Source organism: Dama dama, chromosome 11, assembly GCF_033118175.1.
Source record: "Dama dama isolate Ldn47 chromosome 11, ASM3311817v1, whole genome shotgun sequence".
Classification (NCBI taxonomy): Eukaryota; Metazoa; Chordata; class Mammalia; order Artiodactyla; family Cervidae; genus Dama; species Dama dama.
The window spans coordinates 78,242,937-78,457,061 of NC_083691.1; the positions used below are offsets into that span (position 1 = coordinate 78,242,937).

Here is a 214,125-nt window from a genome sequence, read left to right on the forward strand (position 1 = left end):
TCCAAAGGACTTTCTGCAGCCTTGACTCTAGGGCTGAAGGAGAGGTTTCTCCTGCAAAATTTCCTCTTGGACCCCAGCCTCTTTCTGTTAGACTTCAGGCCTGCCTCGTCCTTTCAGTGGGCATTACTAGGTGGCCGTGTGCAGAGGAAGAGATCCTGGCCTGGCAGTATACACATTCCCCTCTCTCCAGGACAAGTCGGCTTCCCCTCCAAAGTCCAGGAGCCCAAGCTGGCTCCACCCTACTCCTTCCTCCCCCACTTGAGCCCTCTTGCAGAGGCGGATCCCTGACTCTCCTTGTTACAGCTGCCTGTTCAGTGGTAAAGAATTCACCTGCAAGGCAGGAGACACAGGAGACTCAGGTTCGGTCCCTGGGTCAGGAAGATCCCCTGGAGGAGGGCATGGCACCCCCTCTAGTACTTTTGCCTGGAGAATCCCATGGACAGAAGAGTCTGGTGGGCTACAGAGCATAGGGTCACAAAGAGTCAGACATCACGGAAGCAACTGAGCATGCACGCACTTTCAAACCTCTACTTCCTGTATCTCCTCAGAGGAATCACCCTCCTGCTGTCATCACCTTTCTCTTTCCATTTTCTCCTGGGGGGAGGGGGAGGAGATGAAGAAGATTTGGGCTTTGGAATGAGATGGACGAAGCTGAATGCAGATTTCATCTCAAACGTGGGATTCACTCACCAGTGAATGGGCCTCCTGGGCAGCTAACCTAATTGCCCTCAGCCTGGGTTTCACCAGGTAGAATGCAGATCACGTTACTTACACAGCGGGACGAGAGCATTCTCAGTGCCAACACCAGAGCTGGTGTAAGGGGCAAGCCAGTCAGGCAGCTGTGCTTGGGTGCCATCTACAAGGTGCTCAGGCATCACTGGAAATATAAGGAGATGAAGAAAATCATGTCTGGAACACTTTTATGAGTCAGTTGGATGTTCTACTTTAATAAGCTACTAGCAGTGGGGTTGTTGTTTAGTCGCTCAGTCTGTTCGACTCTTTGCGACCCCATAGACGGCAGCACTCCAGGTTTCCCTGTCCCTCACTATCTCCTGGAGCTTGCTCAAACTCAGGGCCATTGAGTCGACGATGCCATCCAACCATCTCATCCTCTGTCGCCCCTTCTCCTCCTGCACTCCGTCTTTCCCAGCATCAGCAATGGGGTGGGGGAACCCAAAAGAACAGGCCAGAATAATAGTTGATTTCTAAGCTGTTTCATAAGGAGCATGGGGCAAGGTCTCAGGTTTTTGTGTGTCTAATTGCAGCAGGTGAGTTCACAGTCAGAGCTGAACTGCTCAGAGGAGATGGAGTGTTGCAGCACGGATCCTCTCCTCAGCCTGCTCTCTCCTTTCTCCAAGCAGAGATTAGTTCCACTACAGTAAAGCTGAACTCATAGTAAAGGAATGCCAGTTTGATGGGGCATAGAATGATTAGGCTGTGTTGGGAATCCACATGCTTCCCCACTGGGCCCTTCCTGACACATGGATGGTGCTTAATAGATGTTAGTTGGGTCTGCCTCTCCAGTACGTGGCCCTAACACTTCTCCCCAGACCCCTCCACTCAGCCCAGCCCTTCCTGCATCCTCTCTGCCCGGTCCTTGGGTCTACAGCCTCACTTGGTTCTTCACCATACTGTCTCCTCCACCAGCCTTAGCCCACTGGCCCAGCCCATCCTGCAAGCCCCAAGAGTTCTAGCAGATTTATTTTCTTGGGAAATCAGATAGTTCTTGTACATTATCCTTTTTGAAACAACAAAAGGCCTTCACCATCTTGCCCTGGAAATTATCTCTTTATCTTAAATGTCTAGTCAGGTAGTCAGTCCCTGCTTACCAGTGAGCAATATTTCAAAACTTGGATTCTGGGAAGTGGGTCAGGGTTCCAGACAATGAGCCAAGAGGAAAAAATCTAGGACTCAGCGTTATGAATGGGGCTCAGTTTTCCAGGTTGCCATAAATGCTCATTTAACGCATCTCAAAGCTGAGTGCCACACACCCACACGGGGGAAAAAAGAGAAACCCTGCTGTTGCAAGACCTGTAGGTAGAAATGGAAAATAACAATGTGCATCTAGAGAAGTCTGTTTACTTTTTTCTTGAAAGCTGGTGCTTGAGGGAAAGGAGGTTTCTTAATAGAAGTATGAGGTGATGGGTGGGGTGCTCTGAAGGGAACTTCCAGGTGCATTTCAAGGGCTCTGAAGGCTGAAAGCTTTTGTTCTTCATCATTCTGATGGATCTTTCCGGAATTCAGTCTGCCTTTCTTTTGATGCAGGAGAAGTCCTGGCTCTATCCTGACAAGCAGTCAGCCAGCATTGTTTGAGCTGAAAGAATAAACTAGAGAAAGGAGCTCCTGAGGTAACTGTGGTTGGGTTGTTAGAAAGGAGATGAAGGAAGGGGGTTCAGGGTGTGAAATCTGGGTTTTAAAGATGCCCTGAGGAGAATTCCCTGGCAGTCTAGTGGTTAGGATTCCATACTGTCATTGCTGAGGGCCCAGGTTCAATCCCTGGTTGGGGAACTAAGATCCTGCAAGCTGTGTGGTGTGTCAAAAAAAAAAAAAAAAAACATCCTGAGGAAGAATGACCTGAACTGAACTGGTTGTGGAAGAAGAAACAAAGAACAAAAACAGAGTGAAGAGACTTCCCTAGTGGTCCAGTGGCTAAGACTCGGCACGCACAATGAAGGGGGGCCTGGGTTTGATCCTTGGTCAAAGAACTAGATCCCACATGCTGAAACTAAGAGTTCATATGCATAAACAACTAAGAGTTTGCATGCTGCACCTAAGACCTGATGCAGCCTAATAAAGTAATGAATATTGAAGGAAAAAAAAAAAGAGAAAAAAGGCAGATTATGGTACATATGTGACCCTCCCTTCAACTGCAAAAGAAGCAAAAGGAGGTGGGAACCGGACAGTTCCATAGCTGGCCATCAGGTGACACCACAGGCCCAGGACAGCTTGGTTGCAGTCCAGGGAACTCCGGAGGCCCCAGGGGACTAGGGGAGTCACGGGTTTGGAAGCACAGGGCGTTCTCAGATTCTGTCTTGTTCTGACTGAGTTGGAGAGAGATAGGCATGCACATTGCCTTCCTTCTCCAACCCCCACCCCATCTCCTCTGAGGGCTTTATGCTGATACAGGAGGCCTGGGTACTAGGTAAAGTGGTGATGGATGGTGCCCAGAGGGAGGGGGCCAGGGACTGCGGGTGAGTAGAGAGAAGAGGAAGAGGGGCTCAGGAATGCCTTGGCCAGAATCCTGATAGCAGGAGGGGACTGAAAACAACGAACCTTTGTTAAAAGTCCGCCCCCACTCACAGGTCCTGACACAGGCAAGCCCAGAGGGGAATCAGGCCGCCCCACCTATGGGGCTGCCCACAGATGCAGGTGATTCAGAGCTTAGGTTTGGCTGATAACAGCCCTGGATGAGCTGAAAATGCACCCTTTGTGAGGGTGGCCCTTCCTCAGGCCCCCTTCTCACTGCTGGGCTGGCTACACCAGGAGAGCTGCCTTGCAGGAAACAGAACTGACTGGAAAAAATGCAAAGAAATGGAATATTTCTCTGCAGTGAGATGCCGAGTGACAACTTCACGTGGCCTCAGACCAAACATGCAGGAGACTCGGTTCTCGGCCTTTTGGCTAAGAGCAAGTGAAATGTGCAGGAGGAAGCTGCCCCTTGTCTGGAGCCCACATTCTTTTCCTCCAGGTCTGCAGTCTCAGCGGGGTCCCCACCCTGTCACCCCCACACAAACCCCCCCGAGCTCCCCCAGGAGAAAGCAGCACTTTAAGTACTAAGTCAGGACTCTGGGCTCCAAATGGCCAAAACTTAGCTTGAATCAGCTTGGTGAAAAGGGACCGCTGACTTAACTGGTTCAATGAGGGCAAGGGTGGAGCTCACCCTGGTGGGACTCCCTTCTCCCTGCGTCTCTCAGAGACTGGTGGCACCTTGTCTTCTGCAGGCAGGCTTTGCCCCACTTTGGCAGGGAAAATGACCATGGTCAGTTCAGGGTTACCATTTCACAGTTTTATGACCAGAGAGGAAATTGTACCATCCACTACTTGGTTAGGGAAAGGTCCTGAGGAAGTATTCTCTTTGGCTCACCTTGAGTCATGCACTCAGTTCTGGACCAACTGCCGTGGGCAGAGGGGTGCATTACTGTGGTTTTCCTGGACTGAGTCACTTGCCCAACCCTGTGGGAATGAGGTACAGGACAGACACATACAATACGAGAACCTCCTTGCTGTGCGCTTGGGGTCTCATGATGCAGAGCTGCTAGCTGCTCCCCAAGAACAATTTCCCCTTTCCTTTAACAGAACAAAAGGTGCTTACTGGATGCATGGCTGCCGACAATAAAAACTGCACTTCCCCGTTTCCCTTGCTCACATCAATGGGATGAACTTCTAAGTGGGGAGCAGCCCCTCTGGACCCTCTTTCTCCTACTCTGCAGTCTGGAAGTCTGTGTGAGGATGACCCTCTTTGGATCCTACGGATGAGGACAGGGCCTCATAGAGATGGCACGATATCCAGTCAGTTAGAAAAGTCTGAGTCCCTGTAGTCATTTTGGCCCCAGTTTAGACACCGCTCTTGTTAGTGTGTGTTGGTCGCTCAGTCATGTCTGACTCTCTGCATGCCCATGGGCTGTTGTCTCTGTCCGTGGAATTCTCCAGGCAAGAATCCTGGAGTGGGTTGCCATTCCCTTCTCCAGGGGATCTTCCTGACCCAAGGATCGAACTCGGGTCTCCCGCATTGCATGCAGGTTCTTTACCATCTGAGCCACCAGTCTTATTTGGGGCTTCTGCTGATGGCACTAGTGGTAAAGAATCCCGCTGACAAGGCAGAAGATACAGCAGGTACGGGTTCAGTCCCTGGGTCAGGAAGATCCCCTGGAGAAGGAAATGGCAACCCACTCCAGTATTCTTGCCTGGAAAATCTCATGGACAGAGGAGCCTGGCGGGCTACAGTCCAGAGGTCACATAGAGCTGGCCACGACTGAGCAACTGAGCACAATATTACATCTTAAGTAATACATCTTGGGGCCTTCTATTGGTTCTCACTGCTGTGAGCTGAAAATGCCATCTCTTGTATCCAAGGCCAAATTTGTTCTCTGACCATGTATACTTCCATCCAAATCCAGAAAAGTCCTCCCTATAACCAACCCTTCATTTGCTGAGAATATGACTGGACATATCACAGAGACCTAAGAGATTAGGTCTCCCTAACCCAAGAGATTATGCCAAAGCCTTTGGCTGTGTGGATCACAATAAACTGGGGAAAATTCTGAAAGAGATGGGCATAGCAGACCACCTGACCTGCCTCTTGAGAAACCTGTATGCAGGTCAGGAAGCAACAGTTAGAGCTGGACATGGAACAACAGACTGATTCCAAATAGGAAAAGGAGTATGTCGAGGCTGTATATTGTCACCCCGCTTATTTAACTTATATGCAGAGTACATCATGAGAAACGCTGGGCTGGATGAAACAGAAGCTGGAATCAAGATTGCTGGGAGAAATATCAATAACTTCAGATATGCACATGACACCACCCTTATGGCAGAAAGTGGAGAGGAACTAAAAAGCCTCTTGATGAAAGTGAAAGAGGAGAGTGAAAAAGTTGGTTTAAAGCTCAGCATTCAGAAAACTAAGATCATGGCATCTGGTCCCATCACTTCATGGGAAATAGATGGGGAAACAGTGGAAACAGTGTCAGACTTTATTTTGGGGGGCTCCAAAATCACTGCAGATGGTGACAGCAGCCATGAAATTAAAGACACTTAGTCCTTAGAAGGAAAGTTATGACCAACCTAGATAGCATATTAAAAAGCAGAGACATTACTTTGCCAACAAAGGTCCATCTAATCAAGGCTATGGTTTTTCCAGTGGTCATATATGGATGTGAGAGTTGGACTGTGAAGAAAGCTGAGTGCCGAAAAATTGATACTTTTGAACTGTGGTGTTGAAGAAGACTCTTGAGAGTCCCTTGGACAGCAAGGAGATCCAACCAGTCCATCCTAAAGGAAATCAGTCCTGAATATTCATTGGAAGGACTGATGCTAAAGCTGAAACTCCAATACTTTGGCCACCTCATGTGAAGAGTTGACTCATTGGAAGAGACCCTGATGCTGGGAGGGATTGGGGGCAGGAGGAGAAGGGGACAACAGAGGATGAGATGGCTGGGTGGCATCACTGACTTGATGGACATGAGTTTGAGTAGACTCCGGGAGTTGATGATAGACAGGGAGGCCTGGTGTGCTGCAATTCATGTAGTCGCAAAGAGTCGGACACAAGTGAGTGACTGAACTGAACTGAACTGAACCTAAGAGAAGGAAATGGCAATCCACTCCAGTATTCTTGCCTGGAAAACCCCATGGATGGAGGAGCCTGGTAGGCTACAGTCCATAGGATTGCAAAGAGTTGGACACGACTGAGAGACTTCACTTGACCTAAGAGATTATTTTCATGTCTCCCCTGCACCCTGACTCCATCTCACTGGGCATGTTCCAAAGTGTTTCATCATGTGGGTTAGACCAGATTCTGCCCAGGGCTCCTACAGAGTAGAGACCCTGCTTCCTTATCAGACTAGGATTCCTGAATGCTGGAGCGGTGGAGAAGTATAAAGCCCAGGCCCCTTCCCGCCCCACCCCGGGGTACTAGCTAAGCCCCTCTTTTTAGGGTAAGGGCAGCACACAGATGGCCCATCTGCCCCTGAGGCAGGGCCTGGGGGCACCGAGTTACTAAGCCGAGCAATGGAGGACTCAGAAGAAATCACCAGTTCCTGCCTCTTCTGCTGCCACCTGGGGGTGTTTAAACCCCAGGCTCCTACTCAGATCCTCGTGGCCCATGGTCCTGAGGGAGGGAAGAGAAAGCACCAGCAGGGTAGGGCCTGGGTTTCCGGGAGAGGCTATGGCTGGGTCATGTGTGAGGTCAGTGTAGGAGAGGAGGCACAAAAAATAATCCAGGGACTTTGTGTCTAATAATCCCAGACTCTTGCTCCAAGCATTCATAGTTGAAGAGGAATAACTGAGTTAATCCCAGGTGAGAAATTCAGAAGGAAACCTTGCCTAAGACCATAGAAACACAGTCTGGGCTGGGCTGGACTCTTCCTTTCTGTACTGGGGTTGTTGAAAAACAATGGCTGGCAGGCTGCATCTTTTTTAGCACCATCCTTGGCTCCCAAGCAGCTGGCTTCACCTCATCTGCTTTCCCTCCAAACTCCTCCCTTAGAGGGGCCTCCCTAAGAGCCAAGATGTTGTCTCTAATCTCAGACTGGAGTCAGAAGACTTCTCATAGAGGAAGTTGGATGAGCCCAGGGCCCTGGGAGCTGGTAGGCCCCACCTGAACTGACAGGGAGTTGACAGTGGGGGTCCAGTATCCCTGGATCTCCTCTAACCAAGGCAGTTATCTGCACTGGCTTCCCCTGACTCTCTGGCTCCCCTTCACATGAGGTACACCAGCTCCAAGGGACACGCAGGGCTGGTGTCCCAGCGGCATGAGAGCAAGATGCTGAGCGATGACCCTTGCACACATTTGCCATGGCCAGGAGCAGGCAGCTCTCCTAGCTGGTGAGAGACAGCCAAGGCTGGCCATCCATCCATGAGGTCCAGGGCCACCTCCCCTCCCACCCCCGTGTGGCTTCCTCACGAGCCTCGCTAAGCCCTGAGACGCAGGCCCACTTCCCCATCATCATCCCCTGCTCTCACGATACACCACAGGCAGCGCTCTCTGCTACACCTTCAGCCTCCTCTCAGAATGTGTCCTCCTCCTGGGCCTGAGCTACCACCTCCCTACAACCCTGGGGAGTGGAGGCTGTTGAGGCTCACATTCTCTGCACCGCAGGGCTAAAACATGGAGCTTGTCCTTATTATTCCTCGGGGTCATTTCCAGCCGTTCCTCCCAGCCTCCTATAAAGCCCTGAACTCAGACACTGCTGCTTCTGGCTCTGCCATCCTCCTCCCTCGTTCCGCTCACCTCCCAGCCTTCCAGGCCTGCTCCCTCCCCTGCTGAAGACCCCCATTTGAACCTCCTCATCTTCTCCTCTGTGCCCCTCCTGCCACCATCCTAGACAAATAGAATGGCCTGTATCCACACTCTGACCTCTTGCTTCTGCCACCTATATCTCCAATTATCCCCACCTTAGCTATCTTTGCCACATTTGTCCCTGAAGATCTTATGGCCACCCAAAGCCTGATCACTTCTGAAGTCAGAAATTCTCATCCCCTCACTCTCCATCCATCCATCACCTCCACGGCTTCCTGCTCCCCAATCCAGGTGCCACTGCCACAGCTCTCGGGCCTCACAGAACACTCCGGGCCACTGATTCTTTCACTTTCTCTCTGTCCATCAGCCCCCTCCTGCCTTCACTTCTTTCCATTCTCAGCTTAGAGTCCATGGTCTGTGGATGAATAAACTGTGAGATATTCACATAATGGACTATCATTAGTTGTTTTTGTTGTTCAGTCACTGCCACGTCTGACTCTTTGCGACCCCATGGACTGCAGCATGCCAGGCTCCCCTGCCTTCCACTATCTCTGGGAATTTGCTTAAATTCATGTCCATTGAATCAGTGGTACTATGGACTATTACAGAGCAGGTTAAATAAATGAGCCACAGCCAAGTAAAATAACACAAATGAATCTTAGCAATATACAATTAGGCAAAAAATGTGCATCCTCGAAGACTGTGGGGGAAAATGGTATTCTTTTAATGAGATTAAAAACAATTAATATAAAATACATAAATTTTGGAAATATGCACAGATAGAATAAAACTGCACTAAAAGGATACGAAGGGCATGTGGTACACAGACTTGAAGATCATAGTTACTGTGGATGGGGGAGGCAAGGGATGCATGGGGGAGGGGGAATCATAGGGAAAGATGTGGGTCATTGTCAAGGCTCCAGTTTGGCGGGTGGTTTTGCAGGTGCTTATTACATCACTACAAACAACTAATTAAATAAAAATAAAGGATTCATCGATCAATGATGAGTGCATTGGGGAACAAATGAAATGTGGAGGAGTACGACCAATACAAGATTTCATGGGTTATAACAGCATCACTCTCTTGCAATTATCTTGAGTCTCCCTCATCTTCCCACCACTAAATTCACAAATATTCCTGTGTTTGCTTTATCACAATGGAAGACACATCCAAGTTTCTTCAGTGAAAGGAAGATTCTATCTCTTGTTTCCTGAATCCCATTCCTTCTCATCTTCTCAAGGACCTGTTCCTTCGGTTATCTGCCCACTCTTTCCTCATCAATCCCTCCCTCTTTAATAGGTTATTTTCATGAGCACACAACATGCTCTAGTCTCTCCCGACTTAAAAACAGATAAACTGGGGATTCCCTGGCGGTCCAGTGGTCAGGATCTGTTCTTTCACTGTTGTGGCCCGGGTTCAATCTCTGGTCAGGGAACTGGGATCCTGCAAGTCATGAGGCACAGCTGGGGGGGGGGGAAAGGAAAAACAGATAAACTCTTTATATTAGTCAGGATAACGCTAGGCTGTTGTAACATAGAAATCCCCAAGAGTAGAAATCAAAAGTAGAAGCTTGACTCTTGCATGAAAAGCCTGGGAAGGCAATATTGGAGTGATATGGTAGCTTCTTCTATCTGCTGCTTTGCCATCCTTCACTTGCAGCTTCTCTCTGAGATTTATGGCCCAGCCCTTGCCAGCACTTCATTCTCCCAGCCAGAAGAAAAGGGGAAAAGAGGAAGAAGGTATGCCTACTTCCTTTGAAGGCCAAGGCCTGCCAGCTGCATACATTGTATCTACTCATATGATATTGCTCTCAGGCTTGGTCAAAACATGCACCTAGTTGCAAAGGAACTTAGGAAATACATTCTTTCCTTGGGCAGCAAAGTGTCAGATTCCATCCCTATTGAAGAAGAGGAGAATGGCTGTCCAGGGAAAGCTAGAGATCTCTGCCATAGTCTGCACCTCTGACCACCTAAATAAATGCACATTCTTCTCATACTTGCAACATGCGCATCCCCTTCTCAAGCCCAAACACACAAGGTTTTATCCGACAGTGCAAGCAGCTCCAAGCCCAGGTCTTCCTGACAATTGTCAGACCTGTACATGAAGTTCACATGTAGGTCTGGGGACATAAACTGAAAAATAAGTAATTTACCCCCTAATCTTTACCAACCAGCAACACATACACATATACAATAGGAATGGGATGCGCTGTGCTGTACTTAGTCGCTCAGTCGCCTCAGACTCTTTGCGACCCCATGGACTGTAGCCCACCAGGTTCCTCTGTCCAGGGGGATTCTCCAGGCAACAATACTGGCTTGGGTTGCTGTGCCCTCCTCCAGGGAATCTTCTCCACCCAGGGACTGAACCCAGGTCTCCCGCATGGCAGGCAGATTCTTTATTGTCTGAGCCATCAGGGAAGCCCATGAATACTGGAGTGGGTAGCCTATTCCTTCCCCAGGGAATCTTCCCAACCCAGGAATCGAACTGGGTCTCCAGCATTGCAGGCAGACTCTTTACCAGCTGAGCTGCTAAGGCAGCCCAGGAATGGGATATCCACAGTTCGTTTTGCCATTTGGATGAGAGAAAAACAGAAAACACATAACAGGAGTATAGCAATTAGCAGATGCAGATCTAACTGAGCAAGAATTCCAGAGGTTCCCTAGCTCAGAGAGGAGAATATTCTAAAAACATTCTTTCAGACTCTTGGCTCCGCCCTCTGGGCCATCCTTCTTTGTCTACAAGGCCCCTCCTGGGCCATATCTGAAAAGAGCATTGGAGGATATAACCTTTTGGGTTGGTGAGGGTGCAGTGTTCAGAGCCTGTTTCCTACTGCTGCAGGTTTGGGAACTCACCGCTTGCTTTAGAAGTTGAGCCATCCTAGAGTTTGTACTGGCCAGCCCTGTAGACTTCTGTGAATTAATTTACCTCAGAAACTTAGCATAATGTACAAAAATTAAATATAAAAAATAATCCAATTGCAATCATATTGAAAAGGATTAAATAGGAACAAATCCAACAACAGAAGTTCCAGGCTTGTACATTGAAAACTATAAAACATCATTAAAAAAAATTAGAGAATAACTAAATTAATGGAAGTCACCCCATGTCTGTGGATTGGAACACTTAATGTTGTTCAGATGGTAATACTCTCCCAAATGGCCAACAGATCAGATTCAATGAAATCCCTATTAAAATTCCAACTGCTTTTCTTTTTTCTTGCAGAAATGGAAAATGTATCTTAAGATTCATACCAAAAAAAAAAAAAAAGATTCATACAAAGTTGCAAGGGACCCAGAGTAGCCAAGACAGTCTTGAAAAAGAAGAACAAAGTTGGAAGACTCATACCACCTTACTTCAAAACTTACTGCAAAACTATAGTAATTAACACAGTGTAGTACTGGCATAGGGACTGACATAAACCACTGGAACAGAATTGAGACTCTGGACTCGGAGACTTTTACAGATGGTAAAAAATGAGGTTCTTTTGGAGGTAATGAAAGTGTTCTAGGATGAGATAGTGGTGACAGTGACACAGCTCTGAATACACTAAAAACCACAGAATTGTACAATTTTAAAGGGTGAACTTTCTCATATATGAAGTATACCTCAATAAAACTATTTTTTAAAAAACCAATATAATTACAGTCTGTTTATTTCTAATCTGTCTCATAAGGAAGTAGCCCAGTGAAAAAAGCTGGTGTAACCATAATTTTTAAGCCAGAAGACACATTTGTGCACATTTATTTCCCAGCCTCTATAATCTGTCCATCTCACTCTCTCTTATTTATTTATTTATTTGGCACTTTGTTGCCCATGGGCTTTCTCTGCTTGTGGCGTGTGGGCTTCTCATTGCAGTGACTTCTCTTGTTACGGGGCACAGGCTCTAGGGTGAACGGGTTTCGATAGTTGTGGTACAACGGCTCAGTTTTCCCACAGTATGTGGGACCTCCTGGACCAGGGATTGAACCCATCTCCTCTATATTGGTGGGCAGCCTTCCAACCACTGGACCAGCAGGGAAGTCCTTCCTACCTACTCTTAACTTAACAATATTTCATGCGGTTACTTAACCTGGCAGGCCTGGGTGGAAAGACAACACCCTTAATTTACTCTGGGCTGTTGAACTGACTCCCACTGTCTGGCAGGCTGTTCTTAACGGGAACTGACTGGAAATGGCTTGAGCCACAGTCTTATCTCCTGGGAAAGCCCGCCTCTTCAGGGTCCCTTCACGTCACTTCCTCAGTTTGGGGTACAGAAGCAGTTGACTTTCTCAGCATGTGGAGGTTCCAAATACTAGATTATTCCTAGTCAACTTACATTACTGGCCCCAGACAGGAAGAATCTCCATAGACAGGCCTGTTTATTTTCATCTTTGCTTGCAAACTGCTGTTTCTATGCTGTTTTTCTCTCTTCCAGGACCTTGCTAAATGTGGGGAGAAGACTATACCCACCAACATTTGCACCTTTTCTAACCACTTCCTCCAGAACCAGAGGCTCAGTAGGTATGTGAACTGTCTTCCAAGATATCAGATGAGATACTGTTACCAACTGTTTTGCATAGCACGGGTCACCAGCCTCCCAACCTGAAATACCTGCTCACTGTCTGACAACAGCACAAGGCCTCATATTTACAATTTTGCCACATCTAACATTCTACTTCTGGATATCAAATTCTATGTTAATCAGAATATGGTTTAGACTGCTATAACAAAGACCTCAAACTACATTGGCTTAAACAAAATAGAAGGTTGGTTTTTCTTTCCTTCTTTTTTTTGCTTGTTTTTCTATCATATACCTTGATGGTTCAGGGCTGATACTGGGGCTTAGTGGTTTTAGAGAACTCAAGTTTCTTGTACCTTTTTTCTTCACTATTTTCAGCATACTGCTTCCAGAACACAGTCTAAGACAGCTTCTGTCAGGGGTTGGATTACTCAGGAAACGAACTCTGAGATAGATGTGCAGCCAGACATCCTACTGGGGAGTGAACTCTCATTGTGGGTGGCGGGGGCTGGTGATGGAGGTAAAACAGGGCAAAGTGCAGAGCTGAGCCATGATGCAGTCATAACAGAGGACTCAGCCAGTTCCGGAGGAGCTCAGGAGCTGGGATGGCCTTCAAAGTTATCTCAATTAAGGCGAGGAGCTGGGCTGGCTCCTCCACTAGTTATTGGATACAGGCCCCCTTTAACACCCCCCAGGAAGGAAACATAAAAAGCAGTTTCTGGGGGCAGATTCAGTTGAACTGTGAGTGAACAATACTCTTGGCAGACGGTGGAAGGGGGGCTTCAGTTTTCCACGGGGCATCAGGCAGGGTCTACTGGAGTCCAAGGCTACCAAGTCCATGAGAGCTACTCCTGCAGTTCTCACCATCCAGTGGGAAATGGAAAGCCCCCACGGGACTTTCACCCGTATCCTTTTAATCTGATTTAGTCCCGCAGTCGCACCTACCTGGAGGGTAGAGACTTGAGAAAGAAAGCAAAGGTGAATGTTGGAGTCCCATGTCCTTTGATTCCATCATGTCCATCTCCGGCCATGGTTTCATGTGTCTATCTCTCCTCAGAACCTGACTTCCTCCACTCCTGCATCTGTCTTTGTTCCAGAAGGCCCACCTGACACGTCCAGGATATGGTGTTAGTCTTATTGGATTGTCTCTTTCAGTCACATGGAGAAGTATTCAAACTAGCTCCTAGAGGGAAAAAAGATTTTATGAGGTCAGGTATTGGATCAAAGAGAGGATCTAGCTTCAGGTAAGGATGTACCCAGAGGTTCAAATGGTGTCGCCAGAGCTTAGTCTCTCTCCATCTCCTGATCAGAGTTTCTCCCATGTGGGTTTTATTCTCTGGCTGAACAAAGCCACTGGCAGCGCTAGCTGTACCTTTCCTTGTAGCTAGCAAACTCAGAGAAGAGTGCAGTCCTCTCTTCCTCAGAGGCCCCCACGTGTGCTTGTCCCAAGAACCATCTCTGTGTCCAGGGGTCAGTGCTCTGATTGGGCAGCCTGAATCACACCTTTTTGTGTTTCTGTGTGCTTGTAGAAGTGAGGCTGTGAATGTGACAACTCAACCAGAAACGCTTGCTGGGGCAGGGGGATAGGCAGTAGTCTTCTACTGCAGCAAAGGAAGGTAGGAATGCTAATGCTGTCATCTCCTGGGCATCTCAAACTTAACATGTCTACAGCTGAACTCTTGGTTTCCCTCCCAGCCCCAAATATGTGCTGTCCCACTTTTCCCATATTGTAAATGGCATCTCTGTCTACCTAGCAAGAGAACTGGGAACCATATTTGTGCCTCCTTCCCATGTCACCCTGCATCCGAGCTCCCCATGTACCATTTCTACCAGCCTGATGCTCTTGAATTGGTCTTTCCCTCCGTGTTTTCCATCGCCAGCATGATGCTGGGCCTTCATCACCTCTTCCTGTGTTATTCTGATGGGCTCCCCCATCTCTGTGAGCTCATTTTCTCTTATTGTTGGTTGTTAATGGCAACCAGAGGCATCCTCTTGAAACCTGCAAAGGAAACTGAATACAACTTGGTGACAAGGGGTCTACTAGAAACAAACGGTTCCAGTGCAAAGAAACCAATTCTAATTTTCCACTGGGGAAGTCCCAGATTAGACCTCACTGTCACTCATCACAGCATTTGCCACCTGAAGACTTTTTCAGTACCCATTTTTCTCTCCCAAACAGGAAGTTTTGGGAGGGCCAGGGTCTTTTCAGCCCCATAGTGCACTGCGTCCCAGGCACTGTCCAGAGCACATAGCCCAGCAGGGAGGGGGTGCCTGGTGAGCCAGGATGGTGTTCTTGGGGTGAATGGGAGGGGTCTTTGGAGTTAACTGCTTCCCCCACCACATCTTAGAGCTTTTGGACAGAGTTGCCCTCCAAGCTCCTTCTGTGGGAGAAGACCCAGAGAAGAGGAGGAAAATGGAAAGAGAGGCTGGTCCTATGGAGGGGGAGAGGCCAAGAAAGAAGGCAGGACAAAGCTGAAGATAAGATGGGCAAGCAGAATGAGAGAGGTGGAGGAGTCCAGAGAAAGGGAGACTAAGAACAGCATAAAGTAGGCTGGGGGTGAGGGGATGCGCAAAAAAGAGAAACCATTTTGTGTCTGGACTGGAGTAGGGGGGTCCCCCAACACACTGATTCTGAGGTGTGGGAAGCTGAGACGGCCTGCCCTGTGCTGTGGGTTTCCTAGTCAGTCCAAGACCCCTGGGAGAAGAGTGGAGGACCCCCAGCCAGAGGCTCCCCAGACAGGAGTGCCCACAGGATATGGTGACAGTCCCCAGCACTCTCACTGGGGTGCAATGTACAGCGGTGGCCCAAGCCCAGCAATGCTCTATCGGGACATGCAATTACAGGGCTTGGGTTACACCCCCAACGCTGGCAAGCGCTCGGTGGCAGGAGATAAGAAGGTGGCACCCGGAAGGGCTGTGTGTGTGCTGAATTGCAGGCTCGCAGCACACCCCCAAGGCCGGCTCACAAGGCCTCCATTGTTGGGGGCTGGCTCCCAGCCCATCGCCGGCCAGATAGGAGCTGCTGTTCTGACAAGGCAAGAAAAGCACACCCCAAGTTTGTCCAGATGCCGTTACCCCATCCTTATCAGGTGGAGGGAAGGGAGTTAGCAAAGCTAATGTTGATTCAGAGAGACAAAGGAAAGGCCGTATTAACAATCATGGCACATGTGAGTTCCGGCAGCAGGGGTGAGGATCATGGGTGCTAGTCTGGGGGGTTTTATAATGAGCAGCCGGAGGCAGGGGTGGGACAGTCAGGAGTGTCCAGTGGGCAGGGGAGGAAGTCCCACAGTGTGCCCAGCCCTGTGCTGGGGACAGAAGCTAGGCAGGTGTGTTCTGTTGCTTAGGATGTGATGTCTAGTTAGGAAAACAGGGTTCATTTCTTCACCTAAAGTAATCAAGGGCTCGCCATGTGCAGGTTCTGTTTGTAGGTGCTGTGGGTTCCCGGACTGGTGTTCTAGAGGAGTGTACCTGAAAATAAAGAGTCCTGAAGAAGACTCGCACTTAGGGGAGCATGTGAGCGGGTCAGACAGAGGGAAAGGGGCTCTGAGACGGCAGCTCGGGAAAGGCATCAAGGGCTGGGCCTGGGCTGGGGGCTGAGGGAGCAGAGGAGATTGTTACCAGGGGGCCCGGTGTGAACCCCAGTTCCTTCCTCTGCGGCCTGATTCTAGGCAGGGAAACTTGTCTCAATGAATCAGTTTCTTCTTCTGTAAAATGGGGACAAGAGAAACTACCCAAGGGAATTAACACTGAGATTGGAAAGAGAACACAGGTAAGCACAGCGGTAAATCACGGCAAGCTCTTGGTCATTCAGATTCACAAAGGTGAGAGAGACACAGCCACCCCTGCAGGGGGCTGACCGTCTAAAAGGGAAGTAAGACAGGAGGAAGAAAGGGTGGACCCAAGCCAGCGTGGTGGGCTAGAACTGGGTGAGCTGGTGAGGAGTGGGGAAGGGAGGCTGAGGACAGGAAGAGCAGGAGCGAAGAAATGATAGCCCAAGGGAGCCCAGCCCTTTGGGGGTGGAGGGGGCATTCACATACCATCTTCCCCTCTGTTTCCCGACCCCTCAAGAACACAGAGTGAGCACTCCAAAGACGGCCACTCAATGGCGTCACCATTTAAAAACTGCTGTGCCCTTTGGATATGCTTTACCATACAGATTTGGGGGGCAGGAAAAGCACTTCAAAGATGAAAAGTGCCTAGAAAATGCCAGTTTCTAGACTCTGCTGCCTTCAGCACAGTGAGTAAAGAAGTCCATTCAATGCTTCAGAGGCCAAACTCTGGTCTTGGTTGCGTGAGGGACTTTGGGTAATTTATTTAATCTCTCTATGCTTTTGGTTCCTCGTCAGTAAAATGAGTATCATTATAATAATCCATCCTTCATACTTCTATTGTGAAAATTAGAAGCATAAATAAAAACAAAGCTCGAAAAAAAAAAAAAAGCCCGTTCGATGAAGACTGAACCTGATTAAGAGGAAAGGGAATGGGCTGCGTGGAAAGTTGGTTTCTGGGGAAACCCGCTGATTAGAAGTGGAGAGGGGCACTGGTGTCATGTGCTGGCAGGAGTTTGAGACAAAGCCGTCGTGGGTAGATCAGGCATGGGAGGAACAGAGAGGCTTATTTGTCCACTCCGGCTGCCGTAGCAAAGCACTGGAGGCTGGGTGGTTTCAACAACAGACATTCATTTCTCATAGTTTTGGAGGCTGAAAGTTCAAGGTTAAGGTGGCAGCTGATCTGCTGCCTAGGGAGGGCTCTCCTCACGGCTGTAGACGGCTGCCTTCTTCCTGCGTCCTCTCATGGTCTTTCCCCTGTGCAGGTGCAGAGCAAGAGAAATCTCTCATGTCTCTTCCTCTTCTTGTAAGGACATCAGTCCTACTGGATTCAGGCTCTCATGCTCTTATTTAACGCTAATTACTTCCCATTTCCAAATACAGCCACACCAGGTGGCAAGGGCTTCAATATATGAATGCGGGGATGGTGGTAATACAAACATTCAATCCACAATAGAGATCTTCTTCAGTGTTCAAAGCAGAGGCAAGAGAAAGTGAATGTGAGTCAGTCTCTCAGCCGTGTCTGACTCTTTGCGACCCCATGGACTGCAGCCTGCCAGGCTCTTCAGCCCATGGAATTTCCCAGGCAAGAATACTGGAGTGGGATGCCATTCCCTTCTCCAAGGAGAAGGTTCTATCCTGACCCAAGGATCAAACCTGGGTCTCCTGCATGGCAGTCTGATTCTTTGCCATCTGAGCCACCAGGGAAGCCCAGAAAACACGGTTTTCCCTGAGATTAGCAGAACAGATCACAGATTTAGGCCTCCTCTTGGGGCGATCAGTGCTGACAGCACCAGAAGAGCTACAAATGACCCATTACTCCCTTGGAGTCCTGAGAACACATCCCAGAGAAATTCCTAAATTGGAATAAGGAAAACAGTTTCTGCTGGTCATTTGTGACCAGCAGAAACTTAATGATGGAAATACCTGACTGTCCCCAGATATGGGTCTGTCTTTAAATCTTAACCACTGGTGAATAACAAGTCCTGCTGATTCTCAGTTTATGAAAGTTTGTAAACACAGGAAATCTCACTGGGATATTCAAAGAGTGTGATGTTCCATCTCTTAATTATGAATACCTTAGAAAATCTTAAGAGGTTGATTCACATTAGATAAATGCCTCTGCTCTTATTATTCATGTGTGAATAGCAGGTGTGGTGCTTGGAGGAAAAGAAAATAAACCTCTACAGAGTCAATTATGTGCCTGCTCTTTTGCTTGCATCATCTCATTTAATCCTCCTAATGATTCTGCAAGTTTAGCATTATCCCCATTAATTTGTTGGCTTGCTTGTTTTAAGGTAAAATTGGGTGGCGTTTTCCCCATTTTGCAAAGAGGGAAAGTTAGGCTCAGAGAGATTAAGTAACTCAGTGGAGATTAACCAGTGAGTAAGTGACAGAGTGGGCTTCCCAGATGGCTTCGTATTAAGGAATCTATCCGCCATGCAGGAGATGCGGTTTCGATATCTGGGTTAAGAAGATGCCCTGAGGAAGGAAATGGCAACCCACTCCAGTATTCTTGCCTGAGAAACCCCTTGGACAGAGGAACCTGGTAGGCAAGAGTCCATGGGGTCGCAAAAGAGTCAGATACGCTTTAGTGACTAAACAGCTACAAAGTGACAGAAATCCGAACTTAAGTGTTTCTGAAACTCAGGCTTGTGTTTTTCACATTCTTTGCTGCTCTAGTCTTGCAAACTGAAACAAATGAAACAATAACAGATGTCATGCGCTCAGGCATCCAGCCACTTCACCCAGTCCTACGTGTTCACATGCATGTACATTCAGGTCTGTGTCTGGTCATAAACCCCTCCCTCAGGTCCAACCATGGGTCGGCTACCAAGTCAACTGGGGAGTTGTACGGTGGAAGGGAGGGTGTTGTGGTGGTTCCTGACAAAAGGTCAGTGTGACACCTGCCATTTCCTCTTCTGAGTGCCAAGTACTCAAGCTGCTTTTATAGAAAGCAGAGGCAATGCACACAGTTTGAGTTTCCTTTGTCTCTATCTGCCCAGTCTGGTATGCTAGCCTTGACTAGTGCTTCTCCAGATGCCTGCAGTCCTGTCCCAGTTGATTCCATCCAGGAGAGGGGGCCTCCAACTCTGGGGCCTCCTGTACCAATGCTCAGAATTGCACCCCGTCTTTCCTGTCCCCGTGCTCACTGGAGCTTCCTCATCCTTGAGTTTTTAAGACTCACTGTGGACTCAATATCTGTGTGCCACCAAAGTTCATATGTCAAAATCCTAACCACAACATGATGGTATTAGGAGGTGAGGCCTTTGGAGGTGATTAAGCCATAAGGGTAGAACCCTGGCGAATGAGATTAGTGCCCTTATAAAAGAGACCCCAGGGAGCTCCCTCATCCTTCCCATCATGTAAGCACACAGCAGAAAGATGGCCATCTGAAGCAGGTGGAAACAGGCTCTCACTGGGCATCAAACCTGCTGGTGCATTGATCTTGGACTTCCCACCTCCAGAACTGTGAGAAATGAATTTCTGCTGCTTATAAGTCACCCAGTCTGTGGTGTACTGTTATGGCAGCCTGAACAGACTAAGCAAGTCTTAAGTGAAGTGCCCTTCCTCCCAGAAGCCTTCCCTGCCCTCCCAAGACCACCAGTGTTGCTGCAAACAGGATGTAGAAGAGAATTAATTGCATAGCAATGAATGCTATAATTAAAATAGTTGCAATATAACTGCAATATATAACTAATATGTTGCTGCTGCTGCTGCTGCTAAGTCGCTTCAGTCGTGTCTGACTCTGTGCGACCCCATAGACGGCAGCCCACCAGGCTCCCCCATCCCTGGGAGTCTCCAGGCGAGAACATATATAACTAATGCAGGCAGATTCTTTACCAACTGAGCGATGAAGGAAACCGAATATATATAAAATATAACTAATATAACTAGGGCTTCCCTGGTGGCTCAGATGGTAAGGAATCCACCTGCAATGCGGGAGACCTGAGTTCGATCTCTGGGTTAGGAAGATTCCCTGGAGGAAGGCATGGTAACCCACTCCAGTATTCTTGCCTGGAGAATCTGCAAGGACAGAGGATCCTGGTGGGCTACAGTCCGTGAGGCCACAAAGAGTCTGACACAACTGAGCGACTAAGCACAGCACAGTAATGTAACTAACATAGTAATATAGATTTTTTTTTTTTCTGTTAGTATGGACTTTCTTTCCTGGGGCACTCATGGCACCCTGAAATTCCCCTATAGAGCCCCAGTCCTCTTTGTGGTAGGGCTGTATATACTTGTCAATCTCCCCCGCTACATTGGATCTCCCCCGCTACACGAAATCTTTCTTCACTGTATCTCCCAAACACAGCTCTTGGTAGGTGCTCAGTTAGGTCCTCACTAACTTGCTAATTTTATTGAGCAAATAAAAATTCAGAATGCCCAGTTAGATTTAAATAAATGATGAATAACAATAATAATGAATAAAAATACCGCATGATTGTGTCTGGTAAGCCTGCGCTCAATAAGTGCTTATTGCATTCCTCACTGTGTGAATGAGCAAAAAAGCACAGAGAAAGAAAAAGGCATTGTATTCGGAAGAAAGCAAGAACCTTCAGTTTTGGGACTTCCCTGGTAGTTCAATGGCTGGGACTCTGAGCTCCCAATGCAGGGGGCCCGGGTTCAATCCCTGGCCAGGGGGCTAGATCCTGCATGCCACAATTAAAGATCCCACATGAAGCAACTAAAATCTGCTGCAGCCACATAAATAAATATTTTTTTAAAAATAAAATACTACCAAACAATAAGCTTCAGTGTGCCTGGAACCTAGCACTGGTGCAGATCTGTCACAGAGTGAAATGAGAGGCGCCCAGCACAGTCGTGCTTAGAGGTACACCTGTACCATCACCAGTGACAGAGGGACAGGCTGAAGGTACACATGGGGGTGGGGTGGGGTTGGGGTTAAATGTTGGAAAAAGTAGATGTCAGATCAGAAATGGAGAGCGTGATGATGACAGTGGCTATGGTCATGGAGGCATGTGAAGGAGTGAAGCGACCAGCAGGCTGTAGCCCCCACACCCTCACAATTCAGAGTCACAGAGCGACCGTGTCCTAATTTGATGAAGAATCAAAACTCTCCTCCCAGACATTGTAGGGGATCTGTGCCCACCTTGAGCAGGACAAGAGCAAAGCCCAATTCTCTTCTCCCTGCCCAAAGAGTAGAAGAGGTCCCCAGTTCCCCTGAGGTTCCTGAGGCAGGAGTTACATCTCCCCTGCTTAGCCTGGGGTTCCCCACGAGCTCCTCATGGAGAACCTGGTCTCTTGGGGAGTCTCCCTAACCCTCTGCAACCGGTGGCTGGGCTCCCAGGCTCTCGGCCAATGTGGGAGGGGCTGTGGGGAGAGGGAGGAAATAGGCCCCCTTTGTCCCCCCGGGCCTGGCACACAATGGGAGCCTGTGCCATGCCAGCTGCTCTGGGCGGTCTGACTCTGGTGGACACCAGCCTTGGGGGAGCACACAGCCTGGGGGACCCCGTCTGTTTCATGTCCCTCCAAGGGGGCCCGTGGACAGGCTGCCTGTGCCTGAGGGATGACCTGTGTCTGGGGGTGCTGGCTGTCCCTAGGGGTGCACATATGTGTATTCATGCCGGAAGGTCTGATGGAGGGCAGGTAAGTGTGTGTGCTTGTGTGTCTGCCCATGGGGACACACTTGTGCCTGGGGCTGTCTGGGCGAGTCTGCAAGTACGTACACACATGGGTCTGTGACTGTGTGTTGAGGACAGACAATGCTGCTGAGCACGTGGGGGCACACTTGCCTAGGTCTTTCCCGTTGTCAAAATAGGGAGCCTTTCCCATGCACCAGGCCTAGAAGGGCAGAGCTGGCTGTGAAGCATCTTTGGGAAAGAAGTACTGAAAGACGGGAGCCAAGACTGCCCAACCGAAACTCGTGTTCTGCACACACATTCCCTGGGGCTCTAGGCTTGGCTGTCTCCTTCCCTTGGGCCCTCCCTGCCCCCAGCCTCTCCCTCCTGCTGCTTCCCTGCACCCTGGACCAACAGGGACCCTCATCTGGGATGGTGACCCTCAGCCAAGTCGCAGCTGAAAGGAAGCTCTTTGGGGTTCAGGATGTCCCTCCAAGGTCTGAGCTGCCCAGTTTGGCCTAGCGTCCCTCCCACTCCACCCCCTCACAAATCAGAAAGCCCAGCCCACCCAGCTTGACCTTCCAACCTGGCTGGAATCAGGAAATGAGATTTCAACTCCATTCAACTAAATCCAGCAAATATTTACGGAGGAACCTCTAAGCACAAGGCTCTGCAAAGCTGGGAGCAGTGTAGAGAGGCTCTTTGCCAGGGCCTGCCTCTCAAATGACTCCAGATTTAGGTCCCACCTTAAGGCTTTGCTCCCCACCAACACCCACAGCTTCAGCCTGCAGCCCAGGGGCCTGGTCCTCCCAACTGGTCACTGATGAAGGCGCTGCCTGGTGAGGGTGCACCCAGAGGCTCCCTGAGAAAATGTTCGCAGCACTGGTGGCCCCTTCCCACCTCTGGTGGGCGGTGGGGGGCTGCTTCTCCCCACCCTCCAGGATCAAAGGCAACCAGGGGAATAGGCAGGAGAGGAGAGGGGGTCCCCTGCCCCCTTTAGGAGATGGAACCAGGGACTGAGGAATATGGGAACCTGGACTTTTCTTTTGATTAGAAGGAAAAGCTATTCCTCCCTACAGAGGGGCTTCCAGCCTACAGAGTCCAACCCACAGGCAGGCCTCTCTCAGCAGACGCCCTGGAAGTCTCTCCCTGTATCTTGATGTCCAAAGTAAAATGTGCCAATATGATCCTTTGGGTGAAGCAAAAAATATTGAGTCAAGTTTTTTAAATTTAGAAACTTAAGACTTACCAAATATTTATTAAGTGGGCTGACCCCTCCCTTCCTCAGTCCCAGTTTCATATTATTCTGAGTCCTAGAACGTTCTCTGGGACTCCTGGGGGTGAGGGCTGTGTGGGGTGTTTAGGGGCACCCTCCCACTTGGGCTCCATTTGAAGCCAGTATGTGGCTTCATTCGTTCCTAAGTACCTGGCTTCATTCGTTCCTAAGTACATGGCTTCATTTGTTCCTAAGTACTCCAGCATATCACCAGTGCGGCTGCTTCTATAAAAACGAGGCCTTAAACAGAAGAATGTTTTCATACTTTGTAAAAGAGAGAGGTGTAACACAAAACTCTTTCTGAACCTACAGGTGTTCTAGGAATCAAACCAAAGCACAATTTGTGCATTTTTTTTTAACAGAAAAACAAGTATATTCTAGTCTCTGACCTTTTCTATGATGAGTGCCTATTGATAGTGTGTGACCTCAACCAATATTTCAGACAAAAATTCGTCCTTCCTGTCAACCTATAGGAAACATTTTAACAGTGAAAGAGGAACATCTTTTCAAGTATCTAAGGAGAGAACAATTTGAAAATGGTTATTTGGAAGTGTTTCCATCATAAGGTGATGTTTTTCTCGAAAACTATGTAAATATGTCAACTATTGAAAATTCTATCTACACAGTTAAAGAAATAAGCTTGGACAATTTTCCAAACAAAGAGTGTAAGAAAATTTTGAATCAGTTTGCTAAAAATGGAAAAACAAAGCTTTCCAGTTATTTTGCAAATATAATAACCAGGAAAGGTGGAAATTTACTAGCTAAATGGTGTCAAAATAAATTGCACGATGGATGGATGGGAGTGAAATACAAATGTCATGACTTAATGGGTCCAGTGAATGATACATACCTATCATTTAGTGAAGTATGTCTTACAGCTATGGCCATTATGAATACCAAGACTCAAAATGTATAAACATTCACTTAGCAAATGATTCAGCAATCCCACTTCTAGGTATTTCCTCAAGAGAAATGAAAAACATGTGCACACAAATACCAGAATGCAAATGTTTATTTGTTTTACTCACAAATTTTTTTTTATTCACAATTTATTTACAACAGTTTTATTCACAATTGCCCCAACTGGAAACAACCCAAATGTTCATCAACTGTTAAATAGATAAGCAAATTGTGGTGTGGAATACTACTGAGCAATAAAAGGAACATATTACTCATCTACACAGCATAGATGAAACTCAAAAGCAATATGCTAAGTGAAAGAAGCCAGACACAAAAGATCACATTCTCTGATTCCAATTACGCGACATTCTGGGGGAAAAGGCAAACATAGAGAGCAAGAAATCAGACCAGTGATTCCTAGGGGTTGGAAGAGGGGAGTGACTGAAAAAGTGCATAAAAGAACCTTGGGGTGATGAAAATATTACACATCTTGACTGTGATGGTAGTTAATGCCTCTATATACATGTCAAAACGCATCAAGACATACCCTTGAAAAGTGAATTTTACCGTACATAAATCATATTTTGATAAACCCAATGCTGAAAAAAGTGTTTAGCATATGTGCTCAGTCACTTCAGTCGTGTCTGACTCTTTGCTTAGCATGTAATGTTACATAAACATTGAATAAAACAAATATTTTAAAGCATAGAAGAAATCTAGAAGTATACAACTGAAGGGAATTCCCTGATTCTCCATGGTTAGGACTCAGCATTTTCACTGCTGGGGCCCAGGTTCAGTTCTTGACCAGGGAACTAAGATCCCACAAGTCATGTGGCCAAAAATAAATAAAAGATAAAATGAGGACTTTTAAAAAAAGAAGTATTACAACCAAAATATTATCAGGGATAATCTCTAAGTGGTAAATTATTGTGATTTTTACTTTTTTATTTTGTTTTCTGTTTATAAAAATAAGCGGAAGTTTGAAAAATTGACTCTAACATTCACATGGACGTGCCAGGACCTAGAATCATCCAAACAACTTTTGAAATATGAAGCTGGAAAACACTACCTGATTTCAAAATTTTTTATAAGGTTATGGACACGACTGAGCGACTGAACTGAACTGAACTACGGTAAATCAAGACAGTTTGATATTATTGACATAAAGATAGGCATCAATGGAACAGAATCAAGAGACCAGAAATAGACCTTAATACTTAAAAAAAAAAAAACCCAGCTTTATTGAGGTAAAATTGATCTATAAGTATTATCCTTTACTTATGTGGAGAAGTGATTTTCAACAAAGGGACAGAGGCAATGCAATGCAAAAACGATGGTGTTTTAAAAAAATTCTGCTGATGCCCATAAGCAAAAAAGTAACCCTCTATCTACGCTTTGCACCAGACACAAAATATAATTCAAAATGGCCATAGACTTAAATGTAAAATTTAAAACAGTAAAACATCTAGAGGAAAGCCTTTATGACCATGGAGTAGGCAAAAATTTCTTAGCTATAGCACCAAAAGCATGACCCATAGAAGAGTAAATTGATCAGTTGGACTTTATCCAAATTTATCCAAACAGACACTATTAAGAGAATGAAAAGAGGGACCTTAGGCTTGGATAAAGTATTTGCAAATCATGTATCTGATAAAAGACTTGGATCCAGAGTATATAAAGAACTCTCAGAAAGTCATAGTAAGAAAACAACCTAATCAATAACAGATAAAGCACTTGAGATACCACTAAAAACCTGTTGGAATGGCTCAAATAGATTGACCCTATCAAGTTTTGGCATGGATATGGAGGAACTGGAACTTGGCACATATCTGGTGAAAATGTAAAATGGCACAGCCACCAACCACGTTGGAAAACTTTTCGGCAGTTTCTTAAAAAGTTACACATACACTTGATCCAGCCAGTTCACTCCTAGATTTACCCAGAGAAATGAGAGCATATTTTTCTGCAAACACTCATTCATGAATGCACATAGTAGCTTTATTTGTAATAACCAAATACTGGAAACAACCAAGGTCCATCTTCAGGTGATTGGATACACAAACTGTGGTATATCTGTATAATGGAATATTACTCAGTATTAAAAAAAAATTGACTATTTATATGTTATGTAACATAGATGTGTCTCAAAAATAATTACTATGCTGAGAGAAAGAAGTCAGACTAAAAAGAGTTCCCATGGACTTTCCAGGTGGTCCAGTGGTTAAAAATCCACCCGCCAATGCAGGGGACACAGGTTCAATCCCTGTTCTGTGAAGATTTCACACGCCAAGGGGCAACTCACTCCATGAGCCACAACTGCTGAGCCTGTGCGCTGGAGCCCGTGCCCTGGAACAAGAGAAGCCACTGCAATAGGAAGCCTGAACACCGCAGCTAGAGAGTAGCCCTTGCTCGCCACAACTAGAGAAAGCCTGCACAACAACAAAGACTCAATACAGACAAAAATAAATAAAATTGTTAAAAAAAAAAAAAAAGTACATCTGGCATGATACCATTTATATAAAATTCTAGACATTAAAAAAAAAAGCAAGTTGGTGATTGCCTGGGAACAGGTAGATGAGGGAGGGGTAGAAGAATTACATGGGAGGAAACATTTAGGGTGATGGAAATGTTATGTCTAAATATGTCAAAACTTATATCACATTGTACACTTGAAGTATGTGTGCTTCACTATAGGTTAATTATATTTCAACAAAGCTATTAAAAATAAACAGATTACTTTTGTAACACAATACATTTCTTGAAGGACAGAAATAAGAGACTCAAGTCATTGTATTACATTATACACATCTTTTTGTGGTTAGTTACTGTGTGGCCCCACTTAATTATTCATATACTGTTTAGAAACTTCGTAATGTAGAGATTATGGGTATACCATTATGACTCCTGTGGTTTGGTTTTGTGGTCAGTTCTATAAAAATCTGTATATCAGGCCCATGGCCAGGAGAGTAATCCTCTTTTATAACATTGTTTCTGTGGGAAAAATTGAAATTGACTTGCACTACATTTTCATAGTTCCTTCCCTTTGCCCCCAGGCTCTCTCTTCTCAAATCCACCTTACACACAGTTGCCAGACTTACTTTTTAAAAAAATTATATCATTTCCCTGTTAAACCCCTCAGTTTAGTTCAGTTGTTCAGTTGTGTCCGACTCTTTGCAACCCCATGGACTGCAGCATGCCAGGCTTCCCTGTCCATCACCAACTCCCAGACTTGCTCAAACTCATGTCCATCAGGTCAGTGATACCATCCAACCACCTCATCCTCTATCATCCCCTTCTCCTCCTCCCTTCAATCTTTACCAGTATCAGGGTCATTTCCAATGAGTCAGTTCTTTGCATCACGTGGCGAAAGTATTGGAGCTTCAGCTTCAGCATGAGTCCTTCCAATGAATATTCAGGACTGATTTCCTTTAGGATTGACTGGTTTGATCTCGTTGAAGTCTAAGGGACCCTCAAGAGTCTTTGCTAACATCACAGTTCAAAGGCATCAATTCTTTGGCGCTCAACTTTCTTTATGGTCCAACTCTCACATCCATACATGACAACTGGAAAAACCATAACTTTGACTAGATGGACCTTTGTTGGCAAAGTAACATCTCTGCTTTTTAATATGCTGTCTAGGTTTGTCATAGTTTAAACCCCTCAGTGGATCCAAATGATAAACTCTCAGCTCTATAGCATGTTGTTCAAGATCCTTCCTAACTGGCTCCATCTATGTCACCAGTCCCATCTCTCAGAACTGCCTGTGTTTATGCATCTGGACCAGGTGCTTTCACCACTTTGAGCCTTGCTTCATGCTGTCCATCTGTCAGTATGTGCTTCCCTTTCACTTCACTTGTGCATCTAGAAAGTTCTCTCATCATTTAAGATGCATTTCAAATATCACCCCTTTCTGAGAGCCTTCCCAGATTTTCCCAGAATAGAATTCATCTTTCATTTCACTCTCCTTAGCACCTTACACATTCATCTGCTAGAACATCTATTTTATTGTATTGCAGTAATTTAGGTGCATCTGTATTACTTAGGTTAGCAGCTAAGATGGTATAACAAAAACAAAACCCCCAAATACCAGTGATTTGAGCAAGTTCATTTCTGTCTCACTTATAAGTCCCACCAGCATGCTGGCTCAGCTCCACAACGTTGAGAACCCTGGCTCCTTCTATCTTGTTGCTCCACCATCCTTAGGGTTTTGAATTCATATGCATAGACCAACATACATGACACTCCAATACATCTACCTTCTGGCCATCAGGACAGAGAAAGGGGATGGAGAGGGTGTCTCCTGCCTTTCTTGGATATGATCCACAACTTGTACCATCCCTGTATTCACATCCCTCTGGCCACATAAGGCTGCAGAGGGATCAGGGAAATGCAATTTTATCCTGGGTGGCCACTTGCTTCACTATACATCAGGTGTTATATTATTAGACAGACAAGGGCAAAATGGATCTTGGGGCAAACTGGCACTCTGCCACAGTCCATACCTTTAGCCGTCTTACTATCTGTGATCACCCTTTACACATGTAACATTGTCTTCCAAGACAAGTAACTTCAAACACCAGGCCATCTTGCACCCAACACCTCCGTCAGATCTGGAGATGGTTACCTGTGGTCTGGAGACCAACACAGTTAAAAGACACATCTGCCCCCCCACCCTCCTCCAACAGACAATGATGGAACAAGAACCACACACCACATTTTTAAAACAATTCTTAGGCGGAAAATAAAACAATGGGAACTACACAGATGGCCCCAGTCCACAGCAATTACCAACTCATGCTAGTCAGATGTTATAAAGACTCCTTGTCCTTCTGTTTTCTAGAAGTAACTCTTTTGTCCACTGTCCTCCTTGGCTCCCGGCTTTGCCCTCTGGGAGACTCTGGTCACCACCCTCCACAACCACATCTGAAGTGGGCATCGAAGAATATGCCTCTTTCAGGCTCCTGGACTTATTTACTTCCAGTCAGTTCCATGGGCAGGTAACTCAGCCAAAGGTCTTGTCCTGACAGAGTTTGTCAGGCTGAAAACTGGTTGTATTTTTTTTTACTGGCTTCCGTGCTCTGCCCAGACCCCTCTCTCAGCTTCATGGCTGCTATCTTCAGGCCATCTGAGACAATAGACCAGGGCGGAAAGGGAACACCCTTAATCTGATCTTGGCTGCTCAGCTGGCTCCCGCAGTCTGGCAGAGACTTCTCACCTGGGAAAACTTGAGAAAGGCTCAGGGCTGTAGTCTTAACTCCTACCAAGGCTGTGCAGAGCCAACTTTGGTCACACCTTCTATCTGGGGTACAGAAGCAGTTAGTGTTGACAACTCTTCGACATTCCAAGTTTCCAGACTCTCAGTCAATTTAGATGCAGGCAGCAGGCACGGTGCCCCCTTAGCAGAACTGCATTCCCTTCTGTCTCTGCTTGCAAACTGGCTGGGTCTAATCTGAGCTCACCTCTCCTTTCTAGGAATCTGCTGAATGCAGCAAGAAGCAGTCAGGACCCCCCAGTTCTCAAGTTCTCCTAGCGTTGCAGGCTCAGAGAGCATGGGATCTTCCTGTCAAGGCATTGACCGCAGATGACAGTTTACTAAATCTTCTGCCAGAGCCTAACAAGGGTCACCAACTTCCCAGTCTGCATATGTGTCCATCCCACCTGACTGTGAAGCCAGTGCCACATCTGTGAGGAATTTTTATGACAGTCCTCTACTGCCAAGTAGTCTTAAATCACATAAGGGAAAGATTTTGGCGACTATAACCGAGAGACCAAATATAATAACAGCTTCAACAAGATGGAAGTTGCTTTCTCTCTCGTGAGAGAATCCAAGCTGGTCTGATGGTTCTGCTCTGTGACATCATGAGGACTCTGGATTTCTTTTGCCTTGCTGCTTCTCTGTCCCAGGAGGATGTTGCCATCCCTGTGGTCCCACATAGTTCACTCCCAATTTTCCACTCCACGGAACAGGAAAAGGGAAACAGGCTGGGGAGTGTGCATTTCAGAATTTGTACACACCACTCTTGTTCACTTCCCTTTGGTCATATGGCTATACTCAGTTGCAAGGAAGACCATGAAAGGCACTCTTTACTCTGGATGGCCATGTATCCAGATGAAAACTCGGGTGTTCTATCACAAACAGAGAGAAAGGGAGGGAGTGATGTAGTTCAGGGGTCCCCAACTTCTGGGATCTAATGCCTGATGATCTGAAGTGAAGAGCTGATGTAATAATAATAGAAATAAAGTACACAATAATGCAATACGCTTGAATCACCCTAAACCATCGTCTCACTCCTGGTCCATGGAAAAATTTTCTTCCACGAAACTAGCCCTGGTGCCAAAAAGCTTGGGAACCACTGATGTAGGGGACAATTAGTCATGTCCATCACAGCCTGTCTCCTCTCGAGATAACTCTTTTTTTACCCCCAATTATTTTTATTAGTTGGAGGCTAATTACTTTACAAGATTGTAGTGGTTTTTGCCGTACATTGACATGAATCAGCCATGGATTTACATGTGTTCCCCATCCCGAACCCTCCTCCCACCTCCCTCCCCATTGGAAGGGGAGGGACCTGTCTCACCATCATCATCCTAGGCACAGCCAAGGGCCCAGCACAGGGTCAGTGACTACACGTATTCAACATCAAATTCCCAACATCATAACCCGATCCCATGATGGCAGACCTCTGGGACATGATCATGATTAAAAGGCATCTTTGCTGTTGTGTATACAGTCTTGAATTAGGATTCAGAATAAATATTTTGCCCTCTACCAAAGAAGAGACATCTTCACTAGTGTAACCTTGGTGCCCCTAAGCTGCGTGTCTTCGAGTTCTCCGGCCCTGCGGAGTCACCTCCCATGCTCAGAGGCCTTCCTGAGGTGGGTGGTTTGTTTCTCCCACTGCAGCGTGCCCCTCCAAGGGCATTGCTCCTCATCGAGGTCCTTAGCCCTGTGCTGGGAGTCCCCATTCAGAACCGCTTCTTTATAAGCTGGTGCCAGCCTCCTCCCTCCTCCCTCCCAACCTACCAGGAACCCAAGGCTCAACGGTGTAGCAGATATTTAAACATATTTAGGAATAATGGACAGTGATTTTAGCATCATGTGGGAAGCACTTCAAATTCAAGGTCACACACTGCTTTTTCAAGACGTGTCGATCTTTCCCTGCCCCAGGGAACTTCCCCTTGGCAGAATTCCTCTGTTGGTCCCCACTCGGCCCCACAACGTATTTTTCAAGCCTTCTCTCAACATCCAACATCTCTCTGTTCTCACTTGTTTCTGGGTCCTTTGAGCGCTCCCAGGAACTGCCCTCACAGTTTGTCAAAATTTCCCCCCTTGCTTCAGCTCAGCCACACCCCCTCCACACTGTGTTCACTGGTCCTCTGCGTTCTAAATAAAGGTCCATCACTGTTTCTCCAAGTAAAAGGGCCATCAACCCAGAGGTCAATCATGGCCTTCTCTAGCAGAAGGCAGAGGAGGCCACAATCCATCGGAACTTCAGTCATTTTATTTCCTCCACGCTCTATGTACAAGATCTCATTCAACCCTCGAAATCCCTCTGTGAGGAGAGGTGAGACACTCGAGGTCCAGAGGTGTTAAGCCACGGCCCAAGGCCACACAGAGGTGAGAGGCAGGGCTGGCCCACATGGTGGGCTCCAACGCCCCAGCCGGGGAAGCAGCCGGCATCACCGTCTCGGGTCACCTAGTGTGCTGTGAGACGTCAGGAACATCTCCGCCGTGTACGGCTCCCAGGGGACAGTGCTCGCTCTTTCGCCCAGATGCCTAGCCAGGCTGGGGCCCCGGCAGCCTCGTTCAGGCCCGCCTGTCCTGCCAACAGAACGGGATGGTTGTTGTGAGGAAAACCACTGTGCGGAGGGCAGACTGCCTAAAGGATGCTCTCTTAGGATGCACCCCACTCAATAGTCCCCCCAAACACACCCCTTCAGACTCCAGGCTCAGGCTCCCTAATGCCCTGTCCCCACCCACTGGCAGGGCCAGGTCAGTCCCCACTGGGTGGGGGAGGTGGGGGCAACAGGTGCGGGGAGGAGGGCAGGGGAGGGGCTGGGGGTGGGGGCCGAATTGAATAGCTGCTTTCTTCTCAGAGGCTCCCACCACCCCCAGTGGTCACTGATTAACCCTCCAGACCAGATAACCCCTGTATAGGAGGGAAAAAAAATGTGTGTTTATCTTGGGTCGTAAAACATCAATATTGACTCTCACAGGTGAAGCCAAAGGGGGAGAGGAGGTGGGGTTGAGTAGGGGGTGAGATGTCACCCGCCCCTCTCGAGGCCTGAGACACACTTGCCTGACACCCAGGGGCCAGCCCACCTGGTCTCCTTCCCTAAGGAGAATATTGGGTGTCAAGGCCGCAGCAGCTAAAGAAGCTGGATCCTTCCACCTCAGAGTCATCCCTGCCTTTGCACCCCACCCCCCAATTACTCTCCACTCTGCTGCTCAGGAGGCCTGTGCCCCTGCCTGCCCCCCTCCCCCCGATCCTGACCCCAGCAGATAAGACAGCGATCCAGGTCGTGGGTTGGAGTCAGCTCTGCTCTGCTGTTTCCCAACTCTGCGACGTGGACAGGGGATCGCCTTGAGGCCCAGTTTCCTCAGCTGTCACATGGGGGTAGTCACAGCACCCCGCTCACAGGGTTCCTTAGGAGGACTGACCGAGGTCACTTATAAGAAGCACTTGGAGCTGGTGCTGCTGTAAACAGCATCATTTCCCCACCTTGCTCCCTCTTTCCTCTCCTCTCCCCTCCCTCCTGTAGCTTGAAGTAACCATCACCACGGACCTTCCTCTCGGCTGAGGCCTCCCTGACGTGGCTTTGGGGTGGACAGTGCCGGACTCACTCAGGACCAGAGACCACAGGTGGTCTGACCAGGGCTGTGGGTCTGTAACCCTCTTCCCTCTGGCCCAGGAGTCAACGCAAACATTCTCTCTGGCTGGCATTTTTCATCAGAGGGCCTGAGGAAGGGGCCTATGGCCACACGATGTTTGGGAGAGGGCTGCCGGCTCTAAGAGTGTGGCTCTGTCCTCCTCAGGGAACCTCACACCTGCATCCCGGGGTCTTCTCTCCAGCCTCCATCCCCTTTCAGAAAGGTGCTCCTCCTGCCTCTCTCGGTCCTTCCAGCCTGGGCTGGGCCCTTTCTGCCCCTCACTTCATTCTGGGCTCCGGAAGCAGTGCGGGAGGCATCGGGCTTCTTTGATCCTCACCCAAGGCCAGGATTCTCTCCTCCCCAGCCCCAGGTGGGTCTCACCTGATGCTGTGGGAGGCCAAGGCCCCAGCCCCGAGTGCCCTTCATCCAGGTGGCCGGAGGGGCCCTGTCCCTGGGCACCTGGTCAATCATTAACACTGAGCAAACTCAGCCCGGTGGGCCCCTCGCAGGGTCAGGACCAGACAAAGGCCCTGCTGTCTCCCTGAGCTGCCATCTTGGTGGGGGGTTGCTGGCCGGCCAGTCACCCCACAGTGGCAACACCCCTGCCTCCAGCAGGCGCTGAAGTGGCTGCCGCTCTGCAAGGAATTGGGTGGAGATGGGCCCTGGAAGAAGAGGACGAGGGGGTGGGGTTTGGCCACAAGCCTGTTTTTAAGCCTCAGCTTCATATTTGTGAGCAAGCCTAGGATGGGGGCTGGGGAAGCAAGGGCCTGCCTCCGGGCTCCCAGCTAGGCTGCTACTGTAGCGTGTGCCGCGGGGCTGACGGAGGGGTGGTGGCCTGCCTCTGAGGGCAGCTCCCTGCCGCCTCCTCTCCCCCTTCATCCCCCCATCTTCCTTCATTTGGAAATGTGCCGAGTGTCTTCTGTGTGGCAGAAGGGTCCCCCATCTCTCCCCATCCCCCAAACTTCTGCTCCTTCCCAATGCCTTTGCTTGCACTCTTCCATAATCTGGGAAACCCTTTTTCTTTTTCCCTCTGAATCTCTTCCTCGCCCAAGAAGTCCTGCTTGCTCAACCTAATCCCTGGTTCCCTCACACTGAGGCTGTCATCTCATTGGGCCTGGGGCCCCTCCCCAGCTGCACCGTAAGGTCTTTAGTGACCAGGAGCCGAGACTCCGCTTTCCCCCACCACAGGCAACGAGCGTATTAGCAGATTTATCAGCAATGTCACCCTCAGCCACAAATCAAGCAATAAGTTACTCTCTTGCAGAACAGCAACTTGGGAGACAACTTTTACATTAGTCAGAAGATTCCAGATGCACAGCAGGGCCCACAGTCAGCCTTGCCAGCCCAGATCCCCTCCAGCTGACTCCCTTTGGTCTTTCTGACACAGGCATCCTTGCTGACATAGGCACCCTCCGGGTGCCACCCCCACCCCGCCCCCAACTCCATGCATCTCCAGCACCAGTTGATATCCACTCTGCCACAAATGAGCTGCCCCACCCCAGGGAAGGAAGAAGTGGGGAGAGAAGGAGGGGTTCTTCAGGTTTCCCTTCTTGGCTAAAGACCTCGAGAGTAGGAGGTACAGGACTGGTTATCAGCGGGAGGTTCACCATACTGAAAACTGACGTAATGTATTTTGTCCTTCATTCATTCAGAGCAAATGCTCTCTCTACCCTGCCTCTCCTGCCACTACTGAATGTTCCTGGTAGCCTCCTGGTAACCCCCTCCCTGAGTTAGGGGCGCTGAGCCCCTCCTGAGGACATAAGATGTGACCAGCCCTAGGGGGAGCCACTCAGGGAAGACCCCATGGTGACCTTCCCATTGGCAAATGTCTCTCCCCTGGCTGGGCCTAGAGTTCCCGTATCTTGTGATGATACCTCCAAGTGAACCAGCTCACAGACAGTGACCCTAGTTGAAGGCAGAAATGGAGGGGAGAGGGACAGAGGGGACGGGCAGGAAGAGCCTGGGAATGAAACCCAGACAGTGCGGAGGAGTGAAAGGAGCAGGCCCTCTGGGAGGGAGACGGGACTGGGGGCCCCCAAAGAGAGTGACTCCTCGCCCCTCCCACTCTCAAGCAGAGATTGCTGGCCCCACCTTAGGCCCCTCAGTCACCAATTCCAGCACGATGGCGCCATCTGCTGTGAGAAGTGAGCCGCACAGCTTACTCCATTAAGGGGTTTGAGAATTCGGGGTGAGGGTAACTCCTGTCTTGGGCTTCCCAGGTGGCTCAGTGGTAAGGAAGCCATCTGCCAGTGCAGAAGCCGCAGGAGATGCAAGTTCGATCCCTGGGTGGGGAAGATTTCCTGGAGGAAGAAATGGCAACCCACTCCAGGGTTCTTGCCCGGAGAATTCCATGGACAAAGGAGCCTGGCAGGCTACAGTCCATAGGGTCGCAAAGAGTCAGACACGACTAGGCGACTAAGCATGCAACTCCCATCTCATGAATCTCAGGGATCACAGCTTCTGTTCTGGGCTCTGGGAAATAGCCTTCAGTGTGGGGTCATCTCCCATGACCCCCAGACACTTCTCAGGTGGCCAGATTCTCTCTCCTCACTTTCCGGGTCCCCACAGATAGGGCTGGAACCCTGCCACACCTCTCCCCTTTGGTTGGACCTCTCCTGACTCTCTGACCCCAGGACAGCATCTCCTTTCCTCTGGCTGTCCTATGGTTACAGTTCCCGAGGGGCCTCCCCACCCCAACTTTTCCCATCTCACAGTTCCTCACCACCTTTCAGCTAAAGTCTGGGTTGGATCAAACTGAGCATGCCCTCCCACACACCCCGGGAAGAGGGCAGCAGGCTGGGGGAGGGGGTTGGCTGGGTCACTGCTGGGGCTGGGCCCAACACTGGAAATCTTCGCTGGGCTTAGCGCACGACTTCTCTGAGATGAGCTGAGACAGCTCGGTCTATGGTCCTGGCTGTCGCTCAATCTATAGGCAGGGTTGGGGGCTCTTCAGCCTTCTAAAGGCCTCTTGGGTTCCTTCTCTCCTTCCCTCCCTCTGCTGCTTCTCCCGCACCCACAGCCTGGGTTAGTGCCCTATCCTCCTGGACTCTCTCTCTCCAGATCCTCATCCTTACTGCCAGGACAATCTTTCCAAACTTCCAAGTGATCCCTTCCTGATGTTGTTCAGTCGCTCAGTCGTGTCCTACTCTCTGCGACTCCATGGACTGCAGCACGCCAGGATCCCTTCATGCCTCTGCTTAAATTCCTTCATAATCTCCCTGTTGTCTTCTGGAAGAAATCCAAACCGCCCCATCAGGCAGGCAGGGCCACACGCCCTCTGGCCCCTCCAGCTTCATCTCTCAACACCCTTCCATTCGTCCTGCTACGGCCATGCCAGGGGTGCCTTGTGGTCTGCCACATCTGGGCCTGTGGACACTTCCCTTGCCTAGAACACCTTCCCTTTGCTTGGCTTACTCCTCCCCTTCATGAAGCAGCTCAGACCTCACCTCCTATGAGAAGCCTTTCCTGACAATTCCCCAACCCTCCCTAAGAAGGTGAGCTCCTCATATATTATACAAACAACCCTCAACCTCACCAAGGACGGGGACCTGGTCTTTGTAGCAAGTAGATATGCAGGGATGAATGGATGGCTGAACAAATGAATGCATCTATGGCCAGAGGTGACCACCAGAAAAATGGCATGCTGATCACCAGAGGACCGTGTGACCCTCTGGGTTTTCTGCCCTCCCCTACCCACTGAGCCCTGTCCCTCACTTGACAATCCGCTTCCTTGTGTCACGTCTAAGCCCTTCAGGGTCCCTACCCTACCTCACCCCCAGAAACCCCCTGGCAGCCTCTCTCTAGTCTCAGAGTGCCCTCCTCCACACACCCTTGGTTGTCCGGTAAGCAAGAATCAGCCCCCTCACTCAGCCAGGCCTCTGCAGTTTTCTCCTTCTGACCAGTCCACAGGTACAAGGCCTCCTTCCACAAGGAATAATTACTGGGATCAGGGCAAGGAAGCAGGGTTTTTCTGCCCGTTCCCAGGAAGCCTCCTGCTGCCTGATCGCGCAGTTCACTTGGTCCTCAGAAAGCTCATATCACTTCACTTGGAACTCAGACATCATGTTTTGTAATAGGGAAATTTCATCTATTCTGCAATGCCATACCATTTTTGAGAGCAAGGACCACATGGGAAAGTGAGACTTCTAAGGCAAGGCTGTCCTAAAAAGACATTGTTCTTTCAGATGACTTACTCTGGATGAAACCACCATCATGTCATGAGGATATCCAAGCAGCCCTAGAAAGGGATCCATGAGGTGAAGAACTGAGAACCTCTGCCCACAGTCAGCACCAGCTTGTCAGGTGGATCTTAGAATCACGTCCTCCAGCCCCAGTCAAGCCTTCAGATGACCACAGTCTAGGCCAGCATCCTGACTGTAACTTAGTGAGAGATCCTGAGCCAGAAACCCCCTGCTAAATTGCTTCCAAGTTTCTAATCCCCAGGAAGCATGAATTTCAGCTAAATTTTGGACTAATTTATTATAGAGCAATAGATAATTAATACAGATTTGACAATTTTATGAGTCTCAACTCCTGGCCACAAGAAAGCTCACAGTGAGAGTCAAGGAAAGGGCTGATGACTAGAATTGAAAGTACACAGGTGCCCCAGCAAACGTGTACAGACATGATTATTGCAAAGCTGAGTCACATGTACCTACCCAGATGGGTCAAACCAGATTCATTCTTCATTTTTCTCGTACTCTTTTCATCTTGATCTGATCATTCCTACTATTGACATGAAGGGGAAAAAAGAAAAGAGGAAGCAAAAAAAAAAAAAACCCTTTAAATTGCTCCTTAGACATATCTCCATTTCCAAACATTTAGCTCGGTCTCTTTTGTATAAAATTGGTGAGTTTTCCAAGATTTTCTCATCCCTTCCCCTTCTCCTAGCCAACATAATTTCCTGGTGCAGGGAGATGTTTATGGACCTCATGGTGGTGGGAAGAGGGAGTTGAAGTTCTGAGTGGAGTCCCCTGCATGTTTATACATACACACAGGTGGGACAGGACTAGAGCCTCCTGGTCCCTGGGGCTCGCTGGTAGGGGTGAGGCTGGAGAGGAGTGATGCTGAAGCATGTGGTGCCTGCTCAGGGCTGGTGGTACAGATTTGCCCTCTGTGGTCCCCGGGACTTGGGACCACCTGGCCGCATTCTTCCCAACCACTCCAGAACAAGCAGTGTGCCATGAAGCTGTCTCCCAGACGACTTTCCCCAGCCATTTCAAACCACCTCCCGGGTGGCATAATATTGCTTTGGCAGCATCTAGAATCACTGCTTTGCACGGAGGGATGTCACTAAAGTTTCCTCCCCTGCTGCAGTCGAGTCAAGCCCTACCCACCCCTCGCAGCAGGATTTTCCCTCACACCTAACTGGGGTTTCTCCCACACAAGCCTCTGAGGTTGAAGGATGGTGCTACCTTCTTTGGATTCCCCTTTCCTGGTCCCATTGCCATTAGTAGCAGCTTCTCTGCAGCCTGTCTGCCTCAACCTTGCTTGAAGCCCCCTCTACTTCATGGGGCATAAGCTTCACCTCTAGCTGGTAGATTTCCATGGCTTAAATGCCTCCTGCCCCTCGAGGCTTCTGGACGCAGTCCCCTCCGCTGGGCTCCAGACCCCTCCGTCAGCTGCTCCGAGACTCCACTCTCTGATCTCCCAGCGGCTCTTCCAACTCAGCCTATCCCAAACTGACTCGTCCTGTTCCTTAAACTACCTGCTTCTCTTTCCCCAAACCCACACGCATTTGGTCCTCTCTGCCCCCTAAACAGCTCTCCTCTCTCCCTCCCTCTCCCACTGCACTGAGTCAGCCCTCAAGTTCTGCTTCCCATCTGGGTCTCCGCTCTCCACCACCCTCCCAGCCCTTCATGGTGACTGCAGGACTATTCTTAGGGCAAGTTTGGTCTTTAGTCCTTCCCGAACTTCCCAGTGCTCACAGGACAACACCCTTGGCAGAGAGGCACGCTGTGCCCTGATGCAGCCTACCCTTACCCTTCTGCTCTGATGTTTATGAGCTGCTTCACGGGTCCAAGACAGGCCTGGCTCTCTCTCGACTTCCCTGTCACACGTGTTGCTGGAATGCTCACTCCCTTGAGTGCCTGCTGAACTGCTCATTTTTCAAGATCCTGCTTGAGTCACATCCCCTGGGAAGGCATCCTGAGTCAGAGTTAATCACGCCCTTCTCCTGTTACCATGGAACCTTATTCAGGTTTCCCCTTGGGTGCCTCTCCCATCCTCCACCCTGCAGCCTGGCCACAGCACCACCACCTCCCACCTGGACTGTTGCAAGTATCTCCCGACCCAGCCCCCTGCCCTTGCCCTCGCCTCTTCCAGGCTACTGTGGACACAGCAGTCCAAGTGGCCCTCTGGAAAAACTAGTCAATAAACATCTCCCAGCTCAAAACTCTCCAGCGCCTCCCATCTCACTCACCATAAAAGCTAAAACCCTACAGTGGCCTCTGAGATCTCCTGGCCTGGTCCTCCTTACCTTTGGACCTCCATCCCTGCTCCCCTTTCCCTCTCCGCCCCAGACACACTGGCTTTCTTGCTACTCCTGAACACTCGAGGCCCTCTCCTGCCCCTGGGCCTTTGCATATCCCCCAGAAACCCACTCTCATCTCCCCTATCAGCTTCAAGTCTTTGTTCCAGTCTCACCTTCTCAGGGAAGCCCACCCTCCCAGGCTTGTGAACACTGCGACCAGCCTCTGGCTCCTAATCCCCCTTACCTGCTCCATCTTCCTTTCTTACAGCACATCAAAGAACTGATGCTTTCAAACTATGGTGCTGGAGAAGACTCTTGAGGGTCCCTTGGACTGCAAGGAGATCAAACCAGTCAATCCTAAGGGAAATTAACCCTGAATAATCATTGGAAGGACTGATGCTGAAGCTGAAGCTTCAATACTTTGGCCACCTGATGCAAACAGCCAACCCATTGGAAAAGACCCTGAGGCTGGGAAAGATTGAAGGCAGGGGGAGAAGGGGACAACAGAGGACAGGATGGTTGAATGGCATCATCGGCTCAATGGATATGAGTTTGAGCAAATTCTGGGAGATAGTGAAGGGCAGGGAAGCCTGGAGTGCTGCGGTCCGTGGGGTCGCAAAGAGTCAGACATGACTTAGCGAATGAACAACAATGATAGCCCTTTTCACCTTCTAAACATACTAATTAACTTATTTTTAAAAAATTTTTATAGCCTGTCTCCCCTTCCAAAACTATCTGGTTTGTTTACTCATAGATTCAATGAGCCTAAAATATTGCTGACACATGGTATACACTCAATAATGAATGCATGAATCAATTAATCAAAGCTATTTATTGGTGGGCTTCCTCAGTAGTCACTGAGGCCCTAGAAATGGAATCCATGCCCAATCACCTCTGGACCCTCAGGGCTTAGCCCACTGCCCTGGCCACAGTGGCTGTACAAGAACCATTTATTGAATGAATGGATAGCTGTAGGGAGGGATGAATAAAACTAGGCCCTGCCCTTTTGGCTGAGGGAGAAAAGCAGGGACCTGAGCCCTCCACACAAACGTCCAGTTTTTTCCTGGGTTCCTCCTGTGCCCTGATCTCCCGCATCGTCCCAGAGGGTCCTGCCTCAGCCCTTTCCCCTCAGGCCCAGGCCTCACCGGCTGTTTGTTTAGAAGGAGTTGATAAGTTTACCTCCACCCAGGTAAGGCTGTCCGAATACTGTCTAAGACCGGATGCTTTCCTAGAAAGGTGATACATTGCAACCAGAGACAATCCCTTAAGCCAGAGGATTGGAGCAAAGCGGTCAAACACCAGGTGTTTCAGGCTGTAAAAGGCTTCCGGGGCCTGGGCCATAGCTCAAACTGGGGCAGCGGTGTGGAGGCCGCTGTGGCCTCTGTACGGGGTGCCTTGACCTTCCCGGGTGTCCTCCTGAGGTCCGGGACTTGGTGCAGGGCTCAGCCCTGAGCTGAGAAGCAGACACTGCACACCCCACACAGAGTGAGGGCGAGAAGGCCCAGCAGCCAAGGCCCCCCTCCCCACCTCTCGCCCCTCCAGTCTCATGCTCCTGCTACTATCTCAGGGGTACCAAGGAGGTAAGGGGTGGGGGTAAGACTTGGCGCCCCACCCCCCAGGCCTGGGATGGACCCCCGACGACGTGGGCCTTGGGGGTTTCCGGGTGTTTTTGTAGCCACAATCACGTGTTCCTTCGTGTAACCTGAGCCTCCAACACAGCATGAGCCTGCACCCCAGCTCCTGAAACACATCTGCTTCTCATTTCCGCCCCAGGAAAATGGCCCAATTTCCATGAGTCGCTGGACCAAGCCCAGGCTGGAGCCTCTCCTCGGCCAGCCCCACCCAGCTGGGTTCCATTACTGGGGAGGGGGGCAGAGGCTGAGGGAACGTTAGCGGTAGTGGGTGTATCATGGAGCTGGTGGGTTTGGGGGGGCGGGCAGGAGGCCAGAGCGCTTGGCGTGGCTCTGTCAAGACCTTGCAGTGTGTCCTTGGGGAGTCCCCAACCTCTCTGAGCCTCGGTTTTCTCACCTTTCTCATGAATAACACATGTGTTACTCTACTGATGGACATCTTATGAGGACTTGGGGACCAGGATGATTCTTTAGGATGAAAACAATGGAATTTTCCCCCAAACCAAACTGAAGATAGAATGGCCTGGAAACAGAACCAGTGGAGCTGGCGCATGTCAGGAAGCTGCTGAGGACCCAGAGCCACTTCCCCTGATTGGGCCCTCCCCTGGGCAGTTTCATGGAGTTTGGGCCTAAGTCCTCATCTGGCAGGCTAATCCCAGCTCTCAGTTCTTGGTCTACCAGCATTTGTTAAGCACCTAGGATGTGTCAGGCCCTGGGAGGGCAGGGGTCAAGAGACCAAAGCGATGGATACAACTTAAGCTTCTTGTCAGGGAACTTCGAAGTAAATAAATACAGTCCAACGCAGCAGAGTGCAGAGGATATGAATGGAATGAGGCCAGAGGCTAGAAGTAACACATTCTATTTCTAGTCGTGCAGTGGAGATCCTTGACTTTTAAGATGTTCTTGATTTTTTTTTTCTAATAAAACCTACAGCAAACTCCATCCTCCTTCCAACAAAGACCAGGACCTTAGAAAGCGCCCCCCAGACACCTCCCACCCTTCACATTCTGAATCCCAAATGGGCTCTCTCCATGGGAGCTTGTCAGGGGCTCCACAAAGCAAGGTCTCACCTCCCACACCACCTCCCCTCCAGGCCTCCGGTGTCATCCTGCTACCCTCATCCCCACGGGCCATGGGGGGGGCCTCACCCCCACCATACCCCGTGCTTCCTGGTCAGGAGGCAGAGCCTGAGCTGGAAGCCACAGAGGGCTGGTGGAAGCAGAGAAGGGCGATGGCACAAGACCCTTGGCTTTGCCCCCATGCCCAGTCACGAGCGGCAGGACAAGAGCACCTCATGCACCTTCGGGGGACACTGTGTGGTCCTCACCGACCCCCCATGGGCTTCCCTGGCAGCTCAGACAATAAAGAATCTGCCTGCAATGAAAAAGACCCGGGTTCAATCCCTGGGTTGGGAAGATCCCCTGGAGAAGGGAATGGCTACCCACTCCAGTGTTTTTGCCTGGAGAATTCCATGGACAGAGGAGCCTGGTGGGCTACAGTCCATGGGGTCCCAAACAGTTAGACACGACTGAGCGACTTTCATCTCACCCACAGACCCCTGAACTAAACCAACACCTTGGAGGCCATTTTGTAGATGAGGACCCCGAGGAACGGAGAGGATCAGTAACTTGCTCAAGAACAAACTGGTTGGTCTAGAACCTCATCTCTCTGACCCCAGGGTCTGTGATCTTTGCACCAGCTTGTCACTACTCTTGAGCACTTAGGTTAAAAAACCTAGTTCTGACACTCACCAGGAATGTGACCTCGGGCAAGTCTTCAAAGTCTCAATTTTCAAAATATGTTTTTTAATAAATCGGCTTTATTGAGAGATAATTTACACACAAAAAACACAGATTAAGTGCGTTTGACTCCCCTGAGCTTGATGACTCTTGACAAACGTATACATGCATGTCACAATCAAGATACAGAACATTTCTCTCCCTGCAGGAAGGCCCTCCTTCTGCAAAAGGGTCAAATAAGAGTACCTGTCTCCTGGCATGTCAGGAAGGTCAAATGAGGTAATACTGACAAGAGACTTAGCAAGGCTCCAGGTAAGTACTCCGTAAACATGCATTGCTTTTATGACTGCATCTTGCCTCCCTGACTCCCCCTTGAGGCTGGGGCAGGGATGGGGCAGGTGCGGCCATGGTGTCTCTGAAGCCTTCTCCTCCCCAGTGTGAAGGTATCAGCCCATCTAAGAGAAGACTTGGGATAGACTCAAAATCTCTGTCTTCCTCCAGGAACCCCAAGGGGCTGAGTGCAGAGAAATGGGCTGGCTTCTGCCCTCAGGCTGGCCCAGAACATAGGTCCTCTGTTCTTCTGAGACCGTCCCACGTCTGTCTCCAGCATTGGAGGCAGGGCCAGCTTCATGAGTTGGCAAGCTGTCAGTCACTCAGGACTCCATGCTCAGAAAGCCCTGTACTTGGTTTAATGTTCTGATGTCACCTTCTTGCAATCTTCAATCATTTTTGAACAAGGGACCTTGCATTTTTATTTTATACTGGGCCCTGCAAATTATGTAGCAGGGGATGTGGTGGTGAAGGTAGGGTGAGCTGGCTGGTTTCCTCACTAGAGAAACTGGCGCCATCACTCTATGCATGTGCACACACACACACGCACACACACGCACGCACACACACGCACGCACAGTCATCACATGCAGTCACATATACTCATTCAGCACTTTCTCCATCCCTTCTCTGTCACTCCCCACAGAGGGGCAACAGGAAGGCCTGGGTCACACTGAGCCCTCAGCCACCAGGAGGCACCCACGGAATCTGGCAGCCTGCTCGTCCTGGAAACCCCCCTGGGGACAGCTCCTGCTCATAGGCCCTGCTGGCCAGGCCATCCGAATTCCCATCCTCTGACGGTCCTCTCCAGCCGCCTCCTCCCAACTCCGCAGCTCAAGTGTGAAACCACAGCTGGGCGCCTGCCAAGGGGGCTTGGGTTTCATCACACTCAACTTCCCACACCTCGGCCTGAGGCCAAGGTCTGATGGGGCTGCTGGCCTGAGGCCTGGCCTTGAAGGCAGAGTAGGGGTAGAGGATGGCTCCCAGTCCCCCTGGCTTCCTGTGTATCCTAGAGGACCCTCTCTCTCAGGCCACAGTTTCCCCTCCATGCAGTGGAACGGGATTCGGAAGGAATGGAGCACTTGCCAAGGGTGAGGGGAAGGCAGAAATTAGAGACGAAGGCATTGAGGGAGATTCTAGAATGTCACTGTCCAGTACAGTAGCCACCACGAGCTGCATGTGGCTATTTGAATTTAAATTAATTTATGTGAAAGTCAAATTAAATTTCATTTCCTCAGCCACCCTAGCCACATTTCAAGCACTCAACAGCGATGTATGGCTTGCGGCTGCCATTTTGGACAGCTCAGACCCAGGACATTTTAATCAAGACAGTGAGACACATCTGCCAGCTGGGGAAAATCAAGGTGCAGGGGATGCTGGGAGCTTTACTGACCCTGGGGGTGGGTGGGCAAAGGGCCGTGAGTGGGACACATTTGAGAAATGCTCTCAGTCACCTCTAGACCTCAAGAGTGAGGAGATGGACACACCATAGAGGGGAGTCAGGAATCAACCTCCAAGGGGCACAGAAACTCTCGGAAGGCAGCTTCAGCTCCTCACCCTGACTGAGTGACCAGAGGCCCCAGAGAAGAAGGTGGCAGCCAGAACAGGTGTCCTTCCTAGCAAAGGGCTCCTGGAGCCATCTCCAGGTGAGAAATGTCATCGCTCCCTCCTGCCTCACCTCTAGGCTCAAGGTGCACCTTTGCACTCTCTAGAATAATGTTCTCAAACTTCAGCCCTGCCTCGGAATCACCTGGAAGCTTGCTAAAGCACAGCTAACTAAGTGAAAACTCGAAACACTTATACTTTTACTTCGTTTAGGAGTCAACGTTGAAATACAGATATTTGGGTTGTGTTCACCTGAGGGTTCACTCGCGTTTTGCTGTCTGGGTAAATCATTGAAAGGTATTGAACTGGTTTAATCTGGGCACATTTTATAACTATAAATAGATCAGCAGAGGGTGATGTGGCGATCTCAGAAGAGACTGGAGGGGGCAGGAAAGAAAGGGAAGGGAAAGGGAGGAAGGAGGGAGCGGGGGTGGGGGGGAGTACTCTTTGTGTTCCCCTGCTGAAGTCGCTACCTCATCTCCTCCTCACAATGCCCTAAGAAGTTGGCTCTGAGAGGTTACACAAGCCCCGGCACTCCCACCCCCAGCAGACACAAGGTCACTCAGGAATCAAGCTGTACTTCGCTTCTTACTCCCCTCTCTCCAGCTCTGACTATTTTCAAATGAAATAAGCCTGGGAAGCAGGGAAGGCTCAGGGCTGTGAATACATTTTTTTGTTTTCTGGGCTTAGTTGACTTTGACAGGAAGCTTGGCTGAGTGCAAGCGTCTGAGCCCTTGCTCTCAATGGTGCTTTTAAGGCATGTCTTACCCAGAATGTAAAGAGTCACCATCAAAAATACCAGCAGGCCTTGATGGCCCATTCAGTCCCTGAGACCCAAGTCCACCTGCCCTCCTCCACCGCCCACCCCTAGCCCACACCTGCCTCCACACGTCTAGGGAGGGTAGAGAGCAGCAGATCCTGGGTTGGGAAACCAAGGCTGAGGGACCCAGCCCAAAAGTTGGCCTCTCATTTCAGGAGGACTGTTTTCAGCATTGGGGAAACTACACTCGCAGAACCAGCTTTGAAGATTCTAGAATGACCCTCATTCACGGGTGAGGGCATAGAGGCCCCTCTGGGAAACTTTTGAACATTTTCTTCCCTGGACCCTTCCCTCTCCACGTGGGAGAGTCTCACCTCGTCCTTCACGACCACCCATTCCACCCACAGTATGTCCCCACGGCATAACCACCCTATGGATGGCTGCTCTTATATTTGGGTAAAACCTCAGACTGTCTCCTCCACTCTCTCCACAACTGCCCAGTGAGGAAGGCAGGGTCCCATTTTACAGATGGCCAAAGGGGTGAAGCAACCACATGGCTGATCGCCCGGAGGACCGCCTGTACCTCCTCCTGATCACAGGGGCAGGCTTTGGCAGCCCGCCACCTCCACTCCCTTCCAAACACACCTCCTGTCTCCTCACCAAGGCCCAGAAGCACCGTTGATTTAGAATTTCCTGCCCTTCTGACAATCAGTGTGCACAAAACAGGCTTTATTTAAACCACTTTTGGAGGGCATCTCTTCTACCCCTTCCTCTGGTTTCAATAAGCCGCTAATCTGAAGCAGGATAAATCATTGGCATTTAACAACCTGATTACAAACATGTTCCTGGTTCCTGTCCCTGCCCTGATGGGAAGCTCATTTCTCAAAGGGTTAATTAACAGCCTTCACACAGGCCGCATTTAGCAACGAGTACAAAGCCGCACACATAAATAACGTCTCGAGCGGAAGACAAGGGTGCAGATGGTTTGTGACTTTGCCGTCCAGAGGTTTTAAACCGGTGTGAACCATGTCCTGTCGGGACCCGGGGCCGTGAGTCAGGGTCAGGCTTCGAGGTGGGCCAGGCCAGAGACACTGGTGGCCAACTCTGTGCTCTGTTGAAAGTCTTAAAGCAAAACAGAGCACTGAGCCAAGATGTGGGGGAGAGAGAGGGCGGGCCTGGAGTGGGGAATGGGCCTGCTGACTGACCCGGATGGACAGCAGCCAGGGAGGAACCAAACCAGAGACCCAGAGTCCTTCACAGGGTGCTGGGTTTACCATGGGGGCCTCCACCCAGAGAGTTATACCCTGGGGCACAGAGCCCCTTGCAGACCCTGTGGCCGGGGATGCCAAGAGTGCCCAGGCTAGGTAAGAGGAACTGTATGGGGCTGGGAAGAAGGCAGAGAAAAGGACAGCCCCAAGGAAGCTGGGAAAGTTCTGGAAGTGGTACAAAGGCATCGGCAGTTTTCTGCCTCCTTCATGGGTAAGCTCTGTTCCTCTGCAAAGCCTTCAACTCCCAAGAGGAGGTACGCAGGACTCACCCGCCCACCACGACGGGGACATATCTCAGATTTTATCAGGGGCAACTTTACAGAAACACTGTTGCAAGCAACCTGAAGCCAAAAAAGGACACAAAAGCCAAGAAACAGAAGGGACAATGTAAATATACTCTGGACATCAATGGAAGTGAGAAACAGGAAAAGGCAGAGAAAAGAAGAGATCAAAATGCAAGCCTTCCACATTCTGTCCCTTCCCATTTTCTTTGTTTCTCTGGTTCCTTATGTTCATCTTCTCAGCCTTTAAATAGATCCCATCCCTCAGCTTTCAGAGTCCCCCCACCATCCTCACCAAACCCTCTCCTCGTGGGAGCAGGAGGTGCCATCTGGGGAGGCGGACAGGGAGCCCCCAAACGCCGTCGACCCTGGAGGTGAGGGTGCCTCCTGAGTGGCAGAGAAGAGCCCCATCTCAGTGGCAGCCTGGCTGCCAGCCCTGACCCAGGGCTGAACCTGCCAGGCTCAGGCCAGGGGCTGCCTCCCCGGGCCAGGCTCAGCGCCCTGGGGGTGAGGGAGCAGAGAAAGAGATGGGGGCCAGGTCACACTGGCTGAACAGAGGGGCTCTGTGTCCAGGAGTGGCTGCTTCTCCCTGAGTAATTTTCCAGGGTTTGCCCTTCCCTCACAGAGCTCATATGGGGGCCGCCATCCTCCAGAGGGTTATCCTAGGCCAGTCACCTGTTCGATGACCCTACCTGCTTTGATTTCTAATCCCTGTCACTCATCCGGCTTTGCTTCTCAAAGTCCCCACACCCATCTCCAGGATATGATACCCCTGGACCCCAAGACACCCAACCCACCCGCTCCAGGCCCAGCTCTCAGGTCGTTCTGGGAAGTCCCAAAGGCGCCATTGTTGCTGGGCTGAGGCCAACATTTCTGTTTTCTCAGAAGGATCAAAGCCGCGTCCCAACCCTGCCAGGAGGAAGCAGTTGTGACTCGTGCAAATATCTGCAGTCCATTTGGGATTTTACTTTGGTGAGAAATAAATACACAGCCATCTGCAGATGATGGAAATATGACTTAAGTAACTTTTTGGTCGAGGTTATTGGGCCAGAGCCCAGATGGAAATAAGACCTTGTATCTTAGTCTCCCCTGCACACTTTTGGAAAAAAAAAAAAAAAGAAAAGCAGAGGGGAAGGAAAAAAAAAAGTTGATGAAAACTGAAGCTCAAAATGGAGTGTGCTCTATTACTTGGCCTGAGAAGGGAAAAATAAACACCAAACAGCTACTCCATTCAAGGGTGTGTTATCTGGCTCATCCTCGCTGAGAATTCCCTCTCCTCCCTGCTCTGCCCAGGAATTACCGCGCCTACAAACAGCCCCCACGCCCACCCCTAACCCGGGGCAGGCAGACAATGGGCCAGAAAACCATGCTGGACCAAGGCCTCTCCCTGCAGCCCCCAGAGGCCATAAGATTGAGAAACACAAGGCTATTTTTAAAGGCCTATTTGTCTACCCACTCCGGCTCTGCAAGCCTGAGAAATGGTATCATTTGTGGGAGGTGGCATTGATTTCTTTTTTAACTTGCTCAAAGCCACATTTTCGCAAGTTTGAGAAAAGCCAAAAAGGCAACAGTTTCCAAGGGTGACCCCTCCCCTGGCCTGCCCTCCTGCCCTGCAGGAAGGACTCAGGTGTATGTGGGAGCGCAGCCCCCTGCGGCTGTGCCCTCGTCTGCGGCGGGCACAGGCCCCCAGACCCAGGCCCAAGGAAGTGGAGTGAAAGGTCTGGACATACAGGAGAGCCAGTGAAAGAGGAAGGAGCAAGGGAGCAAGACAGAGGTAGGATCCGAGAGTGGTGGGGCACTCCATCTGTGGCACAGCTCCGCCCTGGGAGGCCCCTTTGGATGGAGGGGATAAACAACCACCAGCCCTGGAGATAGAAAAGGGTGACAGGTCACACACAGAGGAAATGGCTTCTCAACACCATCCAGCCCCCCAAGTCTACGGGCAGATGCTTCAAGCAGCTGGTGAGTCCGGGGGCCAAGAAGGTGCTTCCAGGTGGGTCTCCAAAGCTGAGGCAGGCCTTGGACTCTGGGCTGCAAAGATCCAATGGCAATAAGAGGAGCCTCTCTGTTCTTGAGATCTCTAAAGGTTTTTTCCTGTGAGGACACAACCCCACCAAGGCTTCAGAGGCCTCCCCACTACCCACTGCCAGGACCAAGAGATGGAGAAAGATGGAGGGGTGGCGAGAAAGAAAGAGATTCCAGTGAGACAGAGAAATAGAGGAAGCAGAAGCATAAAGATGCAGAGAGATGGAAAGATATAAATTGAAGAAGAGTGAGGAAATTCTTCTGTGGATCCGCAACCCCAGCTCCTATCTCTGATGCTGGATGGAAGGGGGACCGTTCACGAGGACCACAATAGAGGGACATGCTCTGTGGACCATTTCCTTTCTCCAGCGGGTCCATGGCCCACAGCCTCGCGGTATGGTGAGCACGAAGTCTCCAGCCGCTGCCTGAACACCACGAGAAGCTGTGTCCCCGCTCCTTCCCCACACCGGGGACACAGCTCAGCCCACACTCACTCAGATTCCTCCTATGTGCACTGGCTGCACAACCTTGAACGGGTCTCTGGTTCCCTTTATTTCTCAGTCCTCTCATACGCAAAAAGGAGATAGTACCTTCCTCCCTGGGGCGCACCGCATGTACGTGCTGTGTGTAAATGCTTCACACAGACTTGGCACACAGTGAGGGCTTGATACATGGCAGCCTTAATGCACGTGGCCTGTGGAGCATAAGTGGTGGTTATTGTTGCTGGTGTTCCCAGGAGACGGGCGGGGCTGGGAGAGTGCTGGAGGGAGAGGGGAGGGTGGGCAGGATGGGGAGGCAGAGGAGTCTGGGGAGAGGGGGCCAGAGGAAGGTGATGCACAGTGCAGGGAACCATATGTTCCAAAGCTGGATGTACGCTGAGACCACCCTGACCCATCTGTGGCACCCCTCGTGCTGACCCTAATGTGGACCCCATGCAGGGTCCGAGACTAGGAGAGCCGGGCTCCCCTGATACATGTCCCTGGTTCCATGCTGCCCAGGCTGGGACCACAGGTCAGCCTCCCATCAAACCCTAAGCCCCCCCCACCCCCACCGTGGGGATGTCTTCCCTTTGGTGATCTGGAACAGTGAGCGCCAAGAGGAGCAAAGCAGCAGCCAGATGGGCCAGCAGGCGACTCAAGGCCTGCCCCGGCCCCCAGGGCATCAGAGAAGAGCAAGAATCCAAGCAGAGTTGGTCATCCTGGCTGAACCATTTCATGTGAAAAGGCTCCCAGCAGCCCCCAGCGTCACTGTAGGGAGTCTGATCCTTCTGTCCCAGGAAGGGACAGAGTCTGATCCTTCAGGAAGCCCAGTTCTGGGGAGGGGACAAACCTTCATCCCTCATCACAGCCTTCAAGAAGCACCCCACCTCCACCTAAGCTGACCCAGAGCCTGCTCTGCCTCCCCAGCTGCCATGTGGGGACATAGGCACAGTCGCCACCTCCCTCCCAGAGAGGCACTCCAGCAGAATCACTTTCCCCATCTCAGAAGGGAAGTAGAGGAAGGGGAATCAGACTGTGCAGGCTGCCGGGAGGAAGTCCTGAGACCTGAGTTGTCATCCTGGCTCGATCCCTTTGCAAAAGTTGCTCATCCTCTCAGAGCTTCATGATCCTCCTCCAGAAAATGGAAATAATAATCTTTGCATGTTGGGGAGACAATAGCACATATCTAAGCACTTACATAACACTCTGACCCGTTCCTTTCGTGGGTGGGGAATTAGAGCAACTGGGTGTGTGTTTGTTGGCAACCTAAAGACTATGGCTTTCAGCAGGGCTGGATGTTTGCATTCAAACCACTCACTGGGAGGCAGATAAAATCAAGAGGCTGGTCCTCCAGAACCTGGAGGGTGCGTGGTGGATGAAAGCACTATTTCTGGAATAAGATGGCATGTCCCCTGACGAGGTTAACTCTCTACACCTCAATTTGCTCATTTGTAAACGGGGATGATAAGAGCTCCCCAGGCATTTGGTTAGAGGTGATGATTTAATAAAGCAGTCCACCTGGAAAAATCCTTCAGCACAGCACCTGTTGGCAGCAAATATTCAGGGCAGGTGGTCAGTTATGGTAAAGGTACAGAAAAGAGACACCTTCTAGGAACAGAATGGGGAGAGACCGCCAAGATGCATGCTGAGTGGAAAGCATGGCGTGTAGGATGCTACCATCTGGGCAGGGAGTGAGGAAATCAGACCATGTGCCCGATTTGCTTGCATTTACAGAAGGGGATCCTAGAAGGATCTTCCCTAGTGGCCTAGACTATAAAGAATCCGCCTGTAATGCAGGAGACCTAAGTTCGATCCCTGGGTCAGGAAGATCCCCTGGATAAGGAAATGGTGACCACCCCACCCCCCGCCCCGCCCAGTATCCTTGCCTGGAGAATCCCATGGACAGAGGAGCCTGGCAGGCTACAGTCCACAGGGTTGCAAGGGTCGAACATGACTTGGCGAATAAACCACCACCACCATCTTGGAAGAATACCTAAGAAACTAGTAAACGGGGTTACCTTGTGTTGGGAGAATGAAAGGGGATGGAGTGGGGCAGCAGGCCTTTTGACTGTACACATCTTCATGCGATTCTGATCCATCACCCATGTGAGTGAATTACCTATTGCAAAATATTTTCAGTTAACATAAAAGCGTGAGCTACTGATACTATTATTCTGTCTGAGCTTCAGTTTCTTCCCTTAATGAGGAAGGTGCTCTAGGCCTCAACTGCCTGACTAGGGTTTCGTAGGGATTCAAAGAGAAAGTGAATACACAAGTGCCCTGAGGAAGACTGGGATGATGAGGAGGAAGGGGCGGAGGTGGAAGAAGTGGGTAGCGATGGGAGGCACCCAGTGGGAGAATCACTGAACCGTTGTCCCAGGAGCTGAGCCATGCCAGCTGGACACATTTTGCTCTGGCCTCAGCCTTTGGCCTCGTTCCTCAAACACCCAGGGTTCAAATGGGGCCCCTCGTCCTGCCAAACACTTCAGGGGAGGTGGATGCAGGTGAGTGGGGGCCAAGGGTAGGGCTCATGGACACCTGCATATGACCCTTGACCACACTGGCCAGAGTGTTGGGAGCAGGAAGGGGCCCTGGGAGTGGAGTTGTGAGATGGATGAGACATTGCAAGGGGAAAGGCAAGATTCTGCCCAGCAATGGCTCAGAGAGACTGGACCTTGCCAAGGGTGTGGCTGGTGTGAAAGGAGATGGAGAGAGTCATCTCATTTATCATCACCCCCAACAATTCTGTCATGGATTCGATTACCATCCAGATGAGGAAACTGAGGCTTAGAATTTCGGGTGTGTCTATAGTCACAACCACTAAGTAACTCAGATCCAGATTCAGGCAGCGTCTCTCCATTTCAGTACCGCTCCACCCTAGCCCGTAACCCAGACAAGCTGGCCACTTTCTAGGTGACCCCATTATAGCAACAGAACAAAAATCACTAGAGCTTAGCTCAGAACTGGCAGCAGAAGCATCGTCGGTGGCTGAAGTGTCCCCACTCCAGGAGGTCTCCACATTCATTAGATACCCAGAGCCTGCAGGTAGAGCCTGGGAGGGAGCAGACTTGGGAATCCCTCAGGACCCCATGCCCCTGAAAATTCAGGGGCACGGGGCTGGAAGAATGAAAGTGCTTTTCATGGAATCCCAACAGGAAACCCACGAGAACATTCCTGCCCTGAGGATTCCAACAGGAAAACCACGAGAACATTCCTGCTCGTGGGATTCCAGCAGGAAAACCAAAAGAACATTTCTCCTTGTGGGGTTCCAGTTGGGAGTCAGAGTCCATGTTCCCTGCTACACAGGCTGGCCAGTGGGTGGAGGGGTGGAGGAGAAGACTTGCCCGCCCTCACCAGAGGTCCCCAGCCCCGCAGACACACTCAAAGATTCCTCTGGCCTCTCTGGGATGGGGTGGGCCATTTGAGAACTGGCCTGCCTGGCTCCCAGCCCTCCTGTCTTTGCTCCAAGCGGCCGTCCTATTACCCAGGTTCCATGCAGAACATATGACCCCCTGTTCCTCCAAGGGTCTTTGTAATTAGGGCAAGAGCTTGTGAGCATATAAAAAAATTATCTTAAATTTAACTGCCTCTTGAGGTGCCTCAGTCAACAGCAGGGTGCACTTGGAGAAATCTGGGACACAGCTGATTCTGCCCACCCTCCTGCAAATAGCTATTGTGTCCCGCCATCAGGACCCACCTGAAGCTACATGCTGAGAGGGGTCCTGAGGACAGGTTCTTGGCCCCAAGAAACTCCCACTCTAGTGGAAAAGCTGGGAGGCAATCCAACAGGAAGTGCTTCTAGAGTGCTGAAAGAGAAATGACCGTTAACCCCAGGCATCATCTAAGCAAACCCTGTTCATGGAGTACCTATCATGTGTCAGGCACTGTCTTAGGCTTCAAGGCAGAGTGATAAATCTCCTCCTCCCAAAAAACCATGGCCTGAAAAAAAAAAAAAAACCATGGCCTGATGGGAGAGATCAACAAATAAATGACTACCTCACAGTGGGAGGAGAGTTAAAATCAAGGTTTGCTCAGGATGCAGAGAAGAAGGGAAGGCTTCCTGGAGGAAAGGATATTGAGCACGCTGAGGAGTTCAGCTGAAAGTGCAGTGGGACTTCAGGGGTGGGGCTGGGAGGTGGTGGGGTTTGACATAAACCTCAGTAACCATGGTCAGGATTTGGGTTATGGAACAGTGATAAGACCTTAATAAAGGCAGGGACGGGTCACAGAAGAGTAGGTTTTGGACACAGGACAGCAGATGCAGACACCAGTGGGGTGGATCTGAAAGGGAGAGCTGGGAAGGACAGAGGTCCCAGATAGCTGGGAGGGCTGTGGGTCAAGATGCGACACGTTCCTTCACTCAGGGAAGGAGAGAGTCAGTGAATGCGGGCAGAGGAGAGGGTTGCCCTCAGGAAGATGGGAGGGAATCCAGACTTTGAGGGGGTTGCAGAGCACCGGGAGGGAAGAGTGTGACATTTGGAAAATGAAAGAAATTCTGAGTGAGATCCCAGGGCCTTTTCACCTGCAACCATCCAGACACCCCAGCCCCATGTCAAGGAATGGAACTTTATGTTCCATATGAGGCCTCAGGGCTGATCCAAGCAGGCTGGCAGTGACACGGAGCAGCTGAGGCCAAGGCAGGAGGGAATGGGTCCCTCAAGCCATCCATCCAGCCGCCAGAAGAGGCCAGGAGCAGGAATCAGGGGTCAGGACTCGGGGCCGGGGGGGGGGCGGCGGGCGGGGGGTGGATCATGGACACACACGGCAGCATCAAATTGTGGGCCAGGAGCTGAAACCCACAACCAGGGTCAGGGCGGCAGAGGGCCAGATCTGCCTCCAGAAGGAAGGAGGAGCCTGTGGGCCTGGACTAAGTGGATGAGGCACGGGGGTCAGGAGGAAGGGGCCATGGTGGACAACGTCTAAAGCAGTGGTGTGCCAGGGCACACTGTTAAATGTCAGTAAACTTGCAAGAAAGTTGTTTCAATGTTGGCGAAATCAGCCACAAGGCATTTATACCATGGAAATCGGAAAATGCTATTACCAATCCGGGCAAATTTTTTTCCTTTCTCAGAGAGATGGCTGAGACCTGGGCCCACGAGACCAGGGGTCTGGCCTTTCTCCACCATGTAGTTTTGTGCTGCTGTGGCCTCACTTGCAAATGACAGTTCTCAGCCCTGCCATCTATGAAGCACTGCTGGGGTGGGGGGTGGGGGTGGGCATCTCCAGGCTTTTCCCTCCCATAGCTGGATGATGCTCTTTAGGCCAAAGCATTACAGAGAGAGAGAATTGCAAGCGGCTTTCCTAGCCTCTCCCTGGATGTCTGATCTAAATTTAGGTCCTTTGAGTCTATGCTGAATCCCAGCCACTGCCTTTCCTTCCTTCCTGCAGGCTCTTTGGAGGCGGCCATAAGGAAGGCCCTGCTGGAAGGCAGCTGACCTTTGTTGTTTCACCTGCAAGTTTGTGTGTGGCTTTCAGGCCAAAGTCCCCCCAGACCTCCCCTGTGCCTCCTCCAACTACCCCTTCCCTCATACTCAGAAACTTACAGTGGCTCCCTAATCCTCTCCTGATGTTCCAGATGCCCCACCCCTGCCTAAGGCCATCCCCTGTTGTATCCACAATGATGACACCACGCTTTGCTCGGCCACTCACTCCCTGATAGAGCATGTCCTTCCACATCAGGACACCTCAGGCATGTCCCTACCCTTTCCAAGTCTTGTCTGTGCTCTAAGGATGATGTCTATAATAGACTCTGTGTGATTTTTCTATAGGTAATAGAAACTGACCAACAGGGACTTCAACCATAAGACCAAGAAGTCTAGAGGTGGGCAGTTATCTAGCTGGCTTGGAAACTTCAAGATGCCAGTGCTTTGGATCAGGGTCCAAATGGTCTCCCTCATGGTTGCAAAATGGCTGCCATACCTCCATATATCACATCTTCAGACTTCCTCCAATGTCTGGATATTGGGTGATAGTAAAAGTGAAAAGAGCTCTCTTTGTGTGCTTTCCCTATTTGATCATGGATGAAAAATCTTTCTCAGAAGCTTTTCTATCACGATTCCCCACAACTCCCAGCAATTTTTTCCTAGATCTTGTTAGCCAGAACTGAGAATGGCCTTTAGATGGCCAACTAGCATAGTGTTTAGTGGGTATCTGAAGATCAGACACAATGGCCATGAATGTACTCCCTGTTGTTAGGAGAGCTCACCACCTGCCAGACTCCTGCTCCGTCCCCTGACTGGTCACCCTGAGGCTGTAGGAACATCCTCTTCCCTAGGGGTTACTCTTCACCCTGAAACAACAGTGCGTGAATAGGCTCGAGTCCAATTAAGTGCAATTGCATTGATGATTCCAAGAGCAGGAAGAAGGTCTGAGACTTGCCACAGACAATCTGCAGATCTGTATTGGCCTCCCTGTATGCCCAGGCCAGGGGAGGCCAGAACCTGTCCCTTGTGTGCTAATCATCTGGGTAATCTTGCCTGCAAGTGACAGTTACCTGGAAAAACTTTTTAAAGTCCCCTTGCTCAAAAAAAACTCAAAATCCCAGTCTAATCATGAGAGAAGCTAACAGACAAGTTTGATATCCCTGACCAGTTTTCCTGTCAAGGTTCTCAGAAGCAAGGACAGGCAGATAAAATGCCATGTCCCTGAGTGGCCATGATGACGCAATGTAATATGGTATCCTGGATGGGCTCCTGGGATGGAAAAAGAACATTAGATTAACGTAAGGGGGCCTTGAATATAGCATGGACTTCAGTTAGTAATAATCTTAATCTAGCAACACTTGTTCATTAATTTTAACAATGTACCACACTAATGAATGATGCTAGTACTAGAAAAACTGTGCGGGGATATATAGGAACTCTTTTTACCATATGTTCAATTTTTATATAAATCTAAGACTGCTCTAAAAAATAAAGTGCTATATACATATATATCTCCAGGCCTGCACTGCAGACCAATGACATTAAACCACTGATAGGGGAGCTTCAGGGCTGCCCCATTCAGGTTTCAGCTCCCTCATTTTCTTAGCATCTCAGGGATTCTTGGATTCCCTGTCACTCCAGTGACTGTCTTCCCTTCCACTCCTTCCCAGCAAATGGCACAGCAACAACCTGATCTCCAGGCTTTTCCCTCCCTGGCGCAACACCGGGAATAACCCTGGGCTCCTACCTGGATCTTCCCCCAGGGAGTCTCCAGCAGGAATCAAGTTCCCAGATAGGAATCACAGTGAGGGGCAGAGACCCATGTTAGGCATGCTGGCTGCTCCTGGAGGCAGGTCGCCTGTTTTTGCCCAAACTCCATTCAATGAGAATGACGAGGAATATGGTTACACAGGAGGTTTATGAATGCTGAGGGAGAAAGCTGCATCTCTTGGAGGTCAAAATTCAGAGTTTACACAGAATAGAGTTAGGAGAACTGCAAATTTTGCATAAGATTCCTCCCAAAGAATGTTGATAATTTAGAGGAATAAGCTATGAACACAGGTTTTGGGGCCAGACACATTTCAAATTCAAGTTCTGCTGCTTATTAGCTGAGTGACATCTACATCAATCAGGATAGGCTAAGTTAGGCTACAAGAACAAATAACCCCCAAATGGCAGTGGCTTAAAACAACAAAGGTCTGCTCATGGACACAAAGCCTTGCTGCATGTCTGGGTGGCTCTGCACAGCTGCTTTCCATATGAAGACCCTGTGGTGTGCCTCCAGACTGACACAGCCTTTCCCGATCACTACAGAGGGGGCAGAATACTGGGGGTCAAGCACCAGTGATTCAGTGTTGCCACTGGGAAGGGACCCAGGTGGCAATATCAGCTCTATTCATATGAAAGTCACATGACCTCATCTAACTTCAAGAGGACCGGGAAGCACCATCCTCCCATGTTCCGGGAAGGAGAGGGGAACTCAGGGCTGGTGAGTAATAATGTTTTCCACAACTTCATGCTAGTGGTAAAGAACCCTCCGGCCAATGCAGGAGGCATAAGAGATGCAGCTCTGATCCCTTGGTCCAGAAGATCCCCTGGAGGAGGGCAAGGCAACCGACTCCAGTATTCTTGCCTGGAGAATCCCATGGACTGAGGAGCCTGGCAGGCTATAGTCCATAGGGTCACAAAGAGCCAGACACGACTGAAACAACTTAGCAGGCAGGCAGGACACAATTTCAAGTCCTTTAACCTGTTTCCACATCAATCTGCTCATCTGTAAAATGGAGATAATGATATTTTCCATAGAAGGTTGTTGTGGGGATTGAATAAGATCTTCAGGCTAGCCGTTCCAAGTGCGCAGTGCTCATGACAAACTGGCTCACCATCAGTGATGGACACACCTCAGTGATGCCAATCAGAAGTTTCTTTTTTAATTAAAAATTTTTTATATTACTTTGAATTTATTTATTTAAATATTTGTTTTTTGTTGCACTGTGCAGTATGTGGGATCTTAGTTCCCTGACCAGGGATTGAACCCATGCTCCTTGCAGTAGAAGTGTGGAGTCTTAACCACTGGACCACCAAGGAAGTCCCCAGAGTTTTGCTTAAGATTTCTTTATGGAAGCTGGAGAGACTTGATCTTCCTCTGAGATACTGAGTGATGAGATGAAGAGAGTTTGTAGCTCTTGTATATAACGAGCAATTGTTTTTGTCTTGATAGAAAATAAATTCCAGAAACTATGCGAGTCCCTGAACTCCATTTAACCTAAGACTAAGTAGCACCTAAAGAGGTTTCCTAGATCAACTCCCACATTGACTAAAAAATTCCATTTATTCCCACAGAATTGATGAGATTCAGTTCAATGGATTCATGGAACCCAGTGATTTCCCTGCATAATTTGTAACAATTTGTAATTTAATGCATGGAGAGACATTTAGGGTAAAAGAAACATTGCTTTTTTAATTTCCCTAAATAAATTACATCTAGCTACAATCTGCATTTGTCATGATGATAGGCAGTGGATAAAGAAAGTTTTATTGAATAGAAGGACCCCAGGCTAAGCCTGGCCCATGAAAATGGATGGCAGAGGCTTAATCATCAATTCATGGTTGTCCCTACTGTCACCGACACGGTCCATGCAGAAGGGGTACCTTGACTCTGAGGAAGACCTGGCCTGGGGACCTTTCTCAAGGTTCTGAGCCTCAGCGCCTGGGGTCCAGTTTCCCAAGGCACAGAACAGCCCCTCCTCCGCCCAGGGCCATACCTCAGCAACTCTTGGGGGGCTGATCTCTGGGGTTCATGCCCCATAGAACCCCCAGCACTTCTCTGCGGTCCAAGAAGGCCCACACTTCCTACAGGCCATGCCCCTCTGGGCCCTCTGGACATCCACCCCGTTTAACCACCTGATGGGCACAGGCCCTCCAAATCACAGGGCAGCCCACCCCAGCCTGACAACTTCTCCATTTGGCCGGAAACTCAGACCAAAGACTGTTATTTCCCTCCTGCTGATAAGGAAAGCTCAAACCTCAAGAACTCAAAGGCTGGGCTTTCCAGAAGGGTAAAGGAAAGGCACACAACTCCTTCTTTTATCCTGATAAGCCAGCAATCTGAAAAGTAGAAAAATTAGACCCCATTTCTTGACAGTTTGTTCTGTTGCTTTATATTGGCATCAGGCCCACCTGCCAAATGTATTCATATTATGTTGGTACAAAAGTAACTGCAGGTTTTGCATTGTTGAAATTTGCCATTTGGTGTTAGAACACGTTCTTAAATAAATGTGGTTATGCTATACAGCTTTTTAATGTGCACTTCTGGCTTTATGTATTTTTGTTAATGACTTATTAGTGCTGTTTATATTTTAGACTATGGAAATGATGTTAGACAAAAAGAAAATTCAAGTGATTTTCTTATTTGAGTTCAAAATGGATCGTAAAGCAGCAGAGACAACTCATAACATCAACAAAGCATTTGGCCCAGGAACTGCTAACGAACATACAGTACGGTGGTGGTTAAAGAAGTTTTGCAAAGGAGATGAGAGCTTTGAAGAAGAGGAGTGTAGTGGCTGGCCATGGGAAGTTGACTACAACCAATTGAGGGCAATTATCGAATCTGACCCTCTTACTGGAGAAGTTGCCAAAGAACTCAGTGTTGACCATTCTACAGTCTTTCAGCATTTGAAGCAAACTGGAAAGGTGAAAAATCTTGATAAGTGGGAGCTTCATGAGCTAACCAAAAAAAAAAAAAAAAAAATTCGTCATTTTGAAGTATTGTCTTCTCTTATTTTTTGAAACAACAATGAACCATTTCAGGATCGGAGTGTGACATGTAAAGAAAAGTGGATTGTATATAACAACCAGTGATGACCAACTCAATGGTTAGACCAAGAAGAAGCTTCAAAGCACCTCTCAAAGCCAAACTTGCATCAAAAAAAGATCATAGTCACTGTTTGGTGGTCTGCTGCCCGTCTGATCCACTAGAGCTTTCTGAATCCTGGTGAAACCATTACATCTGAGAAGTGTGCTCAGCAAGTCAATGAGATGCACTGAAAACTGCAGCACCTGCAGCTGGCATTGGTCAACAGAAAGGGACCGATTCTTCTTTCTCCACGACAAGCCCGACAGCACATCCCACAACCAACGCTTCAAATGTCGAACAAATTTGGCTATAAAGCTTTGCCTCATCTGCTATATTCACCTGAACACTCACCAACTATCACTCACTTCTTCAAGCATCTCGACAACTTTTTCGCAGGGCAAACGCTTCCACAACCAGCAGGAGGCAGAAATTGCTTTCCAAGAATTCACTGAATCCCGAAGCACAGGTTGTTATGCTACAGCAATAAGCAAACTTACTTCTCGTTGGCAAAAATGTGTTGATTGTAATGATTCCTATTTTGATTAATAAAGATGTGGTTGAGCCTAGTTATAATGACTTAAAATTCATGGTCCAACACCATAATTATGTTTGCACCTACCTAATAATATATGGGGACAGGAGGTCCTAACAGCTCATATCTAATCTGCTCACAATTTATCCCAGTCTCTGGCTCACAACATAAGCTGTAGGTCTCAATACATATTGGCTCAATAATTACTTATTAATCACAACTCTTTGAGTGCTAAGGAATAGAAATTCAAACTAAGTCAACTTAAAAAAAAAAGTCATTGGCTCTTGTAACTAGGAAAACTGAAGGCAGGCCTGGCTTCTGGGAAGATTGGAAGGATGTAGAACTGGATCTTCTCTCTGGCCCCCTGGCCTCCTTTCCTCAATGTGTTGGTTTCATTTTGCCAACAGCTTCTTTCTTGTGTCCTTGGGCAACGGCTCCAGTAGCTTCAGGCTCGCATCATTCAGTATCTCTTCATAACAGGATCTCAGTGGAGGAGAGACTCTTTTTCCAGCATCCAAAGCCCAAATCTTAAGTGAGACTCTGATTGCACTATATATGTACCCCTGAACCAATCACGTGGCCAAGAGGATGGTATACACCAATGGCCACTTGGGTCATACACCCCACTCTGGATGGTGGTGAAGAGGCTCCATAAGAAAAGCTTCACCAAGAAGCGGAGTAGCTCCTCTAATGAAAATGGGAGCTATGACCTCGAAAAGAGAGAAGAAACAGCAGGCATCCCCTACGCATAAGGCTGGGAACTAAAGCAGGTTGGACCTGTATTCAGTTAGGTTCAGTCATGACAAGTGTTATCAGTTAGGGTGAGTTAGCTGCTGTAACAAACAAACTCCAAATCTCAACGGCTTAACATACCAGACTCACTCACCTCAGAGTCCAAAGCCGGGTGTTGGGGTGCCCCTCATGCGGTCATCCGAGGACCCTTGTTTTGGTTCCTGCCTTACTCTCCAGGGCTCTGGAGTCCTGCGCTCCCAATTGCACTGATGGGAAAAAGAGGAGTGCACAGCAGGTCCTACAGGGAGTTTTCAGGGATTATGGCCAGAATTGGTGCATATCACTCTGGTCCAGTTTCCATTGGCCAGAACTTGGTAACTGCGTATAGTAATGGCAAGGTTGGCTGGAGAATGTTCTCAGGAAAAAAAGGTACACAGCACTTGAAGAGTTTATAGTCTCTGCCACATTGAGAGAGGGCCCCTCACAGGACCAAGTTGGGGGTTGGGAAGAGGTAGGGGCAGCAAGGAAGGTGGGGTAGGCTTGGAACTGAAGGCTGCCAGCCTCTGCCCTCCAGATTTTTTTAAACTTGGGCAGGTCACTCTCCCTCTCTGAGTCTCAGTCTCCCCACCCCAGCCCCCACTACCTGCCAAGTATAGCCCCCTTTATAACACTTCCCATGCAAATATTCTTCTGCTTCTATTATTCACACCCTACCTAAAGCCTCCATACCATTTCCAGGCTCCAAGTTTCTATGGTCTTATAACTTCTGATCTCCCCTTCATAAGACCCCCCTATCCGAGCTCTTCTTTGCCCCTTTTTTGATTTATTGTCCATACCACCTATTGTCACTTGATATATTCACTTGATATATTCACTTGATATTGTCACTTGATATACTTGATATTGTCACTTGATATATATATGTTTTGCTCATTCATTCATCCTCTCCTGCACAAGAATATAAGCTCCAAGAGGGCACAGCTTTTGTATTCAGTTCATTGCTGTACCCCAGGTATCCAGAAAGTGCTTGGCATACCATAAGAACTCAGTAAATATGTGTTGAATGAATGAATGAATGAAACGTAAAACCTTTCTCAGAAGAGAAACTGTCTAAAATTCCTAGCAGAGTAACACTGCCATCTGGTGCCAGACATTTGAATTGCAGGCACAAGGTCAGATGGGTGAGGGGTGGGGTGGACAGAACCCAGAGACAATCCTTGTTAAATCAACCCTACTTCGTTGCTTTGAACATTATGGTCTGACTTTGGTGTTCGGATGACTCAATGGACCTGTTGGGTCTGATTTTCTGTCCTGTGTGTGCTTCCCTGCTGATCACTGCATGTGACCTCACTAACCTTTCATAAGGTGTTCAGATGTACCAGGCACTCAACGCTTGCTCCGACACTGCTAAAATCTGTAAACCTACGCGCAATGCTAACTCTTCAGAAGATGAAATATCAGAAAAAGACCCCAGGATGAGAGAGGATGAGAGAATATACATGGCGAGACGAGTAGGAAGGACCAAAGCAAGAAGGAAAACCCATTGGGAAGAGCCAGAACACTGCTGCTGCTGCTGCTAAGTCGCTTCAGTTGTGTCCGACTCTGTGCGACCCCATAGACGGAAGCCCACCAGGCTCCCCCGTCCCTACTGGACCCTACCAAAAACCTGGCCTTGAATTCACTTTGGTTTCTCATTTGTGAGGTGATGGTGAGGGACTAATGGGCTCTAGCCCATACCTGAGCCCAGCCCTAAAGTCCTTGAGAAGGAACACAGGGTCATGGGTGCCTCCAATTTCTGGAGTTACCATCTAGAAAGAGCGCTTAGTGGTTTATCCACTGGTCAGAAACTAGTGTCCTCAGCTGGGGGTCTCCTCATTACTAGGCTCTTGTCCCAGCAAACCTTAGCACCTAGAATCAGGGGAGGGACATGGATTGGTGAGAACCCTCCCCCCATCCCTCCCCCATAGAGTGTCATTGAGATGTAAGCCTGGCCACCTCATGACACTGAAGCATCTAGATGCTCAGGACAATTCAAGGACCCCCAAGAGACCCTTTCTTCTCCTCCCTCCATCCTCCTCCTCCTCGGCTTCACCTACCATCACCAAAGACTCTTCCTCTCTTCGCTGATCCAGGGTCCCTGCTCTACTTACTGCTTTCTCTCTCTGTCTGTGCTCTGCCTCTGCTGCTCCTTCCACCTGGAAACTCCTCCTACCCTAGGAGCTCCCAGCTAATGGAATGATGGACAGATCATTTGTCCTCAGCTCAGCATCACCACCATCCCACCTTATGGCCCGGAGAGGCTAAGAACTACAATTCCCAGAATTCCCTTGATTGTACGGTTCCATCTTGGAAATGCTAAGGTGTCACTCTGATCAAATATTTGTCATATTTGTAAGAACATCGGAGGCCATGATTAAATCTACATACAGATCAAGAGTTTTCTATGAAAATTTAGCAGCCAAAGTGACATCCTATAAATGTAAAATACACGCTAGATTTTGAAGACTTTGTACCCTTAAAATGTAAAATATCCCATTAGTAATGTTTATATTGTTTCTATGTATTTTTGATATATTGAGTTAAATAAAACACTAATTTTGCCTGTTTCTTTGTACTTCGTTAATGTCATTACCAAAAAATTTTAAATTACATATATAGTTCATAGTATACTCCTATTGGGAAGAGCTAGTTTAAAGTGTTTGGGAAATGGATGGAAAACAAACACACAAAACACTTCATAGATGTGTGAGACAATGAACAGTGTCACAGTGTTGAATGTGGATTAATGCCACACGAGAGATGCAGATGTCAAGAGTAAAGAACTCAGAGAAGAAGAAGAGGTCCCTGGGGGCTCCACGATAGGGAAGGGAGGTGCTGAAGGCAGGACTGAACCACAGCCTGGAGTGTAGGAAGGAGACCATTCCAGGCAGTGGATTCAGTGTGCTCAGGGAGGAATAATTCAGGCGAGGCAAAAATGCAAAGGTCCTGGGGGTCTCAAGCAAATGTTAAGGGTCATTGTTTCCACCTGTTTTCAGTCACCCCTCCATTCATTCCATCCTGTAGCTAGAGAGTTGGGGAGGAAGAAAGGCATGCAGGAAGGTCCTAAGTAGGCACAAGGGTGCCATTGCCTAGGCACCTGAAGGGCTTTTGAACACCAGGTCACAGTGCAAACTCAAACCCAGATCCAAACACCTCCTCTGGCTTTGTCTAGAGTGGGCTCCCCAAGGGACCATGTTTTCCAGGGGTGCCGGGGTCAGAGGTGGGGTGCTCTACCCTGGCTCCAACCGCAGAGGCTCTGCCGCTCTTCTCCAGCCCCATCCCAAGCAGGCTCCTGGGCTGGGTCAGAGGGGAAACATGCTCCAGTCTGAGATGAACGCACTCCATCTAGGCAGCAGGGAGTCTGGTAGAATGAGACCGTGGGGACAGGAAACACGAAGCCCACGGTGTAAAAATGCTTGCGCTTGCATTTTGTAGAATTTCTGGCACAGCTGTCTCTGGTCAGCAGTAGGATCTTTCTCAGAAAAGCTGGGACCTCTGTGGTCCAGGCCTGGTCCTGTGGGACTGGCTGCCTAGAGCTGGGGGCGGGCCTGGAACTGAGTCCAAGTTGGATGTTGAGTCATTTCAGAAAGGGCCGGCTGTCATGTCCAGCCCAGGCCAGAAGACAGGCCCAGACACTGGAACCAGATGAGCATCAAGGCCAGCCAGACCAGAGGGGGCTTCAGAGCACCCATTGCCGGACAATCAAGAGCAGGTAGCACAGGGGCCTCAAAAAAGCGCTGATCCCCAAACCAGAAAGTGCACTGCCTTGGAGAGGCCTCCTGGTCAGGAGATCTTTGAAAATAGCAGAACTTTCCCACCACTGCTTCAAGGGACATTCATGCTTGATTCCTGAAAGAGGAAATCCTAGTAGCTTGATAAATCCTTCCTATGCACCTACTACCCAACAGTGAATCACGCCCCATGGGGGAAACAAGAGGAAAAGTAGAGAAACTTTAAATTTCAGGGCAGAAAGAGCCTTAAGAGGTCACTTTAAAATGACTTTATGGGGATTTCCCTGGTGGTCCAGTATGTAAGACTCTATGCTCCCAATGCAGGGTACCTGGGTCTGATCCCTGGTCTAAGAACTAGATCCTGCATGTCCCAACAAAGATCGAAGATCCAGACTGCCTCAAATAAAACCTGGCATAGTCAAATAAATAAAATTTTTTGTAATGACTTCCCAAAGTAGAAATTCCTGCAACAGTATCCAGGGCAGTTCCATGTGGCTTTGGTGCTCTGAGAGCAAACCGTTTAACAAAATTCAAGCAGAAGTTCTCCAACCTCAAAATCTCTGTTGCCTAAAATCTCACTATGAAATTATCATTTAGGATTGGGGGGGGGCGTTGAGGGACTAAGTTTTTCATTCTTAATTTTCTTCCTTCAAGATGAACATTTCCTTGCTGAGATAACATGTGAGGTTCCTAACAGGACATAAGATGGTGACAATCAAGTAATAGGCAGATAAGAAGGGGATAAAGACAAACTCTACTATTGTCTTGCCATCAATTAGCCAGTTCTTCTGGTGACTAGTCATGTCCACAAAAATGCTATGGCTCTTTGTGTTTGTGGCTCAACAAATGCTAAGGATCCAGGCCGCCCTCAGTATTCGGCTCTACCCCATTATCCAATGTGTCATTCAAGCTCCAGCCGGCTCTTCCCCTTCTTCATCCTCGTTATCATCTTCCTCACCACACTTTCAGAATACACACTGTGTGCCAGAAACCACCCTAATCACTCTTCAAATATCAATTCATGGAATCCTCACAATAACCCCATTACAGCAATATTATGTTTATTCCTGTTTTGAAAAGTGAAAGTCGCTCAGTCATGTCCAACTCTTTGCAACCCCATAGGTATAACCCATGGAATTCTCCAGGCCAGAATACTGGAGTGGGTAGCCTTTCCCTTCTCCAGGGGATCTTTCCAACCCAGGGATCAAACCTAGGTCTCCCACATTGCAGGTGGCTTCTTTACCACTGCAACATAAACTGTGGCATGAAAAGGTTTAAATAACTTGCCCAAGGTCACATGGGTTGAGGTGGCAGGGCTAGGGTTTGGTTTGGTTCTAGAGTCCAGCTACTAGGAAGGAGTTAAGAAGGGCATTTCCTGCCCTTCAATGATATTTGGGCCAGATCTTAGTCACAAGGCTCTATTCAACTGTAAGAGAGGCTGGGAAATGTAGTCTTTATTCAGAACAGCAAAAACAGGGAGTTCTTTTACTAAGAAGGCTTCCCTGGTGGCTCAGATGGTAAAGAATCTGCCTGGAATGTGGGAAACCGGGGTTCGCTCCCTGGGTCAGGAAGATGCCCGGGAGAAGGGAATGACTACCCACTCTAGTAATCTTGCCTGGAGAACTCCATGGACAGAGGAGGTCTCAAAGAGCCAGACGAGACTAGCACTTCCACTTTCTTTTGACTAAGAAAGACAGGGGAACGTATATCGGGGACCAATTTGCCATTGGTGGTATGGATCCCCATAAATTCATCCCCTCTCCCATAGTGGAGCAGCCCCACAATAATCCTGTATAACATGACATCTCCCCCTGCCCTTCTCCAAGAGAGGCTGGTTGATCTCCTGAATGGAGACTAAGAGAGACTCCATCTTTCCATATTGGACAGCGGCATTTGCCTTCCAGGGTGGTAGGCAGCAGATTTCAGCAAGGTTTTCAAGGCTACAGTCTACAAAGAAAATGCTTAAGCGAATGTTTTCACAAAGCATGTTGCCCAAACTATATTCTGGCTGCCAATGCCAGGGCCCAAGGTGCCGCAGCATTCCTGCTCTTGGGTGCTATAAGAGCAACCATATGCCTGTGGTGAAAATCCCTTTCTTTGCGCCAGTGGATTTCTGACAATTGCCATCAAAGAATTCTCACTCCTCAGGCAGGCAAGTGTGGTGAGTGCCAACAACAGTGTCAACACAAATGCTATGCTATGAAGATTTGGCCCTGCAGGGTCAGAGGAGGCTTCATAATCTAGGTTATTATTGCTGACACATAGAGTGCTGACCACGTGGCACACACTCTTCCATGTTACACTTAGTCTCACTTAATCTTCAAATACCCAACGAGGCAGGTATTACTATTACTACTCTCATTTTACAGATGAGTAACCAAGGCACAGAGGGTTAAGTAACCAAGAGGACAAACAATAGAAGTAGTAGAACTGGGTTTTGCACCTGGTCAGTCTGACTCTACCTTCTTTGTTCTACCATTTAAGTTTGGGTGCTTGATGACTAGGTTAGGTTTTTGCTTTTTTTTTTTTTTTTAATATTTATTTATTTGGCTGCACCAGGTCTTAGTTGTGGCATGGGGGATCTATTTCCCTAACCAAGGATTGAACCCAAGCCCCCTGCACTGGGAGCATGGAGTCATTGCCACTGGACCACCAGGGAAGTCCTCTAGGCTGGGTCTTAAACAAAGGGTAGGATTGTGATGGGCAGAGGCAGGCCTGTTGGTGGCAAGCAGAGGCACCTAGAGCCACATCATGGAGTCAGCAAGAGTAATCTGATTTGGGGAGCCTGGAGCAGTTGGGACACACGGGTTCTACCAAGCAAGAGTGAGGATCCAGGCTAGGAAGCAGGGTTGGGAGGCCATTCAAGATGGGGGGATTGTGAATCTACGCTAATGATTTTTGAGGGTGTTCTGGAAGTACTAGGGAGCCATCTAGAGTGTTGATGGTGGAAGTAGGACACTCCAGACCCGGCTTGGGGATGACTGCTCAGGAGGTCTGTGACTGGAAGTGGGGAAGACATTCAGGAGGTTCTCGCAAAAAAAGATTCAGTTCATGAGATTTCAAGAAGGATGAAGAAGGGAAGATGGAGATATGACCTCTAGGGTCTAGAAACAGGACTTGTAGCCGCCTGGGAGACGAGGAAGATGGTAGTGCCAAAGGCAGTTCCAGAGAGATTCTGGGCCTGTTGGTGGGCTGGGCTTCGATGGGGACAAGGGGAGGATGAATTCAGGTTTCATGGATTCAAATGCATGAATTTGAGGTGCCTATGGCAGCAGTCCCCAACCTTTTTGACACCAGGGTATTGTTTTATAGAAGACAATTTTTCAAGATGATTCAAGCTCATTACATTTATTGTGCACTTTATTTCTATTATTATTATTACATCAGCTCCATGTTAGATCATCAGGCATTAAATCCCGGAGGTTGGGGACTCCTGGCCTGAGGGCCACTCTCATGGATAATCTTACAGGCAGACCAGGAGAGAAGTTAGGAATGGGGACACAGCTTTGAAGTCATACATGGAGCGTGATTCCCTAAGCTGTGGGCACCCGCAGGAGGGAGACCCTTGACTAGGACCTGGAAGGAGGCAATTGAATGAGGAGTCAGAAGGAGCTGGAAGCAGCAGGTCGATGGTCTGAGGACAGGCTTTGAACAGGCTCTCCAGGAGGAAGGCAGGACCCTCAGTGCCCAGTACGGTGGGGAAGGAGGGCGGGAGGTGGCCCAGGGCCAAGGCCTCCGCTGGGGGCCCGGCTCCAGCTCCCTGCAGGCCCGGCCCTGTCAGAGCTCCTGCCAGCCTTCCTATTGCCCTGGAAATGGCTCCAGCACTGGGGCTCTACTGAGTCCAATCATTCAGATTTATGATGGAAAATGGCCCCGGGGACTGGGGCAATTTACTGTTCACAAACGAATTCCAACTTGTCCATGAAAGTGCCTCATTCCGGTCCCAGCACCCAGGCATGTTCACACCTCTGGTGAGGAGGCCGGCCTGCCCGGCTGGTTAGCATGCAGGCTGGGCTCTGGGCAGAGCAGCACTGCCTCTAAAGGAGGCCAGGACAGCCTTCACGGCCCGGCCTCTTCCCCCAAAGCATGATGAGGGCAGGGGGTCGAGGAGGGCAGGGTTGGAGGGCAGGAACCACTGAGCCACCTCCCCTCTTCTTACACCCGTATCCTTCCCGGAGGAAGAGTGCGCAGTCTGTTGCTCCTCCTCGCCCCAGCCTCCCTTCTCATTTGTAACGCCTCCAGGAAATGGGGGAACGAAGCAAGGGCCCAGCTCCAGAGGCAAGCACCTGCTTACAGTCGAGCCTCTAAACTGCCCAGGCGGAGGTGGAGGCCGGGCCAACAGGCTCTGGAGGGTCCGAGGCAGGAGGGCAGGGTGCCCTCATCTCCTTGAGCCTCTGGCCTTGCGGGCAAATGGGCAGCCCAGGGTCTCCTCCCCAGCTTTACATTGTGTTTCGCTATCTCTTCTCCCTTCTGTCATTATAATCCCATTTCCCCAGCCATGTCATCTTTACCAATCTATATGAATATGGAAGCAATTGACCAATTTTGAAACAAAGTAGAATTTTTCACGCTCTTGCCTGATTTTCACCTCTCCAGAAATGCTGACTTCCTCTACCCTTTGCTCAGTCTCAGGCAGGTTTATTTTCTCTGTTGTGCTCTTTTTCTTTTTTTATTTTGGAAAATTGGGATTGGCGCCAGGAAGAAGAAATAGACTAGGGATTTAACTGTTTCCATCGAAATGCCGGCCTTCAACCCCTTCGCTGGAATCCACCCTGGGCGAGAAGGCACTTATCAAAGGGAAACATCACCCTCCTGCCTGCCAGCCCTCCGCCTTTGTACCCATCCCCAAGGTGTGTGTGTGTGGTTGGGGGGGTGCTGTGACAGGGAGCTGCGGGAGGCGGCTTCATCCCAAGGTAGTTGCCAAGTCAGATAAAAGAAGGATCAGATGTGTTTCTCTTGTCCCCGCACCCCCTCACACCCTGGAACTAAGGTCCTTCACCCCTCGGGTGAATGCTAAAATCCCTCATCAGTCCCAACCTGGACCCCAGGTGGGTCCCAGGAACAGAGGGGTTGGTGGCAGGGGCTTATAATGGGCAGGAGCTGGGTCTCCAAGAAGATTTTTCAACATGCAGCTAGAGAGATGAGATTGAAAAATGTGAACCATTTAGAAACAGAATAAGATGTAGGATTTTAAAAGCTGAGGTTCTAGGGACAAGTCCTACCATTGTTTACAAGGACATGGTGGGCTCCAGGTAGGGCCCCAGAGAGTTTGAGAATGGGGCAGGCCTACACTGCTGCCGTAGAGAGGAGTGGATGAGCAAGGGCATCTTGAGGAGGAAGGCAATCAGGCATGGCCACCCCCACAGAGCCCCCAAGCACCCAGTCATGAGACCGTGTCTTGAAACAGTGGCCAACCGTGACCTGCTGTGGCTGAGGTGGGCCAGCGCCTTTCAGAGCCACTGGGGGAGGCTGAGGTTTGGGTTTTGTTTGGGGAGAAGCTTAAACTTCAATGTTTCTAACCAGACACTTTGAGTTACCTACCCATGAGCCCCTTATTGTGGTAGAGGCCCAGGAATGCCCAGGGGGTGATACCAGCACCAAGGGCCCCTTGGTGTGCTGGAGTGGGGACAGGGGACATGAGCTTTCTTGGCTGAAGGAGGGCAAGGAGTTAAGTGGAGCCAGTGATCTCTGGGGAAAGGAAGACAGCCCAGCAAATCCTGAGTCTCATGGACAATTGCAGGAAAAATCCCAACCTCACTTCAAGGGATCTCAGAGGCCCTAGCAACCCTGATTAAAGAACTTGAGTCTTCTTCTAACACCCCCATTGCCATCCCCTCAGCAGCACAAAGGGTGACCAAGAAGGCTTGCTCCTGATACTCTGATCTCTCCTGAGCTGAGGCCAGAGCCCCTAGAATCACTTTCAGTTGCACCCCGTCCAATGCAGCCCCACTCCACAAGCCTGCAAGGGTAGGGGAGGAAACCAAGAGCGTGCCACCCAAGATAAAGCTTTCTGTCCAATTTTGTGGTTCAGCCGAAGTCGTGTTCTTAATTGTCCAAATAAAGTTTTCAGCCTGGAGGCCAGAACACGACAAAACATGCCACTTCCATTTCTAGCACCAACTGGGTGCTACGGGCACAAGCCTATTTTCTAAGTTACAGCCAGCACTACACAGTGCCCAGTGGGCCGTGGTCGCCAGCAGGGAGGGCTGGTTACCAGCTGTGTGACCCTGGGCTTAAGGACTGATGCAAGGCAGCGCTGGGCAGGAGAAGGGCTGCTAACAGGGAGGTTAGAATCCTGCCATCCCAGCTGCACCATCACTTCCCGCTGACCTGGCTCAAGATGTTTCGTCCCTAACATTTGTAAAACGGGAGAGGAGGGCTGGTATCACGGTTCTCAGAGTGTGTCCCCTTTAGCACCATCATCCCTTGAGAACTTGTTAGCAATACAAATCCTCAAAACTGCCCCCTACCGAATCAGAATCTCTCTGCAGGACCCAGAAATCTGTTTTAACAAGCCTTGCAGGTGATTTTGATGCCAGCTAAAGTCGTTGTTGTTTGGTTGCTAAGTTGTGTCCGACTCTTTGAGATCCCATGAACTGTCAAGCTCCTCTGTCAATGCGATTTCCCAGGCAAGAATGTTGGAATGAGTTGCCTTTCCTTCCCCAGGGGATCTTCCTGACCCAGGGATCAAACCCACGTTTCCTGCATTGGCAGGTGGATTTTTTTTACCACTGAGTCACCAGGGAAGCCCAGCTAAAGTCAGGAGAGGTTTCTGTATTTCTGTCCAGCTCTAGTATCTAATGAGATGTGTTTCTTTTACCCAAAAGACCTACTTACTTCCCAGGTTATGTTATACCCTTGAAAGAAGGACCAGCTCTTCCCTTGAGAGAGACTGAGTGCTCAGTCTTGTCCCCATTTCCAGCCCAGTATGAAGTTGGCCTCACCAGAGCTCTGAGCTCTGCCTAAACTCAGATCTTATTCCTACTGTGCTCTGGGATCTGACCTGGGCTCAGGACTCTGGATTCTGGATGTGGCCTGAGATATAATAGGCCAGAAGAGCCAAGTTCAGGCAACCCCAGTGGCTGTCACAAAATCTCATTTCCAAACAGACTTCCAGGTCAGCTCTACCAGAAGATTTGGAGAAGGCAAAGAGCTAAATGGAAGACTATGCTAGCTCTAGGGATCACAGGCATTATAATGAGAAACAAATTTTATTTCATTGCCCCCAGCCTTTACTCAGAACTCCAAGGAAAGTCTCCCAACCCCTCTGCAAGGGATTTCTAAATGCAAACGAGACCTCTAGGTCATGCAGGGTATGAAGAGGTACCCTTTCTGGCTTAGATCCAAGCCCTAGATCTGTCCACAGGGACACCATCAGATGTTTGACTGTCCCAGCAGGGTGGCCTCAGCTGAGTGGTCTTTAGGAGCTGGTTTCCTGGGAAACACCAGCTCTGGAATTGGCATTGGCCAGCTCCCCACCTTACTGAAACTGCAGGGCAGGCCCAAGTCCAGGAGGGCCAGGGGCCCAGCCTAGCCTAGAATGTAGGGGGATCCTGGAAGCTGGACCCAGAAACAAGGGTGCAGTGAGTGGGGACAGGAATCCGAGACAGGCGCTGGACAGACTACAGACTATCAAGGCCTGGTAGGCCCCCTCGATCCCTCTAGTCCAGGGGATTTCTGGAGGAGGGGCTGCTCTCTGGTGAAGATGGGGAGAGGTTGGCAAAGCCAGACGCTTGGTCTAATCGGTAATACCTTCCTCCTTAGGCCCTGGGCACTGAACCATAGGGCCCATTTTCACAGAAATAAACACAATGAGTTCTAGCACTCAGGGAAGAGGCAAAGCTGAGAGGGAGGAGGTGGGCCCGACTGACACATCTGTCACTAATCACAGGGAAAGGCTCAGACCAAAACTCATTTTGGACCCAGAGCCTCTGGGCCTGTTTTGGGAAAGTTGACTAATCCCATAATCCTGCCCATCAGGCAATTTTTCTGCCTGGCTTCCAAGTGGGAGTGGGAGAGAACCCTGGGGGCAACTGGCCCTCTGAGGAGTGTATTCTCTTAAAGGGGAAAACCTCCTGAGTTAGGTTTCGTTTGCTCCACTGGGGTCTCTAGTTCAGGCGTGTCTGTAGTTGGGCCTGATGGCAGTGCCAGTCCCCGGTGGAGGTCAGCCCTTGATGCAAGGGACAAGGAAAGGGTACGGGGGCCCTGCAGGACCACGGCTGCTTCTCTGGGTCAGCTACTCAGATGTGGGCCGGGACGAGCAGCTCAGCCCGGCCAGGAAACTGTTACAAAGGCTGATTCTCAGCCCCTCCGAACCTGCAGCCCAGGTCCTGGAGTGGACACCATCCTCCCTGGGCCAGGCCACGTGGGGGGTGGAAATGGCCCAGCCTCTCCAAGAACTGCTGTCTCCTCAGCCCTGACAACTCAGCTTGTATACATCCCCAGTGCTGGGGAGACCATGTTCAGGACAGAGACACTCAAAAGGCAGCGATCGGGCACCAATGCAGGCTCTGAAGACTTGTGTGTACACACACGCACACACACTACTCCACCCCACAGCGACTCCAGCGCACCAACCCAGCAGTACACAAACGATACTATTCTAGACCAGAGCCTCCTCGAGTCACAAAAGAGTGAAGCTACAGGTTGTGTGCAAACTAGATTTGTCCTTTTTAATTGTATTTTCTCTTCATCTGATGTGATCACTTTAGAGATATATTCACTTGGTGGTGATAGGGGTGGTGGAGGTGGGGGAGGGGGGGCGCGGCTTGCAGAGATGCAAATATATATATAAAATCACACTTGAAAGGGAAGGAACCCTTTTCAGATCATACACACAAAAGAAAATAGTAGTCTCACAGTCAAACCTCACAAGTACCATTCAGGGCTACCTCTGCTACAGCAAAACCCCAAACTATTTTCTACCTGATTTGTGTCCTCCAGAAAGATGTGGGAAAAGAGAGGCCTCTCCTAGGATACTTTTCGGTAAACTGCTCACACTCCAGTGTTCTTGCCTGGAGAATCCCATGAACAGAGGAACCTGATGGGCTATATATAGTCCATGGGGTCGCAGAGTCAGACATGACTGAGCACCTAAGCACAGCACATCTTTGCTCAAAGGCAACTTCTTCCGGTGAGTGTCCCAGAGTGACCCTGCAACACCCCCGGCCCATCACATGTGGGTCTCTCACAGAGTGAGCAGGAATGAGCGCCCAGCTGGCAATAAGCATGCACTGTCTCTTTAAGAGCACGGCCTCAGAGTTTATTTACCAGGAGGTTTGTTTGGGACTCAGTGGGAGGAAAGGAAAAAGATAAAAGTGGGTTGGGATACTAGAAAGACAAAAGACAGAAAGAAAAAAAAAAAGCCAGAATGCAGAGAGAGCAAGATTATAAAAACTAGGTCTAGAACGAAAATTTATTTTTGCAACAAAGATTCCAGTCCCCCAGGGACTGTTTCCACTGAACAACTTAATCACCAAATGTGTTGGCTGATCAAAGAAAATCCATTGAGTGAGTCCGACCTGGCCACTTAGGTCCACCTCCCCAACTCAGGCTGTAGGCCCAGGCCCTGGCACTGCGGCTTCCTAGGACGGGTTTGACCGGGGTTGGTAGGAGGGCAGGGTAGGGTAGTCTGGTGACAAACCCAGCAGATGGGCCTGTGGGAAAGAGGAGCTCTCAAGCTGGGCTCTGGGTATGGGTTCTGGGGCACCCAGGGCTCTGTAACTGTTCCCATCTTTGTGTGCTGGACATGTGCACTCTTGGGAACCCACAACTTTCACAGCATCTCACGGGCTCCCGTGATGTTTGGGAGCAGCAGGAAGAGATCATTTGGGGTCAGGGCTGAATCAAGTCCCCTGTGATGTGAGGTAGGCCACTGGGAGCCCCTGCTTCAAGTTGTGCCAGTGAATCTGTTTCCCTAGGAGCTGCAGAGCCGCTGAGGGTGATCAGGTAGAAAAGTGGTAAAATGAGACCTGTTGATCCAGGTGAAAAAGAGGGTAACCTTGAGTCAACTAAAGGCTTCCCTGGTGGCTCAGGTGGTAAAGAATTCACCTGCAATGCAGGAGACTCAGGTTCGATCTCTGGGTCAGGAAGATCCCCTGGAGAAGGGCATGGCAACCCACTCCAGTACTCTTGCTTGGAGAATTCCACGGACAGAGGAGCTTGGTGGGCTATAGTCCATGGGGTCGAAAAGAGTCGGACACAACTGAGTGACTAGCACTTTGCCAGAGTCCAGAGTCCAACGACAGCTGACACCAAATGAACTTGTGGGACAGGAAGCACCCTGTAGGCTTGGACCCAGTCTTTGATGAGACGTTCTGGGTATGAAGTGAGACTATCCACAAACAGGCTGGACACACAGCACATGGAGTACTCTTCCTCGCCCAGCCCTCCTGGACAGCAGGCTCCCTGCAAAAACAGATCTGCCCAGGCTGGCTCTTTGAGGCCATGCCTCTGCAGAGAAGGCAGATGAGAGCTGCCAGTCATGCTGAGGACACTGTCTAGCCCCGCTTGGACAGGCAGAGGCCACCAGGTCCTTCTCAGGGGACAGCTGGGGCCGGATGTTCCTGGAGCAGGTTCCCAGGATTTTTCTACATGTCATGTTCCATGAACTGGGGAACAGCCTCTAAATGGGATTATCCCATCAAGGCTGCTTTAAACTCTGGCTGTGCCAGCTCCAGAGCACACCCTGTCTCCTGGCAGTGGGGATAAGAAGGGGGCAGTATGGGGTAGAGACCGTGTCACCCCTAGGTCATGGGACTGGGCAGTCAACACCTCTGCCCCTTCACACCTTTCACACCCCCCAAAGACCGTGCATCCCTTGAGTCCTGGCCCTGGAATGTCAGAGTACCTCTCTCTCCATTGCCACGTGTCCCAGGAAAAACTCCCTAGTTAGGGAAAAGTTTGCAATTCCCATTCACCAAGAGACTAGGTGATATTCTTGCCTCAAAAACTCAAAGTGTTCAATTTCTCCTGGGGAAACCAAGGGGAGTTTGCTTAAAAGGTTATTAGACTGTGCTTCTTGGGAAAAGGGGCTGTCCTACCTCTCCCCCTCCACCACAGCACCCCTTCACCGTTGATGTGAAGTACACAGGCAACTTACTACATGTATGTTGGTTAAAAGGATGAGAAGATGGACAGATGGACAAGCTATATCCAGCCTTGCATTTTGAGCTCCCCATGCTAGCAAGTTCAGAGCAAAGAGGCCAAAAGGAAGTGGAGCTGTCAGAGGGAGGCAGGGGGCCCTCAGGTGGGTGCCCCAGTGGAGAGAAGGAACAACAGTAAAGCATTAGTTGGTCAGATCGAAAAAGCCCTGCAGGGCCTGGGAGGGACTGGGCTGAAGTGTCCACTTGCTCGGAACCTGCCACAGGCTCCCATTCTCCGGCCCAGCTTTCACGGTGCCACTGTCAAGCTACCTCTTGTTAAATAAACCTGCCTTTGTATGTGTGTGTCCTGGAGGAGAGGGAAGTGACTGGGGGAGGGGAGGAGGTTCTGTCTGTGAAAATAGACCTGAATGCTTTTAAGGGCCCACAGTTTGGATGAGTAAATATTTTCCCTTTCAGATGAAAGGTGCAATCATCGCCGTTTTTTAATTACTTTAATTAGAAAAGATTGCCTTAATCTTTTACTTATCTGTACTATTGTGGGAACTGCCAGAAAATGAAGTGCAGGGAAAACAGGTGGAGTCTGACCTTTGCTCTGAGCATCTTGAATTTCTTCTAGGCTGGTAATTAAGAAGAATCAGGGGAAGTTCCTTGCAGAATCTAGGAAACGCAAACACACACACAAGGATAGAGGGGAATGTTGGCTCGCTCACTCACACACACACACACACACACAGGCACACTCTCACACACGTGTGTGTACACGAGTGGAAGGGAAAATGAACCCCAACGGGGCAGACCAGAAAGTTCCGACTTTGAAAGCAGCGTTCCTGCTCCAAGCCCTGAGAGGTGGCTTAATGAGTTTCCCAGGGTGGCCTAACATGATTAATTAAGCAGACAGCTTCTCGCCCCTTCCCCAGACAACGGAAACCCAGTAACGGTCTGTTTTGGGAGGGAACAGCAGGGGCCCCCTGACTCCAGGGGTGGCTGGGGACGTGGTGTAAGAGCCAGGAGCCTCAGATAAGGGACGATAGCAACGTCCTGTAACTGCCACCAAGGCTCCCCCTGCCCAAGCCCTGGTTCAGGGGCTTCCCTCTGCTCCTGGGCCCTGGCCCCCTTCTCTGTGCCCAGGCACAGCCCAGGCCCAAGGGGACCCTTGGCAAGATGGCAGTTTGGAAAGAGTTGTCTCTGGCCTCCCTCCCTCCCTCTGCCCATTTCTATCATGCAGTATTACTGGACTCCTAGCTGAACACTGAGGAGGGATTCTGGAGTCTACCTGGGTGTCCAGACCCACAGGCGTGGAGCATGAGGGGAACGGAAAGAGGAGAAGAGGGTGACAGGGCTCCACGGGGGCTTCCCTCTCAGATCATCCATGGGGGGAGAGCCTACTCTGTCCTTCAGAGTTGTCAGGGGCCCCCCGAACTCAGAATGAGCCATTCACTGACTCAGCGAACACACACTGAGCACTCCCAGGGGGAAGCAGTGGTATGAAATGCAGACTCCCAGGCCCCAGCCACTGGGGTCCAGATTTCATTGCCAAAGGGAGTCCTGGGATGCAGGTGATGCTTGTCCATAAGCAGAGCTCAGCACTCAGGTGGCCAGCAGCACCTCCGTCCTCTGAACCTGTAACCTGGACGGGCTGCCTCCAGAACACTATGGATATTTCTCTTGGAAGGCGCCCCGAGGATTCAGCTGTGGAGCTGTCCTCTTTCCACAGACAAGGGCATGGCCTTCCTCCCCAGATAGTCACATCCCCCGGAGACTGGGACAAGACCAGGACAAAGGCTTCGCTGGCATAAGGAACACCCAGCTGGGGCTCTGCAGTCTGCCCTTGTAAACAGACCATGAGAGGGGGACAGGGGCTCGAAGCAGGCCCGGACCCGGCCAGCCTGCAGGGTGGGAGGAGACGGAGGTGGAGGTGTGCCTCATGAGGAGCCAGGAACAATGTTTTCCTTTTGAAAATGCTCCGGGTGCTTGGGTTGGATTTCCAGCCTTGTGTTTACAGCATCTGCGGCCGCGTCCAGGACCGCGTCTGTCTGTACCTGTGTCTTACTCTCCAGGTGTATGCGTCTGCACCTCTGCGTGTTCTATCTGAGTGTCTAATCACACCTGTGGGCGTCGGTCCTTCTGTGTCTGGAGGAGGCTTTCTGAGAACAAATGGCTCTGGTTTCCACTTGTGTGAGCTCTTCCACCTCAAGACAGGGCAAAAATAAACCTCGCTGAAAAAGCTTTAACAACATTTTTTTTTTTTCCTTGTCCCTGGCACGGGCAATAGCACCAGCGGGTCTCCACGGTCAATTTAGGAAGCTTGGGAAAACACTGCTTGTAATTAAAAGTCTAAAAGGGCCTCAATTAGGGCAGTGTTTGCCCTGCCAGACCCGCTCCCAAACCCCACTCAGCAGCATTCCTCTCCTGGCTGGAAAAAGCCTTTGATTCGCACCAAATGTTCAGTGGCCACACGGGACCGGGCCTTGGCACTGCCTCCCCTTCCAGCTGCTTAGGGCGCAGGCAGGCCTCCACCCCAAGGCTGCGAACTGAGACCCTGGCTCTTCCCACCCCCTGACTTTCCAGCCCCTCCATCATCCTGAGCTCCTGAGTTCTGGAGGTGCAGACCTCCTGGAGATGGGGGAACCCAGGCCACACCAGCACCCACTCCCCATATGGGGAGTCAGTGTTTGCTTGAAGAATTCAAAGCCGACAGTCAGGGCTATCTGAGGAGGAGGCAGCTGTGGTCAGCGTGGAGAGAGGTGGTGTTGGGGTCCAAGGAACACCCCAGTGCCTCTTCTTACTTGGCAGAGACCCTCTGCATCTGAGCAGAAGGCAGCCTTGAGCCACAGTCACCTCAGAAAATGCAGCCAGAGGGCCCCAGAAGATTCTTTCAGAACCAGAGAACACAGGGCCCGGCTGGGAGGGTCAGGAAATAGCACAAGACCCTGACCTCTAGAGTCCCTACGAATTAAAGATAAGGACCTAATGGGACGGGGCCCAGGGTGCCATGGTCGCCCCCTCCTTTTGGGGGTGGGGCAGCCAAAGGCAAAAACTTGGTGTAGCCTCCGCCCTGGGGAAAGGGTCAGTCGCTCAGTTGGGTGGGTGGGAAACAGAAGCGCTGAGTCAGCTCAGGAGCAAGCCTCTTTTCCCTCCAAGGACACACACACACACACACACACACACTCAGGCCACAAGTGGGCCCTCAGTGTCCCAGATCACAGACACCTACACATACTCACATTCCTGCACAGGCTCCTACTGACACCCACTCAGAGTCACAGACAGGGCAAAAGTCGGACACACAGACCCTGGAAAAAAGGCCAGCAGGCCCCAGACAAAACCAAACTGGCTCCCGAGGTCCCCAAGTCCTTGACAGCCCCCTAGGCAGCTCTTGCAAGAGCAGAGAGGAATCACTATGTAGCAGACGGTCTGTGATGCAATGCCATGCCCTTTGGGGTCGGGTAGGAGCATTTAGGGTAACCTTGAAGAGGGCAGCCTGGGCATCCACCTCAGCTCTGCTCATGCCCCAAAGGGCGGGCCTGGACCGAGAGACAGGGTATGGCAGGGGAAGGGTTACAGGCTAACCAGAAAAAACAATTACTAACAGGAAAGGCAGCACATTCCAGCCCTGCTTAGCCAGCCGCCAGGGCCGTGGGTGGTTCTTGGATTATGCATTTCCTTGAAAACAAAAAGGAAAGTTCAGGGCAGTTCAGCTGTGCCCTGAATCTCACTCTGGGGCCTTTGTCTCCAGTCCCCACATAGCCTGCGTGCCCGCACACACGCACACCATCCCAGCAGCCCAGCCAAATGTCCACTGGGAAAGTGGGAACATTAATACCACTGAAAGCTTGCAAGAAAAGTAGGGAAAGACTGGAACTGAACCAAGAAAGGGGGAAAGGGTAGGGAGTGGGAGCCTTAGAGAATTCTTGTCACCCAGAAGTCTCCATTCTGTGGGTCTGAGGTCGTGGGGAACGTTTGCTGATTCACTCAGCAAACCTATCTGGAGCCCCTGCCTTGCTCCAAACACGATGCCAGGCACTGGGTTCATTCTTGAGGGTTCTTGGTCTTCTATTTTCCCCACAGTGGTCTCTTGCCCCTATTTCTATGTCAGGTCCCAGCACTCTCATCTATGAAATCTGGTCTCCTGATAGCTTCTGATGGTGGAATTCAGGCTGAGAAGTGGGCAGCTGAGAAGGCTGAGAGGAGACCCTCCAAGGGTGGTTTACCCTTAAAGGAGGATAAAGGCAGTGGTGCCTCCCTGAGGAAGAACAGAAGGGGCGGCCATCTTGCCACAAACATCGGAACAGATTCAAATGGCTGCTGAGTCTGACTGGACATGTCCTTCTTCCCATCCCTCACCAAGCCCCATGAGGAGGCAGCTTCCCCACCACAAAAGGGGAAACTGAGGTGTGAAGAGGGATGGAGGCCCTCACTCAAGCCACTGCACAGGCTGCCTCCCCTGGGGTCTTTCTTTCCTTGGCTCTCTGAGTGGCATCTTTGAGGTCTCAGCTTAAAAGCTGTCCCTTGGAGAGGGCCTGTCTGAGCACTTGTCTGAAGAGGTCTGCTCTGTATTGCCTCTCCGTTCCCTTCCCTCCGTGCACATGATTTCGTGTGTGTTTATCTGAGGTCTGTCTTTCTGCCCAGACTCTGACCTCCTAGAGGGAAGGGCTTGAGACTGTTTCATTCACCATGTATACCCCAGCTCCTGGGATAGTGCTAAGCACACCGTAGGTGCTCGATAAATGTTTGTGGAATGAATAAAGAAATGAGCAGCTACATAGCTTGGGTAGATGGAACCAGGTCAACTTCCCAGCCTCCTGTCAGATTTGTCTTGCTCTCCTCCATGAAGACTCAAGAGAAGACTCTTGAGAGTTCCTTGGACTGCAAGATCAAACCAGTCAGTCCTAAAGAAAATCAACCCTGAATATTCATTGGAAGGACTGAGGCTGAAGCTGAAGCTCTAATACTTTGGCCACCTGATGCGAACAGCTGACTCACTGAAAAAGACTCTGATGCTGGGTAAGATTGGGAGCAGGAGGAGAAGGGGACAACAGAGGATGAGATGGTTGGATGCCATCACTGACTCAATGGACATGAGTTTGAGCAAGCTCCAGGAGATGGTGAAGGACAAGGAGGCCTGGTGTGCTGCAGTCCATGAGGTCACAAAGAGTCTGACTTAACTGAGTGACTGAACAATGACCTTCATGGAACTCCCTCCAGAATGACATGGTGAGTAGGAAGCCAGGAGCCTCTCCATTCCAGCCCTGGGCTAGATGTAAAACAACCCAAACTTAAAAAAATAAAATCATACTCCATAGCTGGGATGTTTATTACTTCTGCAAGGCCCAGATGCCTTGTATACAGGGTGTCTTGGGGGCCTGTACAGTTGGGACCTGGCCTAGAAAGAGGGCAGGGGGCACTGGCCTATGGGTTTCACCCAGACATACTCATTCACTCCTCTGCTCCTTGGGCACTGACCAGGCGCTGAGCTGGGGGTCTCACATGGTGCCTGCCCTCACGCTACACCCAGGCTTTCCAGAAAGATGATCAAAGAAAAAATTTGGTGAATCAAGCTCAGACCTTATGGACAGAGATGCTGAGAGTGGCCACAGCTCTACTGGGGATATCAGGAACGACATTTCAAGGTGGTCAGGCATGGGCTGAGAGACGGGCTGACCAGCATGGATGTGCCAGAGATGGGGAACAGCACATGCCAAGTTACAGAGGCAAAGGAGCACCTACGCGGGCCTGGGTCAGGCCAGGAGTTTACTGGGCCTGGATCAGAAAGTTCAGGGAGGAGAGATGCTGGAGGAAGGATGGGCTGGGTCACTGGGGGCAAGGTCCGCTGACCAGAGGAGCCAGCACTTTTTAAAAGGGAAAAGACACGGCAGCTTTGCATTTTAGAAAACTCACGCTACCAGAAATTTGCAAAAGCCTTGATGGGACATAAGAGTGGACATTTGGGAGTCTGTGCCTGCACCCCAGTAAGCACTGATGGCTGGGACCTGGGGCTGTGGGGTTAGAGGTGAGAGGACAGGTGTGAGAGAGCCATGTGATGAACAGACATGAGGGGGCGAGGGCAGGGTGCTATCAAGGGTGACCCCAGGGTTCTGGTCTGCTCAGCTGAATGGAGGGGGCAGGCAGGAAACCAGGGGGAGAGGATGCTGGGTCAGCCTTGGCCATGTCTCTGGGGGCTGTTAGGGATGTGAGTCTGGAGGGGAAGGAAGGTGCTGGCCTGGAGCTCTGGAGTTGTCCGAACCCAGCCAGACAGGGGTGTTGCCTGGGCAGAGGACAAAGCAGTAAGGTTGAGCTTGAATGAGAGAAGAGGGCTAAAGGCAGAGCTGCCCCTGCCTCTTAGCCAAACCAAATCCTCACATCTCTGATATCCACTTCCTATTTGCCCACACCATCCTATGTGTGAGAGAGCATGCGGCGAAGATGGGAGGGAGGAAGAGAGCTTGCACGGAGCCTGAGGGGTGCAGGGCCTGGGATTGGGGAGAAAAGGTGCAGAGGTAGAAGGGACCACGTCCCAGAACTGTTGGGGTCCCCCTAGACCAAGGCCAAGACTGAGTGGCCCACTATGGGTCCTGGGAGCCAGATGCTTAGATTGACCTCCCTTTATTGGGGGTTGGGGGTAGGGAACAGACCCCAGCCCACTCAGATGCAGTTGCCAGATGCTATGGGGGCAGCCCTTTTTCAGGGGCCTGTTAGCCCAGGGACTGCTTGGTCCAACCCGGGGAGCTGGATCTGGGTCTCTTGTTTCTCTCCACATCGATTTTCCAGAGGCCAGGCACAGAGGGACAGGGAGACGTACACGTCCAGAAACAAGAACCTTGAGCTGGGAAGCATTTTCCACTCCCTTTCCTTTCGTGGTATCAAAGAGAAGATTTTACCTCTTTGCATTTAATAGGCTGTAGGCTGGTTTGTCGCAGAAGGCAATGGCAACCCACTCCAGTACTCTTGCCTGGAAAATCCCATGGACGGAGGAGCCCGGTAGGCTGCAGTCCATGGGGTCGCTAAGAGTCGGACTCGACTGAATGATTTCACTTCCGCTTTTCACTTTCATGCATTGGAGGAGGAAATGGCACCCCACTCCAGTGCTCGCCTGGAGAATCCCGGGGACAGGGGAGCCTGGTGGGCTGCCATCTATGGGGCCGCACAGAGTCGGACACAGCTGAAGCGATTTAGCAGCAGCAGCAGCCGCAGGCTGGTTTGTCCCAAGCAAGGAGGCCAAGGTCCTCAGGGTCCCACCATCAGCCCTCAGATTCCTCCCTGCGTCATTGCACAGGTGTCAGGCGAAGCCCACCACCCCAACTTGCCTCCTACTCCCCCTCTCCTCCCAGATGCCAATGCAACCCCACCCTTAACATGGTCTCCCCTGTTTGGCCAGGCACTGCTGGAAGAAGGTCCTGAGGACAGGGCTATAAGGAATCTGCATGGTAGCTGAATGGCCAGCTGACTGCTCTTGGCTCTCCTAATGATGGTGATGTGGCTAGCTGCTAGGGGTCCACCCTGTCCCACAAGTCTGTGCCCAGCCAGCCTCAGATGCCAGTGGATGGCCATCCTCTTTGGTACCCTTGACCAATCCCATCCATCTCTCTCTCATTTCCATTCCTGATATTCTACCCCGCTCCCCACTCCTCAGCTTGTGTATGTGTGTGTGTGTGTATGGGGTGCGGGGAGTGCCCCAAGCCTCTACTCTGGCCAATGAGATCTGCCCATCGAGGTGGAAATCATTGCAACAATTAACAAGCCTCCTTGGTGGCGCTGGTGGGGGTGGAGAGGCAAGGAAACAACCAGAGCCTGCCTAATGTGCCCACAAGCCCCCACCCCAACCCCGACAAAGGCCAGTGCTCCCTAAGCCACTCTTGGGGCCAGGACAGAGAACTAGCCCCTGTCCTGTGGAGATGTCACAGGCCTGGGAGGTGGCACATTCCTTGGGGCAAGAGAAATGGAGGTGTAAGGGACCCAGTGCGGAGGGCCAACTCCCAGCCCAGAAATGAGTCTAGCTAGGGAGGTGGGTGCCCCACAAATGCCCCCAGGGCCTCCGGAGTCACTTCCATCCCTACCAAAGTACTGGTCTCTCACCCAAGACTCTCCCCTGGACAACTGGGTGGGGGGACCTTGAAGGGAGGAGCTGGAGATGGGAAACCAGCTGGCCCCCATCCTGTTTCCTCTGGAGCCACTCTGTCCTCATCTCAGGGCTCCAGGTGTGGCCTGTCTCCTCCTTTTTAAGGCTCCAGCAGCAGACTTCAAAAGCAGGAGCTCCCCACTCCCACCCCAACTGCCTCCTCCCAGAGGTGGAATTAAGCACAGGAGAGTCATCTTCAAAACCTCATCGTCACCACAAGACTGGCACCAAGGTGTGGGCTCTGCCACCTACCCCCCGAAGCAGGGCTTTGTGCTGCATCAGAAGAAAGGGGAGGGGCAGTAATATTTAATGCTTTGGACTGAGGTAAGCTAAAGTGAGGACTTTCCCAGTGGCTCGGTGGTAAAGAATCCACCTGCAATGCAGGAGCCACAAGAGATGTGGGCTCAATCCCTGAGTCAAGAAGATCCCCTGGAGCAGGGCATGGCAACCTATTCCAGTGTTCTTACCAGGAGAATCCCATGGACAGAGGAGCCTGGCGGGCTACAGTCCATGGGGTCTCAAAGACTTGGACATGACTGAAGCGACTTAGCACACACGCACACACACAAGCTAAAGCGATGTGTGCAACCGTGTTCCTCTGGCTCTGTAGGTGTGCTGCGGGTCTTCCTGCCTCGGGCCTTAGTTTCATTGTCTGCAAAACAAGGATTGAGGATGAGGTTTGTGGGTTTCAAACTCTGCTCTCAGAGCTCAAGCATTCTACAGGAAAGAATCAGGGCCTTAGTAACTCCTGTTTTATCAGTTACACAACTGGGCTTTATCCCTAAGATTTCTTTTGCAGAACTAGCTCACAGCTGAGAAATGTTCGATCACTTCTGGGCCAAGTGATGCTTGTGTCGATCCCAGCTTGAAGCTTCCAGGGACAGGCAGCACCTCATCCACTGCAGGAGGATGCCTGGAGAGAGAGGATGGACCCCAGAAGGATGAACCAAAGGGATTTACTCCTCAAACCTTAGGTTGGGAACAACACTGGACACACAAATACATATATACGGCCAAGACGCAGAGGGATGGGATTGGCCATGGGAAGTAGGCTCAGGAGAGTCTGGGCAGACCCAGAGGAGAATATGTACCCAGGCTTACTCATATATGCTTATGTGTACACACACACACCACACACACACACACACACACACACACACACACACACAGTTGACATTTGCAGCCCCGCCTCCATGGCCAGGCGCCACCTGCAGGAATATCCTTCTGTCTCCCTCTGAACCCCACCCCACTCCCACTTACCTCCTTTTGGACTCTGAGCTGACCTCGCTGAGCTATGTCTAGAGAAGAGGAAAATGTCTCTATCTGTTTTTCAAATATTTGGGGCTTGCTAAAGACCAACACATTTTTTTTTTAAAGTCTGTATAATTTGAGGGCAATTTGATCCATATGTTTCTGATTCCTTTGCACTTAAATCATCAAAATATTGATTTTTAAGAGCCATTTGATGTCTAAGGAACCTTTTTAATGAGCTTTTAAAGCTCTTTAAACCCAGAGACTGGAGCCGGTGCCAGGGCCCAGGCTGGCTGCTGGATGACCAAGGCCCCTCCCAGGGGTCAGGATCACTTGGAGCTGAGACTCACTCCCCCACTGCAGGCCTCACCTCTGCCTGGCCTCACTGCCTCCCCCAGAACTGGCCAGGGGTCCCAACCCCAGCTTCTTGCTATTCCTGACAGGGGGCCCCTTGTCACAGATCACAGTCACCTTTCCTCAATGTACACTTAAGACACAAACTAAGAGGAGTGAACGGGACTTTTAATTTTTAAAGCCTGTATCATATTTTGCTGTAGAACTATGCTACAATTTATGTAACCACTCTGGAGAAGGCAATGGCACCCCACTCTAGTACTCTTGCCTGGAAAATCCCGTGGACGGAGGAGCCTGGTAGGCTGTAGTCCATCGGCTCGCTACGAGTCAGACACAACTGAGCAACTTCACTTTCACTTTTCACTTTCACACATTAGAGAAGGAAAGAACACTCCAGTGTTCTTGCCTTGAGAATCCCAGGGACAGGGGAGCCTGGTGGGCTGCCATCTATGGGGTCGCACAGGGTCGGACACGACTGCAGTGATTTAGCAGCAGCAGCAGCATGTAACCACTCCCTATTGGAGAACATGTAGGTCATTTCCGATTGTGCACCTTAGCGCACATTTCTGATTATTTCCTTTGGCTATGTTTCTAGAAATGAAAATACTGAGTCAAAGAGAGTGCACACCCTCAATGCTCTCTCCACACGTGCTGCCACGCCATTTTTCCAAAAGATGACACCAAGTTTTACACATCCACACATCTCCCCTCATGCACTCTTGAGAGGAACATTCATTTCTATTCAAACAATGCTGTCGCATTTGAGCAAAGAGAAGCTCCCTCACACAGCACAGACAGGAGGAGGCTCTAAAGCCAGAAGGCCTGCTGGAATTCCACTTCTGCTATTTACTAATTGGAAGAGTGACTTACTCTGTCTGTGCCTGTTTTCCCATCTATAATTTGGGGATAATAATGGCACCACCACATGTCTATCATGGGGACTAAATGACATCACGTACATACACATAAATGACTTAGTGGCTGATGCACAGTTGGTGGTCAAGTAATGATGACTAATATTTTTACTATCCTTTAGCTAGTCCTTCAACCCAGAATGCCCTCCTCTTTCTCACCTTTTTGATGCCCTTTTCCGCCCCCCACTCACCTTTTTGATGCACCCACTATCCAGGGCCTTACTTATCTCTACACTTAGCTAAGTTCCATTTCATTTCAAATCAATTCAATTCCATCCCCCAAATAGTGGCATTTGTGTAAGCCAGTGTCCAGGAAGTTGGGCAGAAACATAAAATAGATCATCTCTAAGGTCCAGGCCAAGATGTGCTCTTTGAAAACCAGAGTGGCACCCACCCCAGCACATGCTACATACCTTTGTGTCCATAAGGTTATTATGGAACAAACTATGTAGGGGTCTCCATCACAAATTACTTATGTGTGCATGGGCATATGCATGCATGTTCTTATGCATACATGTGTTTTTATGTGTGTGTTTCTGTGGGCATGTTTAAGTTTAAGTTCCTGAGGTGCAAAGATAATAGAGTGAGCTTCCTCTGACTCTTCCACAGATCTTATACAAAGCAAGGTACAAAGCTTGGACAATTATAGCTTATACAATTCAAGGAACACACGAATGAATGAATGAACAAAGGAATGAACAAAAAACCCTAAACTTCCACTTAGGCTGAGGACCTGGGAAGAGGGTTTGACTAGGAGTCAGAAGTTCTGCACTTGAAATGCAATAGGTCCTATGTGACACTGCAGGCCTTGCCCCTCCTGTTCCTCACTGTTCATCCCCCAGAGTGAAGGGATTGGATTAGATGACCTCTGAGGTTCTTCCCAGCTCCAAGGACACGCTAAAGCCCCTCTTCCCCAACAGGGCCCTGTTCCCAATAGCCCACCTGCCTCAGTCCCTCCAGACACAGACCTCATCAGACCCATGAAGGCCCCAGTCCCATTTGGGGTGGGCCTCACTTGGGGAGGGCCTTTTGCTCCCCTGCCTCATGGGGCTCAAGGCTATTTTGTCTAAATTCTCCAGGAACAGAAGAAAAGCACAGAGGCTTTTGCTAAAGCCCAATGGGCAGGTCTATTTGAGGACAGGGATTAAGTTTGTCTCTGTTGATCTCCCCTCCGGTGGACTCTGCTGTCTGTGAACCAGCTTCAGATTCTCTGAGGTTTATCCTCCGTCATATGGTTCCACTCCCTTCACATTACCCTGGTGGTGCCATTTTCAGCCATCCCTTCAGAGCGCTTCTGCAAAAAAGAATAGATCCCCAAAGAACAAAGCAAATTTTGGTTCAGGCTGGTTCTAAACGAAGTCCCTCTTCCTTCAACAATTGCAATTTGGAAGAGAAACGAGACCCTCCTGACTCCCCGGCCTGGGGCAACTCTGTCAGACCTCACACCAGACCTAAAAGACTATCTCCACTGGTGATGGGAGGTCAGTCTCAAGGGGCCCCCGCTTCCCTTCAGCCCAGCCCAGAACATTTCAGGCTCTGATGGAGCTGCTGGTGATGGGCTGGTGGGCTGACCCTTACTGGATTATCTGAATTTGGAAGGGTCACTCAGGGGTCAGCAAGTCTGGGAGGGCCAATCCTAACTCCACAATGAAGAGGTGGGCACAAGGGTCTCTGTCTCTGAGTGGCCCCTTCTGTCTCAGAATTGCCTGTCTACTCAGGGAAAGGGACCTGATGCCTCTTAAGGGTCTTACTCCCCGCAACTCTCAACCCTAGATATCAGTGTGGGGCTATAACGTGCTATTTCTAACACGGCGACAGGGATGTGAGCTTTATGTAAATAGTAGAGGATGTTTCTGAATAATTTATGTGATATTTTTAATTCAAGTTTTAAAAACCCGCATGTTCCCAAAACAGAGGAAACACTGATGTTGCAATATTCAAACTGAACATTTGCTTTTGCTTTTAAAGATAAAGACTTAGAGTTCTTAACCAACTGTGGGAATCTCAGAAAACTCATTTTAAAAAATGAATGAGCTGTGTGGCTTTCAGGATCTCAGTTCCCTGACCAGGGATTAAACCTGGCCCACAGGAGTGAAAACATGGAGTTCTAACCACTGGACCGCCAGGGAATTCCCAGAAAGCCTGTTTTTAATGATCTTGATTCTGACTCATTTTATTTAAAATGAATGATTTGTATGCCCCTTTTGTACATAATCACACCCACACACAGCAAACACACTTGCTCTGTGATTCTGGGACAGGTTTTGCAGTATCTCTGGGCCTCAGTTTTCTTTGGCCTCAGTTTACTAGTTTATAAAATATATACAATTTACATAATAAAAAGCTAGATAACTATGTCCCAGCTCCCTTCCAACTCTTGAATTCTATGATATTGAGAAAATTCTGAGCATATGAACTTACTGCTGCAGCTGTATAGCAAGGAGACTATTTCACCCTGGGTAATCCTCAAAGCATTCCCCTAGCCATGGGCCATGGATGGGCAGAACTGGCTGAACTAATGAAGGAGATAAAGCACTGCTCATGCTTTCAAGAAACACCTCTGTGAGCTAACCAAAGGTAACACCCCCTCTGCCTTGCTCACTGCTATGTTCCTGTCACCTAGCACAGGGTTCTGTACATGACAGTTGTCCCGAATGGTTGTTAAATAAACAAAGGAATTAATTAACTAATTCTTTAAGGCATGCATGCTGGGTCTCTTCCTGGATTTGGATAGCTCTTTTCCTCAAAAAATTCAAAACTTTTTTGTCAGAAAAACATTTAAAACATGAATTTTTTTCCAGAGGATTCTAGACCAGATATTAAATGTGTGAGATAATAAAAAAAATCCAACATAATTCCTTCTATCCCAAATATAACCAGAGATGACACGAGCAGACTGAGTCTTATTGACCCACTGCACTGAGGTAGAAGGTGTAGACAGACTCCTGAAACAATGTCTTCTTAGAAGAGAGGCCATGGTTTTCATTGTTCTAGTAGAAGGTGGGTATCAGAAGTGGAACCACTATTTGGACTGATTATTTTCTTAAGGCAAAGGTCGTCTCAAGTAAGGCAAGGTGATGAGTGAAGAACAAAGTGTTACGGAAATCCAGACAGGCCCTGGTGATAACTGCATAATTGATGGGAGAAGGGTACTGGTTCTTATCCTCCAGACCCTTCTCTTTATGGCCATTCTCTGTCCAAACCAAAAGGTCAGCCACAAAAGCAGCCTCTACATCACTGTCAGGATGCCAGGTGACGTTATCATCACAGAAATAACAGCTGGGAGTTGGATGAATCTGACCTCCCTGTTCCATTCGCCAGGTGATGAGCTGTTGAAACATATGATGTGATTTTATTTGTACACCTACAGTCAAGACTCCAGAGAGTCTGCACTTGGCAACCACCATGGACATGAAGACGAAAAGGGTGTTTAGGCTTTGTGGAATCCTACATTACTGAAACCAGGTTAAAAATCACGTCCTAGAATCCATTTGAGTTTATTAGAAACGTGGCCATCTCCTTCAGTTTCAAATAGGTTGTTATATCTAGTCAAGTAATACTTATCCAGGTGAAACACAAAATGTTGACAATGGCATTGATAACTCCCTGGCTAGCTAACAGAAAATATAAGATTATTTGTCCATTTTCATTGGGCCAAAGAATTTAAAACTCCCAGGGACAGGGGAGCCTGGTGGGCTGTCATCTATGGGGTCGCACAGAGTTGGACACTACTGAAGCGACTTAGCAGCAGCAGCAGCTGAAGAAGACTCTGAGAGTCCCTTGGACAGCAAGGAGATCAAACCATTCAGTCCTAAAGGAAACCTGGAATATTCATTGGAAGGACTGATGCTGAAGCTGAAGCTCCAATACTTTGGCCACCTGATGCAAACAGCCGACTCACTGGAAAAGACCCTGAGGCTGGGAAAGACTGAAGGCGGGAGGAGAAGGGGATGACAGAGGATGCGATGGTTGGATGGCATCACTGACTAAATAGACATGAGTTTGAGCAAACTCTGGGAGATAGTGAAGGACAGGGAAGCCTGGCGTGCTGCAGTCCATGGGGTGACAAAGAGTTTCTGTCTTCCACTGATATATCCCTCATTATAGAAATCACCATTTGGATGGTGCATGTAAAAAGTGAATCAATATTTCCTGCAGGTAATTTTCTAGAATTACCTGGTGTGTCTTACCATTTTGTAAGTTATGTGACTTCATTTTGTTAAGTTCCCTGAGGCATGCTTCAGTGAGACAAATTCCACAGAGGGTGTTGGGATCTTAAATACCTAAACATTTCTAAAAAGTTAAGGTCGGACTTCTACACACACACACACACACACACACACACAAGTCGTCCTCTAGTGGGGCACAGACTCTATTGAGGATGTAGATGCCTAATAATAAAGTTGGATAATCTCTTGATATCTCTTATGGATAGAACCAAAATAAGAATAACAGCAACAATAAATATGATGGTGACCACAGACATTTTCTCAAAAAAACTTAGGCAATGGAGAAGCAGTCATACTATCAGCAAACTGTTGCCACAAAAGAGCAAAGTAAAAAGAAATAGGCAAAAATGAAAAATTCCTCTAACACTCTTCCGAGTGTTAGACAAAGGAGAGTGTGTTCATTTGTGACTCTAGGCATCTGAGCAATATTATTCTGAAGATGTGGAAGCACGTCCCTCTCATGCTTTCATCTGCTTAATATGAAGGTCTGAGGGTAGTCTCCCCAGATTCTCAGAAATTTTTAATAGAGTCTCCTTTGGAAGATCTGCTTTGGGGGGAGTCTTAACCATCCTCACTGGGAAATTACTGTTTGAGATGGCCCTCCAGTTGCCAAGGATGATCTGTGTTTCTTTAATTGGGAAGCATCCATCCAGAAAGCAAACCCCTGGAATTCTACCACTCTTCTAGGTTGTTAGCAGTAACTGCTAACGTCTTTTTCTATCAGTGTCCAAGGGCTACATTTCTATGATGTTTCTTCCAAAAACCAAGTTTTTGTTTGTGCGGGCATGGAGTAGGAGGATGTTAATAGTAAAACTGGCCTATGATATGGAGCTCTTGCAGTATGTGGCTATCGAAGCTCCTAACAGGGTAGAGTCTAAGACTGCAGATAATAATTGGAGGTAATAGTCCTAGATACTTGGGGAGGCCTGTTACCAGCTCACCAGGAGAGAATTGACATACTCTCAAAGGAGTTGATCTTGGGATCAGTGGTTAGGACTCTGCCCAGTGGTTAGTTTTACTGGCCAGGGCTTGAGTTCGATCCCACAAGCTGTCCAGTGTGGCAAAAAAAAAAAATCCTATTTCAAAGGAGTTGAAAGGCTGAGGGCAGGATTTTGAACCAGGGAAATTCAGCTGTTTCTGAAAGCTGGGCTAAGTTTAATTTGAAAATTCCATTCATCCTTTCTACTTTGCCTGAAGTTTGGGGGTGGTATTGATGAGGAATTTGGGGTAAGCAGTAATGTCTTTTTGTAGAACTCTTTGATGATCATCTCAGGAATACAGGGTAGTGGGGAGGTCCTCATCACTACAGCAGCAGATGGGGACCCCTTTAGTAGAAAACACAAAATTGAATGGTTCATTCTGATGCTCTTCAACAAGGAAAGGTTTCAACAAATCTGAAAACAAACATGCTCCCAAAGCCAACAACAAACAAAAACAGCAGAACATATTCATATTCCATTAAAAGGGATAATTGTATTACATTCATTGGGAAGTTTTCAAATGGGCCTTGAGGTCTTGATTCCCAGGCATGCCCCACCTTTACTGTTTTGCCAAGATTATGTTGTTGGCAGCTAAGGTATGCACTAGAGCAGGGTTCAATAAACCATAGCCCACAGGCCAATTCTAGCCCATGGATTTTTTTTTTTGTAAATAAGTTTTTGCTGGAACACAATCATGCCTATTTGTTTATGTACCGTCTATCACTGCTTTTGCACCCCAACGGCAGAGCTGAAGAGTTGCCACAGACTCTGAGTCCCGCAGAGCCTGAAACATTGACTATTTGGCCCCGTACAGAAAAAGTTTATTGATTCCTGGTCTAAGGCACCATTATGATGGGCCGTTTGGGTGATATTGTAAGTTCCCCAACCTGGCCACTTTAATTCCAGACTGTTCTTGGAGAGGTTGTGCCATTTTGCAAAATATGCACAAGAACCTGGGTTACAATGAGAATCCTACAAAGAGTGGGCCTTCAGCCTGGTGGAGAAGTAGACTTGGACTGAGATGACCCCACGTAAGTTAATAACAGGTGGCCAAAAGAGTCACTTCTACACCTCCTATCTTAGGCTCCCAACCAAAGGTTAGCTATCTTTAGCAGCATTCTTCAGCAAAAGAGGTTTTGGAGATTTTGTCTCCCAAATCTACCCTCGGGGACATAAAGTCAGGATGGAGGAAAATGGAGCCTGCAGCATTTTCAGATGGACTGCCAAGCTACAGTTCATCCCCTTAAAGGTCACCAACCAAGCAAGACCTTAAACTTATTCATCCTTGGGACTAGTTTTGGCTATGGACTCATTGGTACTCGTCTGCTGACAATTCTGTGGCCATTCTCTCCCCCTTACAGACAAATAAAGTTTATGACAAAGTAGTACAAGACAAGGGTGAGACTAGAGGGCTTTCTAAATTGTTAGATGTTATCAACGGAAAACCGCTGCTCAATTAGAGAAAGTTGTTGTGATAAAGTAAAACTGACTTTCACTGATCTAGAGCAGCAAGGGAGACTACTACACTGACAGTTCTTAAATAACATTTTGTTAGGAGAAATGAATGCATTTTATTTTACTCTTCCTTGTGGGGCTCAGAAGTTCTTAAAGCAGGATATCAGACTAGGACACATGCTTAGACTGGCTAGTTTCCTAAGGCAAGGATCAGTATATAAAAAGCAAAGTTCTAATTTAAAAAAGGAAGTCTTGTACTAGTCACCAGGTTTTCTGATGTTGTTACTGCACAACTGATGGGCACTTCTGGTTCTCAGCCCTAGTCATTCTGTGGTGATGATGGCCGTCACTTATGGAACCAGACAATGTAGATGATTTATCCTTGTGTACCCTGTACCAGGGGCTTCCCTGGTGGCTCAGATAGTAAGGAATCTGCCTGCAATGCAGGAGACCTGGGTTCGATCCCTGGGTTGGGAAGATCCTCTGGAGGAGAGCATGGCAACCCACTCCAGTATTCTTGCCTGGAGAATCCCCACGGACAGAGGAGCCTGGCAGGCTATAGTTCATGGGGTCGCAAAGAGTCAGACACAACTGAGCATGCACAGATTCTAAATGCATATTATGCCTAAAACTAAGAGCTTAAAAAAGATGAAGGTGACTTCCCTGGGTTCCAGTGATTAAGACTCCAGACCTCCACTGTAGTGGGCATGGGTTTGATCCCTGATCAGGGAATTAAGATTCCATATGTCACGCAAACATGTCATGTTTGGCCAAACAAAAAACAACAAAAAAACCAAACAAACCAAAAAAATGATGAAGGCGTATAGCATCTTCTATCCCACTCCATCCATCGCCACCCAATAAAGTCCATTTTCAAGGAGAAGGAGTTATAAATCCAGAGGGCCTGTGTCTGAAATGCCATACTACTGGTCCCTAAGACAGAGGTTCCCAGGTTCTGAATATCCCACCCAGCCTTGCACACACTGCAATGCACCCTTTGGTCTTGCATCATGAAAGTAACAGACTGGAAATAAAGAGGTTTTAGAACCAGATAGATCCCAGCTCTGCTACTTACTGACTATGGGGCATTGGGCAAGTCCCTTCATCTCTCCAAGCCCCTATTCCCCTATCTTCAAACAGAAAAGTAGCACATGCTGTTTACTGTCTACCCCTAAAATCATTTCCTCCTGCCTCTTTTCTTCCCATTACCACTGAGTGACTTCCTAGCCTCTCAGGTTGCTAGATTGTATGTGGCCCTTCAAAATGGGAGGACACTTGTGTTCGTGGCTGGCGCACTGTTGCCCTGACTCTGGACAATTGGAAGGACAAAGAGGCTTTGGGTGGTCCCTCCTGAGGGGCTTGAGAGGTTCAACTCCCCCCATTAGGATTGAGAGATGAGAGAGCTTTTTCCAGGCTGCAGGGTAAGTCCCAAAGGAGGTCAGGCTTATTGGATCCAACTGCTGGTTGTTCATTAGTGCCTTCTCATATCATTTTCAATAAATATTCATTCAATGCCTAAGAATGCCAGGGACACCACTGTGTGCCGGGGACACAGTGGTAAACAAGACAGGTAGGACCCTTGCCTATTGAATGGCCACAGCAGTTCAAATGAACACAGACTTTCCAGCTTCCCAACTTTCTAAATCACTGTGAGCATAATTGTGAGCATATTTCCACCTCTGCATTTTGAAATCCATCCATAACCCAAGGACTCTCCCAGAGCCCCTGGCTTGAGGTTGCTCAAGATGAATTGTTTTGCTGGAGAGTGAAAATTTATTGAGCATCTTCCACTTGTAAGACTTGGGTCTATAAACATGAGGCCTGTTTTCACACCTCAGGGAGTTTAAATTCTGGGATGGTTGGTACAGGACAAATATTTGATCTGAGTAACACAAGTTATCATGCCTGAAGGAAACATAGGGAAGGTCCAGAGCAACTGAGTCAGTTGTGGGGATGAGGTGACCCTAAAGGTGGTAGGATTCCATTAGGCAGAAAAGGACAGGAGATGGCCCACAAGAATAACTTAAGGGGCAATGTCCAAATGGGGGGAAAGGCAAACTGAGGATGGGGATAGGAAATGAATTGGCCCAAAGACCTGGTTTGCAGCCCGATAGAAGACCTTTAATACTAAGCCAAAGAATTTGGACTGCATCCTAGGGGCAAAGGGACATTTCAGGTCAGAAAGTTAAAGTGACAGAGCTGGTGCCGTGAAAAGATTACTTTGACATCTGTGAAGGAGATGATTAAGAGGGTGGAGACCCTGGAAGCAGCAAATTGTGGCCTGAGCAGCTTTGGACCTTTCAGAGAGGGGCTCACACCCTCTGGGTTTTATTTCTGGCTCAGTTGCTCTGCTAAGATTGTGCAAATCCTGCTGTGGAAGACTACTGGTTGCCTCCCAATATCCACTTCCCTCTCTCACCTTTCTAACAAAATCTTGAGTTTGTCTGGGGCAGCAAAATTTCCTGTTAAAAATGTTCAGCTCCTCCAAATATAGCTAAAGATGTCTATACTCCTGGCCAATGAGGCATAGAAAGAATTTACAGTGAGGCTTCTGGAAAGGTTTTGTTTTCTTTATAAAAAGACATTGGTCCAGCCAGTACAAATTTTTTCTTTATCCACTTCTTTCAGCCTGGAACTCAGTTGTGATGTCTGGAAGTGGTGCAGCCATTTATGATCATGAGGATAAAAGCTCTAAATGAAGGATGGCAGAGCAGGAAGATAGCAGGAGTCTTGACTCTTAATGACCTTCTTGAATAGCTATATCACTCTGAATTGCCTATCTCCAGATTTCCTATTACATAAGAAAAATAACTGTTTAATTTGTTGAAGGTTTATTTTAAGCAGCCAAACTTATTTCCTAACTGGTATACATAGCTAACCCTGAATGTCTCACTTTCTTCTTCTTTTCAGTCTCACAGCCTGGTGCAGAAATGGATTATCCATCTGCCATGTGTTTTTCAGGAGCTGCCCACAACAACTGAAGAGGCCCTCAGTCTATGTTGCTCCCTTGGTCCCAACTCTCTCAGCCATGCAGGGCCTCCCTAGCTTGCCCAGGTCCTTCAGAGACCAGAAGGCAATGCCAGCTGGGACAACCCCAGGAGACCAGATCTCCAGCTGTGAATCCAAAGCAAGAGTCCTAGACCAGCAGTCAGAAGTCGTCGGATGCTGGACCACCTCTGCTACTAGTCAGGACATGACCATGACCCCGTCACTGCCAATTCCCTTGGGCCTCAGTCACTTTGTCTTTGGAATGTGGGGACTGAGCTAGGTCAAAGTTTTCAAAGTACACATCAGTTAATTTGCATTTAACTGTAAATAATAGAGAATTTCCCAGGCAGTGCTAGTGGTAAAGAACCTGCCTGCTAATGCAAGAGACAGGTTTCCATCTCTGGGTCAGGAAGATCCCCTGGTGGAGGTCATGGCAACCCACTCTAGTATTCTTGCCAGGAGAATCCCATGGACAGAGGAGCCTGATGAGCTACAGTCCATAGGGTCACAATGAGTCAGACACAACAGAAGCAACTTAGCACACACACACAAAAATGATAAAAGCAAGCAAACAACAAAAATCAAAAACCAAAAGGTAGTGCATTCCATAAGGCTTAAACAATAAAGTTATCATCTGCTAAAGTCCAAAGACAGGACCACTTAGGTTTGGTATGGTCAGCTGCCCACCAATGTCATCAGGCCCTCTGCAGTTCTCTGTGGATTAGCTCTGTCCTTGAACTGGCTTCCTTCAGGGGCACAGGATGGCTACCGCAGTACCAGACACAATGACCAGGCACTCCCCTAGCCAAGAATGAAGGGGAATGTATTTCTTGTGTTTGATTTTTAGGAGCAAGAAGCTTTTCCCACAGGGTCCTATCAGACCTCATTGGTCAAAAGTGCCTCTTTCCAACCAATCACCGAAAAGGAAAGGGGGATGGCCATCTGATCTGACTGTATTCTGGAGAGCCAACCATGACCAGGACAGAAAAGAAATCCCTCTTCTCTAAAAAAAAAAAAAAAAAAGACATGACCCCGTGACACAGAGCAGATAAAAGCTGAGTCCTTTGGACTGAAGTTAGTGATGGGGAGAAGGCTGGCTCCGCCTGTTACTGTCCTCAGACTCCCAGTCCCAAAGCTGGAGCTCCTAACACTAGTTTGAAAACCACTGGGCTTGATCGCTAAGGCAGCTTTCCATTCTAACACCCTATGCAACTTTGCTTCTAAACTTAATGGCTCTGGCAGAATGAGGTCAATATGAGAGGGAAAACTACCCATATCCCCTGAGGTCACCCTGAGGATGGAGACAGTCAAAGAGACTGGGGGCTTCTAGCCTGGTTACAGCTAGGAACACTGTGCATTGTTCTGTACATTCACCATAGCACCCCACGTTCATACAATCTGTTCCTCTTCGCGGGCATACACAGTCTCACCCAGTCTGAGAAGCTGCCCGGTAAGTAGTGTAAGGCCCAGATGGCTCCACACAAGAGTCACAGGTGGGGAAACTGAGGCACCAGACAAGGAGGCCTTGGCTCCCAAAGCCAGGGTCTGGAAGAGCCTAGCTGGAACCATACACTGCTAGTTCGGCCTAAGGATGAGTGACACTCCTGGGAAACTGGGAATACAAGAAAAAGACAGGTCTGATTGCTCCTGATCACAGGCTTGCTGGCAGGGTGCCTTAGGTCCCTCAACCTCTCTGAGCCCCACTCCCCTCATCTATAGAGTGTACCACTTCAGGGTCACTGGGAGGACTTGGGGGAGCCCCGTGAAGGGTTGTTTAAAAGAGCTGTGGGGTCTTCCAGCCTGAGACTGCAGACAGCCTGGGGAGGACCCACTCTCTTTCCCTCCTCCAGACTGGAGGAAGACTGGTCCCGAACCACAGACTGCTGCCCGGTGCGCCTGGCCACCGCCTCCTCCCGGGCGGCCCGGCAGAGTCTCTGGTCCAGCCCCTCCCCCACTCCCTAGGGGCAGGCGGCTGCTAATGGCCCTCCCCACAAGCTGCTTCATTAAGGATTTGTTCTGTGAGCTGCAATCAAAATAAACAGACCAGCCTGAAAGCCAGGGAACTAAAAACCAATTAAGAGGGAATGGAGATGGAAGGAGGGGGGGTGGTGGGCAGGAGGGGAAAAGAGGCCGGGGCTTTCCAAAGACTCAGTTCCCATGGCAGCCAGCTTCCAAAATAGTCTGGGAATGAAAAATAATGAAAACCACAGTGGAGAGAAAAGCGATCCTGGCAGGAGAGTCCCGACCTCGGGATTGGCTAAATCCCCTTTCTCCTGGCTCCCAGAGGGCGGCTCCGTGGGTCAGAGCACCGGTGACCCTTCCCTCCCCCACCCACCCGGTCCTCTCTCCCTCTCAAGGTCGTGAGTGGTGCAAATCCTCTGCGGGGCCTGCCGCCAAGGCCCCAGCATGAAGCAGCCACATTCCCTGCTTTCTCCATGGGGAAACCATGATGGAGAAATGGGGCAGGGTAGGAACAAGGCTGAAAAGGGAAGTTCGGGGCACCATGAGGTCCGCCAGCCTGGTTTCAGAGGGCTTCCTGGAGGAAGTGACATTCAGACTGAGATCTGAAGTAAGAGCTGGCCATGAAATGAAGAGCCGGAAGAGCACCTCAGGAAGAGAGAAGGGGAATCCCAAAGGCCTGAGTGGAGGAGCGGGAGAGAGAAAGACCAGAAGTCTGGTAGGGCTGACAGATATTGAGTGCTCCGTGCCAAGCTGAGTGCTGTTTTATGCCCTGAATCCTGTGAGGCAAGAACCCTGGCAGGCTAGGACTCCCAGGTTTTATGGAAAGGCAGTACCGCCAGGACCCCGCCCACACCTGTGGATGTTACACATACCTGCTTGCCCCTCTGTCTGGAGCCGGGCCTCCCTGCGAGCCCCCCCAGCCCCCGCCCATGACCTGCCCCTTCCCCCACCCACCCGGGGACAGGGGAGCCCAGCCTGGCGTTTCTAGCATCATCTCCTAATGATATCTCCTAGGAGGCCCCACAGCCCACCAGGACGCATCACCGGAGGCATCACCGTTTAACCATCTCCAGACCCCCTTGTGGTCTGGTTTCTGTTTCACTGGTGAGGCAACAGGAAAGCTGAGATCCTATTAAGCTAACTTGCAGATGCCAAAAAGGAATAACGGCCAAAATTAAATTAACCCTTTCACTCTCCCTCATCCGCTCTCGCTTCCTGAGCCCCAGAAATAAGAGCCCTGAACCGTATTACCATCAAGGGATTGCAACACCTCGGCCCCAGGGGACGGGTTCCCAGATCCAGAGGGGACACCTGGCCTCCCCAGCAGGTCTGGCGGGCCGGGAGCCTGTTCTGCAGGGGCCTAAGCAGCATGGTGATGACTGGCAGTGCCCTGCCCGCCAGCACTTACTCACTGGAAGGCCTCCTAGTCGGGAAGCAGGACAGGAAGAGGTGAGGTGAAGGCTGTGGGGTCCAGTGGCAGCTCGTAGGCACTGACTTCTCAGTCTTTCTCCAAGAAACCAAGCCAGCGCCAAGTGGGAGCCCACTGGAAACGGGATGCATCTGAGAAGGCGAAGCGTAGCCACCCGCTCCCAACTCAGAGCCCTCTGAAGTCTCTAAGCAGAACAAGGGGAACATAGGCCAAGGAACTGAGTGTCCGGAAAGTTAGCCTTGAGCAGGGTCCCTGTCCTGTCCTCATGATAAATGAAGCAGAGATTTTGTCATCAGAGACCCCCCCGCCAGGTATCAACCCTAGTTCCATCGTCTGGTAGTTGTGCGATCACAGGGAAATTACTCCTCTCTGAGCCTCAGTCTCCTCAACAGTAAATGGATACAATAACACTGACCCCATAGGGAGGGCCTCTAGAAGGGCGACAAAGGTGCCAGGAAGCTGGGCATGGAGCAAGAATTCACTAGTATTCTTTCCCCCCTCCCAGGCTTCAACAGCATCAATTGTATTAATAAAATGGGGTACCAGCTCTCCCAGGTGAAGTGTGCAAAGCACTTGGAAAACTGCAAGGGCCTGTGGATTCGTGCAAAGGACCTCTGTTTGAAGAACATGCTGAGTTACTCCCTTTCCAGCCTCCACTACCCTCAGCATTTCTCTCACCTGATTTCCCTACCCTGCACCGACTCTCCCTGGGCGGGCTTGAGGAGTCTCTGTTAAATGAACAGAGTTAGATGAACACTTACGGAGCAAATCTGAGAAACTCACAGCAAGTATAAAAAACTGGAATTATGATGCACCCCCACTCCCTGGGTCCCCCACTTACTGTTCTTTTTAAATTGGGCTATAGTTGCTTTACAATGTTGTGTTAGTTGCTGCGGTACAACAAAGTGATTCAGTTATACGTATACACACTCCCCCTCCCTCTGGGGCCTCCCTCCCACCCCCCCTTGCTATCCATCTAGGTCACCACAGAGCACCGAGCTGACCTCCCTGCGCTATACAGTAGGTTCACACCAGCTATCTATTTTATAGTTGAAGGAAATGAGGCCCAGGCACAGAAGGTGACTTTCTTGAAGTCATGGATGGTAAGTGCCTGGGTTTGGAACCCCAGGGCTGTCCCACTCCGAGGCCAGTGCTCCTGCCCAACCCACAGCCCTAGTTCACCAGCCTAAGGGGCTGAACAGGGTTAGCATGAGAGACCTGGGGTGGGTCCCTCCTCCTGTGAGTGCTGAGAGTGGTCACCCCTCCACAATGGGAGACACAAGGAGCCCACATGTGATGGGAAGAGCAGCCTGCCCAGGAGGCAGTGACACTCAGACCTGGGTTGGAATCTGTGCTCAGCTGTGCAAACTTGCATAGCCCTCCACTTCCCTGGTCATCTCAGCAGCACATCCCTAAATCTAGGAAGAATGCTCGCCCCATCTCACGGGCTGTCGGGAGATTAGAATGAGATGACTGACAGGTGTTGAAAAGCAGCAAACCCTGTTGTCATTCGTAATTAGCACACTCAGTATTTGTTTGTGTTTCTAAGCAGCAGATTCGCTAAATAGGTTAAACAGTGTCTCACTCCCCACTCCTTGGGCCTCCCCATCCTGTTCACACTATCCTGCTTTGTGCCCCAACAGGGAGAAGGTGAACCCATGTCCGCGTCAGAATATCTTCAGTGAAGGGTTACTGAGCGTTGAAAGTTCATCTCACATGCTGTCTGTGATAGCCCTGAGACAAACAGGCAAGAGAAGCAAGGGTGGCAGGTATTTCCTCCTTTTGACTCTCATAAGTGAATAAGCAGACATATTAGATCAATAGCCCCCTGACACATCTTTGTGGGGCACTTATAAATGTGTCAGGCATGGCACTCACCTTTACAGACAGAATCCTGAGCATCACATCAAAGCTCTGAGATGGAGCAGTGACTGACTGATTTCCTCCCTTCCTTCCTCCTTTTCTTCCTTCTGGCCCTCGGATTTCTGCCTTTGATCCCCAAAACCACATTTCCAGGCAGTCCCAGGGCCGTATCGGGGGAGGGAGCACTGCAGGCCTCAGGGTCTCTGTCCTGGGCAGGCAATAAGGGCCCAGCCAACTGAGGGGACCCAGGGGACATGGCCCAGTCAGAGCAGCAAAGAGAACAGAGCAAGGGCAGAGATCTTGGGTTCAGAGAAGGCATTTGCTTGGAGATTTGGGGCATCGGCTGGAGCAGGGAAGCCCTTCTGCCTGGATGTCCAAGAGGGAATGTTTCCCAACCAGCCCCCCAGGTTGACACCTCGAAAACTAATGCCCGAGGCTCCCACAGCAAGACCCAGGGCATCACAGGTGCACAGTCAAGGAACATCAAATCAAACTAACCAGGCAGTCAGATGAAATGCACCTTCCGCTCACATCTAAGGAAAGCAGGGAAGCCCCCACACAGGTGGGCCGGGTCTTGAGGAAGAAGCAGGGAGTCAGAGAGAGAGCCCAGAGCAGCTGAGAGGGGATCTCTGGCCCGGGGAAGCTAGATTCAGGGGCTGAGGAGAAGCCCCTCATCCTGGGCTCTAGGTGGCTGCATTCCCATGCCACTGGGGGCCACAGAGAGACACACCCAGCCACTGGGCTCAAGGGGACCCTGTGCTTCTCATGGATCATCCATTCAACCCTCACAGCCAAGCCCATGAGGTAGGAATCATCATACCCAGTTAAGATTAAAGAACCTGCGGCTCAGAGAGGTTGAATAACTCACTCTGAGTCACAGCATCCATCCTAGTCAGGGTCATCTAGCCACAAAGAACCTACGGACTTACTGTTTGACAGGATAGAATTATTAATCAGTGATTGCTCCAGGTCTCCCACTAGCCCTCTCCTGCTAAGGGGACCCCGGCTGGCCCACTTTTTCGACTCTCCTTCCCACCCTGAAGACATCTTTGCCAAGAAAGGTGGTTCTCTGGGCCTTTGACAAGCAGGATTAGAAGTAAAAGGAGAAGGGAGAGAAATATCCGAGAGGCGCTGATAGCTCTGAGGTGGAGGTCTGGGGAGAGGAGAAACCTGTGCCCTGGGGAGGCACAGAGGAAGAGAGAGAAACGGACAAGTGGGCTCAGAAGTACCAACTTTCGTGACTGAGAAATCTAAGGACAGAACTGAAGTTCTAATGACATCATGTTTGGCTTCTCAATTCTGTTCTCTTGAACCAGCACCACTGAGACTGGATCCCATGAATCGCAGATGTGGGAGCGATTCATTTGTAAGGAGACAGGAGGAAAGAAAAGAGAACTGAGACTGAGGCAAGGTGGAGACCACTTTCCTCTCCCAGCATCTCTATTTTTCCTTTGTGTGGTGATCTTCTCTGTGAATGCACTCATTTACTGCTGTTCACTTTTAGTTTCTGCTCCAATTTGACTCTGGTGAGCACACAGCCCACCGTGGCCGCCTGCCGCATCTCCTCATTCCTTCTCTAGAATGATGCCAATTCTGTTTGAGTTCCCATTGTGAACCGTCTCATAATACTCATGTTTCCTGGTTCAAAAGCCATTTTCCCACAATTAGGTCTCTTTTTGGAGGTTTCGTTTATCTTTTAAAAGCTTAACCTTAGGCCATTCCTGCTCAAGACTAGGGCCTGTGAATCACTAGAACTGTATGTTGACCCTTCAAGAATTCACAAATAAAAATGATTTATTGAAGAGTCTCAACTTAGTAGGAAATAAGCACAAAAACAGTTCTATATGTTTTATCTTCCCCTATCTATACTATGACAAGTTCCTTTGCTCATTGGTTAAAGGTTCCCTTAACTATAACTTAGTCCAACCCATACATTTCAACCTCCTCGAGTTCCCAGGACAATCTGGTTCTGTTCATTAAGACCCACTTCTGTCACTGGTTTGTTTCTTCTCCCTTTCCCAAGAGAGGCCAGAGCTGTAGCCACAGTTACTTGTGATGGAAAAGGGATGTGAACTGGTCTCCAAACACTTTCCCCCACCTCCTCCTAGGTTCAGGTCATCCAGTGTTTGGGACAAAAGGGAAGGAGAGGGGACATAACTTCTAAGTCAGGCTGAAATCCTCTCCAGGTTGGTTGTCTCTGCTAATTATTTAGTAAAGCCGAATGACCTCTGTGCCCCCGATGTGGCAGGCATCCTCACGCTGGCCCTCTCATGGGATGCACATCTGGGCTCTTCAGAAGGCCCTGCAAGAAGCAAAGGGCCATTTGTTGCTGGTACTTCTCACTCAACAGGCAAGCTGCTGGGGGCGGGGGGTGGGGGGGGTGGGAAGGAGGGGTTGGGGAAGAGGGAGGAGGTAGAAGGAAGGGAGAAAGGGGAAAGCAGGTGTCTTATCTGGCATCCACTAAACCCACCGGAAACTCAGGACCCCAATAGTGGGAGAGCGACTGCTCCTTCTCCACTCTACGAGCTCTCTCATATCCTCCTCTCTCCTATTCACAGCACACAGGAGCACACCAGAAAGTCTCTTCTCTCATTTTGTGAGCCCCTTCAAAATATAAAAAGGCTTTTACAAGGAGAAATGACTATAACATTGTAAATCAACTATACTTCAGTTGAAAAAAAAGAACGGATCTCTTGGTGTCCACCTTCTTTGGCTTTAAGGAAGAGAAAGGACTCCTTTTCCCTCTCCAACAGAAAGGAAAGAATAGCCTCTCTTTCTCACTTTCTTTTTTTTATATTTATTTATTTGGAGAAGGAAATGGCAACCCACTCCAGTATTCTTGCCTGGAGAATCCCACGGACAGAGGAGGCCAGAAGGCTACAGTCCGTGGACTCAAAAGAGTCAGACACGACTTAGTGACCAAACCACCACCACCACCATTTATTTGGCTGTGTTATGTTTTAATTGTGGCACGTGGGCTTATGCCCTGAGGCATGTGGGATCTTAATTCCCTCACCAGTTTTCGAACACAAGTTCAAACACACCTGCATTGCAAGGCAGATTCTTAACCACTGGACCACCACGTAAGTTCCAAGAATAGCCTCTGTCTTAGGAGAGCTGCATACTCCCCCAAAGGATGCCAACATCCAGCTCTCTCCCAGTCCTCTTCTATCAATCAAGGGGGTGGGACTTCCATCCAGGGAGCCGGGCAACAGCAGGCAGTTCCATTTGTACAAGGCGAACGTGCCTGCATCCAGGAAGCGGCACACGAGATAAGACTGCTAACCAAGTGTACAGAGCAGATGGCTCCACCCAAGGAGGTATGTGCTGAATCCCGTTGGCATCGTAAACTGGCAGGCCAATTATTTGTTTCTGTCTGGACAGAATGTGCCTTCGTGAGGGGCTGTGGATAACTGATCACATGAAACTGTCAGACAAACTCATCTGGACAACCTAGGGGCAGGTCAGAGTGAATTATCATGCTTCCCAGTACTTTTGAAGAAAGGCAGCTTTACTCCTTTTAAGTACAGTAATGGAAACCAGGTTTGACCAGGAGCGAACCTTGGGGAACTGCTTCAAGGACCAGCTAAGAATGAGTTGTAGCTAGCGAAGTGGTCTTTAAACGTGAATGATGTGATTTTAAATGTCTTGTTTGAATGTCTCTCCTAATATGGTTTTCTCACTGTCTTATAGTACTTCCATGAAGAAGGGTTGGTTAAGCAAAGGTTAACTACTTCCAAGCAACATCCAAATTATTCCAAATCTCAGATGACCACCTTCCCACAAAGATGTTTGCCTGAGTTGGCAGCTCAGGGGGAAGATTGTGTTTCACAGCAGGAAGAGGAGTGTAGCCAAAATTTCCACATGAGACAACCAAGATCCCAGCTCTAACCCATTTCAAAGTAAGTACCTCCAGACTTAGGTGCTCAGTAATATGGGGTGAACTTAGCTGAGTTGAAATATCAAGGGGAGAGAGAGGGAAAGCTGAAAGCTCCTCTATGGAACCAGACCTGTACCACATCAAAAAAAAAGGTATTGAAATCATGAATTATTCAATTCAGTGAATGCAGTGTATCTGATTCCTTTGGGGTGGGGGTATGCTCTGATAAACAAGCCATGATCCATGTCCTCCAGGAAAATTGAGTCTTGTAGTTGAGAAGGGACATTCAGACTAACAATGGCACAAGGCAAAGTAATAGGACAAAAATAAATAGCATTCCACAGTGGGGCAGGAGGACTGCAAGAGGCCCTATGAAGAAAACTTTTGAGGTCAACTTTAAGCTAAATTAAATATGTATATATATATATATATACACACACATATACACACTAATAATGTACACATAAATGAGTACAATTATTTGAAGGATAGTTTGGCAATGTATCCTGTGGTTGAAAAATGCATTCCATCACCCAGCAATTACACATCTAGATGGATATGGTAGAAAATTCTCCCACATGAACTAGAGGTGGCACACAAAGACATTCTATGCCACTTTCTATGTCATATCAAAAAACTAGAAATGACCTAAATGTCCACTATTGAATAAAAAGATGAATAAATGGAGGCATATTCACATAATGGAATACCATACAGAGGTTTAAGTAAATGCTTTAGAGCTTCATGTGTCAACATGGAAAAATCTAGAAAATTTTGTTCAAAGCATTTAAGGATATCTCTGGCCAATCATTAGTTAGTCACTAGGCTGACCCCGCAGAGATTTCAATGGCTGCGTATAAAGGAAATACAGCTTTTACAGAGTTAGTCCAGCAGAGTCACTAAGCAAGCCAAAAGCAACAGCAAACCCTTCAAGGAAAGGAGAATCTGATTTCCAGACTTGCCATATTAGATCATCTATGCCTAGATACATCATAGCCAAATTGACAAAAGACAAGTAGAGAATCTTGAACACAGCAAGAGAAAAAACAAACTCATCATATACAAGAGACTGTCAATCAAGAATTCTCCATCCAGCAGGACTATCCTTCAGAAATGAAGGAGAAATTAAGACACTCCCAGATAAACAAAACAGCAGAAGTCACAAAAAATGTACATGAGCCAACCTAGCCAGAGATTGTTAAGTTGGATGTTTTTAATCTAGCTAGCTGCTATTTACAAGAGACACACTAAAATATATGGGCCCAGAAAGTGTGAAGTAAATGGATAATTCAAAATATACCAGAAACAATAATGACTGAAAGAAATATCAATATCAATATCAAATAAAATAGATTTTAAGGAAAAGGCATCATTAGGAATAAACAGGGTCAATCCATATAATGAAAGGAAAATTTACTAGGAAGATATAAAATTTTTTAATGTGTAGGCACCTAATAACATGACTTCAAAATATATAAAGTTGACAGAACTACCAAAAGAAACCAACATTTCCACAGTCGTAGCAGATGTCTCTATAACTGCAAGGGCAGAGACACTATTAGTGGTGGTTTAAATTAACAATCTTAGTCTAATGGACAAATATAGAACACTTCACTAAGTCATTATATTATTCATTTTTTATGAAACATTTATAAAGACTGAAAATTTCTAGAAATTAGAAATTGATAGCAAGAAATAATTTTTAAGACATTATTTTATAAACTGATATATTCCTAAATGCTGTTGCTGCTAAGTCACTTCAGTCGTGTCCGACTCTGTGCAACCCCATAGACGGCAGCCCACCAGGCTCCACCGTCCCTGGGATTCTCCAGGCAAGAACAATGGAGTGGGTTGCCCTTTCCTTCTCCAATTCGTGAAATTGAAAAGTGAAAGCGAAGTTGCTCAGTCATGTCAGACTCTTAGCAACCCCATGGACTGCACCCTACCAGGCTCCTCCCTCCATGGGATTTTCCAGGCAAGAGTACTAGAGTGGGGTCCCATTGCAAAATAGCTCATGTTAAAAAAGAAATTATAATGAAAATGACCCTAACAATAATTAAAATCGCATTTTTACATTTCTTGATATAACTACAGGGATGTTAGATTATGGCCTAGGTAAGAGAAGTAAAGGCTACAACTTAGAGTTAGTTAATTGTCCAGCTCCAGTTAGGGAGGATACAGCAAAGTAAACCCAAATAATGTAGAAAGAAAGAAATATTAAAGATGAGGACAGAGATTAATGAAATAGAAAATGGGCATAAGCAAGCATCAATAAAACCAAAAACCCGGTTCTCTGATAAAGCAGACAAATCTCTGGCAAAGCTGATCTATGTAAAAATAGTGATGATTCAAATGAACACTCTAGTGGAGCCAAGTGGCCACACCAACCATGAGTCCCCATCTCCAGAATGTTACATATTTCCTATTAAAATAGCTTCCTATCTTGCTTAAGTCATTGTCATATTGAGTATCTGTTTCTTGCAATCAAACCTACTCCTAACCAACACAGAGGGCTGGTTCAAGCCTGAGCTGGCTCTGGGTATATCAACAAAGCCGGCAGGAAGGAGGATGGTGAGAGATAGTGAGTTGGACCAGGACCATGGGTGATTAGGCAAAGCAGAGGTGGCAGGTAAGGCTGTAGCCAAGTTGGGTTAAGATGGCAGCTGGGATAGTGGCCAAAGGACAGGTGGTAACCGCAGTATATGGCAGACTGCCATGACTGCCTCCAGCAGCCCCCTGGCTTCCCAGGTGGGCTCATCCCAGGGTTGACTCTTGGGGCCCAGACCCAGGGGACAGGTCTGATCCCTCCAGGACAGATGCCATGTACCAGACTTTTATTTGCAAGTCCCAGGAAGTAGGACTCAAACTTGAACAATAAAGCCAACGTATTCATTCATTTGTCTGCATGCTCTGTTGCTTCAGTCATGTCTAGCTCTTTGCTACCCTATGGACTATATCCCACCAGGCTCCTCTCTCCATGTGATTCTCCAGGAAAGAATACTAGAGTGGGTCACCACGCCCTGCTCCAAGGAATCTTCCGGACCTAGGGATAGAACCCACCTCTCTTACCTCTCCTGCATTGGCAGGCGGGTTCTTTACCACTAGCACCACCTGGAAGGCCCACTCACTCATTTAGCTTAGTTTAATTCAATAGCTCAAACTACAGTTTCAAAGATCTACCATGTTGGCGCCATATGGTCCCGCGCTATCCACCCTGCAACAATTCCAGATTCTTCCTGGGTGAGAGAAAAATAGCTTCAGCAGTTCCAGTCCATACCCTGTACCATCCAGGGAGAGAGAGTTCCTTTTCCAGAAACTCCCTTAAAGTCCAGAGGCTAGTGCTCTCTCATTGGCCAAAATTAGGTCATGTGCTTGTTTCTAAACCAATCAACTTGCTGCTTGACTTCAGCCGATCACCATCCACCACTAGAGCTCCTACTGAGTTAAATTGTGTGACTTGGACAATTTACTGAGCCTTGGTGTCCTCATGTATAATACAGGATGTTAATAATACCTAGTGTTTTGAGACAGTATAAAGACAGTCAGAACTTAGTCAGCACAGTGCCTGACATTCTCTGCATTTGATCAATGGTAGCCACCAATAGCTGTTAGCACTAATTCTAAAAACTAGGGCTCCATTCTCTGGTAAGAAAGTTGGACTGGGGCTTTCAGCTTGAAACAAACGTCAGTCTGGGGCCTGTTCCTGAGAAGAGGGAGTGGTACCAACGTTAAACTTGACCCCCAGCCCTAGGAGGTAAACTGAGGCAGTATGCCCATAGTTCAGCTGAAAGCAGAGGGGTCCAGAGAGATTCACAGCTCCCTCTAACCCTCAGCAATCCCAAGAATAAAGAGACAGAGGTGATTCTGCCCAAACATGACCTTCCTCTCATTCTGTGGCCTCCCCAGGGATCATTCGGGCCCCTGGGGCGGGGCTGTCCATTAAATGGCCATGTTCAATGTAAGAGGAGCATAAAGGTTGCAGAGCACCACTCTGGCTCAGCTCATGGTGGGTGACGGGGTCATATGCCTGACAGGCCTTTACCCAGGGAGAAAAATCTTTCTAATAGCCCAGAAGAATGCCCTAATCTGACATCTCATTTAGCAGATTATTGGGCCCGGCTTTGATCTCTACTGGGCATAATGAGTGCGCCTCTGGGGCCAATCAGCAGTCATTAATTAGCAGAGCAGCCTGCAGCTGGGCCTGCCCAGGAATGGGGTCCTCAGCCTGCGAACTGGGAGTTGAGGGTGATGTTTGTGAGCAAGTCAGACCCAGACTGAAGCTACGGGATAGATCAGGGTCACCAGGATCTGCCCCCGAGGTCTCTCTGGGAAAGTGCTCTAATCTGGGCCTTCACATGGCACATATGACACCCCAGGGACCAGGCATGGCTCCCATCCGGCAGGACATCACCCGACAGTGAGCCGAGAACCGACTCGGCACACAGCTCACGGTGTGTGACATCACGACACAGAGCACCACGGTGTGCGAGGTGGGCAGCAGAAACCACCCGGTTCTTCATCTGACCTCTCGTGGAAGGTCAGACTCTGCCTCTATGACTGATGGACTCTTGACTACCATTTCTGTCTCTTCTTGGGTCCCGAGCAACCACCTATGTGGGCTTTTGGGACCCTGGGAGATGATGGTCAAAAGAGTTTTGAGTTCTATGGTTTCATCATCTCTAAGAGCAGTGGTACCCAGACTTGCAGTCCTGCACTAGGGTTGGGGTTTCAACAAAGATGTGACCAGGAACACAGATGAGGAGGGCCTGGGGGAGTGCAGAGTGGGGACACATGATGTATACTTAGCATAGCAAGAGCTGGATTCATATGCCATTCTCTGCCATTCACTAACCAGCCATGTGACCTTCCACTAAGTACTCTTAGCTTCTCTGAATTTCATCCTTTGTGTCAGGACAAGGTTATCTTTCCACACAGTGATTACAATATGGGTTGTACTTAGTTTTTGTATAACACCAAAACACAGAATTACTTAACATATGTATTTTAAGGGTTCAGAATTATAATAAATTTTTAAATCAAACTAAACATTAAACTCAATTTCAAAACTTAATAAACAGAGGACTTCCCTGGGTGTCCACCTGTCAGTTCAGGGGACATGCATTCAATCCCTGGTCCAGGAAGATCCCACATGTTGTGGGGCAACTAAGCCCATACACCACAACTCTAGAACTACTCAACATTCTATAGCCCATGCTCCACAACGAGAAGATCCCCCACAATAAGAAACCTGAGCCCTGAAACTAGTGTGGTCCCCACTCGCCACAACTAGAGAAAGCCTGCCCACAGCAATGAAGACCCAACTCAGTCAAAAATAAAGTTTAAAAAAAATTTTTAATTAATAAATAGATAAAACATTAAGTAAAACATTCATTTATAGACATACAAACATTAAGTAAGTGTGAAAGTCTCTCAGTTGTGTCCAACTCTTTGCGAGCCCTTGGACTGCAGCCTGCCAGGCTCCTCTGTCCATGGAATTCTCCAGGCAAACATTAAACTTGGTATTAATTCAGAACAAATCATTAGGAGACAAACATTTTAAAATAATTATTCAAGTAGTTATTCATGTGAATTACTATTCAAAGGATAACAAGAAATGTAATTAACTCTGAAATTAAATACTATCTGATCTTTTTAATACAATCCTGGAGAAAAATTAAGGTGTTATTGTTAAGTCAAGCGCATTTGTGTGCAAATTTTTCTCATTGCTGTGAACATTCATTCTGACTCTATACCATTCAGCAGAACAAATGTGAAGAGATTTATAAACTAACACCAAATTCTTTTGATACCATCATAGTGAGGGGGGGAATCTCTTGTTTAATAGATTTTCAATTTATTAATAGCTTTTTAAGCTTTTTTCTGGCAGAAGTGGGCAGAGACTGAGATCTTTCTATTGATAGTAAGCATTCCTTTCTGTTTAACAAAAGCCTCCTTTACTCTCATTGGGTATAGATGGTGATCCCACACCATCCGTGGGTTATATCTAGTTCTACTTCTTGTAGAATGAGAGCTTCAGAAGAAGCTTGCTGTGTTGATGAGTGTTTTCTCTCTCCTCTTGAGAATTATGGAAATATAAAAAAGAAAAAAGCTTTCTAAATGAGTGTCCCTTTGTTCTAGTTGGAATTTTAATGTAGTATAGAACTCTCTGGGTGGTTTCAAGACAAATTACTCTGATTTTAGAATTTTTTAAAAAAATACAAACTAATAGTATTGCACTAAAAAACAATTGGGGGACTTCCCTGGTGGTCCCTAAGACTCTGCAGCCCTAATGCAGTGGCCTGGGGTTCAATCCCTGGTCAGGGAACTAGATCCCACATGCCGCAACTAAGACCCAATACAGTCAGTTTTTTAAAAATTCGTATGTGATGCATTAAAAACCCACACAGAGAGGCTAATAGAAACTGACTTTGAAGTGGCTTGTTCCAAATAGGTCGTTTTCAAATCTTTTCTACTGTCAGGATGCTGTATTGAGGGACTTAGGTATGGAAAACTAACAAAAGCAGAGTCCTTGAACCAAGTGGACACTAAGGCTCAGAGTCCTCATTTCTCCCCTCGCACGCCCCCTACACACACTAACACATTAGCATGGCAGTGGGGGTGACAAGCCCAGATGCCCCCGTGGACAGAAGCCCAACATTTTTAGTGGTCTCTAGACCTTTAGGCCCTTTCCCACCCTTCAACCTCGATGGGGCTGGCGTGGCTTGTCTCATCCACTCCAGCCACACCATGTCTTACAGCTCCTCCTGGTTTCTGGAGTTTGGGTTCAGGTTGATGAGAATTGCTAGTTTTCTCATCATCCTTATCACCTAATCCCTTCCTCCTTCCTCTGTCACTGTCATCCCATCCATCACCCCTCACCCATCGCTCCCCTTCACCCCATCCCTCACAGGCTTCCCGTTCCTCAGTGGCACAGACAGCCCTAAGAGGACACATCCATGGACACACACACACAGAGACATCCCATCTACAAGTCTGCTAAGGGCCTCCTGGAACTCATGACTTAGAGATGAGAGAAGGACCTGGCAGCCCTGCCTGGCTCCCTCCATCTGCCCTCCTATATATATTTACTTGTTCAACTCATTCTTTTTTTGAAAGTTTATGAAGCAGTCCTCTGTACCAGCTACTGTGCTGGGTTCTGGGATTACGGTGGTGAGAGATACAAACAAGGGTCCTGTCCTCACAGAGTTTACAGTCTACACAGGGAGATGAACATTAAAGAAATAATCATTCAGCAGAAATACTAGGTAACAATGGTGTAGGAATGTCTTCCACTCTCTGGTCCTCCTGCACTGTCTGCAGATGCATACAGAGAGAGATCTAAGGACCTTCAGAATCCCAGCTCACTCAGCTCCTACATTCAGGAGGCTCTGCCAGTCTGAGGGGTCCTGCAAAGAAGCCCAGCTGTCCCAGCAGGTCCTCCTGGGTCACAGGGAAGATGTGAATAGTGGCCAAGTCCACTAGGTCCCTCCGAAGCCATGGCTCCTGACTCAGGGCATCCTTGGGGCTTGGGACAGGGAGCAGGTGTTCTTAAGGCAACTTCTTGTCCCTCACCCCATCCCCACAGACATGTCAGCAGCACCAAAATGGATTCAAGTTTTATGGGGCCTGAAACTTACACAACTTAGAGGAGTGTTTTTAAGAAACCAAACACAAAATACAAAAGTTGGTTAAAAAGTGAATATTTCTTTAAAATACTTCTCATTCTTTGTTAGAAGTCTTATTACTCATTCATTTTTTTGAAAACTGACAAAGGGACTTCCCTGGTGGTCTAGAGGTTAAGACTCTGTATTTCTAATGCAGAGAGCACAGGTTTGATCTGTGGTTAGGAAACTAAGGTTGGTCATAGCTTTTCTTCCAAGGAGCAAATCTTTTAACGCTATGACTAACCTAGACAGCATATTAAAAAGCAGAGACATTACTTTGCCCACAAAGGTCTGTCTAGTCAAAGCGATGGTTTTTCCAGTAGTCATGTATGGATGTGAGAGTTGGACTATAAAGAAAGCTGAGTGCCGAAGAATTGATGCTTTTGGACTGTGGTGTTGGAGAAGACTCTTGGGAGTCCCTTGGACTGCGAAGATATCAAACCAGTCAATCCTAAAGGAAATCAGTCCTGAATATTCATTGGAAGGACTGATGCTGAAGCTGAAACACCAATACTTTGGCCACCTGATGCGAAGAGCTGACTCATTGGAAAAGACCTTGATGCTGGGAAAGATTGAAGGCAGGAGGACAAGGGGATGACAGAGGATGAGATGGCTGGATGGCATCACCAAGTCGATGGACATGAGTTTCAGCAAGCTCTAAGAGTTGCTGATGGACAGGGAAGCCTGGCGTGCTGCAGTCCATGGGGTTGCAAGGGGTTGGACATGACTGAGCTACGGAACTGAACTGGGGAACTAAGACCCCACATGCTGCATGGTACAGCCAAAAAAACAACAACAGCAACTAAATACAAGTTGACAACTACACACACAAAAAAGAAAAATAATATTTTAATAAATTCGCTCACTGATGTACCTTTGTCATCCTCTACATTTTGGGCTGCATCTTCTCTTTGAGTGCCTCATCATATGGCAATGATTTCATAATATCATTTTCTTTTTTTTATATTTATTTTTATTTATTTATTTGGCTGCACCAGTACTTAGTTGAGGCACGTGGAATCTTTTAGTTGCAGCATGTGGGATCTAGTTCCCTGACCAGGGATCAAACTCAGGCCCCCTACATTGGGAGCTCAGGGTCATAGCCACTGGTCCACCAGGGAAGTCCCCATAACATCATTTTTTATAGAGTATTGAAGAGTCTTTCCACTAACATCGTTGATCAAACTGCATACTTTGTTACTCAGTTTAGAAATCTTTATTTCAGCTTCTTGACCAACCTCATGTGAATTTTTAGGACTGTTGTCTGTTGGGTAAATCCTTGACAAGTTTTCCACATAAGCTGTAAGATGAAAAGAACTTTCCACAGGCTAGCTTCTGGCTCCATACGCTTCAAATCTTGTTTCTCTAGTGCTTCCCATAGCCTCCCACTCTGAAAGCCATAGGACACATTTTCACTGCCTCACACCAGGTGAGTCAACAGGACGGGAAGTAGGTGAATTCCTGGAAAACATTCCTCCCCCAGTAACTGTAAGGAGACATGGAAGTAACCGGGAGCCACACTCATGAAACACTATATATGTATACTGCCTCCCATACAAACACTTGCCCATTCACCCACACTAAACGCATCGCCAACACAAGTTTCCCTTGTGTTAGATCCCAAAAACACCCACTATTACTCCAATACCACCCGACAGGAGGGAAAATGTGACAGAGGGCAAGTCAGGGGGAAGAAAAACAGCAGCCTTCAATGATTGTGGTCAGAGTAACGTACTTTTGCAAGTTTTTACAAAAACACGAGACCTTGTGAAAGCATCACCAGGAACCACAAGTGAGGGGCCCAGGAAGACTCTGCGAAGTGGGGGTGGGGGGGGCAGGCCTTGGAGATGAAAGAGGTGAGAACAAGGGTAATTACTGAGGCGGGGGCCTCAGGCTGCGGCTGCTGGCACAATTATCTTAACAAGTTAAATTAGCCCCAGATAAACCTGTACCAAATAAACCTGGGCTGCTTGTGCCTGGAACCTCCAGGAGGCAGGAGGACTTCAAAGTCCCAAGGCGGGGTCATCAGAGGTGGCTGTGTCCCCCAGGGCCGCAGGCCCTGTTCATGGGCTACAGGCTAAAACACCACCGGACTCTCACCCTCACATGCCCAGCACCCAGCCCACACAGGGGTACCCACACAAGCTCCTGGACCCAGGTACATACACCACTGCCGCCCCTTCCCCAAAACCTCACCTGACGGAACACACACACTCCTGAGAGCCATTCCCAAACCAGGACTAGGGTTCCCTCAGGCAAACCTCTGGGGGTAGGACGGGGCAGGTGAGGGAAGGGAGAAGGTCCTTTCTTCTCATTCCCCACTCCCAGGGTGGGAGTCAGTGGTGGGCACTAGCTGCCACCTTTTTTTTTTTTTAACTTCATTGAGGAACAACTGACACATAATTGGATTTATTTAAAGTGCACAATGTGATGATTTAATATATATATACATGTGGCATGCTTATTAAGGTCAAGATAATTAACACATCCACCACCTCACATTTAACATAGTTAACTCTTTCGTTTGTGTATGGTAAGAATGTTTAAGATCTACTCTCTGAAAACGTTCGTATCTTTAATACCATATTATTAACTATAGCCACCAGGCTGTATGTTAGATATTTAGAACCTACTCTTCTTACAACTGAAAGTTTGTTCTCCTTGACCTACATCACCCCATTTTCCCCGCTCCCCAACAGAATGGCAGCCACCATTCTCCTCTTACTTCTGTAAAATCTGCCTTTCTTCTTTAACACCCATTTCAGCACCAGGGTCCAAGGCTCTGTAGACTTGGAATGCTCTCCTGCCCTCCCTCTCCTTTCAGTCTACGTATCTCTTCCATCCAAGGGGCAGGGACCAGACGGTGGACAAGATGCTGACTCTGTGGTTCAGAGCAGAAGTACGTACTGAGCCCCAGATCAAGCCAACCACACGTGATGCAGGCTGGAGAGGAGGGTGATGTCACACACTGGCCCCAGCCTCCACGCAAGGACAAATGGGAAATGATGGGGGTGACAGGTACAGAACCTCCCAGGGCTGAAGGATTGGCCAAAGTCCTGGCTTGCTTCCCTCAGGCTCTGGGGCCCAGAGATCTGCCCCATACCCCTGGTTTCTGGGCTCCAGGGCACCACAAAGCCCCAGGTTCTGCCAAGGAGTTTGGCTGATCAGCAAAGGGTCTTCAAAGAATACCAAGTTGGGTCAAGACCCTAGGTTCAAATTCCAGGTCTCAGGAGTTTGGGGAGAGTGAGTGGGGAGATAATGGCTGCAAAGATCCTTGGATGGTTGGGTGAGGGGGTTCCTCATGCTGAGTAACAAGAGCCATGAGCAGGCAGATCGGTCAGAATTAGCTGGGAGTGGGCCAGGTCTTTGAGGCTCTTCCGCTCAGGAAAACCCTGTTCTCCATCCTCAGCCAAAGGGGGAAGGAAAACAGGAAACACATGTTCTGTAGGGGAGGCTGAGCACCCAGCCCCAAGACGCCCACAGGCAGGACTGCCCCCTGGATGAGAGTTTCCCAGCCCCACCTGAGGACCCAGTCCTGACCAGCCTTGAGGGAGAAACACACCCTTCAAGTGTATACAAAGAGCCCAGAGCCAGTAGGCCAACATCTGTGTTCTCACTCACAAGCTCCTGTGCGGCCTTGGCCCAGGAACTCAGCCGCTCCGGTCCTTCCTTTTTTCCTTATCAAATGGAAGTGATTGTCCTGCCTGCCTTTCTGCCTTGCCTGCCTAGCTGGCTTTTGAAATGACAAAGCACCACACACATGGGAATACTTTTGGGAATCCCAGGGGGCTTCCTCCTTACCTATCCTTCAAGCCTCAGCCTCCAGGAAGAAACCTTCCCTGATTGCCCCAAAGGGAAGGCCTGACCTGCTCACTAGATCGATCCCCTCTGGCCTTCACCATTTTCCACTCTTTGAGGGGCCTGACACATACTCTGCATCAGACAAAAGTTCTGATATCTGGTCATCCTATGCTTAAAATCATGAGCAACTTGAAGCCCAGCCAGCCTTGTTATCCTTCGTGTCCTCCCCAGGAGCCAGCAGGCATGTAAGAAGCCCTGATTGGAGACACCAGGCCTAGGTCAGATGATAAATCATCTCCGCCCTCCATCTTATCCACACCTCTCCCCCTTGATCTGGTCTTGACCACCAAGGACTTGGGGTTTTACCAGTGCATCCAGGGAGAGCAGCCCAGAAAACCCCGGGGGATCCCTGTGAGACCTCTCCCATCTTCCTTTGGCCAGGACAGGAGGCGCCTCAGAAAACATCTGCCCAGACCCTCCTCAGACCCACGCTGCAGGCCTGGTCATGGCACCCCGTGTCTCTAAAGGCCAGAGCCTGGTGTGGTTTGAGGGACTTCGAGAGGAGGAGGCTGCCTGAGTGTGAGGCCACGGTGTGAGGATGGAGTTTCTCCTCCTGGGTCGTTCCCTAGCCAGTGTCCATGTGTGATCCCTGTTCCTTTTCAGGACCCCCCCCCCCTCCCAGAAACTGGCCTGGCCATAGTGACTGGCAGATGGCTTGGGGAAGAGTAGGGGGCCAGGAGGTCAGGTAGCTGAGTGAGCCCCGGCCCCCTCCCCCCAGACAGAGGGAGCCGGCAGAGATGCTGCTGCAAACCAGAGCTCTCCCTCACACCATTCAGAGTCATCATTTCCCAGCCTCTCTTGCATCCCGGGGGACCCCATGACTGGTTCTCACAGCAAGAACATGAGCTATCACATCCAGGGCAAGGTGGTTAAGAGAGCTGCCTTCTCTACTTCTTCCCTTTCTGCCTGCTTGATGCAGAGAACCCCACAGTCATAGAGGAGTGGGGAGCCGTTGATACCAAGAGCATGGATCCTTGAATCACCTCATAGAAGGGCCTCCTGCTTGGCCAGGTACACCGCTGTTCAATGGATATGAGGGAGAATTAAAGTCTATCATGCTCAGCTATTGACATTCAGGGATTCCCTTGTGATTCAGCTGGTAAAGAATCCGCCCGCAATGTGGGAGACCTGGGTTTGATCTCTGGATTGGGAAGATCCCTGGAGAAGGGAACGGCTACCCACTCCAATATTCTGGCCTGAAGAATTCCATGGACTATACAGTCTATGGGGTTGCAAAGAGTCAGACATGACTGAGCAACTTTCACTTTTCATCAACAAACATTATCCTAATTCAGTTGCCTTAGAGGAGCAAAACTGCAAGGAAAAAAATGAGCTTGACACCCCAGATCTGTCTACCTCGACCCCATTTAGGAGTAGGAACGTGATTTGAGCCCATCCCCTTAGTCATATCCATCAGTTCGGCTCCAGTGGAAGGAGATGCTTTGAGCTCAAACAACTGAGGGCAGAACTTCCCAGTACTCATTCATCTCCTGGCTCCCTGTCATCAATCCGGCCTCTCTCCACCCCTGCCAGTCCCAGGCCCTCCAATCTGGCATCCTGACTGGACCCTCCCGGGATTCCGGCCTCTGGTGTTGTGTCCTGGCTCCTATAAGGTCCATGCACTCACCTTGGAGTCTCTCCAAGATCACAGTTTCTACACTTACTTGGTGCCCTCAGACCTGCCCCTTCCTTCCTCGGAGGCTGCTGGGAAAGTCCAGAAGCCAGGTCAGGCCCAGAGGCTACAGCAGGCTCCTGGTATCGCGAATGCCTCTTCACTAAGGGCTTTGTATCCCTCGTCCTAACCAGTCTTCACAACAAGCCTGCGAGGTAGATAGATACCAAGCCCACCTTCCTGATTCTACACTGGAGGGTTATTATTCCCATTTTACATGAGAAAACCAAGGCATGACACTCATTCAAGAGCACATGTAAACAGTAGAACTAGGCCTAGAATCCAGGTCATCTCGACTCTGGAACCCACATTCTGACTTCACCAAAGGCCAAACCCAGCTCCTTGGGTTGCTGGTATGAGGTGGCCCTGGGACATCCTGCAGTCTTCCTGGAGAAGGTGGCATTTGGGGACAAGTTACACAAGCTCACTGAGCCTGGTTTTCCTTCCAAGGTTCTGCCAGTTGTTCAGGTGTGTGTGTGTGTGTCTGTGTGTGTGTCTGTATGTGAAATCTACATAGGCTTGGACATGGAGTTACAACAAGGAGGCGCTTTAGAGTAGTGCTGGCCAATAGAAATAGACTTGTGTGACACAAGTCACAGGTGCAAGCCACAGATATCATTTCAAAATCTCTAGTTGCTACCTTAGAAAAGGAAAAAGAAACAAGAAATTAACAAATTACTTTATCTGCTATAGAAGTAAGGTTGTCTTTTCAATATGTAATTGACGTGGAGAATAATGAATGAGCACTCTTCTGCGCTAAGCCTTCCAAGTCCAGTGTGTCTCTCCATGATTCACACCCCTCCGCTCAGTCGAGCTGCATCTCAAGCAGTCTAGAGCTGCAGGTGGTTGGTGGCCGCCCTCTTGGACAGACGCTCTGAAGAAGCGCTGCGCTTGGAGGTCAAGCTGACTCTGGGAATGAGGCTCTAGAATATGGTGGGCCTCCCAGACCCTGAAGGGCACACATGCTTAGGCCCGGCTTAGCAGAGAGCAGCAAGAAGCACACAAGGCCGTAACTCCTGCATAAACACAAACCGCTGTGTGTTAGGGTTCAGGAAAAGCAGCGGATGGCTTTCATTTGCTGCAAAGTCGGCATGTGTTTGTACTTTCCTATTTACAGTAGGCCCTCTACGGAGGCCTGTAAACAATTCCAGGAGCCCATTGCTCCATGCAGCTGTTCTCCGTTCTCTGATGACCCCCGGCCCCCAGGTTACAAGCAAGCGCAGATTAAACCCCAGGTGTTTTCATGATCGAGGAACCTGGCCTATGAAATGTGACGAGGCAGAAATCTGAGCAAAAAGCCAGGTCAGGAAATCGTTGCCAGCTGTGTGGCATGTGTGATCCTGGGAGGGGACCCCAAAAGGAAGCCCTGAATCCTGTCCTGTGTCCTCTGGGGTCCATGTCTAGCCTTGGAGGTATAGCCCAAGAGAGAAATTTTTCAAAACTCGAGTGCCCAGAATGAGTGTGAAATTATCTGCCAGAATCAGAGGCAACCAGGCCTGTGTGCTCATAAGGTTCCCTCACAGACAAGGGCCCATGCCCAGAAGGGCCTCACACTTGGTTTAATGCTCTGCTGTCGCCATCTTGAAATTTTTATTCGTTTGGGAACCAGGGTATTTTCATTTTGCACAGGGCCCACAAATTGTGGAGCTGGTCCTGAATGGAGGCCACCGCAGGAAACAAGAAGCCCCTTCTGCCCGAGGTCCCCTGCTGCAGAGGGGCTCAGCATTCTCGTGACCTTTCCAGGAACCAGTCCCCTGGTCCGGCCCCTTCAACTGTGTGTGGAGAGACCATCTGGAGGAAGGGCAGAGCCGGCCTGACAAGGGCTGCCTGAGACCGCCCTGGAGAACAGCACCAGGATGTTGTGTATTTTCCAAAGTTCGATTCACAATGGTCTCTTTTCATTTAAAGAAAATACCGCAACCATTTCCTAGCAAAGGTTAAGTCTTTACACTTGAAAAAAAAAAAAATGTTTTTTAACCTGCCAAGGAATGTGCTTTTTTTAAGCTTGTTTCCTACCCTTCCTGAAGTTAAGGTTCCCTCCCCCTGCTCACAGGGAGAGCCCTGGGGTCCTATGAGAGTGGTGAGTGACTGGATGGTGACTGCCCCCTAAAGCAGGTCAGGGAAGTGGCAGAGGTGTGGGGAGCCGGTGCTGGGTGGCCATCCCCTGATCTACCAGAGCCAGTTAATCAGGACAGGAGCCCTGATGCCCAAAGTCCATCAAAGCCTCTTATTGTAGAATCTGCAAAATCTGTATTAAGGTCTCCTTTCTCACTGTGGATATCAATTAGTTTCTCTCTCTCTCTCTCTCTCTCTCATTAATTTGACCAGAAGTTTTGTTAATTTTATTGGCCTTTTCAGAAGATCAACTTTGTGGGTTCTTTCTACTTTTTGCTTGTCTTAAGTTTCATTAGTTTATGCTCATACCTTCATTATTTCTGTCATCCTACTTTCTTTGGATTCAATTTGTCTTGGGCTTAGTTTTTCTAACTTCTTGAGCTAGATATTTAAATAGTTGATTTTCCACCTTTCTTTTCTAATATAAGCATTTGAGGCTATGAATCTCCTTCTAAGTCTGGCTTTAATTGCATCCTACGTTTTGCAATGTAGTCTGTTTATTGCCATTCAGTTCAAAATTCTTTCTAATTTTTATTGTAATTCCTTCTTTCTGAACCATCAGTTACATGGAAAAAATATTGTTTAATTTGCAAACATTTGAGGATTTTCTCATTGTTTTTTCTGTTGCTAGTTTTAAGCTTAATTACAATGTAGTCAGTGAATATATTCATTTCAGTTCTTGGAAACTTGTTGAGATATGTGTTATGGCCTCACATAGGGTCAATATCACATAGGACATTTTTGTAAATGTCCCATCTGCACTTATAAAAACTGTATATTTGAAGTTGTTGGAACCTGTGTTCTATGTACATCAATTCAAGTCTGTTAATGATACTGTTCAAATCTCCTGTATCCATACTGGGCTTGATTTATACACCTCTCACTAAAGGAGTCTTCCACATATATGATTGTGGATTTTCTATTTCTCCTTTTAGTTCCATCATTTTTGCTTTGTTTACTTTGAGGTAATATTATTAGATTCATACAACTTTACCATTGTTTTAGCTTCCTGGTTAATTGAACCTTGTATTATTATAAGTATCAGTAACTCTAGCAATTTTTTTTTTTCCTTAAAATCTATTTCATTTGATGGGGCATCCCTGGCGGCTCAATGGTAAAGAATCTGCCTGCCAGTGCAGGAGATGTGGGTTTAATCCCTGGGTCAGGAAGATCCCCTGGAGAAGGAAATGGCAGCCCACTCCAGTATTCTTGCCTGGGAAACAACAACACCGCTCCTTTCTTTGTATATATTATCATTTTTCTTCCAATCTTTCTGTATACGTATATTTGAAAGCTTCACCTTATAAGCAGGATATAGTTGTGCTTTGTTTTGCTATTTGCTCTGACAATTACACATTTTAAATGGAGTACTGTCATATTGGGTTGTAATCTACCATCTTGTTTGTCTTATACTCATTTTATTTGCTTTATATTCATCCTGCCTGTCCTATGGTCCTTTCTTTTGGATTGATTCAGTGTTTTTATAGTGCCATTTTGACTCACTCTTTTGAGAATAATACATTTTGCAGTGTTTGCCTCTTTTTTCTTTTTTCATGTTCTGTGGTTGCAACATCTATCTTTGACTAATCAAATACTGATACCAATAAGGACTCCTACCACTTCCTGGACAATGCAGTGACCTCAGAGTGCTTTAACTCTACCACCATCCTCGAGCAGATGCTATTATCAAATGTTATTTCAGACATTTTAATTCCCCACACATTAAAAATCCCACAAGTTATCACTGTTGTTGTAAATATAGTCAATATTCATTTACATTCACACACATATTTACATTTTTCTATTGTTCTTCCTTCCTTCCTTCCTGCATCTCCCAGATTACATTTGAGTTTATTTTCCATCTGCCTGAAGAATACCCTTCAGTGTTTCCTTTGGTGCAGGTCAGTTGGTGATGAGATTTAGCAAGTATTGTTTTCTAAAAATATATACATGTATATAATATAACATTTATTTATTTGGCTGTGTTGGGTCCCGTTGTAGCACATGAGCTTCTCCAGTTGTGGCACTCAGGCTCCGTAGTCATGGCACATGGGCTTAGCTGCCCTGTGACATGGAGGATCTTAGTTCCCCGACCAGGGATCGAACCCATGTCTCTAGCATTGGAAGGTGGATTTCTAGCCACTGGATTACCAGGGAAGTACCTAAAAGTATATTTTTTCCTCTTTATTTTGGAAGGCTATCTGTGCTCCCATAGACTTCCACGTGGTAGTTATTCTCTTTCAGGGCTTTGAAGACACTACTTTATTGCCTTTGGCTTCCACTGTTTCATTTGAGAAGCCAGTCACCAGTCTAATGTGTCTTTTTCTCTCTGCCTGCTTTTTTTTTTTTTCCTGCCTGCTTTTAAGATTGTATCTTTGTTGTTTGCCCTTCAGCATACAGTCAATGTCCCTAGAAGGGGTGAGAAGAAATCTGGGAGGTGGGTTGGGAGGCCTGCTTCTATGATCTTGGACCCTTCACACAAGCCAAAGGGCGCCCTAAGAGAATCATCAGGTCCTAGGATGGTGATCCCCAGAACTTGGGTCTTCCCCGAGGAGGGTCTTGGGTTTGCTCACTTAAAAGCAGGATAACTCCAGGGTTGTCTAGAAGAAGATGGAGAAAAGGAGAGGGTAGGGGAAGGGCAGATGCCACCTGAGTCATTTAAAGCCAACCACCAAGATGAGATTAGGACCTTGACACCTAAACCCCACAGCCAATGCATGAAGTCACCTCACAGCACTAGAAATTCAGCCAGAGGGCAGTGATTTTTTGAAACTCAAACAAAATCCCCTGACTACATGATCAGCCTTCCTGGATCCTTGCTGGAAACCCTATACCCAGCCCTTATAACACACATTAGGAGACAAGCCTGTAGTGTCTAATTTCACCGCATGCTGGGCTCTGGGGTGAGTACGTTGCAGTAACACATGGTGGGTATGTATACAGACAGACGATAGTGAATAGCCATAGGGTAATTAGTTTAGAAACTATTTTTATTGTAAAGGAGAGGAAAACCCCTTGATATAATCAGAAATTGTGCCTTTCCCATCCTTTCAAAACCCAAGGCTGACAGTAGAATGACACCAACCACAGGAGTGGCAGGAAAAAGGCTCATGATACAGCCGGATTCTTTAGCACGATGCGCACTTGCTGAGAGTCCCATCCACCACTTTCGGTCTCCAGACAAGCCTGTGCTGTAGCAAACAGCAAAGAAATAGAGCTATCAAACCCTGCCTCCTAGATGGTGCATGCTAGGTCTAACCCTGGGAAATTAGAGAAACTAAGACTCCCTAGGCTACCTAAGAGGAAAGGGAACAGCTTGCCTGCAACACATGGAGCCGAAAATGATTTGGAACTAGAGGAGGAGCAGAAGAAAGATACTGCCTGAAACCTGGGCCAGAACATGGACTGAAACATTCCTTTCTCAACCCCTCCTTGAGGAAGGATTGGAAATTAACGTCAGACACATATCTTACATTGTCTGAGATTGCTGTGGGTATGACTGCCTCTTTAGAAGACCATATACCGTCGATCCAAACTATAGGTTAAGTTTTCTCAACAAACCTCTTCTGCTGCCTTTATGACATTGTAAGTAAAGTCCCCTTTTCCCCAGACATGGTTTAGGAGACACAGGTGGGCCCACCTATCCATCTCAGGTGAAGATCCCGGGTCTGGAATGGGAAGCCACGTCGGCAGCCACCACCTCAGGGCAGAGGGCCGGCCCCTGGCCTACTCATCTGGGGTCGCCCAGCTGTGCCACACAATATGTGGGCTACAGGTTCTGTTTCTCCTCTCAAACCAGGCTTTCCTTATTTCTAGAAAAAGATAAACACACCCTGAAAACTCATCTGCCGATCATTAAAGGGGAAAAAAAAGCCCCACAGGATTCTGAACTCCATCTTGCAAATGGCCAGAAAGATGTCGGTTGAAATGAATAATTATTTCTGGTTTAGAGGGCAGGCTACATTTGTCTGACTTGTACAGGCAGTTCCGGTGCTCGCAGGACGTGATAGCCAGGCCTGGAAGAGCTGGGCTCCTCTCCTCCCTGCTCCGTCTCTCGAGGAAGTTCAGGGTCCCCCACCTCAGAGCACTGCCTGCACTGGCCTCTGAACACATGACAGATGCCTTCCAGTCCTATCCCCGTGGCCCTCGCAGGGCAGCGGGGACTCTGAAAGGCCCCCAGCCGAGCCCAGACCTCCAGCAACTTCCTCTCCTCTTGGCCCCAAAGAGCAGGAGGGCAGCCCAGGGGAAGCAGAAATGAACTGTTGGTTTGTCTGCAACTGCTTTGATTTTTTTGTTTTTCCAAGAAGAAAACATTCAGCCCCGATCCCGGGGGAGGCAGAGAGGACAGAAACTGAAGGCTATTTCTGATCCTCTGCCTCCCCCAAAGGAAGGGTGTGAACAGCACAGAAAGAGTCCAGCCCCGGCTTCCTGGAATGGAGCCCTTGGGCAGCCTCTGCAGTCTGCAACTAGGCTTCAATCACTTTATCTCATTTGGGAGACTCACAGTAACCCCGCTGGGAGAGTAGAAAAGGGTTGTTATTCCCACTTGATGAGTGAGGAAACCGAGGCTCTGGGGAGGTAACTAACTTTCGAGAAAGAGATGAGTTTGGATCCTGAGACAGGACCTCTGCTTGCAACCTTCTGGCCTTGTCCACCACCTGCAGCTCTCTGGACTTTGCCCCTTCTGGACCCCTGCGCCCAGACCCTGCAGGCCAGCATCCCAAAAAGGACCTCACTTAGAGGGAAAGGAATTACTAATTCGCTGCCCCAGCTCTGCCACCATCTGGCTGTGCAGCCCTGGATACGTCCCTGAGCCCTCTGGGCCCTAGTCTGTCTTCATCTGCAAAAATGATGTTAATAATCCTCTCCTTGTCCACCTCAATCACGTGATGGGAGGATTGAATGAGGCACCCTGTGCGAAATGGCTTTGCAAATTCTAGCATACTCTACCAAAAGGTGGGCTGACGAATATTACTTTCATGATAGGAGTGAGCAGAAAGGTTCCTGGCCTCAAATTATCTCCCTCTCCTCCCTGGATGGGCAGTCCAGCTTCCGGTGAGTCTTTTCCTCTTTTATCCACCTCAGAAGGCACACACACCTCTAACCATTATCAGTCATGAGTTCCTTGGAGTAAGTGAGTTTATCAGCCACTCAGGGCTCAGGGAAAATCTACAACAGAGGGCGTCCAGCGCCTACCTTGATGAAAACCACAGGAGATGGTCAATATGGTGTCTCCAGGTCTGGGGAGCTCTTTTTTCGGTTCTGCACTCTGAGGGTTCCGAGAAAGGGGTAAACTGAGAATGGGAAAGAGCTCCTCTCCTCAACAACCACCCGCCCCCAACCCCCAACTCACACACCCCACACAGGCCTCAGCCTGGGCAGGAAGTGTTCCTGGGATCAGGGCCTCCTCCCTGAGCACCCAACCCCCAATAAGGACACCCTAGGGGGACAGGGCAGTTTTTTTTTTTCTTGGGGGCCTAGTTGGGAGCAAGGAGACCCAGCCCGTCCCCCGTGTGCTCCCATTCCTGGCCTCCATCTGCCTGGGGACACAAGCCAGGCGCACTCATCCTCATGCCCATTCTCGACTGCACCCTTTTCTCTTGCAACTGTCGGGGGTGGCCCAGGCCCACTAGAGACAAGAGCAGCGGATGGTGGGCTTGGCCTCCCACTTGAGTGACTCTCCCCTCATTTTTCTGTGCCCCTGTCCCCCCTCCAGGAACCTGTCCTCACTTCCCAAAGTCCCCAGTGCCTTCCTGCAGCCCCGGAGGCTCTAGTGGTCACAAGGGACTCATTATACTGAGCTCTTTTCTGCTTAATGTGGGTGGGACCTTCCCCAAATCAATGCTCAGCCCGAAGGTATAGGGTTCTACCAGTGGGAGATCAGGCACCTTGAAAGCAGGGTGAGAGTGAAATGGTGGAAGGAGGCCTTCCCACTCCCCTCACATCCGTTGAGTGTGGCCACCTGCACCTGTTGTAACATCATCCCAGCCCGGTGGCCCCAGCACCTGAGAACTGAACATTCTGCAGCCTATAAATTAACAAAACAGGACTGAGTGAGAATGTGCCAGAAGGGTTGGGGGTGGGGGTGGGGGGGATGTCCCAGCTCCTTTAGACTAGGATGGATGCATGCCACACCTTGTCAGATGACCTCGCTAATTCACAGCTCATTCACCCAGAATCATCCACCACGATCCCACCAAGCCCCACCCACCTGAAAGAGGAAGAAATAAAAGGAGGCAGGGGTGAGGAAACCATTTTATAGCTCTTTAATAACTGTTTTGCTAGGTTCTGTTTGTTCAAAGTAGGTTATAAAGATATTCTGTAATTAAGGAAAGGAAAAAACAGCAGCAACAGGAAAGTCCTTTCAGAAACAGGTTTGAGGTAAAGAACAGGTTGATCCTAACAGCTTGGGGGGGTTCGGGTGGGGGGGACATCTCCCGCAGTGAGAGACATCTGTGAGTGTGTGTGTGCTCACCAGAGGCAGAGACTGGCGAGGCCGAGGGGATACAGAGCCCCGGGCCTGAGGGCAGCCCCCTGTCCGGCACCTTCAGCGCTGTAGCATGAAGACAAAGAGTTACTCACACCAGGGTCAGCCAGTGACACACAGCTTTTCTCCCCAGGGCTCTGGTCTTCACAAATTCTTCACCCCACAGCTCGTCCAGCCCTGCAGACGGAGCCCAGATCTGTGACCCAAGCTGTTCCCTCAGCCTCTGCAGGAAAACTCTCAGTCTTTCAGCTCCCATTGCTCTCCCCAGTATATCAAGGCGAGGGGAAGCGACTGTGGGATTGCTGCTGATAGGAACTCATGTTGATGGAAAAGCAACCTAGTCCTGTGGTAGAGTCTATTCTTATCCTCAACTCCTCTCTCTCCCTTCCTGAAAGAGGATGAATCACCCACGCTCGTGGCCGTGGGATTGCAGCAACTTCCATGGAAGGACCATCCTTCCCCACGCCACTGATACGGCTGCCATGTGACTCACCTTGACCAGTGGCACATGAGGGAGGATGGCCTGTGCCATGTCCAAGCAGATGCGTTAAGAGTCAAAGTTGGGTGAGAAAAAGAAAGAGAAGACATGTGGGGCAGAGACCAGCCACCCGCAGCCACTAACAAGCAACATGAGTGCAAAGTAAACTGCTGTGTGTTAAGAGATGTGAGGCTGTTTGTTACTGAGGCCTCACATGGCTGACTGATACAAGCCTCGTCCTCCTTTAAACCCTCCAAAGTAATAACCTCTGGCCCCCTTGGCTGAAGTCCATGGCCAGAAAGTCCTACTCTGCTTTCTTTGTCTTGGGCAGAGTCCTCACCTCACCCATGATCCCCCTAAGGTCTGTGACTCTTATCCAATGCCAGCACAGGTGCTCTGCCCTGGAACCCTCAGCCATAGGACACTTTACTCTTGTTGCCACAACCCCTCTTGTAATCCTCCCAATCACACTCTCAGCTAATTTCCAACCTCCTTTGGGCTCACACTCCTGGAGAAGGAAATGGCAACCCACTCCAGTACTCTTGCCTGGAAAACCCCATGGATGGAGGAACCTGGTAGGCTACAGTCCATGGGGTCACAAAGAGTCGGACACGACTGAGCGACTTCACCTCACTTGGGCTCACAGGGACAGTCCAGAGCCCATCCACCCAGCACAGATGCCAGGGCAGCTGGATAAAGTTGCCCTCAGGCTGTCCCTCTGCCTAACCACACTGGGCCTCCACATTTAACCTGATGTGGCCACCCACAGCTTGGTGCAGGGGGCAGACCTCCTCTAACCCCTCAGGAGGCAGAGTAACGCCCCTCCACCCTGAGCATCCCCTCAGCCAGACCAGAGCTGGGCCAGAGGAGAAGAAATCAGAGCACGCCTCTCACCCCCCACCTCACTCTGACAAAACTTCCTCCATAATCCCTGGGCTTGGAAGGAGTGGCCCTCTACTTCCTCTTTGTCCTCACCTGAGCCTTCCCCACCTGGGGAGAGAGAAACTCTGTTATCTGATCCACCAAGCCCAACCTGAATATGCTAAAGGAGGATCTGTTAGCCATCCCTCTACTTCCACAAAGCCTGGATTTCCACACCATTGTCTCAATAATGAGGTCAAGAAAGCCAGTTTGGGCCCCAAAGATGACCTTCCCTATGGCAGTGTCTGATGGCTCAAGTTCTGAGGTGAAAGCTGCAGGAAAATATGACTGAAAGAGTAAAATTTAAAAGAAATCTGCTTTTGTACTATGTTTTTACCAAAAAAAAAAAAAAACCAATTTTTTTTTTAAAGAAATCAGTTCAAACTCAATATATTTTGCCAATTACTTTCCCCCCTTACATCACCTAGACCCATTTGCAGAGAAGATAAGAAGTAAGGTATATATCTAAATTCCATTTCTCTTAAATGTTGCTCCCTGTGGCATTCCTGTTTTCTCCTTCTTTGAGATTCTTCAAGCTATTACTGTCCACATTCTTCTGAGAAGGACATAGACACTTCACCACCACCTGTCCTGCAGGGTTAGTGCTTAAGAGTGGCCCTAGCCATCTCATGTGACTCTCTGGCCCTAACAAAATCCCCGAGAGTTTCCTTGCCACAGACACACAACACTCAAGAGACCTGACATTTCCACTAATATGCTTTGTGTCGTTCAGGCATTGGGTTGGCTGCATAGAACAGAAAACCCAAATTAACAGTGGCTGAAACAAAATAGGACTCATTTTTCCCTCAGATAATGAGGAGATAAAAGATTGGAAATTCAGGACAGTCTAGCATCCCCACTGTGGTGTCCAGGTCCCAGGCTCATTCCAGCTTTCTCCTCTGTGACTAGAGTATGACTTCTACATTCCTGATCACAAAGTGGTTGCTGGAGTCACCACCATTACCCCTACCCTCCAGGCAAGAGCGAGGGTCAAGAACTCTTTAAGGAGCCCCTTTCCACTTTAACTATACGTTGCTTCTATCTCATTGTTCAACACTGCTTATGTGGCTACCCCTAGCATCAAAGGAGGTTGGAAAATTTTAGCTGGGCTAATTGCCAACTCCCCAAAGAATCCAGATGCTATATAATAAGGAAGAAAAGAAAAGGGTAGAGTTGGGAAGGAATTCATTTCTAATGCCAATGTTCCATTGAGAAGTTCTGAGGCTGGTGTATCATTCGTGTCTCCTTTCTGCCCCCTCGGATGATAAACCTCTTTGCAAACAGAGACAAAATGTTTTTTAGTACTGTCTCTTCCCCACTCCAACTTTTCAGTCCTATTGTCCAGCTCAATAAATGCAAATTAAAAAAACAAAAAAAGATTCACTATTAACCCTATGTGCCTGGCGGCGTTTCCCGTTGCTTACTTGAGTCACCATTCTTTTGTCATTTTACATTTCCTAAGTGTCTAGAGTAACTCCTGCACTCAGTTGTAGACTCCTAAGAGTCTGGAAGTGCCCAATCCATTGACCTTCATGCTAGGAGTGCTTTCAAGAACTGTGAAACTACAGGACCTGAGTTTTAGTGGTTATCTGTAACCACAGCAATTGTAATTTGATCTCTTTGTGATGCTTTAGACTTTACACAAGCTCCTTCAGCCTCATCATTGCATAGGTCTTTTAAGTGAGTCGGATTGGTATAATTATGCTTTCTTTACAGATGATGAAACAGAGGCTAAGTGAAGGTACATGACATGCCCAAGGGCATGCAGTGAGTATTTACTCTAGAACTTAAGTGGAGGTCTTTTGACTTCAAGTCTGGAACTTTTCCATTAAACTTTAGCCTTAATTCCCTCATTTTCAAAATAAAGAAATTAATTTTGGGGATTCCTCACATACTGCTGTCCAACAGAAATAAAATATGAGCCATGTATGTAATCTCACACTTTGTAGTATCTTTTAAAAGTAAAAAGAAATGAGGGAATTAATTTTAATAATTAAATTTTTATTTAATCCAAAATATTATAATCTCATTATGAAATCATGACAAAGATTATTAGCTAGGTATTTTACATTCCTTTTTTTTTTTTTTAGTCTTTGAAATTCAATGTGTCTATTACTCTATCAGCACATCTGAGTTCAGACTAACATTTCAGGTGCTCAAAAGTCACACGTTATTCAACAGTTCAACTCTAATGTTTGAAGGGTAAATATAAATTTAAGCTCTGAAATTTTATATTTCATTACCAATAATTTTAGAGCTTATCTAAAATAATTATTTTCTATGCCTTCTTGCAATAAAGAACTGTGTCTCCAGCAACCTTGTTGGGGGCTGGTGGGGAGGTCTCTGCTTAAATTCATTACAAAGCACTACTGCCATCTGGTGTCGGCTTACTGAATTGCAAGAAAATTCCTAAATGTGCTTTTCAAAGCATGGTCTCTGTACTGAATCTGATTTACCATGGAAGCCTCTTATAAATGCACTTTGCTGGACCCCAGTGACTCAGAATCTCCAGGACAGATCCCAAATGCCACATGCACACTGAAACTTGAGGATCGTTGATCTAAAGAACATGCCTACTTAATGCAACCACAGAAAATTCAGTGGCAACAAAAGTCAGAGGAGAGACTCGTTTTTCCATGCTGCTGCCCTTAGATGTTGAAGACCACTGCTTTCTCTTTGTAGTCTGCTGGATTCTAAGGAGTTGAGTTATTTCTAAATAGAAAAACAACACCCCACTCACCCAATACACACATAAAGTTAATAAGAATCCATAATCTAATCACTTTAAAAAGACTTGAGGAAGGAAGTTTATCCGACACCCCCCTCTTTCATGCAACTCAGATACATATACATAGCTCAAGGCTGCACACGAGCCAGCCCCTGCCGCTCCTCTTACCCGTGCTCCCCTCCCATCCTGTGATCCAGCTCAAGATCCTCTCCTCCTTCAGACTTTGCAAATGCTGTTCCCTCATCTGGAACAGCAGTTCCCGTCCCCAACCGCCCCTCCACCCACCCACATCTCAATGACAACTCAGGCCTCCGGATCCAGCCTGGGTGGGCATCACCTACTGAGGAGCCCCCTGGGCTAGATAACCCCCACTTTTCTTCCCAAAGTTTCCTGCACAGTTATTGTCTGCTATGTCTGACTTCCCCACAGGACTGTTAGTTGTTAGAGGATGAGGATATGTCTCTTTTCTCTGTTTCTCCACGACTAGGAAAAAAATCTGCCACAAAGCAACATCTAAAACTATTTGCTGAGTAAATAAATGTTTTCTAAGGCAACAAGTAGTTAAGTCTGATGTTTAAAATAATAACTGTGGTGCTAATGGGGCTTCCCAGGTGGCGCCAGTGGTAAAGAACCTGCCTGCCAATGCAGGAGATGTAAGAGAAGATCCAGGGGTCAGGAAGACCCCCCTGGAGGAGCGCACGAGCGCACGGCAGCCCACTGCTTGCCTGCAGAATCCCATGGACAGAGGAGCCTGGCAGGCTATAGTCTATAGGGTTGCAAAGAGTCAGACACGACTAAAGCAACTTAGCACACACACAATGTGTCAGAAGATATTAACAAGGTGGGCCTCCCTCAGTAAATGTATTTCACGGGCAACTTCTGAAGGCATCGTGGTGATCAGCAATCATGGTGGAACTTGGGGCCTGCAACTAACTGAGCAGGAGACTGGGCGGGGGGCGGGTGGGGAGGGGAACGGGCCTGGACGCCTAGGAGTCAGGGAGGCAGGGAGGGGCATGGGGAGAAGGCAGGAACAGAGCAACCTGGGAATGTCCTCACCACCTCCCAGGAAGGGAGCCATTTCCCCAGAGGACAGAGGCCTGTCACATCTCGCCCAGCTAATCTGACAGAAGCCAGCTGCAGCGCTGGCTGGGCCTGCTCCCGGGAAGGCGTGCTCGGGCTGGGAACCACATGCCGTTGTTCTGCCCCCAGGGACAGGGGCACCGAGGGAGGGTAATTGACTTGTCTCCCAAATTTATTTATTAATTCCTAGCTGCATCATTTGATGTGGTTTCCAAGAGGCACGCGGTTGCAATCTGCCCTTCCCTCTGCCTCCCCACTCCACCTCCCCCCTGAACCTTAACTACATATCGTCCCCCAGGGAGGCGGGTGGGGCTCAAAGCCAGCCCCACAGGGAAGGCTGCAAGCAGGAGGGGGCTGGAAAGGGTGCCCACCATGGAGAGGGGCCCACAGCCCCCAGCTCAGGCTTATGAGCCAGTTCAAGAAGCTGGCGGGACAGCATGTTCAGGAGGCCCAGGTGGGATGAGGCAGGGTACACATGGGGACAAGTCTCGCTTTTCTGCTTCAAATTCCCAGCTAAAAAAAGAAGGAAACGGTGACTGCTGACGGCCCTTCACAAAGCTGTGTGACAAGATCGAATGTGACAAAAACAGGAAAGTGCTGTTGCAAGTGAAGGGCACCCAGAACTAGCAGATACTCAGACGTGGTGGTGTTCACGTGGGCAGAGGTTTGGCTCTCCAAGACCCGGGTCTACACCACTGAGATGTCCTGCTTTATGCTTTCTCAATTTTCCATGCTTCCTACAATTAGCATGAGTTCTACACTCAGGGAAACACCAGAATAAACAAGAGATGGTGAGCTTGTGGACCAGAGAGGTCACATGTGCCTAAACTTGCCTCCTGCAGGAGGCAGGCCCTTGTGGCTCAAGCCCAACAAGTAGGGTGGTTACAGCGTGGAAGGAGAAAGGGGGTCCTCTCCCCACCCCTGCTGAGCCAGGAAGGAGCTCCCACGTGGAGGGGGAGGGTGGAGACTTCAGGGTAAGGTTGCTTTCTTAGGTGAATGTAGCCACAGATCCCAGCCAGAGGGGATGGGAGTCAGGCCCCCACAATTCCCCACTACTGACCCACCTTCAGCCTTTGTAGGATCATCACAGGCGACCTCTATGTAGCTAGTGTGCTGGGAACTGGGTGATTCTCAGCTCCCTGACCCTCTCCAAGGAGAGACTCCACCCCCTTCCAAGATGGAGAAGGGACTAACAGCCCAAGTCAAGGGAGCTGACTGCAGAGGTCAGGCACCCTTGACGCTCTTCACACACACATACATCAGCCCTAGAATCCTGGCAGTGTGTGTGTGTGTGTGTTTGTGTGAGCATGTGCAGCCCAGGTAGTGCTATGAGCTGAGGATGCAGGCTGGGTCCAGCATACTCTGGTCCCAAGGAGGCAGGAATGGCTGCTCCAGAGCACACATTCCCATCCAAGGCCCCAGGCCAGCTGCCCTGGCCCTTCACCACAGCCTGTGACTCCTCCGCTCACTCCCGTCGACCCTCTGGAAAAGGAGAAATGTTCAGAGGTCTCAAATCGGGCAACAAGCCAGGGGCCTGGCAGTCCTCAAACTGACAAGACGTAGATGCTCACGCCAAGGTGCCTGCCCTTGGTAATTCCAGGAGAACCAGCCCAAATCCTGTCATTCACACTTGCCCTACCCTGCTTCACCTCTCAGCACTGGCTTCTGCTGAACAGTTCAGTGGGCAAAGAGCGTCCCTGCCCCCACATTCTCAGCCCCACCACTTCCATATGGACAGGCTCAAACCCTGGAATCCACCCTTTCCTTCACTCCCCTGCCAAAAACCCACCCGCACAAGGCAAGTGTGTGTGGAGCAAACCCCACTGAAGGTGGGGTGATGGGGGGCTTAATGACCCCCTGTGGCTCTGTAAACACCTTCCAGCTTTTACATTTCCCAGTCTCTTCCCCTCAAACCTGCCTGCCTTTATAGAAATGAATTCTTTTCACTTTGTTTCACAGATGATTTTTCCCCCTCCATCCCAACTCTGCTCCCTGATACTCTTTCCACTACAAAGACCCACCGTCCTGCTCAGTGAAACCCTGGGCTGGGTCCCCTCCCCGAGGCCCTGCTCCTCAGCACCATGGAAACATTAGCAGAAACTCTGAATCTGTCATCTTTCTCTCCCTCCGTCCCTCACCTCTTCACATACACCCACACCCTCCAGACTTCACAAGCTACTCCTGGAAAGGAAGAGGTCAATTTTCAAACCTAGTATATTCCAGGGCCCAGACCACGGAATCCCGTCTCTTTGCATTCACCTCAGGTGCCAGATTTTAGGGACACCAAAATACTCAGTAGGAAAGACAATTCATATTTTAATGCAGTACTTTTATTTACTTGGCTGAACTGGGTCTTAGTTGTGGCCTGTGGGATCTAGCTCCCTGACCAGGGATTGAACACAGGGCCCCGGATTGGGAGCTCAGAGTTGTAGCCTCTGGACCACCAGGGAAGTCCCTTAATGCAACACTTTGAAAAACTAAAACTAATGCAAAATATCCATGATGGATAAATGAAATACCAGATTTTTCAGTAAAGACAGACTCGGCATTACTAATTTTTCCTTTTGCTTCAGACTGCAACACAAGAGAGCCTAGCATTGCGTAGACTCTCAGGGTTAGAACATCACAGGCAGGAAGGCGCTCCTCGGTGTGCCAAGGGGATGATGGAGCAGGCAGCTCAGAGTGGATTTAAGGAGACTCTACAACCAGCCAGATGATGAGCTTTGCAGAAGCCCGAGCTGCCTATGTAGCAGGACCCATGAAGCCCCACAGCAGCTGGAACCTGAGAAACCAGACGAGGGCTATACACTCCAGCTCCGGGAGGGAGAGGCAGAGGGGCAAGGGATCAGAGCTGAGGCTGAGAAGGGGACAGGGAAAGAGAGAAGCAGGAAGCACGGTGGGCAGCCTCCGCACTCCTCCCCACAGCACCTCCTGCCTGCTCAGACCTGCCCGCATAACTTGGGCGGGGCTGGGCCTGATAACACACTAACTGCTCCTGTCAAACACCAATGCCGCCTCCATCTCCCCCGGGGCCACCAGGACACCTCCAGGAATGAACACCTGGCCCCGGAGACCCCTTTACAGATGGGTGGGCACCAAAGGCTGGGCAGACCAGGGGCCCAGGGGAGCCTGGCCTAGGAGCCTCAGAGTCTGACCCACACGGTAGGCCAGGGCCCGGGAGTCTAGGACCCTGAGGCGCCTGCACACACAGGGATCCCATCACCACACCTGCCAGAAAGGTTCACTTTCCCAGCTTGGAAAAATTCAAACCAGCTCACCACTCTGCCTCTTGAAGGCTGAAATCATCTTCATCTCCAGAAGGGAAGCCCGGGTCTGCTCAACCAGATCAGGGAGAGAGTGGACTCCTGCCCCCATCGCCCCGGGACCTTCCCAAGGACAGGCATTCCCCCCACCTCCAGGCCAGGGTGGTGTCCAGGATGTTCTCGATGCTTTACTTCATAATTTACAGGAAGCAGGAGGCTCAGAATGGCTGAAGAAGGCTGTATTCCTCCTCTAGGGAACAGCAGGGAGGAACAGGGTGGTGTCATGGCCCCAGCCCGACGATGTACCACCAAGCCTGCCCTGCGTGGATGGGGGGCGGTTAGGGACAGTTGAGCCAGTGTCCACCCACTGAGGAGGCCAGGCAGCCCTACCCTGGTTGATGCAGACCTCTGCTGAGGACAGCTTTAGTTGCTGATTCTGGAATTCTATCTGCCCCAAGGGTCTGCACGGAGCCTACATTCACATTTATTCACTCAACAAACAGAGGCACCCGCTAGGTGCTAGACCCCGGGCTCATGCAGGCCAGGCTGTGTGCACTCAGACTGTTGCACACCCGCAAACCTGGGTTGGCCGGCGTCACACACCCCCTGTAAAGACTGGATGGAGCTCACCCTCAGGTCCACACCTGGCCTGGGCCACACTGACATTCCCTTGGCCTCGTCCATGCCCAAGGTCTCCCTTGGTCTCCTGCCTCCGCCCGCCCTGGGGTGACGCCTGTCCCCGTGACAGATGCCACTCTTGGGTGTAGGTGGTTGAGACCCACCCAGAGGCCGACTGCAGGGGTCAGGGCCACAGTGGGCAGGTGGTGAAGGTAGGGCTGGGGCCTGGGAGGGGTCAGGGCCTGGCGTCCGGCTCCCAGACCCACTGGCCTGTTGGGGAGGAGCTGGCCTGTGGAGAGACGCTGTCCGCGGCTGACAGTATTCTCGGGTCAGGGGAATCCAATCGCAGAAACAAGATCTGAAGAGTGTCTGAGGGTCAGAAAATGTAAAGTGGATTTAGTTCTTCCACGTCTGACCCCACCCATGACCCCAGGCTTCCTCACTCCAAACATCCCCACCTCTTTTCTCCTCTGCTCACAGCCTCCACCCCCACTTAGCGTGTGGCCTGATCATCTGGCCACTCCCCCCTCAGGAATCTTCACTAGATCCCCATGGCCTTAGGATGAACTCCAGCTGGCGTTCAAAGCGCTCTGTGGACAGGAGTACTCCCTCTTCCCTCTTCCCAAACCCCCACCCCCACCCCGGAAACAGTGTCAGTGCTGTCACTCCGTGAAGGCCTTGCCTTTTTCCAGCTCTGCATCTTTCACAAAGCCCTCCCCTCCTCCTGAAGGGCCTCTTTCTGAGTCTTCCCCACCCTTCAGGGCCCAGCTAAACCCCCATCCTAAGTAGCCTGCCCTGATGACCACAGTCTCCAGGGGCCACTCCTCTGCCCCCTCCCTGTATCCTATGCAATTCCCCCCCCCCAAGTTCTGCAAGCCTCTCTCAGCCCTAGTGCACCCCAGCCGCACAAGACTGTGTGACCGTCTGTCCCCAGAAGGTGTGTCCCTGGCCTCCTCCAAAGGCAGCCACCGTGGCCCAGGCTCCACTCTCCGAGTCAGGCCGCGCGGCCTGCTCCGCTGGGCGGCAACCGCACACATTCCTTCAGAATTAAACAAGGTCTTGCTGGCTCCAGGCTCCGCAGCACAACATGGATCCTGTTTGCCTTTGGGAAGTAGCTTTTCGCCCTCCCCAGGCAGCGAGGAATCTGGGTTCCAAAGACCAAAGTTCTCTTGTCTCTGGGGGTGGAGATCTCAACAGCCACAAAGGAGGGGGAAGAGTTCCCACATGGGACCATTTGGAAACCCGAGTCAAGACCTAAGACTCTCTCCTCAGCCGCCGAGCGCCTGGTACACATTGTGCCATTCATCTGGAGAGAACACTCGTGTGCAAACACACTGACACACACAAACGCACGGTGTATATAGGCACACACATGCACAGACACAAGCATGCAGGTAAACACGTGTGCACAGACATACACACACACACACAAACACACACATGAGCAAGTACATGGTCTCAGATCCAGGCATACATGTTACCACATACACACACACACGCATGTATGCACACATATGCACAGACAGGAGTACATGTGCAAAGAGATGTGTGCACACACACACTTACATACAGGCCCGCATCTGGTGGTGCTGCTGGTGGGCTAGGGGGCCCAGCCACCTCTGAGAGAGCTGAATCTCTGGCAGAAAGCCCATCCCTCCCCTCCCCAGAACAGGTCAGAAAGGGCCAAAACCCAATCTGAAGCGTGGCCAGATCATTTTTCACTGCTTTCTTCCAAACAACCTCAGCCCCCAGAGACACTTCTCAGCAAAGACAAAATAAAAGTGTCCCAGTCACCCTGCCCCCATCTGCGGCCGAATGTAGGGACTGAAACAGACCAGGGATGGAGGAAAGGCGTGGACGGGCCGGAAGCCACACATCTCTGGACTCCGGGAACACGGTGGCTGCAGCGGCCCATGCCTGCCCACTGGAGAGCAATGAGGGGAAGACTCTCATTGTCACTTCGGACAGATCTGCTCGATTCTTGGGTGCCATCTGCCTGCCCATCCTGGAACTGAGAACTCGGGGGATCCTGCCTCCTGGAACAGAGAGAGGGGGCAGAACCAGAGGAGTAGCTGCGGGAAGCTCTCATCCACGATTCCGAAACCCAGCAGGGCCAGCCAGGGGCCAGGGCGCCAGGCAAGTAAACACAGGGCAGCAGTGACGCGTGTGGTTTAGGCTCTGATGGTGCAGAACCAAGCAAATGGCCTCACTCACAGCCGGGGGGGCAGCGAGGGGAACCCAGACAGGCCTGGGTTCCAATCTTGCTCTGCTGTTGACTGGTCATGGGACTTGGGGCAGGCCACCCGACCTTGGCCTGCATTTGCCGCTTTGTGAATCAAGGATGACAGCAGCCGCCTCTCAGAGGGGCTGTGGGGTGGCGCAGGGACGGAGGGCAGCATAAGCATGGGTTTAAACCTCCATTATAATGAGTCAGACCTTTGGCATTGGGGGAGCCAAGACTTGGGAGCTGAAACTTCAGCCTGGAGAAACTGCAGGGGAATGATGGTCTCTGGGCTATAGGTGTGGGTCATGCCCTTCTCCAGCAGAATCTGAAGTGGTTGAGAAACTTCACGCCTTTACTCTCTTCATCCCTTTACCCCTTTACTCTCCCCTCCACAGGCTTCTCAGAAGCCCCCAAGGGCCTCACAGTGGAACCGGCAGAGAGCACAGACAAGCCAGGAGGACACCGCCATGCTTCTAGTTCACAGCACACCCCCCGCAAGGGCTGCAGCTCAGCTCGGGGAAGAAAGGGAGAACTCCATCCCTCAGCGCCACCCCCTGCCCCCCACCCCCGCCAGCCGTCCCAGCCCCCACCGGCTCGCACTGGCACTCCTATGACTCTGGGCTCCCCTGACCCTACCTTTCTTCTTTTCTCCTCCCAGCCTCCCCTGCAAAAGCCAGTCCCTGAATGGAGATACCAGGAATCAGATGCCTTGTGCACGGGGCAATGAGGTGTGCAGAAAGAGCTTTCTAGCAGAGGTGGGTGGGTGGTTCCAGCATCTCCTGAGACAGCGAGGAGGATGGGGTGGTCATGCCAGCTTTGGCCACGGGGCTCCCAGTCAGTTCCTGGATGGCCAGAACAGGGAAAATTCAAGACCACCCCTCACATTTCCCTCTGTAGACTGAAGAGGCTTTAGGAGTAGTTTCTGTCATTGTTAGAGAGAATACGGTCATTACAAGACCAAGAGAAGCCACTGCCACATGATCAGCCCAGGCTAAGAGGTTATCGGAGTTACACGACTCCCTCACACACACTCAACTTAGTCCATGAAAGTATGACAATCACATGCCCCTGCTCAGACTCAGTCAACATGGCTAACCAAGGTCTCCAAGCCAGTCTTGAGTTCCGGACAATCACGTGGCCCAGCCACTGTCAATCCCAAAATATTGTGACTACGCAGAAAAAGGTGCTTTTCTTTCAGGATACTTTATTGCCATTAGTCAGGAAATTATCATGATATACTTTAGGGTTAGACCAAGCACCACCTGCCATAAGAAATACACAAACTGTCCAACTTTGGAGTCAATAAAATTATTATAACAAAATGAAAAAGAATTCCAAATAATAAAACTGTCTGTGCTAGGAACTGAGCTCCTTAGGTGTGGTACCCTTGTGTAATCCTGGGGCAGCCCCACCTCTGGCCTCCAATCACCCTGTCATGAGCTGAATTGTGCCCCAAATTCTTATGCTGAAGCCCTAATCCCAGAACCTCAGAATGTAACTGTTTTTTTTAAATTTAGGGCCTTTAAAGAGGTGATTAAGTGAAACTGAGGCTCTTAGGATTCGCCCCAATCCAATCTGACTGGGGAACCTATAAGAGGAGGAGATCTGGACACCCAGAGGGACACCAGGGGTGCCTGTTCTGGGAAGAGGCCACAAGAGAGGTGGCCACCTGCAAGACAAGGAGAGAGGCCTCGAGGAAACACAACCTGTCGACCACTTGCTCTTGTGCTTCCAGCCTCTAGAACCATGAGAAAATACATTTCTGTTGTTTAAGCCACCCAGCCAGTGGTATTTTGTTACGGCAGCCTGAGTTGGCTAATACATCCTCTTCCCCTGTCCCCAAAACAAAAATCAGGGCTTCCCTCAAAATAATCCCTTGGGAAGGGGGAACCGCCCTGATAAACACAGACTAGCACGCCCTGTCCTGTACACTGACGTATCACACCCTGACCATGTACAAGCCCCAAGGCAGATCCCACACCGTCGGCTACAGTCCTTTAACAATTCCAGCACACAGTGATCTGGAAATGCCACCCTGCACCGAGAAGGCACCGAGAAGGATCTGCACCGTGGTCCTGTGTAGAGAACGCAGGCTGCCCTCTGCTCCACGAGGCAGGCCACGCACCAAGCCCCCTGTTCACGCGGCACCCAAGCCCCTACGATGGAAGAGGAGGCCTGGGGAGACTGTGGCTGAGGAAAGCCACATCCATCTCGCCTCCAACCATGCAGCGGAAGTGTCCTGGAGAAGACAGGGGTTGCCGTCTCCACAGGGACGGTGTGGAGGCTCCATGGCAGCCAGTGGGGTCAACATCTCTTTTAGGTCCAGGGCCTTGGGCCCACGTTTCTTTGAGGGATCCCCCAAATGGTTTCATCTCTTTTAAAACCAGGAATAGAAAAACAAACATAATAATGAATTCAGCCTCCATTATATTTACCTTTATACCAGCACAGTCTGAAGATTACTTATTTAAAATAAAGCATAATTTTAAGTGTTTTTTTTTTTTTTTAATGGAGAAAGAATCTCACAAAAGCATAGAAGCTCTGGGCGCAGCAGGTGTTGAATGCCAGGGTCTGAACTAGTGTAGGACTTGCTGCCTGTCTTTGTTTTCTATTGCTCTGCTAACAAGTCGGGATTCCCCGGTGGCGCTAGTGATAAAGAAGCTGCCTGCCAAGGCAGGAGACTTAAGAAACACAGGTTCGATCCTTGGGTCAGGAAGATCCCCTGGAAGAAGGCAGGGCAATGGAGGAGGGCAAGGCAATACAGGAGGGCACCCCAGTATTCTTGCCTGGAGAATCCCATGGACGGAGGAGCCTTGAGAGGCTGCCACCACTGCTTGATCGGGCTTCCCTCATAGCTGAGTTGGTAAAGAATCTGCCTGCAATGCAGGAGGCCTGGGGTCAATCCCTGGGTTGGGAAGATCCCCTGGAGAAGGGATAGCCTACCCAATCCGGTATTCTAGCCTGGAGAACTCCATGGAATGTATAGCCCAGGGGGTGGCAAAGAGTTGGACACGACAGAGTGACTTTCACTTAACTACTTAACCACTGCTTGATTCCAGGGTCTCTTCCTCCATTTCCAAGCCGGCAGCGGTGGGCTGAGTCCCCACACGTAATCACTCTGAATGTCCTGCCCTCTCTTCCACTTCTAAAGACCCTATAATCACACTGCCCTTCCCCCAGATAATCCAGAATGATCCCCAATCTCAAGATCCTTAGCTTAATCACACCTGCTGTGTAAGAGAACATATTCACAGGTTCCAGGGCGTAGGACACAGATATCATTGAAGTCCAGGATTGTGCCTACCATAGGCTTTGTAGTAAGGCAATCATCAGGTATAACTGACCATATCCTGTTATGGAGGAAGGGGCCATGAAGGCAGAAGTGTGTAGGCTTACAGAAGTCACTGTGCGGAGGGTGTTGAGGGTTGGGGTCTGAACTACTGTGGGGACTTGCTGCCTCTCTCCTTCACAAGGGTCTAAAATGTAAGCCCCTTAGGACAGGCTGCCCCCAGCAGGTTTCAGAAGCTCACTGTCCCTCCCCAAAGCAGGTCCAACAACACCCATCCTCACATTCATGTAGCCGAACCCACGCTGGAGGCCACTGGGCAAAGCAGGAGTGGCCAGGGCAGACAGGGGGATGGGTCTTGAGCCAGGGGCAACACAGGGTTCGGCCTGGGGGGCAGCAGCCGCACCCGGTCTCCCCTGTGCGCTGGAGAGAGGCTGGTCAGCAGGTCCCGCTCAAAGACTTGTCTGTGTGGAGCACACAGCTCCTTCCATCCAGGTTCAAATCAGCCCATCTGGCTGCACTCAGCTGGTTGCAATTGCAGCCCCACTGGGCTGGGGTTTCACTTTTAACACTGATTTATGGAAAACACAAGGTTGCCTGAAATCCATTCAAATTCCTCCTCTGTGAAGCAATGGCTGTGTGAGGAAGGGGAGGGCTCTGGCACCCTAGCGTGGGGTAAGGGAAGTGGAGGTGGGGAGCATCCACAAACCTGGAGTTCCTCCCACAAGGAAGAACCCCTAAGGAGCAGAGCCACCCTGCGGGGCTGGGAGAAGGCCTCCTTGGAGAAGTAATGTAGTCACGCAGTGGAATTCTACACAGCGTAGAAAATAAGCAAGCCAGAGTCACACATGTCCACATGCTGGAATCCCTAAACATATTGAGAGGCAAAAACTGATTGCACAAGAATACATATTAGAATGACATTATTTATACAGAGTTTCAGAGCATACAAAACAACTCTGTAAACACTTTTAGATAACATGCATATGTAGTAAAAAAGTTAAAGAAATTTGTGATGCCAAATGTGCTTTCCAGGTGGGGCTTGTGGTAAAGAACCCGCCTGCCAATGCAAGAGACAAGGTTCGATCCCTGGGTGGGGGAGATCCCCTGGAGGAGGGCATGGCAACCCACTCCAGTATTCTTGCCTGGAGAATCTCCATGGACAGAGGAGCCGGGTGGCTCCAGTCCATGGGGTCACAAAGAGCTGGACACGACTGAAGCGACTTAGCACACACACAATTATTTCCTGGGGAGGAGGGGAGTGCAGTGGAAGGAAGGTGTGTTTGGGAGGTGCTCACAGAGGTCTTCAACTGCGTTTGTAATTGTATTTCTGAAACCAGTGTGTGTCTACGTAGGTGTGAATTAGCTCACCATCCATTCGGGTATTTTCAGGAGAATGAGGCCTGAAGACGGTGGAGGATGAAAGAAAATTCTCCAGCTTCACATCCAGTGAGCCCTAGATCCAGAGTCCCCGAGGAGCTCTCCCAGTGACTCGGTGACTCTCAGAGCAACACCTGTGGAGAGTGACGACGCGCCCACAGCCAGACCTGGGGCCCTCCTCTCACTCCTGCATCGCTCACAGATGAGTGCGGGAGGGGCGGGCAACGCACTCAGGAGAGACCTCTGGCTGCCCCAGAGGGGTCCTCGGGCAGTGGGGTGATAGCAAGCTACCTGAAGTCCCCACTGCGCTTGAGGCCTGGGGTGAGGGCTCCTGCCTGGGGTCCCAGAGCACCGCTCTCACCCTATAGACCGATTCTCCCAGACGGCCCAACCCTCACACCCCTAGACTTTCCCCTCCCTCCACACAGGCCTCCTAGGAAAAGCAGGAGTCCATATAACTGTTCCAGGCCAGAACCCAGGCCTGCGCCACAGGTGCAGCTGCAAACCCCAAGACCACCCAGAGGGCCCAGGGCACAGTCATCTCCCACTCCTGCTCCTCCCAGAACCAGGAGACGGGGCCTGGCCTGCTCCTACCTGCCTCCTGCAGCAGAACTGGCTGCCAAGCGTGTCCTGGCTGGAGGCTCACCCCCACCACCCCAGAGCCCAGCTGTCCCCTATGACGTCACCAGAGGGTTGCATTTTAAAGCGTTAAACATTCAGAGACACGAAAGCACTTGGGGAAGTGGTCACTGTGGAGCAGTTCTGGGGGAGGGGCGGAGGGCCGGGCTGTAGCCGATGCTGTGGAAGATGCCCTCAGCCTGCAGCAGCTTTGCTCCCAGGATAAAGTCCCAGAAAGAGTGGGCCCGAGCCCCAGGGCTCTCCTGCCTGCCTCATTCTGTGCCTGTGGGTGGCCTGCTGCCTGCTGCCAGGGAGCTGGTCTTGCTCACGTATTCAACAAACACATACTAAGCACCTGCGGTGTGCCTTGCACCTTGCTGGGGAGTCGGGGGTGAAGGAACAGCTCCATCCATGCTCTGAAACATGCCTCAGATGGATCAATGGCAGCACAGTCATTTCAGAGAACCTGGAGGCTGGGTGAAGGCTTCAGACCAACGAGACAGACTCGTCGATAGAAAAACGACTAACACCTAGGAGGTGACATCACTGCCCAAGGTCACAGGCTAACAAAGTGCAGAGCTGAGGCCTGAGCTCTTTCCCTGCCCTTTGATGATCCCAGAAGCCTCAGAGGCCCTGAACCCAATGTGAGTGTCCCTCCCAAGTTTGCTGGTCACTGCCAGGCTGTCCCTGGGAACCCAGGTTGAGCCCAAGAACACCTTCTGGGGACAAGACTGGGGCTCTGGGCCCTGCTCCATGCCCTCCCACCCCAGTGGCCACACACAGAGCAAAGCAGAAATGTCCCATCTCAGGCCAAAGGCCACTCTCTCCCTTTCTTCCAACCTAAGAACACGGGGCAAACTTACAGGTGCCCAGCTCTTCCCCCCAAACCCAGTGATTCTCCAGTATTCCCCGTCTCTGGAGAAGGTATCACATCCTCCTACTGCAAAACCCAGAACCCAGGAAGCCGTCTTTGACATCCATCTGGCACCTGCATGGATAAGGCTCCCTGACCCAGGGTGGCCACTCCCCGTCCTCCGTGCTCCAGGCTCCCTAGAGGGGCTCCCTCAGGACAATGCCCAGCGGAAGAACAGGGCTCTGCGTCCCTGTCTGGAGACCAAGCAAACCTATGCTACCCCAGGACAGTGTAGGCAACACATCCAGCTCTCAGGAAACAGGCTGTGTCCAGCCTTCAGTAAGGGGCGTGAGCCTTCACGTCACCTGATGCCAGGATTCCCCTGTGAGCTCAGGGCCGAGGCCTGGATGTCTCGGAGTACATCCCCGAACACCCACAGCGCAATATCCTCGGCGTTTCACACCAGCAGAGGGGCAACCGAGCCAGGACCAGCCAGCAGACATGTTTTGCTTGGCCCACACCATGTTTTAAGTTGGATTTTGTTGCCAACATGTAACATTAGGAGAGTCCACATAGAAGTCCAGATGTGAAAATAGAAGAACTGGCTTCACTGGGATGGCATTCCAAAATTGCACCCCTTTCCTGCTGTGAAGGGGTCCCCCCTTGGACAGAGTACGTGCTCCAAGGAGCTTCAGAGCCACCCCTCCTCACAGATTCCCAACCCTGGGTCCCATCCCTCCTCTCCTTTCACCCTCTCCAGGGTCCCCACGGGCAGTGGGGCTTGTGAATCCTCGTTTTAGGATGTGAGAACAATTCTGCTGGTGGGGTATTATGGCTCCCTGATCCATAGGTGCGGCGGGATGGTGCTTTCCATGGCCCGCAGCAGCCAAAGTGGGAGGTCAGCCGCCTGGTTAGGAAAGAGAGCCAGCCTGGGTGGGGGGCAACCCCAAAGGCCACAGCGAGAAGGGACAACTTTGCCACACAGTCTGCAGTCAAGCAAGGGAGGAGAGGCTGGTGAGCCTGACGTTCGGAGAGCTATGCTGGTTACAGCCAGAAAGGTGATGGATGGCTGAGCCTGGTGAGGGCTGTGAGCTGGCGTTTCTCTTCTTGGATTCTTCTTCTTCATTTTTCACTGGAGTATAGTTGCTCTACGTGTTGTGTGAGTTTCTGCCGTACACCAAGGTACAGCAGAGACTAATCAGTAAATCAGCTATATGTTTACACACATCCCCTCTTTTTTGGATTCCCTTCCCATTTAGGTCACCACAGGGCCCTGAGGAGGGTTCCCGGTGAGCAGGTTCTCATAAGTTTATCTATTTTATACATGTGTGCTGTGTGCTAAGCCGCTTCAGGCGTATCTGACTCTGTGCGACCCTATGGACTATAGCCTGTGAGGCTCCTCTGTCCATGGGATGCTCCAGGCAAGAATACTGGAGTGGGTTGCCATGCCCTCCTCCAGGGGATCTCCCTGACCCAGGGGTTGAACCAGCATCTCCTGCACTCCAGGTGGATTCTTTATCGAATTTTATACACACTAGTATATATATGTCATTCCATCCCTCACTCCATCTCCCCCACCCCACCCCAGTATCCATGTGTCCATTCTGTACATCTGTGTCCCTGTTTCCTCTTAGATTCTAAAGTAAGCCTCCTTCCAGAGTACAAGGTCATCTCCTCGGTCCTTCTGCCCCCATCCCCAAATTCAAAGCTCTCCACTTCCCCCTAGTCACAGCCCCCCAGCCCAGGAAGCAAGAGACTTACAACCCAGATGACGCCTGAGCCTGCCCCAGAGATTCCCCAGAAAGAGGTGATTGAGAGGCTTGCTCACCACCGAGGGACCGCCACCAGCTTAGGAGTGAATTTAACTGCAAGAAGAAGGAGTTTAAAATCCCAAGGTGACCAGAAGGAGGGACAGAAGCAGAAACAGGAGGAAGCGAAGGGTCTGAGGGCAGGAGCCAAGGAAACACACATTGGTAGGGCGTGAGGATGGGGCAGGGAGGCCTGCTCTGAGAACAGGGCATTCCACGGAGACGCTGAGATCAAAGGGGAAAATCTGATTTTTCAGATGCCTTCCCCACTGTCCTACCCTCAAGTCTATCCAATCTGAATTCAGTTACTGGAAACCTGAGTCCAGACTTGACTGGCATCCTTCTGCTTCTTGCCTTCTTCCTCCGTGCACACACCCCAGCCAAGACAAAGAGCAGGCCCTGAAGTCAAGTGTGCTCAGGTCACAGAGAGACAAAGGGATGACCATGAACGCCACCTGGCCAGAGAAACCATGAGACAAATGGACAGCTTCTCCTGACGACCCCAGTTCACAGCCAGGACATGGATGCCAGACAAAATCACCATTGCGCAAAAACAAGCCTTCAGGCAAAGCACAATTGTCCATTTCTCTATGTTTACATAAATATCAGCTGACTTATCATTCGGCAGGCACCAGAGATTTAATGAAGACTTATTGGAGGAAAACTGTAGAGGGAAGAACTCCAAACTGTTAACCTAATATTTTCCTGCAGATCTGGGCAAGGCAGCCAAGATTTGGTCTGAGCTGTGAGAAGACATCTGTTTCAGGTGATGAGTGAGAAGGTTCTTCAGGCACGTAGTCGTGGAACCACTGTCCTCATATGCCGTTACTTTTGCTGGGTCACTTAGGTAGGACATGAAAGGCATCTGCCATCAGGGCCACCCCCTCCATGCCAACTGGCCACGGGCATCCAGGAGACTTCCCAGCGGGGGGAGGGGTCTACATGGAGTCTTCTGAACTCTCCAGCCCAACCCAGACTGGTTCACCGACCAAGGTCAGAGTGACAAACACAGGGAGGAAACTGAGGACCACAGAGTCCACCAGGTCCTTCCCCAGCCCAAAGCACCTCTTTTCCCTTCTGGCAGACTCCAAGCACTCACTGGTGCTGAGAGCCCCTGACCCCCACTCTAGTGACCCCCACCCTCATGGAGACAAGCCCCTCCCAACCTCCCCACCCCACTGTTTGCTGCTTTTTCCCATAAACCTGTTTGTGCAGCAGGCAATGGCTTCTCAAGCTCCCTCCTTTCTGACAGCACCCCCCAAACAAGCCCGCAGAGCATCCTTTTCATGCTGAAGGCTTTCTGCCAATACTGAAGGAAAACAGAGTGGGAATGATAAAATTTACAACCACGGGAAGGGATGCCTAGGCCTTCCTCTGCTGTTTTATAGTTACAGTCCTTGGCCGGCCAGCGGTAATGTTCCTTTTGCCCTGAAGCCAGTCATCCTCCCTTTTAACCTTTGCCCCCCTCTCCTCCTTCGTCAAACCTCCTCCTCCAGGCGTCTTAACTGCCAACAACTCACTTTCCCAACTTTGATTTATCTCCACCAGAGGGAATGCAAAGTTAGATCCAGCCCCACCCCCAGGGCCTTTTCAAAAAGTAACCCAAACACACCCAGCAGAACTCAGATTCAGAGGTAAACACTCAGAGCCACTCAGTCCGAGACAAACTGGGGCACAAAGACACACAGCCACGTCCTCGGAGACAAAGCGTTTGTCCACGCCAGACCCCCTGCGCTCCCTCACACTCAGGACAGATCCACAGACAGTCAGGCACACACACCAGAAGTCTGCCTTGCCTTGCGAGCATTTGGAACATCTTTTGAGGAAAAACACTTTGCTCCAAAGAAGGGCTCCTACAGGGCTTTTTTTTTTTCCCCCAGAGCGCCTGGATAAATTGCTTTTGTGCAAAAATAAACACAAGTGAACTGCATTAGCTGGGCGAGTGACACATTAGTTACAGATGCAGGACCTGTCAGAACATTGAGGGAACAGCTTTTATTGGGGAAGGGCTGAGAGACTCATAAAGAACCGGTTGGCAATCTCACATAAACATTTGTGCATTCATATAAACACCGCCTACCACAAGCACTGGCCTGGCTGCCAGCGAGGCCTGGAACAGCCCTCTCCCCAGTTCTCAGAGTAAAACCCTGCGGGAAGACGGGGGAAGGGTCACAAGCACCTTCCCTCCCATAGTCCCAGCTCCTGGACTCACTGCTCGAACCCTGGGTTGGGGGGGCGGGGGGTGGACAGGGAGGGATGCCAGTTCCATCCAAAATGCCTCCAGAGACGGAGGGTTGAGACCCAGCCACAGCAGACAACAGCTCTGCTTCCCTCCCCCTACACAGAATAGAACAGAACAGGGGATGTTATTGCAACTGGGGGGCTGCCTTATTAAGTAAAATAAGAAAAAAATAAGATTTAGAAAAGGCAGAGGAACCAGAGATCAAATTGCCAACATCTGCTGGATCACCGAAAAAGCAAGAGAGTTCCAAAAAAACATCTACTTCTGCTTTATTGACTACACCAAAGCCTTTGTGTGGATCATAACTGTGGAAAATTCTTAAAGGGATGGGAATACCAGACCACCTGACCTGCCTCCTGAGAAATCTGTATGCAGGTCAAGAAACAACAGTTAGAACTGGACATGGAACAACAGACTGGTTCCAAATAGGAAAAGGAGTATGTCAAGGCTGTATATTGTCACTGTGCTTTTTTAACTTATATGCAGAGTACATCATGCTAAATGCTGGGCTGGATGAAGCACAATCTAGAATCAAGATTGCTGGGAGAAATATCAATAACCTCAGATATGCAGATGACACCACCCTTATGGCAGAAAGCGAAGAAGAACTAAAGAGCCTCTTGATGAAAGTGAAAGAGGAGAGTGAAAGAGTTGGCTTAAAGCTCAACATTCAGAAAATTAAGATCATGGAATCCGGTCCCATCACTTCATGGCAAACAGAGGGGGAAACAGTGGAAACAGTGGCTGACTTTATTTTTGGGGGGCTCCAAAATCACTTCAGATGGTGATTGCAGCTATGAAATTAAAAGATGCTTGCTCCTTGGAAGAAATGCTATGACCAACCTAGACAGCATATTAAAAAGCAGAGACATTACTTTGCCAACAAAGGTCCATCTAGTCAAAGCCATGGTTTTTTCAGTAGTCATGTATGGATGTGAGAATTGGACCATAAAGAAAGCTGAGCACTGAGGAATTGATGCTTTTGAACTGTGGTGTTGGAGAAGACTCTTGACAGTCCCTTGAACCTCAAGGAGATCCAACCAGTCCATCCTAAAGGAAATCAGTCCTGAATGTTCATTGGAAGGATTGATGCTGAAGCTGAAACTGCAATACTTTGGCCACCTGATGCACGGCGCTGACTCATTTGAAAAGACCCTGACGCTGGGAAAGATTGAAGGCAGGAGGAGCAGGGGACGACAGAGGATGAGATGGTTGGATGGCATCACCGAGTCGATGGACATGAGTTTGAGTAAGCTCTGGGAGCTGGTGATGGACAGGGAAGCCTGGCATGCTGCAGTCCGTGGGGTCACAGAGAGTCAGACACGACTGAGCGACTGAACTGAACTGAAGTAAGGAATTTACAAAGAATATGCCTCCTGGATGCAACTCCAGTGGGTCCCATCGTAATCAGGGAGCAAGTGAAATGAGGGCAGGGCCACTCTCCATCCAAGGACAAAGTCAGCAGAAGGTGGCACAGACTCGTCTATTCATGAGGACTTCCCTTGACTCCCATTGGGAATACCCTTGCCTTGCGCCCTGGGGGTCTCTCCTCTGAGTCGAACACCTCAGAGCCACATGGAGCTGATCCCATAAAGAAGGCAAAACAGGCCATCTGAGCTGACATGAGCTGTCATCTCTCCTTCTCCCATGGTTCCTGCCCATCCAACCTGCTACCCTCACATGCCTCACCTGTCCCAAGCAAAATCTGCTCTCTAGAAAGCACCTGGTGTATTTATTTGCTTGGAGGTACGAGTAAGAATTGATGCAAAGAACTGATTCATTAGAAAAGACCCTGATGCAGGGAAAGGTTGAAGGCAGGAGGAGAAGGGGATGACAGAGGATGAGATGGTTGGTTGGCATCACTGACTCGATGGACGTGAGTTTGAGTAAGCTCTGGGAGCTGGTGATGGACAGGGAAGCCTGGCGTGCTGCAGTCCATGGGATCACAAAGTCGGACACGACTGAGCGACTGAACTGAACTGAAATGATGAGTCATCATCCATGGCTGTGTTTCATTCTTACCCCTCACCCTCCACTCTGCCACAAATGCTTAAGGCAACGGGACAACATATGAAGTGTTAGGATTTAAAACAAACGGCTAATGCTCAAAATTTTTGTTAAATTTTTGAATTAGCCAAGAAGTGAGAAGAGTTGGGATCTTTTCAGGAAAGAGGAAGAGAACGCTCATTGGCCCCAAAATCACATCATGATGACTGGGTTCAAAATCAGCTCCATCCACCCACAGCTCAGTAACTTTCCACTGGTCCTCTACTGCCCACCACGTAAAAGGCCAACATCCTTGGAATGAGTGGCCTTTTCCTTTATCCGTCATATACGATCTACTCTCACCCCACCCTTCAACCTGATTTCCCTCCCTGGTCCTCAGGCACTTTGGGGTCCAGCCCAACTGGATTCATTCCTCTCTTCTTCATCCACGTGTTACAATTTTGCACTTTCCCTTACATCAACCCCTCTTTCAAGAAGACTTTTTCCTTCCAGTTCTCGGGATCTAGATCCAACCCATCCTTCCAGCCTCAATTCAAAAGGCGCTTCATCTCTCCCTCCTTTGAACTCTAGGAGAGTTTGTCAGTACCTTATTGTTGACTTTCCTTCTTGTTCTAAGTTAATTGTACATCTGGCCATTCCGCATAGAGATTTTTTTTTTAATATTTATTTATTTATTTGGCTGCCCTGGATCTTAGTTTTGGCACTCAGGATCTTAGCTGTAGCATGTGAGATCTTAGTTCCCGGACCAGGGATTAAACCCCAGCCCCCTGCATTGGGAGTGTGGAGTCTTAACTACGGGACTCCCTGGGGAGTCCTTCCCTGGAGATTTTTAAATCTCAGATTTCTGTCATATTAATTTCCCAGGTCTCCTTCTGTCCCAAACCCTAGCCAATGTCTGGGACATGGTCGATGTGTTGCATCCATGAAGGATGACCATGAATGATGCTGTCTGGATTCAGGGTCGTGACAGTGGTGGAGACGTGCTGGGGGGTGTTGGACGAGAGAGATAGCAGTAGTGATGGAAACTGGCCAACAAGTCCTCCCCTGGGCAGTCCCCCTTTGTGCTTTCATGTTGCAGTTCCATAACAGAGAGCGCTGTTGTTGCTTCGGAAGAGAAATTAGGATGCCAGGCAGGTACAGACAGCCAAGCACCAAAGCTCTATTGAGTCAATCTCAGCCGTCTAGGCTGTTTCTTCCTGTCAACAAATGGAATACTTTATGAGCAAACACAAAGCATAGCCCTAGATAGAAATATTGAAGGCTCTTTGGCCAGGACATCCCCCAGGAGGGAACACAATGTAGCCATAATTTATTGTACTCAATATTTTTGCTTCCAATCTTATTTTTTATAGACATTATTTCATAGGCTGCAGCTTAAACACAGATGGAAAAGATTCTGGCTTTGTAATAAGAGAAGGTTATGGCACCCCAGCCCACTGCTCTGTTTGTGTGTGGGTAAACACACATTATTATCATGTCCTTAGGTGGGGCAGGGAGATGCCTTTATTATGTGTTTGGACTTTGATCCAACAATTCTGCCTTCATCTGTCCCCTTGGCCAGGGCCTCCGGATGCTCCCAAGGGGAGGAAGTGACAAACACCACAGCAGGCATGGGAGGAGGGATGGACCAGCCTTTGAAATGCATTCCCAGCTCTGACTGAATCTGCCAAGGCTTAGGGCTTCTAAGGGCCTTGACCAGGGACAAGGCCTAGACCCCAAAGGACAGAGTTGAAAGAAAGTGAACACTATGGTGTTATATCTACGACTGTGTTGTGTGATTTGCACCATCTTTGGTGGGGGGAGGGTTTAGAAAACCAAGTTCACACGGCCTGTAATGCCTTGTGAGCACTCCCCCCTCCACAATATATCACAGGTAGGTTCATGGCAACGACCATCCTTAAAAACACGATTAGGCTTATGATGTTCGTAGTCTGGATGTACTACAGTTCAAAGGGTGGAGAAGAGAGAGGAAGCACAGGAGAGGAGGGGAGGGAGGGCTATGGAGAGATCTAAGGAGGAAAAAGGAGAAAAGAAGAGGGAGACAGCGAAGAAGGGTGGAAAGACACATCACACAGAGCAGAGCAGGGGGTTAGGAATGTCTTGGCCCAAGGTGTGGCCCCCACAGGTTCCCAGACTCACTGCCGGCAGGCAGCCGGCCTAATGGAGCTTGGGCAGGCAGTCTGGAAGCTGTGTCATCCCATTCCTCCTTTCTTTCCTCCCAGGGATAGTTTTCAGCAGACTCTGAGGAACCTTGGGAGTGTGGGTCAGGAAACACTGGGGACTTTGGGCTGATGGGGGAGACTGCAGGAAGGGGCAGCAGCTACATTCAGTGTAGAGGGTCAGTGGAAAGGGAATGGGGGGCAAGAAGGGCTGGGGAGGGGACCTCTAGAGCCTTGGGAAGAGTAAGGCTTCGGCCAGGCTTCTAGGAGAGTCCATGAGAAGGAAGTGCTATGAGCCTTCACACGGCTGCTCCATCCACGGGGTCTCCATCCAGAGAGCTCTGGGGGTAGGGAATGACCCCCTCATTATCTGGCAGAAATGGTATCTTTGATGTCTATTGTACAGACGTTTCTATGGGGCTCAACCTCAGTGGTATGAGTCTGGGGGAGCCGTCCTTGGAGGACCCCTGAGTATTCAAATAGGCCAGAGGAAATGGTAACCCCCACCTAGAAAGCCTTCTGCCTTCACTGGCTCAGGCATTCCTGCCCTACTAGTGACTGTCACACCTGCCCCAGGGGCTTGGCAAGAGATGGAGAGCTTTGAAACACGAGTGGGTGAAGAATCTGCTTCAGGCAGCCACTGGCTTCACGAAGATAGTGCCTACTACCTGGTCTGCTTGAGAAATCTGCCCCAGGTGCCCAGCACAATAGACCAAGAAACCGAATTTCGCAAACGGTTATAAGCAGGTGTGGGAGGCATGTTGCCTTCTGGAGGCCTTCTGTCCTTGGCAGGGGACCGCATTCGCGTCCCCCACCCCCTAACTCCAGGAGTGATGGGAGCCATCGCTCACAGGGCTCCCCAACCCCCACCCCTAAAAACAACATGGGAGCACTCTATCTCTGCCCTGGGACTCCCCAGTTGTGGGAGCTGACGTGTTCTCTTTTTGCTTAAGCCTGTTTGAACTGGTCTTTGGTCACTTGCAGCTGACAATGTCTCAACTGACACCCCAGGCTAATGACTGACTATGAGATATACTTCAAACTGAGAACTAAATCAGAGTGAGAATGAGTCTTTCAAGGGTCAGAGTTCCGTAGAACTTCAGGAGAGAGGCAGGGCCCTGCTAGACTTGTGCAGGACAGCTGGAAGCAGCAATCACACACACACACACACACACACACACACACACACACACACACACACACACACACACACACACACACACACACACTTAGAGAACACACAGATGCCCTGCCCTGGGATCCCACGCTCAGCACTTGTACAGGTGACCTCTAACCCTGGACACCCACTCTCCTGGGTAACACCATTCAGGCCCCACAGAAATGCTTCTCTACATCATTCAGATTAAGTCCTTGAATCAAAGGAAACTGTGTCTAAATGCTAAACAACATGTGGGTTGTGCTGCTCCTGACATCGGAGATGGACGTTGCTCTGGAGCATAGGGATGACTGGATGGTCGAAACACTCAGGTAAGAGAAGTGATTGATCAAACCAATGGACTAATCAATTGATCAAATCAATCAAATCATTGATTTATCAAATCCTTCCTTTCAGAGCAAGAATGCAACAGAAGTAGCACATCTCAACAGCAGCAAACATGCATTTTCTTGCTTCACTTTGTGGTTCCAGCAGCACTTGTAAATTAATACAGCAGTTGTTACCATTGTAAATGGCCGCTGAGGAACACTTTCCAGTATAAATAATTCATATTTCTCCTACATTTGTACATATGCAGGTCAAGATGTAACATGCATGCAGTGTGATACTGATTCTTTACGTTGGCAACTAGACAGACATGGTACAACCCTACAACTGTGAGTGATTATATTTTCATAAAAATATCCACTAGATTTAACTAAACTTTCAAAATCTTTATTAAAATTCAGCTATAAATATTTCATTAAAATTTTTGCACGTATTAGATAAAATGTAATAGCTATACTATTAGTTATATTTGCCTTTTAATAGATAAATGAATATTAGAAAAAAGTAAAACTTACACAAAAAGGCATTTGAAGTTTTGCTCTCTTACAAGTTAATTTGCATTTTTATTAAAATATCCGTAATTTTTATTTTACATTTGTTATCTGTTGCTGTATAAACAATCCTAAAACTTAGTAGCTTAAAATAAACTCTTTTTCTCTGCTGCAGTTCTGTGAACTGACTGGCTCAGGGGTCACTTGGAAAGGGGGTGTCTCTTGTGTGGGTGCAAATGGTGACAAGGTCTAAAGTCCAGTGCAGCTTCAGCCTGACCGCAAGTCCAAGACAGCAGCATCTTTACTCTCACATCAGCTGGGAGGGCTGGAACAAGTGGAGTCCGGTTGACTATGTATTTTCTCCTGTGACCTCTCCACATGGCTAGCTTGGCCTCCTTGGAGCACGGCAGTCTCAGAGGAGTCAGACTTCCTACATGATGGCTGGTTTATCCCAGAATGAGCATCCTAAGAGACCCCGGCAGAAGCCCAAAGGCTTCCTGTGACCTGTCCTCAGAAGTCACGCAACATCAGTTACTGCTTTTTACTGGCAAAAAGTGAGTCACAGGGACAGCCTCGATTCAAGGCAGAGGACTGGACAAGGTCATGAAGACTGGAGATGTGGTTCACTGGGGGCTAGTCTCAAAGACTAGCTACCACAGTCTGCCCTCTGGCCCCGAGTGAGTCAAATCCCTCACACTCACTGTCTAAGACCCCCAAAGTCTCATCCACGAATGAGACTCATGAGGCTTAGGCGCCAAAGCCAGGACCTTGACAGGTCCGCTGTGGAGGAAGCCCCTCAGGTGTGGGTGCTTAGGAACCCTTCCTTGTGATTTGAGGATCTGTGAACTAAAGAGACAAGTTATCTGTCTCCCCAAACCCAACACACAAAAGGAGGTCAGCACAGGACAACTGCAATAGACACTCTCACTCAAAAAAGGAGGAGAAAGTTGCACAGAGCAGTTCGCAAATCAAGTCAGTTCATTGATTAGGGCCTGGTCCTGTGCTCTGGGAGTGGTTATCGGCGACTCTCCACTCTCTGAGTTATCCTTCCTTTTCCAAAAGAAATAGTGGGTGTTTGCAGCTGATTTCTCAGCCTGCTTCCTGACCATAAAAAAAAAAAAAGGTCTCTTCAGGACTTCCTTGGTGGACCAGTAGTTAAGGCTCCACCCTTCCAAAGAAGGGGACGTGGGTTCAATCTCTGGTGGGGGAACTAAGATCCCACATGCCATGTGGCATGGCCAAAAATATTTATTTTAACTTTTTAAATTTTTTTTAAAAAAGGTCTCTCCGTTTGGAACTCTCTTTGTCCCTTTTAATCCAAGCTGAAAAAATTCTATTAAACATCTGTGCCTTTATATATCAAATTATAATCTAATCCTTTAAACAAAAATGTGAAAGTGTTAGTTGCTCAGTCAAGACAACTCTTTGCAACCCCATGGACTATAGCCCACCAGGCTCCTCTGTCCACGGAATTCTCCAGGCAAGAATACTGGAGTGGGTAGCCATTCACTTCTCCAGGGGATCTTCCCAATTCAGGAATCAAACCTGGGTCTCCAGCAATGCAGGCAGGTTCTTTACCACTGAGCCACCAGGGAAGCCCCCTTTAGACAAAAGGCACACCCCAATAACTTCCCAAAAAAGCCCTTCCTATCTTAAGCCACCTGTGAGGTTGCTGTGGGATTTTTAGTGCTGTTCTTCAACATAGAAGACCTAAGAGGTACACCCTTGGCATTCTTAGACGTTCTTTTGTCTACCCAAAGTGTCTAAAGGCACGCCCTTCCATATTCCTGAAGGGTCTTACAGCCGTGACTATGACTCTGCCTGAGAGCACATTTTACTGTCAGCACCCTCTATGTTCTCTTTGCTCTGAGACTGTTTCTTGCTGTTCTAGCCTTTTGCTGGCTGGAACAGTAGACCTGGCTCCTTAGACTTCCTCTATTCTGCTCCAAAGCTCCTTGAGTTCATCCCTACCTTTTCCCTTTTTATCAGAGTCAGCTAGAAGAAGCCAGTGGGCACTTTCAACATTCTGCACTTTCAATATTCGGCCTGGAAATCGCCTCTTAGGTACTCTTTCTTTTTTTCCCCATTCTCATGTAAGCCTTCTGAGTGACCATCTTGAAAGTGAAAGTCACTCAGTTGTGTCTGACTCTTTGTGACCCCATGGACTATACAGTGCATAGAATTCTCCAGGCCAGAATACTGGAGTGCATAGCCTTTCCCTTCTCCAGGGCATCATCCCAACCCAGGGATCGAACCCAGGTCTCCCACATTGCAGGCGGATTCTTTACCAGCTGAGCCACAAGGGAAGCCCAAGAATACTGGAGTGGGTAGTCTATCCTTTCTCCAGTGAATCTTCCTGACCCAGGAATCAAACTGGGGTCTCCTGCATTGCAGGAGGATTCTTTACCAACTGAGCTATCAGGGAAGCCCGACAGACTATCTTAGGTCCCCTCTTCTCCAGTCTCCAGTGACAGTTTCCTTACTGTTCCAAGCTATTAGGAATGGCACCCCACTCCAGTACTCTTGCCTGGAAAATCCCATGGATGGAAGAGCCTGGTAGGCTACAGTCCATGGGGTCTCTAAGAGTCGGACACAACTGAGTGACTTCATTTTCACTTTTCACTTTCTTGCATTGGAGGAGGAAATGGCAACCCACTCTAGTGTTTTTGCCTGGAGAATCCCAGGGACGGGGGAGCCTGGTGGGCTGCCGTCTATGGGGTCGCACAGAGTCGGACACAACTGAAGCGACTTAGCAGCAGCAGCACGTTTCAGCTTCTGCCCTCCGATGGTGTCAAAGTAAACCACAGGCTTTAGGGGTTTTGTTACATCACTCAGGTACAGCACTGAGGTGGCCAGTCTCCAAAGAAGGCCCCATGAACAAGACCTCTGGTATGGTCCTCCCACACTGAATCTGACCTGTCACCTGTGACTCATGCTAACATGTGGAACGCACTGGATATACATTGCATAAGTTTTGGATGTAGTCTTCAAGGGGACTGGCAGTTTCCTCTTCCTCTTTTTTGAAATATTCCCTTCTGGGAATATCCTGAGATGCCATCTGGGAAGTCCAGCTACCCTGCTGGAGAAATCACATGGAGAGAGAGGCCCAGATGGGGATGAGACTCTCAGAACTGTCTAGGGGAGCAGCTAGCAATGAAGGCTGATCCTTCCACTGGAGGTCCAGGCTCACAGCTCTGGTGTGGAGGGGGTACTGCCTGGGTTTGGGTCCTCATTCTGGCCCTTTCTAACCTGGAGGCCTCAGGCAAATTGCTTAATCCTTTTGTACCACAGTCTCCTAATGTATAAAATGGAGATAATGACAATGATGAAAAAGAAGATGAAAATGATGATAGTTGTTGGAGGATTAAATGAGTAGTGGGTAAGTGCTAAGAACAGAGCCTGGCTCACAGGAAGTGCCTATGTCAACATTTGCCAATAGAGGAACAAGAGCCAGGCTTGGGCAAGTGCAGAGAAATTGAGACCATCACCCAGGGCCAGTATCCTGCACTCACAAAGGACAAGGGGATGGGGAGAGGCCACGGGTCCTGAGATCTCAAGCAAGGCTAAAACTTGATTTAGCTTCTGGAGATGAAGGCAATTCTGGCCTTCTCCCCAAAACCATGCTAACCCCCACCACACACACAAATAGTAGGGTTATGAACCCGACATTCACTACAGCAGGTACCAAGATCAGAGCCATATGAAAGTCCATTCCCTGAGAACAAACACTATCACGTTAGGTCAGTTAGTCAGGAAATAGACAGTTCTGCAAGGTTGGCATGCACGTGGTGGGAATCCCACACCTTGTGGCGTATCTTGTGGAAGTACATCTACCTGTGTGTAGGAGGTATCTTCACATCCGTAGGAAAGCCTGTGATGGGTCCTGGGTGTCTGTGAGAAAAACGACAGAAGAGCCAGTGGTCACCTGTATAGGCTCTGAGGCCAGACTGCCTGGGCTTGAATCCCAAGTTTACCAATTATTAATATTAGCTTTGTGACCTTGAGTTGTGACCTCTATGTGAGTCAATTCACCCATCTGTTAATTGGGATAAGTAACAATACCTACTTCATGAAGTTGTTGTCATCCTCTTGTTTAGCATTAGAACAATGCCTATAGTGTAGGAACTTTCTAGTAGTCTATAATTACCATGCATAACTGTATATCACATCTACAGATACAGATTCAAGTACTTCTACAAAAAGGTTTAAGGGTGTCTATATGTCTTTGGGTATGAGAACATATATATCTAGGTGAATGTGTCTCTTTTTATTTCCTTAGGTATACAAAAGAGACATTTCTGCATGTCCAGTGATAATAATGGCTGGCATTTATTTTATGCTTACTGTGTCAGGCATTACTCCCGAGAGTTCTACAAGTATTCACAAGGAAACACACGTGAATGTGAACAGCTGAGCACTTTTGCAGACACATGTTGGTAAATACCTGGAAGAATGACTTGTTAGCCTTGCCTGGTGAGACCTCCTTCCTGAGTGAGCTGTGTGAGGGATAAAGACTCCCACCAGGGCCTGCCTGCCCACAGCATTTGAGTTGGGGGCAGAAAATCACACCTACCACTCACCCCCTTCCCCAGGCTCCAGTTAGCTTGAATCCTATTTTCTTTCCTCCAGTAGGAGAGGGTGAAGGAGGAGTCTGGAGAGAGGTCCACGGATCACAGCCTTCCTTTCCTCCTATGCCTGCCTTGGTCTTGCCTTGGCCCCAGGGAGCTCAGAAAGGATTCCCGCTGGGCTGAGCCATTTTTTCACATTGTGTGCTGTTTTTTTTCCCCCCTTTTTTTTTTTTTTTTGCCGAATGGCATCTACTTCTGACTCACTGTGTATCCTCCCTAAAAGGACAGAGTCGAACATGAGCAAGACAGTGAATTATCCCCGTGGAGAAAGCCTTCACATTTTACCTGTTATGTTTCCTTTGGGTCCATTATCCAATGCTGATAACATTTCAAGCATAAAAGGATATCTGAAAATCTATGAATGTGTTTTTCTTTCTTGCCTTTATAAATACACGACCTTCATCTTCCTTGGCCTAAGGCATCCTCTCTGCCTGAGGAGAGATGAGGATGAAGTTTTGACACAGAAAGCACGAAAGAAAAATGCTGTAATGTTTGGCATCTGACCTGCAAAATATGATTATGTGGTAAGTCAAAAGCCTTCTAAGCCATGCTATGCTCTTGAGAGCATATTTTCTGGATGCCTTCGTTTCTCTTCTTGGGTGTGATCACAGCATTTTATGTAAGGGATACCCGGGCAAGAGGAGGAAGTCCCATCTGCTTTGCTCAAGAGAGGGGCCCTGGGGACGACCCTGCCCGTCTCCCAGGCTGCTCTGAACCTACCCGCCTCTGTCTCCAACACCAAGGCTCTGGGTAAGGCAGAGGAGCCTGGGAAGCTGAGCTTCCCAGGCCAGCCTCAGTTCCCACAGGCCTAGCTACCAAACCATGAGCCTGCAGGTCACCCGGGTCACGGCCACTCAACAGTGAGATGCCACAGGAAGGGAGGGGGCAGCACTGAGTCAGTGGGAGGCCCTGTGGGAGGCAGCCAGGGGCACCACGGACTCTGGCCAGACAAGCGAGACCAGGCCACGAGTTACAAACTCAGCAAGGACAAGGTACCTTACCTGGAAACCAGAGGACACCACACCCCAGGATCCCAACACGAGGCTGCTCCAGCTGTCACATAAGCTGCCCCTTCTGTCCGCACACCTCCACCTTGTATTGCTGGGAGAAACTTAGGAAGTGTTCAGTTTGAAAACAACACTTTCTCTAAGCATAATGAAAATCACTTAACAGGACAGGCTAAACTCGCAGGTCCCAGGACGTTTAAATCAAGTGGAACATTTCATTGTTTTTCTCACTGCTTATCAGACAGGAGTTGGGGGAAAGGCCAGATTAGTTATACAATAAATAAAGAAATGACTTTTTATTCTGCACAGACAAATTGAAGTGTGAGTGAAATTTTCAACCCTGCTACACACACAAACAAATAGAAGACCTTCCCCATTCCCACTGAAGTGCCAGCTGGCCTGTCCAACTAAAGACCATGACCCAAGCAGAGAAGAGGTCCTGGCCTCCTCCAGGTGGGGTGGGACGGGTTGTGGGAGAAGGGTCCCTTCACCCCAAGTGCCCACAGTAACCTCCTTGGGCTCACACACAACGGGACCCAGCCCCCTGCTCTCTCTCTGCTTTTTGGAGAGAAAGAAGGTTTTAATTCTCCTTCCAGGCCCTTCCCATCCAGGGCGTTTGGGCTCCTGGCCCTGGCCACTGTCTCAGAGGCCGTTCCCGTTCCTCCTGCTTCCTCTGGTAGGTGGGAATGTGGGGTGTGAACTGAGTAAGGTCCAAGGTCCAGCCCGCTGGGACAAAGGGCACACACGAGAAGACTGATGCTGCCACCTGCTGGAGCCCAGAGAGAGACAGCCCCGCTGGGCAACCATGGTCCACGGACCCAGGGTGGACCACCTCAGAACCTTGCCCTCAAATCATTCTTTCCTTGTTCCAGAACTGTATCTCACTTATTCCTCCATTTGGTCATCTGGTTTGCTGGTTGGAGCAATGTCAGTCATCCCATTTTATGGATGAGGAAACTGATACCCAAGAAAGAGCAGAATGATCCCTGACATCACAAGACTTGAGAATGGCTTGACGGCAACATTTCATCTCCAGCTACCCAGCCAAGAGCTGTGTCCTGAGCTCAGCGCTCAGACCAGGCTGCCCTGGGAAACAAGAAGAGCTCCCTTAGGAACAAAGTTGATTGGGCCACCCCAACATCCAGGGAGAGGGTGTAAGGGAAGGGGGCATGTACATCTCCCTGCTGAGACTAAAGCAGCAGGTAGTGATAATGACCCTGGAGTAGCTCAGTGCCTGATGTATGTCTACCTCGATGCATTTATTAAGGACTCACACACACATAATCATACAAATCATTTCAGCCACTCTGGTACCATTTTCTGAAATGCCACAGGAGCAGGCTGGCTACTGGGACCAGTGCCTGTCCTGATTAACTGGGCTCCTCCAATTAATTGGGCCCCTCCGTATCTCAGAGGGCCCACCCCACCTGCATGGTCCCTGTTCAGAGTTCTCAGTTTCATGGCCTCCCTGGTTCCCCAGTCCTCAGGATCTGGAAACCAGCCCTGCTTTGCTGCTGGTGGGCAGGACTCCCCGAGTCACAGAGTGTCCACCAGAATACCCACACTTGGCTCCGCTATGCCTGAGGACACTTGCATCTCAGACTAGCTGACTAGGGTGCCCAGACTGTGGCCAGAGTTGGTGCTACCATGCCCCAGATCCTCTCCACGGCAGGGTCAATTCCCCCAGGCCCCCGGCCCCAGCAAGAAGGACGCTGGCCCCCTCAGTCTTTGTCCTGCTGTGAGTAACTGCCAAGTGGGGAGACTGTGTTTGGTTCAGAGACACGGCTGGAGTCGAGCCCAGATGGCCTTGACAGGCACCACCCTCAGGTGGCCACACCAGCTCTCGGCTCCATCTCAGAACCGCAGCACGAACTGAAATTTCTCTAGGTGGCTGAGAGGGCAAACTATGAAGCCATGAAAACACAACTGAAGAAAAAGGATGGGGAGCGGATCTCAGGATAGGCAATGACTTTCCAGGCAAAGAAAAGCTCATACAGGGAAAGACGTGACTTAACAAAATGCTGAAACTTCTGTACACCCAAAAATCTCAAAATAAAAGGCAAGCAGGCCTCAGGGGAAGAGTTTTCCATACCCTTAACACATTTTTCCACCTATGTCTTTTAACATCCATGCTGCCTTTTTGTTGGAAACATTAGCTTGGGCTTTTATCTATTAAATAGGAGAAGTTTATTTATTTTGAACGCTTTGAATTTTGAAACTTTGAGTATATTAACTAATGACTAAAAAAAAAAAGATGGCATCTTAAATATAAATCCAACAAAATGTTTTCATTGAGTCTACACGAACAGCTGACAAATGAAAATTTAATATTTAAAAAAATTCCTGGTGGTCCAGTGGTTAGAACTCCACACTTTCACTTCCCAGGTCTGGGTTTAATCCCTGGTCAGGGAACTAAGATCCCACAGGCTGTGCAGCCATCCAAAACTAAAAATCCTAAGGGAATTTCTGCCCCAGCCCCCAGCTCAGACAACAGGGAATGGCAGAACTGCAAAAGTGATCAAGTTTGTCTCCAGCAGCCCCCCTCTGCTTTCTGCTCCCCTGTCCCACGTCCAAGCACCCCTCTTTCCCAAAGCCCCGCAGTACCTTCCCTCCCTCTTCCCCACCCTCACAATCTGCTCTCAGGGCGGTTTTGCTACACTGAGGCAGGCTGGGGGGCTGAGGAGCATGGGAACTGACAGGCCACCCACTTGGGAAAGCATTAAGGAGCCGGAGGGAAGCTGGAGCCATTGAGTTCAGACATTACTTTCTGTTCTGACATCAACCCTGCTGCCCAGCGCACTGAGAAGCAGCTGAGCTTGTGCTCATCCGCTCCATCACGTCCAGTTCTTTGCAAACCCTTGGACTGTAGCCCTCTAGGCTCTTCTGTCCGTGGAATTTTTCAGGCGAGAATACTGAAGTGGGTTGCCATTTCCTAAGCAGCTGAAAACTAGCAAAACCTGGCTTTCTGGCACTGGTGTGGGCTTTGAAGAAGACTTAAAAGTTTGTCCCAGTGATGGCGTCTTTTGATGCGAATCTCAATGATGCCCCTGAGCCCTGGGGCAAAGCCTTGGATGAGTCCTTACATAGGAAACAAGTGATACGAGATCAGCTCGCAAGGGCCAGCATCCTAGGAGCCATTTCCCCAAATGGCAGGGGCAGCCAGAGGACAGTTGGGATCTTTTGTGTGGCCTGGCTACAGGCAGATGACTGGGGGTCATCCCTGCCCCCAGCCCAGGCCTTCATTGGACAGAACAGCCTGTAGGATGAGAAAAGTACCTTTTCTCTGCCCAAGCCCTACCCCCTGCACCCACCATGGCGGAGCAAGTCCACTTTCCCAATGTGTTCTGAGCACACTGGGAGGTGATTTGGGCCAGGGTCCCATTAGTCCCGGGAGACAGTCCCTGCCCCTCCACTGACACCCTCATAGTCATGACTCTGCACTGGTCCAAGCCCTCTCCTCTCCAGACCTCCTGACCCTCTCTCCCCTCTCTTCTTGGCCTGCCGGAGTCCAGGAAAGGCAGAAAGCTCTGGACAGGCCCCAGGTTGCCCAATAGGCTGCAGATAAAACTCAGCGGCTGGTCCCGCCCAGTGCCACTACTGGGGGAGCCCTCTACTACAGAGCCACAGCGCCACCTGGTGGTAGAGGGCCATCGGTGCGGCTAGGTCAGGGCCGGCCCGAAGACACCTTGGGGGTGCCTCTTCCTTTTCAGCCTAGTCCCTGGGGGTCTTTCCTAGATCCCAGGAGAGCCCCATCCTGAGAGCTGATGGATGACTGTCAAGCTGAGGTCCCAGCCACCTCTCTCACACACACACACACACCCCCATACACACAGCAAAACACAAGGAAAGGGCCTGGGCTTCTGCGTCAGGCATCTGAATCACTCCCATCGCCACTGGTTGGAATATGTCTGAGCTCAGACAATCACACAACTTCACAAGCTTCAGTGTCCTGCCTCTAAAATGGGAGCAATAAAAAGGCTGCTGAGGAATTACTGCAAGTGTTCAAAAAATAGTGGTCTCCTTTCCTGTTTGGGCTCAGTGCCTAGGAAACCTAGACTTATCCAAAGGTGGGGCCAAGGAGACAGCCAACATCCAAGTCTAGGGTGGGAAACGGTTCTATCCCAACTCCTTCAAGAAGCCATTCTAAGCAATTCCATCGGCTGCCATTTGCCTCTCTCTGAACACCTTCAGTTAAGGGTGACTGACCCACCTGGTTTGCCAGGGACTGAGCGGTTTTCAGGAAAGAGACCTTAGGTGCTAAAACAGGTGCCCCAGACCAGCACAGATGCATTGGTCACCTAGCGCTTACCTCTTCACACAGTCCAGTTCCAGGGCTTCACAGAATCATGGGCTGTCGCCCAGGAATCTGCATTGTAACATCCCCAAGGTGATTCTCATATACACCAAGTTGGACTTCTCTGGCAGTCCAGTGGTTAAGACTCTGTGCTCCCAATGCAGGGGGTGTGCATTTGATCCCTGGTCAGAGAGCTGAGATCCCACATGCCCAGCTAGCGGCCAAAAAAGAAAGAAAGAAAGGGGTAATGGACTTATAAGAGACCAAAGGAGGGAGAAATCCAAGTCCTTGGTTATTCTAAATGCCAAGTCACTGTCTGCACCCACTCTGTTTTCTCATCAGCTTCTGGTGGGAACATTACTCTTCAGCTAGATGGGAAGCCACCTGAGGCATGGCAAACACTCAGGGACAACACCTTGGAAAGATTCTGGAGAACTTTCTGAAAACCAGGCTCCAGACCTGAATCTGCAAAGTAAACTAGCAGCAACAAGAGCATGTTCTCTACGCAACTTTAGAGTTTACACCCGTGTATTGCCCCCCTACTATCTTCCATTCATTCATTCATTATTTATCGAGTACCTATTAGCTCAGCACAGGAGGAATTAATATCCTAATGGTAGGAAATAAGCAATTGCCACTTAACAAAATAATTTTTTAAGATTGTTTTGATGTGGACCATTTTTAAAGTCCTTATCGAATTTGTTAACAATATTGCAGCTGTTTCATGTTTGGGTTTTTTGACTGCAAGGCATGTGGGATCTTTAGCTCCCCAACCAGGGATTGAACCTGCGCCCCTTGCACTGGAAGGCAGTCTCAACCACTGGACTGCCAAGGAAGAAAGTCCCTAAACACAGTAATTTTAAATGGTAGTAAATACTACTATACCATATTCAAAGGCACCCCTGACGAGGTGACTGAGCTCTTAAGGTTATAGAGCCAGCTCCCCAAGATTTGGGTGAAGATGTTCCAGTAGAAGGAATGGCTGTTACAAAGGCTCTGAGGCACAAACAAGGGACAGAAAGACCCCATGGCTGGAGCGTAGTAAGCGGGGACCGAGGGATAGGAAGTGAGGCTGGAGAAGCAGGCAGGGTCTGATAAAAACAGCTGGGCCTTTTGGACCACTGTAGGCCTCTGCATCTTGTTCTGCAGGCACTGGAAAGCCATTGGCGGTTTTAAGCGAGGAAATGACAGGATCTGATTTGTGTAATTAAAGGCCCATTTGGGCTTCAGCGTGGAGAAGAGACAGGAGAAGGCTAAGAAGTAAAGGCAGGGAGTCAGTTAAGGAGCTACTGCAGAGTCCAAGCAGGAGACAATAGAAGCTGTGGATGGAGAGAAAGGCAGGGCCCAGTATACCGAGGAGAAGGAGATTCGGGACTTGCTGATGGATTAGATCTAGAGGGAGCAAAAGGGGACGATGAAGGCTACCACCTAAGATTTTCACTTAGAATCCACACGAATGGACGAAAGGACCATCTGCGGGATGGGAAAGACTGGGAGAGAAGCAGGTTTGGGAGGGAAAAAAAACCAAGTGTTGTGCTCTGGATGAGTCATTCAAGTGGGGGTGGCAAGTGTGCTGGTAGCGGGGGCTGGGCTCTGCGCAAAAGGCACAGGGGAGTATCTGTGAACTTCATCCCCAGGCCAGGTTAAGAGCTTGAATGATTGGATGCTGCCATTTCCTTCAGAAAGGAATTCTTATTAAGAAATTTGAAAAATCAGCCATCAATATAAAATGATGTTTTGTACATAACATCACTAATAACTGCATGAGTCAGGATCCCTTTTGGTTACAAGTGAGAAACTCAATCTAACTGGCCATCGCAAAGGGGCATTTTTTTAGCTTGAACCTTCAAACCACGGAGAGAGAACTGATGAAGCTAGTCTTCAGAATCAGAGACTCAAACATCAGCAGACCTCTCTTTTTTTTATTATTTATTTATTTTTAGTTTTGGCTGCACTGGGCCTTCGTGGCTCCGCGTGGGCCCTCCCTGGTTGTCGTGGGCAGGGGCTACCCTTCCCCAGGGCGCGCGGGTTGCTCACTGTGGTGCCGTCTAGTGTTGCAGAGCGCAGGCTCCGGGTGCTCGGGCTCCAGGAGCTGCCCTGTGCAGGCTCTAAGGTGTCTGGGCTCAGCAGTCGTGGCTCACGGGCCCTGGAGCGTGGGCTCAGCAGTTGTGGCGCGTGGGCATAGTTGCTCCGTGGCATATGGGATCTTCTCAGACCAGAAGTCAAACCCACTTCCTGCACTGGCAGGTGGATTCTTATCCCCTGTTCCATCCCTGGTCGGGGAACTACGATCCTACATGTCTTGCAGCCAAAAAACCAAAACATGAAACAGAAGCAATATTAAAACAAACTTAATAAAGACTTTTTTTTAAAAAGACTGAAAATGTCTACTCCTCTCGTGAATATCTGAAAGCAACTCATATATCCCTCTTCAGCCTGCTCTTCTCTGGGAGCCATATTCCCTGGAGTCTCAATCCTAGTCATCACGGATGGCTTACTGTTATGGGAAATAAGAGGAACATCTAGTCCCTTGGATCATTAAGGTCAGGAGTCATCAAGGGCTCCGTGGGGAAAGGTGGGGAGCCAACAGAGGGGGAAGACCCTCACCCCCCCAGGCTTTCCCTCAGGATGAGCCCTACCCCACCCACCTGCCAAGGGGTTCTGTTCCCAAAGGGCCCGCCAACCAACAGGGAACACAGAAACACTTAAAGAAAATTCAGTTTTACAGTTTACATTAAAAAGCAAAAAACAGATAGCAGAAGATTAATAAATTTAGAATAAAAAGTTGAAAGAAGGCTAAGCGGAAATAAATGCAAAGACCAGATACGAAGGAAAGGGTGTGTAATGAAAGTTAGACAAGGAAATCTACTCATTAACCAGAGTATTTAAAAGAATGAAATAGTTAAGACAGAACAAATTTTTTAAGATAAGAATAATTAGGAAATATGAAGATAATAAAATGATAATTGGCTAAATAAAATGATTTTTTAAATGACTGAATATTATAAAACTAAAAGACTCAACAGAGATGGGTTAAGCTGAAGGCAGCAGGGCAAAGTCCAAGGGTCAGAAGGTGGAATCTTGTGGACTTTTTCTAAGCCTGGGTTCTCTACAGGGCACCCCTCTGAGGTGAGGTCCTCGGCCAGCCATGCCTTATGTCAGGGCCTCCAGTAAATGCCACTTCCTTAAATAACCACTGGGGAGAGGCATTAAGTGGTGTCTCCCCTGGAACTGGAACTGGAGGACATGAAAACGCCCCATATAGCATCACTCGGCCCAGGTCCTTCAACCATTGCTCTTACGATGTGAATTCCAGTGGCCTCATGCACAGGGACCATCACATCATAAACCCTCTTTAAAGATAATTTTACATATATAATTTTATATACATATTATGCTTAGTCGCTCAGTCGTATCCAGCTCTTTGTGATCCTTTGGACTGTAGCCCACCAGGTTCCTATATATGTTATATATAATATATGTATGATATTACATTTTCTACATAATGTAAATTACTATACATAAAATTAAATATAATCATACAGATTTATATTTTATAGATATCTATTCCTCAGACCAGCAATCTCATATATAGAATCTATCTCAAAGATAAAATAGCAAAATATTCAAAACTTTGTGAACTTTATTGCAGCATCATCTACAAAACCAGGAGAATGAAAACATCCAAATGTCATGAGTAGAGGACTAGTTGAATGAACAACGCTACATCCACAGGAACAGAATACTATGCACTGTGATAAGGAGTAAGGAAGAGTCCTATTTACAACTTTGAAATAATCAGAATATACTATCTGTGGAATCAGCAATGAATAGAAGAGCTTTTGAAAAAGAAGGAGAGGAAGCGGAATACAAACACAGACGTGTCTTTGCTTATGTTTTTTTTAAGAATAAATAATGGAAAGATATATCAAGAAGCAATTTTTAAATTATCACCTATACAAAAAAAAACAGAGAGGAAAACATGATTAGGAAAAGGTTTAGACTTCTTGGAATAAACCTTGTTTTATAGTTTTGAGTTTAGAAGCATGTAAATATTTTAGATAAATAAAAAGTAAAAGGGGGAGGACACATGTATACCTATGGCTGATTCATGTTGATGTATGGCAGAAACTAACACAATATTGTAAAGCAATTATCCTCCAATCAAAAATTTAAAAAAAGAGATTCCTAAAAATGTAAAACAAACTCAATCAAAAGGTATTTACTGAGTATCAAGTTGATAGCATAGCCACAGAGAAAAATTACTTTAAACACAATACTTCAAATACTGTATTCTGAATATGAACTAAGGACAAAAGAAATCACAAAGGAATCTTAAACTGTAAGCAATAATCTCATTATGAGAAATAATACATAATATTACTTTTAAGCTATTATGTGGTACGATATAGCAATAAATAATTATGTAAGAGTTGTAAAGAACTAATATTTTTAGAGCAAGAGAGAAGCAAAACAAGTATAAAATCAAAGTGTATAAATTCTGGAAATATCACTATAAACTTGAGCTTTATTTTTCTCTTTTTTTTAAATATTTATTTATTTATCTAGGCTGCACCAGGTCTCAGTTGGATCTTCGCACAGGACCTTCGATCTTCATTGCAGCAAGTGGGATATTTAGTTGTGGCATGCAGGATCTTCAGTTGTGGTAAGTGGGATCTAGTTCCCTGACCAAGGGTCAAACCCAGGCCCCCTGCATTAGGAGTGTGGAGTTTTAGCCACTGGACCACCAGGGAAGTCCCTATTTTTCTCTCTTTAAAAAAAATATGCATGTCCTAGTTCTGTCTATTGGAAAGGCTTGAAAATATGACAACCACAGAGTAGCAGTCAGGAACTCTAGCACACAGATTGTGCTCACCTAAAAAACATTTCCCACCAAAAAGAACCAGGCTCTTAGAAGAAATGGCCAATTCCAGGATTGAGAGAAGATAAGTACAAAATGCACTTTGAAATATCTTGTTACACCAGAAACATGTCATATCTCAGATTTAAGATTATGTCAAAAAGACCTAGGAGCCAACTTAATGGGACTTACCCTGGCCAAACATGGGACAAATTAAGCATCAACAATGGTAACAGGGTCAGTTATAGAATATAGGGTCAGGTATCAGAATCAAGAGTACATAACAGTTGTAAACATTTATAAGGCCAGTAACAGAGCTCCGACAACATGAAGAAGGAAAAGATGGAACTAAATGGCGAAACAAGAAAATCTATCATTGCAGTTGGTTATTTTCATGCCCTTCTCTCAATGATAGCTAGAACAAGTAGGCAGAAAAATCAAAGACACAGAAGGTTCGCAGAACTCTATAACCAATTTGATATAATTAATATCGACAGAACATGCTGCCCGACAGCAGCACAGTCTACATTCTCTTCGGGTGCACCAGAATCAGATGAAAATCAGGAAAGCAACAGAAAAAAAATCTATGAAACAAAAAACTAGATATGTGAAAAGATAAATAGAAGTGGAAAACATCTTCTGAGTTTGATCAGGACCAAAAAACCACAAATGATCAATATCAGAAGTTAGAGGGGACATCACTACAGATCCTAAAGATAAGAAGTGAATATTATGAACAACTTTATGCCAATAAATTCAAGAAATTTAATGAAATAGGCAAAATTTTCTGAAAGACACAAAATGCCAAAACTCATTTAAGAATAAATAAATAACCTGCATAGCCCCCACATTTATCTAAAAAAAAAAAAAACTGAATTTGTAGGGTTTTTAAAAAATTTTCCTACAAAGAAAACTGCAGGCCCACAGTACTTTACTCGTGAATTCTGCCAAATATTTAAGGAAGAAATAATACAACATTACAACACTGAAAACTATAAAACATTGTTTAAAGAAATTAAAGGCATAAATAAGTGAAGATACACATCTTATTTATGGAATCAGAAGGTTCAACATTGTTAAGGAAGCAATTCTCACTCAACAGATTTCTTGTAAAAGTCCCAGGATATTTTCATACAAATTGGCAAACTAACCCTAATGTGTGTATGTGTATATATAGTGTTATGTGTTGATTACTACAGTCATATAAATATATATAACTTTATATATGGTATGTATATATTTGCATGATTACGGTAAACAACACATGACACCACATTGACATATAGCTCAATAAGATAGAATGAAGTCCAGCAAAAGACCAGCACAATTATGATCAATTCATTCTTGACAATCTGTGAAGTCAATTCAATCAGAAAAGGGTATGCTTTTCAACAAATGGTGCCAGAATTAGATGCTGCTGCTGCTGCTAAGTCACTTCAGTTGTGTTCGACTCTGTGCGACCCCACAGACGGCAGCCCACCAGGCTCCCCCATCCCTGGGATTCTCCAGGGAAGAATACTGGAGTGGGTTGCCATTTCCTTCTCCAATGCACGAAAAGTGAAAAGTGAAAGTGAAGTCACTCAGTCATGTGCGACCCCATGGACTGCAGCCTACCAGGTTCCTCCATCCATGGGATTTTCCAGGCAAGAGTACTGAAGTGGGGTGCCATTGCCTTCTCTGGCCAGAATTGGATATCCATACACAAGAAAAGAAAAATTTAGACCTCTACTCACATCACACACAAAAGTGAACTCCTGAAGCTAAGAGCTAAAACACAGAATACCATCTTGATGACTTTGGGTTAATCAAAAATTTCTTAGCTATAACACCAAAAGTATCATCCATAATTGAAAAAATGGATAAATTGAACTTTATCAAAATTTAAAAGTCTGCTTTTCAAGAGACACCATTTAGAAAAACAAAACTCAAACCACAACTGAGAGAAATTATTTACAAAACATATAAACAACAAAGGAATTATATCTAGAATATACAAAAAGTCTTATAACTCAATAATAAAAACATGAGTAACTCAATAAAAAACAGGCAAAAGATTTTAAAGGATAATTCACCAAAGAAGATATCTGAATATTTAACAAGCACTAGAAAAGCCACTCCACATCATTAATGCAGTTCATTGTATGTCAAACATACCTTTTTTAAAAAGCTGTGGAATAAAAAAACTAATTGGTCACCTATGGGAATTGTTAGAGCATCAATACATTATTCTAAATATTAGTAGAAAAAGGAAGAGTCCAGCAATATTATCTAACCTTTTCTTTGTGAATTGTGCTTTAGGAAAACCAAATAGTTGATGGAAAAAAAGGTTGTTGTTGTTGTTTTTTTTAAGGTATCACAGTCACAAATACAGAGGGAATAATAGAATTAGAAACTATTATTGAGTAATCCTTAATACAATAATAAATCTAGACAGAGCATCAACAGCTGCTAAAAAATCATTAGGTTAGAGGCTGATGTGGCATTTCATAATGCATGGACCAGGCTGACCACACCCCAAATCATCAGTAAAAGCAGAACAACCAGCCATTAGGTATTTTCCCTCTTGTGATACAATAATATATAGAACCACCTATAATCTATTTTTTTTATTTGAATCTTTTTTTTTTTTTTTTTGAATCTTAATATTACCAAGCTTCTAGATTTAAATGTCAGGGGGATTGAAGAACTTTTGAAATGATGCCTTGTTATTCAATTAGCCAAATTCTATGGGAAATTCTATAGATCAACAAACAAATAGGGAATTCCCTGGTGACCCACCCAGTGGTTACCACTCCAGGCTTCCACTACAGGGGACACAGGTTCAATCCCTGGTGGGGCAACTAAGATCCCACATGCTGCACCACCAATAATTAAAAGTAAAATAAATAAACATCATAAAAGAGAATGGGTAATTAGCATAAATGAAAAGAGAGAGAGAGATTTAGATATTTAAGATATTTTGATCAAATTTAGTGTGTGGACCTTGCTTGGCTCTTGATTCAAATAAACCAATGGTAAAAATATCTTTCAGAGCTAAGTGTGGAAATTTGAATACAGACAAGGTGTTAGATGATGTAGGGGCACTATTATTAACCTTGTTTGGTGTAATAATGATATTGTGGTTATGCTCTTTTAAAAAGTGGCTACCTGTTGGGTATACATACTGAGGTATTTACAAGTCAAATTAAACCATAGCTGGGATTTCCTTTAAAATATTTTGGTGACTGTGGTAGGGGAAAATGTTGTGAGAATGAGATAAATGACAATTCTCGAAAATAATGATGGATGGATATATATTAAATATATATATTCTCTACTTTTAAATATACTATTTTTTCTACTTTGGATATGTTTGAAAATTTTCATAATAAAGAACTGGGGATTTGGTTTGTTGAATTTTAAATGGGTTGTGTTCACACAGGTGATAGCCATCAGGTTGAGTTCAACGTGAGTATTCCCCATCTTTACCCACATACTCAATGACTGTCGGTTACAAATGAGAGGAATAAGTCAGTGGTGAAGAAAACAGCAAAGCAAGTGAAGTGGGTAGAACAGTGGCAGCTGGTACCCACCTCTGTGTTGGGGATGAGTGGGGAGTTGTAGGACCATGACAAATGGAAGATCACATACATGTTCATCCAAAGGGGAGGAAAATGTTGCCATGTGGGAATAAGGGCTGGAGATGAACAAGTCTTATAATTTTTCATTGAAAACTTGAAATCTAGGCATTGCAGTAAAATCTCCGAATGTGTAGGCGAATGATTATTATTTTTTCAACTTTACAAATCAGCACTAGAAATCCAAACAAAACCTGTCTGGAGGCTAGATTTGTTCCACAGACTGCTGTTTCATGATCTCTGACACCACACCATGTAATGCATTATGCAGTAATGCATTAATAATCGGATGACATTCTCAGCAGTTGAATCACAGGGCCAGGACAACTGAGGTTGTGCATATCCGATATGCCCGGATTCTTTATATGCAAACAGCTGTCAGGCCAGGCACTGACCACACTGAACTCTGAACTGAACACAGGCTTACAATTATCTCTATCAAACTGCATCTTGTCATTTGTCAGAAACATTTGTCTCTTATTCTACCTTCAAATTCTACTGAATTTGCACTCCCTTCCAGCTCTTTGTATCACACACAATTTTAATTAGCCTGTCCAAAGCCATCTACAAAGTTAATGTCAACCTGTGTGTATAGTTCAGTGGAGTTCAATGGGCGGGTCAGGCTTCCCTCCGGTTAGACAGCTACAGCTATTCAGCTATAACTTCACCCTGCCTTCTGAGTTTATCCAACTCATATTTATCCATCTTCCTCCTCGCATACAGGTCTAATCCAATAGTTTTGTGGTGATAGGAATGCCACCTCCTTATACCTGTATATGTAGTACTTTATGGTTTTTATAGCATGTTTCCATAATTTTCTGACTTGATCTTTATCATTCTTCACAACCTTTAAAAGACCTATCCACCTCACATTAAGACACTGACCTACAAATCTGCCAGTGGTCTATCTGTTTGTTTGTAATCCACTAATAATCTATCTGGTGATTTCTAGCTTAAATAGAGCAAGGACAACTAATTTAGCTTCTTACCTTCCCACTTCAGTGCCTCACCAGAAAAAGAGCTCCCCAAACCACCATCATTCCAGCAATAACCTGTAGGGACAGAAACAATATTTAAGAGGAAGAATGTTCTAATCATTAGAGTTGACAGAAAGTGGAATGCATCACCTTGAGAAGAAATGAAATGCTGATGCTAAAACTTTTCAAACAGGAGCTGGGGTTTTGTAGAGGGGATTCCCAGTGTGGACAGGGGTTTGGGCAGAATGATCTTTCTTTCATTTGTTTCTGTCCACGTGGGGGGCCCACGTGGGCCCAAAAGCTTATTTCCAAAAGCTTAGCTGAGCTTTTGGAAATATCTGACCAGTTCTTGCAATGATAACCTCTGAAAGTTAAAAATACACACTTGGCAAGTGTGACTGTTTTTATGCTTTGTACATTTTAACATTAATTTCCTTTTTAAAAATTTTTCAGCAAATGTTTTTAAAATGCCAGCCTTTTCTCTATTCAAAATTGTAAAGAATCCATACAATGGAATATTATCCAGTCATAGATTTAAAAAAAAAGAAAGTACTGATACAAGCTAGGACAGGATGAATCTTGAAAACATTGAAAGAAGCCAGTCACAAAAGACCACACATTATGATTCCATTCATATGAAGGCCCAGAAAAGGGGAAATGTAGAGACAGAAAATAAATTAGTGGTTATTTAGGGGTGGGGTGGGGTCATAGCTGAAGGATACAGGATTTCCTACTGAGTCGATAAAAATACTTTAAAATTGACTGTGGTGATTGCTGGTTGCACCTATCTGTGAAAGTACTAAAATCCATTGAACTGCGAACTTTAAATAGGTGAATGGTAGGGTATATGAGTTATATCTCGATAAAGCTATTTTTTTAAAAATAAGCAAATTTTTTGTGTCGGGGTGGCGGATAGATATTTGTTTCCAAGCTGGCTAGATTTCTAAAGGGGAGCCCTCACCATCTGCAGAGGACGAGCCGGTGAGCGAAAGCGTCTGATCCAGCCAGGTTAGGTGACGTGGGTGGACTTTCTCACATTCCAGGTAGTGTGGGGCTCCCCTTTCGGAATGGGGGGCTGGGGTTAGTAGCCGAGAGGACAAGATTTCCGCCCACTTTCTCAGAGCTTTCTAGGTCTTTCTTCTCAGCACTCCTGATAGTATTTCCATCCCAGGAGTTTACTAGCACACCCCATAAACACAGCTGAAACCACGCTTATGGGAGAACGCGTCCGGGAGGCCTCTCATCCCAGCTCCTCTTGTTCCCCACTTCGCCCCACCTCCCGGGGATGTGGGGCACCCCCCGGCCACCCATCCCCTGGCAAAGCGGCCCCCGTGCCTCAGGGGTGCGTTCACGTGCTGGAACATTCCAAATCCAGCTGGCAGATTTCCTGCGTCCTGGGGAGGTACTTCTGAACATGGGGTGTGCGGCGGGCAGGAAAGGATATCCCTAGAAAACGTCTGTTCTCCCGTCTGCCAGCGAATTCCACCCGTCCTGACTGACACCGGGGAGAAGGGGCACAAATGGGGAGGGAAACGCCCAGGCACTTTTCCCACACCCCGCAGATCCGCCCAGGGAGGCCTGGAGGCCTGGGGAGGGGAGAAGGGCGCGCCGTCTAGGGGCCCTGCAGATCCGAGGGAGGGGGCGACGACCAGTTAGTAGTAGTTAAAAAGGAGGACAGCGACCGCTCCTGCTCTGGGCTTCGCGGGAGTGGTCGCTCGGCTCCCGCCCAGCCACCCAACGCGCACCCCGCCACACCCGCTCCTAGGTGAGGGGCGGCGGCCGGGAACCGGCTCCGGAAGCTCGGGCAAAGCCCGGTAGAGAGGGCGCCGGAATTTTCGATGACGAGACCCAGGTAGGGCCCCATCACCGGTGCGGCGGTCCACATCCCCGGTACCGGAATCGGGGAGTGGGTGCCGTTAATGGAAATGCCTGGGGAGAGGGAGCAGCAGGTAAACGTCTGGGTTCGGGCGGCTAGATGGTTCGCGGGAGGCAACAAGTAGCTTGGAAAGGGAGTTAGAGGAGCGGATACTAGCGGCTTCCTGCCTGCCGCGGAGCAGGACATGCTCGCAGAGCAGTCAGCGACGGGAAATGAGGAGACTAAAGAGAGACTGATTCGTTTCCTTGAGCACGGAAGTAAAAGTGGGGAACGTGCGGGTATCCAAAAGGGTCGTGCTCCAGGTGAGGCTCGAACTCACAACCTCGGCATTGCTCTGCATGTACTGCTGTATAAGTACCGCGCGCTAACCGATTGCGCCACTGGAGCTCTGCTTACCCCGCCTCGCGATGGCTCTATCAGGGTTTACTCAGGCCCCGTGCGGGCCTCTGCGGAGCATGCGCACCCTCGGCTCGCGGCTCGGCGGGAACTAGCCGGGGCCCCGAGACCCCGCAGCTTCCGGTCCGGCAGCTCCCGGCCGAGTGAAGGCGGGGAGGCTGCGGAAGTCTCCGTCTGGAATGGCGGGCTTGTTTGGCAGGGCCTTGTGAAGAGCTCAGCCCGCCTTCCTGAGCAGCGCGGGAGGAGGAGCCCTGGCCGCTGCGGTCTTAAAACCACCTCCGAGTCCTCGGTGTGGAGCTTCGCCTGCCGGGAGCAGAGCCCGCGAGGAGCCGGTCTAACCCAGGAGACAGGCTGCGGCTGGCGGGTGGGCCTTGTTGCGAGGGATGGGGCGGAGGGGGGCGGCCTGGGCTCCGGGGCCGTAGGTGTCTGGGACGATTGTCCCTGCCTCATGCTCCAGCCTGCCTGGTGAGCGGGAAGACCCCACCCCCTAACCCTGGAAGTCGGTGGGAGCCGGAAAACCCGCGAACGAGCAAAGCCCGCGACCGCCGGTTGAGGCTCCGGAGAGAGCCGGGGCCGAAGTGGCCTTCGAGCTTCCAACACCGGACTGGGCGAGGATTTAACCGTCAGACCCTTGTTGTGTGCCGAAGGCTTTCTACTGCCCCTGACTCTGTCCTGAGTGGGGTGCTCGGGCACACAGACTGAAGAAGTGTCCCCGAAATCTTGTCAAGCCACGGGCGTTCCGGCGACACGATGGTAGCCCGAGACTTCAAGAGGCTGCAGGCTAAGTTCCACCTCTTTTGTTGGGCCACACAATGTATGTTTTGTTTAAAGCGAGTTCGTAATATGTAAAATCAAGAGGTCTCATACAAATATCTGGATATCCATTTCTTTTTTAAAAGCAGAAAGTGTAAACCGTACCCAGGACTTAATTATGACTGTCCCGCGCCCTATGCACTTCGTCTTTGTGAGCCCTTTTCTCCGTTTAAAAAAAAAAAAGTTGTTTTAATTATGTTTTGCTGCTATAAAACACAAATATAATCCAGGCTGGATTCATCGTTGTATTTATTATTATATTTTTTCTGATCTCAAAAAAATTTCAATGTAAACATTCTGGAGAGTTCTAGGCACTGTGTCTGTTATCCTTGATTGATAACTCTAGTGGAAACCTCTGGGAGTTTAGCAGCAGCCTCCTCCACCAAATCCTCCGATCCCTTCCCTCTTAGATTCCCTCCATCGATTGTCTCCTACGCTTCTCTTGGCATGTTGGTCACTCTGTTTGATGACCTCTACTTTCCTGGGAGAGCCAGGACAACAAACAAGAGAACACTATGTCAATAAATTTCAGAACCAGCATGAGCAAGGGATGGGGGCAGAATAACGATCATGCATAATTACTGTGATGAAGGGAAGGTATGTGTTAAGTTGCTCCGTCATGTGGACTCTGCGACCCTATGGATGGGCTCGCCAGGGCTCTTTTGTCTTTGGGATTCTTCAGGCAGGAATACTGGAGCCAGTTGCCATTTCCTTCTCCAGATCTTCCCAACCCCGGGATTGAACCCACAGTCTCCTACATTGCAAGCGGGAACCTTTACCCTCTGAGCCACCAGGGAAGCTCAATCATCTTGATGATGATGACTGTCATTAACAGGTTGTGTTTGGGTGATGAAGTCAAGAGTAGGATTGTAGAAAAGTCTTGAAATTGGAGCAGAAGAGACTAGAATGATCAGGTAGAGGACGAGGTGACAGACAACAGGCTCTGGGTAAGGTAGGGGCCTCTGAAGGGGGTGTTTTCAGGAAGGTCAATGTTTTGTGCATACTGTGTTGTGTACCCAGGGAAAGGAGATAGGTAAGCCTCTCCAGATGGTTTGTGAACTATGGGAGACACACATCCAGAGCTCAGGAAGCATGGTCAACACCCCTGCAAGATCCCTTCAGATACCAGGCTGATGGTGGATGCAGAACTGTTTACAAAACGCCAGAATTAGGGCTCCTTGGAGTCCACTTTGCCGGGTCCTTGGTAAATCAAGAACAGCAGAGAGTGAGCCTTTGAAATAAGTCCCTCCTAAAACATGGAACAAGCTCTAAAGGTAACGGCATGATTTGCCCACAGGTGGGAATAATTTTTCCCCTAAATTGAAAGGGGTAAATTTCCTGAAAGACAAGAAAGTAAGTTATGGACTCAAACACAGCATCTTCTCAGATCCAGTAGCATTTGCAGAGTCTGCTCTTTCTTGCTCCTAGCTCTTCAGGTGGAATATTTCTGGTGAACTGTAAGGCGCAAAGATAGCCCCCTGGTGGTCCAACTTCCCTTTCCACGCTTCACTTTTAGATCTTGTATTGGTTCAAGCAGATATTGCTTTATATGAGACCCTTTACAGTTTTGGTTCAGCAGATATTGACTGACCCTGGTTGCACAGGAATGGAAGGCAACACCTAATACGGCCTTTTAGAACTAAAATAGCTTAATCCCCAAGGAAATTAGGGCTCTGAAGCAGGAACCTGGTGAGGGCAGTGCTGAACCCAGAGAGGGTAGTGTCAGAACCTCTGCTACTAGAGAGATTTTTCAGCAAGAACAATAATACTGAGACCTTCAAATGACTTAACCTCATACACACCCATCCTGAAGAGCACTGAACTAAGAGTCTGAGTCTGGCCCTCGCTGGCTGTGTGACTTTTAAGTAAATCTCTTACCCTTTCTGGGCCTCAGTTTCCTCATTTGTAAACTGTGAGGTCTAAACCAGAAAAGAGTTTTCTATCCTATCTTATCTGGAGAATTCCTTTTACCATGTATACTCTTGACAACAGCTTGTGATGATTTAATCATGTAATAATTTGTGTGATGTGTAACAAAGAAGTGATTCTTAAAACTTATTTTAGGTATATGTATGATATTAAAATAGAGTAATATCCGTAGTGTCATAAGACTAGTTTCAACTTCCCATTTATCATGTAATGCAAAATGTTTGATTTACTTTAATTATGTAAGGGAAAAGCATGCTTTGTTAACAGTCTTTAAAAGAGCATATACTGGTCTTAGGACAAATGTATATTAAAATGTATGAAATGTAATGACTCATTGTAGCATCAAAAATAGACACAAACTGCTTTCCTAAATGAATGTTTAGAATTTATGCTTTTTGCACTTTAAAAACTGGTTTATTTTTATTACTTTCATGTTTTTTGTGTCTAAATGATGAGCTAAAACAGAAGGGTTCTGGCTGCTATGTGTAAGCACCATTCTGCAAATAACATGAAGCGGGTATGGCTGGTCTTTATTCCTAATAATGAAAGATGAAATTGAATATAATGATCACTATATTTTGTCTTTTTGGTTTTTGCTTCTGACATACAAGATAAACATTTTGATTAGCCGAATGCAGTTTGCACATCAAGTAAATGAAAATCATCTTGAACTAGATTTGTAGAATTTTCATTTTATGGTCTTCTTTTACTTTATTTCAGCAAACTTTTTATATTTTATGTTTTTAGCCAGCATTCCATTATGGTTGTATATGAAGCAATATATGATCTTAGATGGGTGCTGCAGAGGAGTCAAAACTAACCACTTAGGACCCACAACTGTGGCTGAATCTTAAACACATAACTGGTATTAAAGGACCACTGCAGGTGCTGGTCAACAGGCATCAGATGTTCCCAGAGTGATTTCACATTCATGGGGCAAGAGGTTGACTGAAGAATTCTTTTATTATTTTTCTAAGTAGAAATAGAGAAGATGCTATCACCTGTAACAGTGAGAACCATCTTGAATGTCTTTCAGAACTTCTAGGATTTGGCAACATCCATCTAAAATCCCTTCCTATCCTAATAGTCCATGATCCTTGCCAGCACCACATGGAGAAATGATCCTTCATTTGCCCTTTGGAGGAGAAAGATGTGTAGGTCTTACAGCCCAAGCTCTAGGGAAGTGTGATGCAGATTTGAACCAATTACGCAGGAGAGGAACATGACAATTTGGGAAAGTACAGATGCCCTTGACTCCAGATAGAAGCTGAAATGACTTGGTGAGAGCCTGTCAGAGGAGAAAAACATTTAAAGACTGATGGCATTTCAGTATTAGAGTGTGGGGAAATGGACACTGTTCAGTCTTTTTGTTTTAAGACGGTTAAGCAGAATCTGTCAGATACATGTCCTTTGACCCAACAGTTCAACTCCCAGGAATCTCTGCCATAGAGATATTTAAACATGGGAACAAATATACCATATTTCATCAAATCCAAGTTGCCCTATCCTATAAAAGGTACCATGACTTCATGTCATATTAAAGACAGAAAAGATGCTGCCATTTTAACAACACCGTGCTTTCATGTAAGACTTTTTATTTTGTATGTATTAAAAGAGCTCTTTTAGACAAACCCAGATGTACATTTCAAAAATCATATATCACTCTTGAGAACTATTGCTTTTGGCTCAGCTTTTCAGCCTCTTAGTTTCTCCCACCTACAAACCAAATAATGCTTCACAGAGCAAAGCAGCTCAGGCTGCACTTCTTCGTGAATCTGGACCCCTCCACACCTGGGCTGTCTTCAAGCAGATTTGTGTGTCTGTATCCATTATGTTTCTAACTATTACCAGTGAGAATAGTTTGACAGAAAATAGTATGTAAAGAGTTTGTGTGACCACATTTTTATCCTCCAAACAGGGACATTTTTTTTTTTTTTTAATTTTTTAATTTTTAATTTAATTTTTTTTTTTTTTAGGGACATTTCTGAGAGTGAAAGGGGGCGCTGTAATAACATCAGCCTGACTGGTGACTGCAGCCGACCACTAGGAGCATAGGGCTGTCCTCACCATAGCCTGCTATGTACTGCCTGTTGTTGTTTAGTTGCTAATTCGTGTCTGACTCTTGGACTGTAGCCCACCAGGCACCTCTGTCCAGGGGATTTCCCAGGCAAGGATACTGGAATGGATTGCCATTTCCTTCTCCAGGGGATCTTCCTGACTCAGGGATCAAACCTGTGTCTCCTGCTTGGCAGGCCGATTCTTTACCATTGAGCTACCAGGCTATAAACACATAAAACACCAATAGGAAGGATTCCCTATTAAATGCTGTTTAATTATGAGAACGTGAACAGGGTGTGTGTCAGCTGTTAATTTAGTGCTTCTCTGCTTGAAACACCATCTCTGCCCTGTGGTCTCACCTGCCAGCGCCACTGTTGTGCCCCATCAGTGGATGGAAGGTGCCAGAAGAACGCTGAAGGGTCTTCTCTTCCTCTAGCGCTTTTCTAGCTTCTACAGCACAGCTGCCAGTGGGCGGCTTCCAGTCAGATTTTGCCATCCCCCCAGCACAGTTTCCTGCTTGCCAGCCCCAGCCTGCAGCGCCTCAGCAAACTTCTCTGCCATCCAGTAAGCCCCCACCACGCACCCACCAGAGAGTTCCAAGCCTCAGCTTCGGTGGAGAGGGAGGGCCCTTTCCAAGTTTATCCTTCCGTGGGTTTTCTCTGTTATCTCTGGAGGTAGAGGCTGCTTGCTTTCTCCGTTATTCCTGTATCCTTTAGGATTTCTTTTACCCCACTTAGTAGTTAACAGTTCTTTATATTGAATTTTCCCTGTTCAAATTACTGCGTCCTGAGTGGATTCCGGCTGGATCCTAATTATTTCTTTCACTTGTCGTATGAGAACAAAATCTTTCAAAGAATATGGAGAACATGGGGGTAGGTCAGTTAAAAAAAAATAATAACACACAATGCTTACCATGTGCCAGGCAGTGTTCTAAGAGCTTAATACTTTATCAACCAATTTAATCTTCATGCCAATCCTATGAAGTAAGTAGTAGTAGTATTTTATTTTACAGATGAGGAAACTGAGGCACAGTGAGGCTACATTAGTAAGTGGTAGAACCAGGATACAAATTGTATCACTCAAGGTGTCCATACCCTCAACACTCTATGGAGTACAGTGTTCAATGTGCCTTGGAGAAAGAGTCCCATGAGGGGGTCACCCAAAAGAGGCACCAACCAGGGCTCACAGAGATGTGGCATGATGGTGGCCAGAGGGTTCTAACTAGAAACACGGGAAAGACCAAGTAAAGCTAGGAGCACTAGAGAAATGAAAACTAGGATCCAGGTATGCTGGGGCACCCAAATAAATGCCCCCCAAAGCCCTCCTGCCGAGAAGATGAGGGAGTTCCTCTGTCAGTTCTGGCAACAGGTGAACCCAAACCTACTGGACCAGGTACGGGATGTCAGGTCTTAGAACCTAAGCACAGATAATGATGGAGGGCGGGGAGTCTTCCCCTTGAGAGGAGGAAGGGAGAGCCTTAGCAGAGGCAGCTACGGAACTCTGGGGTTTCAGAAACATTCAGGGATATCCTTAGGTCAAAATTTTGGAGTTTAAGTAGGAAAGTTCACCCTGTGAAGTTGAAAAAAGGTAAGGAACTGGAGTAAAACCACCTTTGTGCATATCTCTGTTTAGCCACCCATTGATTGAGTGGCTTCAGTAATATTTCTTTACATGTATACACCACAGTTGGTTAGCCTTTCTCCTATTAATGGACATCTTGGGTTATTCCTATTTGGAGCTGTTATAAACAAAGCTGCTGGAAACACTCTTTTACAAGTCCTTTTGTTTTAATTTCTTTTCAGTAAATACAGGGGTGGGATTGCTGGGTCTTAAGATAGAATTTTTCTTTTGTTATTTGGAGGATAATTGCTTTACAATGTTGTGTTGACTTCTGCCACACAGCAACGTGAATCAGCCATAGTATACACATATCCCCTCTGGCGCCTCCCCCCCACCCCTCGAGTTCACAGAGCACCCGGCTGAACTCCCGGCACTCTACAGCAACTTCCCACTAGCTAGCCATTTTACACATGGTAGTGTATATACGTCACTGCTACTCTCTCGGTTCATCCCACCATCTCCTTGCCTCCCTGTTCCACAAGTCCATTCTCCATGCATCTCTATTCCTGCAAATAGGTTCGTCAGTATCATTTTTCTGTAAGATAGGTTTTTGTAGTTTTTTTAAAGCATTTTTTAATCATGGTAAAATATACATAAGGTAAAACTTGCCATTTTAACCATTTTAAGTGCGCAATTCAGGGAGTTCCCAGGTGGTCCAGTGGTTAGGACTCAGCGCTTTCATTGCTGTGGTCCAGGTTCAATTCCTAGTCAGGGATCCTGCCAGTCGTGCCAAAAAGAAAAGTGTACAATTCAGTGGCATTAAGTACATTTATATTGTTGTGCAGCTATTACCACTGTCCATCTCCAAAACTTTTTCACCATCCCAAACTGAAAATTGGTACCAATGAAACAGTAAACTTTCCATCCCCCTTCCCTCAGCTCCTGATAACCTTTATTGTACTCTCTGTCTTTACAAGTTTCACTATTCTGATTGCTGCTGCTGCTAAATCACTTCAGTCGTGTCCAACTCTTTGCAACCCATGGACTATAGCCTGCCAGGCTCCTCTGTCTATAGGATTCTCCAGGCTATTCTAGGTACCTCATATAAGTGGAATCATACACCATTTATCCTGTTATGTCTGGCTTAATTCAGTTAGCATAAAGTTTTCAAGGTTTATCCATGTTGCAGCATGTGTTAAAGTGTCATTCTTTTTCCGTTGTATGTATATACCACATTTTGTTTATCCATTCATCCGTCAATAGATTTCCGCCATCTTTGGGTTATTGTGAATTATGATGCTATGAAAGTGGGTACACAAATACCTGGTCAAGGTCCTGCTTTCACTTCTTTTGGATATTATTTACAAATATTCTGTCCTATTCTGTGGTTTGCCTTTTCACTCTTGATAGTGTCCTTTGATGCACAAAAGTGTTTAATTTGGGGGGGGCATTCTAATTGCTCTGCATACTTGTCAACACTTAGTATTGGTAATCTTTTTAATTTTAGCTGTTCTACTGGGTGTGTAATAATATTTCATTGTAGATTTAATTTGTATATCCCTGATGACTAATGGTATAGAGCATTTTTTGAAATGCTTATTGGCTATTGTGAATCTTTATGAAATGTTTGTTCAAACCTTTCACCTATCATTTTGTTGTTTTTGTCTTTTTTTGTTTTGGAGGTTTTGATCATTTTTTAAATTAAGTTATGGGAGTGGCTGATATTTCTGTTTCCTTTTCTGTAGGTAGTAAGTATGAATTCCTCCATGACACCTGGGCTACAAGAAATGCCAAGTTCAGCCACTGTCCACAGTGTCCTGGACTCATAAGAGCCCACGTATGTCTATTCCTGTCCAAGGCTTGAGATCCATGCTTGGAAGAATGAGGGAGATGCCACAGGGTGTTGGGGAATGGGGGAAGAGGGCAGTGGGAGTGTCTAATACAGAGTGATTAGAAAGGAGGCAGTATTTGTGGCTCCTGGCAAAGAGGGAAAAGAGGACCATGGATAGAATATCATCTCCAAAGGAGGAAGGAGGGAGGAGAGGGAGCCCTCAGTCAGAAGAAGGAAATGAGGCAGCTATATAAGCCAAACTGAAATCTCATGGCAGAGCTGGCCAGTGAATGTCTCCCCGAGGACTTCCGCCTTTGAGGTGACAAGGAGACATCCACTTCCTGCTCTCTTTGCAGCCCTGAAAAGCTAACAGTGACCACCATGCAGATGAAGGGTTTTTTTCTCAGCTGCCTTGCCCCGCCCTTCCCTGTCCAGTGGGGTCTTAGCTGAGGTTGCAGGCTCCATCCCAGGGCCAACAGCCAACTTTGATCACAATAGAGATGCAGTATATTGGAGGGTCAGCCCCTTTAAGATCTGATGCCTCAATCTTAGAACCTAACCCTCCGTGTGGAGAAGGAAATGGCAACCCACTCCAGTATTCTTGCCTAGAGAATCCTGTGGTTGGAGGAGCCTGGTGGGCTGCTGTCCATAGGGTCACACAGAGTCAGACACGACTGAAGCGACTTAGCAGCAGCAGCAGCAACCCTCCCTGAGTTGCAAGTCACAGCCATAAAAAAGTCTTTAAAGTATAGAGAATGAAGCTTATTAAAGTATATCAGTCAGGAGACAGAAATCATGCCAGTTATTTAACAAAGAGAATGTAATACAGAGAATTGTTAACTAGGCTTAAACTTGCTAACTAGTAACTAAAAAGTAAAACAAAAAATCTGCAGTATCACAGAGGTAACAACTGTAAGAAGCAGTTTCTATCCCCTAGGACTGAGGGAACCAAAGAAGTTGAATTACTAAATCTTGGAAGGTGGAGGAAGACTTCCACAGAATTGAAACTCAGACCTCTGAGAGGTCACGCCAGCCTCTGGAATTGGTATCTCTGATGGGGTCACTTTAAAGTTGATTCTACGAGAACTGGAAAAACTGCAAATTGGATTTAGAAACTGCTAAAGGAAAAAGCCAAGGTGATGAGCCCAGGAGCCACAGGCAGACAGGAGACAGACAGGAAGCAGTCAGGAAAGAGCAAAGTCCCTTCTCCCTCTTCCATCCCTGCAGTCTCCCTCCATTACCTCCACTTTACAGGGCCTAATAAAACCAGCTGGTAAAGCATAAATGGAGTTTGCAGAATCCCAGCCCCTGTATTATAATGCAGAGTATAGAAAGTGAGTTTTGGGCTGAGAGACAATTAATAACTGGTTAATACATTAGGAAACATATTAAGATATCTAACTATTGCTGATATGAAACTTTTAAATAAGAATCTAAAATATCAGTGTAGAAGTTGCCAGTAGGGAATTCCAGCAGGGAGTTAGATCTTGTCCAGATTCCTTTATTCTTGTCTTGATTTAGGAGTGGATACAGATGCTTGTTAACAGTACATGTTAGAAATTACAAGTTTACATTCATGCACATGTTTAGAGAATAACTACTATGGGTCTTGCCTGGCAGTGCGGAAGTTAAGCCTCCTCACTTACAATGCAGAGGACACAAGTTTGATCCCTGATTGGGGAAGTAAGATCCCACATGCCTTGCTGCATGGCCAAAAAAAAAGTTTTTTCAACTAAGAATAAATACTAGACACATTGGAATAGAAGGTAGAGGGGGCAGTGGGTCAAAGAAAACAGTAAAATTCAAGAGTAGCAGACATGGTTCACTACCTTCCGAGCATCATTTCCTACCTCTCAGTCATGAGTCAGAGTTTTGTGTGACTACTCCACCCCTCCCATATGGCCACAGACTTTGAGGGAAGCCAACTCTGCTTCCAGCTTCAAGTACAAATTTTAATTTGAATAAATCAATCAGAATATCCCTCCTTTCACTCCAGGAATGGGTTCAGGTTGGGGTATGTGAAACTTTATTGCCAGTAAATACACCTGGTTCTCACTTGCGGGCAATTTCCCCCACCCCAGGGGCATTTGGCAAGTCTGGAGACATTTTTGTTTGTCCCAACTGGGGAGAAGATATTGGCATCTAATTGGGAGATGCCATAAATGTGCTAAACATCCTACAATGCAAAGGACAGCCCCCCACAACAACTTTCCACCCAAAATGTCAATGGTACCAAGGTTGAAAACCCCTTATTTAAAGGAAAAACTGTGGTTAGTTTACATCTCGTGGCCCCTTGGGGCAAACCCTGGGAAGAAGCTATGCTATAGATAGCAGATCTGAGGATGGAAAAGACAGGGTCTGTGACGACACCACCGGCTCATAGGCTCATCCTGCCTCTGGGCATCCAGTTACATAAGTTTCATTTTCTCATGGTTAAGCCACTGTTTAACTGGTTCAGTTCAGTTCAGTCACTCAGTCGTGTCCGACTGTTTGTGACCCCATGAACCGCAGCAGGCCAGGCCTCTCTGTCCATCACCAACTCCCGGAATCCACCCAAACCCATGTCCATCGAGTCGATGGTGTCATCCAATCATCTCATCCTCTGTCGTTCCCTTCTCCTCCTGCCTTCAATCTTTCCCAGCATCAGGGTCTTTTCCAGTGAGTCAGCTCTTCGCATCCAGTGGCCAAAGTATTGGAGTTTCAGCTTCAGCATCTGTCCTTCCAGTGAACACCCAGGACTGATCTCCTTTAGGATAGACTGGTTGGATCTCCCTGTAGTCCAAGGGACTCTCAAGAGTCTTCTCCAACACCACAGTTCAAAAGCATCAATTCTTCGGCACTCAGCTTTCTTCACAGTCCAACTCTCATATCCATACTTGACCACTACTAGAAAAACCATAGCCTTGACTAGATGGACCTTTGTTGGCAAAGTAACGTCTCTGCTTTTTAATATGCTGTCTAGGTTGGTCATAACTTTCCTTCCAAGGAGTGGGCGTCTTTTAATTTCATGGCTGCAGTCACCATCTGCAGTGATTTTGGAGCCCAGAAATATAAAGTCAGCCACTGGTTCCACTGATTCCCCATCTATCTGCCATGAAGTGATGGGACCAGATGCCATGATCTTAGTGTTCTGAATGTTGAGCTTTAAGCCAACTTTTTCACTCTCCTCTTTCACTTTCATCAAGAGGCTCTTTAGTTCTTCTTCACTTTCTGCCATAAGGGTGGTGTCATCTGCATATCTGAGGTTATTGATATTTCTCCTGGCAATCTTAATTCCAGCTTGTGCTTCCTTCAGCCCAGAGTATCTCTTGATGTACTCTGCATATAAGTTAAATAAGCAGGGTGACAATATACAGCCTTGACGTACTCCTTTTCCTCTTTGGAACCAGTCTGTTGTTCCATGTCCATTTCTAACTGTTTAACTGGGGTCCCTATTATTTGCACCCATGAGCACCTTGATAAATTAGGAAAGAGATTATTTGTGTAACACAACAGGTTAGGCTAATAGAAACATATAGAACTACATTCTAAGCAGAGAATACACATTCACAAAAATTGACCATAGACTAAGCTGCAAAGGAAATTTTAACACACCCCCCATTCCCAAATAATACATAGACCATCTTCAGTCACCACAATGCAATAAAATTAGAAATTGAACAAAACACAACAAAAACCCCTCAAACCAATCGTGTATCTAAAAAATGTAAACACACTTGTAAATAATACAAATAAAAGAGATAGCAGAACCAGAACCCAGATTTCCAAATAACTAGTACAATTCATGATCTAGCCCTCATGTTTGTTCTTAAACATTTGCTGAACTATATGAAAGGGAGGGAAAGTGGGAGAAAGACAGAGACAGATCAAGGTAAGCTCAGATAGGATCGGCTGGAGAAAAAACTTCTGTTCATTGAGAGATTGAAGAGATCAGACTGTTAGCAGCAGTCAGATTCAGTAAAGCCTAGAAGCGTCTACTGATTTTAGTGACCGGGGCAGGCAGCTGCCATCCAGGGGAGACCAAAGCCAAGCACCAGCGACCAGGAGAGGCTCTGATGAGCTCTGGTCCTAAGGCAAAGACAGCTTCTCACACCATGGTGCAATGAGCTTCTTTGTGCAGAGGGGAGAGATGGCTGCTGTGAGTAGGTAAGATCCAGAAACTAGAAGGAACTCATGGGTCAATAACTGGAAGTAGTCCAGATGACTGTGACCAAACAATGCCAGAACACGCAGATAAAATTTGAATTGTTGAAATTCAAATAAAATTTGAATTGTTGAAAATCAGTAAAAATTTATTTTCTGAACATTGGATCAAATGGTGCCCAACACCCAAGCTAGAAGGCTTGCCAATTGAATTGACATGGTGTTTTATCTATGCAGCACAAACTAAAGGGCATACTTTACAGAAACCATGTGGCAAATTATCTAGCCTGTATTTAAGGTTAATCTGGATAGTTCAGACCTCAGACAATCAATTGTAGCCTCAATTATCCATGTTGTTTGACTAGTTAGGTTAAAATGAGAGTATGTTTCTGTTTTGTTAATAAGTTCATTTGTATGTCTTTTTTTTAAGATTCAGCATACAAGTGATATCATATGATATTTCTCTGTCTGACTTACTTCACTCAGTATGACAGTCTCTAAATTCATACAAGTCGCTGCATTATTTTATTCTTTTAATGGCTGTGGAATATTCCATTGTATATATGTACCACATCTTCTTTATCCATTCTTCTGTCAACGAACATTTAGTTTGCTTCCATGTCTTGGCTATTGTAAACAGTGCTGCAGTGAACATTGGGGTGCATGTATCCTTGCAAACCATATTTTTCTCCAGATACATGCCCAGGAGTAGAATCGCAGGATTGTATGGTAGCTCTATTTTTAGTTTCTTTAAGAACTTCCATACTGTTCTCCTGAGTGGCTGTACCAATTTACATTCCCTCCAACAGTGAAGAAGGGGTCCCTTCTCTCCACACCCTCTCCAGCATTTATTATTTGTGGTGGTTTTGATGATAGCCATTCTAACTAGTGTAAGGTGATATCTCATTGTAGTTCTTATTTGCATTTCTCTTTGAACGTCTCTGTTCAAAGATGATGTTGAACATCTTTTCATGTGCCCCTTGGCCATCTGTAAGTCTTCTTTAGAAAAGCGTCTATTTAGGTCTTTTGCCCATTTTTTAATTGGGTTTTTTTAAATGATATTAAGCTGTTTGTAAATTTTGTAGATGGTTACCAGGGGCGGGGGAAGGGTGGTGGGGAGGGATAGTTAGGGAGTTTGGGATTGGCAGGTACACAATGCTATATTTGAAATGGATAACCAAGGAGAACCTACTGCATAGCACATGTAACTCTGCTCAGTGTTATGTGGCAGCGTGGATGGGAGGGAAATTTAGAGGAGAATGGATACATGTATACCTATAGCTGAGCCCCTTTGCTCTTTACCTAAAACTATCACATTATTCATTGGCTATACCCCAATATAAAATAAAGAGGTTTTTAAAAATATTATATAACCAATGGGAAAAGAATTTGAGAAAGAATAGATGTATGTGTATGTATAACTGAATCACTTTTCTGTACACCTGAAGCTAATATAACATTGTTTATCAACTACTGCTGCTGCTAAGTCACTTCAGTCGTGTCCAACTGTGCGACCCCATAGACGGCAGCCCACCAGGCTCCCCCGTCCCTGGGATTCTCCAGGCAAGAACACTGGAGTGGGTTGCCATTTCCTTCTCCAATGCATAAAAGTGAAAATTGAAAGTGAAATTGTTCAGTCCTGTCCCATTCTTAGCGACCCTATGGACTGCAGCCTACCAGGCTCCTCTGTCCATGGGATTTTCCAGGCAAGAGTACTGGAATGGGGTGTCATTGCCTTCTCCAGTTTATCAACTAGACTCGAGAAATGCAAATCAAAACCACAATGAGGTACCATTACACGCCAGTCAGGATGGCTGCTATCCAAAAGTCTACAAGCAATAAATGCTGGAGAGGGTGTGGAGAAAAGGGAACCCTCTTACACTGTTGGTGGGAATGCAAACTAGTACAGCCGCTATGGAAAACAGTGTGGAGATTTCTTAAAAAACTGGAAATAGAACTGCCATATGACCCAGCAATCCCACTTCTGGGCATACACACTGAGGAAACCAGATCTGAAAGAGACACGTGCACCCCAATGTTCATCGCAGCACTGTTTATAATAGCCAGGACATGGAAGCAACCTAGATGCCCATCAGCAGATGAATGGATAAGGAAGCTGTGGTACATATACACCATGGAATATTACTCAGCCATTAAAAAGAATTCATTTGAACCAGTCCTAATGAGATGGATGAAGCTGGAGCCCCTTATACAGAGTGAAGTAAGCCAGAAAGATAAAGAACATTACAGCATACTAACACATATATATGGAATTTAGAAAGATGGTAACGATAACCCTATATACAAAACAGAAAAAGAGACACAGAAATACAGAACAGACTTTTGAACCCTGTGGGAGAATGTGAGGGTGGGATATTTCAAAAGAACAGCATGTATACTATCTTTGGTGAAACAGATCGCCAGCCCAGGTGGGATGCATGAGACAAGTGCTCCGGCCTGGTGCACTGGGAGGACCCGGGGGAATCGGGTGGAGAGGGAGGTGGGAGCGGGGATCGGGATGGGGAATATGTGTAGATCCATGGCTGATTCATGTCAATGTATGACAAAACCCACTGAAATGATGTGAAGTGATTAGCCTCCAACTAATAAAAAAAAAAAAGAAAGAAAAAAAAATAATAAAAAAATAAGATGCAGGATAACTGTCATTGTTTTCCTTGAACTACATATCACAACTTCTGTTGGGCTGAAATCATGGAGTTTTTTGGTTTTTGTTTCCGCTTTTAGTGGGAATTCATTCATGCCTTTATCCACGCACCCACCCACCCTTCTATGTAACAAACATCCAACGCAAACCTCACACATCCTAGATCCTTGGTGTTTCATGTGTCATTGTTTAAATCTCCTCTGCTTTCTTGTAGATGAGAAAGATAAAGAAGATGGTTTCAGTTGTTTTGGTGCCAAACAAGATTCTAGAAAGAAACACTCAGCAAAAAAAAAAAAAAAGTTCTAAATAAATAAAAAGAAAAAGGAGGGAGAAAGGGAAGGGGGTGCGTGGAGAGGAAACAGGAGGCTCCCAGCGAGGGAGGGCAGGAATCTTGTTTGCTACTGACTGGGTTTTCATTTGCACCAGGAGCGCTGTGACTGAGGATAATGAGAAAACCCCCCGACCCTGTGTAGCAGGGAGGGGCCAAGATGGGATGGGGAACAGGAGTCGGAGAAGTTTCGAATTTCTTAAACTCTCCAGTCTAGATTCTGGTGTCAGCTCTGATCCTTTCCCCGCCCCCGCCCCCGCCACCACCACCTCCCCTCCCGGCCCTCTTCCAACACTTGCAATCTTCCCAAGAACTCTGAGTCTGGAAGAAAGAGAAGAAAGCAGGTGTCCAATTGGCCTTCCCCGCCTCCGCACCCACACAGGCAAGGATCGCGTCTCCGCCCGCTCGCGAGGATCCGGGCTAGCGGCCCTCACCCCAGGCTGGAATCATCAGCGCATTAGGTTTGTCCGCCCTCCTCACCTCACCGCAGATTCCCGGTCTCAGTGCCCGGTTCTGCATCTGTGAAACTCCTCGTAAACTGTGGTGTGATTTGAGTATGCCCCAAGACACGAAAGGAGCTCAGAACAGCGCCAGGCACTCTGTCGGCGCTCTGCCTGCCACCTGCGAGCGTAGGTGAGGGGTGAGGCCCCAAGCCCGGCCTGGCGGGTCCCTGTCTAGCATCACGGCCTCCCAGCATTGCGCTCCCCGCCCCTCCTCCGTCCTCTCTCCAACCAGTCACTGACACAGCCGAGCAAATGGCACCTGGTGGGCTCTGGCCTGACCTCTGCCCTAGTGACCGGACAGGGGACTAACATCAATCGAGGCCTATGGTGGCCGCTGTGCAACCCCGACATTCCCAGTCTACAGATGAGGAAACTGAGGCCTCAATCCAGTGTCAGCAACCCAGTGATCAGGCGCTTGGGTTTCCAAATCCGCCTTCTCCTCCTTACAGGATTTCTTTGGGGGTCTCCCTGGGTCCCAGGCGGAAAGTCTGGGGGCAAGGGACCAGGAAGGTTCTGGATCCCGTGTCCTAAGCCTGGATCGGGCGCTCCACTCTCACGCGGGTGGGCAGGGAGCCCGGGATGTGGCGAGCGGCCCGGCTGGGCGGTACCGAGCTCGAGGTGGGGGGTGGAGTTCCAGACCAAAGTCCCAGAGGGGCCATGACGAGTCCCGGTTGTTGCCCCGCCCTTTGACCCTCAGGATGCTTATTAACCAGGCGGCCAATAGGTGTCCGGGCAGAGGCGCGCCCCTTCAACAGAGCGGAGGACACGGCTCAGGAGTGCGGCTCCCGGGAGACCATGGAGCGCCCAGTGAAAGTGAAGGCGTGGGTGGAGGAGAACCGGGGCTCCTTCCTGCCCCCCGTCTGCAACAAGCTCCTGTGAGTCCCACGCACGCCCCCAGCCTCCTGCCCTCTGTTCTCACCTCCTCGCCATCCTTCCAACTGCTCCCCTCAATCTCCCGCTCCGAGTTCCTCCACCGGGAAGCTTGCAGAAAGGGGGATGCCATCTTCGTGGTGTTCATAGGAGGGTGAGGACGGACTCTTCCGGGTTTCGCAACCCTCCTCTGTTCCTCTTTCTGGTGACTGCATGGAAACTGTGGCCTTGCCGTCTGAGGAAGCTGGGTGACCGACCGAGATGAGAGAGATGCAGGTGCTAAGTGGTAGCCCTGCCTTCCAGGGCTGAGAAGCAGCACTCCAACCCCCACTGATTCTCAGAAATTGGGGGGCGGCGAGGTTGATGCCCCAGAATTATAATAGAACCGAGGTCTGGGAACTGCCCCGTATTACACCCCTACTGGGTCCAGGAAGCTGCAGGTGGAGGGTGAAGTCAGAGGGCCAGCTCCTGGGGCAGGCTCTCTGGTGCTCTTCCTGGCCCCCTCTGCAGCTGGGCACACACACAGACTTCCACCAGGCCTCCCTAGCCACCTCTGCCCCCAGCACCCAACAGGGCTGACCCTGGTCCAGCACTGTCTTCCTCCAGCTGAGATCTCAGGCCATCCCTGTGGCCTCTTCACCTCCTTCCCCTTCAGTCACCTGGATGGTGGGGCCTTCTGTGCTCCCCAGCTCCAGGGTCACAGTCTTGTGTTTACTGGGTTCACAGAACATCAACCAGGTAGCTTTTCAAGCCACCCAGCTCCAATCACTAACACCTTGGCTAGTTGGAGACTACCAGGTGTTTTCATATCATCTCATGTAATTCTCCCAGTAGCCCTATGAGTGGAATTTGTTTTTCTTAATATTTATTTATTTGGCTGTGCTGGGTCTTGGTTACAGCACTTGAGATCTGTGGCATGCAGGATCTTTAGTTGTGGTATGCGAGATCCAGTTCCCTGACCAGAGATTGAACCCAGGCCCCTGCTCTGGGATCATGGAGTCTTAGCCACTAGGCCACAAGGGAAGTCCTAGTCTAGGGTGGGAAATCTTAACAAGGAACTTACCCAATGTCGCAAAGCTAGTGTGGGGCAGGGTCCAAGCCCATGCAAGAGTTTGACTCCAAAGTCCACCCTCTTGTGACTGTGCAATACTGCAGTAACAGTCAACATCCCCCACCCCCAAACCTTGTCTCTTCTAGTGCTTTTGTCACCCCCAACTCTCCCCTCCACTTCATCTCTCTCCATAGTCTCACTTCAGTCCTCCACCTCCTCCCCCTCATGGTGACTCACATTCATCTGCTCCTCTCCAGCCCCACGCCGCTGCTGTGGTTCCACCCTCATCACCCTGGGCACTTCCAGGCTGCACCAGCCTCCAGGCCCCCATCCCGCTTTCCAGCACTGCCCTGATATTAGTAACCACAAAGTACAGGTCCTCCCTTCACTCATTCAGCAGATGTGAGCATGTGAACACCAACCACATGCCAGGCACAGCTCTGGACCCCGGAGGTAGACAGGAAGAAAGTGACGGAAGCCCCTTCCTGCTGGAGTGGACATTCTGGTGGGAGGAGGCAGCCAAGACATAGAAACAAACAAGGGGTACCGGTAGGCAGGCAGGCAGATGTGGTGAGCCCCAGGGCAGAAGGAAGGGGGAAGCCCACTAGAGCTGCTGTGTCCCCTCGTGCTGTGAGGGAGACGCTGCTCCGAGCTTCTCCTTGATCCCGGAGGTTCGGCTGCAGCCTTTGCATTCCTTGCTTCTGCAGCATCACTCCGCTCTCTGCCTTTATCTTCACATGGCATTCTCCTCCTAAGTGTGACTGTGTCTAAATCTTCCAGTCTTCCAGACACCAGTCATATTAGGTTAGAGCACTCCCCCCACCCCATGCCAGTGTGATCTCATCATAGCTTAACTAATTACACCTGCAATTACCCTAGTTCCCAATTAGGTCATATTCTGCGGTACTGGGGTTAGGATTTCAACATATGAATGAATATAAGGCAGAGGAAACATAGGAAGCTGCTGGAAAGTTGCTTTTACAACTGGCTGCGCCAGATCTTAGTTGCTGCATGTGGGATCTAGTTCCCTGACCAGAGATCAAACCCAGACCCCCTGCATCGGGAGCGTGGAGTCTTAGCCCCTAGATCATCGGGGAAGTCCCGAGGCTTGAGGGTTTTGAGCAGAGGAAGGACGTGGGCACACACACAGTCACAGACACACACACACACCTAGACCCTTGGATGCACATGCAGACGAAAATGGAGACTTTCAGGGACAGTGACACAGAAATAGCCCTCTCCCTCTCCCAAGTGTACTCAGGCCTCCTCCAGACCCCCCCACAGGCCCCTGCAACCCTCCTGTCCTCTCCTATGAGTCAGTTCAGGATCTCACCCCCCTCATCCATTGCAGGCACCAGAAGCAGCTCAAAATCATGTTCGTGGGGGGTCCCAACTCCAGGAAGGACTACCACATCGAGGAGGGTGAGGAGGTAGGCCTGCGGACTGCCCCCTCCCCTGACCCAGCCCAGAACGAGGGTCACTTCCCCTGCCGGGACCGGAGCCTGTGGATGGCGGGGAGGGGGGCACAACTAAAACCACGGTGCGAAACTGCTGCCTGGAAGTTGTGGGCACCAGTGACCCCCTTGACAGCTCCATCCTTGAAGAAACCCTGCTGGAGAAGCCACAGGAAAGAGCCCAGGCTTTGCGGGGGTGAGAGGCTCCAGCTGCTGGGCATCAGCCCCTGGAAACAGGGGCCATCCATGGTCCAAGGGGATGCCCCAGTCCCTTTACCCCCACACCTGAACAATGCAAGATTGGCCTCCAAAATGGGACCCAGATGCTGAGAGGGACCTGGGGCTCCACTCTGTTCCCAGGAGCCAAGTTCTCTGGGAAGGGTTAGGACTGGGAGGCCCCCCTCCTTATCGAGCGGGTACAAGGCACATCAGTTGCTGGGAGCTATCTGATGAACAGGTGGGCAGGTGGGAGGGGGGATTTGTACTGAAAACCCTTTTGTACCTTGAATTTTGAGCTGTGTTTCCATACTACCTACCCCAAAGTGAGTAAGCAAAAGTAAATCAAAAGTAAAAAGATGGGTCCCCTTGAGAGACACAGATGGGTTCCCAGCTCTTAGACTCTCTGGTGGCAAAGGATCATCATGGTTGGGGGGCACCTATCTTCCCAGAGGACCCGCTGCTAGGGTTCAAGGTCCAGGGTTCAGCTTGGTCACCAGACTCCACCCCACCCACTCCTGGTGGATGACTGTCCACTGAGGGGTCCAAACCAAGCCCTGACTGCTGGATTGCTAGCTGGTGAGGAGGGATGACCTGAGCAGGTGTCTCGCTCTGGAGGGACACTCAGGTGGCTGGGAGGAATTTGCCTAGAGGTTGTTTTTGATGGCTTGGTTCTACCCAAGGTGAGGGAGAGTGCCAGCCGCAGGTCAAACCCTGGCAGCCACAAGACTGAGTGTCAGTGCATTTGCTGTCCCTGCCTGTCCTCACCCAGCTGGAACAAAGGAGACTCCAGGGGCCAGGCTTCTTCCCAGTGAGGGAAGGGAAGCCACTGAGCTGAATTTTTCTCCTGGCTGACCTCAGGTCTCTGCCTTTCGGGTGCCCAGGCTTCACCCACCACACACACTCCACTTACCCCATTCCTTCCCTTGGGGTGAACAGGTGCAAGAGAGCCTGGGCTGGGAGTCAGGTGGACCTGGAGTCCGCCTCTTACCAACCACGTGATTTGGATGGGCTTCCTTGATAGTTCAGTTGGTAAAGAACCCACCTGCAATGCAGGAGACCCCAGTTTGATCCCTGGGTTAGGAAGATCCCCTGGAGAAGGGAAAGGCTACCCACTGCAGTATTCTGGCCTGGAGAATTCCATGGACTGTATAGACCATGGGGTCACAAAGAGTCAGACATGACTGAGCGACTTTCACTTTCACTTTCTTTCACCTCCCATCACCAGGGGGGTCCTCTGGTAGTGGAGTGGTAAAGAATCTGCCTGCCAATGCAGGAACTGCGGGAGACTTGGGTTTGACACCTGGGTCAGGAAGATCCCTAGAGTAGGAAATGACAACCCACTCCAGTATTCTTGCCTGGGAAATCCCATGGACAGCGGAGCCTGGCAGGCTATAGTCTACAGGGTCACAGAGTCGGACATGACTGAGCACACATGCACGCCACCTCTCTGAGCCTGCGTGAGTTTCCTTGCAGCTGATGGGGGACATCAGCCCCTGCCTGGTAGAAGGATGCAGTGTGTGTAGGGTATGTGCACACCTGGCAGAGAGTGGGGGTGCTTGGGTTCTCTGCACCCTCAGCCCCTCTCTGGCCCCGCCTGCCTGTAAGGCCTTTCCAGGCTGCGCAGGCCAGATTTGATTCAGCAGCTGCTTGAGCAGGTACAGTTAATCTTCCAGTTAGCCCCAGGCCCCAAACATCATTTACTTCCAAATAGAGCATCATTCCTTTTGGATTGCCCGTGGCTGTTTGGGATTTTCTGCTGTTCAGAATCTGCATCTCTGCTGATGAGGCCTGTCCCTCATCATAGGTTGTGTTGTTTAGTCGCTCAGTCGTGTCTAACTCTTTTGTGAACCTGTGGACTGTAGCCCATCAGGCTCCTCTGTCCATAGAATTTCCTAGGCAAGAATACTGGAGTGGGTTGCCATTTCCTTCTCCAGGGGATCTTCCCAGCCTAAGGATTGAACCCGAGTCTCCTGCATTGGCAGGTGGATTCTTTACTGCTGAGCCACCAGGGAACACCCCCCCCCCCCCCGCCCCCGCCACCGCCCACCCATCACAGGGCAGGCCTCTGAAATTCCACTTCCTTTCTGTGTTTTTGTTTAATGGCCACTAATACCTTGTAGCCTGCCAGAAAGGGCTTGACTTTGGCCCAGACCATCACTCCAGCCCCACCCCCCCACTCCTGTTTTCCGTGATATTTGCAGGGCCTAAGGGCTATGGCCATCTCCTTAGGATTCTCTAGGCCCTTCCTCCTCTCCCTCCAACCATGAAAGGACATCCCCCCACATACATACACATAGAGGCTTTCTCCTAGCTGAGAGGGCTTGGGGGAGTTTGCAGAATTGTTCCCTAAGAGAGACTGATAGGTTTTTTCTTATTTGTTTTAAATAACTTGCATGAATTATATTAAATAATAAGAGTAAAGATTGTTTATTGTAGAAAATGTGCAGAATACAGAAAAGACAAATGTCAACATGTACGTCATTCATAATCCCACCACTCATGGGGGCACTGTGAACACAGCCTGGTTTATGCATGTATTATACACTATGTAATTAGAATTCTCAGACATGGCCTAGTGACTACACAACAACAATAAATAGAATCCTGCTAGGTGTCATTTTGAATCTTGCTTTAACTGGATAACTTTAGCATTTTTCCATTTTACTGACAGTTATGCAAAAACATAGCTTTTAATGGCTGCATAATGTTCCATATTTTGTCTCTATCATAAAATAATGTGATTTCCCCTCTTGTTATTATTAGCATTAGTTTTTCTATTCTTTCCATCACTAATATTAATAGCTAGAGATTACTGAGTGCTAACTATGTATTGGCTATCTTTGTATACAGCATCCTGGACAACATTCTGAGTAATACTGTCATTTTATAGATAAAGAAATGGAGGCATAGAAAGACTAACTGAATTGGCCAAAGGTACATGGTGACTGGCTGAGCTGAGGACCAGGTGATGCCTTAAACTACCACTCACTGTGATAAAACAGCCATGCATGTCCACCACAAGGCAGGTGCACTTCTGACTCCCTGAAGCCACTTTTCTAGAGATGGAATGACTAGGTCAAGTTCAGCATGAAAGGTCTGGCATCCCAAGAAACCCTCATTAGAGGCATGAGCTGTGAAGACTCTTTCTGCCCTTTGCCAAATTGCCCTTCAGGGGCATTGTGTCAGCTTGCCCGTGTGTCAGACTGCAAAGTCACATTTCTCTAGTTTTCCTGAGCCCACTTAATTTCTCTTAGTAGACTCTGGGGCAAGAATCTCTATTTCCTCTAACTCCTTACATGATAATAGTAATTGTTATTATTAATAACAACCCTTCAACTATTTGGCTGGGGTTTTTAAGACCCATGCAATGTGTGACTGGTAGAGAGAAAATATGTCTTCCTCCTCCTCCTCCCAGTGCCATGGGTGATCTCAGTAAACACATTAATCAGGGACTTAGGGTGGAAGAGGACAAGTGCAGTAGGAGCCCTGCAGCACCACCCCCGTCACCCCAGGGAGACAGCCGGAAATGAGGGCTTCCATCCTCAAAGCCCCCCCACCCCCATTCATCCCAGCTCCCAGGACTGAGCACAACATTTCCATGGTCAGCTGATCTCCAGAGGGGTTTGGACCAGCCCAGCCCCTTTCCAGGGCCTCACTGTGGCCAGAGGAGCCAGCACTGGCTCCAGAGCTACACTCAGGTCCACACGGCTACTCCAGGACTAACTGTAAAACCTGGAGCAGGTCACTTCACTCTCCGAGCCTTTCTTTTTTCTTTTCTGCAGAATGGGGCTGACAATATTTTTGGAGGTTGTTATAAAGAGTTCTGATAATGTTCAGGCATACCTCAGAGATAGTGCAGGCTCGGTTCCAGACCACTAAAAGAGAGCAAATATTTCAATAAAGTGAGCCATGTGAATTTTTTGGTTTCCTACCGCATGTAAATATTTATAATATGCTGTAGTCTATTAAGTGTGCAATTGTATTATGTCTAAAAAAAACAATATATATACCTTAATTTAGAAATAATACTGTTGGGAAAATGGTATCAATAGATTTGCTCGATGCAGGGTTGTCACAAACCTTCAATTTGTTAAAAAAAAGAAAAGAGAAAGGCAATATCTGGGAACTGCAATAAAGCACAGCACAATAAAACAAGGTCTGTCAGTCACGTGCTTGCCCAGCCCCTGGGACACAGTCAAGGGGTGGTTCTCCTTACCTGGGCGATGGGTCCCTAAATTATCCAGTGGGCATCTCAGCCAGCCTCCTGCCCCCAAGCCAGACACCACCTAAGGTGTCCTGGGTATATTGATCATCACTTTAATGTGAAAGTATTACCCTCACATGTCCCCAGCACTTTTATCTATGACCTGTGTCAGGGGAAGCTGGGGCCTCAGGCAGGAGTGACTAAGCTGCTCGTAAACTCTGAGGCCTTCGGGAAGTTTCTCAGGTTTTCTGGGCAGAACTCAGGCCAAAGACCCGGAAGAGGGAGTGGGGAGGTCAGAGCCTGTCTGCTGTCCGGTCTCACAGGTGTTTTATCAGCTGGAGGGGGACATGCTTCTCCGAGTCCTGGAGCGAGGGAAACATCGGGATGTGGTCATTCGGCAGGGAGAGGTGAGGCTGGGGCCTGGAACAGGAGCCCACGGTGTCCACTCTCCTGGCTTTGGTGGAGTCTTGGTCTCCCAGCCTTTCCTGCCCTCCCACCTGCCCGACCTGTACCTCAGCCCCATCCTCAGGCCCAGCCTGACATCCTCTCTGGTTTCTGGGGTAGGGGCTGGGCAGAGAGGGTGCTGGGCCGAATCATGGTCAGCTGGGGAGGCCCCGGGGCGCTGCAGCACTGAGGTCTCCGTGGGGGACTGTAACCCTGCTGGCCCCTTGTCCCCCACCCCGTGCAGATCTTCCTCCTGCCTGCTGGGGTCCCCCACTCTCCGCAGAGGTTTGCCAACACAGTGGGGCTGGTGATTGAGCGGAAGCGGCTGAAAACAGAACTAGATGGGCTCAGGTAAATGGGTCAGATCGGGGGTCTGGGGCAGAGTTAGAGGGGCAAGCAGCAGGGGAAAGGATCCCAGACAGACCCAAGAAAGCCACTCAACCACCACTGAGAGGGTTGGTGGCAATGGAGATCCTACATTTGCTGGCAGATGGGGAAGGATTTGGGTAGGTAGCAGAGTGGGTCTGATGATGCAGGGGAGGGTGTATTCTCTGTGAACCCCTGGGAGCCCATTAACCTGATACCTTATGGCCAGGCCCAGAACGAGTGGAATCTTATTTCCCTGACCAGGGATCAAAGCCACACCCCCTGCACTGGAAGCATAGAGTCTTAAACATTGGATGCCCAGGGAAGTCCCAGAACCCATGCTTTCTGCACTGAAGTCTGCTGGGGAAGGGCAGGGCGGTGGGGGCGGGGTGGGGGAGCGGATGCCAAAATCATACTCCAGGGCAGCCTGGAACACTGCTGCTTCTCCCAGCCTCCAATTCCAGAGTTTAGTCAGTCTCCATTAGTGCGGCCCTCTGCTTGTTTCTCCAACCCCAGCTCATTCCACACCCAGCGCTGACATTTGTATAACATTTGCTATCTGTCGGGCACCACTTTATGTTTATGCCTTTAATCCTCACAACGATCCTATCACCTTATCCAGTGGGTACTGTTATCCCCTGTACTCGACAGACGAAGAAATAGAGCCCAGGGAAGTTGAGTTGGCTAGAAAGTGGCCAAGCTGGAACTATAGAGAAATACAAAGTTTGGGCCGGGCCAGACACGATGGGCAGTGTGAGTCAGCACCTAGGAGGGGACGAACGTGGGTGCAGAGATGGGTGATGTGTTTCTATAGCTGAGGTCACATCTGGTTCCAATCAGTTACCTGATTAATATCCCCTGAAAGGAGGACTAAACTTGTGGCTCATTTTTCCAAAAGCTAAGCAATTTTTGAGGTATTTTTTAACTAAGAAAATTAAAATTTCCCAACAAGCTACTGAAATCAGGATACTTTGCCCCACATCTTCTGTTATAAAGGACATTTTAAAAATGTTTCCCTTTTTTATAATTACCAAAGTCCTACAGGTTTGTCCTTGAAATCTGGAAAAGTACAAGAAAGCAAAATGAACAAAATTAAAATCACTTGTCGGGAAAAGGGTAAATTTTATAGTATGCGAATGATATCTCAATAAAAAAAAATAAAGAGAAAACACACAGAAAAAAAGTCATCCCACCAAAAAACCCTAACAAAACACTTTCTATCTCATCTTTTTTTCCATGCATATCTGTTCCTTACAACATTGTAGTTTTATTGCAAGTATGGGTTTGAGTTTTGTTTTTACATTAAAAAAAAAACTCATGAGTACTTCTCATACTATTAAATGCTTTGCAAAAACCACAATGTTAATGGCTGCATGCAAACCTACTGCAGAATAGTCTTACAGAAATAGCTGCCTGGCCTTAAATGTGAAAATAAAATTTTCAGTGGGGTTTTATATAGGGAGTCTTTAGTAATGGAGAGGACAGCATCTTCGGGAACATTTTTACAGCAAAGTCAATAACAGATTTCATCTGCTTTTGACCTTTAATAAAAGCCAGGGGCTCAACATTAAAATGCTACTGGAAGGCATTGAGGTCCAGTTATGAGACTTTCTGGTAGCCAGCTCCATCCCACGATTGAGCTTAGGGTGTCAGGCAGGGTGGATGCACTGTGTGTCTATGAACCATTGTCTGTAAGCAGAACCACTTCTCTTTTTGGGGGGAGCTGCAGAGCAGAGCTGGCCTGGTCCTGGGAGCTAAGTTTGGGGATCAGGCATTCAGTCAGCAGATGCACTGCCTACACAGGGTCCTGAGGCCCGGCCCTGGTCTGCCAGATACTCCTGAGGCCAGTGGAGTTGCCTGCTAGGCTGGGTTGGGGGCCTGGGTGGGCTTCAGGGAGTCTTGTGTGCACGCTCAAGTCACTCAGTTGAATCTGTGGGTTTTGTGGGGTTTTTGTGGCCCTGTGGATTGTAGCCTGCCAGGCTCCTCTGCTCATGGGGTTCTCCAGGCACAGGAAGCCTGCTAGAGACACATGGTCAGTCCTTCAGAGAAGAGACACAGCACTTTGCTCTAGTTCTCAAAGGCATCCATGACCCCAAAAGGAGAAGGACCCCTCCTACCTGGGGGGCATCTGTGGCATGCTGGATCCTTGAGGTTTCGTGTGCTCTGACCTAGACTGCCAGCAGGCTGGTGGGAATCCAGCCGCAGGGCCAGAATCGGACTCAGCCCCAGCTTCTTCTTTTGGAAAAACACTTGTCACTGATGCTCTCTAGGCTTCTAGGACTGTCTCCAATCTGTCCTGTTTTGGCCACTGACAGGTTGCGTAGTTTCCCCCCTGAACCTCAGAGCTCTATCTGCTTGGTAAATGGTATTGTTTGGCGAACCAGGAAGAGCTATGGGAGTGGGGTGGATAACAGCCCTCCCACGCTGGGGCCACACAGGGCCTCCAGGGAGAGCTGGGTGTGGGTGGGCGCATTGGCCACTAGGTCGCGCTAACAGGATGTAGCAGGTGGTCAGCTCGGCGGAGCCAGCTGGGCCCAGTAGTCCACAAGCAGAGCCAGGCCTGAGGGAGGCTGCCCTGCAACGCCCGGGTGAAGAGCTGGGTGCCTGTCCTTTGTTCTGGCAGGTACTACGTAGGGGACACCACGGACGTCCTGTATGAGAAGTGGTTCTACTGCGAGGACCTCGGCACACAGTTGGCCCCCATCATCCAGGAGTAAGCCCCCAGCCCCTGCCCCTTGCCCTCCTGAGGTCCTGCGCTCTGGCCGGGGGCAAGCAGACCCAGCCCAGCAGGGCTCTGGGGGAGCATCCACCAGCCTGGAGTAATGATGCCCAGGATTTAGGGAGAAAGTCTGCCCCTCCCAGGATGGAAGGGCCCCAGATTGGAAAGCTCCACCCCTGTGGAGTGGAGGCAGGGGAAAGGAGTGTGGATATACAGGAGATCATGTGAGGGTGCCATGAGTGTACCATGTGTGGGCTCCTGCACTTCGGAGTGTGTGTGTGTGTGTGCGTGAGCACGCACATGTGTCTTTAGCCCCCTCCTCCTCCTCCTTTGTCCCTGCAGGTTCTTCAGCTCTGAGCAGTACAGAACAGGAAAGCCCAACCCTGGTGAGGCCCCTGGGAGCCATCTTTCTCTCTCTCCCTCCCCCGACCTTTTCCAGGGAAGGGTGGGTCTTGGCCCCGGTACCAGAGTCTCCTTTTGAGTACTCTGCCCTGTATTCAAGGCACAAGAAGATGGCATGAAATATACCCCCACATGGCTACTTGGTGCCTGGGCTGGAGACAGAGCCCATTCCAGTGACTGGGAGCTGGGACCCCTGGGAACCAGGCCTGCTGGGACTGGGTGGGCGGAGCCAGAGGACACTGACCACATCTGTACCGTGGGTGCAGACCAGCTGCTCAAGGGACCACCGTTCCCCCTGAGCACACGATCCGTCATGGAGCCCATGTGCCTGGAGGCCTGGCTGGATGGCCACCGCAAGGAGCTGCAGGCGGGCACGCCCCTCAGCTTGTTTGGGGACACCTATGAGAGCCAGGTAATGCAGCCTTGGGTCAACCAGGGCGTCAGCCCAGCAGCCCTGGGAGATGGGAACTAATCACACATGGACACACACACACACTCACTCATACACACACACACTCATACACACACACACACTCACAGGCCAGTCGTGGACACAAGCATAGGCCTTCTTGTTTCCTCCCTTACTCCGAGAATGATGGCTTTGCTGTGAGTGGAAGCCCATGGAGGCTACATGGTCCCCAGCAATCTTTCTTTGCCTTCAGAATAGGGATTAGGGGGTTGCCCCATCCACTGAGGGGTTCCTGGGAGTCTGGAGTCATCCCCCTGCCAGGACTTCTGGGCCTTTGGCCAATCATAGCCTTGGGAACCAGGAGGGAGAGAGATATTTGGGGGTGAGGGTTGGGTGGAGAGTTGCACAGAGACCCAAAGCTGGTCTCCTTTCATTCAACATTTACTGAGTGTCTATTATGTTTTAGGCTTTAGTAGGAAAATAAGATAGAGTCACTCCCTCAGAGTGTGTATGGCCTGATAAATGGAAAAGTTCAATAACAACTGCCATGATTATGTGATATGTTCTGTGGTAGAGAAGCTACAGGAAGTCATAGGACAATAAAGGAGGAACCAGGCTGTGAGGGAAGACAGGACAACTTCCTGGAGAAGGTGATGTATAAGCTGAGTTTTAAACCTATTGTAGGAGTTTGCAAAAGGAAGAAAGGGAGATGGAGAGTGCATTCCAGGTGAAGGAGAAGCCTGAGTAAAGGCATGGAGGCTTGAAACAGGCTGGCACTGCAAATAGCTGAGGTTGGGGAACCAGGACAGGGAAGTAGGGGCAAAGGCACAACTGCTAGATGGCCAGCGTAGCAGGCAGTGCCCATGTGCGAGCAGCTCTCCTGGGCTGGGCAAGGTGCAAGGACTTATGCTAGAGACAAGAGACTTTCATCTAAGTGTTGAGCAGGGCGGGTGACCAGACTAGAGTGGTGGTTCAGAAAGATCACTGTGGCCTGTGTGAGGACCAGATCAGCAGGGCGAGTGTGGCAACGTGGAGACCTGCCAGGAGGCTCACGTTTGCTTGTGCTTTACAGCTGGTCACTGTCACATCCCTGGGAGTTTGCATTAGACACCCCTGTGGAGGGACGCTCACTGGATGCAGACCTACCCTAAGAGGCCTGGCCAGCCCAGCCCTGAGCTCACACAGGGCCATGAGAGCCAGCATGCCCCACCAAGCCCCTCCCACCCCATTCTCTCACCCCCTCCTCCTCCCCGCTTCAATTCACTCCAGCAAATATCTACTGAGGCTCACTCAGGGCTGGTAGGAGCATGGCCCACACAGCGGTTGTGGGCTTCCAAGCTGATGCAGGTCAGAGAGGCTCAGCCTCCCTGTCCCTCTTTTTCATTCCCTCCCAACTCCCTCCACCTCCTTAGGTCAGACTGCGAACATCACACGGAGGAAGGGAGAAGGGCATCCTCTGGGGAGTTCACGTGTGTGCTCTGTGGCTCTGCCCTGTGCTGTGTTCACACACATGCCTAGTGTGTCCCTGGTAGGCGTGCCTCCATACAGGTCAGCAGTAGCTGTGTTGAGCGTCAGAGGGAGCAGACATCCATGTGCATGTGAAAGGCAGGCATGTGTGATCCCAAAGAGCAGGTGGCTGGGGTGGGAAGGGGGTGGGGAGGGCCTGGGCAGCCTTCCTCTCTAAGACCAGGCCTCTGCTCTGCATATGGAAATGAGGTTGTGTTGTGGGCCCCACTCCTGCCCCACACAGGGCTCGTGTCTGGGGGCCAGGTTCAAAGCCCTCTCCTATGTGGGGTAGGATGCACCAGAAAGACCTGTGTCACTTCCCACCAGGTGATGGTCCACGGACAAGGCAGCAGCCAAGGCCTGAGACAGGACGTGGACGTATGGCTGTGGCAGCTGGCAAGTGGGGTCCGGGGAGAGGGTGGCACGCCTCCTGCCTCACCTGGGGGCCGGGCTGCTTTGGGGCCTTGGATGCCCACAGTATGGACCAGTTCCCGGGGCCTCCTTGCCAAAGCTCTCTCAGGGATGCTCAGACAGGTGTTGTGGCCCAACAGGCTCCATTCACTTCTCCTACTCCTCTTTCCTAGGAGGGCTCCTCTGTGATGACGATGGAAGGACAGCGCCTGAGCCTGACCCCTGATGACAGCCTCCTGGTGCCAGCTGGGACTCTGTGAGTCCCCGGGGAGGATCTACCCCCTGCCGTGGACCTGCCCTCCTTTCCCTGGGGTCCCAGCCTTATCTGACCCTGCCCACCTGCATCTCCACAGGTATGGCTGGGAGCGAGGGCAAGGCTCCGTGGCCCTGTCTGTGACCCAGGATCCCGCCTGCAAGAAGTCCCTGGGATGACTGATCCTCCCACTGTGGGCCCAGAGCACCCACCCTGGCCAAGTAACTCTCCCAGCCCCACTGTTCCTACGTACACTGCTGCTCAGAGACTCAGTGTCCCCTGGACTGGGCCCTGGACACGATCATCATCCACTCTCTTCCTGTCCTCTCGGCTAGGCTGCCAGCTTCCTGGGGGCCGCAGCTCCCCTTCTCCCCTAAGAGGCCTCAGCCCACTGCCCTGCGTGCTCCTGCCAGGTGGACTGCTGCCTGGGGCCGGCTCCTCGCCGCCCTCCATCCACAGGCTCAGTGCAGCTCTTGCCTGCCGCCAAGAAGCCCTCAATAAAGGCTTGCTGGCCGACAAGCGCCTGCGGGTCTGCACACACACGGCCTGTGGTCTCTGTCGGACACTGAGTGCTCCCTGACTGGGTGTATGTGGGGGGTCTGGGCACCCGCTGACCATGGACGTGTGGAAGCTCTGGGCTCGAGTCCCCCTGCTTGCTTAGAGAAGTGCTCGGGCTGTGTGTGCCCCTCCATGCGTGCTGCTGTGCCTGTCCTGGGGGCATGGCTGAAGTCTCTCTGCCTCTTTCTCACTAATTCTTTTTACATAACTTTAAGAAATAGCATCTGTTGAGCATTTTTCTCCCCAATAACAGGAATGATTTGTGCTCATTGTAGAAAACGTAGAAATACATAAAACCACAAAATCCCCCAGGTGAAGTTAACCACGGTTAATACATGAAGATTGTGACGAGCCTCAGAGGGGCTTGGTGGTAGGGGGAGCGCCACCTGGCCCCATCCCCCTGCTCCCCCCTCTCTATGTACAGGCCCCCGTGGGGCCCAGGAGTTTGGGAGTTGAGGATGCAGCAGTGGGTCGAGATGAATCATGGGAGCTGCAGCAGGAGATTGGGGCTCAGTATCCTGGGACTTCAAGGAGAAGTTGATGAGGGGTCGCTCGCTGAGGGAACTGAAGCTGTGTCTGGACGAAACAGGTCCCTGGGTAGAGACTAGGCTTCCTCCGGAAAACCTGGGTCTGAACCCTGCCTACCCTACACCTGCCTACCAGCTCACTGCTTGGATCCCCTCCACCGACAAACCGCCAAAGGAGACCCTGACTTTGCTGAAAGGCCCTGAGGGGTGTCTGGACCTTCACTCACCACCCCTCTAGAGGACTTCCTCTCCTGCCAGCCAGGAATAAACACCAGCAGCCTCCCCCTACCTTTCTACCACTCTAGGGCAGTGACGCGTTCCTCTGTACAGGAACCAAAGAGGGAACATCAATGTCCCAGGAGCTCCCCCCCCATCCTGTGCGCCCAGATGGCCACAAGAAGGGTCCCCTAGTTCTAAGGATGTGTCTAATCCAAGAGAGAAAATCATGAAAATTAGGTCCCCTGTTTTTCTGACCACCAATTCTATGCCAGGGAATTTGCCAGAAGTTTTTACAGAAATGACCTCACTGAATCCTTACAACTGCCTAAGAAAGTGGTGGCACCACATCTTACAGCTGAGGCTTAGACAGCTTTGGAAGGCAGGCAGCTCTGTTTCCAACCCAGGCTTGTCTGCATTCAAAGCTCAGGCTGGTGGTCCCACCACCCTACACCCTATCTGCTCTCAGCCTTGGACAGTGGGAGCCCAGGGCAGGGGAGAGGCTTGGCGGGGGGGTGGTGTCTGGGGAGAGAGGCCAGTGTCCACTGTCTGATACCCCAAGACTCAGACTGAGCTGGCAGCACGGGGCATCTGCTGACCACAGTCATTTAGCACAGGGGCAGCCGGGGTCGGGGGTGGGGGTCGGGGGGGGGGGAGGTGTGTGATCCTAGAGCCTGGAACCACAGCCTCTCTTGGTGCTGTCCCAGGTTACTCCATCTCTGCCCACAGGCCTGGCCCCATGGACTCATGAGAACACCACACAGTGGGAGAACAGGATTTAGACCTTGTCTGAAAGCAGCCCTAGCCTTCTGCTCCTGTCTCTGCAGTGAATGCTGGGTGATGGCCCACCAAGTGGGATGAACAGTGGCAGGGCAACTCGAGGATTCTCAGGATGGTTCTGTTTGTGGGAGAAGCCCCCAGGTCCCAGGGCATGGCAGTAGAAACTTGGCAGGGGAGCCCTCTGCACGTGGGATGTACTTCATCATGGATGTGGACCTGGGACCATCACAGACTCTGGAACTGTCAGGAATCTGAGAATCAGGACAGCAGGCTGTTTCCACTAGGCAGTGAGCATAACGGTCAAGGTGTCGACTGGACCCTCCACCTCCTTCTCCCAGGACAACATCTTGTTGGCTCCACAATCCTTGCTGCCAGAGTTGGTGGGGGCAGGGAGCCACCCAGTCTGTATCTGTAATGGGAGTGGGGTGGGGGCCCAGGGTGGCCTGCATGGTCCCGAGAGCTGTGAGTTGTCAGGACCAGCTCCTGCCTTCAGGCAAGCAAATGTCGGACCACTCAGGGCTGTAAACACGCTCCCCAGCCACACCCCAGCCGGGCCTTCCTCCCGCTTCAGGGCTCCTCTGGGCCTCCTCTCACCCTGCTGAGCCCTCATCCTGGTGTGCCAGAGGCAATGCAGATCCCAGTCTGAGGCTGGGCTTAGAGACCTCACAGGCTGGCCACTCTCTACTCTGGGGAGGTGGAGAGGGAGGGAGAGCGGCAGGGTTCCTCTTCGCGTGCAAATAGGAACACAGGGTGTTTCTTGGTGGCTGCAAGGATAATGATGAAACCCCCAGGATATTGAGTCATTGTGCTGGCCAGCTGATAGCAAGCACTGACCCCCGTGCAATTGCACAGGGGTCGGACAGCTGGAGAAACGTCTCTCAGGTCCACGGCCCAAGCAGCCCATGGGATTTCCTAACCTGAGCCATCCCTCTCCCCTTCCTTCTCTCTCTCCCTCCTGGCTCCCTCTCTCCCTCCCTCCCTCTCCCCTGTCCTCCTCTCCCTCGGCCCTGACCACTGCCTTGGGGTCACCTGGAGAGGCCACTGCTTCTTGCCACCCGGCCTTCTCCCCCATCGTGTCTGCCCTCCTGGCGCCAGTCCTGGGCATGGAGTTTGTCCTGGGCCTGGTGGGGAACAGCCTGGCCTTCTTCATCTTCTGCTTGCGCTCGCGGCCCTGGACGTCCAACACCGTGTTCCTGCTCAGCCTGGTGGTCGCGGATTTCCTCCTGATCCTCAACCTGCCCCTTCGTGTCGATTACTACCTCCTCCACGAGACCTGGCGCTTCGGCGACACCGCCTGCAAAGTGAACCTGTTCATGATCGCCACCAACCGCACGGCCAGCGTGGTCTTCCTCACGGCCGTGGCGCTCAAGGTGGCGCGGCCACACCACGCGCTGAGCAGGGCCTCGGCTGGGGGCGCTGCCCGCGTGGCCGGGGGTCTCTGGGGGGCACTCCTGCTCCTCAACGGGCACCTGCTGCTGACCACCCACTCCAGCCAGTCCTGCCTCAGTTACCGGCTGGGCACGAGACCCTCGGCCTCACTCAGATGGCACCAGGCCCTGTTCGTGGTGGAGTTCTTCCTGCCGCTGGCGCTCATCCTCTTTGCCATCGTGAGCATCATGCTCACCATCCGCCGCCGCGGCCTGGACGGGCAGGTGGGCCCGCGGAGGGCCATGCGCGTCCTCGCCGCTGTGGTGGGCGTCTACACCATCTGCTTCCTGCCTAGCATGGTCTTCGGCGTCGCTTCCATCGTGGCCTCCCGCCTGCGTGCCTGCCGCGCCCTGGATCTCTGCTCGCAGCTCTTCCACGGCTCCCTGGCCTCCACCTACCTCAACAGCGTCCTAGACCCCGTGCTCTATTGCTTCTCCAGCCCCAGCTTCCTCCGCCAGGGGCGGGCGCTGCTGGGCCTCGCCCAGGGCTGGCAAGGCTCAGACGGCGACAAGAGCACCTACTGGCCCTCCGCCAGGCGCAGGGCATGCTCTAGGAAGGCGGCGGCCACAAGGAGGCTGCAGGCGGAGGTCTCGGAGGAAGAGTGACCAGGAAGGCCCCTCCCAGAACTGGGGTTCTGCTGCGGGTGCCTCAGGACGGAGGAATGCCTGGTCCTGGGCTGGAGGGCCAGGGTTCGTCCCTGGACGGTTGCTAGCAAGGGCCCCTCAACCGACCAGACAAAGGACCGCTGCAGGAGCCAGGTGGGTGGCAGGGAGAGAAGAGGGTCTGGGCTTGGAGTCGTGTGTCTGATGTCGTGGGGATGATGGCCTGACAGCACAGAGCACGACGGCAGGTGGAAACAGCCAGGGACTGCCAGCTCAGCACTGGGCCACAGCTGCCTTGTCCCAGGTCAGAGCCAGGGAACTGTGAGAGAAGTCTTCTTTTAGAAATTTTGTTGTTGTTCAGTTGCCAGGTCATGTCCAACTGTTTGTGACCCCATGGACTGCAGCACAGCAGGCTTCCCTGTTCTTCACTATCTCCCAGAGTTTGCTCAAACTCTTGTGCATTGAGTCAGTGATGCCATCTAACCATCTCATCCTGTCACCCCCTTCTCCTGTTGCCCTCAATCTTTCCTAGCATCAGGGTCTTTTCTGAAATTGGACAGCTATTTTTCCTACTATCTCCAGTTGGTTGGTTTTTTTTTTTTTTTTCCAATACTAATAAACTTCCTTTTGAAAATGCAAGCCTATCTCAAATGATCTAAGGAAAATCAGTAAGTATCTGCAGGTTCATCTGGCATCAGGAGGGTTCAAACTGAGTTCCCCAAGATTAAGGGACACTCTGGGGACAGAGTGGAGAAGCTATCCAGGGCACCATCCTTCCACAGGAATCCTAGAGCCCCATATGTCCTTAAAGTCAGAACACTCCCCGGGAGAGGTCCTCAGGCTCCCAGGATGGGTGGCCCACCTGGATCCCCAGGAGGCCCCCACCCTGCTCTCCTCTGGGACAATGTGGGGATCTTCAGCCTGGGGAGTTATCATCTCCCCCAGTTCAGGCTCCTGGACCCCCTCCCCTGGCTTTTCTTAGCCCCAAGTACCCTTCCCTGGCCCTGGAACCTGTGGTGACTGCTACCCACCAGGACAGGAAGAGGCCTCCGTTCACCAGGGCCAGCTCACTGCCCTCCCCCAGGACCAGAGCCATCTTGCCCACCTCTCCTCCTTCCTGTTCTATTCCATATGCCTGTATCAACATCTGAGACCATCTGGGCTAACCCATCTGTTGACCTGGGGCTCCCCAGGCGCAAGATGTATACCTGGCATGAAATAAGGGTTTCTTTTAGGGGGTGGGGCACGTGTAGTGGTTTTCCCTACTGTCCACAGTGGAAGTCATTGGGGGTGCATGACTTTCAAAGGCTTCCAAAGGACTATTCAGAGGTCACTAAAGCCCCCAAATATGCTCCTCTTGAACCCCATATGTTCCCAGCCCTAGCCATCTCAGGAGAATGAACATCTGCCCCCAGTACACACACCCTCTCCCCACTGAGGGGAACCTGGGATGTGTTCCCTACTCATCACCCCAGTCACAGACCCCTGGCCCTCAGATACAGGGTCTGACAATGGGAGCAAGCCCACTCTCCCCACCTGTTTTCATCCTCTCAGCCCAACCCTCTGATATCATGGACAGGGATGCCCTTCCTCAGTTAAAAGTCCTCAAGAGTGGTGGCCAATCCGAGGAGAGTCACCCATGTCCCACGAGGGAGGTACATGGATGCCATGTGGATGTTATGGTGGGAGATGGAATGTGTCAGGCAGGGGGAGGTGGCCTGGGGGACAAGTTGGGTGGGTATTAAAACCCACCTCCCAGTGTGTCTCCATCCACTTTTCCCATTCCTGAAAACTCACCAACTACTGTCAGAAACCCACAGAGATACTGAGGAGCCAAACCAAGTGATGGAAAGGGCTGTGCCACCTGGGTCCCTCCAGGGGGCTCCTCGGGCATCTCTGCCCTACATGGACCCTGCTCCACCCCTCCACTCTGCTGTTGCCTCTCACTGTAGAGCCACTCCTAGGACTCCCCACCCTCTGCTGCCACGGGAAGGAGCTGGCCACCCTTGGCCTGAGATTCGTCATTTCTAAGTCAGACCAAAATGCTCCTGGAGTCTGGGATTTAAGCACTTTCTCGTGAAGCCCCCACCTCCAGGGGGCACTAACATATACTGTGCTCTGCGTGAGCACCCGGCACCTTCCTTCTGGCACCGTCTCTCCCCGCGTTTGTACCTGTCTGGTGGCTGACCAGCTCTAGTGGCCAGCGGGGCTCCCTCTGCCTCCCTTTCCTTGGTCCTCCCTTCCCTGGCCCCTTCCCCTCCACACCGCCATGTCCTCTCGCCCCTCAGGAGCTGGGCTCACTCGCCTGACTTCATGTGAGAGAAATGACTTGACGGTCCCCGTAGCCTGTCACTGCCGTCTCTTCCCCTCGAGGAGTCCCAGGTGGATGCTGATCACAGGTCTTGGGCCCACAACCCTGCACCTGCCCTGGGTCCTCCCTGCCCCTCACCTTGAAGCTGACGGCCGCTCTCCCCACTGACGAGGCACTCTCTAAAGGGGGTCTGGGTGTCCCCATAAGGGAGAGAAATGGGGCTTCAGGCTGCCTTCACACTCTCCCTGCATGGAAGGACCCCTTGGTCCTAACCTTGGTCCCGACCCACAGTAAACCCCCCTCCCGGACTTGGTTCTCCATCTGTGAAATGGGAACAGTGATCCTGGCCCTTGCTCAACTCCAGGGGTTGGAGATGGAAATACCTCATATGTTGAGCACTGAATGAGGACTAGAGTTATTATAGGGGTGAGGGGAAGGGAAAGGGGGTAAGAAAGGATCAGGGAGGTGGTGGGGGAGAGAGCAAACTGCTGAAGGGCAGGGTTTTCTACAGATGGGAGAGTAGCCGCCATGGTGGTATAAGGTAGGCTGGAGACAGGCTGAGTAAAGACCCTATTTCCTACATTTGGATTCTAAGCAGCATTTCAGTCCCTTGGGGTGGACTGCACTTTTCAGTGTACGTGTTAGGCAGCACGTCTGTCCTCTTTCTCATGTGACCCGCTGACCCCCTAAGGGATGAAAAAATGGCTTCCGTGACTTTACCCCAGGGACTCATGTGCAGGGGGCAGGCGGGCATGATGGGGCTGACAGGCCTGAAGCCACTAATCACGCATTTGCTAGGCACACACCATGGCCCAGACCCCAAGCCACAAAGGCAGATGATTCGCCTCTGACCTTGAGCGCCTCTGGGCCAAGCCTGGGAGAGACAGACCTGCAAATGGGTCAGAGGCAACCCACGCCAGGGGGATCTCGAGGAAGTCACACACCAATGAGCACGGCAGCACAGGGTTGGGGTGGGAGTGCGGGAGTGAGGGGTGCGTGTGCGCTTCATGTGGAGGACGAGGAAAGGAGCAAAGGCAACACACCCACGGCAGAGGGAAGGGCGTGAACAAGGGCACGGAGCTGTGAGAAGAGCCGGTGGGCACGGGGAGGGTGAGGAGAGCAACGAGCCAAGGGAGCAGGAAGCCTAGGGATGGAGTTAGGGGACAGCAGGAGAGGCGGGCTGGGCCCTGCGAGCTCAGGACAATCCAGCAGGAAAGCAAGTGTGTGTGAGGTTTCCAAGAAGTCAACGATGGTCAGCCTTGCTTATTTTCCTTTTTTGGCTGGGTCTTCAATGCTACACTCGGGCTTTTTCTAGTTGCGGCGAGCATGGGGCTATCCTCTAGTTGCGGTGCGCAGACTTCTTATTGCAGTGGCTTCTCTTGTGGAGC

General features: G+C 49.1%; 2 protein-coding genes, 2 long non-coding RNA genes and 1 other non-coding gene across 7 annotated transcripts; 2 read left to right on the forward strand and 3 right to left on the reverse strand.

Moving 5' to 3' along the window:
* Positions 1–8,676: 8,676 nt before the first annotated feature.
* Positions 8,677–174,965, reverse strand: LOC133064960 (uncharacterized). Its single transcript, XR_009694786.1, has 5 exons — positions 174,867–174,965; positions 173,918–173,980; positions 14,278–14,467; positions 13,402–13,639; positions 8,677–9,421 (listed from the first exon to the last, which is right to left on the reverse strand). It is a non-coding gene; the product is annotated as an uncharacterized LOC133064960 (long non-coding RNA).
* LOC133064961 (uncharacterized) lies at positions 135,292–137,167 on the reverse strand. 2 transcript variants are annotated; one of them, XR_009694788.1, is made up of 3 exons: positions 136,919–137,167; positions 136,114–136,318; positions 135,292–135,581 (listed from the first exon to the last, which is right to left on the reverse strand). It is a non-coding gene; the product is annotated as an uncharacterized LOC133064961 (long non-coding RNA). The 2 variants fall into 2 exon arrangements; XR_009694787.1 differs by having other exon boundaries at positions 136,858–137,167.
* Positions 174,966–176,075: 1,110 nt separating the features above from the next.
* Positions 176,076–176,168, reverse strand: TRNAI-UAU (transfer RNA isoleucine (anticodon UAU)). Its single transcript is given in 2 exon segments — positions 176,076–176,111; positions 176,131–176,168. It is a non-coding gene; the product is annotated as a tRNA-Ile (tRNA).
* Positions 176,169–192,680: 16,512 nt separating this feature from the next.
* HAAO (3-hydroxyanthranilate 3,4-dioxygenase) lies at positions 192,681–206,857 on the forward strand. Of its 2 annotated transcripts, XM_061155514.1 has the most exons (10): positions 192,683–192,882; positions 195,280–195,358; positions 200,129–200,212; positions 200,494–200,600; positions 203,239–203,328; positions 203,677–203,720; positions 204,003–204,148; positions 205,979–206,047; positions 206,236–206,318; positions 206,416–206,857. In XM_061155514.1, exons 1-10 carry the CDS (start codon positions 192,803–192,805, stop codon positions 206,492–206,494), a joined length of 861 nt encoding a protein of 286 aa, XP_061011497.1. In that variant the 5' UTR covers positions 192,683–192,802; the 3' UTR covers positions 206,495–206,857. The 2 variants fall into 2 exon arrangements, with proteins under 2 accessions (XP_061011498.1, XP_061011497.1); XM_061155515.1 differs by lacking the exon at positions 200,129–200,212 and having other exon boundaries at positions 192,681–192,882.
* Positions 206,858–208,283: 1,426 nt separating this feature from the next.
* OXER1 (oxoeicosanoid receptor 1) lies at positions 208,284–211,044 on the forward strand. The gene has a single exon (XM_061155516.1). It carries the CDS (start codon positions 209,299–209,301, stop codon positions 210,427–210,429), a length of 1,131 nt encoding a protein of 376 aa, XP_061011499.1. The 5' UTR covers positions 208,284–209,298; the 3' UTR covers positions 210,430–211,044.
* Positions 211,045–214,125: the final 3,081 nt, after the last annotated feature.

Bases quoted from the DNA above. Each gene is read 5' to 3' on its own strand.
- OXER1 (XM_061155516.1), top strand. From the start codon at position 209,299: ATGGGATTTCCTAACCTGAGCCATCCCTCTCCCCTTCCTTCTCTCTCT.
- HAAO (XM_061155514.1), top strand. From the start codon at position 192,803: ATGGAGCGCCCAGTGAAAGTGAAGGCGTGGGTGGAGGAGAACCGGGGC. The intron at 203,329-203,676 runs GTAAGCCCCCAG...TTGTCCCTGCAG, and splicing joins TTGGCCCCCATCATCCAGGA to GTTCTTCAGCTCTGAGCAGT. The intron at 206,319-206,415 runs GTGAGTCCCCGG...GCATCTCCACAG, and splicing joins CTGGTGCCAGCTGGGACTCT to GTATGGCTGGGAGCGAGGGC.